General features: G+C 42.2%; 2 protein-coding genes across 3 annotated transcripts; both read right to left on the bottom strand.

Moving 5' to 3' along the window:
- Positions 1–5,595: 5,595 nt before the first annotated feature.
- RIN3 (Ras and Rab interactor 3) lies at positions 5,596–76,911 on the bottom strand. 2 transcript variants are annotated; one of them, XM_082318298.1, is made up of 10 exons: positions 76,758–76,911; positions 56,667–56,853; positions 52,881–52,995; positions 34,667–34,739; positions 31,541–31,632; positions 25,452–26,939; positions 22,654–22,962; positions 13,271–13,402; positions 9,871–10,034; positions 5,596–6,690 (listed from the first exon to the last, which is right to left on the bottom strand). In XM_082318298.1, exons 1-10 carry the CDS (start codon positions 76,802–76,804, stop codon positions 6,382–6,384), a joined length of 2,916 nt encoding a protein of 971 aa, XP_082174424.1. In that variant the 5' UTR covers positions 76,805–76,911; the 3' UTR covers positions 5,596–6,381. The 2 variants fall into 2 exon arrangements, with proteins under 2 accessions (XP_082174424.1, XP_082174425.1); XM_082318299.1 differs by lacking the exon at positions 9,871–10,034 and having other exon boundaries at positions 6,544–6,690.
- Positions 76,912–86,954: 10,043 nt separating this feature from the next.
- Positions 86,955–183,349, bottom strand: SLC24A4 (solute carrier family 24 member 4). Its single transcript, XM_082318677.1, has 17 exons — positions 182,949–183,349; positions 180,383–180,493; positions 123,547–123,623; positions 122,326–122,400; positions 120,298–120,382; positions 116,825–116,928; positions 116,025–116,099; positions 114,192–114,217; positions 113,459–113,512; positions 112,243–112,385; positions 107,201–107,370; positions 104,772–104,916; positions 94,441–94,607; positions 92,075–92,189; positions 89,905–90,017; positions 89,199–89,264; positions 86,955–87,424 (listed from the first exon to the last, which is right to left on the bottom strand). Exons 1-17 carry the CDS (start codon positions 183,103–183,105, stop codon positions 87,272–87,274), a joined length of 1,836 nt encoding a protein of 611 aa, XP_082174803.1. The 5' UTR covers positions 183,106–183,349; the 3' UTR covers positions 86,955–87,271.
- Positions 183,350–252,027: the final 68,678 nt, after the last annotated feature.

Consider the following 252,027-nt stretch of genomic DNA (forward strand, 5'->3'; position numbering starts at 1 on the left):
GACCCTCCTGCCAACCCTTGCAGCTCTGAGGATGCAAAGCTGAAACGCGAAGGAGTGAGATTTTGTTCTGTCCATTTTCCTCCTGCAGGAGTGATTTCCAGAGCTTCACCATCCTAAATGCTGCCCGTGGCCTTGTTGCCCCCTCCCTCAGGGATGTGCTGAAATGAAAGAGAGAGGCAATCTGCACCCACAATACCGTCGGAGATGCAGCAGGTTCTTACCCACACGCCACAAAAAGCACTAACGTGCTATTGAATTTCCAGTTTGTATCCAGCGACCCATTTCCTTTGCAGTCACTCGGGGGACAGCCCCGCAGAAGCAAAAACCCACCTTCACCTGCACTGATCAATACATTCGTTTTAAGGCCTCCAAATAGCATCACAGAGGCTTAGTGCCTGCTCGGCAGGCTGTTTATTGTGGGATGGTAATCGAACCCGATGCGAAAATCATTTTAGGATTGTGCAAGGTCAGTCTTACGCCAGAGCATCTTGTGGTGTATTGGGCAAGTGCAGACACCCTCGCTCTTCTGCAGGCCGGCGGCTGCTCAGGCTGCCGTTCCTAGAATGCTGGGGTGCAGGAATGACTTCTGCAAAATACGGAAAACTGTCAGGTTCCCAGCGAATTGCCATCACCAGGCAGAACAAGGCGAAGTTGAGGCTGTGTTATTTACAAAAACCTTTCCTGAGCAGAATAGTTGTGTATATCCATAACCGCTGGCAAGAGCGTTGTTTGTGCCAGCCGGGGCTTCCTGTCCTCCTCCTCCTCCCCACTGCCAGGAACTGAGTTCAAGGCCTTTTCCCAGCCCCTCTGCGGCAAAGCTGCCGCGCGTTTCTACCCAACGTCCTGCTGCACGCAGCAGTTCACCGCCTTCCCGTTGAGAGGACCCGGAGGGCAGGGGCCATGATCAGCCTCCCCAGTACGCTCTGTGCTGACTCCTTCTATATAGTGCACGCTTACACGGACGCAGTTTTGTTCAGAGCGCAGGTAACCACCCTCCCTTCTCTACTAGCCATAAAGCAGAAAGCAGTTCCCCTGCAGTTGGAGATAATGCACTTTTTTAGAGATTCCAGTAAGCAGTAGTATTTTAGCTCTGTCCAAACCAAGTTGCATCTTCTCTCACCAGGGTGGCTTAAGGTAAGTGCTGAGCAGCCGTGCCCATCTCAGGGCAGGAGGCTGAAGGCCTCTCGGTCCTGTGCTCACCCTCTGCCCTGTGACAACAGGGATGGAGGAGCAGCAGAGAGAAAGGACACTTAAGCTAAAGTCCTGACTAAGCAGCATTTCGTGCTAAGAGCTCAGGCAATTCTGAATCAGAGGCTGCTTCCTTCCTAGGGGCACGATACCCCAAAAGCGGCAGGAGACAATGGAAATATTACAAGTCTGTAATCCCATGCACCGCGGGCAGAGCTGGCCGGTATCCCCCAGTAGCAACACGCATCCAAGGAGGGACTCTGGTGGGACAGGCAGGGTCTTCGCACCAGCTGGAGAGGAGAAAACTGGTTTTCACGGTGCAAGGGGTTGAAATGCTGGCCCAGGGCCCCAGAGAGGCTGTATGATCTCCAGCCCCGGAGACCTGCAGCACTGAAAGGATGAGGCCCTGAGCAACCGTGGGAGGCAGCCCCACTTGAGCAGGGATTGGAGGGGTGATCTCCAGGGATCCTTGCCAGCCTGAATCACTTCACAAGCCCGTGGAAAAAAGCCAGTCTTGTGCCGGGTTTCAAAGTACAGTTGGTGACTGATGCATGGTGAGGCCCAGAAGCTCTTGAATTCCGCAGGAAAACTGCCTTTGATTTCAATAGCTTTTATTTTAGGTTATACATGACCCACCGGTGTAATTCTTTCAGTGAATTATTGACAGATTGTACCACTCGGTGCAAAGTGGTGTTAAATCAGCTCTGTGCACGAAGTGGCCACATGGGCTTTTTGGTTTTTTTCTGTGCAGAAGTTGCTGGGTTCAGCAGGTCTCTCTCGCTCTCACACTGAGATCCTCTCCTTGTGAGTAAATGCGTGATTGTTGCACAATGTTCCTCTGCAAACGAGTGTTTGAGGATGCCTTGGCTGGATTGCACAACCCTACTTGGTCAAAGTCTCCTGAAACACTTCTGTCTGCTGATGGCTCATGTGAGGGACAGAGCATGAGTCACGGCGTGACCATCTTGACTAACCAGGGGAGGCCACAGATCACCAGACTGGACTGCTTCCTCCTCACCAGGGCTGCAGCATGAGGAAACTCCATGGCGAAGCAAATGAATAAAATCCCATGGAGCATTTAAAAATTCCCATTTCATTCCCACATTTGACATTTTTTTTTTTTCTCACCACCTGAAATGTCAGATATCAGCCCAAAGCAGTGCATGATCCTGGGCACCAGGGTCCAGAGGGAGGGACATGCTGAACCGCTCCAGCAGTCTCCACGCTGGGGACTCAAAGCTTTGCCAGGGTCACCAAAACAACGTCACGTTTGTTGCAGACAGGCTGTTTCTGCATGACCCTGGCGCAGGCAGAGCCCGAGTCCCACTGCTGAGCTGTGAGCTTGGAGAGGCGGCAGCCATCGCTGTCCTGGGTCCTCCAGGAGCCCATCACTTGGGGCATGACAAGGGACAGCTGTGGTCGGGCTCTGGAGGAGCCAGGTCACCCCTGTACCCCAGAGATATATGTTTAGCAAAGTTGTTGCTGGTGGTTTATATAACGTGACCAAACAGGCCAGGTGCCCCACGGCCTCTGAGCAAGCCCCACTCTGCACCAAGCTCCAAGCACAGGGATTTCCTTCCAGGCAGCTCGCGGCCAGGCACAGTAACTCGCATTACTGTCAATAATCTCTGAGTTCGGGAGAGCCATGGCAACCTTTGCAAATCAAATCAGAGCTTTGTAGTCGTTATGCCAGAGGAAAACATTGCATGTGCAATTTGAGAGCCTTTGTAAAAGCCCACAGAAATTCAGCTGGCACTCCTTGCATTTTGAAAACTGGGATCTGCAGGTCTGATTTTGGGACGAGGCTTTGGTAAATTTTAGTCTGAGCCTGTTTGGATTGCAGTGATTTAGCACTGTTGTGGTTTCCATGGGCTCCACTGACCAGCTGTACAATCTGTGGTCCCCCCTTGCCCTGAGGTCCAGCTGCTGACTCAGACGTCCCAGGACGCTGCGAGGTGCCGGAGCGCTTCACTTCATCAGTCTGTTGCTTGACCCCGGCCAGTGCAAAGTCCAGTTGCTCTCCAGAAATATCCAGCAGAAGATCAGTCCTAGCTTCCTTCCTTGCATGTTTCTACTTTAGCCTCATCAGATTACTTTAGGCTCATTAACTGTGAATGTTACAGTATAAAGATAACTTGATCAGGCCAAGGACTTTGGCAGACATATGCATCTTTGCTCATGGGACTTAACTTGCAGCAGTCACTGCAGAACTATCCTGCTGGTCAGACCCCTCCACATCTCTGGGTCCCGCTGTACATGGACCCCGTGCGGTGCGATACCTGTGCACAGGTGGTGGGAGGCGAGGTGGGTACATGGCTTGGAGTCCTACCAAGGGGGGCAAGGAGGCCAGTGGGAGGTGGGCCAGAGAGCTAGTCTGGGCCCATGGTTTGGGTGGGGAAGAAGGGAGGCAAGAGGCAGGGGGAGGGGGGAGGTGTCCCTTGGGAGAATGGGTGCAAAACAGAGGATTTGGAGAGTGTGTGTAAGGGGTCTGTTTGTTTGAGAAAAAAGGAAGGTTCATAAGTGATGCTGCCCAGAGCTTGGACCCTCCTGCTGCCACAGCTGCAGGGGTGACAGTCAAGATCATCCTCAGTACAGCCAACACAGAGCAGGTCAGCTGTCAAGACATATGGACATCAGTGATGGTGCCTAAGGTGGAAACAGGAGAACGGGCCTCTCTGTGCTGTGTGTCAGGGATTTACTGGCAGAGCTTCCACCAGAGGGGGAAACTGCTATGAGCTCACCCAACATGCAGGGATGGTGGTGGGCCAAGGACCCGGGCAGGGTGAGGACATGTTGCCTCACAGCTGGAGCGCCCAGGGGATGCTGTACCCAGCCCCGCGGTGAGGGCCTGCCACCAAGCCGTTGGCACACGACATCCAGGGCAGCACGGCAGAGGGGCAAGAGCTGATGTCCTTGCCATAACCTGCAGGATGGATGCGGGGAAGCTGCTGTTGGGGCAGATGCCAGAAGCTCCCAGGGCCATGGGGCTCCCTGAGGGCCTGTCCCACTGCTACAGCCAGGAGTGGGAGAGCAGGGAGCACCAGGGCAGCCCCCGTCTTGGGCATCGGGCACCTCCCTGGGATGGGGACAGGCTGAGGCCAGGCTGGGACATCGCTGTGGGGAGCTGGAGACCAGCCCTGCTGCAGCATCACTGGGGCAGGGGCTGACAGCCCTGGGACGCTGGCATGGGGTCCTGAGCATTGGGCCAGGTGGGGTAGCCCTTGGGAGGCACTGGAGGCAGCAACGCCTGCGAGTGCCCTCAGGGCCCTGAGAACAGCATCATCTCCTCCGTCAGATCGGTACTGGAAACCTGTATCTCAGGTTTGGTCATGGCATCCTGAGTGCCACCCTGAGAGCAGCACAGGCTCCCAGCAGGAGCACGCTGCCCTGCAAGAGGCTAGTGGCAGCGCGAGGGAGGGGTGTGCTGCCCACAGGCAAGGCGGAGGTGCCAACAGCTGCACATGAGCAGAAATAACCATGAATTCGGAGTCAGCTCAGTGCCGGTGTCACACACTGCAAGCTCTGCACATGATGTCCTCGAAACCAAGATTGCTGTTATTCACTGTTCCTCATTCTTTGTTGTTGGCCCTTTCTGACAAGACGTGCACGCAGCCTGAGCTGGCAGATGCACAGCACTGGTTTGCTATCTGTATGCAGATTTGGCCAGTGCACACTACAGCTAGGGCACGTAGACGCAGACATTTCAAGCCCCAGAGACTGAGAGGGTGACAAGCTACATGCGATGCCATTTTACCTTTGGAGCTTCAGGAGTAAGGCAGGGACCTTGAGCAACCCGGCCCAATGTGTCCCAATTCTTTTTTGAATGCTAATGGAAGGAAACAATAGCAGCTTTGAGCAAAACCCACAGTAAATCACCCTTTCTTTCTAATCGGAGCTTTGCTAGGCCTGATCCCAAGTTTGTGTAGCTGCAGTGGAGGTTATTTGCCTCCCGCATGCAGACAATCCAGTATCTTGTGATCACAGTGAGAATCTTGCTTGAACAAAGGCACCCAGCAGACATGGATCTGTCTTGCAATTAAGGCTCCTGCTTCCATTATCCAATCCTGAAAAATTGTTTTCAAATTTCATGAAATGCATTTTTGCTTTAGTTCAATTTATTCTGTGGGAATTTAAGTTTGCAGGGAAATTTAAGTCTGCAATGACTGACTGAAAGCACAGGCAGAAAGGAGAATTAGCAAGTTCTGTCTGCAACAGCCTGAATTTATTAAAGTAATAACCTGGTGGGACTTATAGATATGAAAACACTAGAGAAAATGACATCCGGTTAAAAAGGGACAGGTATTTAATTCTAGCTCTTTTTGACTTTCAAATTTTAATCTGGTTTGCTACACTGGGCAAATCATTAAGTTCTTTACAAACGCTTATTTTAAAATAATTGCACCATATCACACATGAAAATAAATATACAATTAACCAGACACTATCATACAACCAATGTGATTAAAACTGCTGTACATGTAAAACTGATGGTGAAGACTTTCAATCTTTAAGAAAAATACATTGGTGAAAATGCCTATGCTACCTGATTTCAGTGACAGCTAGGTGGCAGAAAATGTATTCTTAGTGAAGGTACAGGATCATCTTGCATGGTCTGTAATTACGTGGATTTCGAAGGCAATGACATGTTGTAGACAGCAAGACAGATATGGAGTTCAGCTACAGGTGGCAACCCTATGCCACTGAATACATCAGACAAGACTCAGTTTATTCACACTGGGTGAACAGATACTGTAGGGCATAAACGCAGTCTTACCTCCAGATAGCATTGAGGTGTATGCAGACCTTTCACAGGCCTTGTGCACAGAGGTGATTCGCGCCTGCCATAATTTATTTGGAGTAAATGTCCACTTTTCTGCAAGACCTCTGAATTTTCTCTACTGTCCATTTACATTCTGCGATGGCGGCTGGTTGCCAGCAGGATGTTCTGAGGTTTGATACTTCAAGTTTTCCAGAGGATGAATGTTCTCCTGAATGCTCCTTTTATTTCTGCAAATGAACTCTGCTGAGAAATGCCCTGTATTCAGACAGCATCTACAATTAGCACATCTGCCCCGCGTTGAAGGCCACGCTCCAGAGACCTTCTGAGGTCTGCAGATACCAGAGGATCTCATGAGATAAACTATCCAGCCCTTCCAGGACGACAGCAAACACAACAAAGGAGCAGCATGGCCCCTAGAGAAAGTCTGATTCTTTGACAATTGGAATTGGTGGGGTTTTATGATCTATTGGTTTATAAATAAAATGGAAATCTTTCTTGGTTTCACTCTTCAGCAGGGAGGCTTTGATATGGTGAGGAAGGGCATCTTTGTCCAGCTGCAGCCACTGGTCATCAACAAAAACAAAGAGTCCATAGTCCTTGGGATGGGAGACTTCAAACTTTTCAGCACACTGCTGGCTCAGCTGCTCAGCCGTGGTGTCATTCCGGGAAGCAAGTGTCCTTGACTGAGCACCGATTTCCAGAAAGGAGATAGAGATGAAATCCTGAAGAGAAACATGAGGATAGATCTTGCGGTTAACACAGTGACTTGGGACTGAAGGAGGCAGAACTCAGCCCAAAGCTCTAGCTGCCTAGAGCTCCTAAGCGCTCCCAAATATCTTCCAGTCATCCTCCAATGCCCCAGTTACTCTCTCCTTTCTCCCCTCTGATGAACAAGCTCTGAATCAGCAAATACTTAAACTAGTAAACACTTAACCAAATAATTAGCCCTGTAAAGACACATAAGTGAAAGCTTTTTTTTTTGGATTTTGGTGAATATCATTAATGAGCAGTCTGCAACAGTTCCTTCTCTCACCTTTCTACAGCTCCTAAAGAAACAGGATGCAAAGAAGGAACAGACCAGGATAACAAGCCAAAAAACTCAGAGATCTTGCCTGAAAACCCCATCTCACAGAAACAGGAAAAGGCTGGCTGTCAGTGCCATGACCCTTGTAACTCCACCGTCACCCAAACAGCACCTTGAGAGCATGCTCTCCAAACTTCCTTCCACCAGTAAGGAAAAAGAAGAAGTTATGCCGAGGAGGCTGATTTACTTGTATCCGGTTTCAGGCAGTAACAACTGTTGGGGCAACTTTCCTCTTGCTAAACTCATGAGGAACAGAATTTAGAGAGCTTTTGGTCACAGGGGAACCTGCGTGTTTAATTTGTATCTATCTGTGAGCTTCAAAAAAATTCCCAGCCATTTTGGTCACAAAATACCCAAGTTCCCTGTCAGAAGTGAGATTTGCCAAATATGTGGACTATGGGTTTCCAAAGTGCATTTAGGGAGTATCACTGCAGATGATTAAGGCAGCCGGAGGGATGTGCAGGGGCATGCTGAACATATCAGCAAGCTGTTTGCCTCTGCCAGGATAGGCTCGCATGTCTCTGATGTTGCCCCTCATTCAAAGGAATGGAAAACAGCCCTTACGCTCCTGGAGGTGGTGGGAATCTTTTGGGGAAATGCGGCATTTGCTCGCTCAGCTATTATGCTCCATGCTAGGTACTTGCTATGAATCATAGAATCATGGAATACCAGGTTGGAAGGGACGTCAAGGATCATCTGGTCCAACCTTTCTAGGCAAGAGCACAGTCTAGACGAGATGGCCCAGCACCATGTCCAGCTGAGTCTTGAAAGTGTCCAGTGTAGTGGAGTCAACCACTTCCCTGCGGAGATTATTCCAATGATTGACTGTTCTCACCGTGAAAAATTTTCCTCTCATGTCCAATTGGAATCTCCCTGGGAGTAACTTGTAGCCGTTACCCCTTGTCCTCACCATGTGACTCCTTGTAAAAAGGGAGTCTCCGTCTTCTTTGTAGCTCCCCTTTAAGTACTGGTACATGGTGGTGAGATCACCTCTAAGCCTCCTTTTCTCAAGGCTGAACAAACCCAGCTCTCTCAGCCTATCCTCATATGGCAGGCTTCCCAGACCCTTGATCATCTTGGTGGCCCTTCTCTGGACCCCCTCCAGCCTGTCCACATCTTTTTTGCACAGCGGGGACCAGAACTGAACACAGTCTTCCAGGTGTGGCCCGACAAGCACCAAGTAGAGTGGGATAATGACTTCTTTATCTCTGTTGGTGATGCCCTTTTTGATGCAACCCAGCATCCTATTGGCCGCCTTGGCCGCAGCAGCGCACTGTTCACTCATATTGAGCTTCCTGTCCACCAGGACCCCCAGGTCCCTTTCCACAGAGCTGTTCTCTAGCCAGGTGGATCCTAGTCTGAGCTGCACTCCTGGATTATGTTTTCCCAGGTGCAAGACCTTACACTTGTCTTTGTTAAACTTCATAAGGTTCTTGTTAGCCCACTCTTCCAGCCTACCCAGATCTTCCTGCAGGGTGGCTCTCCCTTCCAGATGTCTACTTCCCCACTCAGTTTGGTGTCATCTGCAAATGTCATCAGGCTACACTTGATCCCGTTACCCAGCTCACTTATGAAAATATTGAATAGCGTTGGGCCCAATACCGATCCCTGGGGGACCTCACTTGTGAGGGGCTGCCAGTTTGAAAATGAGCTATTTACCACCACACTTTGGGTGCGGCCTGCCAGCCAATTCTTCACCCACCACACAGACCACTTGTCTAGACCATAATGCATCAATTTCTCCAGGAGGAGGCCATGGGGAACCGTATCGAAAGCCTTGGAGAAATCTAGGTAGACAACGTCCACCGCTCACCCCATGTGAACCAAGCAGGTCACTTTATCGTAGAAGGCCATGAGCTACTGCCAGAGCAGCACTCAGGGCTGGATGGATATTTGGTGTATTCCATCCACCATTCACAAGTTCTGAGATCACCAGGGACTGTTTTGACTGCAATATGGGAAACATATTCAACTCAGTGCTTTCACGGGGCTATATGGACTGTGCCTCCGCTCAGGAGACTTTCCCCTGGCTTTCCCCTCGGCATTCGCAATTTTCAGTTTTGCACTGGGAAGGCTTTACAGAACCTGAGACGTGGCCTTTGCTGCCTCCCTGTGGGTGATAAGTTGATCACAGGACATGGGGCTGGCAGGGCATCCGACGGCCTGGTTCTGCACCCAGCCTCACCATGGCTGGAGGCCCAGAGCACCCATCCCTCCTGGGACCTTCTCGCACTGGTGCATGGGGAGGTCTTTGCCAGGCCATACACAGCATGGGCTTCAAAGCTAACCAGACGCTGTTGGGTCTTCCCTGCTGCTGGACAGGAGAAGCCAGGCTCTGGAAGATGCTTGTCTGACTGGTCCTTGGGGTGTCTCAGGTCCTCCTACAGCTTTATGCCATGTAGGAACTGCCCCTGCGTAGCCTGCTCACATCTCCTCAGCTTAGCCCATGATTTCCCCAGGCCTTAAGGGTGATGGAGAAGAGGGGCTCCTTGCCTCCCTGCTGCAGCTCTCCACATGCAAAGGCTCCTAGCACACCTCCTTTGAGAATGAACAACAAAATCACTGCAGTCATATTTAAAATCATATCGTTATGAGGGTACTTCGAGACTTCAAAATGCATTTTGTAAGTAATATATATTTCAAATGAGGTGTCTTTTTTTTTTTAAGATTTGGAAATCTTGCACCGTATATACTCTTGTTTTTTAATAGTGATTTGGGTTAATTTGGTTTTAAAATAATTATCATATTAAAAATTAGTAAGTATGGAGAGAGCATGTTTATCTTCCAGGCTTTTTCCCTAGAAAATAATGCCAGCTACCTGCACTGATGAGCGGGAAGCCCGGGCCTTGTTCAGCGTCCTCCGTCGCTCCCAGCGGTGAATGGAGTCCTGCACCTCCATGCTCAGCTGCCGCGTGACGGTGATTTTGTCATAGTTCTTGATGTGCTCCAGGGCCCCATAGGTGGTGGTTAAATAATAGGAGCCTGTGAAAGCAGAAGGCCTTGCATGAACAACACACTGGCATGGGCCATTCATTTCCACTCCCATCCTGCCTGCCTGTGCCCGCGCAGCGGCCGCTGTCTAACGCTCGCACTGTCTGTGCCTCGCTGCAGGGAGCGCGGGGGTGTCTGATGTTCACCCAAGAGAAGGGAGACCTAACGACCGGTGTCCTCCACCCCCCTTCTGCGTCACGGCAATGCCACTGCCCAGACTGCCGGGGCTGTAGATGTCCTCGGAGGAAACACAGACTGAAGGTAAACTACTACAAAAGCTGCTCTCACAAACAAACCCAAACCAATGCCTTTGACCACAGATGGTTTATTCTTTGGGGCATGGCCACCTTTTTGCTGTGTTTAGCAGGGCCAGTGCAACAGGTCTGTAATTTGGGCTCCTGAGCAGCTCCCATAATGCAAGGAAATAGCAACAATTGTAGTGTACGCTGTAGGAGAAGCACAAGGCCTGGGTTCAGCTCCTCCAACTCTAGCTACATGGCTTAAATGCTTAGAGCCCGGGTCCCCTGTGGGCTCCGCACTGTTGGAGGATGTCTCAGACCTGAAAGGACAAGTTACCCTCTACTCCCTCCATCTCTATCGACTAGACAGGGAGCCCAGATGTTTGGTTGAGAGTAATTCCTGGACTGTCCAGAGTTTTGGGATAAATCTTGGTAAAGCACAGAAAGAGGGGATAAAGCGGTAAAAGCCCGCAGCCAGTCCTTTTCCCTCAAAACCTCCCTGACTGCTGTGGTGTTGGCTGCAGCGCCAGGTTAATTAAAAGCGCTCATTTTCCCAGCTGCCTCCCGGACTCAGCTCCGCTGACGAGCGAGAGGCTGGGGCCAGGGTCTCCTCTGAAGAGGGCAGGAGCCAGCCTGCAGACACAGCACCGCAGCGTCCCAGGGGCAGCGGGGATGGGGACGCGTCCCCCGGGCCTCCAGGCGAGAGCAGGCCTGGCCGGAGCGGGGCGAGCGCTTCAGCCCCGGCCCCGGCCTCTGCGCGATCCCCCGCTGCTCACCCCGGCTGCCAGCAAAACGGGGAGAAATACAAATTGCCTGTCAGCTGGGCGGAGCTCCCCGCTTTTAATAAGTTTCATAATAATTGCAGTTGCCTCTAGGTGGCACTTCCACATCACCCAAAGCTCGCACCGGCCCGCCTGCGGTTTCGTAGCCCTTCCTCAGGCTCTGACGAGCTCCACAGTCATTGTGGCTGGTTGTGTAAGTGGTGGCTAAGACAGCATTTCATTTAAGAGCAGTATTTTTAGAGCACCGTAAAGTTTCGTGTAGGAGAGGAGAGACCAAGACATTGCCATTTGACTTTCTGTACTCGGGTGGACGCGATGAGGAATGTTCTGTAGCTATGTAGGTCTGCATACACCAAAACCACTCTTTTTCTTTACTGTCTCCCACAAAGTGCTGCTGAGAACAGGCTAACAAGCCTGCAAGTGCCACTTTTCCCCTCTTAAATATAGTTACTACTCTCCCTTGTCCATCATTCAGTATTTCTCCTGCTCTGGCAGAGTCGGGGTCCCCGTGATGGGACCTGCGACCTGGTGTATCCCTTCCCTCGGAATCCATGGAGGAAGATCTCCCAGTCCCCCATGGCAGGAATTCATTACATCGTCTTTAAAAATTAATTTTTCTTCCACTTTCCAGTATCTTCATTTCCACACAGTCATTCCCCATCATCTGTCCTTGTCTTTGCCCCAGTAGGCAACATCACTGCTGTTACAAAATTCATTCAAAGTAAAAATTTAATTTGGAGGCCAGATTTAAATGATTTTGTGTATTGACCTGATGTAATTTCACAGTTTTCTCACTTCTGTTTTCCTTTTTGTCCTTTTATTTCTGTGCTTAAATACCTTTTGCCATTTAACTTTGAAAGGCCTAACTTAATTAACTTTTGCCAGTTCCCGTTTTAGCCCTGTGCTTTGCGATCTCAGAGCTGTCTTCACTGAGACGTTCTTTTTTTTCCCATTCCCTGTATCTGCAGTTATTCCCAGTCTCCTCTCTGATGTGATTATTCAGCCAGTTTGATCTGCAGCTCCCTCACAAAATTTTTCCCTTTGACTGGAGTGCACATTTCACACTCTCTGCATCTTTGACTTAAGAGAACTTCCAGCCAGCTTTGCCTTGGATACCCCGAGTTCCCCAACCCAGCTGACTTCAGTAACCAGCCTGGTAGCGTGCCCGTTTGAAATGAAGAACCTGTGGGCAGCGTAGTCACCAAAACCAGCTTGGTTATGTCAGCAAAATGCTGTGCTTAGGCTAACATTTTTTCTGCTAACAATTCTTTTCAGCAGGAAAATTAGCCTGTGCAGAAACACCTCACTAATACGATTGCATTGCTACTGCTCATTCTTTTATTACTTACTTCTGCTCACCTCTGCACTGTGCTGGGATGACACGCTCTTACAGACTTGTACCTCCATTTAATATAAATAAAGTTAGTCTGCTGTTGTTCATTCAGGACTCCTTTCTAGAACCTCAGTACTTACCAACACAAAGTCTAAAATAAAACCCATTTTATTGGTTTAGTGACTACTTGGTGAAAAATTAGCTATCTGTCTTCCTAATTCAGAGCACATAACCCTGTCACTGTTAGTAGTATTTGCTTCCCAAGCCATATTTAAGAAACTAAAGGCCCTCAGTTCCCTGGGGTATCTATCCCTCTAATAGCAGAGATCTTTATTCACATCAAACCCACTATTCCTCTCTAACCCAGCCTTCCTTTCTCTGCCTTGCTATGACACTCAGCCAGAGAACATTGTCAAAGGGGTCACTCAAATTTAAGAGCAGAGTGACCATGAGAATGATGTATGGCCCCAGGCATACAATGCAGTTTAAGAAATGTGCTCTTCTCTCATTGGAATAAATAAAAGTGTCTGCACAATGGATTGCAGCAGCAGTTTAATTTTAGGCAAAGACCTTTTAACTTTTCAGCCTTTGGGCCAAGGAACACTAGATGTCTGTGTTTAGGTTACTGATCCAGCAACTCAGTTATCATTTATGCTGGGTCCCTGCCTTTCTAGCCAGTGTCTAAGGGCACTTCACTGCTAAAAATAGTTAAAGTGTTTGACAGTAATTTTGGAGCCTCAGACTTGAAAAGCTTGGCCAAAGCTTATCCACAAGGCCTAGCCAGAGCCTTGCTGCCCCACTTTCACGAACACTGAAGTGAGATAAATAACGATTTCCAAAGTGAATATCCCAGGAGCAAACACTATACTCTACCTTCCCCTAGCTGCAGAGCAGGGTCCATGAGCTCCATCATATACTCCACATTCAGAAGGACTTCAGTTAAGTTGCTGCGGGCCAGCACATACATGAGCACGGGGAGGAAGTCATCTGCACCGTACGGCTTCCCTGTGCAAAGAGAAACACAGAGTGGTCCCAATGAACTCACTACAGAGACACGTTCCCACACAACAGTGACAGCTTCTCACCCAGCACATCCTTTGCAGACTTTAGCTTACATTATCTGAAGAGTTAAAGCTTGAAAGCATCGGCAAAGAAAAAATGCTGAAAAAGGGAAAGTTAATTCACTTAAAAAGTAAGTAAACTTGCTTCAAGCCCAAAATATGAGCTTGAAAATTTTTAGTGAGCTCCATTTCTGCCATTCTTTATTAACTGGAGAAAGAGAAACTTAAACTTCATGGATCACAGACAAGTGACAATCCTTGAAGAGTGCAAAGGCTGCCTGCTCGGCCCTCTGATTTGTCGCTGCCATCAAGGCTGCAATTCAGGTTTGCAATATTAGCAGGAAAGTTGTCTACATGCATTAGGGGTACTTATTCTCTTAGGTTCGCTCTATGTGTGGGACCAAAGAGCAGAAAACAGAATTTGAGACAGCAGGTTTTAGGACTGAGGACTTCCGTGTTTATGACCCTTCAGAAGGCAAAACATCGCACTACATGCTCCTAATTAAAACAGCCTCCCAAGAGCTAGGATCTAAGAGGAAGCATCTTTGCAGCCATGGTGTCTAGCTAAGAAAACAAAAAGCCTTTCACATTGGACTTAAGCTAGTTTTTGGACTTGGTGTGCAGCAGGTGCTACAGGAACAGCTCCTCGTGGGCTCAAGAATAACTGTGCTTAAAACATTCATGTCAACAAAGTGAGTTTATAGGTAATCTGTAAGAGCTCTTTGGGATCTCTGAGGACAAAAAAGCATACATGTTAACAGTCATCATTATAAATAATCACTACTTAAAATAGAATCCAAACTGAAGCTTTGCTGCATAAACTGCAAAGAACACAAGGATAACTTTTCTTATTTGAAAAATGCTTTCGCTTTCCACGAACATGTCATAAATTCATCACGGACAACCCATAATAACAAGTTGCTTAACTTCCCAACATTCAGAGTTGACCATTCCTCTTAACCTAAGCCCAGATTGCTCTCATTCTGAATGTCCTGCCTCAGACCATGGGCAGTTTTTCCTCACCTGAGCTCTTGGATGTGTTTGTTTCGTGGGCCATGCGTGTCTCACTTGAGAACCGTTTGCCTCACCTCAAAGAATCAAAGCTACCCTTGATATAGCTTCAGTGACATTATGCCCTAGCCATTTTTGGCCCATAGTCCACATGCTCTGCCATGGTAGGGCATAAATTCCTATTTCTCAAATGTTCCCACTGACTTATTTCAAATCTTTGCCATGAATCAGCTTTCCTTTTTTGTCATTCATAGCTGACGCAGATTCTCCACTGGCAAAGAAAGATATTCTTCTGAAGCCTCAAATAAACATGAGCTTAGCCCCTGATTAAAAAAAAAAAATAAAGTGTGGCTTGAAAATCAACCCAGTAATATATCTAGTGAACAGAGAGGTGATCCAGTTAAAACAAAGTGTTGAGGATGAGAGATTGTCATGGCTGTAATTCAGTCTGTTTCTAACAGAGTCCGCACACGCCAAAATATAGACAATTTATTTAATGAAAGCTGGAGTAACGCTTTCAATTCTGTTTGCATTATTATTATGGCTGCCTTTAGTTAAATGACACAGCCTTAGGTCTTCAACCAGACTATAAAAGGACTTCATTGTTTTGCTAACATCTGGATGGACATTTTGTTGTTGCCTTGGCTTATGTCTCTGCGAAAGCTTCAGCTCTGTGAAGGGTCCAATTCATTACTGTCATATATATTACCTTAATACAAGCAGCTTAGTATTACAGCTACTTAATATTGTCTAGCAAAAAAAGATGACACAAACGAGACATGAAAATGTACTAGAAAAACTGCACAGAGAAAAGCCCTATTCTCATTTTGACCTGAGTAAATCAGATGCCAACAGAATTAGTTCTGTATAAAACTAGTGTAAAGGAAGATGGAGTACCAAAGAGTTTGCTAGGCTCATTTTTCTCCCTTCTTTGAAAACTTTTTTTTTATGATGTAGTAGTTAGTGACCAGTGGCATAGATTGGGTGCTTCTGACTTCCTGAAGGCCAAGAGATTTCCAGTGCAACACCAACAGCAGAATTTTCTCTTCCCTACCACTTCTTTTTCATGACCAATCCATGTTGTGTCTGCTGGGGCACCCAAGAAAGTTGCTACTTCACAACATGAATTCTTATCCACTAGAAAAAAAACGCTGGTTTTTTTTTAATAAAATGTCACCGAAAGAGATCACCAACCAGACAACAGACTGACCAACCAATGCAGAGTGGAAATAGCAACGTGGAACTAAACAATTCCATGTCCCCAGCCATCAACTTCTAGTGTCAACTGAAATGAAAGTTAGAGGACACTTTTCAAGAACTCCTACAGAATCTCTCTTTTTTATTGGCTGAGAAGTGGTTGTATGTACAAGCAGGCACAGAGTCAATTATTTTTCACTGCTGCCTATCTCATTTCTATAAGCTGATTTAGCTGCTCTGCCCACCAGCCCTTGTTATAAACCTTTCTCAACTTTAAGATTTCATAGAAATATTATTGGACTCCCAGCTGTTTATATGGCTTAAATACGAAAATCTGATGTACGGCTTGTTTTTGATTAATAAACTCAGAGTAGGGATGTCTGACTGCAAAATGGAAGGAATACTCATTCTCCATATGCTGTATGCTAATAACCTGCAGAAATTACTAGACATCATTTAATCCACTTGGGGGAATATGAAGCCTGATTCTTAAATACCCACGTCTGTAGCTAAAGCTGAAGTCAGCAGGAGCTGTAGGTGTCAACAAGAGTAAAGCAAAGCTAATCATCAAGGATCTAGCTCTGGCTCCATGTGTTGCCATGAACTTCCAGTGTTGCCTAGGGCAGGTCAGACATGGTATATTGTGCCTACTCCTTGTAGGCATCGTGACAGCTTCTCTCCACTGACTGCACATGGAGCCAAGGATAGGTGCCTGCGAGGGCAGGACTCTGAACCTCCCCGTGTTCTCCTGGCCTTGGATGTCACAGCAGGCACAGGGGCTAGCTTAGACACGTACGGCCGTCAGACCAAGTATGGCCCTGAGGTGCCCTGTATCTCAGTCCATCCATGGGGATCATAGGTGCTGTCAGCAACTGAAATATGACCAGAAGCAGGAGGCACAAAGATACATGAAACAATGCCTGTGAACCAAGACACCCGAGAGGTTGGTGCTGCTCAGCATCCTGCAAACCACATGCTCCCTGTGCCATGAAAGGCACCAGGGCACTAACCAGCGTCCATCTGGGAGCTGCAGCAGGGATGTTCTCTGCAAGCTGCTGCCTCCTCAACTTCACTTTCAATCTGGGCCAGAGCCAACCTCCCAGACCTGCCCGTCTAGCTCCATCTGTGGTCTCTCACAGAGGGGTATGTTTGCAGCTGACAGAGTTAAATCTAGCTCTGACCCTGCCAGTGGTCTCAGTGACACTGGGACTGAGCTTGCTTGTTCAAGGTGGTAGTGTCCTACTCCAGATATGACTTGCTTGCTTTATTTCCCCTTCTTCCCTGCCGGATCAGGAAACATTTATTTCATAAATATCTATAAGAAGCTTAAAATAAGCCTTCTCTTCTGCCACAAACTCATCCTATTATGTTTATAGCAAAGCAAATACAACGTCAGATCCTGGCTGGGATGCAGCACTTGGATAGATGGGTATTAATTAAATACATGATTTAAAGCGACTGGAATTCTGCCCAAGCCTCCATAAAGAAATTACACCCTATTTTAACACATTCATGCATTTCTTTTCCCTCCATGTATATTCTGACAACCAGCAGACAGCGATGACGCTCTGCACCTTGTTCTAATATTTTGCGAACGCTGGCATGATGTCTAGCAGCAGCTCTCCAGGAAAAATGAATTTTAGCATCAGTTTATAGCTGGGAAACCTGAGGTACAGAAAGGTTAACTGAGATTTGTTCAAGACCATGAGAAAAGATTGTGACCATCCTTCCACTCACTAGCATTTTGCTGTCTCTTGTCTGTCCCATACTACTTCAGCAAGGTTTGATTTATGGTATAGTTGAATTAAGAGAGTTAATACATGCAGGCAGCATGAATCCACTTCAAAAACATGAGTTTTACAGATCAGAGGAATTCGTTCCCCTTGAAAAATTTGAACTGGCTGTTTAATTCAAATGTAGAAATTGCACTAGCCAGAAAAAAAAAAATCTCTAGTCCATCAGCCTTCATTAATAGTAATTTAAATACAAATATCCTCTTCCTAAAGATAGCAAAGTAAAACTGTTATGTATAGCTTTATTTTCCTTCTCAGAAGTGAGATGTGATAATGAGCAGTGTGGTGGCGTTGCTCTGACTTAGTTTTAGGAGCTTCTAGCACCGGTTCTACACTGGCTGCTGAAGTATTTGAGGCCAGTTTCCTTTCTGGAGCTTGGCTGTCGCCCTGAAGACACGCTGCCTCCTGCCCGTGCCTTTGTCAACTGCAGAGCCTTCCAGGAGCGCATCAGGGCAACTAATATCCGGCTGCTCAGTTCTACAGGAGATGACAAACTTAATCCTAAAAGCTAAGGAAGAGAAATATTCCAATGGAATATATGTCCTATCTATCCTCTTTTTCCAAAAGCAGACTATGCATTAGCCATGCAAAACTATGCAATAGAAATTATTAAATCAGATGGTTTAGGGCCAGTCACCAAGCCAACTACATCACTAGTACAGAACTGGTTTTGAACTATATACTCCAGCTCCCTGTGCAGTTCAAAGATACTCCAAAAATGAAGCTTCCTAAGCTTAGGTAGTCCACAAGTTAAAAATGTTGCACTAAGGAAATTGTTCCTCTGTTCATTCTTCTTGAATCTCCTTAGAAAGCACTCTCCCCATCTTTCAAACTTCCAGCGTAAGCTTGGAGCCTTTCCATGCCTGATCTTCCCCACTCATGGACTGACCAAGTCTGGTCTGTTTGTCTCACACAGTATTTCTTCATAAACCAATGCCTACTGCTCCTCTATTTTTGCTTTTCCATCAGTTCTCTTCCACAGAGCAGCAGCTCCTAGGTAGCACAAGGCTGGGTGCTCCAGGCTCACGCTGCCAGTACACACCATACATATTGCAGATTTGTGTCTTGTTTATCACTCCACAAGTGTCACTTGTGTTTCTGATAGAGCGAAAAGCAGAGATTCTTGTTCTACTCCTACCACACAATATACCTTTGACATTTTGTCTGAGTAAGGGTATTTCTGAAATATAAATAATAAGCAGCTTTTTCTACATAAGATTGCAATGCTTCCATATAAATCAGCTATGCACCCAACTCTCCCTGTGGGTATTGGGACATGCCTTCCAAATGTAGGGGTAGTCAGAGAGCTGGGAGCTTACAGGTCCCCAAGAGTCCTGCCTCTTACTTTCTCTAGTGCACAGATTAAAAAATGCCACAAAAAAATGCCAGCCAGTTTGTAGGGGGTGGGGTTTCTAAATCCTTCTTTTTCTATTCTTTTAATGCATATTATTCTTACTAATGACTCCTAGTATTTTTAGCAGGCAGGTTACATATTTTTAGATTGTAGGTTACATTGTTGGAGGCATATGTTGCTGCTATTTAAGTTTGCACAGAACTTGGAAAAGCTCAGTGAGACACCGCAATGCTATCATAATTGTCCCTTTGGGGAAGATTCACTTACTAATACCACTGCCTACACTGTACATGTGAACATCTGAACCAGTACCCCTAAACTCCTTTTTAGCCAGCGATGAACTAATCCATATCGTCAGTGGAGTTTGTCATGAGTCATCTCACCCTAAAGCACACACCTACATCTAGCCAGATGAATCAGCTGAACTCCATTGACTAAGTAAGTCCCCATTGTCTATAATGAGAAGAAGCTAGACCTGATATCCATCTGTGCCCACCTACAGCTAGATGTAGCTGTAGATGAGTCCTACTTCAACATAGATCTATATCTTGTAGTTGTACTCAGAGGTCTGTTGGGAGAAACGTGTATCCACAAAGACTCTGAACTTGCCTTCCTGATTCCTTGGGATGAATCAGATCCACAAGTTGATTGCCTTCAACGTGAGGAAGAAATGCTAGTTTAAACCAGCTGAGGACCCAACCCAGTCAGTTCATAGTCTATGTATCAGGGAGTCCAACCACAGCCAATTTTTGAGGCAGATTTTGTCATGTAGTATGAATTGCAATCAAACCAAAGAACTCCTCCTTTCTTAAAATGGCTCGATATACATGGAGTCAGTCAAGGCTGACTTCAACGTTTCATGACTCTTTCAGCAGTGCAAAGATGGGCACTATCACAGGCACAGATGTTCCTGAGTAAGCCTAACCCGAGTTCTAAAGAAAACTTGGTACCTGTTGGGACACCCTGGCCAATCCTGGACTGCTGTACATGGGTCTCAAAATGTTAAAAAACTTGTGTTTTCATATAGGTCTGAAAAAAAGGGTGCTTGATTTGGTGGTATTTGCACTTGCTTTGAGATATGAAACCATATTCTCAGGTCAGTTCATCCTACAGTCAGCCTAAAGTGAATAAAGACCTGGCTGAGCTGCCAAATTGCAAATTAAACCAGACAACATAAGTACTTATCATGTTACTGAACAGATCATTTTTCTGACAGAGGTAGACTGATTTTGGTCCTGCAGCAGAGGGACTGATTAATTTTGTGTTTCGTCTGCTCTGATCTTGGAAGAGGAAGGAGCTTTCTAATGCAGCAGTGAGTAAAAGGAGCTAACAGAGCCGACTATTGCACAGGAAGCCGAGCATGGCCCCTGCTCTTCCGGTGCGAAGAGCACTGCGCTGCCTCAGGGCTGGCTGAAAGCAAAAGGGGCCCTGGGCCGCTGCTCTCGAGATGGGCAGAGAGCAGGAGGAGAATTCCTACCCGCTGCAAGCTGGTCTGAGCAGCCCCCAGCGCGCTCTTCTGCACACCACCGGCTGGGAATTCCCTGCCAGAAAAATATTTCAGTTTGCTGAATGCTTGTCTTTGCCAGGTGGAAAATCAAAGTGATCTGAGGTCAGTTCATTCTGTTGAAGAGGTTTCACACGTTTCACTTCTAAGTGGGTCTACAGGATGTTTCCCTCAATTTCTCTCTGAGTCCACTGTCTTCCAGGAGTTAGACTATAGGATTCTCCTCCCCTTAAACTCTTTTTTCTGGTCTGAATTCATTGGGGTACATTTCCTTAATGCCAGGCCAGTTTTCTTCTGATAAGGCCCTGAGATGCATCACTGATCATATATATTGGAGAGGAAACTGGACGCATAGGGGTGAAGTCAGCTTCTGACCTACACCCCGCTTGCAGTAGTACTCAACATGAGAAAACAGCTGAGCTGGCCGAAATGAAGTGGTTTGGTTAGCATAGCAAACCACAGTGAAATCCTCTGATTTCATGAATGCCAATCTTCTAAACCATGTAGGGTTTTTTGAATTATTTCCCTGACCACTAGTTTCTGTTAGATAAAATGGCACAACGGCATTTCCTGCAACAGAGAAATTCCAGCCCTCAGCTAACTGAGGTGTGACAGATACATAATGTAGTACCAGCATCGGAAGGAGACCATGTCTCCTTTGTGGGTTTTAATGAGGCACGTGAGTCTTTGAACTATACCGAAATTACTGTCAAACTTAACACAACTGTTCTAACAAAGTTACAGCAAATTCCCCTACATGTGTCTGAATCTTCTCATAATACTTGAAGACAGTCAGAGGTCCTATCCACCCTGCAGCTTTGGCTCAGCCCTGGGGTGGCTTCTTGCTCTGCTGTTAATGTGTCTACATCGGTCATTGAGCCTTGCTGCATGCTGTCTAAGAGATGACCCTGAGGTGAGGCTCAGACAGGACGCAACAATTCCTGTATGAGTTCTGCAAGGCTGCTGTCAGTACAAAATAAAGCAGAACAGCTAAAAGCACCTTTGGAGATTGTGAGTTCTTGAACAACCGCAGGTTGCTGCAAATTAATATCTGGCTTCTCTCCAAATTTATGCATGGCTCGTCATCAGCTCACCAGCATACAAAGCAAGCTCTTAAACTGGCAAGGCAGATGCTTGGAGGAAGGGGCTTCCTGGTCTATCTGCAAAAATGCATCCTGTCTGCAGGCCAAGGGCTTAACATGTGCATTTAGTGGTTGGCCTGGGGCTCATCCAGGGAGGTGATAGTGCCCCTCTATTCGGCACTGGTGAGGCCGCACCTCAAGTACAGTGCTCAGTTTTGGGCCTCTCACTACAAGAAGGACATCGAGGTGCTGGAGCGTGTCCAAAGAAGGGCAATGAAGTTGGTGAAGGGTCTAGAGAACTAGTCTTATGAGGAGCAGCTGAGGGAGCTGGGGTTGTTTAGCCTGGAGAAGAGGAGGCTGAGGGGAGACCTTATTGCTCTCTACAGCTACCTGAAAGGAGGCTGTAGCGAGGTGGGGGTCGGTCTCTTCTCCCTAGTAACAAGTGATAGAATGAGAGGAAACGGCCTCAAGCTGCGCCAGGGGAGGTTTAGGTTGGATATTAGGAAAAACTTCTTCACCAAAAGGGTAGTCAGGCATTGGAACAGGCTGCCCAGGGAAGTGGTTCAGTCTCCATCCCTGGAGGTATTTAAAAGAAGGGTAGACGTGGTGCTCGAGGACATGGTTTAGTGGTGGGCTTGGCAGTGCTAGATTAACGGTTGGACTCGATGACCTTAAGGGTCTTTTCCAACCTTAACAATTCTATGATTAAAGTTATATTTATACTTAGAGCACATAATTCCTCACACGGAAGAAGTGTAGTAGTGGCTTCTGGAATTTACTGGAGCATCAGGAATTAGTAACAAACAGTACTAGCATTCTGTGCCTCCTCTTCAATTTATGCAAAACTTTGTAAAGGCCAAATCAAGAGACTTTCCCAAAGACCCACTCCTAGAATTTACCACTAAGCTGCTACAAGCTGGGACAGGGGTCTGAGGCTTTATGGAGAGCTGTGTGAAGACCTGTGCAAAAAGGACATGACCCATAAAACACACACTTACAGACATCTGTTTTTTTTGAGTTATGGAGCTTAAAGTTAACCAGGTAACATCTTATACCTGTTATTAGTGCAGAGAACTTCACAGTCACTAACCGGCCCATTCTGAACGCAACCTGTGGACAGCTGATACCAAACACACCTACAATCACTGTTACCTCCAATCTGAATATTATCACATCAACTGTATCATAAATCCTGTTCCTTTGATACATGGAGAAGGACCAGTGAGGGATACCATTTCAGTAGGAGTGCTGTACCTGGATTTCCCTGAGCCATGGAGTCATAGATGAGTTTGCAGGACTTCAGCAAGATGGCAATCTTCTTTTCTGGGGAGTAAGCCTTGTGCATGGTTGTGAACTTGTGAAGGATCTTTTCCAGCACAACGGTTTCAGGCACACTGGTCGTGACGCCTAGGTCAGTGGTAGTTGTGTTTTGTATCACAAGTTGGTTCTCTTTTAGCTGCTGTAAAGATCCATCTTTGTTGTGGATTTCTTTTAAGTAAGAATCAATGGCTTCTTTTAAAGGTTTCAGGACACATTTGTACAAAGCTGTCTCAGCAATCACTTCTGCATAGAGAAGGGAGAACACAAAAGTCCATGATAAATAATCAACACAGTAGTACAGGTGCACGTAAATACTCCCAAGAAAGCATGTGGTTGGTTATTCATGCACTACTGCAGAGCTGTGAGCAGGGAACAGAAATTCCAGAAAGTAAATGTTTCACTACCAACACCCTCCAGAAGTCCTGGATAGGCTCGAGATGAACATCAATGCACGGTCTCTGCCACTGGAGCCGTAGGAGAGCTCCTGCTACCAGCAGCCCCTACTGTCTTTGCCTGCCTCCTGGCTGACCAGCGTGGCGCTGGCAGGCAGCAGGAAAGCCAGCTCCGGGAAGAGGTGAGGAACCTCACCTAACTCTGCTTCTTTTCACAGCCCTGCCCTCACAGATGCCCAGGTGGGATTCATCTCATGTCCCTTCTGACATCTCCCTCTCACCTGTTTGAGATATTCAATTTGGGACGAAATCAATTACATCCTCAAAGTGCCCCTTTCTCTGCAGTGACTGAAAAGGGGCTGTAGCTACCAACTCAGAGGCAGACACCAACATCTGGTCAGAAGTTTCTCACCCTTACTGCTCAAGTGACTCTAACTTACTGTTACTTAAGTCACCTCTTATGCCACCCGTGGATGAGGAAATAGTCTGTGTGGGTTGAGCGTTGGCTTAATATTTAGCAGGAGACAAAAGGAACCATCAGAGTCTGTGAGAAAGTCTGTTGTCTGATTCCTAGAAACCAGAGGCAGAGCTAGAGGGACTGCAAGGGATCCTCTTGTCACCCCTGCACTGAGGCAAAAAGGTCACTGGCAAAAGAGTTCACCCGCTCAGTCACTGAGGAAAGAAACAGAGGGCAGTAACATTTATGTATACAAAATGCAGCTATTTTAAAGAATCCAGAGAATCAGTCAGCCTAAGGCAGGACAAATTCAAACAGTAAATCTTCCACGGTAGGAATCCCTGTCCTCCACAGGAGAAGACAGTCCTCCCTAGGCTGACTGGGCCATATCATCCTGTTAAGGAACTGCCAGTGAACAGGGCTAGACCTAACCAGGCGTGTCTGCGTGAAGGCGGGGGGATCCTTGCACGCACGCAGCCCTACCAAGCAGAATAAGAACACTTCTGTCTGCCTCCTCTCCACCTTCCCTAAACAAGATTCAGGACAGACTTCTCTGTGCTGACACCCCCTCTGCCTCGAAGAGAGGGGTTATTGGGACAAAAACTGCAGGTGTTAACATGAGGTGCATGAGAAGTGAAACTGTAGCTTCCCTTTCCTAGCTATGGCAGGGGGCAGGCAGCAGGTCTGGTCTGCTGGGAAACTGCAGGATCATGTGAAGCCTTTGCTGGGGGAGAAAGAAGTCATCCGGGCCTGCTGAGAGTGACAGCAGAGTGCCTCTGGGTCCTGGCTCACCACTTAGCTGGGTCCCACCTAATCCTGGAGCTGCAGGATCCCCTGGAATCCCTGGCCACTTCTGTGGTTGGCCATGTTCTGTGTTGGGGGTCTTCCAGCTCCCAGCTTGCTTTAAGCCAACTTAGTGATCTCATAAATAGCTCTGCATTGGTTCTCAGGTCCTCAAGAAACAAGTTTTAAGTCAAAAGAACATGTGAGTGCATGCATGCATGCTTTTTCTGGCTGTATGGCTTTGACTGGGATAAAAAATCGTACAGCTCTTTGTATATTCCATCACGAATGTACATTAAACAGGCCAGTCCATTTCTTAGCAAGGAGGGAAGTAGGACATTACTCCCTCACAGAATATTGAATGAGAAGCAACAAAACACCCCTAAACTGCCAAAAAATATTATTTTTCCTCCCCAAAGGCAAAGTATGTCTGTGGCAGAGAGGTGAATGCTGCATTTTGGAGCCAGCAGTGGTCTTGCAGCAGGCAGCTCTTCTGCACCTCTGAGCTCTGAGGAGGACAGAGCAGGATCAAGTGATTCCTCCAGCCTGCCACTCAAAATCATCGTAGTCTTGTCCCTCCTTGTGAGACAGTGACTGACGCCTGATCTGGCTGCCAAATGCAGGGAGTTCTCCATCCCCACTGCAGAGTGTGGGGCAGTGGACATGGAAGGCCATGGGGAACACAGCTGTGGAGGGGGAACTTGGCCTTTTGTGTTTCCAGTGAACACAGCTCTGTGTGTGTGTGCCTGTGCATACACATATACACACACACACACACTCTCTCTCATATTTGTTTGTGTGTATACGCATATGCATATATACATACATATATGTCTCTCTCACACACACACACACATCTCTTCTGGTTAAACTCTTCCCTTTAAAATATTTGTAATGGGATTTCCCCCCTCATTGATCTCCCAGTTTTTAGAGCTGCTCCTCCAAGTGCTGGCAACCACAGAGTAGACTTCAATTTGCACCCCTCAGATTTTAGGAGATGGTTCATAATTCTGTAAACCAGAACCTGTGTCTGCATAATCCTGTCTTCCTCCTTACCTTCCCAAATTCTCCCTGAGGATGAGTAAAGCACAGTCACCTACCTAACTGTTCCTCGGTGTAGGAGGCTGGGTCTATCAGAGATTTCAGCTCGGTGCTCTGCACTAAGTAACTCTTCAGCTGTGTCATCATCATCCGGATTTCTTGTAGCATCTCTGTGCTGGAGCTCTGCTTTGCCATCATCTCTAAACTGTACACTCTGTAGTCCTGCACCAGGTTGCCAAAGTACGAAACCTTGTCCTGTGCCAGCTCCACTATCTTCTTCTGCAGCTTCCTGTCACTAGACAAAAAGACTGTGAAGACATTGGACAGGCTCACAAAGGACAGCCTGTTCTTGGCCTTGTCCAAGATCATGCAGCGTGTCTTTTTACCGGATGAACTACTCAGCACCTCCAGGTCATCCTCTGTGCTGCTGGTAGAGTAGGAGTCTGGCTCGGATGCTGACGCCTGAGCCATGGTGCTGCCTCCCAGGCCCTCCAGGGAGGAGTGCGAACCTTTCAGTTCAGCTGAGTTGACAGATTTGCAGACATGTCCCCGTTCAGTCTTGGTGTGTGTGCAAGTGGCACCACCTGCCACTGTATCTGAGCTGCTCTTCCACAAATCCTGCGCTGTGGCCGTGGCAGTCTCTGCCACTGTTCTTTGCTTCAACTGGCAGGAGCTGGGGATCCTCGGTACCTGGGAAAGCCTCTTCCGTCTTGGCGGTGGGATAGGAGGTGACTTTCCTTTCTCAATGGCATTGACATGTATCTCAGGCATGTCCTTCTTCTTCTCTGCAGGTTCGGGCTTTGTCTCCTGAAACTGTGATACAGCCCTTTCGGGAACCTCCCCAGGCATTTCTACAGCCTTTTTGCACAGCGAACTTTTATCTCTGCTCTCTGTACTTGTGTCTTGTTTTTCTTCTGTCCGTTCCCCTTTCAGCGTTTCACAACTTCCAGGCTTACCCACAGAGCTCTCCTCCGAGGTCCTCTCACACAGCCGCCTCCGCGGAGGGACAGAGGGCTGGCAGCCCTTCTTGGGGCTCACTGCCGAGGGCTCGTTGACTGAGCAGCTCTGCTTCCTTTCTTCTTCTTTATTGTCACCGCCCTCAATTTTCATTTCCTTGATGCTCTTTCCTAGTGGCTGAAGAAGCAGCTCGTTTTCTTCACAGGCAGTCATGGGTTCCCACAGGAGCTTCAGAGAAGGTTTCTGAACGAGAGTGTGAGAAGGTGGAGGTGGAGGGGGGCGGCGGGGAGACTTCCTTTCAGCGAGCCTGGTGTCAGGGGGGAGATCGGCGCTCACAGCATGGCTTTTAGGAGGAGGTACATCTGGAGGAAAAGGATTACTGCACTCTTCTATAAAAATAGGATTCACGAACCACAGCCTGTCATTTCCTATTGACAGCTCAATTTCACATGAGCAGTGGTTTGTGCTACTTGCAAAACACTGGGTAGATCTTAAATCGTCTGCCTGGGCAGTGCTGAAAGCAGAGTCTTTTGTAGGGTGGGATAACTTCTCTCCTCTTCCTCTGTGGTTTAAGGAGGAATTCCAGAAATCTGTCAAAAAAAAAAAAAAAAAGAAAGAAAGAAAAGAAGAATGAAAAAATGCTCTGAGAGAATTTTAGCTGCTAACAGTATGTAGAAGTCCTACTCTTTGTTAAAAGAAACGGTACACAAGCTTTCACACCTCTGCACAAAACAGTGTGAAGAAAGGGTTGCCTGCTTTATGTGTGTGAGATGCTTCAAACCAGGGGACAAGCTCAGAAGCTTCATCAGAAACCTCTTTCTGGCCAATTTTCGGACACTCATCTAGTGAAAACTGTTAATGCTGTTCAGCCTGTGCAGCATGAGCAGGAAGGTACAAGTAACAAATATGAATGATTGTGAAAAGGGGTCTATGGCTTGTTCAGTGATCACTGCCCTCCAGATGCAAATAGCTGTGGATACCTGAGGTGAGGTTGTGAAGACCCCAGGCGAGTTCTGTCTCCTTCTTGCTGACCATGGGAAGGTGAAGGGCTGAGATATACAGCCTGGATCCAATGTGCACCAGGAGCACAAGAGACATCAAATGAAGATGACTCTACTGTGCAGCAAGCTCATGTGGCAGAGCCTGTTCTACACAGAGTTCTGATCCTGCTTTGCAGTACAACCAGTCTGGAAACATATGATTTTAAATACCTTTCACAGATTAAAATTACCATTAACCTCTATAGCTCTGGATGACAATTATCCATAGCCGTGCCCACTCTCTGTTTTGCGCCTTGCCTCGAGACTGCCTGCCTGCAGGTGTAAGAGAGGAAAGATGGTGCAAAAGACTGTGTACACAGGAAGGTTGTATACTGAAGGACTAAAGAATAGTTAAGTACTTCAGTGCCATCAACTGTGACTGGAGGAGGAAGATGGTGTTTCAGATGCAAGTAGTCATTTCTATATATCACAAACTGCTTACAGAATTTGTCTTTGAATAACTTGTTTTAAAAACTTACAAAGCATTTGTACATTTTTTTAAAAGATTCAGTATCATCACATTTAACCTTTTTCCCTTCCCCCAGAAGTGAGTTTTCAAACCTGCTTGCCTTACCAGTCTGATTGCTTTTAATCACTCAGAGCTGCTAATCCAGGGTCCACTACTGCAAGCATCAGGAAACAGGATCCTGCAAACCCCATGTGTTCTGACCAAGGAAAAGGGTATAAACCTCTGAGGGTATTCACTGGGTGAGGACTGTATAGGTGCCCACAGATTTAGGGACAAGGGAAAGATGGGAAATTCTGGAAACACAAGGATGCAGATAACTAAATAACTATTTCAGCATGCTTGGTCCCTGGACACAGAGCTGACGCTGATGGCACATTCTTTTGAGTGGACTTACAGGGGATGCAAACGGGGCTGCCACACAGCACCTGAACCCTGCCCTGCCTGGTGTCAAGCCTGTCTCGCTGCAAAAACATCATGTGCCGGGCCCAAGAGGGGACGGATAGGGCTGCACACGTGTGGGATGCCCCTCAGTGCTGAGCACGCAGTACAGCTCTCAGGACAGTGCCTTCAGCTCTGCCTTGCCAGGGCCCTGTTCTCCTGTCGGCTGCACCAGTGTAGACCCCAGCCCATCACAGGGAAGGGGGCACAGGGCTGAACTGGCCAGAGCTCTGGGCAAGGTCTGCCTGTGCCTCTTCCTAAAAATCAGCACCCCAGAAAAGCTCAAAGGGACTTCTAGTCAGAAAGGTCATAGCAGAACTCAAAACTGAGCAAAGAAACTCTTCAACTAAAGCCAACACAGAACTTGGGAGTGAAACACATTCTGATAAAATCTCTCCCTTGCTCACTGCATCCCCAAAGACAGGCCACTTCTTCCCGTTTTGCTCCCCAGTGCAGCCATGACTTTTGACAGCTTCCTCCTTGCAGCCAGCTCCACACCGTTGCTGCCAAAGCCATCTTCTCTCTGCTGCCGCCATGACCTGTCCTCTGCAGGGCTCTGCCTTTCCCCCATGGTGCCCTGAGCCCGCTGCTGGCCTTGCCTCCCTCTGCCAGTGATGTGGTCCCCTGGGGCACAGCCAGCTGCCCCAGGGACAGGGACTGTCCCCTTCCCTCCAGCCGGTGCAAGTGCTGCAGGCAGGGCAGGACGGGCAGGCTGACGCCTCGCTGCCCCTCCGCTCCCTCTAACCAAGCCTTGCTATAACATAGGCACAGAGTAAGCCATGCTCAGGTGAACTAAAAGACTGTCCATTCCCATAAGGATAAAATTGCTGGTTTAGCCTCTCGCCACCTAGGCTAGTGTCCATGGCTACTTCGACTTCATAAGCATGTCACCATGTTTTCTCAGGGAGGCTGAGGTTAGAACAGCTTTATTCTCTGATTTCCTACCATGAGACGGAGGAGAACAAAGAAACTTCAAATTAAAGTGTTGCCAGGAACAGCAGCACTCTTGACAACCAAATTCGGGAATAGACGTGCAGAGGCAACTGCACATAATAGCATCACACTGCCAACCCCCTCATGTCTAAGACTATCTGGGCTATGATTTCTTTTAAACGCTCCAACTCTACTGGGTGTTAGCAAATGCAAGACAGTGGAAGTTGCTTTTCTAAGTCAGAATATAATGCTGTGGAGTCTCATGGGCTGAGGAAATGGTGAGTAAACCAATCTACAAAAGGGAAGTTGGTTATTTTTCTCAGCAGTGGTCAGGATAAGACACTATGATGAAAATGCAACGCTCCACTCAGACTGTGAAGGACCAGATGAGGTGGTCTTACCAAGGGTGACACAGCTGCTTCAGAGAGGGTGTTTCCCAGCCCAGCCATGCTGTCTCATACAGCAGGAAAAGCAGTTTGATCATCTTCCATTGCTGTCCTGGGTCTTCCCTTAGCTTACACTCTGGGAGGGATAATTAAGCAGCTCCTCTTTGAGACTCTGGCATGTCTGTGATGGTATGTGCTCTTTGTGCAGTGCAATCACGCTAATTCTCCTGCTAGAATGCCTTCTCTAGCAGCGAGGTCAAGACTAGAGCGCCTGCAGTACATCCTCTTTGACAATACACATAACAGCCAGATCCTCTGTGGAACAATCCATCTGGTGGGTAGATATCTTACTTCTACCCCCTCAAAAAACATATCACTTTGATATATAAATAAATAAAATAAATAAATAAATAAATAAATAAATAAATAAAAAGCAACATATGAGAATTTCAAACAATGCTAGCTTTCCTTTGGGAGTGCCACTTCCGGCAGCACTTATTGTTTGTGTACCCATTAGGACCCATGAAACTTTGTTCCAGGAAGCAGTAAACAGCATCACTCAGTACTTCAGCCTGTTTGACTTTACTGAGACAGCACGGCACTCCAAGCAGCTAGCATCATTTCCCAGGAAACCTTTACACAACAGCAGGTTTTCTTCTGTTGTCAGAAACTTTCCTGGCATGCAATGTACTGTGGCAAGCAAACCTCCAAGCATCACCACTTTCATGACCACCAGTGTACAGGAGAGAAGGAAGAAGACTACAACCAACATTGCTTTGGTGCTTGTGCTTTAGTTAAGCCTTCCTTTCAGAAGCTGCTGGAGACTGTTGCCTGAGTCAGGTTCTCCTCTGCTGTCTCAAATTAGACAGAGGGTTGAGGAATCATGATATACACTTCTCATATTTTAATCCAAATGTTTACACTTGTTACAATAAAATTAATAAGTTTACAACTTGCTATCTGAAGTTGCAAAGGAGCTTTCTTTAAGCAATAAGTGCTGGCTGGACACCCATACGCAAAGATGCTTTGACAAATTGGAAAATATTCAAAATAGAGGATGCTGAAAGTGTTAGAGGCAAATCCGATGGTCAAATTCAACAAAGCCGCCTGAACTGAAACCAGTGGGGTTTGCCCATGCCTTCTGGGAGGTATAATGCAGAAGATCCAAAAATAGATCCCCAAAGCCCCAGGGTGCTCTAGTGAGTATCTCTAAGTGAGCTAACTCTTCAGCTTTTGCCACTGTTTGGCTGGTTTCAACAGCTGAGGGAAAACTGAAAAGCAAAGTAGCATGAGAGTGGCTAACTGTAATAGCTGTCTCAAGTGGAGTGTGTTAAATGGGAAGGAATAGGAAGGAGACCTCCTTAGTTAACAGAACTGCATTTCCCAACTCTGTAACTTTATACATCTGATCTAAAATTTGCTCATTTGGTGCTGTCACTAAAAATAACATTCCTTTTTGTATCTGATTAGTGTGAGGCGAGAGAACATGCTGGGACACTACACATTTCTCTGCCAACTAGAAATCCTGCAAGAGGAAGCAGAAATATCAAAATTAAAAAATATCACACTTCCATCAGCATTGCCCCCACACATCAGAAGGGGAAATTGCAAAGGTGTTTTCCTCGTTTCATATACCTCAGATATACCAACTACTTCCAAAGTGTGTAAGCTATGCTGAGAGGCTGTGCTGCGCTTCAGTTGTTGAAAGCCCTGGCTTCTGTCCAAAGGGGCGAGTGGCCTTTTTTTCAGTGTGTTTCTATAAACATAAAGATCAGAAACACCTTCTCGCTTGCATTCAGGCCTCTTCAGCTATCCTGTAGACAATAAACAGTTCATCTATCCACCAGTTGCAGTATGTCTGTGCGAGGCACCACGGTTCTCACAAGTCAGAGTGAAACCCTGGCTGCTTTGAGGGACTTACTTACCTATCCCCAGACTAGAGATAATTTCAAGGTCTTGAAAGCTACTGGCTTCTAATATTGCTTGTGGCAGCTTCAGGGTGAAGGGCAGCAAATCTCTGTAAAATGAAACACAGTGAAATATCAACAAAAGAATAAACCCCACAGGAACTCCAGATTTTACCCTTGCTTTTAGTGATTGAACTGGTTCACAATTTCAGCCCTGTTCCGCAACATCCTGGATGTTGTCAAAGGAAGATCTCACAGCCAGTAAGGCATCATGGACATTGTGCCGCCCTGGGTTGCTCTGATTTCACAAGAGATCACCAGCTCCCGTGGTGATGCTTCATGTGGTGATGCCGGCTTAATCACTGCACCTTGGCTTCCTCCTCCGAAAACAGCAGGAATGCCTCTCACCTCAGGGGAGGCCACAAGGGTTGAAATACCTTCCCATGAAAAGTGAGGTGTTGCAAATGGTAATTACTGTAATTAGAAAAGATATCCTTTCTGGTGTGGAGGGGATTTGCAGTTCTTTTTCTTTCTCTTTACCTCTCCCCACCCTGCTTCCTCTTTTAAAAATCAGTGTAAGTGTAAGGCATGGGGACATGGCAAGACACAGTGGGGTCAGGGAAGGAAGACCCCCCCTGGGGAAGGGAAGCCCCTGGGTGAAGCGACCAACAACAATGAAGTGCTGCATGACACTGAGAAAACACATATATCCCTCCACTCTCTGCTCTCAGACTTCTGACTGCTTGGTTTCTTGAAAGATGCTGTATTTTTACTGAAAAGAAGATGCACTTTCTCAGAGGATGGTAGTTGGGTTTCACTGAAACACACTCTAAGTCTCAAATAATTTAACAGGGCTCTTGGGCTGGTAGTGAACTGTTCGGGTTTGCCTCTTGCCCAATGACAATTCGCTAAACCTGTTCCTACCTCAATTCCCATTCTAACAAGGACTAGAAAAGCCAGCAATAATAGTCCCTAAAATGTAGCAAGGAATGGTTCAGGGTCATTTTACACATTAAAAATTTAACAAAATGTTCTGCAAGCTGCAGGAAATTATTTTAGAAAAAGCTGCCCTTGTGAGTAGGTGATCTCTGCTACACAAATGCACGCCCCAAAAACGCATGTCACTGCAGACCTGGGGCGGACCGAACTGTTGGCAGACGAATGCAGGGGGGCTATTTTTATGCTTATTAACAGATATATATCTTACTGATGTACTGTGTATTTCATGGGTTCTCTGTGCACCACTGAGCACTCTGTTGTCACATTGTTTGACGTAAACTGATGTGATCCCACGATTATTTTTTTTCATGGCAGATATCAGGTTTAAAAGAGGAAGAGGGTCCATGGACCTTCTGCTTTCTTTGTTTTTGTTATATGCATGAGTAGTTCCCCTCTGGTTGGTTTGGTTTTGTTTTTTTTTTTTTTTGGTAGAAAAATACATCTGAAAATCAGGAAACATGAAGACATTACCCTAATAGAAAAAAATCTGGTTTTATTCATGGGGCAGCAGCTTGCAGAGAAGCCACTGAGTCACCTGTTACCTACAGGTGTTATTTTTGTGATCTAAGGCAATCTAGCCAGGCCAAACTTACTTTTGAGAAGAGCCTGTCAGACCTGATTGATAAGCTGTTCCCAGCTATTTATAGATGACTATTTACTACAGCCCTGAGAACAGGCCTACAAGGGAGATCCTACAAGTGCCAGCAAATGGTAGGTCAGTGCCAAAGAGCCTTTTTATTACCTGCTTCTCTCAGAAAATTATTCCCTATTTACCTTGTCTTTTGACAGCGACCTGAGAAATCACATGAACCACCTGAATGTGTATTTGGCACTCAGAAGTAACATCTATAACAGGAACTAACAGAAAAGGTTTTCTTTCTTTCTGGGACTCTTTCTTAAGCCATGATCCTTTCTGCAGGAAAGCAGAAGCGAGCAGATTTTCCCTCCCATCAGCCATTTGACTAGAAATGCCCAATTCTTGTTTGCATTTGGGCTCTTTTTGTTCCTTTGGTAAGACAGAAATCTTTACATGTGGCCAGGGGTTAATTCATGCCCATTCTATAGGGTCTATACACATCTAGATGGCTAAATGTCTTTTCATTGATGGGGGTGAGACAGACCACTGTCCCTTGCGTGTGGGTAGGAGTCCTGGCCCAGCAGCGTTGAACTCAGCTGGCTGCAGAAGCAGCCCCCAAAATAGTGCGAGTGTTACTGGCTGGGTAAGCTGCAGCACGCTGTATCATACCATAGATAGACTGTTCCTACTACGTGACCTAACCAAGTCACTAACACGACTGCCTTGTAAACATATCCTGAATCTGCTTTCCGCTCTTAAATGGAAGTAACTACTTTAAGAGTCATCTAAGTTTATACAGGGGAGGTCAAAAGTTTATACCCAACTCAAAACCAGGCCTGCTGCAGCAGGAATGGGGTAAGTAGGTTGTGGAGGTATCATCACTGCAGTGTGCTTAGCACAAACGCAAATTAGAGGAGACTGCAGACGCACAGGTTTAATTACACAGAGGGACTCATCAACTGCTGATCAAACCTTGCTCTAATGACCTTACAGGTCTTTCCCATCTCTGTGCCCACTATGGTTGGTATCTCTGTGCTGAGCAAACAACCAAGGTCTGTTCTTTATCACCTTATTTTATTTTTAAATTTCGGCTAAAGAACAGAAATAATTGTTTCAGGACTGCTCTCCTTGACAGATTCCCCGTAGGTGACTAAGTGCTCTGAGTCTCCCACAGGCAACAGTCAGCTAGCAGGTTTGCCAAGTTGCTGCTAGGTGTGTGTGGATGCTTAAAGCTGCTTTTAATAAGAGATGGTTAATCCAGGAACCTTTTTGCTCCCTGCCCTGCTAGCCCCAGTCCTGTGCCTCGGTCCTTTGTGGTTGCAGCCCTACGGACCTTCCTCAGACAAAGCTTCCAGCTTCAGGGGCAGCTGTGGTTATGGTGTGCCTGGCTAGAAACTAGGTGATCTGGCCCCATCGTAGGTACTAGCATCTGAAACACCTCCTGGTCTGGCAGGTTAGAGGAAACCGGAGGAAACAGCTGGGGCTGTGCTGTGACTGGATACTGGGGCAAGGCAGTCCAGAGGAGAGAGCGAAGCAACCCCTCCATGGAAGCAATGAATCCAACTCACCTACTGACGCAGTAGAAGGCAACCAGTTTGAAGACGTCCTCAAATACAAGGACAGATCCTTCCAGGTACAGAACTGATGAAAAACAAAAAAGACAGTCAGCAACCGTTTTCTTTGAGCTGTATGGTGGGTTTGGCTCACACACCTTGTATTCTGTGATTGTCCAGTATTTGCATGGACTAATATGAAGAAGCATAAAGAACTGGCTTCAGATGGCCAAACGCAATGAGATTCTTCAAGGAAACACTAGAGAAGAAATGTCTCAGGCAGGCTTTCTGAATGGTTAGCTCAAGACATGAGAGCATTGTGACAGTAATAGAAACAATGGGAAGAAAAAAACCCCAGGTCACAGCCAAAGGGTTCATTACAAGCCCATCTATCTCTAAGGACGTGCAGATCCGCAATACATATGGGGCTGACCTTGTGACTCTCCATGCTGGAATCTGGTTTGGTCTGGATGGACAAAGTGCTTTGAAGTAAAAAAAAATAGAAATTACTATTTCGTCACTATGTGTGTGGGCTCTGACCTGGGTCATGCAGGCAGTGTGAGCACAGCCTATTTGTATCAACCCTGTCTTCTCCCTCCCATTGTGTTATACAGTGACAGCACTTTCCTTTAAGTGGCAAAATACAATCTACACCACATTGCAGAGTTCTTCAAGATGACCTCCTTTATAACAGCATGCTATGGCATTGTGTAGCCCAAAGCTCACATGTTATTATAGAGCTTTTGGCTGCTAAGCTAGAAAAAATTCACTGGCTGGTGGAGAAAATTTCTCATTGACCGATAACCCAAGGCAGAGAGAAAGAGGTGGATCTGCAGGACAGAGGCCTCCATCTTTGCTTCTGCTTTATAGTCTCATAAATTGTCTATGCCCCTATGTACACAACACACCATCACAGAGACTGATAAGTTTAAGGAAATCTCTGGTGGTTTCTCAAAAATACCTGCTTACTGGTGGTGGAGAACTGGAGCCCCAGAGCTGCACCGTTCCTGCCGCAGGAGCACGCCAGGAGTCCTCCGGGAGCAGCACCAGCTCAAACCCACACAGTGGTGCCCACAGCTGCTCTGCATCTTCCTTCGCTGTTTTCTAGGCCACAGCTCAGAGCTGTGGACACGAAGCTCAGCTATCATCATTCAGCTTCCTCGGTCTGCCATGATTCACGGCCCTGTGAAACATCTCCAGCTCCCTGCCCTGCCTGCCTGGTTATTAGTTCCCCTACGGAGCAGGGCCTCCAGCACCTGCAGGAGGGACGCATCCGTCTGGCTCTCCTCTCCCCCAGCTCTCGTTCTCCAGCCAGCAGAGAATCCCACTGGAAGGAAATGCTCAAGCTTGTCTCTTACTCAGCTTCAGAGTTCATTCCCCAAACAAGGCATCTCCTCCTTTTACTTCTCCCTTTGCCCTAGCCCAGGCCCTGCAGGTTGCTATTTTGGGCTGAATACACCAATGTAGGCATTTTTTAAAGAGGTAAAGGCCATGTAATTCTCAGAAGTCATTCCTAACATCAATTTGTGTTGGATCAGCATGAACAGATCAGTCTCCGTGTGCACATGATACCAGACTGCAACGTGGAGTTTAAAACATACTTCGAGCAAAACACTTTCTTTCCCTCACTTTTCTCCCGCAACTGCAAAAATAAATATTCAGCAAGTTTTTTCTTTTTCCTTAGTAAGAATCATGTTTCAGTCAGGGATTTTCATTAAACATCTACCATGAACAATTTCTATAGTTTGAAATCCATCTGCTTCACAGCTCTGACACAGGAAACAAAAATAAAGACAAAACCCAGTGCTGTTCCAGAGAATTAACCAAAAGCCAAGAGTCTGAACTCACTCATATCTCCAGCAATTAAATAAAGCCCTTTGTGTGGATGACGGTTTTAAAGACTTTTTTTCTGTTAAGAACCACATGTTCACTTTGGCCTCCCGAGCTGCAGGTGTACGTAGGAGAGCAGGCTGCACCTGTACATGTTTACAGACATGAGCAGATCGCTTGGATTGGGACTAATGATTGTTTCTGTGCCAGGAAGCTCTGCCACTTGGGAGCTTGAATTTTAGACAAAAGAATATTAATTCGAGCCCCTCAGTGTCAGGAGTATCCACACAGAAGTGCCTTGTCACCGTACAGCTACTCTTCCTCCCATATATAGATAAATAGCATAAAACCCCACAAATCACCAGGAATTATATAGCTAAAGCAGTCTAGGTACAAAAGCTGCTGGAGCTTAAGGACAGGAGTTTTCAGCAGGTGGTGTATAGAAACTGGACTGTTCCTGGTCTGCTCTGAGAGGCCATAGAAGGTAACAAAATCAAGTTTATCTGTCAGCAGGCTGGAATTCATCATAGAGAGACCCACAGCTCTGCTGGGACATTTTTGGGTGGCCTGAAAACAAATAAGAATAGAAAAACACTGCTTTAGATGGGTCATTCATTACTCAAGGCACTAGCACCATCAGGACCAATACTCTGCCCAAAATTTATTCGGAACAGTGACAGTGTCCAGCAGCCTGCGCAGGGCTACCGCGGCCACTGGGACCCGCTCCCAGCACGGCACCCATGGGGAAAGCCTTGCAATCTCCTGTGCAGAAGGTCTTCCTTGGGAAAAGCTGTAACACTTTTTCTTTAACCTGTTTTTATCTTGACACCTGCTGACTGCCAGCAGGCATCGCTGATAAGCAGTGCTTCCTGGCTGCTTTGCTGTCGGGTGGCAAATGATGGGTTCGGTATAGGAACATCACTTGTGGGAATGGTTGTCATTTGCTTGTGGAGACCATTAAGTGGGTCCTGCTGCATGTTTTTGATTCTTGGAAAGATGCAGAAAATAGCAAGCTTGTACAGCTAAAGGCTCTGCTGACTGCTGGGGACAACGTATCTCTGCCCCAGTGCCATTACTGCCCTCCAGGCACCCTGCTCTGAGAAGACAGTCAGGAAGAGGTGCTTTTCTCTGGCTGTGGATGTGCTGTGGGTAGCTGGGGACATTTCACTGGCATGAGCAATGCTGCTCAGGGAGGGATCATGATGTTGCCATTTATAGGAACTCGTGACTTTTGCAAAAGCTACAAGTAGACACTTTTCTGCCAGACTGCTGTAATCCTGCTGAGAACTGCAGAGACTAAATTCCACTTTCTGGAGCTCATAAAACTACACCCAGGGCACCTGAAGAGCAAGAAAATCTCTACGTCTCACCAGGACAGTGGCAGGATGTTAAGAATATGATCAAAAGCAACAGAAAAACTAGGATGGGTTCTGTGAGCCAAACATATTGCCACAACACATTGAGTTTTACCTGATATTTAGAAGCCCATAGAAAAAAAATCACCTTCAGAAAATAAAAGGGGAAATGTGTAGATCAATGGGCAATTTTGAGCAGTCTGAAACAAAGATATCAGAATGAATTGAAAACTTTTTTATGGGTGATGGAAGCATTAGTAACATGAATTAATGGTTCACTGTTGACCATACTCTTTTTTGTGTCCTTTGTGCAACTCAATAAGTGAATAGGACATGGCCAGGTTATGAACTGCTATAAATATTTGTGATTGTCTCATCTTTCCCTTTACTACACCAACATGCTCTGAGGAGTGTTGTCTTTAGGCACTGACTGGAATCTGTCTTCATGTTTCCTTTACTCTTTAGATCTCCCCATCATTTCTCCATCCAGATGCCGATGTTTCTGAGTCACACTGTCACTGGGCATTCTGCCTTCCTTTCTTCTTTGATTTTTCCCCACAGACTTGTGTTTGCTAGTCCTGTTGTTCTGGTCACGTGGACAAACCACCCCAATTTCCATCCTCTTACTGCTTACATAAGCTCACGGGACCCAATTACTTCAGCTTCTTCGTCTCTAATGGCACTGTTAGTCCTATTCACTGTTTTTGGCATCTGTGTAATCCTTCAGAGACATCTGAATTCAAAGATATGAATTCCTTATTCTGCAGCAGTTGTGTTGACAGAGGACTACTGAGAACACAACCATCCTCAGAAGTCCTGCTTGGATGTGCTTGAGATGCTCTTATCTTTCCAGATTCTGGCAAACTGTGAGATTTGTTATCATGGGAGTGATTCCACTTGTCTCCTTCTGTTTTAAGATTTAAGATTATAACTCCACAGCCTCCTAACCAGACCTCTCATTGGTGTTTCCCTCCTTTGATCTAAGTCTCTGGCTTGATACCACAGTGGCCATGACCTTGCTTGCACTGACTTTTGCAGTAAGCAGCACTGGCCAGCTTTGCTGCTGTTCTGCTACCCTCAGCCCTTTACTCTCTATGAAGATGGGATCACCCCAAGGCAGAGGTTACCAACTTTCCTACTTCCAGATGCCGATGTTCCTAGCTGTTGCACGGGCCAGGTCAGCAGTTAGTTTCTGCCCCTGGGGAATGAGCCCTGGGTACTGTAATAGAGGACTGCAGTGACTACTATAACCCCGGTGCTGAGGCTGTGGTGTTTGTCACGATACACTGCGCTGGTCGTACCTGCTGTGCTTTATGGAGATGCGTGAGAGTGTGATGTAATTCCTTCAGGTTATTGCTTCAGTTGCCTGAGCACGTGCAAATCTCCTTCTGGCCCTTATTCATGCAGTAGGCTGGTGGTGGTATTGAGAGAAAGAGCTTTAGCTGGATAGAGGGAAATTTAGATCACCTTGTTAGAAGTCCTTGCGTGTTTACAGTGTCTTTCTGCAACAGCTCTGTTTGAAAGTTCCTAGTATCTGTCCCTGACAGTGTTGTATTACTTTTTGACGACTTACTTTCTGGATGGTCTGTATGACCTTCAAGTGCTATCTTCTCGTAAAACACTGTCATTGTTTATCTGTTTTCTCTTCTCAAGGCCTTTTTATTTCTTCTGTAATCTGCTGCCTCTCCTTCTTCCATCTGATGTCTAAGCTGCAGCTTCCTTTCTGGTTGCACAGTTCTAGGCTGTCTTGGGCGATCCAGGTCTGTTTTGTCTTTCTTGTCTTTCCTAGAGATTCTTTCATGAAACTGTCAGTTGTTTCTTTTTTTTCCCCTCATCAAGGAAGGGCAGAAACTTCCCTGGTTTGGACTGCTTCCAGAGTCTCCTGTTGTGCATCCAACTCAAGCTTTCTCACAGGATTTCAATTTTATGCTTTCCTACAGAGTTTAATCTTTCTGGACATGATGAAAAAAAAATCACTGCTGGTGGCAGTTCCTGGGAAATTGAAACTAATGAATTATGAAAGTGATAAAGTGTTAATGAGCCTGCATCTAGAGTGTAAGAGAAATCTATTTTTAAACTGTATTTTTCACAAAATATAATTGCATTGTGCAGAATGAACTTAATGTTGTTAAAGAAGACGCAAACCACACGCTTTTGCACTCTTCTCAGGCTGGGGTTGAGTGGAGAGGACACTCGGTAGAGCTGACTGTTTCCCTGTGCACCATGTGAATATCCTGGTGCTAAGAAAAAGGACCTCACATCTAACAGCCATAGGGGTCTTGGCTGCTCCCCTATACTTTGGCTCGTCCACATTCACCCAAGCAGATGGGCAGCACCTTGGTGTCCACTTAGATGTTATGCCTTTAGTTCAGCATAAAATCCTGCTGCTGCCTGGTCTTGTTGCCTCTGCTGCAGAGTGCTTGAGCAGAAATGTGTTACAGTCATTTCGCTGCTCTGTTTCCTCCTTACTGCAATTAGTGTTTCAGCAGGGGTTGAGAGAGTGGCTCTCAAGGGTACTTCAAGCACAGCTAACCCAGCTAAAAGAAAAGTGTCACAGCTCCTCAGTGCTTTCCTTACCGGTATCCATGTGAACAGTCCCGGCAGGCCCATGGGCGCCGCCAGCCATTTCAGGGGTTAAGAGCAGAGCACACTGGCGAATGGCTGTTTGCTTTCAAAGCACTCGCCCTCTTTGTCAGATCCTCACCCTGCATCTCCTTTTCAGAGCTCGAATAAACACGTTAAAGTCTGTGGAAACTCCATACTTGGTTTGCACTGTTTCTTCAGCCAGAGGCTGGGGAAATCCAGGACTTCTTCCCAGGACCAGATGGCAACACGACGTTTAGCTGGAGTTTTAGATGTAGCCAAGCAGGGTCTGTTTTCTTGCTCTCACACAGCAGGGAAAACGTGGCCTTTTGGAAATGTTGAGGACTGAGAGGGCTCCCAAGGACACCAAGGGGAGCAGGGTGACACAGTCGATTGGTGTGGCCCCTGCTGTAAGCAGTTGAGCACTGTGGGATCACTGCTGGAGAAGTCTCATTTTCACAGGTAATTCAGCATCCACCCCTACGTTACAACGGCAGTACACGATTCATGCTGCCCAGCATGGTGATTCAAACTGCCAGGGCTCAGGGCTACGGCTGACAAGACAAACTGAATACAGATACTTGCCAGTTGCTATCAGAAGGCAAATTTCTTTATTAACACTTTGTGAAGTAAACAAAGCTTTCAGATATATAAAGGGTCTCCCCTATGCTTCATGTAACAGGAAAGGACGCTATGATTTGAAATTTTGGGGGTTTAGTTCTTAGCAACAATTTCCAGGTCGTATAGATAATCATGAGAATCAATCCTTATGTGAAAAATATATGTTATCATACAGATGTATTTTATTAAGAACCTTTTTTTTCCATTCACTTTGGAGAAAAGTTTATGTCTGGCTCTGAGATACATCATGAAATACCATAGAGTTGAGGTTAAGCATATAGAAAAAGGAAGTTTTCTGAGCATTTTAAGGGAAGCCATCTGGTACCCCGAACCACATTCTGCGTGAGAGACTTCCAGGAAGAAAGACCACACTTTCCAAAGGTGAGTGATGAAAGGGACTAACCCACCCTGAAATGGCAGAGGTCGATAGGGTGCACAATAAAAGGAAAAAATGATACTTCTGCCTCTGAGAGCTGCGATCCCACCTAGTTGCCAACCTGGTGGAAGAGTCTTCTGATACCCACTCTTCTGAGTGGGATAGATTGCACCCTCACTGACTTTGAGGATCCTACTCAAAGGTCAAAGTATGAGGCCCTTAGTGCCCTCATTTTACTTCAAGCAGTATTTTATTTACCTCATTTACAAGTCTAAACTCTTGTTTATTAAGCTCTTTAAGATCTTCAGATAGCAAACACTGTCCAAGGGCAAAAATTATAATTTGTTCCATTTTAGCCACTGAGACAAGGGCACTGGTATTCTGGGTACTGATTTAGAGCAGCTGTTTTAAAACCAGTAAGCTTTTTGGGTTATGTTCAAGGTACTAAGCAGAGTAGGGTAAGACAATATTATCCTAGAATAGCATGCATAGTCTCTAGCTCTGATTACACACAGATTTTGCATTATGCCTCTTGTGAGTGAAAAATAAGGCAAAAAAAAGCCAAAGTGAGGATTAACAAAGCTAACAAGACCCTGAGGGCTTCTTCCTAACAGGCTTTTCCTACAATCCTATCGATTTAAAGCCTAAAGTAAAAATGAAAATGTTTGCATGGAAAGAGGAGAGATAACTCTTCAGGATGTAAGTTTATAAAAAGAAGAAAAAAAACCCACCCGTTATAAGCAACTAGAATGTTTCCAAAACAACTTGTAAACCACACAGAAACCTGGCAGTGTTACATCTTGAAAAAGCAGCTGCACAAGTGTCTTATGTTTTAAAAGTGTTTTATATTTTAAAAGCGTTCTATGCTTTAAAATAAGCAGTGCGTCAGAGCAACATGGAACTCGGCTCAAACAAGCGGGTCTTGGTGAGACTTTCTGCTTTCCTTGTGCACGCCTGCATTTAGAAGAGAAATTATGAACTTGCACAACAGGTTATAAACTGTGTCCTCATACCATGTTTTACAATATCCCCCAAGCCCTCGGTCGCTGTTCTTGCCAAACCAAGACTCTGGGCTCCTACTTCAGAGTAGTCTCCTGAGTGGGAACTCCTAGACACCAACTCAATTTTCAGGGTTAATAACGATGGGGATAATGGAGAACTCGTCCTTGCCAGGCGGGCTAACCTTGGGAAGATGTCTAGGTTAGACATCCTTAGGGGACTAGAAATCATTCAGTCTCTATCTCCAATCAAACCACAGGCGGTAGACCAGACAATGATAATGTCTCCTGTGTCCTTATAACAGCCCACGCAGAGGTGGCCTTTGGCCTTGCATTGCCTGTGGAGGCAGATGAGATCCAGCAGAAAGCAAGAGCAGAACGGCACTCCTTGAGCTGGAGGCCAGGGCTGGGCAGAGCTGCCCCGTTCTCCCACGCCATGGGGTGGACTTGTTCAACGGTTTCTCATGCCAAGAAGCTGCGTAGGTGACAGTAGACTTTTCTCGCTAATGAGAAACACACATAAACAGGGGAAATTAGCCCATGCTGAGCCCTGAGTGATGCAGGCAGATTGTTATCTGTGTCTGAGCGAGGCTAATCTGAAGATAACTAGGGTAGCTCTACATCTTCAGAGCTGCCGCACAGACACACCATTGGCAGCAACAGGAACCACTTTAAAAGATAACATTCATCAGTCTACTCTCCTTAACAGCAAGGTGTCTACCACACTGAACAGGAGTCATTTACTACAGGAAAACAGGATAACAGTCTGCATGCCCAGAGGTCTTCTTATATGCAATTAAACTGCTTAAAATTTGAAGCTTAAGGCTAACTACATATTCAGCTTTTCCATCCTCCCCTGCTAAAAATACACAAAGTTTTATTCATCAATTGGCTAATCCTTGAAAAAAGTAGTCTTGGACAAGTTCTGCTGCTGAAAAGTATGATTTGCTTAATTGAGATGGAATTAAGGAAATAAGCCATTTTTGGCAAGAGAAGGGAAGAGGGATCTTCTCTCCCAAGGGCTTTGATAACACTGTTGTTATTTTTTCCAGCACATTTCTGCTTTTTTCAGGCTAGTCAGGCCCAGAGCTGACAACGGTTTCTTACTTTGCCTCAATCACACACTCCATCATGCAACAATAAAGGAAAATATTCCTCTGAAGTAAACCGGAAAAATTGGCTTTCCTCACAGTTACGGCAGCGGAATTGCCTGTCAGGGTATACAGAAAGCATACAAAAAAAGTCTGAATAGTAGTGTTGGTACCTAGGTGCTGAACAAAGTCAAGTGCTCAGCAGGCAAAGGGCCTCTCTGCAGCCTGGTAAATACAGTGCTGGCCAGGAGCCGAGCTTGTTCACGGCTGGTGGTGCGCTGCTGGCCGAGCCCCTTCAGCAACCTGTGCCTCAGCTCTCAGTCTATAAAATGGGTGCAATCACACCAACTTCCTTTGGAAAATTCTGCTGAATTCAGCTCGGCAGGGAGGGGAAGGGGCAGCTCCTCAGCACGCTGCCAGTGATGCTCTGCCTCAAGGAGGCTGGCTGCCACGAAGCAATTTGGCCACAGTTTTGCACCGACCTCCCACCCATCCTTACAGTGCTTGCCCCCTGCCTGCAGCCTCCTCTCTTTACATTGCTGGGCAGCTCTGCTGGGCTCCTGCCTTCGTGGGCAGCCTCCTTTTGGCTTTGCCCAGAGCACCTCAGAGACTCACGCAGGCAGGATGTGACCCCGTCCTTATCCGCCTACAGCCCCTCTCCACCCTGTTCCCAGAGCTCTGTTTCCAGTCTGCCACCCACCCTTCCCAAAGTCACCAGCCGCCCCTCCATCCCCATATCACTTTCTCCTTTCCAGGCTTTATTTCACATGACCCAGCACATGGTAGCACCTCTAAGGAAGAATAGCCCCACCACACCGTCCTGCTTTCATGTCCCCATGTCCACGCTGCTCACTCCTTGCCCGTCATAACCTGCATGAGGGAGAGGAAGACAGGGACCAGAGGGGCATGAGGGCATGGACACATGCAGCTGGCAGATGAGGGACAGCGAGAGTGCTTCTCATGACAGCAGCGTCAGCACAAAGTTACAGCCTGAACTCACCTAAGACCTGGCCTCTGCCTCTCCTAGGGACAGTGCCCACACCCTTTTCCATCTACTTTACTTGTGCTCATGAGGCTACAGTACCTTAACTACTAGTTACTGGGACTGCTGATGTTTTTGCCTTCTCTCTCTATATATATATTCAGTAAAATCATATTCTATAGTAAACCTGAAGTTGAAGATTCTTAATGACCTTCCTGGCTGGTACACAAGTCTCCAGGGCAGTTCATGAGGTGGTTGCCAAGGCAATCCCCTCTTTGTCTGCTTTATCGCTGAATAGTATCGTGGGGTATCAAAAAAAAACCCAAAACAACTTGATCTTCTCACTCTGTAATGTCAGGTTTAGCCTCTCATCTATTCAGAGGAAATCAGAGCTATAATTAGTCCTACCCTGCTTTTCATGCCTTAGTTTACAGTATTAAGAATTCTTTCTGGTATTGAAAGCTGCAGGGTTTCCACTGAAGGAGGCCAACCGTTTCGATTAAAGTGACCATTTAAAAAAGAACTATGGTACCATTACAGTGATAACAGAAGTAACCGAATGTACTTTCTGATGGGCCCTTCTGCCTGCCCTCTGGTGAGTCAGAGGTTGTCTCGAGAGGTTTGACTTTGGAAGGATGGGATGTACATTTAGTCCTTGGATGGTCTTACTCCAACTGAAAAGTCCCTTTAGCACCTGTGCAAAAACAGTCCAGGAGCCTTGCAGTGCTATTAACTCCTCATGATGAAGTCTATCTCAGCCTGCAGCAAGCTCAGCTCTGCAATGTGCTGAGGGGCATATAATTGCATCTGTAGGGCATTACTGGGCCTTTTCAAGCACGTTGAGATACCTCATATGAGTTAATTCAGCTGGAAATCTGCACTGATTAAATGGACTGAGCACATTCTCTCCTTTCCCCTGTACACAAGGCATCTACCAAAGAAAGGAAGGTTATGGGTTTTGAGGAGATCACAGGTGAGACACTAACCCGGGAAATATTTATGTTTTATTTACTTTTTCACCACCATCCCTCTGTAAACCTTAGCAGTATTTCTCCCAGAAACTGGGTCTTAAAGAATGGGAACTGCTTTTGCTGCTCTACTGAGACATCCCTTCTGAGAACTGCTGTCTGCCCGGAGCTTACCCACAGATTGACTCAGTCTCACCGGCTGGTTCCCTCTCATGGGATCACTCAGGCTGGCAGGGACCCCAGGAGGTCTCTAGCCCAAACCCTTGCTCAAAGCAGGGTCAGCCATGAGGTCAAACCAAGTTGCTCAAGCCTTCATCCAGACCTGTCTTGAAAACCTCCTGTGAAAATCTGCAAGTGCTACCCCTTAATCTTAGAAGTCAGTGTCATGAATACCAGCACTTCATTCATACCAGCAGTTCATTCACTTTAGCTATGAATTGAAAGATCCCATGTTTCTGACCTCAGTCAGTACCACGGATTTCTGCCTTTTCCATCTCCATTCCAGTTCAGAAGGGATTCAAAATAAATGCAATTAAAATTAATTTTAAAAATGGGAGGTTGTCTTCCTATAGGTTGTTTTCCTCTATCTTCTGTTTTCTGAGTCTTTAAGAAATTTTAAGGTTACATCTTTACATTTTTCTCTGCAATTGTGAGGGTTATTTCTCTTTCTGGGAAAAAAAAAAACCTTTCTGTCTATCTTCACTCTACTTCCTGATTCCAGCAGGCAGGGTGTTAGCAAAAAGACTTGCAAAACTGAGGAAGCTATTGCAAGAGCCGCCAACACTTCCACAAAAATATTCATATCACAAATATCATCTGCACCACTGGCCACTTTCATTGAAGGAGCTAAATTGTGAGCAGGCTGCAGTAACTGAGCTATCCTCCCATTTTTTCCCATGACCTCATTCGTGCAGTACTTCAATGCAGTTCACGTGGGAAAATACCAGCTGACCATGCTGTGCCATGTTAGCAATGAGGACTTTGGTCTCTGAATTTGTTAATCCAGCCTCAACAACATGTATTAAGAGAAATGTTAACAAAACAGAAGAGGGAAATCTGCCACAAATGGACCGTATCTGGCCATAGTGGCCAGGGTGCCAGCAGAGTGCAATAGGCAAGTCCATTATCAGCATCTGAAGGTGTCTGAGCCAACAAAGAGCATCTATGGAGTTGTTCCTAGTCAATCTGCCTCCTCTTCCCTGCGTTGTGCTCACTCGGTGAGTGCCCTCACACAGCGCTCGGACCCACCAACCCAGGCAGGGACACAGGCAGGGATCTGTATCCCTTGCATCTGAGCTCTGCCACCATGCCAGGCGTGCTCACAGCCCTCACCTCAGGCTGGTGGGCTGTAAAGACCGGGCTTTCAGCAGCTTTCTTTAGAGCTAAGCATGCGAAGATGAACAAAGTCCATCCCAATATTACTCTAATGCCCCTCTGTAAACATGCTGCTGCCTGATTACTGTTGTTTAATTACCATATGTTACTGCTACAGGACAGTCAGAATGACTGCACATGCCCTTTTTATCCTGTGCAAATGGCATTAGTCTATAATAAAAAACTTTTTATTCCCCATATGTGCTTGGGAAGGAGGAGTGGAAGTGTAGAAGTGGCTGAAGTAATGATGGACAAAGTTGGCTTTCAGAGTTAAGCTTGCTTTCACAGCGTTAGACTGCACCTATTTGGGATTATTAAGGCAAGAAAGTAGATTGCGAAATCTTAGCCCTTAAATAATCTCTTCCCTTTTCCGATTGATTTCACCCTTCCTAAAATCCAGTGTGCAAAGGAACACCTTTGCTTGTCTAAATTGCTGTTTTGACTCCCCAGCAAGGTCTGCCTTACTGCTGCCTCTAGACCTGGTGTAACTCTTCTTTCTGTCTTGATGGACAGAGCCCAGCGGGTGCTGGATGGACGAAGTGGTCAGGTCCTCATGAACTTTCATGGCAAACAGATTTCCTTTGGTAAAAGGAGTTAGAGAGTAAAACCAGGCAGGTAAACTGCTGCTGTGTATTTCACTTGCGTTGTGGTCTTCTCCTAAACCCCTACTGTCTGTCTCAAGCATTTTGTATCAGGCTCCAGCCTGCACTTCCTGAGCTCAGTCTAACTTTAAGAAAGGCCAAATAAGGCTACCAGGGCAGGACACTGGATTTCTTTATCAACATCCTTTCTGCTACCAGACTTGCAACTTTGCAGCAATACTCAGTGATTGCTCTTTAACTGCTTTTGAGTGCAGTAATTGCCTGTATCTTTTCTGTCAAGGTATATTGTGGGTCCTTACCGCAAGCCCATACCCTATAACCTGAAGTACAGCTGCTGTCCATAAACCAGAAATTGAGTATAATCTACCGTGTCCAATGGCACCGTGTCTCATCTTTCAAAGGTGGTATTAATCATGATCTGGACATTTTTGTATTACTTGGAGATAATTTATTTTGGTTTTCCTATTTGATTGCGTTAAGGTTATTTCAAGACATCCGTTATGCTCCAGCTCATTCAGCGTTTGTCTCCAGAGAAGCTGGGAGGGTCAGAGCAGGCAGAGTTTTAATTTAAATCTCAGAATTTTCCTGTAATAAATGAAACAGCCACACTACAGACAAGGCTTCACTACAAACTCCTCCTTCAGCTGTGCGCATTGGCAGAGATGCTTCTGAACAGCTATGCCTGGTGGCAGATTGTCCCACGTGGGTATAGTTTAAATAAGGAACAAGGACAGCAACTCTGCAACGTGGGCTCGTGTGAACAGCCTCAGGAAAATAAACTTCGAAGTGAGCAAAGCCAGCCGCAGCAATGGGGGAGGCAGGAGACAGAAGCTTGATTACAAGAGCGGGCATCCATGGCAGGATCAGGCCAGCCTCAAACCCCTTAGGACATGAGCCCAAGGAGTTCAGTACTGACTTGGCAAATCAATTCCATATTTATTTCTATAAAATTTTCTAATAATATGAATAATATGTTCTTCTTTATTCTGTGCAATTGCAGATACTTCTCCTGTTTAGCATCATTTTGCATATTTGGAAAGGAATCACATCCTCTTTTTTTGGTACAGAACAGTTTGGAAAACAATTACTACACATTCTGCACCAAGGCATATGTGCAAGACTCCTGAGAAGAACATGGTCAACTCATGTGTTTCATGAAATCAAATTATTTTCAGCTGTAATTCACAAGATTTTCCAGAAAAAAAAGGAAGCATTACACTCAGTATATGGTGCTAGAGCATTCTTCTATTAAAGGACTTTACCCCTGTGGCATGTGTCTTCAAAACTCTTTGTGAAAGTAAAAGCTACTGTCACTGCCTGCACCAAATGATCTATCTACTCAGATGCTTCTTTCAAGCTCTCAGTATATGTTATGTCAAACATGCACATTTACTTTAAACATCTGATTCCTTTCTTTTTAATACTGCTGCAATGTCACTGATGTCGGTGGAATGATTTCCGACAGCACACACATTAAGGGGAAGGAGAATTGGGACCTGAGGTTACAAGAGGTTTGCTGAGAAGAGCCAAGGGTAGGAGTCAGCTGAGGAAATGGTGCTCAGTTGTTGAGGTATGTGAGGCTAGGGCTCCATTTTGGGATGAAGCAGAAGTAAGGGACAACTCTCAGAACTGAGAGTGCACAAAGTAGTTGATATTTTAGCAGAGCTTGAGAGGTACCTCCCAACACTGCATCTCTAAATGGAAGAAATCTTGTAACAGGCCTTGTCTCTAGGAGATTTCCACTGTTCTGGGTAAGAAGTAAGGGATCCTTCAGGCCGAGAAGCAAAACCACAGAGATCCAAGGCTTTGGAAGTTGTTGGGCTTCTCAACTTTCTGATGAACCATGTGGTATCTGCTGTTGGATCCCTACCATACCTGCTGCTGCGACCAGGCTTTAGCCTTCCTGTCTCCAGAGGAATTACAACCAAAGATGAAGAACCAGTAGAGAATTTTTAAAATCCAGCCTCTTCATTCTCCTGTTTTATGATTCTAAGGGCTACTTCACAGAACAGGTGAAAACTCCCCACGAAGAAATGGAAAGAGGTTTCATTTCTTGAGCCTCTTACCTAGGGGGTTCTTTGGGGATTTCTATTTAAAAAAAAAAATCACAATTAAATCCAGTCTTCCCCTCAGAAAACTATACTTCCCTAAATATTTCATCAAACGTCAACAAAGCAGATCTGATACGGGGAAAAGAAAGAGAAAAACAATGATCCACTATTATTTGGCAGTGCAATGCTGGGAAGCTTCTCGTTTTTTGTACTTCACAGAATGCCCATCTATATATGGATCTCAGGGGCTGGGCAGCAACCTCCGTACCATCATTGTGATACTGGGGAAAACCTCTTCCGATACTCTCTGAAAAGTAGGATGGGACGAGAATGGCTTTTTACAAAGAGCTGAGCAGTAAAACTTCCTTCTTAAAGCTGCATATGGTAAAAGTAAGAGATGGAGATCACTGTAGAGATGACACAGAGCCACCACGTCACCTCTAAGGATAGCTCATCCTTCTTTGTGTCACTTGTGAAGCTGAGATTGCACTGAGTCCTCATGAGAAGGACAAGAAGCAGCTGGCAAGGTGCTCCAAAATAGTAAGCTGGGATGGGTTGCAGCTTGGATTTTAACTGGAAGGGAGGATCTCCGTAAAATCTGAACAATATATGTCAAGGCAAATTCAGCTTTCAGTTTACCTCTGAATGCATCAAGTCTGTGGAGTCTAACAAGCTGAACTGAGGTAACAGGGAGAACTTGTTCCCACTTCTTCAAACCCTTGAGGAGGCGTCAGCTCTCAGAAAGTGACAAACAGCTCTCTATGGGGCACAGATCATTGCTTATGTGTCAACTCAGAAAGGAAATACTAGGAACAGGCCAGCGAAACCAAAGCTGCTTGTCCCCAGTACAGCTGGGAAGGGGGATTCTCAAATGGCAGGGGTATTACAGCTGCTCCTTTGGAAGGGCACTGGAAGGGCACTGGAAGGGCACCAGCTCTACTGCACTTCATGCAGACTCGAAGAGCAGGTAGCTATCAGGAGGACTCACCTCCCTGTTCGTGATGTTCAGTGGCAAGCTGAAGCCTCCTTTTACCAAACACAGAAGAACTAAAGAGTTAAAGACTAGATGCCTAGAAAAACCCTGCCAGTCTACAGCGGTCCTCAGGCTACGCAGCTGGCGTGCTTTACACACTCTCAGGAAGTCTAACACCGAACTTTCAACAGACTTGCATTCCACAGCAAGATAATGTCTCTGGGGGCACTCAGAGGTCTCCTACCCTGACGCTTACAGAACACCAGGGAAGAGTGAAGGGCACTTCATTAAGCTAAGGCAATACAGACATACCAGGGTACTTAGCACGGAAGATCAGATTCCAGTCTTAATTCTTTTAAAGCATTTGGAGAACATATAATTTTATTTCCTAAAAAAGTTTAGAAAGCAGTTGGAGTAATGCAGAGACAATAAATCAAAGCTAATGTATTAGGTTACTCCAGGACACAGAAGATTTACCATCTCCCCTTGTGCCAGATATAGTCCTTTGGCTTTACTAACAGGAATTAATTTGATTTCTTCTAAACTCAAAAGCCATGCTACTTACCCTAAATGAGAAAGGAAGCAAAAGCATGACCGTTTCCGTGCCGTGTGTTCTTGTCAAAACGGTGTGGGATAGAGAACTGAGAGGCTTTCTACAGCTCAACACTGACAGAACTCAAGCTAAAAATAATGTGAATATCCACCATAGGAATGCATCAGCCTCATGGCCGCAGGGATTGCTGCACATGTGATGGCAGTTCTCCTGCTTTTTGAATGAGAGCTGATTTCTAATTACCCTCCTCCAGTTACTTTGCAACTTGTATGAAAGTGGTGGAAACTGATTTAATTCTTGTTCCTACTAGAAAGCTGTGTCTCTGAACACATCCTTTGCATTAAGTTAGTGACAAATTAGAAACAGCAAGCAAGCAAGTTTGAAAAATATGGCAGAAAAGTCTAGCTAGGCTAGTTCACAGTGAAATTTTTGTACTACATTTTACTTTGCCTGTCCTCAAAGAAATCAGATTTTATGGCACAGAAGACAAGTCAAGAAGTAACATTTCTATAAATGACATTTTTAGGATGGCAGGATTCATTTTTTTAACTTTTATCCAAAGGAAGACTTGAATCATCAAAAACCAATTCCCCACCATGCCAAACCTAAGCCCTAGGTCAACTTCAAATAACTAAATAAAGAAAAGTTCCCCCACCCTGCAGCTAACCCTTGCCCTTGTGTTCTTAATTGGGACACCTGAAGTTGTGGCAAAAGGTTTGCTGTTCCTGCCCTCTTGCAGAAGCACTGAACATGTGCGGTGTCTCTGCAGTTGTGTGCCCCAAGGTGCAGGCGGATGAGAGAGAAGGCTTTCCCGGGGGGTGTGCAGCAGCCAGGCAGGCAGCTGCGCTCTGTGCAGGACCACCGCTGCGACAGCCTGTGGTCTGTGATTGAGATTAGAGCAGATTAAGAGATTCACTTGTCCCTCTGGCTTTAAAGTCTGTTTACGATGCAGAGGTATGCAAAGAAACATATGAGAAGGAAAAAATTAATCTGACCAACTGTCAAGGGGGAAGAAATAAGCCACAACACTGATCAGCGGAAACACAAGTGTTTTAGCAGAGAGTAAAACATACACCCCGGGGAGCTGGCTTTTGGGCAGAGCTCAGTGACAGAGGATTTGGATGTGTTCATATAAATAAATAGTGTGGAGTTATTTTGATGAACTCTTTCAAGTGCATGTTTCTATGACTATCCTAAAATTCCTGTGTTTACAAATATTTTTCGGAAAGTGGAAATCATATGCCTTACACATCCATTTACACCGAGGGCTGCATCAGATGTGGCTGACTGTGAACTGGGTTCATTTTTGCTTGCTCACGGCAGACTTGGCTGTCCGATCGGGAACAGCACCGATACCACCAGCTCCAAGACCCAGCTGCTTCCCAGAAACAGCGAGGCATTGAAAGCAGTCAGTTTAGGAGTAACCGGTTGTTCAGTATGACTGTCTGAGGTGCATGAAAAGGGAATGTAGCAGATGTCAGATGCCTGGTGGGCCCCAAATTCAGTGGCAGAAATAGAGACAGAGCCGGTGAGTTAACAAGGCTTAGTCTGTCAGTGCCTTGCGCTTTGCTCAGGACTTCCACCTGGTGAAAGGCAGCTCCTCTCACTTGATCAAAGCACTGGCCTGCTTGTCTGGGAGCGCTTTATTTTCCTGTTGCGAGTCTGTAAATGATAACACAAGGTGCAGAACCACAGGGGAGCTGAGGTAAAGCAGCTGCAGGAAATATTAACTGAACTACACCATAAAAGCAAGATCTGCTGCTGGTCACAAGAGAAACCTGCTCATTGCAAGTGAGATTACATAAATACCAGTGATCACAAGAGGATTCAGTACAATAATCGGAGAAAGACCAAAAACTGTAAAGAACTTACTTGATTTTTCTTCTTTAATGTTGTACTCCAGCACACCGGGAGCCTCGTCCTGCACTGGCAGGCGGACTGCAAGGACCATGTTCTTCACGTTACCCTCTTTCCTAACCAAGAATATCTGAAAAAGGAGAAAGGAATCAAGAGCTTAGCTATATTATGTGAGCTTCTGAACTTTATTTTAGGTCATTGGCAATGAAGTTTTTTATCAGTACAATCCACCTTTAAATGATCTTATTTTAGCTTCGTTCCACTTGGTTGAACTTTACACGACAAAAATAATGAATAAAGGAACATTTCATCTGGGTGAAATTCAGACCTGCGAAGGAACCAGCAAGATTTCTATGCATCACTGATGTCCCACTTAAGCCTAAGGCAAACTGTTTCACTAACTGAAGACCCTAAAGCTGCACTCACAATTTGTCAAGTGATGCTCCTCACATAAGTGCCCTAAATCATGGACAATTCACCCTAGAATGTCCCAGTCTGGGTACAAAGCAAGGCGAGTCACTTTTACATTGAGAGGGAAAGGATTCAAGCGTCCACGAGTGGAACATAAGGCCAAAGGCTCTGGTGGCCACAGTGTCTCATGGCAGAGTTTTTTCATGGGACCAGAAGATCATTCAGGCTGGCAGGGACTCCAGGAGGGCTCTCGTCGAACCCCCTGCGTGAAACCATGAGGCTAGACCAAGCTGCTCAGGGCTTTGTCCAGACAGGTCTGGAGAACCTCCAAGGGTGGAGACTGCACAGCCTCTCCAACCTGTCCCACTGCTTACTGTCCTCAGAGGGAGAAAGTGTTTCCCTGTACCCAGTCTGAACCCCTCCAGTTTCAATATGTGCCTGTCGCCTCTTGTCCTCCCACCACGCAGTGCTGAGCAGAGCCTGGCTCCATCATCTCCGTGACCTCCGTGTAGGTAGCAGGGGGCTGCTGTGCAGTCCCCCCAAAGTTGTATCTCCTCCTGGTTGAACAAGCCCTGGTCTCACAGCCTCTCCTCAGTAGGTCTGTGCACAGCTTGCTGCCATCTCCCCTGCAGGGCCTTTCCCGCAGAGCTGCCCAGCTGGGCAGTGCCAGCCCGGATCGCTGCCGGGGGTCTGCCTTCCTGGGGGCAGCGCTTTGCATTTGTCCTTGTTGAATTTTGGAAGGTTCCTGCCAGCCCTGTCCCCCCAGCTTGTCTGAGATCCCTCTGGATGGCAGCACTGACTTCAAGTGCTTCAAGTGCAAATCACAGAGCAGATGTGGTTGGAAGGAACTCTGGAGATCATCTAGTCCAACCCCCACGCTCAAAGACAGATTGACTACAGCAAGTCACTCAGGATTGTGTCTTGTCAGGTTATTATGATCTCCAAGGATGGAGGCTCTACAGCCTCTTGGGCAACCTGTTCCAATGTTCAATCATCCTGACAGTAAAAAAGCTTTTCTTAATGTTGAAACAGAATTTCTTGTGTTTCAGTTTATGCCCACTGTGCCTTATCCTTTCACTGGATACCACTGAGAATGGTCTGGCTCAATCATCTTCTGTACTCCCTCTCATCAGGTATTCATACATTGATAAGAGGCCCCTGAGTCTTTAATTGGAACCAGTGGAACCACTGTAGCCATTGGTTCCCACCAATGGGACCAGAGAAATTTAAAAAAAAAAGAAGAAAGAGGAAAGGGGAAGGAGAAAGGAAAAAGCCAATAGAAAACAGAAAGTAAAAAGAAACAAAGAAAAAAGACAGAAGACAAAAGAAAAAGAAAAAAGAAAAAAGAGAAAAAATATAAAAGAGAAAAGGAAAAAAGAAAAAAAAAGAAAAAAGAAAAATATTCTTTGTATTGTGTGAGCTCCTAAGTGTGTTTCTAATTAAAGCTCATTGTCAAGGGTATTTTTAGCTTGTACCTTGAAGCTGCAGATAGAAAGACAAAGTAATCTTCACCTTTATCTGTTCTTTGATAGCAGGTTTTGGCAGAGAGAGTGTTGAGGTATTTTTATAAAAACTGAATTAAAAAATTGGGCTAATTCTGGAGTCTGGATAGTAATATTAGAAAGAACAAGTGTGAGTTGATAAAATGATTAATCAACTCTAATGGAGTGGAAACCTATCAAGAAAACATTAATTTCTTGGACAGAGGAATTAAAAAAAAAACTTGTCTAGAAGCCAGGACCTTTCTCTGCATGAGTCCCAGTCACAAAGGCATCTCCTGTCACTTTGAACCATCCATGCTAAACATACAGCTTTGGGGCAGCTTCACAACCTTGCACAGTGCCGTCATCTTGGCCTCTGCCGTTCCTAAGAAACTGATCCCCACGGGCTCAGGTCCACCAGCAGTGCAGAGAAAATCCAAATAAACGCATGGCAAACAGGTGCATGCCTGAAACAAGCCTGTTTCTAACGCAGGGCAGCCCCCATCTTCTATACCACAGAAAGTATCTGCAGGTAGGAAAAAGCCATAGAGGCTCTCCATGTCCTACCACCCGCGTGACAGCATGGTCCCTCTAACCCACCTCGAGAGACTACTGAGACCTTGGATCTCAGGCGGCACTACTTCACATTGCGTCAGTCAAGTGCTTCATCTGAAATTAAATTTAAGCAACGAGAGAAGTGAAACCTGGAAATGAATCACTTCTGTTTTCCTGATTGGCACAACTGGTTGCCATGGCTCCAAAGGCTAAAATTGGACCAGGGCTGTTTAGATGAGAGGGAGGTGGGTTTTCTGAGCTGGACCTAACCCTACTGCCTGGGTCATGACCAGTATGCAAAAGAGTCTCTTCCATTTTCACCAGAGGTGGGAAAGGTGCGGTGCTGATTTGGCTTCAGGTGGGCTCAGAGTGGGCAGGAGAGCCTGCCCTTGCCGTGGGACACCTTTGATGCATCAGCTCTGCCTGCTTTGAGCTGCAGCTGAAGACCGTGTCCGAGGATGGTGTGAGCAGGAGAAAGAGAGGCAAGATTTATCCCCAAAGCTGCTCAGAGGTGGGGAACAGCCCTACCTGCAGGGAGCGGCTAATGACTGAGGAGGCTTGGGGCCATACGTGGCTATATCAGAGACAGTCACTGAGGTCTCCCTTTACAGTCAGTGCAGAAAAACAAAGAGAATAATTTGCCCAACTTATTTGAGAAGTCTGGTTCGGGGTGAGGTGTGCTGCACAGTCCAGGCTGGTCAGGTGAGTCCCGCTGGGGGTTGTCACTTGGCTGTGCCAGCTTTTAGCCCTGGGATAGACTGACTCAGCCAAGGGACAGGTCCAAACCTCCTCAGAGCAGGAGTGAGTGAATTCCCCTTGTCATTTGCACCTGCCCTCCCCAGGCCCCACCAGGACACCTACTCCGTGCCATGCCTCACCTCCGAGACCCCGGGAATGGGGAGCTCCCTTTCCTACAGAGCTGTTTTCCTTAAGCAAGCTCTAAGCTTTACACAAGTCTGCCATTTTCTAACACTCAGCTTATGGGGACCAGATACCAATTATTGCAATAAAAACAACTCCCAGCAGCTCCCAGTCTTTTCTTCAGGCATTTTTTTTTTGTTGCTCCAAATTAGGATAGTCAACATACCTATGGGTCTGGTGGTGAATGGGAAGGCATCTCCATGAATCTACATGCTAAGTAAATAAAACCAGAGACAAGATTCCTTGCCTCCCCAAAGCCATTATATCTGTCTTGCCCCACTGTGAGTGGCTAAAGCATCAAAAGGTAATGGAAACAGAGAGCATAGTCTGCTAAATATTTTTGCTTCCACATGAAAAAAAGCACTGCTCCCCTAACCAGCTCCACCAAGGACAGGAAATGTGGTTGTCTGAACTGAAACCACTTTGGACTTACCCCTGCTGTTTCTTTGCCAAGTATCGCCCCAGCCCGTTCCTGGTTCATGTTCAGCTGAAGCCAGACAGGACAGGTCTTGATGAGTCTATCAAGGATGCTGATCCCTGGAACTGGAAGGCAGTTTCGCAGGGCAGTGGCCTGACAGAGGTGTGTCTCTTTTCCCTCTTCGCTGGTATCTCTGATCGGGCTGAAACACAGCAAGGGAGTCCCTTGTAAGCAGAACTGCAAATGGAAAACTTGAGGGGAGTAAGGACCGTAAATGCAAACGCACAGGCACACACAGAGGCACTTACAGACCAGGAGAGTTCCTCGAGGGGCATCAGACCACAGATGCCTTGCTATGACAGAGGCAAACATGGTGCACAGGCCTCAACAGACAGATACACCCCGTCCTAAGGACTACGGCCTCATGCTAATGATGCACAACCGGGTTTCAGACCACAGGCTTGCAGAATGCTTTGCGCTGTCTGTTGCTTTCAGCTCATCTCTTTATGTTGCGTAACCACAGGTACCCAGAGACAGAGGTAAGGGATGCGCAGAGGCAGCCAGCGCTGCAGAGGGTAGAGCATGCCTGTCCCCTGGACCCCATCCTCCAGCTGAAGGGTCAGAGCAATGTTTCGTGGCTTCAAAGGGAGTGATGTGGCAGAGGAAAGGGGCAGCAGACCTGGCCAGCAGCTGGGAATACGCACACACTGAGCCATAGCATCCATCTGAGGTGTGCAGGGGCCAGGCAGCCTGCAGCTCACCCTGTGGCCATGCCACTGTCAGCACTTCTCTGATCACACAGGAGCTGTGATGGGCACTGGTGTGGTATCTCACCCCGCTCTCGGAGCCTCTCGGCAGTAGCCAGAGGCACCATCAGCTGCTCTCGCGCTTTGGCAGCTACCGTCTGTGCCCAGCTTAGGTAGTCTGCAAAAAGGCAGACTAAAACATCTCACTGTTTAAAAATAACACTGAGCATTCCCCGTCTCCACTGACGAGTCTGCGCTGGTGCTGGTGGTTGCAGAGGTGGACGCTCCTCCAGCTCTGCACCCAGGGAGCCACTCGTGGGCTGCTCATGGGGAGGGGGAAACCCTCCACCTCCGTTGTCACTCACAGAGCACAGGCAGTGGAGGAGGATGTGTTAAGATGCATTCAGCAGCAAGTTATCCACTACAGAAGAGGCATCTTTGCTGATTCCCAAAGGCTGATCTGCAGCAGGAGAATAACTCGGGGTGCAGCCCTGCAAGCAGCCTTAGGTCACTCAGCACGACACAGCAAGTCCTGCAGGACAAGACTCAAAGGACACAGACATAGTGAACCCTTTCCCTGCGCTGCGGGAGGGGAATGGGAGGGAGCACAGGAAACATGTAGATAAACACCAGAGGGACCTTCAGGAGGGAGGAAACGAACACTTTGTTTCCCTCTTTTTTTCCTCCCACATTTATCTTCTTAGTCAGTACTAAAGACAGAATTGGAAGCTCCAAAAAGACGCATGGGAGACAGATACTGAGTGACAAGAGAGGGGCCATCCTGCGGCACCACATGTTAGCAATGCCCAGTCACACCTTATGTCTCAGAGCTTATTCTCAGCTGTACAAGATGTAAGAATACTGGAATTATGCTGTTGAGAATATTAAAGATCTGGGACACGCTCTGCTTTAGATTCCTGTTCTGACCAGAGACACAGAGAACTAGTTCTGTTCATGTTTAGTCCCTGCAGTCTGATGGCAGACTGGTATCAAATGCTGGTGTCTAGCTATGGCGCTGATTCAACAAAGTATTTATACATGTGCTTAGCACTGCAGTCAGTGGAAGTACTTGTGCTGAAAGGTCTGGTCGTAAGAGCTTTACTGGATAAGGCTATAGACTCATGGATACGCGCATGTCATTCTTTTGATTAATTGATTTTAAAAGTAAAGAAAATGTAGGAGAACATACACAAAATATGTTTTTCTGCACCAGTTTTGCTGCTTAGATGTCAGAGCTGAAAAGAGGAGGACTCTCTTTTGATTTGGTCTTATTTCAAGTCTTTTTCTTTTTCCTTTTATTTTTAAAGATACAGATCTTAAAGTAGTACATTTCAAATAAGGTCAGACTTAAACTACTAAAAGAGAGTCCCTTCAAAGGCCTAACCTAAGACAGCATGTTTATCCCACAAGTTATTTTTTATAAAAATAACCTTTCAAATCCCAAAACCAACAGTGAGATTTTTATTTTTAGTAGTGTTTTTCTTTTGCAACCCTAGAGAGACAGCTTCCTTAGAAAATACATGTTCCTCTGCAATCCCAGTTGCTGATTCAGGGTATTAGTCCACAGAATCTTGATTTCAATCAATCCATTTTCAAGATCATAGCCAAGACAGTAAGAATGAGAAAGCCATGCTTAAAAAAGCAAATAGAAATAAGCGAAACAGTCTCTCTTCACTTGTGATAGAAGCCCAGCTTGTCACACAGGTGAGGAAATTTCTTTCAGATGCAACAGCGTATGATTTTAATCAGTATCACCTGAACATACAGAGTAAAAGACTGGAGGACAGCTTTTGGAAGTTAACACGATTCATCTCTTGGTTTCTTTCTTTACAGTAGAAACCAAAAGAAATGCCTAGTAACGATGTGAAAGGAAAACGTATGTTGGATGGCAACATTCGTACTCGGTAATGGGAAAGAAGTAATGAGCTGAAGGAAAAGAAAGGTGAGTTATAATGAAATGTTCCATAACACTGTTAGCAAAAGCTACTCCCCAAATCACACAAGCATGAATCTGGTCTTGCCAATGATGTGTGAAACCTAGATCAAAAGGAGACCAATGCTGATAATGCCTTGCTGCGGCACCAGAAGGTGACATGCATTGCAATAGCTCCAGTGATGCTGAACTTTGTTACCCATTAATCATGTAAGGCAAAAAGGGCCAGCAAAGCACTGATGCTCAGGAATCCTATTGCCTGGAGGGAAATAAGAGATATCAACAAAGACAAGGAAGTAATACAAAGCAGGTTGGACCCGCTGAGCACCAGGCATGTAGTGACAGTGGCATGGTGTTCTCCATGGGGGAACCCAGCTTCGATGTGGGCAGAGGCACCCAGCCCTCTGCTCCCTCCGACAGGCACATCGTCTGGACAGAGCCCTGCTCACAGCAGCAACGCGGGTTTGGCAACAAGAACAACAGACCGGTGAAGAAACATAACAGAACTAACCTTCCAGCGCATGCGGCTGCACGTAGGGCCCATCGTCTAAGTTTTGGAGGGCCTTTTGGGGGCCCTCAGGGATGAGAGCCCTGCGGTGGGGTATCCTCCCCTCAAAAGCCAGAACTAAGCAGGTTATTGTACCTGTACAGAAGGAGGAAAGGACAGCTCAGCGAAAGGGGAGGCTTTGATAAAAAAAGAAAGGCAAGAAGAGTCATTAATGGGATCATATTAAAACAGGGGATTGTTAGGCTAGACACTTCCTGGCAGCGAGTTATAACAGGTGACGGATAAGTTCCCAAGAGGAGGGCAAGAGGATTGCATTGCCCAAATCTCCTAAAATGCCATTTTTAGAGCAGTAGCAAACACTTTATTGAGTCCAATCCTGTGCTGGCTAAGAAATGGGAGTGAATGACCAAACAGACCTTTTCCAGCTGTAATGCTGTGACCCATGACATACCAGTTGACGCAGTTATGACATCGATGCTTGACTTCTTTCCTGGGCACAGCTGTCACAAAAATCGAGATGCTGGGCTGCGGGAGGGCTTAATCCAGCAATTTAATCTGGCTCCACAGTAGCTCTGTAGCTGCACAGAGAGGAGGGAGCCCAGGCAGCTCCTGGGTTCTTGCTGTGCTGCCAGTTGAAGGGATTTGCGGGGCCGCTGCGGTGAGCAGCCGGCCTTTGCTATTACACTTACTCAGAATTCATGCATCAGATGATTTCTAAGCTCACCGTTTTCAGAAATAACATCAACTCTCTCCTCCCACAGTCCTGTAAAACCCTTTGACTGATACAGGCAGGTGCTCATTTTTGTTAGGTGTGATGCAAAGCTGAAAAGCTGGCCCTAAAGCTGTCTGCTTTACACTTTTTTTATTGAGTTCTTACTGCAAAGTACTTTTAAATTCTGCAGCCGCTCTGCTAAATTGAACTCAGTTGGGATGCAGGGAGCTGTGTGTTGCATACTGACTGGCAACACAGCTTAATTAATTGCACAGTGATTACATTCACACACCTGCCCCAGTTTGGCAGAAGGTATCAGGTTGCTTGTTGGAAGTAATAATAACGACAATGGTGACTTGAATTATTGCACAGTGACTGTACACTGAAGTAATGACACCACTGTGACTCATTGCTTTAGAAATGGCGGCTTTAGAGCCGCTTGGCAGCTGAATATTCCCGGAAATCATCAGAAGTGCAAGGGGATATAATCCACTGAATTTCATGCAGGTGCAGGCCTGGGCATACCTTTGCAGGGGACTTCAGAAATATTGCCACAGACTTGCTGACACTAAGGGCTTTCTGGCTGTACCATATAGGCCTGGTCACTCTGAATTTCCCCAAGGCAGCTGAGACACACAGAAATTGTGTGCACGGCAGCAGGGACTGTCAGGTGAATTCTTCACTCCTGCACATTTGCAGCTTCTGCCTGTCACCAGACCAGATCTGAGAAGATGCATCAGGTGTTATTAAATCTGAATCTTAAATTGGAAACCAAATGCTCTGTAGTGCACTGGTGAGTAAAGACTGAAGGTCTTGGCATTGTTTAAATAGACCAGGTGTAAGAATTAGGAGCTAGTTTTTAATTGTTACGTTTTATTGCTTTTATTTCTCCCCCTGAATATTAGAAGACATCAAGAGAAAGCAAGAGCAAGGGTTTGCTCCGCTGTCCTCAAGGAAAGGGATACTCTGGTACATTTATATATATATAGCAGAGCAGGCACCACAGATTTTAAAATGTGTGCCTGCTAGCTTGCTGCTTAGGGTGAAAGATGGACAAGTGGCCATAAACTCCATGCACCAGGTGAAGAGCACCTTTTTGCACCAAAGCCACCTGGTACCTGGTGAGATACCATTCAGGACAAGCCAGCTTGTGTCTGAAGCTCACACGTGGAAACCCTTGAAGCACAGCAACACAGATTACAAGGAGCACATGAAGCAGGAGGAAAAGATAGAAGCTCCTGAAGCTGACACACCAGTCCCAGTGGAAGCAGATGGACAATGCTGGTAATTTCTGTGGTTAAAAGAGAGAGTTGGAAGCATGGGGCTTCGTGGAGATGGGTCAGATGATGGTGCTGAGATTAGAAGACTGCAAGAAAGCTCACAGCGCTGTTTTACACCTCATGTCACAACCAGCCCAGTTGGACTCGGTTGCAGGGCTCTGTGCCACTGGTGATAGAGGCAGATCTCTGTATCCCTTTTTTTCATAGCCACCTTCCTGCTGGAAAGAGCATGAAGTTCTGAACCCAGCACACTGGGGAAGGAATAATCAGAGTTACCTGAGTAGCAGCAAAAGAAGTGCAACAAGGTTTTATCCATTAGACCCTTGCTACATACATAGCTACCTATTCTTTCCTTGGTTTGATATCATTTCTGATTAGATAGACTCATTAAAAATCTTTGTTCAGACACATGTGAATTAATGTGCTGTTACTTTCAGTTCACTGGGAGGGAAGTTAGAGGACATCAAGCTTCAGTTTGCTTCCATCTTAGATATGGTCATTTCTCGATGCCTTCTTGTTATTCTCATAAGCCAGCCTGTCTGTGCTCACTTGATCAGTTCAGATCAAACTAATCCAAGATGGAGGAAGATTCATTTACTTTCTGGACTTGGCTTGGGTCACCTTGCTGGGTTCTCATTTCTTTCTTCCAATACGTGGTGGAACTGAGGTACTGCACCCAACCTAGCTATAGGGAGAGCTCCATCGCCTGTAAACATCTTGAGTCATTTCATCATAAAACAGAGTATTAGGACGATGGAAAGGCAGCAAAGTGACACATGGAAAAATCCAGAGCACAACAGCTAACTTTGTGCACCAAATGTTAACACTGCCTCCCAGAAAATTCAGGCTTTAATAAATGCTTTTTCATAATAGAGCCAACAGATCCGACAAAAATCAAACCAACAAACAGGAAAAAATCACAATGAAAAACCCAAAAAGCAGAAAGAGAAGAAAGTTCTTGAGGTCTTCAGAGATCACACCCAGCTGATTGCCACCCTTTAGTCAGAAATAAAAAACAAGTTTCTTGTTGTCTGATAGGCGAAAAGAAAGGGGAAAGATGTAGGGTGTTAAGCAAGCCATGGGAACTTCCTGCCTAGTAAGGTTCTCAGATGTACAGAAAAACTGGATAATGGCAGTGACATGACAGCCTCAGTGTGTCCCATGAGGCAGGCTTGCCTGCTCAGTAGTCCTTTCTACCTTGCAGAATGCTTGTGTTACCAGTCCACCTTGGTGACAAACGCGTAGCTCAGGAAGTTGTGCTTCTCAAGCTGTGGTCTGCGGACAGCCTGTGGCTGGCAGAGCACTTCCTCTTGCTCACTGCTCTCCTTGTTTCCACTCTACTTTTATGTCCACCCTTGATCTGTTTGGTCTTTGATCTATAGTTGATGCTCTGCATGTCTAGTCCTTTCTGCTCAGCCTGGAAAGCAGCATGCTTAATAGCCAAGGCAGCAGCTCTTCCAGCTGCCAAAAGGTAAGGCAAACCGAGGGTCTCCTAAATACCCTGACATACCTCTCTGTTCCCCACCTACTCCACTTTCTGTTACAGGTACCCTCAATTTCAGCAGTGAAGTTTAGCACCCTGCAATTGAAGGCTCGCTTCTGTGAGCTTTTCTGTACCTGCCAGGGATTTCCAAACTGCGCGCCTCTCTGAAGGCTAGCAGGGGTTTGCACACACAGACTGCAGGCATCCACCTCTCCCCAGCAGGACCCTGCCTGCACGTGTTCACATGTTTGCCAAAGTGGAGCAAGTCATCACCCTGCCTGGGAGCTCCACTAGTGGGCACAGAGGGATCAGGTGTGGGACAGCTCATCTGCCCTTAAATCACTCACCAGCTCACCAAGCCCTCGCCTCCCTGGTCACAGAAACTAATCACAAAAATGAGCAAGTGCTATTATACTCCTTGGGAGTAAGGGCTCACTTTGAAGGTCTGATAGACCAGCATCACAGCAAAGTAACTGTGTGGACTCGTACTGCTGCCTGCAGAGCACAGCAAGGATAGCTGAGCTGGCTTTAAGGATGTTAGCTGAGCCACAGAAACAGGCTCTACGCAAAAACACAGAGCTCGCTGGCAGAATAACTTAGCTTGTGCTAAGCTCTGGTGCCCTGGCTGCTGCCATTACCAGGTTTAAAGCTAATAAATGTATTTTTCTTCATTACTGCTATCATGCAGTCAAAGGTCATGACCTCAGCTTATCTGGATTTTGAACTGAGCACAATCTTGCAGAATCTTGACCTTCAAAGGTGAGGAGTCAGGTCAGCTCTGAAGAAGACTTGCTGGATGGGAGCTACTGATGTCGGGAGGGACGGGTAACCACTGTCGCTCATCAGAGCGCAAACCTGGTGATTAAGACTAGTGATCGTTCTCTAACAGTGTGAGCAGCAGGGCCAAGTCACTGAGGAGTGGAGAAGCAGGGGGTGCTTGCAGTGCTTCCCGTAAACCACCCAACTGCAGCAGCTGCATTACCTGCTTGGGTTTCTGCTCTAGTCACTCAGAGTGAGCTCCCATTGCAGGGGTGCCCATCTCAGGTGTTAGGGGCCAGCTCTCAGCTCCTCTAGAAGAGCTGCTCCTCCTCCTAAATTAGTCAAGCTTAGTTTTAAGTGCCTACAGTGAAGCAGTGGCAATACCCCTGTCAAAGCCTCTTGTTTGACCCTGTCAATAATCTTTCAGCGCAGGAGCGCTCTCAAGGAGCAGCAAGGTGCAACTAAATGTTTATTACGTTGCTAGCTTCACTATGTTTCCTAGGTTCATTAGGTCTGTCCCTCCATTTACATACACAAAAGTATGTATATTACAAAGAATTGCACATGCATAAAAACCCCAAACAAAATACAAGCTAATTCACATTACTGCTATTACCCAGGTCAGCTCTACTAACAAACAAGCCTTCTCACACTCACAGCCATGACACGGGCAGAAACAAGATAAAAAATAAACATCAGAAATTCCCTGAAGGAAGAGACCTTCTTTCATGGCCCCTTTTTCTTCTTCAGTCTAGCGGTTTTCTGCATTCATTAATGCAGAAGTTAATGCAGATGGTGCTGCCTGTGGCCCCACAGTGGACTGGGGCTACTATATCCTATTGGTGTAACATGACTTGGCTTGTATTCACCTCACAAATTATACTGCTATCTTTATGTAACCTTGTGCATATATATTTTGTATTCAACAATTTGTCTCAAAATATCTTCTCAACCGTCCTTCTCTTTTTACTCAGTCAAAACATACTTTTGCAAGTCAAAACCACTTTGCAAGTTTTATTGGCCTACTCCCTTACTAACAACAGACAGTCGATGTGTTAAAGATAAGCCCTTCTCCCCTGTATTCATAATCAGAGCTTTTCAGGTCATTTGTCCTTTGCCTATTTCAAACCCAAATTATTCTCTTAGGAATTTCAGCATATCAGCAAAACTAAAGATTTTTCTTTGTGTGCAGGCAACGAAGGATGATTTATACTTCTGCAAGGCCCTTTCGCCGCAAAGAAGAGAGCTTCTGAAACATGGGCCTAGCCAGGAGTCATTTCTGGCAAGGTCAGAGGAGCCAAAGAAAGCACATTTTCCGTAACAAAAAGCTGCGAAAGGGTTTGCTGGGTAATTCTACTTTAATTTCTCTGGAAAGGCTCATGAGGTGCAGGAACCAGAAGCAAATGTTTGGAAGAAGAGAAACAACTTCCTAAGCTCTAAGAACATAAGGAAGTCGCAGACCTTCCTCACCCTCTGGTGTCAGTGCACTAGAAGGGCCCAGCAGAGCCATCAGCTGGGCAGAAGACAGATGGGTTTTTCTGTGCCTTTGAAAAACACCTGAAGTGTTGGAAACCCAGAGCACCCCCGTTTTGACTACAGGGCCAAGGCTATTGAAGAGGTTTTGCCCTTTCCCAGCTCATCTGGCCAGGAAGGAAGACAGGAATGAAAACCCGGAAAATGCTTTTCTATATTGTACTCACTTAACAAAGAAAGGAAAGGGAAACGGAAAATAAAGGGGAGGGTGAAATTCCCAAATTGAAACTTCATTAAGAATATACTGTAGTTTTGCTTAAATAAAGCCATTCTGTTTCAAACCCTATGTATTAAAAATTATTTGAAGCTGCATGATGTGTCAGAGCCAAAACCCTGGGCAAAATATTACGGGAAACATCGCACTAGTTACAAAAAGCAATGGCTTTCCTCATCCTATGAGTGAATTTAGTGTAGACATACGAGATGCACAAGATACGAGGCACTAACCACACAGACTTGCATAAAGCTGAGCAGTCTTCCCGTCTTCTAAGAAATACCTGCAAATGCTCATCTCAGTCATGATTTGCAACTAGAAATAGCCATTTTGCCAAGGGAAATAAATCCATTGAACTTTCATCCTGCGGTATCTCAAGGAGCAGAGCACAGGCCTTCAGAGGTCCCCCCTCTAGTTAAGGTACCATGGAAAGGGTCTTCAAACCAGTCATTCAGTCACTGATCTGCAGACTTACTTACACACGAATATTCATATTTTGGGTAAGGTTTCCTTCCGATGTCAGCGTGAATGCATTTCAATACATGGTGCTGTTAGTAAAAAAAAAAAAAAAAAAATCTAAATCTGTGAACCTACTCTTTGTCTGTCATCCTTAAGCCTTACTCCATCTATTTCATACTCATATTTAATTTTGATTAGGCATTGGAGAAATGTATTTATTTCTTGCTTTATGATCTGATAGGATCCCTGCCTGCATTCACACTGAGGCAAGGTTAGAGATTTGCCTTCCTGGGGGAAGGAGAGGAAGAAGAAAAAGTCTTGTTGGGATGTTTCAGGGATTTGGAAAGGTGGTGAAAGGGCATGGTCCCCCACCACAAGGATGAGAAAGGTGTTCTAGTCGGCCAAGCTAAGTTGAGCGACCTGCCTTGTGGGTGGGCATTGCCCTCATCACCCTGTGCTGGTGGGACAGCCTGGGGCCAAAGGACTGGTTAGTGGAGCAGTGTCAGAAACTGCTGTCAGAAATGTCCCTGCGGTGGCTGGGAGCTCAGCACATGGCTACGAAACCTGCCAAGCAGCAAGGCAAGTCTGTCAGCTCCCGCAGACCCAGCTAAACCATTGCTGGGGCCTCAAGCTTGTTCATTTAACAGTGTTTACGGTCACTTGGTCACCAGAGCTATGATGTAAATAAATCATGAACCAAAGGCTGTGGGTTCACAGCAGTTTAAGACAATCCATAACGCGGCTGCCTTGGTCATGTCCTCCCCAAAACATCAGTGCTGCACCCACCCCACCTCCAGGCTGCCATTGCTTGTCTGACCCTGGGGCAACCTGACTGAGGGGGCAGGAGGGTGGAAGGAGGTTTGTGCTGGACATAGCTCTCTGGCTTGGCTCCCTGCTCAGCTTGGTGAGGCATGAACAAATATTTAACTTGGATTTAGCCCACTGGCACCAGTCATCCTGAATTACTCCCTGGAGCTGCTTCTTCTCCAGTGACACCAGAGATCCTCACGGGTGCACAGGTTTCTAAAAGGGGCACAACAACTAAACACCTAAAGTTAGGCCGGGTGAATCCAGGCTAGACCTAGATAGCTAGGTCTAATAGCAAAGGGAGATGCCAGAATGCCAGTCCAAGGGACTAACCCCCACCATCCATCCCTATCACAGGCTGCTCTTCACAGCGCCCCTCAGGCAATCTCTACCATGGTTTCCCAGCCCAGAGGACCCATCCCTGCTGGGAGGGTAACACAGTCACTTTCCCTTTTGGCTGGAAAGGTTACCAATGAGATCCAGTCTAAAACTAACTAACTTCTAATCCTTAGAAAGGATTAGAATGGTAGCTCAGTGCAGAGTTACACCAAAACGTCCCATGTTACATATTTGTCCTCTGGACAGAAAGGAAAGTCGTCCAAAGCCAAGCTCTTTCCTGTCTGCTGATTCAGCAGGAGAAGCTCTGAGCTCTGCCTGGTTTCTGTTTTTGTGTGGGGTATCAGGAGTGACAAATTACTTGGAGAGAACTCAAGGGAAAAAAAAAAGGAGAGAGAAAAGAGAAAGAAAAATTCTTGGCAGGCAAGATGAAAGGCTGGGCCAGGTCCCAGGCCGTCATTTAGCCAAATATGTAGGACAACCTTCTTTTGCCTAGAAGTCTGCTAGCAATTTGCAGAACAGTGTTGCAGGTAGCCAGCAGAGCCGTCAGTCTCCAAACTCTGCTATTTTTTTGTCTCTCTCTGTTGCCTTGGTGAATTTTCCCAAGCAGCACAAAATTTAATCCAGTTCACGAGGGGCTGCAGCTGCTTCCAGCTTTGCCCAAAGCTGCTTTTACAAGACAGAGGCTTGAAAAGACTGACTTTCTCCAGAGGGCCACAGGAGGGGTGTACCTGAGCTGCATGGATTCCCTAGATTTGGCAAGGTTTTCCCAGCATCCAAAAGGTTGTATGTATTCCGTTAGTTTCAACAAAGCACTTGAAATTCCCCAACAATTCATTAGCATTGCAAAAGCAAATAGAAAGTACTAATTAATATGGTCAGGAGATAATTTCAAGCAGTAAGACAGGTCTTTCAACCCTACCAGGAACAGTGTTGATCCACAGACCCCAGTGAGTCACCTAGAGCAAATACCAGCAGCCCCAGCCTTTGCAGGACCATGACCTGAGCCAGACTTGCAGCCCTGCCTCAGAGAACAACTCTCAGGGTGTGGTTCCACGCTCCTCCTAAGCCAGGGCAATGGCAGGATACTGCGGAAAGGGCAGTGCTCTGACCCCACTTAGGCACACTCCCAACGCTTCACTTTTACTGCTTCTCTTGCTTCAGCTGCAGAGGTTGTGTAAACACTGAGGAAGCTGGTTCAGCTCTGTAATCCAGCAGGAAACTAATCCACCAAAAAGAAAAGGCTTTCTGAGAACTGGATTCTGACCCTGGCATCACCCCAAACCTAAAGGATGGTCTGGGACAAGGCCAGGGTTTAACTGCTTAACAAGGATCCAGGGGATTGGGCTAAAAAGTAAGTGACTATAATCAAATCGGCTCCATGAGCTTGTGCCTCAGTTTCACTTCTTACAGGGGCAGTAGTAGATACTGCCTTCAACTGGTTGGTGGGAGGCTTAATATTTGTGAAACACCCAGAGATTCTCTCATACAAACAAGGGCTTTGTATTAATCATACAATGTCATTACGATTAGTGAAAACACCTTGTCCCTTGTAAAGGCACCAGTAATGCAGAAAGCAGAAATCCTTTACTCAGACATAAAAATACTCCCTGTTTAGCAGAAAGGTGATGGAAAGTCTGGGAAAGGCACACAGATACGCATGTATATATTCATCTATTTGAAAAGAGCTGCATTCCATAGCACTCCCTGGCTCGTGTGCGTTTAATAGAATATCTATTTAGGAAAATGTGACTAGCATAACCAGCTATGCAGTGCTCACATCTGCTAATCCTTTGCTGCTCAAGTAATCATCTTCACTTGCAAAAAGATTTATACTATTTTGGGTGCAGGCGAAAAGGAGCTAAGCACTCCAAATCTCTTGCAGCTGATATCTTGAGGGAAGCATTGCCTTAACGTTCCCACTCCAGCAGGGTATATTGATGCAGGGATCTCATTTCTGGAGGTGGGTAGAACTACTTTAGATAGCTCAGAGAGGTACAAAACGGACAGAGGAAAGGCTTGTGGCTACAATATTTACCATATTGGGTGACACTTGTAGCTTTATTATATTTGCACAGCTTAAATAGCGTTGCTTGCTTGACCACAGTGCTGTTTTATCATGTACTTTCACACACATACCCCCCCAAACTTCACAGTTAAAAAAAACACCGGCTGAAAGCTTGCCTTGCCTCTCTGAGAAGCAAGCACCTGACAGCCTGGGATGGATTCTGAACTCAGCCCCTCTCCAGCTCCGGAGAGTTACTCCGGACTGACACCAGCACATGGCTCCAACTCAGCCATGTGCGTATTTGTGTTTTAGGGATTCCCTCTGTCAGGGGGGAGGATGGGGTGGGCACATGTGTTCCTACATTGTTAGAGCAGATCCTGGATGCCAAACAGAGTGGTGAAGGGAGAGTGGGGTGCCAAGGGTCTTTGCAGAAAATACAGCACAGACATGAGCAACTTTGTGTAACAGCCCCACGCCCCTCCCCAGCAGATGGGGTGCAACCATCACACAAGGACAACACTTCTCTACCCTGCAAACCAGCAGCAGCCCTCTCTGGCAGGGAAGTATAGAAATGGTTGGACAGCCAAGTTTTAACCCCCGCAGATGCTGTGCACCCTTTTTCTCGGATAGTTCCTATGGATGCCCGCCTGCCTGTTCAGCTGCCGTGTCGCTACTGTTTCTCTTTGTGCAGCTAGATCAATGCCAGAGCCTGGGTGTGCCCAGCGCCCTTACATCTCCCACTTTACAGTATAGGTATGTCCTGCCCCTGTAACCATGAATTTCAGAGTACTCCATTGCTGGCTGGCTCTCCTAGAAGAGCTGCGCACCCTCATTCAAGTGGTATGCACGCAGGACAGGACTCAGTAATACATATCTCCTCAAGTACTTTGCTCTTCAAATTCATGGGCAGCCCCTATTGATTTCACTCCACCAGTGCCATACTACGTCCCCTGCGGCCCATGGCTAGTAATTCTAGTAAACTGACCTAGCTTCGAACAAGTCCTACAGCTCTGATAACATAGTCAGTAACCCAGGCCATGCTCACCAGGGCTGTAAGGGCATTGCCTCCTCTCATGTAGCAAATTCTGGAGAAGAAAGCACCTTCATTAAATCTCTTATGTACCACCTGTGCCCAAATTTTAAGAACGACATTTTCTCGTACAGGCAGATGGGCTGGAATGATATTAGAATGTTAATGTTTGAAGGTTTTTAGCATTATAAAATACCTAACAAGCACTCCAGACCCCTCCAGCTCAGACATAATGATCAACAAATACTCACAGTGGCAAAAAAATCATTTACCTGTCCGCACGCAACCCCCCTAAAAGTTTGCAGAAATATATCTGGGGAAACAAGATTAGGAGAATTTTGATCTCTTCATCCTCAAATTAAACGTCCCACAGGAGCAAATTATTCTCCTAAAATAGACATAATTAATTGACCAGCAGAATTCCTGCTATAGATCTTGCAATCCTGAGAAACCGATGTAGGTACCTCCTCTGAACAGAACAGTGGTTTTCAAACTCTTCTCTAAACATCAGTATCATCTTGCCTTTGCCATCTTAAAAACTCTTAACAAATTTCAGTTAATCTATTCCTATGTTGCTCTGGTGATTGTAGTGTTGCTACTCAGTTATTATTCATATCTGTGACAACTGTGGTACAGGGAAGGTAAGATCAACAAGCGTGAGGTCTCGACTTTTCAGCTATTTTTGAAAATAAGCACCATTTACTTAGGGGTCTATTTCTTTACTTATCTGTACTGCAATAGCATTCCCAATCCTCCTTAAGGATAAGGGCATGTTCAATGCTGGAGGGGGCCCTCACCTCAGACTGGTTCAGTAATCCGGTGTGCAGCTGTGGCAAATGGATGTGGCTGCAGTGTCCCTGGGGAGAAATCCATGCACACTCCCACTGTCTTGGGGGCCAGCTCTGGTGTGAACTGCCAGCCAGTCAGAACCCCCTGGATGAAGAAGTTGGAGGAGGAGACAGGTGGATTTTGTACTTGGTTACCAGAAAAGTGACTCTGTAGGGACTAGAGCCAGCTGTGAGAGGTCACAGGAGCTCCTTGGAGGGTGCATGTCGGCGGGTGGGTGGACAGAAGTTGAATTCAAGACAACTGAGTGATTTAGTCTAGCTCCTACCTGGCTCTAGATGAGGATTTACTCTGGAGATTCCACTTTAGTTACTTATGGTGAAATACCTACCCAACACCACAGAAAAAAATAATTTCAAAATTAGGATTAGGAGGTAACCTATGACACAGGCTGAACTGCAGACCAGCGTCTGCCTAAGCAGACAGCTTAGACCAGTGCCTACTCTGAGATCCAAGAATTGCTACTTAATTGCCTTTTTAGCATGACTTTGCATTAACTGCTTCTGCTGGTTCTTGAAGGCCTTCTTAAATCTACTCTTCTGCAGTGAAACATGGTCTTCTACCATTCTTGTTTTCTCCGTTTTGATCCATAACTATTCAGAAAGATAAATCTGAAGTCTTTTTTGGTAGTATGAATACTTCAAACCTACAGAATATTATGTTTTTTTTCTTTTTAATGACCAAACATCTCAGGTTTGTAACTATTCCTGCTTTAATTCCTCAGAAGTGCCTTCCATGTAAGGCCCCAGATCAGTACAGTGATCTATGATCAAATTGCTGCTCTGAACACCAGAGCTGCCAAGACCGGGTCCATCCCAGCACATCCCACCCCCTTTGACTGTGGGACTGCTCTGTACTGATGATAATATGACAAGAAGGATTATAATGTCTCCTTGGTCTTCTAGAGAACACGTGCTAAACGTGCTTTCCCCTGGTTCTTTCTAATTCTAAATCTCATAATGACTTCTTAAATACCTACATTCATTGTAATTCATTTGTCATTCCTCAAAAAGGGCAACCTAAACAATCACAAACAAACATACACTCTTCCCTACACAGGGGGAATACCTTTCTGGGACAGCTGGGAAAGGGCAATAGTCTTCGGAGACATCACAGGGCCTTTGATGACCATACCTACCCTCTACTCACAGATCCATCTGCCCTAGAATTTGGTCAGTCATTCCATACAGCTGCCTTTTCTTTCTAATTACCCTTCCAAAGAACTATTTCTTTCTAATCCCAAATGCAAAAGCCCTCTTCCCTTCCAAAATTGTAATGGCTAAAGGTCTGTGATGGACAATATTTTGTCCTAGTTTCACTAAGACACTTTGGTTTCTGTGCTCTTTAGCAATCAAAGCAGGCAAGCATTTAAAACTCTGGGAAGTGAATCTTGCTGCATTGATTGGTTTCAGGTATTGGCTTTTATGTCTATTTTTCAGGTCGTTTTAGAGATCCTTCTCAGTCTCACAAGCCTATATTGTTGATCTCAGGGAAGCCGCCTATATTTACTGATGGATGAGTTAAAATATAGTGCTACTATCATTTGGAAAATGCTATAAAACAGACAATGCCTGAGATATCTGGACTATGTACACATGGTTTGATAAGGGGTGGAGCCGGCCCAAATTTGTGCCAAGCAATCCTCATAGCCACTCTCCAGGACACGCTGTTCTACATGTATACCTGTACATACACAGCAAGAGAGATGCATGTACGCATGTGCGTACATTTTGCAGCCTATGCTGCCTCTAGGTTTGAAAGTCAACAATACAAACCAGCATGTAGCCATTTAGGACAGGAAGTGAAAAGGTGTATTTAGCTGAAACTGTAGTAGAAAGGAGATGAGCAGAATATCGCTTACGTTCGTATCCCCATTCCTGTGAACACTGGTATGAGACTGCAGTGATGAGGAGTTCTCTACTCAAGGGCAATATTCCCAGCGTGGTCTAGCCTCTAGCAAACAAAGGGACAGTTGCCTTCTGCGCTACCACCAGTATCACTGCTCAACGTTGCTCAAAGCATCTGCTAAGTTTGGCAAGTACTCACTTACTGAGAAGCACTGGAAAGATCACCTGACAAGTCAGTCTGGTTGCAAACACGCTTTTCTGTTAAATGAATTTCAGGAGATTTTATGTCTTCTCTCTGGATGCACCAAATTCAGGTATCTTTGGAGAGCACCTCCTTCTTTGTATCATTACAGTAATATCCCAAACTTGGTGCAATGCATCTTGAGGACAGACATTTCCTTCCTGAGAAGCACCATCCCCCAGGACTGGAAAGTGTACCCCGTACCAGAGCTTGACAGACAGCAGAGAGATTTGATGACACTGATTTGTTTCCAGTTGCCTGAACTGTCCCTTCCCCACTTAAACCCTGCATCTCACATGTTCTAAGTTGAAGTTTTCTTTGAGCAGTACTTTGCATTGGGTCCAAGACCTCCTGAGGCCAACAGGACTTGTTCCACTGATTCAAATAAGCTTAGATTAAGTCCTTTACAAAGGACAGCTCTTGAGTAGTTTTTAAAAATTGTTTTCTCGGTTCAAACCTGTAAATGTTGGTATTAGATTCATTTACCCCACTGCAGAGACAGACATGTAGCCTGGGCAGAAGAGTCATTTGATAAGAAAGCTTTTGTGGCCAACAAGTATCTAAAAGCTCCCATTCCAGCAGAAGTCATGGGTTTGATAGGGTGCCTACCAAAGTGGTTCTCTGGTCTGCTACACAGGAGATCGGACTAGACAATCAAAACAGTCCCTTTTGAAGCTAAAATCTGCAAACCTATGAGAGTTGTTCGGTTTCCAGATTCCTCCAGTGCTTGACCTCTTTATGTCTACATTCATCGCATGAAATCCGTCAACTGTGATGGTGATTTTTGTGCCAAAAAGACATTTCACCAAAAAGAGGCACAATCATTACTTCATTAGGCAGTCTGGTGCCCCAGATATGAGAACCACTGTAACCCATCCCAGCTACCTGAACCAGCCATTATCCCAAAGGACTACTTAATATTTGCATATTATGTCTCTGTCTCAGCTCCTGTCTGCTCTCCTCATCATCTCCTCCATACATTTGCCAGATGTTGGAATGAAGGCATATACCTTTTCATGAAACCATGGTCACCAGGCTCAATCAGCTCACATTTCTCCAGATGGTTTGTGATCTCACCACTTATTAACGTTCCTAGGAGTTAGTTAGCCTGACTCTAGGTCAGAATTACTGATTAAATTTCCCCATTTCTCTCCCAATCCATTTTGGAAGAATTTGATTAGATTGATTTCTATCCAGCTCCTAGCTACACTTCTCCCCACATTCCTCTCTGAGGAGCTACTAATTCTGGAGGCAGATTTCTCCCCAGTGTCTTTCTGCCTTTTCAGAGGTGTAACTCAGCAAAACCTCCTTATCGATTTGCTATATGCAGAATAGACCCTTCAATCATTACCAGGAATGGATACATGAATACTTTCCAAGGTGCTAGGGTACTTTTATGACAATTTGCACTGTCATAGTTTCTGTGCATGTGAGTAAGCTTTCCCATTTAATTAACAACCTGAAGACTATGGTCAATGAAGGTGCAATCTCAGCAATTGCTCATGCAATTTTTGTGCACAGAATTTTAAAATCAGGTCCAAATTCTCCATCAGCAGCTTGCCTTGTGTTACCATCTCTTTTGAAAGCTACCGATTTTATCTACACATACTTTGTGAAATTGGCACCTAATTCAATGTGACCATAGCAGGAAAGCAGCTAAACATCACTTAGACAGATTTCTAATTCTCTAATGTGTTGGAGGCCACAAGGTATGCATGCTGAAGTGTAATTTTGAGGATCTTCAGCAATACAGCGGCATGTAAACAAAGAGAGTTAAAACAGATCTTTTTAAATACCTGAGTTCCTTTTTATGAGTGGGAGATGAGATAGATGATTGAAAATAAAGACAATCAGTTAATGAAATAAAAGGCCATTCTGTTAAATTGTTCAGATGCTCACAAACTTATTAAGAACACATGCATCATGCCCATTCATGCTTCAATATTCCTGCAACCACTTGATTTACAGTCCAAATCCAGGGTCTATGGGTTGTTTACTTTCTCCTGAAACTAAACTGAAAGCAAACTTTTGCAAGCATGTGGCTCCTTTCAGACAAGCTGAGAAAGAGATAAACAGTATAAATCTTCCAGTTTCTCAGTATTTAACTATCACAAATGCAGGGAATATCTGCAAAGTGCAAATTCTTTGGATTACCATCTACTAAGTTCCTCTTGCCAGTCTACAGGGATTGGATTCTTTCATTTTTTCCTTATGGCTGTGTGATCTTTGTCCCTCAGTGTATAAGTGGAACTGAGGAATTGTACCTTGGAACAGGAGTGTCATTGTTCCACTTAAACAACTGAACAAGGCAAAAGCAGTGACAGTTGTAATGCAGGTTTCCCCTCCGTCCCCCGCACTCCATGTGCGTATTTGGGAACAGTGCTATGGTGAAACTACAGCACACTAGCCTGTCAGCAGCAATTTTATCCCCTTTTTGACTGAGTGTGCTCCAAGTCAAAGGGGACTGCCTTGCAGCACACTCAGTGCAAGTATCCCAGATCGATCCACCTATACAACTTCTTCTACTACACCCATCACAGACACATCTGGGAGCTTTTATTTGTGGGAAACAGGCTGTCTAAGTGTGTCAGACAGATAAGAAACACTCTTAATATCTGGTATGATGTGTTTTTCCAAGGCGGGTGACTGAAGATTTCCACAGCTATGTAATTTTCCCCTGATTGTTTTCAACAGGAAACAGAAACGCTCAGCTTCAGCATGGGCTTTATGATACAACGGAGCCTCGGGGGGATTCCAGACTGATCCTGGAATCCCAGCAGCCGATTGTCCTCCCAATCAAAACCCATTTTCTCTCCCACTATGTTTTCCTGGGGCTCGATCCTGCAAGGTGCAGTGTCTGTTGGCCAGGAGCAAGGAAAGCCTGGAGTCTTTTCCTAACAGAAAGCACACCTGAAGTCTCCTGGGAGTCTGTGGATAGGGTTTGTGTGTACCTTAGCATGCTGGAGCTGGAGCAACCATCAGCTCACAGGGACGAGCCCTTATCCACTTCTCAGCATTTCAGCAGAAACAAAGCAAGCCTCCCAGAAAAGATTTGTCACGTTTCCAAAAGCACAGAACTCCCTTATTCTGTCCCTTGCCCTAAACTGCAGTGTGGAATTCATCCTTCTTTTCCCTAAATAGCGAAGATTCAAGCTAAATAAAGGTATTGCAGTCTGTTTTCAGCTGGAACATGTTAGCTAAAGGAAATACTGTAAATTACAGTACAATCATGCCACACCATTGTGATAGTTTAGCTGACAACTTGGCAGGCAGCTCACAAATGCAGCCGAGAGCTCTTTGTTAAGTAGGAAAAGGAAAGCGACAGTTATTAAAAATGAGCAGTCACTAAAGATTCAGGACTTACCCTGAGTCATCCCTGGCTCCCTTGTCTCCTGCTGATGTTTTCATCATTACAGCAAACTTTAAGACACTTTCTGTTTCACAGTGGCTTTAGAGTTCCTTGGTAAAGAAAGCAATTCCTTTCCATCGCTGAGCAGAACCTCCACATCCTTAGGTTTTGCACTGAAGATGGTATTTCAAGGGCGGCAGGGGGAGGATGTTTAAAACCAGCTTCAGGCTCAGTAGTACGGGAGGGCAGAGGACTAAACAAGCACTGAAATGAAAGCGAACTACCAAGAAGGTCTGATTTTAGCCTCTCTTATTTCTACTTCCTGTATTTATGTGAACGGGGGATTTCAGGAAGAGGCAGTCTTTGGTGGTCAAGGGTGTGTGTGTGCGTGCGTGCGTGCGTGTGTTATAAAGCCATATTTAGTAGCGAGGGCAGGTTAACCTTATTAAAAAGAAGGGCCTGAGACTGTCAGCTTATTTGTTTCTCTAACTTAAGTAAGGTTCGGGGGAAATTGTTTTCCAGACTACAGGTATATCAGGAGGCAACAGAGCATGGTGAACTTTGTAAAGGATTTTATAAGGCGGCAAAGCAGTAAGTCTCCGTCTGCAAATTCCTAAAGCATGTGTATTTCTATTGCTTGAGTAACTGGAACCAGATGGAGCTTGGAAACCTTTATATTTACACAGGACCTGAGAAAATGAAATGTCTAACACTGGCAGAGGACAGCTTCGCAAAAAACTTCCCAGTTAAAGCAAAAGCTAAATATAATGTTGTAAGACTGCTAGTAAATGAACAGCTATCCATGCTGTGGAGCTCCAGTCAGTCTCAGAGCACATTTGACCTGGAGTCACTTAAGTGGTTGTCCTGGTTTCAGCTGGGATAGAGTTAATTTTCTTCCTAGTAGCTGGTATAGTGCTGTGTTTTGGATTTAGTATGGGAATAGTGTTGATAACACACTGATGTTTTAGTTGTTGCTAAGTAGTGTTTATACCAGTCAAGGGCTTTTCAGCTTCCCATGCTTGGCCAAGTGCATTGAGCTGGGCATCAGTCAGTGGGTGGCAAGCAATTGTGTAGTATATCCCTTGCTTTGTATATTATTGTTGTATTGTCGACAGTGATCGAGTTGCGTTTGCTGTACTGGAAACCCAACTGAATATAGACCAGCTCTGGAGGCTGGGGACCGACAGATGTGCTGTTAGACAGGGCTGGTGGTACTCCTATTTGGCAGCCCTATCATTCTGGAAATATTTGACGTTAGAAGAATACATAATGGAAAAAATAAGGCAGAAGTATGAAGCAGAGGCAGAGAAACACAATTGTGTGGAACAGAACGGGAGACAAAGTAACTTTTTGCCTATCTTTAGAAGGAATTTCCCAGCTTTTTAGGAGTAAGTAGACTGTGCCATACAGCCCACAGCAGAAATGCAAATGCCAGGCAGCTGCCAGTGTATCAGCACGAAGGAAACCAGACCTCAGCGTAGAACACAGAGCCAATTCTGCTGGCACTAAGCTAGCGAGAGTCAGAGGGACCTTTACGACCATCAAGTCACACCTTCCATGTAACACAAGACACTTTTCTCAGAGTTTTTTGATCAAGCCTGTAACTTCTGTTGACATTAGAAAATTTATCTTCCAACTTTTAGAAGGATTTCTCTCGGAAAGTCAAAAAGCCTTACTAAAAGGCTGCATGATGGAACATTCACCACCCTTCTCCATAAGGTGTCTTAGTGCTTAATTGTTGATATTATTTAAATTCATATCTGATTTTTTGCCTTGTCTAGTTTTAAATTTTCAGCTACTTATCTCAGAATGTTCTTTTCTACTAAATTAAGCAGCTCCTTGCTCCAACTCATGAAGTCATTTTCAGACAATGATGAACTCACTCAATGAAGAATTTATTCCTCTTAGACAAACTGGTTGGCTGAGATTCACTCATCCCTCACTGCAGGCTTGTCAGATTTCAGCTCGGAATCTGTTGGTTCTGGGCACAGAGGTCCAAGAAAAAAACATACTCTAGATGTGTTCACCAGCTGGGCACCTTTGAAATGCACCTTGGGTATTGGCATAAGAACAATCTCCTAGATGCATCATGCAAATTCAACTCTACACCAGGTTTTCCTTTCCCTCCACTGCAATTCAACAGGGACCAGGCCCACTCAGAGTTTACCCTTGCTTTGCTGGAAAGTAAGTTTGCTGAGACAAAAAACTCTAAAGGCGTGCTGTTCCGCATGGACCTGCCCAGACGGGGGAAGTCTGTGTTCACACAAATATGCAGCCATCCTAGGCAAAGACCTAAGATTTTGCAAATGCAGAAGATCAGTTTTCAGAGAGTGTTAGGCATCTCTGAAGATGTTGTTAGGAAAGAAGAAACAAAAGGACTATTAAAAAAGACCCAGGAAAAAAAATGGCAAAAATAGAGAATACAAAAATCCAGTATTGTGGTGCTATTTCAATTTTGCATGGCTTGAGAGAAGCTCATTTTTTGTTTTTCTGTGAAATCTTTCACACAATTTGCAATTTAAAGAATGTAGAGTTTCAGAAATTTGAAGTTTCAAAATTAGTTTTGTTAAAGATACTGGCCAAACTGCATGAAAAAATCTCATATTTTTCTACAAAATATTTAGTATTTCTGCAACATAGTTAAGTATTTCTGTAAAATATTTAAAATATGAAAATGAAGACAAATTTTAACGTAAGACATTTTGTCCGAGCTTTGCTGGGTGTTTTTTTAAGCCAGAGATTTGACGGGTTTGGAATGTGACACTGTTCTAGTATCAGGCTTTGGAAGTAAACAATTATGCAAAAGATAAATGACAAAAAAATATCCAGTTACTGCAAAATGCCACTTCTCTGTGATAGTTCCAAGCCGAATGGGGGAATTCTTGTCTTTTCTAGGACTGATTCACCCTTTCCATCTTAAGCCACAGCATGTTGCAGCCCTTTTTTGTATTTTTATGCAGCTGAGTTGGAAAGGTTTAAAAATGGCTTATGGGGGAAGCCCTTAAGTACAATGAGCACTTTGGCTATAATAAAGTGCTTTCAGCATATGCACAGATTATAAGACAGTTCTGCTTTCCATACAGTAGGAAGCGGCTGCATCAATAATACGGCATAGGATAAGAGCCCATAGGAATTGTCATGCCTATTGTGTCACTAATCCATAGATTTTGTGCCTTTTATAGAGCCTATTACATAACAGATCATGATGGGTCATCATGCCAAACCTATGGGGGATTAAAAGAAGAGGTACTTTCCACATTCAGATTTTGATTTTTAGAAGTTAATTCTGTGTTTAAGAAGGAATCTTTTCCTTTCACCAGCTTAGAAAAAGTTAGCCTAGCATACACCAAAGAATGAACCCTTACGCAAAAGTCAAAGAATGCAGGATATCCCTTTTTTCCACTTCACTAGGACTCTTCTGTAGATACACAAAAACCACAGTGGCTAATGACAGGTTTAAACAGCAACAGGGATTCCAAAAGCATGCATTGTGGTTACGAAAAACAAGGTCAAGCTTTGTTTTAACTTGCATCTCCTGGTAGTAAACTGGCTAAGAGTATTCATGAGAAGACTCTTGTCTAATGAAATTGTTAACACACCAGCACATGAGACAAAGTTAACTCTTAGTTCCTCTTTTTTTCCAAGAACTGCATTTAAAAGCTTTTTGTCAGCCCAGAACAGACTGTACCAGAGACTATGTACATATACCAGAAGTCATCATAGACCCTGAGGTGGACTACAGGGATGCTGGAGATGGGCAATCAAGGGTAAGAGGGATTACTCCTTCTCTTCACAGTATCTCCAGAGCCTAGGTAACTGGGAAAGGAAAGTAGTACTGTGCGGCTTTTGGACCTTGCTTCCATCCCCTCTAGTCAGCACCCAGTACTCAGTGTGAACCTGCTGGATACCACTATACCAGAGGACGAAGCAGCCAAAATACTCTTGTTTCTGAGACTGCCATAACTGCTTCTGGATCAGTGCCTCAGTACAGCAAACGGTGTTCTCAGCAAATCACACATTTCTAGTCCCAAAAGAGCAAACTGTGTGCTTTAGAATTGCTGCAAATCAAACTGATACACTTAACTCACCCCAAATAACGGCTTGATCCAGGTGAATAGATGGAATAGATGAAAATGTGGGCCTTCTGTCATGCAGTTCAGCAGGGTCCAGATTTCACCAAGAAAGTGCAGGCTGGGTCCTGAAATTTTAGATTTTCAACAATAAATATGAGAATGTTTCACATGTTCTCATCATCTGAGAAAAAAACGGCAAACACTCTAGTTGTTTATATAATTTATTGATAGTGTACATATTTTTATATAGTGCGTTACAATACTGACTGCTATGATCTTTTATAAATGCTGAATTAACTATTTTTTAAAATTTTCACAACAAAAATAATCAAATATCATGCCAACATTTTGTAACAAATTATCACATTAAATCCATTTGGATTTCATGACATATTTATCTGTACAAAGGACCCCATATCACAGAGCATTCACAGTGCATAAGGTCACAGTCATTGAAAAAATAAATAACATGATAAATAGATTTCTGTTATTTACAGTTTACAAACCCATCCCTTTCTGTTTTCAAAGTAAGCAGTTCTAGAAAGTTTTAATAATATTGAAAGAGGTATTGCACCTCCTAAAGGTGCACTGCAAATGCCTGCAAGTATGAAACACAGGGAATTTTAAAAGGTTCAGAAGTTATTTCAGTGATCATAAATGACTTCAAATACTTTCTTGCAATGGAGGAGATAGTGGGAGCCAAATTCTACTCTCAGTTCCACTGATATAAATTTGTGCCCACTACCCGGGCATTAATGAGCACTGGCACTACTCCCAAGAATGTGAAGGCAAGAATTTGGTCATAACCTTGCTGCAGAGTTCCAGCCGTTTGAAACATAGATGCTGCTGGGGAAGCAGATTTGCAAGTGTTCTTTGCATACACAACTGGTATATGAATGAAGGCCATAATCTTGCTGTAAAAACCCTCTGAAGGAAGCATCTCAGTTGGTATTAGTCTTTCTAGAGATTATACCTGTCTGGTTTTGATATATTCTGATACCTTTAGATTTTGTCACAATTCCCTATTGCTATACATCAACCTTTGTATTTGTCTTTCAAGTTTACCAAGATCATCTCAGTGTTAAGATGGCAATGATCACTTACATTCTCTGTGCAAGTAAAATAGAAAAATAAATGGAATTAAATTCAAACTGGTAATTCTTGTAAGAAAATATCCAAATGGCATTAGTTTCCCATAATCATTCCTTTGTTTCAGACAGTGCACTGTATGTCAGAAGCATGGCAGCAAGCAGAACAACATGATGTACAAATTGCCACAATCACTACACATCTCAGCCTGTGGAGAAGGAGCTACATGTATCTCACATTTCAGAACCGGGATGTATAGGATTTCACAGCTTTCTCTGGGAAGAAAATATTAGGACCCCACACAGGGGGAAATGTGAGAAAAGTGTATGCTCAAGTTATTCAAAAGGAGGCTTTTAAACATGTACAGAGTAGGTCTGAACCTGGAATGCACATGTCAGTTGAACGACATTCTTCTCTTCAGCAGAACATTGATCACTTGCATACAGCGTTTTCAAAACAGTTCAAGGGAAAAATAAAGGGTTTGGTACAGAATTTCTGGAACTAAATGATGTCATTTACCTGTGTAACCATCATATATATACCCAACAAAATGAAAAATCTGGAGCTCAGACTCAAAGAAATAGAAAGGAAATTGTGTAGTAAATGCATGAGCTGCGGAGATTTTCTTCTGAGTGATTAAACACAAATAACTGAGAGATCTGAGGCTTGCAATGACAGAACATTATGCTCAAAGGCAATGCATTTCAATTAGGAAGATTCTTTGGTTTCACTTGGCTATCTGTTATTTTAGTGTCTGTTTTATATTACATTAGGTCTGATCTTTCCTTGGCATGAATAATCAGGCAGTATTTACACAGCTTAAAGCACTCTACGAAAACCATCTAACTGTACGATGCAAATAAATGGCATTACAATTGCGAGAAATCCAAGAAAGGAAGACAACAAACTCATGAGGGATTTGTGCAACTAGAGCAAACACATAATAGAAACAAGTGTGTGTAATTAAAGCACAGTCACAAAGGAAATCAAAGACAGAATAAAATCTTCTCTATAATTGCTATTAGACTAGCAAAGACCTTTTCCATTTGTTTATATGTTGACAGAATGTTTACAAATATAATCTAAACCCAGAAACTAATTATATGTTTGTTACAGCTGCAGCAAGCATATAAAAATAAAATAAAATTGGCACACCAATGACTGAGCCAGGAGAAAGATGGTTGACTATGCTGTACCTGCTGGGAAGACTTAAGGTGTTCTTCTAGGCTAGACTTCAGCCCAGAGAGCAGCCCTTAGATCATCAAATAGTCATTAAGATAACCATTAACTGTAGCTTTTTAGATTTAGACATGGAGATCCTGAGCCTGAAATCTTTACTTGGGCAATACTTTATAATGCAGTACAATTGTTATGGTAAATAAATGGAATCAAACACTGCTGAACTCAATGGAAACACTCCCACTTGCTCACTACAGACAGGACTGCACCCTGTGGGTCTATGTGGCACTGTGCTACTCCAGTGGAACTGCAGTGGAAACGAGCTCCTAAAAGCTTTCCTTGGCCAGCCGTAGTTCAGTTTTGATCCTGCTTGTACACCAGGGCAGATGTACAGTTTTGAAGTCTGAGACAAGGAACCAGTTCTCTTATTTACAAGAGTGGAAATCCAAAGTGGTATCAGCAGAGCAGAAGTCCACAGATTCTGGCCAAACCTTTTAATTTGAGACGGAAATAAAATCTTTAGACTACAAAACCAATAAAATATGAAAAGATCTGAATATGATAGAAAACCCAGAAACCATGCTCTGCTATCATCTTAGGACACAATCCAGCAAGGCACTTGGATAAATGCGTAGCTTTACACATGGAATCAACCCTACTGAAGTTGAGCTTTGCTGGATATGGGATATCTTTTTCTGAGTTGTATTACTTTTCAGTGTTAGTATGCTGGCAATTTTCAGATCACAGCAACAGTTTTCCCTCTCACATCCACCAGCTTTCTTTTCACTCTTGAGCTGAACATTAACTTACACGACGTTGTGACATACATTCCAAACTCAGACAGCTAACTTTTGCAATGGTTAGTACACCAAAAAGGCTACAAAATTTTACAGACACAATCTGAACAGCTGCAATATAGAACTGTACTAATTGCAGAGAGCCAAGCACAAATCACTCCTTTTCTTGATTGGAAAATGGCAAAATTTGTAGTGGTTTCCTGACCACATGAGCAAATTATTTTTTTTCTGCATACACGTGAAAGGCACTAGTCTGCTATTACTCAGCAATAGCCTCCTGAATTACTGATACATTCTGATGTGGGCTTATCTGACATACAACAATCTGTCAATCAGATCTTTCTTGGGCCATTCAGTTTATCTGCATGGCTTGGTCTATAACTGCCATCTTTATTTATTTCAGCATATGGATAACAAATACATAGGGACTCTTTAAACTACTTCATATGATTATGTGTCATCAACGCCCTGATAGAGCATCTAATAATTCTTTGGCAAACAATACATCCCTGGTCATGTGGTGGTGCCAGAGGAGAATCCTACTAATGTTATTTATAATGATAAGCATGGCATGATACCTGTCTAATAGCAGAAGATGCACATGAGACCACCTCATGAAATGCAACATTAGAATTCAATATAAATTGTCCTGAAGTGGGTCTGTGTTTTAGGGAGGGCTATAGATGACAGGACTGGCCATGCAATTTAAGGTCAGCATTACCTTCTGAGACCCTTGCTACAACAGAACACTCTGGTTTTCTGGAGCAGGTGATATTCAGTTTAGGCAGAATAATTCTAAACGATGTCTGAAGGATTCATGGCATTAGCAAACACAATTTCATGCATATTTGGACATATTAGCTACAGAACAAATTGGTGCCCCTAGTCTTTTAAAGTTGCCTGGCTCAGAAATATGAAGGTACAGTACAATTTGCTAGGTCTGGCACTGTAAACATTGATGCCCTCATCACTGTCAACTCAGCTGATGACTAGGCATTCAAAACTAGATTTTGGAACCGCTCTTCTGTAGTGTAAAGACATCTGAGCTGCCTGAACTGTGCACAGAAGAGCAAATGTTTGCTTGGAGACAGCTAGTTCTCCAAGCCCACCCAACAAAAGAACATAGGAAAAAAAAACATTTACTCAGCCTCTCTCTCTGCTCCTTTCAGCCTCATTATCTAAGCCATCACAAGATTTTTCAGCAGCGAACTGTCCTCCTGAAAAGATAGCAGGGAAGAGAGTAAGACTAGACAGGGATGCTCCTACAGTGGCGCAGCAGTATGCTGCATCTTCACAGCCTTTCTGCAACAGAAGACTCATAAAGATGAACATGAATTCCATCTCCTCACCTTTACACTGCAGCAAAAATGCCTTGAATGCCTGGAAATGGGGTCACCAGCATACTTCAGATCAAATGTGCTTACTGTCATGCTTGCCTATTCAATAAAGCATTGTAATAATGCTGTATTTGTTGCCATCTTTAGGACTGGCTAGTTTAACTACATAACTACTTAATTAAGGTGAAAAACCCTAAATGGATACTAATACTGACATTTGTAACAAAGTGTAAAGCAAATAACAAATATGTTGCTCTTTTTTCCTTAGGATTACATTGAAAGGATCAAATTCCTAAAAAAATTCAACAGCAGAATACACTCCTTAATTCGTACCAAAATAATTTTAAAAATAGCCTTAATTGTAAACACATTGCCTGGTGTAAACAGTATTCTGCATGTGAGCTGGCTAAACAGAATTATTTGTCATATATGTTCCATCATAAGGAACTTTCTGATTTAGTGCTTATTTGCTAAGGTTTTATAGTATGTTCTCACTGACACAATAATGGGATTTTTTTATATATAGTCTTAAGTGCAAAATATTAATATATTTAAAAATGCATCAACTGTAGGTTGGTAGATTTGTTTTGGTTTATAAACATTAAAAAATTAAAAGAATCTATGTATAAAGTTAACTGTGCTTCTTTAGAAACTTTATGTGATCATTCACATACAGCTTTAAAATATTTTTAAAGTTTAGTAGCAATTCAAAATACGCTGTCTCAGTGATTTGCAATCATATGACTGCTACAATGTGGAATGTTACCCATTATTTTTAGTACTCTGGGACAGATCTTGCTGTCAATTACATCCAGAGTAATTCCTTGTATCAGATTTGTGCTGGTGGAAAGGATACAAAAACTTGGCTTCTACTGGGGGTTAAAAAGAAGTATATCATGCTTCAAAACTTGCATGCAATCAAATCAAGGACCATATTCTTTTAACAGACTTGCTTTTGTCTAGGTGTTTCTTATCTGCACTGCTCAGTGTCAGACGCTCATCTTCATTAAGCTTCTGGGAACAAATAAAAAATGGAGAATACATCAGCTTCTTGACTGATGAAATAAGCTTCTTCCCCCCACCAATAAAATCAAATCATAATCAGGGTGGGTTTTGTTGTCAGAAAGTCTGGATTATGTTCAGATATTACTCTCAGCTGAATACAATAACTGATAGTTACTGAGCACCCAGTTATATTTTATTTGTTTAGTTTCTTCTAAATTTACACAATGGGCTTACAAGGGCCAATGCAAAGTTTTTCTTGTGGTGTAATATTCCACAAATGTTAGTTTATATTTATGTATAAAGCATTCCTCATTAATGGTAAAACACATTTTTCAAGTATGACTTTCTGCATGTACTTCTCTTCTTCAATATGCAGATACTCTTGACTTTTAGTGTGCATCATCACAAGTGATACAACATAAAACCATTTCCTCTTCTTTCTCTGCCACATTGTTCATGTTCATTGACAAGAGTGATAAATATTCAACACTGCCATCAAAAACTGTCAGTGCAGTTCCTCTATAAGCAGAGCACTTGAAGGGGGAAATGATGTCCTCAACAGTGCATGCCATGATATGTGCCTTGGACTTTCTGGTCCTGTAGTTGAGATATTTTGACTGAGCCCAGAAAAGTTCCGAACTTGCCTCTTGTTCTTCCATGGAAAGTAAATGTCAAAACCAGAAGAACTATAAAGATATTTCTCCCGTCCTCTTGCTAACCTTGGTGGTGGTGGTTGATTGTCTGCAAAAGGAGAATGAAAACCACAACAGAACGTCCCAGAAATGGGTCATTTTAGAGTTCTGCATAAGATCCACACAGCTTTATGACTGAGCAGCAGTATCCAAAGAGGAGGAAAATGCTTTGGTTGCCTTGAGCTAGCATGTTAAAAGAAAGGTATGCTTTCCTTCCACCCAGGTAAAAGTGCTTGTTAGCTGATGAAGCAGGAACAACACTCAAATTACTGATGGAAAGAAGGTAGAAATGTGAAATGCCTCCTGTCATTTACAGCACATGTAATCAGAAGAATTTCAGTCTCTCCTTGTTGTGGTCTAAAGTTCTTCTCGGCACATAGGGAAGTTGACAAAGGTGAAGACATTAAACTCTATCAATATAGAGAAACACAGGAAAACCGCATAAAGAAACAACACGTAGATGCCTAATTTCCTGTCAAGCTTCCACTTATTTACATGGATTCCAAACACCTGCAAGCAAACAAAGTGTTCGTTAATTAAGCCCCAAAGGAGACTTTTGGAAACAACCATTATAAGCTAAAAATGAGTCTCTTTTGAACTAGAGATTCTGAATGAAGATATATTCTCCGTATTTTATAGACCAAAAAGGCAACGTATGTTTTCCTGATCAAGAAAAGGAACCCCAAACTAAGAACTCAAACTCTGGCCTGACTCTCAGCTGTCCTAAGATCCTTTTACAAAATATTAAATGAACCCACCTTAAGGCCTCTTCACAAGTTCTTCATGTAACTGAGAAACAGGCCCCTAGGTGCTCGGTTTCAGTCTGTGGTGCATTTTCAGTACATGGGGCACATTCTAGTCAGGGAGCACTCATTCATTGATTCAGTATGAACTAAAGGAATGCACTGAACTACATGAATGCCTCTCCTTCCAGCGTTCCGCTACAGATTCTCTATGTCCCAGTAGTACACCAGCACCTAATGTCCATTCCTTCAACGGCTTCAGAAGAGGTGCTTTCTTTGATGCTTTGCTCAGCTCCAGAACTAAGGGGAGTTACAAGTTACAGGTAGCAAAGCAATGAAGCCCTCACAAAGGCATCTCTTTTCAATGGTGTTGAATACCTCTGAACTATTATTTGTTTTGCTCAAAAGTCTCCACTGAGTTTTGCTGGAAGGGTCTGTGCAAATCAGGGTATCCAGCAGAACAAATGAGACAATAATAGATGCCTCGAACTCAGGTGATGTGGCTTCTGCTATGAAAAGACTCTTTTCAGAAAAGCATGAACAGGTAGCATAGTAACACGTCTCCATAATCCTCCCATTTTTTCCCGAAGTGCTGATTACCAATTTGCATGCAGCAACATCAAATACAAATGGGTACAGAACATCTTTGCTGTTTCACAGGCACTGTGCAGTATGGCAGAACCAGGGATAAGAAGAGAAAAGAACAGGCTCCCACGGCTTATATATCAGATGCATTAGGAAGTTAGTGGCAGAGTGAACAGCTCTGGTCATTCTATCACTTAAGTCATGCACAGGTGATGTGGAGTTTTCTAAGACCTAGTCATGCAACAGTGTGAAATCTCCAGTGATGAGCTCCTCCTCTACAGAGCCTCTACAGAACCTCCATAGGCAATCAATGAAAGATGTTAGTATAAGTGGATATTTTTATACCTTTGGGATTTGATTCTTCCCACAGAGGGTTCCCTGGGAGTCAGCAGGAGCAGACCTTAAGTACCAGCAAAACTAACTTTTGAAACAGAATTATTATTTCACCTTAACAAGGCATGTGTTACAAGGGTAAGTGTCTTATGCTGAGTGACATTTAGCATGCCTATTCCAAGTCCTGAGGTTCACAGTCCTCACAGACTAGTCTTCATTAAGGGTTTTGGCTACAGCACTTGATTAGTCCAGGCTGGTTTTGGAAATCAGAGACAAGGGCGAAGGGTGAGGAAGCATACCTAGGCCTTGTACCAACATGAAGTAGAGACAGGCCTGGGGTATGCAGCTGGACAGAGGCGCACAGAAGTATTACTGGATCCCACAATTTCAACACTGCCACTGAAATCAATGGGACCTACATGTATCCAGCATCTCTTGCACCAAACGTCAGATTTCAGTCCTCACTGAGGACAACGGTAGCTCTTCAATTCATGGTATTGCTAGAAGAATGATACTTTACAAGAATCAATGCTTCGGGGATAGTAAGTATTTCCATTCTGTAACATGTAAATACCTAATAAGTATTTTGCAATTGGAATACTTGGGGACACTCAAATACTTACAGTAAGTGCCACTGATCCTAGCAAAAGTGCAACTGAATAGACCAGTCCTTTGCTGTTTATCTTAACCTGTGGGAATTAGAGAAGAGACCTTTAAAATGCTCAGCATATAATAACCGTGCTTTGGAGATCAGAAATCAATTTACTGATTTATCGTCCACCTTCTGTTTTGAATAGTGACTGACTTACACATTTTAAGCCATGCAAATCCACGACAAATTTATCAAAATGAAGAACACGAAGATTAAGGAATCAAAACAAATGTATAAGTAACTCCACCTCCATAAAAAAAAAATCAGCATTTATAATGGATTTTATGTTAAAAGATCCTCATGAGAGAGAGATATGCTGTTATTCTCATCTTACAGACAAAAATAGGGAGACAGGTACAAGGACACAGAGAGGTGTGCTTGAAACTGTGTAGTGAGAAAATGACAGAGCCATGAACAGATATCCATGGCGCTATTTTTCTGCTATACAGTATAATGTACTCCAGTTGACAAACGCGGAATTAATTGTGGCTTGTGGAAGAAGAATTGCTTCCTTAACTCCTGGTTCCTTGGCAAAGAAATAACACCTTATTTAGCAACCAATAACATGCTCAGCAGGTTGTTGGGTTTTTTTAAACTTAATTTGCATGCTTTCTTTTTAGGATATTTTTTTAAAATAGACAAAAGGAACAAATTAAAGATTTGCTACGTGTACATACAGTTGATCCACAATCAATTGCCATGGTCTGCAAACCCCATGGAACGCCAAGGCCCACCAGAATGTCAAAGACATTGCTCCCTATTGTGTTGGATACTGCCATGTCACCGAGGCCTGCAGAGAGAAAAAAAAAAAAGTCTTGGGTAAAACCAAAGTATAGGACCATTACTCTGTGTACTAGAGGAAACTAAAGAGGAATGATCTGCATTGATCCAAGCCCCCTTGGACTGGCCAGAGTATCTGACATAGGGAGCCTTTACTGGGCATGTAGTATCTATTCAGCATGCGAGTCCAATGCCAATTAAAAAAACAAGTCTTGTTCTAGGTAGTCTGCAGCCACAGGGAACCTGGAGATTATGTGCTGGATTTAGTATGTAGACACGTGGCCTTTATCTCATGTGAATGATGAAAAGTGATCCTGAAAAGAACCCAAGCAGATGGTAGTCAAAGATATTAAGCACTTCTGTGGGGCTTAATCAGCAATGATTTCACTTCAGGAACAATAAAATGCTACAGGAAAGCAAAAAAAGAGTGAATGGTGGTGAAGTCCCTAGGCATTACTCAAAATCTACTCCTAACGCTCATCAGTGGCTGGCATCTCATTCTGCACCAATGTCAACGGATGTGAGGAAGGCAGAATTCTTCTCTGCCCCTGCTAATTTCCCCTGGGCACTGGCCTAACTATTGAATCACTTCCACAAAGTGAATACTGGAAAGGAAGAGGAACTCTGGCATAAATGGGATGTCCCACGAATACTTTGAGAGTACACAGAGTGGAGACAGACACTACCACACCATAAGTACAGTATCTTCTTGCAGGAAGCTGCTGAGAGAAAAGCTATGCTTTGGATCCATATTATGGCAGTGTGTATCCCTACTTTTTAGATATTTGTCTGCAATCTGTCAGTAAACATTCCTCTTGAATCCAAGTAGTGCAAAGTCCTTCTATTTTCTTTGAGAGAATGGGGCTGCTTTTTGCCAAGCTAGTGCTTACCTTCACTTTCAGAGGAAACAATCCCTACAGTAGTTTTTCCTAATACTAAAGAAGAACTAATCTAAAGAAGCAGCATTTAAAAATGTAACATGTTTTCCTTCTGTTCTTGCAAAAATCTGTTCACTTTAATACTACATGTGGAAAACTAATTTAGTAGGAAGGTGGTTCCGTAAGAACCCCGAATACTTTTTTGTACTGCTTTTTCAAGATTTTCCTGCACACAACAAATCATACAACCTGGATAATGAAATATTTTAAATATATAATTCTTTTCAATCAAGCAACATTTAACAGCACTACTCCTATCTCCAACTACAAAGGTGGAGCTTTTGAGTACTTTATTTATCACTTCAGAACCCTTGTTGTTTGCCCAATGATGTGTGCTGGAGATCTCATTATCTGGAAAAAAAAGACTATGGGAATTGAAATAGTGGAAAAGAATACAATTAGGACCTTTTCTTATTCTACTGCAGTACAGGAGATCACACTGTCAGGTTTAATGTTTTTCAACAACAGGAAAGGATGTGGCTACAAGTATTTCTCAAGTAAAAAAGGAAATGTAAAGAACCTTAATCAAAACTTAAAGATACATGAGAAAGCCTTTGACAATTTCAATTGGAAAGCTGATGAGGACATAGCTGAAATTTATCTAAAACCCTTTCCAGTGTGGCTATTCATATGTCCCAATGGGAAAGAGGTCTGCATTTGGATGAGAAGTATGCCTGGAGCAACATCACTTCTGCCAGATCCTCTTAAAACAATTCACTTCCCTGGGTTCGAGAGGTCTTCTAGAAATCAGTACAAGTTTTACACAGACAAGTGCTGGTCAGCATATATTCTTTGATGTAGTTTTTAATAGCTGATATTCCAGTTTTGTCTACTACTTTTATCTTTTTACCCTGACTGATACATACCATGCATGGGATATCTGAGTGTTGAATGACCTTCTAGAATGCTAGGGTGTGCCCAGTCCCCATAAGCAAAAGATAACAGGACAGGGATTATTTTTTTGGTTCACAATAATTAGCAAAGTATTTTGGCTTTTAATGAGGCCCTGAAACAGTAAAAAGAAAAGAAAAAAAAGAATAAAATTGCATTGAGAATTTGTGTGTATGGAGGAAGCAAATCACAAGAGCATGTATGTAAGATTGCAGTTATGCTTCAGCAGACACAGTACCTTGTCTTGCTACTATTAAGCTGGCCATGCAGTCTGGGACGCTTGTTCCTGCAGCTAGGAAAGTAATGCCCATGATCACATCTGGTATCCCAAGGGTGTATCCAACCACAGTCACCTGAACAGTGAGGAAAATAAATTAACCTATCATATTCGGAAAGTCTTCTCATTCCAGTACAGTTGTAGGCATACTCTTAACTTTGACTTCTGGTGTGGACGCTAACAGGATCAGACTCAGGATAATTATCCATGTCTGCAAATTAAATAATTGTGGACAAGCCAGCCTCAAACCAACCCTGTGAAAAGGAAAACTACTTTGGGTCATATTATTTAACATTTCATGAGCAAACAAAAAGCTCCATTTTCTGTACTTCTAACAGGACGTACTGATCTTTTAAGGAGGAGCACAGACATAATCCAGCCTGTGGGTTTTTATTCCCAAGAATGGCAAGATTCTCACTGGTTCTATTCTCAGAAGGACTGCAACCTATTTATATTGTGATACAGGGGCAGAGATATAAAGAACTTATTTTATCCCAACACATGAAGAAGGAACTAGTTTCTTGTGTGACTTCTGATATAATCCCAAAGTGAGCAAGTCTGGTTATACTGTCCCGTGAGAGTCCAGATGCAGCTTTAAAAGATCTTAGGGAATGGCTGAAGCTTGTAGCGGAGCTCTTGGAAAGGACAGGGAACTGTATTTAGCTGGAACATCTGAAAAAGGCTAAAAAAGCGTCAAGAAAAAAGGCTGAACAGGCAGCTGAAAAGGAAACAGCCTTGTGAGAGTGAGAAGACTGAATCAGGGACAGGCAGCTGCTTCCCTGCTGAGACTGATAAGGGAAGTCTTTAAGGCTCTGTGTTGTTTACTTGAAATAGTTTGCCAGTCTCTTACATGAGGAAAACTGGACCCTTTGCCAAAGAAAAGGTGTATTTTAGGAACCTGCTCACAAACCTTATTCTCAGGGGCAAGCTGCGGCTCAGAAATAGGAGTGGGCATGATTCTCCTGCTGCAAGTGGTAACGGGGTATTCAGGTCTGGCTGCCTCTTAAAATAAGCTGTGCTGCAGCCTTCATGAGCACATCTCTCATTTGTGAAGGGGATATCTACAAATGGAACCAAGGTACAGAGCGTGGCCTTGCAAAGGACAGACGGTATGAAATGAATGTGTGGCTTTGGCACCATTATGCCAGGCAGAATAAGCAGCTGCCATATCAATTTCTCCAACGCAATCTACATTAAGAGAAAAGAGGATTACTTTAAAATGCAAAACTTATATAGAAAGTTGCAAAATGTATATAGAAAACACAGTCTTCCATGAGAGGAAACATAAATATAAGGAAGTTCGCAAACACCTGACACATTTGTGGAAGGTAGAGATGTTCTCCACCCAAAAAAGATTTTGCAGGTAAGAAGCTCATGAACAAAAATTCTTCCATATGCATGACTAGAAGAGTGTGTGTGTGTGTATATATATATATCTATGACTATGAACGTATATATATAAGAATATATATATTGCAGTGTGAAACCAGCTGAACGTTTCTTCACTATATTCTCATTTGAAAGGAAAAATGGGCATATAAATTCTTCAGCAGCACATCCTACCAATCTTCTAGTTATAGGCATATACAACTTCTTAGTTTTCCATCGTTTAGTGTAGAAAAAAAGTAACTTTCTATACTTCAAAAGTATGGCTAACTTTTCCATCACAGAAACTATTTGAGGAGCTTTCCTATTCATGCCTCTTCTCTGACTGAAAATGTAAACTTGAGAAACGAAAAGAGAGTAAGAAAGAAAAAATAGGAACTTATTCAAATCTTCAAGTAAGCATGCTCCTGAATTGACAACAATTTACAGATCTACACCTGATGCACTGCTTCTCACAGATGTAGGGCAAACGGAAACATACCAGTAATCATAATACCCTTCACTAAGAAGGATTTTCTTGCATTATTCCAGTCTGCTCGAGGTGTTTTACACCACTTCTGAGTCTTCAAATTTTGCCATCCATCTGCCTTTTATGCGTGTTTCATTATCAGGCCCTGTAGCCAAGTTTCTAAAGGTGTCTGAGCTGCTGAAAGTTAAACGTTTTTATTTAAACTCCCTTTTACTAGTAGGATGTGGATGTCCACATTCTCTTGAAAACGACGCTGGAACCTTCCTTTACTGCATTGGGCCCTATACAGTAAAGGCCCAATTATTTGTGCAAAAAAGAGCAGCAGAAAGCTAGAATGGCAATAATTAGAGTATAAGCTGAAGGGACTGCACGACAATTACATACCTTTCTTTAACAAATACACAAAAGATCTATTATCTATTTTGAGATGCACATTTCACTCAGTATGGGAAGTCCTGCTACATGCACTTACCATCCACACCATGAAGTATGAGAACAAGGCAATCCAGAGAGTGGATAAGATGAATGTCACCATAAAACACCTCTCCCAGCGTGGTTTGCTGCAGTTTGGAATGGTGCAGAAGAGCAAGAACATCAACGGCCATGTCAAAATCCATTTAATTTTGTTCATTTTTCCATCTGCAGGACAAAGAAAGGAAAGAACTGGCTTAGCTTTCCCATCGCTATCCCAGGCCCAGTTACACCTCTTTGAACACAGCAGATGATCCCTGAAGGTTGTTTACAACTGTGCATGTCAGCTCATTTTTCAGTGTACATTTCATGTATGCTTGCTCTCGTCACTCTCAGCCAAGTTCTGCATGCACATCCAGAATCTTATAGTTAAGGCTGCCAAGGTCTATGTAAATCCATGAAAGAATTACAATGATTTAAAAGCACGGCTGCTTTTAAAACTAAAATTAACAGTCAGGTTTGTTGCTCTTTGAAATACCCATATTACTATTAATCCAAAAAAAACCAATACAAAACCAAACAACCGAAAACCCCCACCCCCCTCACCTTTTAAAAAGGAAGAAGGAAATCCTTGTAGTGAAAATAACCTGTACCTTCTGTGCAGCAACAGAAAATACTTTCACAGAAAACCAAAGCACACACCCAACCTAGGAACATGACAAACTTGTGTCACATGCCTCATTCTGGTCACTTGGGCAGAACTTTAAACTGGTACTTAGGAGATCTAGACTTCTTAACTCTCCCCAACTGCTTAAGCACCACCTTGAGATGGTCTCTTATCCTCTATAAAAGGAAACTGAAGATATTGACTTCCCTCATACAGCTCTCCAAAATCAACTGGTGAGAAATACCAGAGAACTGTCCTTACTGAAGAGAAGTACACACCTTCGCATTTTTTAAAAATGTAAAGTATTGTAAATGTGCACATAAATCTCAACACATAAAAGACAATTATTTTATAATTGGGCCACAAATAAATGGGGCCCTTATATTTATATGTTTCATGAGGTATCCTGCTAATAGGATAACAACTTTGTTTATCAGGCTAAACAAAAGTATCACAGTCAACAGCATGGTGGGTTTTGTTTGGGCTTTCTTTACATTGTTTTAGAATTATGCTAGTAACTGATAATGATACGCATGAGATCTAATAAAATATGCCATTGTGAATACAATGGTCTATCGCATTGAAGAGAATTATCAGATACATCTTCCAGTGAAGTTAGTTAGCTAAATTATAAAGGGCAGGTAATAATCAGTGAAAGCTCCTATCAATTTCACCAGGAATTTTCTCTTCGCAAAGACACTGGGATTTAGGATTTGTTTAATGGGAGTTTTTGTCACTGAATTTAATTAGATTGAAATCTGTCCTTTGGACCACTGTGCACCAGATGCAATGAAATTAAATATTAAACATTCAAAAATTGATAATAGTTTTGTAATTTATGAGGCTACTTACTAGTCTAATTTAACTTGGTGAGTCCAAATGGAAGTCTTCATTCATTTACTTTGGTATGTATTCTAGTAATAAATTGTCTTGCTTAAGTTATGAATCAGCTCCTTAACTTGAGATTTCTTGTGAATTATGAGATGCCATCAACCCACCAGGAAATCTTAGACTAAGCTTGGCTCTTTATTGCCATTTAGCTTGTGGCTGTGGAACTTCTAATATATAAAACTACTGAAGTCTCCTGGGGTCAATTCTAATTCTAGAATTTTACATGTCACTGGGGATCTATTACAGATTTTACAGGAAAGTCCTTTTTCCCTCTGGTTATGTATACTGCTATACAGATTTTTAAAACAGTTATCTTTTATCTGTTCCGTCCAGAAAATGGCACTTCTTAGCTCACATCTCATTTCAATTCTGTTAACAAGGCTGTAAATATCCTATGGTAATTTATACCTCCTCCTGTTTAATTTGTTACAGTTTGGATCATTAAAAGACTCCTGCTAGTTAATTTGTACTCTTTGTCTACCCAAGTTGCTAAGCTTGGTTCATAGTCAAACAAGTCAGCATGGCCTAGGCCAGTAATTTCCTCAGTGCGTAATTCCAAATGCAGGGTGAGTGGGAGACTGTTTGACAGGAAAAAATTATGGATCCGATTCTGATCTGACGTGGGTGTAATCTGACTGACTTCAGTGCTGCTACACACAGGAGATTCAGTCCCGTTTCTCTTTTCAATAACATCAATAAAAGAAACAAAATTGCCTGAAGAACAAATGGAGAATAAATAGGCGCACTCAGCCTCTGCTGGGGAATATGCATCTTGTCAGGGATCCTGTTCAGTGCCCTGAATTACTTAAAGAAATGCTGAACTGTGAGAATTCACAGTGCCTCACCACTGGCATTGCTATGCTTGCTCAGTTCCAAGAAAACTGAAATATTAGTGGAGGAGGACTTGCCTTTCCCTTATCTTTGCTCAGTTTGAATGGATGTGTGTCATATTAAAATTCCTGGCTCTATTAGTGGTGATGCTTTATCCACACAACATCACGAATCAGAACTGTTTTCTACAGCTAGATGGCTTGTGGAAGTGACATTTGCATTCATTACACGGCAACCAGTCTTGAGACTTCGGGGAACAAGAAATGCATGTAATTCTGGGTTTGGCTGGGTTAACAGAGAAGCTGACTGGCCATTCGCAGTTAGCCTGGAATAGTTCCGAACCACCATGGCCAAAGCAGCCTACTTGACACACTTTACACTGGCTTCTCTTTTGTGTCAGGGTTAGCCAGCTTTTATAAACTTCTATATAAAGCCTTAAGTATATCCGGCCTTGGTTCTGCCTCAGGCCATTTCCTTCAGCTCCTACTGTGCTGGGTCATAGAACTCGTGTGTAAGAAGTTTACTCTTATGCTGTAACTTGGTAGTTAAGTAAGAATTTAGTAAGTAAGTTTAGCAGCAACCTCAATAAAGTGAGACTTCATTTCCTCAGGAAATGGATGACTTCACTCATGTCACCTGGCTTAGATGAACGCACAAACAATATAGAGCTTGAAAATTTTTATTCTTTTTATTTCTTTTGAAATGACTTCTTATGCTGCTCTGTTGTTCTGGTTTTGACTGCCCACTCTAAAATAATCATTAAAATGATTTAGTGATAAATTTGTTAAATTGGGGTATGGTTTTAGTTCACGACAAATTGTTTTATCATTGTTGCTTAGCTCACTAGTATGTCTGCAAGGAAGAAAATTATCATCCTCATTAAGGCTATTATTCAATACATAACTGTTCTGCAAAAACAGACACACAGTCCCATTACAAGGCCTTAGCTCGGTCGTTTTAATAGCAGTACTGGCCACTCCTGTGAGGCCTGGGTCTTAAGGCTCCTGCAGCAACCCACATAGCTGAGGAAAGGTGTATTTTGTTTGTTGCACCTCCCACAACAATAATGAAAGAATATTGCTTTATTACAGAAAGCAACACTGGTCTATATTCTGTTCACTTCACCCTGCTGTAGAAGAAAAATATAATGGTTTTTGCATGAGGTTGTTTTTCCTACTTTATACATCCATTTTTCTGTTTCTCCAGATATCTGGAAGCCAAGAATGCCAAGTATTTCAGCGAGGGATCATTACAGAAGAGCCTGATTACAATGTTTCGGAAAATGAAGCAGCAGCCCTACAACAAAGAGCCCTTTGCTCATTTTCAATACATTCCTGGGCTTGTCATCTTTCCAGATGTTATGCTCACAATACTTACTTTCACATACAGAGAGTGTCTTGGTGAACAAAGTCAACGACACACATCACAGCACCGAGAGGAAAGGAATATTTCCTTAAGGTACTAAAGGAAGTGCCTTTTTACAGGAAAAATACTGTCCTATTTGCAACATTCACAAAGAGTTGAGAGTAGCTCAGTACAAAAGTGTGAAACTACATTTCTGTTTTCATTCAGATCAGGAGTGTACCCTTGAAGTAAATCTCCTGATTGTCCCCATTTACTTTATTTTGGTTTGCAATTTACCGTATTTTAGTTTGCAACACAAAGCAGCCTTGCATCACACCACCGAGATTCCCTTGGTATAAAGCTGAACCAGAGGCACAAACTCTAAAGTGCTCCACATAATAATGGGCATTTAATCCATGGGAACAAGCTAGAGCTAGTCTGAACCAGAACTTCCAAACGCATATAGTGCAGACAGCCTACATGCCCTAGTCTATAGGCTGCATAGAAAACACTTTTGCTGAGTTTAGACAGACTGGAATCTGCAAATACACTGTCAGGAGTCAGATCTGAGTTACTGTAGTCAGCTATATTTGATAGGTTTTCCACTTAGTCTTCTCCTTAAAAATGTGGCAGTCAAGCATAGACCACCACTCCACACATTAGCTACTTCAGAACATGCCTAAACCTTCACATGTGAAAAAAATATCTCCTTACACAAGGCAATTAGTAGCTGACTGATCCAAAAAAATTGTAACATCCCTGAAATGCATGAATCTAATTGGCACACAGGATTTTCATAACTTTATTGTTATGAATTCATATAAATCTCTAATTTAAGGTAACTTGAAAAATGTGAAAGGTTTTCTCTAATTTAAGTCTATCTGCAAAATGAGAAAGGCTTCCTGGAGTTTACTATTGATTTCTACTTTTCTGGGATTTTGCTTTTGACAATGGTAAACTTAGAAGAAAAATAAGGCATGTCCAGGCTGGCCTAGGAAGATTATTGCTGCCAATATTTTTGGTGCTCCACTTTATCATTTTTAAATTCCTTTTTTATCTGTTTAAATCTCTCTACCATTTTTCATTTGAATAAAACAAAACTAAACAAAACTAAACAAAACCTGTTTTCCCGCAATTAAAAGTGATTTTTAAATCACCTGTCCCCTTGGTCCTAATTAGGCTTTATATTTACAAAGATATTTACACCCACATATCATTAGCAATATTAATTCAGATCTCGACCTGAAAATGTGTAACAGTAACATACACACCTCCACACTGGGAGCTTTATAATAATCCAGACAGCAAGTAAATTTCTGCTAGAAAGTGCTGTTGTTCATCAGAGCTGAGACTGATTGGAAAAATTCAATATATGTAAATTAGCCAATCTGAAAGCCTAATTCATTTCTGAGCATGTGTGGTATCCAAAACTCAAGAGAGGAATGTAAATGTTTGTCCCAAGTATGGGACTCAACATAGAAACAACCGAAAGAGATATAACAAACTAGCTCCATTGTGAATTTTCCATCAGAATTACCTTCCACTGAAAAATGCCTTTGTTGCAAAATAAAAAAATTCTGAGAAAAGGAGTTTCAATTTTCTGTTAGGAAAATTAACACAGCAGCTGCCTCTCCACCTTCTTGGAAAATCCTTTTTGATTTCAGCCTGCAACTTTCCCTAGGAACTGTGGAGGCAAGAGACTCTCTGTGTTACCTCCCTAGAGACAGGCTGCATAGTGTGTAAAAGGGTATCCAAGAAGGCCCAACCTTTGCCAGCCTTCCAAGTGGGCACTTGACCTATTAAAGTATTTCTATTGCAATTCTCCTGCAACACAGCTTTGGAAACAATTCTTTTTTTCTGTGGAAAATACCGAGGTTTTACTTCTCATCCTCATCCAAAACAAACTATTTTCCAAACTACTGACACTTTTCTCGGAAGTTCCATTTTCCAGAATACAAGTTCCAAATTCCAGACCATGAGATCTGTCCAAAACAACTCAGATTTCTATTTTCAGCCTGTGCCTTTACCACACTTCGCATATTTGGATTTATGCCAATAATTTTCTCTTAAAGACACATTTTTGGTACAGTGAGAACTGGTCTGGAAAAAGAATTTGCTCCAGTATGCAGAAACAAGCTTTACTCTCAGAGTTACAATAGGTTTACACAGGACAATATTTCACAAAAAATGTAACTGAGCAGAGGTACTCCCCATATCTTGTTTTACTTGGTTGGATTTTGGCGTGTTTATTTTGTATACTTTAACCTTGCTGTCTACTTTATCAATGTTTTTTTAAGGAAGAACTGGGATTTATAGACTTCCTCAAGTCCCTCTTTGCCCTTTCAGAATGAAGTGATGAGTTACTAAATTAAATCCTTGCCCACTTCTCTCCCAATTTATCCTGTGTATCCTCCTCCAAGGTAGAGCATACTCATTGCTCTTCTGGAGCACATTTTCCAGTTTAGTTTTCTACAAAAGGAGTCTGGTTCATGAGCTCCAAGAACACAATGAAAAACAAAGTGCAGTACATGAGGACAACAGTGAGATGTGCCTCAGAAGCACACTTGTGTTCTGAAATAAAATTCTAAGGTAGACACGCCATTACATAGGCAGTGGCAAGTGGAAGCTCTTCCAAAAAAGCATTTCTGAGTTAGGTCCTGCTCTGAACAACCGCCTTGGAAGAACATCTCTCTTGCAACATCAAAGAAGCTATGGAAACTAGCTCTCTTCCTAACTCAGCCACCTAAGTCATGTTTCCAAACTTTGGCAAAAGCACCATAAAGCAGGCCAAAAAGAGAATCTGAGGAATAACTACAAAGAGGAATCAAAATTCACAATAAATCTTACTTCAAATACATTAGGAGCAGGAAGTCTGCTGGGTCCACTAGCGATCAAAGCTAAAGGAGCACTGAGAGAAGACAGGGGCATTGCAGAGAGACTAAAAGAACTCTCTGCATCAGTGTTTGCAGAGACAGAAACTACAGAGGTTTCCACATGGAATTCTCTTCTGTCTCTAGCTCAACCTTGAGGACATACAACACCATAGGGGATAAAACAAAGGGCTACAGCATCCTGGGTGTTCGAGTGAGGTACATGGGGTTTGCTTTGTTCGCTGTGTTTTCCAATAAAGGAAGACATCAAATGAAGCTAGCAGGAGCCAGGTTCAAAGCAAGTGAAAGGAGACGGTTCATCACACAACCATAAAACTCCTTCCCAAAGGATGTTGTGGGTGTTAAATGTTTGCAAAGATTCAATGAGAATTATACTTCCTCAAGGTTAATGAAGAAGAAATTCATTAAGGATTTTTAAATACTCAGACATTACACACAGTCCAGGAAGTTCCTTGAGCCGAAAATAGCTTAAGGCCGACTTGTCCTGTCTCATTCTTCCCCAGGCTTCTTCATAAAGTCATGGCTGGAGTCATAACACTGGGCAAGACAAACATTTGGTTTTACCAAGGACAAGCATTTTTTACGCTTTTAGTAGATACTCGTAATTCCTTTTTGCTTCCATCCTATGTGTTGTCTTCATATTTTGCATCCATACAAAAATGGGCAGGATTGCTAATCTCCTTTATTGCCATCTTGTTTTAGCTCTGGGAATTATTATTCCTATTTTAGCTAACACCATCACAACTTATATAAAGCATCTGTGGCCCAATCCTGTAAGAGAAGGAGTTTTTAATTTCTGTGAAACCAGCAGGAGCTGAGAACACTGAGTATTTTAAGGGATCCTGAACATGTGACAGTGAATGGGATTTAAGCATCCATTAAGAGCTGCACAGAAGTGCTTTTCTGAGTCTGGGCTCTAAAAGACTACTGAGCTACGCAAGGTCTTTTACACATGATTTTGTTGTCAACATATGCCTGCTCAGTTTCATCCTGCTTTATTCTGATCTGTGAGGTTTTTTTTAAAGTTGAAGACCTGTTTCCAAACAACTGTAGAGTAATCGAATTGTAAAGCATCAAATGAACCTTTCTCTTGGAAGATAATCATCATGCCTTAAAGGTTAGGTTAAGAAAGAAATTCCTCTTTTAGAGAGAATGTCTCTTCCCACACAGAAACCAAAGGCAAAGGCTGGTTTGTATGATACTGTAGGTAGTTTCCATAAAAACTATGTGTTGTCTCCTGTTTCAAGATGGGCCTGAACCACAGCTTGGGGATGAATCTCTCTGGATGTTTGACATATGGGATCTAGGCTGGATGCTGTAGTTTGAGACTGTTTTCATGTAACAATTTTATTCTCTGTATGCTAAAGCCCTACATTTATGGCTGAGCACTGCCATTGACAGAGGATAAAAAAGAATAAGCAAAACTTACAGATGGCAAATGATTACTGGGAATCACTCAGAGATGATGTAGTGCTTTAAAATTCACTTGCATTTATTTGTTTCAGAAAAAACTTGTTCTTGCGAAAGAATCTAGAATACGCAATTTGAAGGAGGAAAGACAAACCCCAAACTAGGCTAAAAAAGGTGAATACAGAACAGACGAAAAAAGGGTTTGGGCCAATTCATAGCCATTTCTGTTGCAGCTCTTAAAATACTGGAGTGAATTTTCTACTTAGCACACTGCAAGCAGTTGACTTGGAAAGTCCTATTGGAAAGTGAAAGCCTATTCTTCATAGAGCTCTTTATAGTACCGGAAGAACACATGAACTTCTGATCTTTAGAAAATCTATGTGCCTTATTCCTGGCCTGAAAATATATGAAAAGAAAAACAGAGGGGATTCTGGGAAACTGTCTCCAAACTACCTTTTCCTTAAAGCCAGTTTTAAATGTCAGGATTTTTTTAGGCTACTGATTGTGCCACAGTACTTAAACAACAACAAAGCATGATTCTGGTTCTTTAAATTTTCTCCAAAGTTATTAAAGTGGTACTTCTGAAAGAAAAAATAAAAGAATTCTCCCTCAGAACATATGAGTTGAGCAATGAGAATCCAACCAATAGATAACCATCTCCAGACAACAGGAGTAACAAAACCTGAAGATAATGATGAGGATTTTAAACAATCACTTTTACGCAACTCTTTGAGTTCATGTTGAACTTTTGCTCCATTCCAGTATGAACTGTATCATCAGTGGTTCCACTTTGGCCTGTTATACCTCAATTATCTTTAAAGACTTTCTCAAAAATGCAGAAAAACTGCATTTAAAAAAGGTCAGTGGCATAACTAATAACTCCCTCCTTAGTTTCAAGCATTTTGTCTATTGTGAATGTCACACACTTAGGAAGCTCTACTCCAAAATCTATTTTTTATTCATAAAGAAGTTGTCTGAGTCTTGAACAAATCCAAATATGGTCTCCAGGTAATGTTTGCCACATGTTAAGATTTCTGCATTGTCCTGGAATGTAAGAAGAAATGCATAATTGCACTGCCCTAATTAAAACTTGAATCCAAAAACTTGTTAAAATCAACTCAGTTTAAAAAATCTTCTTTGCCAACACGTGCATTGAATCATGCATTTTTAAGATGGTTTGGGGAGACATTTTTGGTTTTAGAAGTTGTTTACTACTGTAATTATTGTTGTTACTATTATTAAGAACATGTTCATGTGCACAAGCACATTGCTGGCTTGGATCCACTTATTTCACCATACAATAAAAACAGCTTTTTCATTATCTCATTGCTTATCAGGAGCCCATCTAATGGGCCCATCTTCAGTGAATCAGTTTGTTTCCATTCTTCACCCCCCGTGAAAGTCCGTAACTGCTGACTGCAAGAAGCTCCTATAAGAGCACACAGTACAGTAACACATGAAAACATATGGTTTTATCCAGTCTTCATAAAGCATGCTTCAATGTTCGTTCAGTCACAAACATGTCTTCTAAAATGACAGCAACTGAAGCAATGGGATCTCTAAGAAATTAGAATCATATGCAACATGGAAAATTCTTCCTTCTTTTTCACTGCGTGTAATATTCATTTATGCCAAGTAATATTTGTGTTAAACAGTAACTGTGTGACACAGGACTACTGACTACATGTCTGTGAGGGGTGATCTAATCTCTGCTGTCTGATCTCCGGAGCATTTGGGGCAGAGTCAACCTGCAATGTGCTGAGGGCACCAACATAATAAGGTTGGTTATATATAGCCCTTCACACCAGAGAGTTTCCAAAAAATTTCAAAAGGTGAATATTATTACATATTGCTATTCTAATAATTTTAAACACTGTCAAAGATATTAAACAATCTTTCTCCCCGTAAACCTTTCTTCCTCTTCACCCAAGAAGCCTCCCCTACAGTCACTAAATCAAGTTATTATATATTTATACACTTCGCTGCCTCTGGCCTAGCAATCTCCAGCAGGCCATTATTAACTGTTGACTTCAAAATTACTAGCAGTGCAGTGCTCATCAGGTTGGTCTGACATGTTTTTTAATATAAACCTGCCTTACCTGCTTTCCCTTTGCCTCTGGCAAACCAGCACTTCCACCGTTATTGTGCATGATGGCTGGAAAACACTTTCCTAAGATCTGCTTTTAGCCAGGTAGCCTCCAGCCAAGTTTTACTGTCATCAAATCCAGCCTTCAAACAGTCAAATCAATCCCCGTCCTCCTCTCTCCCCACATATGTTGTCTTTTCTTACAACCCGGTGTTTGGCATTTTAATTATCTTCTGTTTCCTTACTATAAACACCTGGAAAGTAAGCCTTACCTGGCAATGAAAAGGGAGATAGATTGTCCTGTTCATTTTCCTCCTCTTGGTTCACCACAGGGATGTTCCCATTTTCAATATTGTCACGTCTCCCATTCTGAAGTGGTTTGCTTGAGCCATTGGCAGACTGGATTAACCGCTGACGCTGCAGTGTCAAAGACAAAACTGCCATAGTTTGGAAAATATTGACTTTGTTAAATCTGGATTTTGCTGTCTGTCCAGCCCCATTCATGTGAGCCGTGATGTTTCTCCATGAAGCCTTCCTTTCAGCAACAAACAAATCTGTCTGTGGCCTACCTGTCTTCATCAGGCCAGTGTTGACCATCCACCTCAAAAATACTGGCAGGAGTCTTTCAGGCCATGATGGAGAAAGTTGTCATATCTGTTCTTCACCATGTTTTACTGAGTGTGGTTATTCTGAAGCACTTCTCATTCAGCAGTTCCCACTCTAACCAGCAATAGCACCATAATCTAGTGGTAACAGTCAAGACATTTCTGCACTATTAGAGCTGGCTTATGAATGACTCATTACCCAGGATCTCTCCTACTCAGGTCCAACTCTTCTCCTTTCTTCTCATCCCCATGCCTTGAGGTAAATCTAAAGGTCCTACTTATAATTTCATAAGCAAGACTAGCCCCTATTGCTCTTGTTCGAGTATATACTTTCATGAAGCTCATAATTGCCCCTGCAGACATGTATAAGACTGCTACAGTTCCAATACTCAGTACAACAATTACAGGGATAGGTTTTAAACGTCGTTACATATGCCCATTAATACACTGGAGAATGTGAGATGTAACAGTAATTTCCTACTTTTATAAATAAAGAAATATTTTTAGTTTGTTAGATGAGAAAATGCAGGGTTGATAAGTGTTCTCTTTTTCATGACAAATTGTTGCAATTTCCTAAAAAGTGCTCTGAAATGCCCTGAAAAATAAAGTAACTGCACAACATGCAAAAAAGTTCTGAAACTGATATTAACACTCTGTAGTTAAAAATAGAGAAAACTCATATCTGAATACTTTGCAAGACTTTGGCAGTGAGAATACATAAGAACATAGATCCAAAATCCCCTGGTTTAGAGAATGTTTTTTGCAAATGTTGAAGTAGCAAGTATCAGCTCTCTGTGCACATATCCATTAAGATAGAAATTTTTTCTAATCAATGAATTGCCTTCAAAGCAGAACTTTTACAGAGTCAACTGCTGCTGCGTGTCCCATCTGATCTTCTGCTCTTGACTGTACACCACCAAGCTGACTTCCTAATGAACGTTTCACAGTTTTACTGTTAAATTGGACTTTTGTTACAAATATATGAGTGCTGCTTTCTTTCAGTGGGGTATTCACAATGCTCAGTAGACACATGAACTGTGTTACGATGTTCAAATTCCAGGATCTTGCTAAAGCTTGTATTTCCTAAACTACTGAAATTAATTTATTTGCCAGAGTAAAAACCTCTCATATTTGACACTGTAGGGAGCAAAGGATAAAATCCTGCCTTCATAGAAGCTAAGGCTGGCAGGCCAAAGATTTCACCCCAAGTACTTCATACAAGCTTGGCCAGTCCTGTCACTTCAGCTGCAGGCTATGAAATAAGCAATATATGGTGGTGACAATATATCAAGTAAGAGTTAACTGAAACTGTTCAGAGCAAATTCCCGTCATGAAAATATTTTGGTTCACTTTCATTTTGAGCTGAGGACTACACTGAAGACTAAAGAGGTAGGCAAATATCTGATGTGATCCTGACGTGCTGCTAATATAAGAGCAGTTCTTACAGATTTTTGGTTGTTCTGCCCATTATCCTTTCTTAGCCTGACCACTTTCGTAATGATCAAACCCAATTCTTCTGCTGCAGATAAAATCCAAATGTGCACACATACACACACACACACACTGAAACAAACATAGAATCATAGAATGCTTTGGGATGGAAGGGACCTTTAAAGGTCATCTAGTCCATCCCCCTGCAATTGGCAGGGACATCTACAACCAGATCAGGTTGCTCAGAGCCCCATCCAGCCTGGCCTTGAATGTTTCCAAGGATCGGGCATCTACCACCTCTCTGGGCAACCCATTCCTGTGTTTCACCACCCTCATAGTGAAAAATTTCTTCTTTACATCTAGTCTAAATCTACCTTCTTTTAGTTTAAAACTATTACCCCTTGTCCTGTCGCAGCAGGCCTTGCTAAAAAGACTATCCACATTTTCTGGTAGGGAGATAAGGGAGTCCCTCCTTGGTGACTGCCCTCCCATTAAGACGGGCAGCATCACTAACTGGGAATCCACCTTCAAATCTACTGTGACATAGCTCTAGACCATCCCTAGGAACATGGGAGAATCTGAATTTCAGAATCACTATGAGCACAGCTCTTTCTTTGGCAACCCCTCTGCCACATAGTCATTTACTGTTTTCTTAATGAACCTACCTCATTAATGATGAGTCGGCTTGCCATCCGCATTCTGGTGCGTGGTCCAAACTTGTTTGTAATCATAATCCGTAATCCAGCTTCAGGGAACCGGTATTTGGGGGGACTGGAGCAGATGATCTCATCCACCATCACAACACTGTTTTTGCCATACTGCTGTATCCCCTTCACTAATGATCACAATGGACAGAGTTAGTTGTGGAACTGATCTTACCATGTTTCCCATCACCCAGAGTCATTCTTTTCAGGCTCAGGTTGGGGTAATATTCATGTGAACGCCTGAATTTACAAATTAATTTCCTGTAATATTTCTGCAGCCTGGTGAATCTGTTCATTAGTTGTGTACTTCGTTTAGATCACATGCTGAAAAGGGATTTCACTCTGCTAAGGTGGCCACCATCCCACTCTCAGGTGAGCGGGAGCAGTTTTTACCCAGCCATTCATGCTGTAGTACCAGTTTTCATCACTTATGTCCCACTATGATTTTGTAAGCCTTCTCTAAAAGCACTTGCACTGTGGCAGTGTAGACAGTGCTCCTGAAACCTCTGAAGCTATCCCACTGGATCAAGGTGCTGCACATCCAGAAGTCCCTAATGTCGTGCTCACTCCTTTTGGAAATCTTCACTTTACCTTCACAGAATATTATCAGTATCTCTAACGTGACAAGATTTGAAATGATGAAAAACAACAATTGTCAAGAACAAATGTATGTTATAAGTAAGCCTTTGTTCATACAAAGGAACTTGCACCAAGGTTAAGAGTTTTGTTCTACCATGTTAAGAACACAAACAGAGAGACAAAATTATATTGGGAATCAACACAAGTACAGGCAAGGACTTTCAGAGCTCAACAACAAACCCATATTCTCACAAATGCTACAGACTACACATAGCAAGCAGAGCAAGGCTCAGCAGACAGGAGACATACCCATGTGGTGTTAGAAAGCAGGGCAGGAAATATGTATGTGACAGTAATAAATATTAATTATTACATGTAATAATATGTACAGAAAAAAAAACCAACAAAATTCTTTGCTGCTTGTGTTCTGCTTTGCTTAGCTTGGCTTCACCCTCCCACTCCCCTTTTGCATTGTTACTTACATTAAGAAGAGGAAGAGAATTTAGGAGGTAGAAGTGAAAGATAATTATTAGTGCATGGTTCCAGTCAGGAAGCCAAGGAAATCTAAGAAAACATTCAACTCAAACAAAGGAATTAAAATGAACCTGTTCTATACACAGAAATCTGTATTGTTATTTTTTTTGCATTCTTACAGTGTTGAAATATTTTTGTTTTTCAGGAAGAAGACTGGATCCATGCATGCATGTAAATCACATCATGCAATAAAGGCTTTGCTGTCTTAAGCATCTTCTAACATATTTGAAGTTGAATAAATATGTCTTTCCATTACCATTCAACAAGTGAAACCTAGCAAGCCTGTAAATCACCAGTAAACAGCTGTATCTTTTACCCTTTAGCATTTGAGTGTCTTGCTTTGTTTCACTAAAATGAGTTTTCAATGAACACACTGAGGTCACCTGAAGTGTCATAAAGAGATCTTTGGTTTCACAAAGAAATATGCCCTACTCAAAGAATCTACTCCGTAGTCTTGTCTTGCAGCTTAACATCTCTAATGGAGAATAGAACTGGCAGTAATTTTGCATTTGGTAAACATAAAGGAGCAAATATCCTCCCCCCGCCCCAACATCTAAACCAAATTAACCTTGCTGAGTACTGCAGCTGATAATGCAAATAAGGAGCACATCTGTTCCAATGACTCTTAGAGTTAGAGTGTAGCAGCTTTTCTGTGAAGGAATATATAACCAGACAAGCTTCCTGGGAACCAATCCTCACAGAAGATACCTAGGCACCAATCTTCACAGAAGAGGACTTAACCACAGTAGCTTAACATTTGCTTTAGACGAAGAAAAAGAAATATTTGACAGCAATCCTGGTAAAGAGATATCTGGCCCTTTTGCCTTAACAGTCTCATCAGATTAACTGCTCTCAAGTGAGTTTCTCCAGTGAAGTCTCCAAAGTGCTTCTTTATTTACAGTGTCATGAAGAACATGGAAGCATTGCAGTTACTCTGGAACTGTTTCTTAGAGCACTAAGGAGACAGTGACCAAACATACTCAGCTTTGATGAAATACCATGATAAAAATCTCAGGACTGATGTAGAATATATCACTATAAATATACATATAACTAACTGCAGCTGTTTTAACTTACTGCAGCACATTGCTCATACATTTTCATAACAGCTCTTCAGTCTCACTCCCTATGTCCATAAACATACATACATTGGCCCCATATGGTACAAACTGGCTCCACCTAAAAATTGCAAAAGTGGTTTTCACAAATGTGAGACAGAGAAAAGCCTTTTTCGCTTCTCCTTTGTGATATTCCTTAGAAAAATATCTTCTGAGAACAGCTTTTCCTTTTAACAAACTACCTAAACTTCCTGCTCACCACAAAGGGTCATCACCAACAACCCTGTCAAAATCAACAGAAAGCTTCTTGCTGACTTTAGTTGACTCCTGATCAGGCCCTCAGAAACCCACTTTTTTCAAGAGTTTCTGGTTTTAGGTAGGAATCGAACCATGCCACCTGGTGGAAATTTGGGTTGACATAATAAAAGCCAAGGGCAGTGAGCCACATTTTTCTACCTTTAAACTAGGAGCATTATTCACACAGCACCAATATTTTGCCTTTACCTGTGTGTGTAGAACTTGCCCTTGAAACTGAATTCATCTTATGGTGAAAAGCTCTCCTTTTTCTCTCTGAAACTTGAGTAATGGAAGCTTTTATATTGTACCATTGGAAGCTCTTGAAAGTAATAAAACTTATAAGCATAAAAGAGAGCTGTGCCGCATGTGAACCCTGCTTTTATCTGCACCTTGAGCAACAGACTAACCATCCTTGGTAGGAAGAAAGCTCCTCACCTGAAGCAACTGTTCTTTTTTTGGGAAGTAATCAGACTTTCCTCCTGTGGAAAATCGGATTAAGGTTAGACCTACACCTTGATGAAGCCAAGGGAGGTTTTTCGGTGGATCGTGAAACTTGCTAACTACTGGCTGGAGGTTAAGGCAGAGGCCAGGTCTAGTTCTCTCCCTGCTATTAGCAGTGCTCTTCTTTCTGAAAGCTGCTGCTGGGGAAGGCGCAGCTCAGCTTGTGAAGCCAGCCAAGTGGCAACTAACAGCGAGTCACTGATAGGTCATGGCATATTTTGACTCAACAGGAGGGAGATGCAACAGGCAGCCATGTGATGGTTTTCTAGGACAGCTTCTTGACACATAAAGCACCCGTCTACAAAGCAGCTAGGCTAACACTGCCAGCCTCCTCTCCACTGCTCACTCCAAACCTTGTCACCTCCTTAATCTCTTCTTTGTGTCCTCTCTCACCCCAGGTAGGTTTGCCTGTGATAATATCTACACTCTCACACTTTGAACAACGGTCCCTCCAACGCAGCATGTATTTGTGTAATGGGTGCTGGAGAAGGCAAAGGGAATCTGACTGAAAGTGCAGTCTCAGTGCATCTTTGAGGGAAATTAGAAAAGAAACCTGCTGGGGACAGTTGCTGGTGGAGACACCATTCTCATGAGTCCAAGTTTTTATTAGCTTTCTTGCTCCTTTTCCTAAAACCTCTGCATGTTCTTCACAAGCATTAAATAATCTTCACATTTCCTGAAAAGGAAACAGGTGGACAGCCAAGCACTCTGTGCTATCATCCCTTTACCACACAGTGGCTAGAGAGGAGAGCATGCAGGGAGATGACATCAGAACCCAACAAATGCCTCAGAAGTAAAAACCACTAATATCTGTGTTCTCTCACTGGATCACCCTTTTCCTGTGTCCCCAGTTGAATGCATAAGTAACAACTGCCCTAGGAGGTATCCTCTGAACCTTGTATGTATGCACCTCCACATCCAAGTGACAGACTTCACTGTATCATAGTCAATATTCACAAAAATTCATTGTAAAATGAGATCAAAATATTTCAAAGGCATCTTAATTTAATTATGCTACAATGTCCTATGAGAAGTAATTTAAAATCTCTATTAAACTATTGTCTAAGCACCATATCTGAGACCAGAGTATCAGCGCGCTGTCATTGCATAAACCTGTAGTAAGTGACAGTACCTACCTTGAAAAGATCCCAGCCTAAACACTAAAAGCAGTAAAGAGTGGGATTCTCTGAGTCTGCTCTAAATTCCTGTTTGCCACCATTTGTTATTACATGAGGACCTATCCAAATGCTACCTACATTGCTGCTGAGCTCACTCTCCTAGAATGGGAGATGTTTGCAAAGAACAAAGCAAAGAGACCTCACTCTTTAAGAGTAGCCCAAGAGCTCACTAAATTATATCGTTTGTGCTTTGAAGGTAGGAGTGATTTTGCTCTACAGAGAAAAGAGGGAACGGAAGAGAAGAGGGATAAGACAATTATAAAAACAGGCTTAAAAAAAGCCGAAAATACCCAGGTATGTCTGCTTACCTTTAGTACCAGAAGCAGGGTATCATCTTCTTTCCCTTTATGACAAAGACACAGACAGCAAAGAATCTGCATTTCTCAATTTTACATATGTGCTTGGCAATGTATGCAGAGCTATTTAGGCATTTGAAAGCCAGTCTTCTGAGGATCTGAACTCAACGCGTAATCCCGCCTGCCCACTGATCTGCCCATGTCCTTTCCTTTAACACCTAAGTCTCAACTTCTAGTTCCAAACTAATTTTTGAAGTGAAAATTACGTTCTTCCTGGCAAAAAAAAAAATATTTCTTTCCCAGTATTGTAGCTCATCACTGAACAGGAGATAAAAAGGGAGGAAAATTGCCAATGTGCAAAGCAGCCTGTTTCCAGAATATAAAAAAAAATTTTGATTGAGTTTTTTTCATCTGGCAGTCTGACTGCTGAATTATCAAGTTAACCCAATAAAAATTTCTGCTTATGATTCAATAGTAACACTGTTTTGATCTGCACTGAAGAAATAAAAAGGATATCCTGTGAACTACTCTTTTTCCAAGTCCTGTCTGCTCAGCCTTACCTTTCCATAGTAATGGAATGGATGGGTCATCACAACTAGAGGCATAACATTTATTACCATCTTCCAGCTCATTGTTGACTGTGTCACCATTTCCAACATTCTTGCTTTTAAGGCTGAAGAAATTTTGCAACCTCACATTGTACCTGTAAGTGCAAAGGAAAGGTCTGAAAAGGTTGGATTGTTGCATTTCCTCATCAAACTTTTGAGCATGTGAGAACAACTTATGCAGGCAAGCAGTAAAGCCTAGATGCATGTTCTCTGACAACTAACAGGAAGTTAAGAGAAAGGACAATCCAATTCAGTGGCAAGCTGATAGGAAAGCAAGGGTTGCACCTATCTCTCATGAGATACAGCATACTGCAAGAAGACACTAGAGCAGATTTAGTGAAGGCAAAACACTGGAGCTGTGGATTTTGGAGCCAGGACATTCACTATACAGCGGCTTCTTTCCTCCTGCATCAGCTCGCAATTCACCTCACTATTTCTTTCAGTACTGTGTTCCCCATGGCAGGTGCTAGAGCATTTCTGGGACTGTTGACCATACCCTTCTAAAGAAAGAATGCATCTATTTTAGCACTAGGGTGGGATCTAAGAGGGCTGTCAATGAACTCTGCTAAGACTTGATGTAGGAGAACAGGGAGACTGAAGTTCCAAAGAGGGTGATTTGTGAGGGGAGGGCACCAAGGGATAAGTCTAAGCACCTTGCAGTAGAAGGGTGGAGTCACAGACCCTTGCAGTAACAGTCAGACCTCTGACTCTCCTGTCAGAGGCAATGACACTACAGAAGAGGGATGTCAGTATACCATCTGGTATGAGACAGTCTGAAGATCAATACATGCTTAGCGTTCTGTCTAATGTTCCTTGACCTTGTTCTCCAGAGGTTACAAAATATGTGTAATAGCTGACATGCTGTGTGCTTACAATCCAGAGTACCCGCTGGACTTTTTCATATATCTTTGTATAAATGACATTTTCTTTCAACTTTTTCTGAAAGCTACTTTACGTCAGTGCACTATGAAAAGGATGCATGAAAATATTTGCTGTTGACTGAGCACAAATCTAGAGCGAAACTGATTAAGCATGAAAAAGCAAGGGATCTTACACAGAAACATGACTGGCTGTATTGTCCTCAGCAGGAAGGCCAAGAACAAAACCACACCAAAAGAATGATGATCAATTAACACCTAAAGGGCATACAGAGAAGAAAAGCACTTACTTCATGATAAGTATGTAGAATGAATACATAATGATGAGTACAAGGCTTTCCCACCTCAAAGAGACAAAAAAAAAAAAGTGTTAAAAGGCTATTCAAACAGCTGTATGCTTTACAAGTTTTATGTAGGAGTGTGCATTAAATATCTAATACAAGTCACGTTTGTGTACACAGGATTCACATCATTAAGATTAGATGGAGTCTCAGCAGAATGGGGGGGAAGCAGACTCTCAAGTTCCATAAACATGCAAATAAAATGTAATGCATATATTTCAGAAATGTGCTATGCAGACTGAAACCATAGGTACCTTCTGAGGATCATAATGCCAAGGCCTTTTGTTATTTCAGTGCTGAAGCACAGGCCAGGCATTCTGAGAGGACTCTTTTAGAAGATGTTTAAGATCTTCCACTAGGATCCCGCCTTGGACTGTTCTTTGGGACACCTAGCACCCCCATAAATGTTAACAGCCAGAATCAGAGCAGCAGAACTTTGGTTACCCTCTCTGCACATGTGAGTCTTCAGGCCTTACATATAGCCTATTTACTTCATTAATGTTTCCAGGTTCTTAAATTTTCTTTTAGTTTTCCCTGAAAGAAAATACACAGGATTTCCTAGGTGTCAAATCCAGCTCATACTCCCAGCATGTATGAATGAAAGCTAATTACACTGCAACTCTATTTACTGATCAGTCTCATGGAAAATATGGGACTGTAGGGAATAATTTACACAACTTACCATTCTATTTTCTCATCATATATGAACTAGAAGAAGGAAACAAAAAGGAAACACATAAATTGACCATTTCTCTGATCTATCTTGAAAAACAGTCAAATTTATTTAATAAATATCATAGAATCATAGAATCATCAAATCGTTTTAGTTGGAAAAGACCTGGAAGATCATCAAGTCCAAATGTTAACCTAGCACTGCCAAGTCCAGCACTAAACCATGTCCCTAAGCACCACATCTACACATCTTTTAAATACCTCCGGGGATGGGGACTCAACCCCTTCCCTGGGCAGCCTGTTGCAGTGCCTGACTACCCTTTCAGTGAAGAAGGTTTTCCGAATATCCAACCTAAACCTCTCCTGGTGCAGCTTGAGGCCATTTCCTCTTGTCCTATCACTTGTTACTTGGGAGGAGAGACCAACCCTCACCTCGCTACAGCCTCCTTTCAGGTAGTTGTAGAGAGCAATAAGGTCTCCCCTCAGCAACAACCCCAGCTCCCTCTGCCGCTCCTCGTATGACCTGTTCTCTAGACCCTTCACCAGCGTCGTTGCCCTTCTCTGGACACGCTCCAGCACCTCCATGTCCTTCTTGTGGTGAGGGGCCCAAAACTGAACACAGCCTCACCAGTGCCGAGTATAGGGGGACGATCACTTCCCTGGTCCTGCTGGACACGCTATTCCTGATGCAAGCCAGGATGCCATTGGCCTTCTTGGCCACCTGGGCACACTGCTGGCTCATATTCAGCCGTCTGTCGACCAGCACCCCCAGGTCCTTTTCCACCAGGCAGCTCTCCAGCCACTCTTCCCCAAGTCTATAGCGTTGCATGGCGTTGTTGTGACCCAAGTGCAGGACCCGGCACTGAGCCTTGTTGAACTTCACACAATTGGCCTCAGCCCATTGCTTCAGCCTGTCCAGTCCTATCAGTCATATCTAGCCAGAAGCTACGCGAGTTTTGACCCTTTCTAACCAGAACTTTCACTGTATGGATTGTGCCCCTCACAAAGCACAAACCTTGTGAACAAGGCTTGGATCCCTCACAGTGATTGTTATAAATACTATTTAGAAAAACAGTGGGACCATGTGAAAGACAGACAGATATGCACACAGGTACCCACACGCTGTGCAGTGTAAATGACAGCAAAGTCATGTATTCTGAAGAAACCAAGCTCTGAGTCCTTTTAACAGCTAGAATAGTTTTAGCAGAAAAGGCAGCCATTTTACTTCTGCTCTTAGGCCAAATGGTTATACACATTTTACTCCACCCTGTGTAACTCCTGTAACTGAATGGGGAGCTAGTGATCCATATTGATTACAAAGTGGATTCTTCCCCTCCTTGCCACCAGACACAGTAAATCCGTATGTACAGTAAATGCGTATGTACACTACTCTAGACGAACAAAGTGGTATCTCCCCTGTGCTCTATTTAGAAAAATTTACCAAGAATCTGTGAAATAAAATTACTGCGTAGAAGCAAGAAACAGCCATCTTCCCTATTTAAAAGAGGTGCAGCTCAAAATTTTTCACCTCCACAAGCAGCAGTCCCCTAGGTCAGAAAAGAGTGCTAACTGCAGTGTGTAACAGCAGCCTGCTAGCCTGCAGAACTTTACAGACTGTAGGTACAAAATGAATGGACACGGATGGACATGATGGACACATACTCTGTGGGGCTGTATGAAGTTTTCACGTTTGGACCATATTGTGGAGCTGAGCCCTCACTTCCAGATGTCACTAGAACTAGCCAGGAAAATAATTGTTTACCAGTGTATATCAATGGTTAGCAGGCTGGTCCTCCAAATATTCAAGCAATGAAACACATTAATTGGTAAGAGAACTACTTACAACAATAAGTACGATCACAGATATCGTGTAGTACACAGAGTCCCGGAACAGAGCCCACTGGGTGAGACAAACCACCTGAAAAATATCACACCTTCAGACAATCAAAATTATGCAATTTTAAAGACAGAACAAAGGCCTCTATCTTGCAATCACTTAGGTGTGTGAGCAGAACTACTATTAGCAACAATTCTGGAATCAATTGCAGTTTTATGCTAACAGGAAGACATATCAGACTGTTAGACAACGGATCTATAACCACCAGTAATAAAAATCATACTGAAACTTCCATTAATGAAATACATTTCTTACTAATGATATTTTAATTGGTCATAATTTCAATTGTAAAATACAATTCATTGTACTGCAGCAAATCAATGGTTCCCACTTCATTGTATTTGTGGGTATACTGGACTTAATACTTGAAAAAATGATACACAGTCTAACCATCTACTGAGTAGATGGAGCAAATCTCATGCTTGTGTCCTAGATTCTTTGATCACCATCAGTACCAAGAAGGATTAGCAGATGCCACTGATCAGTTGACTGTGAATACTATATTGTATGAAGAGGAACCAGTTTCCTCTGTATGCTACATGTTCAGACTGCTGAAACTACAGCTGAACTTTTTGGAAACATTTTCTATTTGTAAAGCATTTGTAAATTCTTTCCAACATTTGACATTTTTCACAATGACAGCTCATTTTTGTTTTTGACTAATACTCCCTTTTTTTTAATATTTGCTCATGGAAGCTCCTGAATTGTAAGCAACTGAACTCCATGAAGATAAGTATCCTACTAACCTGTCCTGCAAACATTCCACAGACACCAACAATGCAGAGGATGTTGAAAACTGCTGAACCGACAATGGTCCCTACTCCTACATCTCCATGAGTGATAAATACACCTGCAGAGGGAGCAAAACATGCATTATTACCTCTGTCATTTCATTTTAGGTCACAGGCAATTACTTAGTACATGTACTACCTGAGAACAAGAGATTGTTTGAAAGTTTAACCAAAACATGTTTCATAATAAATGCTCACTTTGGAATATTTTGTGCTTTTAGTGTAGCTAGCAGCTCCCCATTTTTGGTTTAATATCTCTACATATATATTTTTATTAAAAGTAAATAATTTCTTAGCTAGTTAGTTCAACAGTAAGTCCTGTATTTCACAGCTTGGTTGTTAGTGGTGCAGTAATCCATTCAAATAAGTATAAAACATTCCAGTCACATCAGGAGCATGGAATTTATTTCAAACAGTATACTAAAGCACAGAAAGCCTTCTCCTAGGTATTTAATATTTAGTGTGTTCTTCCTTGCAATGTTTCATGGGAGTAAGGGAGTCTTCCCTCAAAAACACTGGTGGCCACTTTGGGTGCAGTAATGTGTACCTTCTGACTCGAACAGACAACGAGGACTCAGACTTAACCTGTTCTAGTACCGACTTTCAGATTTCCCTTAGTACTGAACCCACCTATGCCCCAGATATCTCTGTAACATAATTGTATCAGAATGACAAAAAAAATGGCTGGAGTGGACCTCCGGGGATTATCTAATATAGTCTTCAGCACTGAGACAGAACCAAAGGTAACATGAATGCACTACAGAGCTGTATCTACTTGTACTTTAAATCTTTCGCTAAAGGCAGCCTTAAATGCTTACATTCACTGCTTTTTAATAAGTTGGATGTGAGGTTATAGTGCATTCCTTTAGACTGTATTTCCCTAAAGTTTGTAAAAATGTCAGTCGGATAGTAGCAGAAAGCCTACTAAGGCTTTATTAAAGACAGATTTATCAAATTGAAGCCACCATTCTGCTAGAAAGCTATGACCTAGTTGCCATTACTGAAACTTGGTGGGACGAATCCCATGACTGGAGTGTGGCTATCGATGGCTACTGGCTGTTCAGAAGGGACAGGTGAGGAAAGAGGGGCAGAAGGGTTGCCCTCTACATCAAGGAATAGATAGATTGTGAAGAGCTGTCTCTGAAGAATACCCACGTGCAGGTTGAAAGCTTATGGGTAAGAATTAGAGACTGAGGCAGAGAAGGGAACCCTGTGGTTGGTGTCTACTACAGGCTGCCCAATCAAGGGGAGCCTATTGATGAAGCCTTCTTACTCCAGTTACAGGAGGCATCGCACTTGCAGGCTCTTGGCCTGCTGGGGGACTTCAACCACCTGACATCTGCTGGAAAAGTAGCATGGCAAGCTGTACGCAATCCAGGAGACTCCTGAAACGCATTGAGGATAACTTCTTAAGCCAGGTAATAGACAGCCCTACCAGAACGGATGCAATACTGGACCTGTTGGTCACCAATGCAAGTGAGCTAATCGGTGACATCAAGATTGGAGGCAGCTTGGGCTGCAGTGATCATGCACTGGTGCAGTCTGCAGTCCTGAGGAATATGGGTCAGGCGAAGAGTAAAGTCAGGACCCTGAATTTTAGGAAAGCAAAATTCCAGATGTTCAAGGAGTTAGTCAATAGGACCCCCTGGGAAACTGCCCTCAGAGACAAGGGAGCAGAACAGAGCTGGCAGATCTTTAAGGACACTTTCCATAGAGCACAAGAGCTCTCGATCCCCAGGTGTAAGAAATCAGGAAAGGAAGGCAAGAGACCGGCATGGATGAGTCAAGACCTGCTGGTCAAACTAAAGGGCAAGAAGGAAATGCACAGGCAGTGGAAGCAGGGACAGGTATGCTGGGAAGAGTATAGGGATGCTGCCCGGTTGTGTAGGGATGGGGTCAAGAAGGCCAAGGCGCTGCTGGAGCTGAACTTGACGAGGGACACAAAGAATAATAAGAAGGGCTTCTACAGGCATGTCAGCCAGAAAAGGAAGGTCAAAGAAAGCATACCCCCCGATGAACAAGACCAGCAAACTGGTAACAACAGACGAGGAGAAGGCTGAGGTAGTCAACAACTTTTTTGCCTCAGTCTCCACTGGCAACCTCTCTTCCCACACATCTTGAGTGGATGGACCACAAGACACGAGCAAAGTCCCTCCGGCTGTAAGAGAAGATCAGGTTTGTGACCACCTGAGGAACCTGAGCATACATAAGTCTATGGGACCTGACAAGATGCATCCCAGAGTCCTCAGGGAAGAGGATGATGTAGTTGCTAAGCCACTCACCATGGTATTTGAAAAGTCATGGCAGTCAGGTGAAGTCCCTGGGAACTGGAAAAAGGGAAACATTGCACCCATTTTTAAAACTGGTAGAAAGGAGGACCCTGGGAACTACCAACCTGTCAGAGGAACTACCTCGGTGCCTGGGAAGATCGTGGAAGAGATCCTAGAAGCTATGCTAAGGCACATGGAGGACAGGGAGGTGATTCAAGACAGCCAGCATGGCTTCACCCAAGGGCAAGTCCTGCCTGAGCAACCCAGTGGCCTTCTATGATGGAGTGACTACATCAGTGGACAAGGGAAGAGCTACGGATGTCGTCCATCTGGAATTCTGTAAGGCCTTTGACATGGTCCCCCACAACATCCTTCTCTCAAAATTGGAGATATGGATTTGATGGGTGGACTGTTCGGTGGATGAGGAATTGGTTGGATGGTCACATCCAGAGGGTAGTGGTCAACGGCTCAATGTCCAGGTGGAGATCAGTGATGAGTACTGTCCCTCAGGGGTCCAAACTGGGACCAGTACTGTTTAATATCTTCATCAGTGACACAGGCAGTGTGATCAAGTTCACCCTCAGCAAGTTTGCAGGCAGGTGACACCAAGCTGAGTGGTGCGGTTGACATGCCTGAGGGACGGGATACCATCCAGAGGGATTGCTTTTGCCATTTAGACCTCCTTTCTATACAAATAATCTTTAATATTTCAGGAATTACTTCAAATAATTCTGCAAGTAATGTACACCATGTCCTTCTGTCTTTAACAGATCTGACTTATCTATACATCAATTTGTTCTTTTCCCATCTTCCCTGTTCTCCTACTTCCTTGCTAAAATTAATTCCCTTTATTTGTGAAGAAAGAAGCCAAAGAGGCATCAAATATCTCAAATTCTCTCCCAGGGGACTGCAATAAACCTTTTCTTTCACTTCCTATGTTCAGAATCAGCCATTCCTCTCTGTGTTTTGAGAGGAGATTCACAGTTTCATGAGATATTTTGAGTAGTTAATTATACCATGAACCACAGACTAGCTGACAGCTGCAATTGCTGATTATAAATTGACAGAAGAATGGTAGCACTTTTGGATATCTCTGCTTGATCTGCTGCTGATTTTTTAACAGCAGATCTCATAAAAGCTAGTGTGTGGGCTCCATACCTATAACAGATGCAAACAGTTCTGGAGTGGAGCTCCCTGCTGCCATGAATGTGGCTCCAGCAACATCTTCGCTCAAATGTAGTTTCTGGAAGAAAAGCATTGGTAATGTCAGCACTGCTACTGTATTTACATTGCACAGTTCTACAGTTGTAAAGATAGAAGCTCTTCATTTTCTGGCCACAGTGCTGTTCAAGGATGAACAGTCACTATGATACAAAATTAGACACTTCCTTTCGAGAAGGCAAATATACTTTGGGCAAGTAAAATGTTTATACCCTAACTCAGTGAAGTGTCAGATAAAATTACCTACTTATGTATAACTGAATATCCAATTGTGGCTTACATGTAGCTGATTAGAGAAAAGCATCTCTGCAGATTCAAAAAGACTGTAAACTTCTCAAATTGTTTTAATTCATTTACTTTTGGAACTCTAAACACAATCATTCAAGAATTAAGGGGGCAATTCCTGGGGCTTCTAAAATTTGAAAATAAAAATCCATAAGAGAAAAATATAACCTCTGTGAATAAATCTTACAAACAGCAGGCCTGATTCTGGCTTCACTTTACAACTGTGTTAATCAAAAGTGAGTCCACTGACACAGACAAAATTAGTCCAATTAGACACAGAGAGGCCTGTGTACTGTACACAGATCTATTTTTATGACAGTGTCTCTTAAGCTCTAATAGGATATAGATAACTTAGAGTTCTCAGACTGGCAGAAACATGAGTAGCTCCACAAGTGGGCTGTGTCAATTTAATACTGTCTGAAGATCTTTGCCTTGACCTATGAAGAAGGTTTTATGAAGGAGCTTTTTCCTTTTTGAGAGTCTCTAGACTCATCTTTAGTACCTTATTTTTCTTGCAAGGATAGAAAAGTGATTAGTGACAAAAGGACCAGTACGGAAACCCTGCATTTTTCAGGCAGTATACAACATTTTGAGCTGATGAAAACGGCATCCTACAGAACTTGACAAATCATAAACACAAGCCCTTACTGTACCATTTGATCTATTACCAGTCATACTGTTGCAGGAGTTTAAGTGTAAGTAAGTGTGCTATCTGAATTCTTCTTAGGTGTTTTAATGTTCAGCAGAACATGAGACAAGAGGCAAAGATTTTATGAAGACATCTTCTATTTGTTCTTCTATTGGTAAGTGTAAGTACATAGCTCTAAGTAACACCGATAGGAATTTAGTACATATATCCCTAGGAAAACAGACTTTTTAACTAGTTACAGGAGTTTTTCAGAAAACGGTCACACACATTTTTCTTAAAAAGCGAAGGGGATGACATTTTCATTTTGCCCTCAAAAAGGAATTAAAATCTTGTTTTGCATTTTGTATTAATTTTGTAGTAGTTCACCAAAGCCTTACCTAACACAACACGTACATGCCAAGTATAAATTCTACTCTGTCCCGATCAACTCAATTAAAATCCTACATGTAATTTTGCAAAGTCTTCTCAACAATTATGTAAAGGAATTATATTTATTTACTAATTTTTTGCATATAAAATATGTATTCTTATTCCATATCTAACAAAGGTACACACTTTTCTCATGCGCTCTCCCTTTTCTTACTTTTTTCCACTTTATGCTAGGACCGCATACACTTGCTTTTTCCTTGCTGATGCAGTGGTAGATGTGCAATAAAATCTGCATAGCCAACACATTAATTTGTCTACATATGATTCCTTTTCACAAATGACTTTTAAAACTAGGAGTACAATAATAAACCCCACTCATCCATATGTCATATCCCTCCTAGCTACATGCTTCAGGTATTTAAGAGTGGGTTTTGCCATCTGATCTCATAAAATCTTTCATTTTTTCTCCTTGAGTGCAGCCAGAGGGACCAATATGCCCAGACGATACGTTCATTTTTTGATGGAAAGCTCAAATCATTTGAAAAGGACCAAGGCCAAGAAGTTGACAGGAATGAACTCCAAACAACAATGGCACAAAATGTTTGATTCTGTAATATTCTCTACATAAATTTCCAAAAGAGGAATAAAGTTCTTTAACATACCTCACAAATTTTCTCTAAGGATGGAACAAAGAAGTCATCACATACTATAGCCAAAGCATAGAACATATAAAGAGCCTGTAAAGAAAATAAATTCAGGAAATACTTCAGATTTTTCCTGTACATGAAAAGAGGAAAGAAGGCAATGCTATATTTATTCAGACTAGCAGAAATATATAGCTTTATTTTTTATTCCATTCCAAATAAAGATCACTCTGCTCATCAATTTATAAAAACAGATTCTTGAATGTAGGACTAAGTTTAGCACAAGAATGTTTGCCAGACCCAGAAAATGAAAGGTACCACAGTTTGACAGCATAGAGTGCCACAACAGACTTAATATAAAAGAAAGTAACGTGTAAGGCTTACAAAGTTACGTAGTCATCATCTATATTTTCAATTAATTATCGGACTAAGTAATTAAATAGAAAGGAACACCATGTTGATGGACAATACTCAAGAAATAATCACACCTGGAAAGAAGCAGACCCTGGCCGTGGCTCACTGCACCAAACCTCTCAGGAATGATCTTGGCTTTCTGCATACATGTGGTTCTCTCACTGTCTTAAGTGGCTTTATGTGCTGTGCTCATGCAGTGGGCCTAATCCTGCTGTTGTCCCTCAAACACAACTCCTTTTTACTTTACTTTCCCTGAGCTGGGAATGGAAAACTGGAGCCTGTAGGCCTTACTTGTTCTGTTTTTTCTACAATAAAATATAAAACTCCACATGACATTCTCTAGATTTCTTCAGGGTTGGTTTTTTTTAATTACAATTGCATCTTTTGCATAGAGGCACGATACGCAAGAAAGAGAATCAAGAATCTTCCACATCATGCTTGATGTCATCAACAAAGGAATCCAGTCTGTGATCCATGCGGCCAGGATTTTACCTCCCAAGAGAATGAACGTATAGGCACTGCCAATTCAGTCTTGCATCATTTTCTTAAATAAATCATAGAATCATTTAGGTTGGAAAGGACCCTTAAGATCACCGAGTCGAACCATTAACCTAACACTACCAACTCCACCACTAAACCATGTCCCTAAGATGTTACCTTTTGAGCATTTGTACCCATATAGACATACCAGAAATACTGAAATCATAGTATTAGAAACACGTTGATATATACAGAGCTCTATTTTGTAAGCCCACTAAGATGATTAACATCTTACAAGACAAATAAAAGGAAAACAAAAATAAAGCACAGTAGAGGAAAACTTACGGCAATGATATGAAGTAGAACTCCTCCTTGCTGCCGTTCTTTATTTGTAAATACATCTTCAGGGAATTCATTAATGGCTGAAAGAGAAATATACTTTCTTTTTTTTTTTTTTTTTTTTTTTTTAATTTTACAGCATCTATAAATGGAAGACTGAAAAATAAGGATGCATCTGTAGAAATATATGACCAAACATGAGTGTATCTTCCAATTTATTACATTATAGCTAGCCACCTCAGAATCTCTTTTCTGCTCTGTATAAAAAATAGAGAACTGATACTTAAGTATTATTAATTATCATCATTCCAGTGACTTAAACCAACCTCACTGTACTAAGAGCTTCACATTCTTAATGCTTTATTTTTACTATCGTCTCCTCTGTGTCTCCTCTAAATATACTTCTAAAGTGATAGGCACAGGCACAAAAATTCATCCTGAAATAATAATCCTGGCTTTAAGTGTGCCTTGCCTGAAAAATTATGCAATGGTTGTAACCTTCCATCAGGTTCTTAACGACAGACTTTTATAGGGCTCCACAGTCTTGCAAATCGTTTCACAAAGATTAAAGTGATTCCAAGTACTTTCTCCAGAAAGTCTACTATCTAAATCTGGTGAAGGAAGGAATGAAACAGAAATGGTAGGTGGATGATAGGAATGTGCAAAGACATGAGTTTTGGGATTATTTCTGGGTGACAGTGAAGTTGTGTGGAGTTCAGTTAAAGAATCTATGTTCCATGCAAAGGCAACAGAGTGAAAAAAAGATTCCAGATGGTGGAGACAAAGACAGCAACTAAATCAAAGGCCTGAAGAAATATATGAGATAAAAAACATCCAGATTGACAAGACAGGCAAGGATAGAGATCTACAGTGCCTCAGACAGGAGTCTGGGAAGTTTAAGGGTGAAAATTATTTCAGCCACTGGAACCCAAATGCACTGAAGTCATTAAATTATTATTCAGAAAGAGATGTTCCTTTTCACAAGGAGTTGTAGATGTAGGTTGACAACAAGATAAGCTCCAGAAGGTTCTTATGAATTTATAATAATTTACTGAAACTCAGGGAAGGAAACAGAGGGAATATACGATCATCTTCCCCATATTCAAGTCTGCAAGTTTAAAGAAATGTTTAAGAGCACAATATATGATATTTGAGCTGTTCCATTTTCAGTTTCAATGGCATTTTTCTCAATTTCTCAGTATAATTCTGCAAACAATAACCACGAACAAAGAAACCAATAATTTGAGGTATGGTTGATGTTTTTAGCTACTAAACTTCAAACACTCTAAACCAGCCTTATTTTCGGGAAATGCTGCACTGTAACTCTGTGAAGATTACACTTTTTAGAGTACCTTAAATTTGAGTTACCTGTAATCACCAAACACACTTGAAAATCTTAGCTGCAGTGAGAGGGCAATCTACTTTCCAAGACTTGAATGACTTCTCATCTCCTCAATCTTTGAGTGTTCTATAAGTACAAAAATGCCTCTTCTCATCTGCACTACACACACCTACATATGTTGCATATGTCTAGCTTGACAAAGACTTGAACAGTGTCTCCATGCAAAGTTGAAGATCCCATAGCTCTGTTTTTTCCTTAGTGCCCACTACCACAGATGTATTATTTTTGAATTAACACACTGGCAGCAGGCAGTGTTTAAAACCTTATATACGTAAATCATACCTTCCTTCCAAAAGTCCAAGTTACCATTTTATGAAATCTCTCTAAATCCTCCAACCTAACATTTGAAAGCCACTATAGTTTTGTTTAAAACTACTAACAGTCTATAAAATAGTTAACATAAAATAAAAGTTCATCAACAATGACTGACTGCAATTCCTTTACTGATTTTCATTAGGCTTTTCAATAAGATCTCTTCTTACTGTTGTATTTTGACTGGAACCAATCTCAGCACTTGATATATTGAATAGAGCTTTGCCAAGATATAGGTGCATCTTTTCTTTTAAATCTCAGACAACAAAAACTATACAAATCTATACTAAATTTTGCTCAGATATTCCTGAATGTGATTTCCTACTCCTAGGTAAATGTTCTATTCCTGGTCGTCCTTCTGTAATCACCAAGAAAAAGGAAAGCAATAGTGGATATAAATACACAAATGCATCAGCACAATAGCACAATAATACTCAATCACTCACTGAATTATGGAACACCATTCAAAGGTATGCAGAGTACCTCAGTGCCTAAAGACCATCAGCACACCAGTGTTCAGCAGGACTAGCTTCAAAAAAGTGGCTCTGGGTTGCTACAGAACTCCAGAGTCCCCACGGGCCGTGATTTGCACTGTAAAGAGATGTGTGACCTTACGAAACAGTCTGAGGAAATGGCATTGCTATACAAATGCAAACCATACCGTAAATAAAAGACATTTGCCTACTGAACCAAATTCAAGTACTTCTAAAATCAAAATATGTGAATAAAATATCTTCCTTTCTGTTTGGTTTTCATCACTGTTACCCTCAAACAAGGAAAAGGATAGTGGACATATACCTAAACTGGGAGAACACTGGTTGCATTTTAGTTTTGAGGCACTGCGTATTTAGAGTTGACATTCTTACTCTTGTAATGGAAGACAGTGCAGGATAACCCACAAACTATTGGTCAAGACGCAGCAATCTGCAATGCTTTTATCTACAGATAAACCTTTTAAGATGCCAACAGTTGTAATATACTCCCTGTAGTAATATACTGCTATATATAGTAATATAGCAATATGTAATATAGTAAAATACAGTAATATCGTTCCCCCCATGTAGCAGTCAGGGAGGAATACCCTTCTGCAATAATACTGGAGTACCATCAAATTTAAGAACTTCTTGTCAGCTACTCTAGCTGCCAAAAGCAAAATTTCTCAGAGGAGTTATTCCCTACGACATGAAATAAAGTATGGCAAAAAAATTAATCAGCACCCAAAGCATGTAGTTTTAAATAAATTCTGCCTATTAACAATTAGTATTAACTAAAATGATTAATAAGTAAAAAAGCATTAAGGAGACTCCTCCTTTGGAAGAAAAGACCCAGAGCTACAGCTGCTGGCATCTTACAAAATATGGTTGTTCTTGCATCACTGGCTAAAATACCATGCCCACATGGATGTATTCAGGACACGTATACTATTTTTCTTTTTGCACCCCCCATTTGTCCTCTGTGTCCTCCATTCACGCTGTGGCTGTAAGAAACACGTATCCCAGCAATGCTCTAGGACAGCAGAGACCAGAGCCCTGGCCTGAGTCTCTAGCAATGATAACGTGACCCTGCACATGGGGTACATCCTTCCACATAATCTGATACAAAGATTTACAGCTGCCATCACAGGTGCTTATACCAGGAGCACCATCCACCTTACTGCCACCGTATAGCAGAGGGAATATGTCCCTGTCCCATAACTTGGCAAAATGGATGAGTCATCTGGGAAGCTATTACCTACCTGGTAATCTCATTCAGTTGACTCTAAAATATTTCACAGTATAACATTAAAAATGGTTAAGTCAACATAAACTGAAGTTTCAAGAAACATGAATAAAAATCACTATCTTTCTAACCTTTCTAATGTGACTTTACTTATTCGAAGTTAATACTGAATAGGAAATCAGAAGACCAGAAGATGTCAAAGGTAAGAGCTAGAAGATAGAAATGAGCCCAGGCATCTGATCACCAAGCAAAAGCAAGCCACCTTCACTGCAAACCACCTTGCTTCATATATAGTCTGGTGATTTGTAATAAAGAACTGCTTGTAATAAATATCTGCTTGCCTGAGAGAGGTAATTTTAAATGAATTAACATGAAGACACCTTTTCTCAAAGATAATGCTCGTCTCTACACAGGACTCATGGCATGCAGTTGTTCTCACACAGAGACACTACAAAATCTTCTTTAAAAGTCAGGGAAACAAAGCAAGGCTCTGGAGCTTGGTAAGTAAGATTTCTTCCTTAATGAAATGGCCACCTGCCAGTGAGTTCCAACATAAAGTTTGGAGTTTTTCAGTATAAGCATTTGCTGTCTTTATGGCTTTATTATCCAGATAATCACAGGTGTTGTATAATTGTCATCTATAAATTCTGTATACCTTATCTACATGCACCGTTCTTTATTTACTCACTGTATTGTGGTTTTAATATTTTAAACAAAGATTTTTTTTTTCTTACGTACTGCTATGATAACCTGGTTGCTCAGAAAAAGGCTGTTTGGATTCCCTTGTCTCCTATCTTAGGCCTGGGATTCAACATCACTTAACTGAGGGAGGCAGTGGTATTCCCTCATCTGTATGAGCTGACAGAGGGGATATGACTTTATCACGAAGTTTGAGAGAGCACAGTCTGCCCTCATGGTACAATCTGATGCGTGTGCGCAGCAGGGCACCGCTCTACTTCATGCAAAGATATTTTCTCATGTATGGGAGACAGAGCCTATCTGGCAGCCCGAGTGGGAGCTACATCTCCTCAGTTTCTACTGAAAAGAGACAGAACAGATGGGAGAAGGAGATGAAATGAAGAGCAGTACATCTAATGGGGCTAACCTTTGCCAAAAAAAGGAGGGGAACATACACCAATCATCTTAAAATCAGCTAGGAATACAGAAATATTTATCCTGCTGGTACTGTTGCAAACCCATGGCTCCTTCAGCTCATCTTATCAAGCACAGATTTATTGAGGGGGAAGGGAGGGCATCAAGAAAGCCGAGTCTATATTGGAACTGTCATCATTCTGCAGCTCATTCCCTCTCCCCAGTCATAAAATGAGTGGGGAAACAAAAGCAGCTTATCCAGACATGACTTGGAGGGGACACAACCACCTTTTTCTCTGAGTGATGGAAACAAAAAATCCTTGATTATGCCATGACAGAAAGGATGATTCACCTTTGATAAAAAGCCCTGGCTGAGCTGTCTGTGGCTAAAGAGCTACACAAGGCACGCAAATAGCACGCCTCAGAACAGAATATAATAGCAGCTGCACAGCTTAAGTTGTCCGCATGGCTCTGGAGTGAAGATCTGGTATGCAGCAGCCGGGGTAACCCGGGCACGCCAGTGACACCTGCCCGGACTTTAGGCTGTTACCGGATTACTTCTGGGTACCATCAGAGCATTGTTCCCATATGCCCTATCCATACTGTGACAGGCAGTCTGCCAATGAAGTTTCAAAATCTCCTAAGCCTGAAAGAACATCTCAACAACCACGTGGATCTGTGGTTTTATAACCTGCCTCGACATGTGATTTCTTCACCTTATCAGCAGTTGATTTACTCACAGAGGCAACAAACATGCCAACTCTTAATACCTGCTAAGCGTTCAAGCCTGTTACAACCCTTAAATTTCTCCTCATAGGGAGAAAGGAGCTGTAGCTGTTTGAAAGGACACATGCCATCAGCTCCACTCTGCCTTTGCAGGAAGGAGGTTAGGCAAATGACATATACAGAAGCCCAGTTCTCCATCTAATGCCTGCATCTTGTTCCTCTGCCCATGTTCCTCTGTCCCTTCAGAACATGTTATATTTACGGATTGCAATACCTACCCCTTTGCCCTGGCATTCAGGAGCTGCTGATAATCACTCTCACCCAGGGCAGAAGCATAAGGGGAAGACGGACAGATAGAAGGCAGAATTACATACTTCCACTTTTACCCCCTCTAAAATCATATTCACAAGCCGGCTTGAATATTTCAAATTTGTGTCATTTGTTTAAGCACTGCAAGCAGCTTTAGGCACCTCTGCACTTACTGTATTTCTGCTTATGTGCAATTCCCTTTTCACATTGCAGAGCCTCATCTTCCTAAGGCCTGGTGTTGCGTCATGCACATGTATTTGTGCCTCAGTGATAGCAAACTCCTCACTGTGTGCAGAAATGAGCTCCTTTGTACCTGTCAAGCAAATGCATGCATCGTTACCCGGTGTCAGCAGTAAAATGCCAACAGTTTATGCACCAAGAGTTGAAATTGCAATAGCCTTCATGGTACTGCAACTTGCACTAATTTATAGTTCTGTACTAATATAATCTGTTGGAAGATTTGAGTGAAAGCCAAAAAATCATCACTTCTTCCAACCACATCTACCCGAATGCAGGGGTCCTATAAGAGCTGCAATGAATGGGGTAAGTATGTCTTAGAATCACCCTTGCTTTCAAAATGTTTGTGGCTTTGGCCCATACTGTTCTTCAAAATGAGTGCACTGGGAAGATTTTTACAGAAATAAGGTTAGACACTTTGAAAGCATCCTGATGGCAATGGGAGAAATTCCTCCCATATTCTCTTTAACAATTATGTCAAGTGGGTCAGTCCCCTGTCCTGTTTCACATATTAGCTCAGTGCTGAAGTGGTGACAGTCTCAGAAATGACTGTAGTGAGCTCAGTAGAGTCAGACAGACATGTAGGTAGTCTCGGGGAATGGCATAATACACTCACCTGATCCTCTTGCATAACCTGTGCACTGTCAGTATTGTGACAGCAGTTGTGTACTTCAGAAAAGAAGAGCAGGGTTGCTTTTGCTCATAGAAAAGTATTGACCTGTTTTAGTTACGTATTCCAGTGTTAGCACTGGAAACAAAGTCAACCCAAAGATTGTATTATCACAGTGAAACTAGTTCACTCATATATAAATTGTGTCATATGAAAGTCCTCCTTTTTAATACTACTTCCTAAATTAGATATAATAAATTTTAACAGTCATTAGAAAATCATAAATGTGCCATAGTACATTAAAACCATATTTTTTCAGAATTACAGAGAGCCCACTTTCATGAAAAAAAAAAAATCACATAAATCTCACATTTTAAAATATCCCTTTCTAACACCACAAGCTAACATGCCCTTAACTCTGAATTGTCAGTTGAGAAAAATGCTGTACTCAGCAAGTGCTTTTATACATGATAGCTGGTAACTTAAAAATCTTACAAGGACTAAAGAAGAAAAAAAAGAACAATTCACTGATAATCCTGGATACCATCCGGAAAAAATAAGAATCACCAAGCTTTAAGCTCCCATTCCCATTAGACAGGATGACATGTGGATTTTCCCTCAAATACTCAGTTCAGCTTCTGCTGGATACTAATCTAGACACCAGTGTTAAAGCAAATCAAGAATGGGCAATTCAAGGAAACACACATTTACTTGAAAAATTCTGCAAGGAAATTCCTTTAGAGATAACTCTTTAGTAAACTGGTTTCGTGGATTATGCCACCTGGACAGCAACAGAGCATACGAAAGAAGTGCAATGAAATTATATGAAATACCACCCAACTTCTTTGAGAGACATTTGTGCATCAGTGTAACATCGTGTGATGCCAAAGATCAAGCTTTCTATTTGCAGGCAAAGTACCATATGGCAGGAGGCACAGTAAGCATCCTCCTCCATAGCCCTCACCTCACAAACAGTACAATTATGAGCAAATTTTCTCTCTGTGGTATATTAATTCAATTTGCATTGCTCAACCAAAAGAGGACTGCCAAATGTGATTATCTGTGCAATGATGGTAAGTGGCAGCTTATGAAGCAAATAACTGACTCAACTCTAAACTATTAAATCCACTTAATATATGCATTGTAAAGGATGGTGTATTAATGAAATAGCCTTCAAAACTCTCCTTCCATCAATATGAAATTATGAAAATATCTACACAAGACTGGATTAGCTACAATAAAAAGTAACATTAATACCTTATTAAACCCTGGACTTACATTTATTTTCTTTTCTCTTTTATAATAAAGAGAAGTATTTGCACTTATTAAGGCAATGTCAAACAATCAAATAAAAATACATTAACAATTATCTGCCAATGAAAAGAAAATTGAAAGGCATGATGAAATCTCATGTCCCAATCTAGGGAGTCAGTGATGACACATGGATGCACAAGTACTGCAACATGGGGATGCATTGGCATATCAGAGTGCAGCATTTCATGTCTCCTTTGTGTCAATGCTTTAATGTCCTCGAGATAACTCTAAAAGGACCCCAAGGTTTAGGATCATGAATTTTTTTTTTCCTCCCTGGCCTCCAGCTGATATACTCTCTAGAAACTGCCTTTAAAGAGCTAGAGATCAAGAACCTCATGATGAGTTTTCTTTTCTTTCTGACAACAGTTAGTTATTTCACATTATTTTCTCATATGGATAGCTCTTGTCTGATGCCTCCATACAGCTGTATCTCAGCCTTATTACTGCAAGGTAAAAGTTCCACAGAAGACGGCTGGAACCTGCCTGGAACACCTCTACCAGGATCCAGGATTTCAGTACACCTATCAAACTGTAAAGTCCACTCAAATTAACTAAGAATGAGGACAGGAACATTTCTAAATCAGTGCTGAACAGAGGTGAAATTACCAACACCTTACATTACAACATAAGATCAACTTACATTAAAATATTTGAATTCAGTGTAGTGCAGTGCCCTAAATCTGCCTCTGTTTGACAGCTCTCCAGTGCTTATGTGAAATAAGCTGTTGGTCATAGTGACCAGTCACAGAATTTCTGAACTCTGCTAACATCTTTCATGATTATGGTACCCGTTTTCCACAACGTGCATGTGTATTCTTCAAAACCCCACCCTAGGACACCAACCCTTTTATTTTACACCTCAGTTTCCTAAACCAGGATACTAAAGTGGTTTTCACCTTCCCCCCTTTTTTACTTACTGTCTCATACTGCCTCAGCTGCATTTACACTACTGTGAGCCAAGGTTGCCAAAGCAGTTCAAACACTAGCCAGGTCCACCACTGGTGCGGCTTATTTGGACATGTCATTTCCCGGCTTAGGGGGAATAATATGGTTCATCCTCCAGTCAGGACTGAATAATCATTGTGGAATAATATGAACAGGTTTAAATTGTACTACCTCATGATTGTTCTGTGAATTAACCGCAGATATCAGTCACCAGTAAAAACTGGTGTCTTTTACATGGAATTTCCCTCTGGTTTCTCACTTTGAGTTTCATGCAGTCGACCTCCCCTCTCCCCTTCACCTTTCCCTCATTTTTTGCTTCCTGAAAGTTGATGGTTTCTATGGCCAACGGCGTCTTGTTTCATTTGAGGGAGGAAGCCCTCTGGCTACGCAGGGTTTTGGACTCAGCTTGGCTGTGTCCTTTTCAAATACAGGTAGGAAGCGATGTCCCTGGCAAGATCACTACCTGGTAAGAAAAAAAGTTTTGGAAAAGGGATAATAACTGGATTAACTATCAATACTGTGACTTACATAAGAAAGGACAGTTATTAAAAGGTCAGGCAATTTTTCATCCCAACAGAAAAAGAATCATTCCTTATGTTTTTCACAGGCAAGCCTTCCAGCTGCAAACAGGCTGGAGAATCAAACAGCACTTGCTTTTTATGAGTTTTTGGTATTATCACCTCAGGCTCAACGAGGTCTTGTTTTAGGGGCTTTTTGCTCCCAGTCAGACTTTAAAATCTCTTCCAGAACTAAAGGATGGAAAGTATTTATGCTAGTTATTCAGCCTATCCATTCATAAACTCAGTTTGGTCACCTCTACACAATAAGGCCAGAAGTCTGCTGCCAAGGAGAGGCTGCGTTGTCTGCAATGTAAATGACGTCTGCAAGGGAATTTCACTATAAAATCTATTAGTAAGCCAGGGAAAATGATAGTCTGGTTTCAATACCAGAAGGCTTTGAAAATCAATAAGCCAAGCGGTAGCACTTCACTGAAAAGATTATGAAAAGTGTAACATAATTTTAAGACACTGTGGACAAGTAACCCTCTTTGAAACAACACACTCCATTTGGCACAAAAGAAGGACATTTTTACAGAAGGTGGGTTATAACTCCCCAATTTTGTTACTGAATATACATTGGAGCTGCTTTTATATATGCTGTTGTTGTATTATGCCTAAGGTACAGCTCGACAATCAGAGTAGACCGCTACCTCCCCCTTTGTTCCCAAAATGACTCCTTCAGCAGGTGTACAAGGAACAATCACCACAGAAGTTGTCCTTGACAGATTTCCCTACACTACAGAATTTCATAGCTGGAAGAATCTCTTTTCTGCATTGCTTGAATATGCAAGCAAGACGGATCAGTTAAGTGAATCTGGCCCAAGGCTGAAGTCTCCTTCCTCTTTGAACATCTGAAGAGCTCATTTGGCAGATGTCACCCATTTCAAAACTGGGATGCGTGATTATTCCATTGACGCCACGTAACAATGGGATCAAAACTGCCCCTCAAGGACAAAACCAAAAGCTGGCTACCAGTGACAGAGCTAATATGAAAAACAATCACATTTATGAATGGGTATAGATGGAGTGGTAGGAAATAACAGTTTTCCTTATAAAACATCACTGATACCGTCTAATGAACAGCTCTGCTTGCAAACTGACTATAAAAGTATTTTTCTATACAATCAAGTTCATTCTTCCTAGCCTTCTTCAGTGAATAAAATAGGGTGTTACTACCTCCTTATACCTGCTGGAGACAGACCTCAAACAACACGGAATGTGAGGCTATTTCCTGCCTGGTGCATCCCCAGCAGAAGTGACAACCACATTCAAACTGCAAAATGACTGACAAAATTTGACTGATCCAAGTCACACCGCAGATTAAGTTTGAACTGCTGGTACCTGGAAAAGCTACCACGTTACTTGAAAACTGAACAGATTACATATAGAAAACACTGAGAAGGAAGAAACCACAAGGGCTGCCAGAGCAGCTATCTTTCAGAGTAGAAGTGCACTTTAAATGAAACTGCTATTGTGCCTTTAGCAGACTTAATGCACAATAATAGGCTTTTGAATCCCTTCTACTTCAGCAAAAGCTGCAGTATGGCTCATTTAAAAGCAGCTGTATTGGCACATGACATTCTTTTTCCCCAAATGCATGGAAAAAGGAAATGAAATTCACTATTTAAAACATACATATTTTTACTGTTTTTCTGAGACCCAATCCAAGTAGGGATTTTAACCACCCAGGAAAATTGTGTTACTCTCCAAGCTGAAACAGCACAAAAACTACAGATGATATCTTCTAGCAGGCTAAGACCAAGTTAAATAAACTGGTTTTCTAGAAGCAAATGGGCACGAGGTAGCAGAGCAACAGCAGACTTTAAGTCAGGCCTACAGAGACCAAACAGAGAAAGACATAAAATAAAGTCAGGCATGGGTATTATTTGAACTTCCTTTACTTAGAAATTTTTCTTTCTGGATATAGAAGGAAAATGCTGGAAGGCAGCAGTAAAAAGACCAACTCAAACATTTATTCCACCCCCTGCCAATTCAGGATTGTTTCCAACAGTGAGTTTTCTTGTGCTTTGTCCAAAAAAACTCCATCAATCAAGAGGGAACAGGTAAAATACAAAGACACAATAACAAGACAGAGGAAGCCCCTCAAGGCTGTTCGTTAGGTGACCTTTCTGGGGCCAGCATTCCCAAGAGGGTTCAGCACAGGCAAGCCAAGATTTTCAAGGAACTCAGCCCACCACGGACACCATGCCCAGCCCTTATAAAAATCAGGCTGTTGATACCACACGCTGAGATTCACTGATTAATTCTCTGAATTTTGCTTTTATTTTGGAAGGAAGCTGAATTTTGAAAAATTTTTTCAAGTTGCAAATATTAAGCTCTCAAAAAAAAACCCAGCATTAAAAAACACTATACCTATAATGAAGTCAGGTTTTGGAGTCGAGTATTTAGGATAATTTTTTGTTCCATATGCCCCTTGGTGCTTTGAAAAACTCATTTTCACGTGGACAAACAGAAGCACAACAGTTTGTCCCTGTGAGCCACGCTCATGTGGTGTAGCCAATTCTCATTACTTTGTTGTAAAGCATGTGATATTTGTTTTTTACTTTTCCTGAAGCCATGGTCCTGGAATCATGCAATCATGTAAGAACACCAGCTTTCACTTAAAACAAAATACTTGCTTCTAGCCTTTGTGTTTGTGGAAGAGGGCCCAAGCCCAAAAATCTAAAAGACTTACGAAAGCCAGAAGACAAACAAAAAAGAGACCCAGACTTGTTGTTTATCTTTTAAACAAACATCACAATTTTGCAGGGCCAGGTTTACACTTCCTGAGCACACAGGATTACTAGCATTACTCCGCAGTTCATATGCTTTAGCTCAAAGTCACAAATACATGCACATTCCAATATGTGGTTTCTGCCTGATGATATAAAATGATGCCAACTTGTTTCTCATACCATAGGCTAAAGCCTACTTCACCTTTTCCACACAAGTAATCCCATCTAAGGCAACCAAGATTTAACCCTCCAGCTCCTATGTCATGATTCATTTACTACACAAATAATTTTTCAAATTACAGATTTGCCCAGTGCTCTGCTATTTTTCCTTTCCTAAATATCCCTTGGGGCATTTTCTCCTTACTCTAGAAATTCAGTAAGGAGCTGTGAACACTAGTGATGATCTCTTTCCAGTCTTAGCCTCTACTATATACTTCAGCAGCCTCACATTTGATATGAAATCTGGTAAGTAAAAACCAGCTTCTTAAAAGATTTGGAGACTTCCACATATTTAGTAGCATCTTAAGCGGCACTTAAGATTCGAGGGGGGGAAAGTGATTTTTTTCCTAAAGGCATAGTAATTATTCCAGAATAAAAGCGATCTTAATCCAGAATAGAGGCATACAGCAGGAGAGTCCGCTTCTGGAAGGTAAAAAGATAAACATTACAATAATTCCACAATCCAAATTTACAGTTCTTCTCACACTGTCTTCATCCACGTGGAATCCTATTCCATGATCTAGTATCTGTAAACGAATGTTGCAATGAAGCTCATACCAGCTCACATGAAGAAGGAGAGACCTAATCTTCACTTTGAGCAGTGCATGCACAAAGCTGAGTACAAAGCCAAAGGCCACAGAAGTGAAATTAGCAGAAGGAAAGAAAGAGGGAAAAAAGGTACATTGATTTAGTCATGTCACAGCCCAGTCATGAAAGATTAGTACAGGGTTTTTTCAGACTTTAGAAGATAAGTGTAGAAGAATATATAGTTTAATACAACACACGTCTCTCTTTAATCTAGCCAGGTCAGCTACCAATAATAGGGGAACTACTGTCACAGAAGCTTCAGCACATATGGTACAAGCCCAGCTGGAAGCCTGGATATATAGGTCATAGCTGGAGCTTCTGCTTCACTGCTGCTGGTACCACAGCTGGTTCACTTAAACCCACTTATTTCTCCATTACTGCAAAAATACTCGAGCTGTAAGTTTGGAGTGTTCCTTTCTAAAAACAAGCATCACACTGTCACAATCCTGCGTGCACATACACTGTCTGAAACCAAGTCAGAGAACAGCACTTCTCATGCCAAAGCAGCCGTCAGAAGCGCAAACAATTTAAAGAGTTCTAGCAGATTTATTTTAATTTATTTCCAAATGCCATTGGCTGACCAGCAAATTGATGAAAGTGGTACCTAAAGTTCTCTCCAGCTTACTCTGCACTGGTTTACTACAGAGCATGCATACAGACTATGGGGCAACCCTCAGCAGAAAATCCAAATCAGCACATAAGAAACATATTTGTACTCGATGGACATTTGCACTTGGCTCAACAGGCACCAAACTACATTGTCTGGCCTTGAGAAGCAAGAAAGGTACATTGATCTGGAGTCTCAGAAAGAAACCCATGGGAAACAATCACTGTCTATAAATGTCACTGAGGTAACTACAGAAATGAAGACGGGAATTATGGAGAGTCTCAGAACATGGTAGGAAAAGAATCAACATCTGAAAGCTAAGGAATGTAAAAAAAAAATCAGTTAAACATATGCACTAAATTCTTAACAAGAAGAGAAATAAGAAAATTACATACTCATCTAATCATACAAAAAAGCAGCAGGTATTTAAGACATATTATAAATCACTTTCTGAGAGCATATACAGCAAATTAAAAAAATCTCTAGGAGCACCATCTGACATATTCTCAAGAAGCCTCACACCAAGATGGTGCCCAGCAAAATACAGGTAGTTAGAAACAGCTGATTCAAGGGATCTTTTTTAGTCTGGTCTGAATGAGGCTAGACTCCACTGTTACCCACATCATACTTTACAGTGCCACTCAACGCAGTAGGACCACACAAGATATAACCAGCTGCAAAACATACAGAATGCTTTCACACCTGCCCATATAGGAATAATACTGCATTACTCTTCTTTCTTAAAATGAGCTTGTATCAATCATCTTCGTCTCATTGCCTCAAGTGGTTCAGAAGCTGGTTTTGCTCTCCTACCACTTGTTTAGATGAATTGAAGAGGAAACCCCACTTTCCTATATATTAGAAATACACAGGAAAAAAAAATATATTCTGTTTATATTCTCTCTACATATATCTATTTAGGTTTGCCTCAAACTGTTAGGTGAAAAAAACCTGCCATGCAGAAATAAGGTGGTTGCTTGTATTCCTGCTGTGCACCAGAAAACAGAGCCAGAATCATAGTAAGAAACCTGACAGAACATGGCTGCAGGAGGAGAAGGGTGCTGAAAGACCAGCGTGGTCACAAGAGCAAGAAATGTGGACTGGGATAGTGAGTACTCAAAGACAGCAGAGCCTCACCACAAACTTCATCTGCTTTCAGGTGATCTAAGGAAAGCAAAGCAGGAGTCATGGCTTTAAACTGCTCATCTGATCGACCGTATCTCACCTGCCCAGACAGCCAGACCTAACATTTCAAAAGTTATTTATATGCCCATTTTGGATTACTAAATCTATTGCCTTAACTTATAGTGTCACCGTGTCATGCAATACCAATCTCTTTCACAGTCAGAGGGAAGACTAAATGTATGAAAACGCTTCATACTGTTTGTACCTCCCTTCAACAGCCTGGCTGAACATAGCTGATAAATGCAGCAAGCTGACTGACCCGTCTGTGTATTTTGATTTACTTGGATTCAAGAATTTGCAAACCGGTTACAAACACCAAGGGACATTACCAGATGAGTACCATTTTTCTAGTCTTTTGTTCTGTGAAAATGCTTCTTCTGTTATCTTGCAATCATCAAATACTGGGCATAAAATGTTGTACCTGGTTTGTGAAACAGTAAGGCCTGGTAAACCTTTCTTGCTTTAATAACGGATTACACCTTTTAAAATCCTTAACTTGAGCATGGCAGTGGATCGATTCAAGTCGGCTAGCCTGTCAATAAGCACTAGTTACAGCTTACATTAGCACATCTCATCAGCCACTAACACAATCACTCTGCAGTCATTCAATCACTGTGTGAAGCTCTTGAGTTATTTTCCAGTGCAGTTGCTCTCATCTGCGTTAAGCTAATCCGAAATAGATCATTCAAATTAATTTTGCAGTGAAGACACAAGCTGAATGAGAGAACATGATTTTCCCAAATGCATGGCGTAGTTAATGCCACAGTTGGGAATGATACGTACCAGTTTGATTTCCAGCAGTTGTTCCGTCCACTAGACAAACCTCTTCCCATTCTTACTGTGAAAGTATATATTGTGGTTTAATACAAGACTGGGCAGTTGACCAAGTAACAGCTTGGTTTTTTAGTTCAGGTTTTTCTTCCTAAATTTAACAGTTGGGAGATTTTAAAATGTGTCTGCAGATGAATCAACGGCTTAAATGGTTCAGTGAGCAAAATAATTGTATGGATATTTTTTTTTTTGGTCAACATGGGGATTTTAACATATTTGCACTTGGCAGACATAACAAATTCGAGTAAAACTCATTTCAGTTCAGTTTTTGTTCTCTTCACCTCTCATTTCTCAACCATATTTCTGCTGAATGGCTAATATTGAAATTAAGAAGCATAGCTCTACAAAGTTAATGGAGCTCTGCTGATTTACATCAGCTTGAGATTCCAGCCCACATATTTTTCTTTAATTAGAAAGGTTCAGAGGCATAAACAGTGCAAACACTGTAAGTGCATGATGTTGTTCTCAAGTATGAGTTCAGAAGTAGACAAAAGAATTCTTAAGTAGGATGGTACATATCAACAAAGACAGAAACAAAGTTTTCACAGCTTTTCATAACAACTACAAGGCACAAATCAAGGACCTAGATTCCGTAACGGGCTATGAGTGCTGTGTCCCTGTAAGGTCATCAGCACAAATCCAGCCCACCAGTTACACAAGTTACTATTAGTATCCATCCCATTTCAATTAGACTTCCTGTTTTTGGAGTCAGGCAGCTATTTAAGTATTCTGATAAAGCTCCTGTCATGATCTTATTTAAGAAAAAGTTTTTGCCTTTGCAGTTTATTGCACTGATGACAGTTCAAGCTGTAACTAAACAGCAAAACCACGTTCTACTAGACTACAGTACTATTTACACTGAGGAATAATTATAAGGAATTACCACTGTCTAGGCAAAACAAAATCCTACAAATTGAGAAACATACATTGACGTTTTAGCCATTAATTATAATCAATGGCACTGATGCCCTTTTCTAATGGATTCACACAAGTAAGGTTAACAGAAGTCCAGTTCACGCAGCAACTATAAAAACAGCACAGACAAAATAAAGCCAAGCTAGCACACAAGCTCTGATAAATGTTCAGAACCACCAGGAACTGCTTTCTGCACAACTACTGGGGAAAAGTACTGACACATCTATGTCAGACCAGGCTCCCTCTTCTGGTTTGTAACCTAGGCATTGTGGGCACTGTGCTCCGCTAACTGCATGGTGAACCAGTGGCAGCCCTGGATAGACATGGTCTGAATTACTTAGGCACTCTCTTAAAATGTGCTGCCAGAAAAGCTGCCACACCTAAGACAAATTCCTTGTAGAAAGCAATCGGAATATAACCCCTTAAGGAAGCAAGGATAACATCCAAGTATTAGAGAATTCCAGCCATATACATTAACATACACTTGTAACATCCGAAGCTAAGCCTCATCCCTTCTACTCAAGGGATGCTGTGGCAGTAGCAATGTGATTGCCAGACTGAAATACACTCAATTACTTGTGGAAATATTTGGAGCAGAGGAGATCATCACAGGACTCAAAGACACAAATGGTGTTTCACACTGGAAGAGGCCTGCCCTGGTTTTCGCATGAGGCACACCACACTTAAGACTGGGCTTGAATGGTGAAAATGTAAGGAAATGACAGATTCTGACACATACAGTAATAACTGTAGACATTAACAAATACCAGCAATATAGAGTAATGACAGAGAAGGCGGCAGCCAAGGAGGAGTGATGGGGTGCTGTCCACAGGGCTCCTCTGCCACCACATCAAGTAGGAAGAAATTTGTTTGAAAACCAAAAGCAGGCGCAGCTTCCGAGAAAAGAAGGATGGCACAGCTGTGCCAGCAGGCTGAGGAGGTGGCAGTGGCAGCTGGAAGAAGCTGGGGAGGGGGTGGTAATTGTCTAAAACTAACATTTAAAGAAGGAACAGTGTACCCATGAATAACTGACATGAACAATCACAAGACGAGTTGAATCTTTTCCTACTAATAAGTGCAGCCACATAAAGGCATCGGAATATTGACTAACCTTCAGTGAATAAAGCACTGTTAAAAGCAGTGACAGCAAGAGCACTGTAGGAAAACTAGATATAGGATACAGAATAATGTTAATGCTTACAGAAAAAAAAATACATACACAGACTTTACAAAGTCACATTCCCCCATACATTTGATATACAATAAAATATTTCATTTTCCCTCAAAAAAAAAAAAAGTACCCCACCTGGCATAGCTCTGGGTTAAGGGATACAGACTGCAGGAGGGAAGTTTTTGGAGGAGATTCCACAAAGCCAGTTTACATGCATTTGGCTTAAATGCCAGCTGCACTTCTCGTTAGCCTTTAAATGCTATCGTACTGACATCCTAGAGACATGGAAGTGAAATCACAGGCCTGTACATGTTAAAAATAATCAAAGTAATAGCCTAATTTTGCAAGCAATTCCCTACAATTCAAATCCAATGAAATAGAGCTGCAAATCAGTTCACACAAAAGTCATGCCATCATTATGGCATGTTCTTCTTTTTAGGAGAAGCTGAAGTAGTGGATTATCATCACTGCATTCTTAAAATTCATTATTACATATACACTATTTCTAAAAGGTATGTACATAATAATACAACTCAGCACAATAGTTGATATCATAAAACCAAAAAGAAATCATAGACAACACTACACAGGACGAAGAGATTACTGATGAAATTGCTATGGGAGTAAAAGGTTTTAAGGAAAAAATAGCATGTAATGGGTAAGAAATCAAAGACTTTTTATGAAGACACAAAGAGCTAAGAAGGAGAGGACTGAAACAAGTGCAGAGCATACGGAGAGAAGTATAGAAAATAAAATGAGGAGTGGGAAATTACACAAAACATGCACAGTAAGGAATAACTACTGAGAGGCAAAATGATGTACCATTTTTGACTAAACATTCAGGGATGTGCTAATGAGACATGAGGACATCTAGGAAGAAACGCCTGAAGGTCTGAGATCTGAGAACAGAAAAATGTGTGAGAAGCAGCCACAGATACACATACTTGGAAATTACCAGCAGAGAAGTTATGATTGAACCCATCAGAGCAGAGCTGAAGATGTGGTAAAGAAGAGAAGGGAATAGAAGGAAGAAACATGAATTACGCCAAAAGAAAAATAAAAAAGGAGGCCAAGGAAACTATGAGCAAAGCAGAAGATAACCCATACAGCACAACACCAAAGAAGACAAGAGCAGGGAAGAAACAGAGGTAGTGACAGTAGTATGAGAGGAAGCATACAGACAGATCAAGAACTGCCCCAGTGACATCCCTAAGGAGATGGGACACACAAACAAAAGGCAATTGCCCCACATATTTCATTAGGAGTGAACCTGTGGGAACCACAGATGTTCAAAACATTTTAACCAAAACAGTCAAACTGTAATTCCCATCAAAGAACCCACAAAAATAAATAACATATAAAAAGCTTGATTGAACACCTTCAGTGAAGTAAAACTTGCAGTTCAGGGCACGTCATCTGCAAGACTTCAATAATTTGCAATACTGAATTCTAAACCACTGCAAAATAACTCCAGCAATATTTACTTAAGCCCAATTATTTTCATAGTAGCGTTCCCCCCAAAAATGACTGCACATTTTGGCCCAACTCAACATCTTTTTTCTTTAGATTTAAGAATCTTTTCTCTGCCAAAATCTAAATTACTTTTTGGCTGACATTTGAACAGTATTAATTAATAAACTATAACAGTTGGGCTACTATGCTATTCTCAACTCAGGCAATAGCCTGACACATGACCCTGAATAAACCACTTGGATTCAGATCACCTGTTTCCCTTCTCACTATTTTCTCTCTTCTGATGATTGGGATACAAAGAGGTTTTACAACTGAAGATTTGGTAAATAAGAGAATCTAACATTAAATGGCAAGCTAAAAAACTACTTTCCTTGTTATCAGACATAAACATACCAGTAAGAATAAAGAATACAATTTCAAGACAGCTACTGAGATGAAGGAGACCTGGATCATTTAGATATGTTAGTTGGACTTGCTATTACATCAATCTTTGTATCTGTAAAAGCTTAGTTAACAATATCAAACAGACATGAGCTAGCTGTGTTTTTCTACTTTTGATATATGTGTCTATATATGCTTATGTGTGTGTATTATTCTGGCGATTTTGCTGGAAATATTTCAGACTTTGGTGATACCAAACATAACGGTCTCAAGATTTTGCCTCTTTCTTAAATAGAAATTCAGCAAAGGGAAAAAATACTCTGTAATGTGAGTACATGCTGTGCAGAGGCACAAAATAGCCATTGTGGTCTTGGAGAAAACAATTAGACAATGCTACGTTTCACGCTTTGAAGTGTTAAACTCTACAAACTCTGAGACGATCTGACACTGTTAGCATCTGCCATTCCACTAACAAAAACAATCACTGGATTGCAGCAGCAAAAACTTTTATCTTTTATCATTGCTTTTTATCAGGTGAGTTGAAGCAGCCTCTGACCACACTGAGCAAAAAATTGAGTTGAATGAACTGGAAGCATCCTCTTCTACTTGGACTTCACTGAATTGCAGAACCAGGTTTGAAACACCTGTGCTACCATGTACAAGTAAACCCCCACTTAATTCAATCCACTAATACATCTTCCCTCTCACATTCAATCATATAAATTATATAACCCTCCTCAAGAAGGGAAAATAGAAGCGTTTCATCAGCTGAGATCAAATTGAGTTCAATGTAAAATAGCTTGTACTCTTTAGCTTTTATTAAAACATAAAGCAAGCAATATAATGGGTTACCAGAGACATATTAGAAGACAGTGCTGTGCTGAACAGCCATACTTAAAAGCACCTCTGTATCAAAATAAGAAAGGAAGAACCTAGCATTATGGGTAGGGTGTAAATTTTTAAAGACCATCAAATATCACTTTCAAAGTTCTAACTATTAGAATTATTCTAATAATTAGAATATTCAAAATTATTAGAATATCTAACTATTGCAACTGTATTTACAAATAAACAGCCCCTAAATTCCATTATAACACTAATTCAAATAAAACTGGCGGGGGAAAGAAGGTATTTAGAGTGGGAGTGTTAAGACCTGAAACTCCTATACAAGTGTTTGTTCCAGTTCTGTCCCAAAGGAGAATGAATCTAGATGACCCAAAATTTTTCTTCCAGCCCTATGTTTCTCTGACTGGAGGTGCAGAAACTCCATCTGGCTGATTTATTCAAGTGAAGGTGCCCCAAATGAAGTCTGAGCATCATAATCATAGATGCTTATTTCTGAGTAATTATCCAACCTGACCATTTGCTCTCACTTCTCCAGTTCTCAGCTTCACATTTCCACCTTGCCACCCATGCTTACCTCTGCCTCCCACTCTCTTTGCATGAAAATTGGTCTCAGCCCTTTTAAAATTGTACTTCTAATCCATAGCCTTCCTGTCTCAGGTCCAGCACTTGCAGGACCTTCTTGCACCTCAGTCACTTTCCTACATTTTATTTTAGGCCCTAGTCTAGGGAAGCACCTTAAAGCATGGGTAAACATGCTTTCTCAAATAAGGATAGGTATTAACACATGCTATACTAAGCCAAGGTCTGGGGCTGTGCTTCCTGTTGAAAGCCAGGAGATTTTTTCCAGTTGTGATAAGTATCTTTCTAGGTATCCTGTTTGGCATCTTGTAAACTTACAGACCCCCAGAAATAGGAAAAATACGGGAGGGAACAATGTTTCAGGTTCCTTTTCATTTACTGAATTAGAACATATTTGAAACTGGTTATAAAGCACAGCTGTAAGAAAACAATAAAGACTGTATTGGGTTTTGGTTTGGGGCTTTTTATTTTAAGAGATTGTTGGTCAGAGCAAGGGTATATAACATTTTCCAATGTATTCTTCCTAGTCTTTTCAATATACAGTGCTCTTCTGTATTACAATATATCCCTAAATAACTAATAATTCCCCTTTCTCCTTCTATTCCCGTCTTTTAAAAGTTCTCAAAACCAGTTATTTTAAGGTAACTAACTCTGGTCACAACAGGATACAGAAGGACTGAGATAAACAGCTTTTATCCCCTACAATGAAAGGAAGCAATTAAGAAGCCAGAAGCATCATTCTTGGTCTTACAAAACCACAGCACAAAAGAGGAATACTTAGTAGCAAAAGAATAAACATGCAAGTTTTTAAAGATGACTGGAAGATTTAGTCCTATTTTGATTTTATTGAAATTGTGTACCCAAATCCCTTAATCAATGGTGAAAATTTCAGCTAGGAAGTTCAGATTCCATGATACTAGAGGGAAAATCTCTAAAATCCTGGTTTCCATGTGCAGTGTAATATAAGAGATACCACACTCGGTGGATCTAACGAGAAATTCCATTAAGACTCTACTTTGAATGTTTTCAAGTAAAATAACTAACTTAAACATTTCTAACATGCCAGTTACCTTAGAATCCAATTGCAAATGTTATCTAAAACAGAATAATTATCTCCAGCTGAAAACCTGCCATATTGACAGTCTAAGAGTTCAGCTCCTAGTACTGTATGTAAAGAATCAAAGAGACTTCCAAATTTTTGCGGGTTGATCCATTTCTTCCTCAAAAAAAGGAACAAAGAAAAAATAACATATATAAAATATGAGAAGAATGTGATAAAGAAGAAGAAGGAAAGAAAGGAGATGAAGATACAATAAACAGAACCCTGGAAAACCTTTGCAGTCATAAAGGGTGTGATTAGTACTACCTGGCTGTACATGATGCACTCTTTTCTGAGGTTTCTGTGGCTATCTGATACAAGGCCTAAGGCAGACCTTCCAGCACTTCCTAGGTGCTTAGAAGAGGAGAAGAAATAATTTCTATTAATAGCTACTATATGCGAAATTTAAAATATGTATTCAAAACAAATATATCGCTTGCAAAATGAAGTTCTCAAACTCAATGTTACGAAATCTATTCTTTCAGAAATTTCAGCCCAATAACTATGCTTCAAGAATAATCTCTAATATAAGATCAAGGCTCAAGATGAGTCCCTTACTACTTGTATTATTCCCTTTTGAGACAATCTGGAATAAAAAATAAAGTGCCAATGCAGTTTATCTTCCCAAGAAAGCATTAACTTGCTAGGAATAAGAATTGCAAAGCTCATGTATTACAGCACCACCTGGTGTGGCTTGCCATGGATACAAATTTTAAGTGGACAAAGCCTACCAGGTCATCTAATTTACCTGTCAACCAGTGCAGAATTTATCACTATAACATACCTTTGGTGCTTTTAATTTTCTTTTTCATTTTGAATCATTTGTTTTGGAGGACATAATTCATATCTAATCAGATTTCTGAACAATACATGATGCAGAAATGGCTCATGAAATTCCAGTTACAAGACTGATAGTTCAGTTTCAATTAACAAATATGCTGTTGGTAAACCCCATGACTTCCCACATCATGATGACTGTCAAGCAAGCAAGAAAACATGCCACTGTCTTCTTAGAAATTTAACTTTATTAAGTGTTTCAACCAGAAAAATGGGAAATCTCAATGTGAAAACATAAGGTGGATTAGCAAAGATCAAGATACAAAGCGGCATGACCCCTCAAATCCTATGAGAGAAGGTCTTTCTAGCAGGTGATAAAGGGGCATTCTGCTGAGATGACATAGAGGACTACACAGCACACTCAATTGCATTGTGCTTAGCTGTTTACATGCTTAGCTGCCTGGCAAATTGTAAAAGAGAAATTAATTCTTCCATTATTCTATCAATATTAGGATAGACAGCCTTAGCAAAGCATGTCTGGAACACTGTAAAACATCTATGTATCTGGGTCACAGACACCCTATGTATTGCTGTGTAAAGTGTTCCATTTCCCCTTACCTTTCTCTGCTAAAAAAGAAAAGTTATTGTATGACACACATCATAATCCAAAAAGCAAAAGACCTTATTTACCTCTTGTGCTGTCATAAATGAAGAATAATTGCATGAAATTCAATAGAATGTGAACTGGTATAGATTAGCAGAAAATCTGCCCCAAAAGCCTCTACTCCATCAGCCAGACCTTTCTCTTGCCAGAGACAAGAAACGAGTTGGTGTGCTCAGCTGCACCGATTCTCTTTAATGCGCAGATATTAGAGCGCTTGTGTTTATTTTTTGTCCCAGGCTACTGATAGGGAGGTGCATCTTTGGCTAGGTACAGAACAAGCTAGCATCTGTCCAGTCACACAAAAGTGCTGAAATTTAGAACAGAACATAGAAATCTTATTTAATCCTGCCAAATTCTGGTGTCTGAATATTCTGTAAAACTGATTTTTGTGTACACAGTAATCCACTGTCCTCCATTCTGCAAAGAGAAGAGCATTCCTGACAACAAATCACAATACAACTTTCATGCATAAACTGGCATATCTCACTATAAATGCATACAAAAGAAAGGTGAAACTAACACTGAAGGATGGATGCAGCTGCTTTCTAAAACAAACACTCAATAGTAATATTATCTACATTCTTGCTATGTCATTGTCACGCGTTTGGGTGAAGGCCAAGCAACTTGCAGGCAGGCCTTTCTTTACAATCGAAAGCTTGCTAAGTTTCTAATTATCTCTCAAATTCTGCCAGACACTTTTGGCAATTTTTAAATAGTTTTTTTGTAATTGCAATGCCATTACAAAAGGGAATCTGATAAGCTAAATCACTTCCATAAGTTCTGAGTCTGTATGCAAAAAGCTTGTGCACACACATCACCCATTGTCCCTAAGAACCCCCTAAAACAGAGTATTAACACTGTCACTCAAGCTGAAACAGCCTAAAGGAACCAGTAAATTTCCTTTATTACATCTTTAATTTTGAAGATCTGTTACCCAAAAGACACCACCCGCCAAGTTCTTCTGAAATACAGAGGGGTACGTTTCAGTGGAAGAAAATGAGTGAATGTTAGTCACAAATACACACAATGCTCAAGTGGTAATTGAAAATTCATTTTGCTCTTTGCTTATCCCCTTCATTTCTCATTTTATGTGTATGTAAGTCATTAAAGTTTCCCTTAGGATCAGTCTACGCTTATTTTTTCAGCTTCTTTTCTTTGAGGTTGAAAGTATGCATCGCCAGAACATCATCAACTGCCAGCAATTAAATTAGGTAAAACGGTATCAGGCAATTTTGAAAATAATTTTCAAAGAAAATACTCCCTCTGCAAGAAAATTAAGTGAGCAAAATATCTGCAACCCCTTGTCAGTATCCTGAAAAACTAATTAGGTCTATGCTTTTGATAAAGTAAGCTGACAAGAACCTTTCACCTCTTCTGTAAGATCCAATTTGCCTTGGAAATTTCTAATTTCTCTTTTGGTGTGTCACATGTGATTCATCCAAATACAAAGCAAAAAAGGAAAAAAGAGAGAAAAGGAAAGATCAAGTGCTTTTGGACTTGTACTAATGAATAATGTATATCATTATTCCAACCATAGTATAAATTTTCTAAAACTCTCATGCCTAACAGTTTATCAAACGTACCTTCAAAGTTACCATAAAAATAACTCGAGGATGCTTTTTTACCAAAAATAGTATAAACTGCCAGAAAAGTGGTTTAAATTATGACCTCCATTCTACTTAGCTATCACCAGAATCTAAACATTTACTTAATAACACCAAATACATGCAAAAATAGGTTTAGAGAAGCCTCATAGTCCTTCGGAACTGCTGAATCTAGAAGGTGTCCAGCTCACTGTGGTATAAAGTTTTGCCTACTTATTTAAGCTGGTCTACAGGAAACACCTTGGTGACTCTTAGCACACAGGGATCTTGGAAAAATGCCTTCCACCTCACCCACCACTACTTTTGATGTTAGAAGGGAGAAAGCAAACCATTTAGTCCATTATTAGAATGACATTCTTCACCTGCGGGCAGTCCTGCTTCAGGAAGGCTGAAATCTTTAAACAAAAAGACTCAACTGGGACTGGTCATATGTCCAAGAATCTGAACATCTGCAGTCCCCAAAAATGAAGAGGCAGGGTCCTCATTTTCTCAGTTACTCTTAAATTTAATTTCAGTGTGTTTTCCCATTTCCTAAGAACCAAGTCAAAAACTAAAAAAAAAAAAAAAAAGACGAAATATCAAGCAGTAATCATCTTTCACATGTTGGGGAAGATATTTTTAACATCCAGTTTCTAAATGCTAACTACTATTCTTCCAAAGAGCAACTGGTGTGGTTTTTTTTAAATGGTCCCCTTGATAGGGGATCATTTTTTCAGTGCTCTCCCAGTGTTCAAATCAGAAATGCAATATTGTTTGTCCTCTGAATATTTCATATCAAGTTCTCAAACACATGCAAAAATCAGTGAGGTGATATCCTAGCATAAGTTTCTATCACAGCAAATGCTTTTTCCTCTTTTCCAATCAGTTTTCATAGATTTGCACGTTTTGAAGCTAAAAAGGCCATTCTGATCAGGTATCTTAATCTTCTATTTAACTGACTGCAGGATAGGTTATGCCAAGAAACCCCACATAATCATTTATTTATTAATCCACTCTGGATTTAAAAACAATACATTATGTCGCTAAGTAATCTTTTTTGAAGCTGGATTACGCTCGTTGTTAAAACATTCATTTGGGTTTTACTGTGAAATTATCATAAACTTGCTTGTGATTTCCATATCCTGCTGGATCAAAGTGCCAGCTTTTCAAAGGCTTCACGACAGTTACACCCGTTTATATCAGGTAAGGATCTCACATCCCAGGGTACAGCTCTGCATCATTATTGCTTAAGACATGACATAGAAAACAGAGAGATTTTCAACAACGTATCTAATAAATTATTTCAAATTGCTGATAAGCACATGGGCATTGACGCCTTCAGTTCTGTAACAAGAAAAAAGGTGATGGGCTATTTTGGTCAGGGACGGCTGTTCCCGTGTCCCTGAGTCACAAAGGCAGACACAAACTTATCTCCATAAATGTTTGTAAAAAGCAGGTTCTATTCCTGACAGGCATTCTTCGTGGCTAATGTAGTAAATCTACATATGACAGATATGAACAGTACTATATTTTAGTGCTGCAAAATCCTATTACACTAGGATGTCTTAGTTGCAGACCCATACCTAGACATCACTGTACAAACATAAAGCAATTACGAAATGCAGCAAATTAATTCACTTTTTATTTAGGCAAAATAATAGTTACCCAGGTCTTATATACATGAAGCAGGTAACTTTATCCGCATTTTTCTTCATTGTTTCACAAGGGAAATTGTTAGGCTTATGTGCCCACACCAGTACTATTGAAGCACAAAGCGATCACGAGCGAGACTGATGCTATTTCTCGGTATTCTACCCAGAGGTAAACACCTGCTGCAACCTGTTCAGTGAAAGCAACATCCCACATCACATCTTTTCACAACACCCTGAAAACCCTCCTTTGACTGGACAACTGTCTCTGATTTGCAGTTCGGATATGGAGGCTAACCGCAGTGAAATGGTTGCAGTGACTAAGGCTGGAAAGAGTCCATGGCTTGCAGCTTCCCTTGAAACGAAGGGCTGATGCTTACCGTATGATCCCTGTTGGGCTGCTGGTGACATGCTGAACCCCAGTTGCACCACTCAAGTGTCAGAATTGCAAAACAGTTTATACTGCTGTGAATCCATATCATGAAAAATGAAGAAAACAGCTGAATCCAAAGAACTCCTATATATATTGAGAGTCATCTCAGGCCAGCATGATAATGGCACATTTTAAAAGATTTTATTTATAATAAAAGGTCAAATTCTGCCATCAAACATGTACACATGAAAAATTTTAATAAGGAAAATGAAGCCATAGTCTATGTTATGCATCATTAGCAAACTTCTCTATATCAAGAAGAACAAGAACATTTCAAAAGTGAGGATTTCAACGTCAAGAGAAAAAAAACTATATCTGAACTAGCATTTACTCATTACTAATATGCATATGAATCAAAAAGATGCACATACAACAGGTGACTGTTGTGCTTACACGTTTCAGCTGTTTTCCATATCTGAAAATAAGAGTACTGAAGTTGCATGCATGAATGGTATCAGACCCAGGAAGGGTACAGTAGGAATGCATATCGGGAATGAAAGGAAGGATAAAATTTAGAGATAATAGGGAAATGGTCAGATTCAGCAACTCAACATTAGGGGCGAAAAAAAGAGAGTGAAGAAAAGACTGGGAGAGCGGGGAAAAAAAGAACCACAGATTTGCTGAAGAACAGGCCTTTCCAAACAGATGTTTCCAAACATGTTTGGTGGCTTAGGTACCCACATACACATTCCTTATTGTTACCTAATAATAATGTTAAAAAAGAAAACGTGTTTGGCTACAAGCCATATGAGATGAAGCTGTAAGCTGTCTCTCTCCTGAGATCTCACCAAAGCTGACAGCCTGAGTTAACAAAAGGAAAGTTTCCAGTGTGTTTGGAGAAGAGACAGCTTAGGAGCAGCTTGGGTTTGGTGACAGTCAGAGGACAACTCAAAAAGAAAGATATGAGAGTCACTGCCACAGAGATGGCAGTGAAAGAGTGAAGAGAAAAAAGAATAACAATGACAGACACCTGAGGGATGCCAAAGGATGACAGCAGTGACAAAAGACTTTCGAAAAAAAATGGAATTTATAGTACTTCAAAATGAAAGACAAAACCTATGTTATTTACATGTTGTGAGAAGGTCCTTTAAATTAGTGCATTTAAAAGAGCAATAGGTGCAGACATCCTGCTCTTCATTCCTCATGCACTGACACTCTTCCCAGTCTCTTCAGCTGGAATTCTCTTTAATTAATTCCTGAGTGTTCAGTGAGAACTAGGCACTACTGTGAAGAGACACTGAGAAGTACTTAGGGGCTAGACAGAGAAATACGTAAGCTTGAACAGTTACTAGAACGCTTAAACTAGATAGGTATTTAAACAAGAGTTAACCTTTTAATAAGAGTTGAGCATACCTACAGCACTGAAGTCCAGGTTATTCTAGAGATTAAAAATACTTCTAATTGCAAAGACAACATGTATCAAATAGACCACCATTACTCCTTATCACTATTAGAGTACCAGCATTCCACTAACAATAAAAATCAAGCTGTTTTCCTTGCACAAAATGCTTATGTACCTCAATTATTACATACAAACAATTAAGTGAGAGCCACAGTGTGGCAAACAGTGGTAAAGCTAGTAATAAGACAACAAAATACATCTGTTATGTTCCTTAGTTACAAAGTGAGTTTCATCTTAAAACCTCAACAGCGCCACCACCTTTGTCCTAAACTTTAAGTCATGAAATAAAAATCTACACTAAACCCTGGCTGACTGTAGCCAAACAGAGCTTTGATTCAATATAAAATAGACCAAATTTCATAGACAATGAACTCCAAGTTCTTTCTAATAGGCACGAGGGAAACATGCCTGCAGATAGACACCATCTAATGCTGAAGGCACTGTATATAATTGTAACCCCTAGACATGTGGAGACCAGCAAGAAGAGTTCTGTCTCAGCTTTAATTCTTTGGTTCCAGTGGCTTTGGTATACTGGATGCCAAGGAAAGTTTGATTCATGAAACTAAGTAGATTTTAAAAATTCTGCTTAGACAGAGAAATCCTTGACCACGGCGATGGAAGAGCCAACACTACACATAATCTGGTTAATAAAAGAAAGGCAACTAAGTGGTCCTCAGATACAGTATAGCAATTTAAATATTTTCTAAGAGTCTCTGAAATGTGTTGTCATTCCCCAGAAGACAAACATGTTACACCCAATGTACCAACCTACAGCAAAACGAAGAGTTGCATTTGACTGACTTTGTTACAACCTATATAGTATTTTGAGCTGAATCGACAGAAGGAACTAATAATCTAATGGTAGTTTTCAGTGATAAAAAGTTTATAAACACCTGTGTGTATCTTCTAATGCTTGCATTTCTTTATTACACCACTTCAACAAAGCACTTAAATTTGCACATGTCAGTAGCTTAAATAATATGTACAAGCTTTTTTTGAGTTGGGCCCTAAGGCAGTCCCAATGAGCAGAGAAGGCTCCTATCTAGAATCAAAAGACAATTACATAGTAGACTACTTCCCAGACCAACATAATTCTTAAGCTCATTTTCAAAATAGCAACAATGGCCTCAACTAAATCACACACCTGCCTGTTACACATCTACAAACTTTTTGCTGTTTAATATTCAGAGCTTCCTCATATTGTCATGGAGGTGTTCCAAATGGAATATTTTCATGCCCATGTCATCAGGAAGAAATTATCTGCAAGACTACTAATTTTTTTTTAATGTGGCACAGGAAGTAATTAGTCAGTACTATTTATGCCTTTAAAAATTGCTAATGTCTTCAAGACAAGAACCACTTTTCAAAGCTTTGGATACTACAGCAGACTAAATAGTGTTTGCAAACTCTATTCACTAAGTAGAAGAAAAAAAGGCAGAAGAAAATATCATAGTAATGAGGAAGACAGAAACATTCACTACCTACCTGGTCACTTAATATACCTGCACTATTGTGTTGATCACAGCTGTTGAAAGAATGTTTAACCTTAAAAAATACAAACCAAGTAAGGAGCCGTTCATATTTGCATTGCCCAGGATTAAGGTAGGAATCAGAGGCTCATGACCATCATCCTGGCCTGCACAGGTATGCTCAGATTTCAAAAAACAGTATTTATCAGATCTACATTCAGTATCTACTCTCCTTCTAGAAAGCTGAAGTCATTCTCTCAATGTCTCTGGATTTACATCTCGGAGCAGAAAGTGTCCCTCAGTCCTTGGTTTATCTGGGGCAGGGGGTATTTTCTTGCGAGAGGAAGAACCACATATAGGCTCAGATTTTTTTGGAAGTCTCAGAATCAGCAAAGCACTTTTGTGGACTCTGGGCATTTCAGTATTGCACAATACAGGGCTGTGCAGGCTGAGGAATCAGATGAGCCTTCCTAGGTGGTGCTGCACCAAGGCTATAACTCCACATGTAATTACAAAAACCCCAAGCCTCAGGTGGTGGCAAAGCTAGAGTAAGAAGTTCCTGTCTTGTATCTGCCCTGCCACAAAATTTTTTCCCTCTTTTGTTCTCCCCACCATCCAAGCTGTGCATGTACATCTATTCTGAGATGCCTTCAAATAAGGGCAGTTCTTTACCTAGAGCTATACCTGAGCTGCTTTACAGCACAACAAAGGTAACAGTAAATGGGAGTAATGAGTCAGAAACAAGAGGTCAAAGGTTTGGTCTTCTTAAGTCAGTTTTATCACCATAGCCAGCATCTCACAGAAGGAGTTTTAAGACTTCACATACTTCCAGACAATTCCTACCCAGCTGCACAGCACCAGAAGCAGCAGCCTAGCACTACTACTTTTGCCTAAGGCCAGGTTCTGAACGATTGCCTGTACTGGCATATGGGAAGCTGTACACAACCCTTTACTCACCCATACAGACACAAATACTGTAAAAAATAAAAGCAGGGTCTGCTACAGATCCCTCTATCTTCCTTTATAAGGTTAGCTAGATTTTCTTCTCTCATTTAATTGTGTCATATGTCATATGTGTGGGGCATAATTGTGTAACAGATGTGTGACATCCATGCCTGTGTATGCAATAAATGTGTATTTCAGTAATTGTGTGTATGAGCATCTTGCACTCCATTTTCTTATGCTATCAGCACTTCTCATGTATATACGACCAGAAAGCACAATATGAACAGAATCAAAATATCCCCTTTATAAGCTGAAAAATATTACATTGGGAACAAAATTTCAGCTAGATGCTTTAACACTGTGAGATAGCACATCTAGTAATCTGTAGCAGCAAAAAACAGCAGGCATTATCTTGCTTACAGTACAGTACAGTAGGTACTCTGTTTCAAGAAACATTTGGAAAAGCTTTTGATGGTTCACAATTACAATGCTTTTTAGATCAAAATGTACTCCGCAATTTCTTCTTTTTTAGCATGTGTTCACAGATGACTCAATTTTTCTTAATAGAAAAATACTGATGGGAGATCCATAATAAGAGGAAGGTGCATACTCTTTCAACTCTTTTCTTTGCTTTCTGCTAGCTCCAAATGTTTGATTTATTGGCTGCCTGTTTTGTATCATGGATGTTTTGGGTAGGTGTAATTCCTATCTATTTTTAATACAGTAAGTCTTTAAGAGATGTATTAAAAAGGGTTACCCACCTACAAAAATAATGTCTTGGCAAAAAAATGCTTCTGGTTTTGCCAAGTGGAATGTTTTGAAGACACTCCAAAAAGAAGTCGGGGAAAAACATTAGTAGTTCCTCCTTCTGTATCTGAACAACCCATAAAGCACATGCAATTATTTCCATTGCTTAAAATATAAGAAAAATAAATTATAAGCTTTAATTTTGGCCAAAAAATAGATCTAGGCTAAAATCTTATGACCTAGATGAAGAAGATTCAGTTACTTAAACCCACAGCTGGAAAAATGCTTAGGTTATATGACACCAAATGTCAGCCTGCTAATCTGTTAGGTACCAGCCCTAGGAGCAGGAATAGCAAAGTAGTGGTATGCCAAAGGGGATCAGTAAAATAATTACCCCTCTTTCCTGAGTTTTATAGTCTGTCTCTGTTCTGGGTGCAGATGTTGAAAAATAGCTGGCAGTGATAGCACCTAGGATACATGCAAATAATTCCCTTTATACCTATAAAATCTATAATATATAATCTCTATATATTAATATATTAATATATTTTTATATATTATATAATATATATTATATATTATATATATTATATATATTATATATAATCTATAATCTATAAAATTCAGCCAACTTGCTGGCTGAATCAAGAGGCTGCAGAGCAAGGCACCCCTCTTGCTTGCTATCTTTCTTGATTGAAGATTAATCTGTCAGTTCCAGGAGAGACAAGAAGTGGTAAACTATGCACTATGCAAAGCAGAAATTAATGAACTCCTTTTACCTGTGTTTATGCTTACTGCCGCTTTCCTGGCTGCACAATCATCCAATTTCAGCCAGAAGGGTGGACCATACTCTCAGCCAGGCTACTTAGAATCACAGAATCAGTTAGGTTGGAAAAGACCTTGAAGATCATCAAGTCCAACCATTAACCTAACACTGCCAAGCCCACCACTAAACCATGTCCCTAAGCACCACATCCACACGTCTTTTAAATACCTCCAGGGATGGGGACTCAATCACTTCCCTGAGCAGCCTGTTCCAATGCTTGACTACCCTTTCAGTGAAGAAGTTTTTCCTAATATCCAACCTAAACCTCCCCTGGAGCAACTTGAGGCTGTTTCCTCTTGTCCTTTTTCTCGTTACTAGGGAGAAGAGACCGACCCCCACCTCGCTACAGCCTCCTTTCAGGTAGTTGTAGAGAGCGATAAGGTCTCCCCTCAGCCTCCTCTTCTCCAGGCTAAACAACCCCAGTTCCCTCAGCCGCTCCTCATCAGACTTGTGCTCTGGACCCTTCACCAACTTTGTTGCCCTTCTCTGGACACGCTCCAGCACCTCCATGTCCTTCTTGTAGCGAGGGGCCCAAAACTGAACACAGTACTCGAGGTGCAGCCTCACCAGTGCCGAGTACAGGGGCACTATCACCTCCCTGGTCCTGCTGGCCACACTATTCCTGATACAAGCCAGGATGCCATTGGCCCTCTTGGCCACCTGAGCACATTGCTGGCTCATATTCAGCCGGCTGTCGACCAACACCCCCAGGTCCTTTTCCACCAGGCAGCTCTCCAGCCACTCCTCCCCCAGCCTGTAGCGTTGCATGGGGTTGTTGTGACCCAAGTGCAGGACCCGGCACTGAGCCTTGTTGAACCTCATACAGTTGGCCCCAGCCCAACGATCCAGCCTGTCCAGATCCCTCTGTAGGGCCTTCCTACCCTGCAGCAGATCAACACTCCCACCCAACTTGGTGTCATCTGCAAACTTACTGAGGGTGCACTCAATCCCCTCATCCAGATCGTCGATAAAGATATTAAACAGAACTGGCCCCAATACTGAGCCCTGGGGAACACCACTCGTGACCGACCACCAACTGGATTTATCTCCATTCACCACAACTCTTTGGGCCTGGCCAGCCAGCCAGTTTTTTACCCAGCAAAGCTTAAGCCCATCCAAGCCATGAGCAGCCAATTTCTCCAGGAGAATGCTGTGGGAAACGGTGTCAAAGTCTTTACTACAGTCCAGGTAGACAACACCCACAGCCTTTCCCTCATCCACTAAGCGGGTCACCTTGTCATAGAAGGAGATCAGGTTAGTCAAGCAGGACCTGCCTTTCATAAACCCATGCTGACTGGGCCCGATCACCTGGTCGTCCTGCACATGCCATGTGATAGCACTCAAGATGATCTGCTCCGTGACCTTCCCTGGCACCGAGGGCAGACTGACAGGCCTGTAGTTCCCTGGATCCACCTTCCAGCCCTTCTTGTAGATGGGCATCACATTTGCTAACCTCCAGTCAACCGGGACCTCCCTGGTTAGCCAGGACTGCTGACAAAGGATTGAAAGTGGCTTGGTGAGCACTTCCGACAGCTCCCTCAGTACCCTTGGGTGGATCCCATCCGGCCCCATAGACTTGTGTGTGTCTATGTGGTGTAGCAGGTCGCTAACCATTTCCCCTTGGATTATGGGGGCTTCATTCTGCTCCCCGTCCCTGTTTTCCAGCTCAAGGGGCTGGGTACCCCGAGAAAAACTGGTCTGACTGTTAAAGACCGAGGCAAAGAAGGCATTAAGTACCTCAGCCTTTTCGTCATCCTTTGTCACTATGTTTCCCCCCACATCCAATAAAGGATGGAGATTCTCCTTAGCCCTCCTTTAGTTGCTAGTGTATTTACAGGAACATTTTTTATTGTCTTTTACAGCAGTAGCCAGATTAAGTTCCAGCTGGGCTTTGGCCCTTCTAATTTTCTCCCTGCATGACCTCATGACATCCTTGTAGTCCTCCTGAGTTGCCTGCTCCTTCTTCCAAAGGTCATAAACTCCCCTTTTTCTCCTGAGTTCCAGCCAAAGCTCTCTGTGCAGCCAGGCCGGTCTTCTCCCCCACCGGCTTGTCTTTTGGCACATGGGGACAGCCTGCTCCTGGGTCTTTAAGATTTCCTTCTTGAAGAATGTCCAGCCTTCCTGGACTCCTTTGCCCTTCAGGACTCCCTCCCAAGGGACTCTGTCAACCAGGCTCCTAAACAGGGCAAAGTCTGCCCTCGGGAAGTCCAAGGTAGCAGTTCTGCTGACCCCCCTCCTTGCTTCTCCAAGAATTCAAAACTATCATTTTGTGATCACTATGCCCAAGACAGCCTCCATCTGTCACATCACCCACAAGTTCCTCTCTTTGCAAATAAGAGGTCCAGCAGGGTGCTTTCCCTAGCTGGCTCCCTCACCAGCTGTGTCAGGCAGTTATCTCCCACACACTCCAGGAACCTCCTAGACCGTTTCTTCTCTGCTGTATCATATTGCCAGCAGACAGCTGGTAAGCTGAAGTCCCCCACAAGAACAAGGGCTAGCGATCATGAGACTTCTCCCAGCTGCTTATAGAATATTTCATCTGCCTCTTCATCCTGGTTGGGTGGTCTACAACAGACTCCCACCATATCTGCCTTCTTGGCCTTCCCCATAAACACTCAACCCTATCATCACCATCATTAAGCTCTAGACAATCAAAATATTCCCTAATGTACAGGGCTACCCCACTGCTTCTCCTTCCTTGCCTACCCCTTCTGAAGAGTTTATAGCCGTCCATTGCAGCACTCCAGTTGTGTGAGTCATCCCACCATGTTTCCGTGATGGCAGCTATGTCATAGTTTTCCTGCTGCACAATGGCTTCCAGCTCCCCGTTTGTTTCCCATGCTGCGTGCACTGGCATAGATGCACTTCAGTTGGGCTATTGATCCCGCCACCTTTCTGGGGGAAGAAGCCCTAATTCTCAGCCTGACCATTCTCAGGCGCTTCCATGGTTTCTAACACATCCATAACCCTTGCGTCTTTGCTGCCACATGGATCTCCATCCCCATCAATGAGACCTTGCTAGCACATCATCCCTCAAACATTGACGTGCCACCCTCAGGCTTATCTCTAGTGAGCCTGGTTTTATCCCTTTTCCCCTTCAAATCTAGTTTAAAGCTCTTTCAATGAGCCCTACTAACTCCTCTGCAAAGATCCTTTTCCCCCTTGTCTTGTCTTTAGGGCATGCTCCTCAGAAACATGGCTGTGGATCCACTTAGGCTGTGATGGAAACAATGCAACTCATTATGAATTCCCCAAGCAAGCCTCTCAACTCCTAGACTGCTACACAAAATGCAAGCACTGTTGTCTCTTCTTCAGCCACAGCTTTGAGGGAAAATGGCCACAGTTTCCCTATTTTGAGCTACGCTCAATGAAATAATATGCTCCAAGCACACCATTACACCACTCCTGCAGGGGAAGCTCAGGTTTGCAAGTAGTGTTGGCACCTGGATACTGAACATGGGCAATACCCATGGTGCATGCCAGAGCTCTGATGTAAATTTTGGTGCTTCTTTCTCTCAGCTTGTGCATAGCCTCAGCCCTTTATGTGCTTAAATTTGCTCCTGAGCTCAGTTCTCTGTCTGTAAAATGGGTCCAATAATCATTCTCTGCCTCTAGGGAGAGGAGAGGTTGTAAGAATAAATTACTTTATATTACACATTATTGTTGGATCTATTAAGTGAGGGGCTCACATATGAGAACGTTGTAGGCCACCTATGTAGAAAAGGTACTTTAATACAGCATATATTTCACTGAGCTCTCAGTCTGGAGCAATGTCTGCTGACCAGTTCTGCAGATGCTACATGATCTGTAGAGGGACTTGGGGTGGGGGGAGCAGTTGGAATCAGATCAATAGTTCATGCAAGAAGAAACCTCCAGCTTTGCTTGTAAACTCAGAACAGAAGAAATGAAGTGGTGACTTGACATTCACTCCTTAAAATTCAAAGCACCACTCTGTGTTAATCTTGAGTGTAATCCAATGTATGCATAGAACAGGTAATAATTAGAAGATAGATTTTCTTTTTATACAAGCAATCTTTCTTTTCAATAGTATTGTTTCACAGTTTGTGAAAGGGCATCCCTCTCCCACAATAATATCAGATCAAAAATAAGAAATTAAATTTTCTTTGAGGTCTCTGTTTAAGAACACTCAAAATTTCTACCTTCAGCAGAGCCTGTTAACAATGTGCTTAAATACTCTCCTGAATTAGGGCCATAATTTTATTATGTATTGCATGAGATTAAGCTGGCAGTTGACTTTGAAATATTTCCTTAAAACATCCACAGATGTAGAATTATATAATTAAGCTATTTTAGATCATTTATTTAACGAGGTTGCAAAAATGTACTAATAGTAATTTGTCACTTGGAAGCTTGCGCTGTTCGACTTACGGTTACTAAGGCAGCTTGCCTTAGTAGAGCAGGGGCACAGGAAAAAATATCTTTGTGAAAAAAATACAACCTTCTAAACATTTTACTTAAGAGCAGTTTTGCTTTACTATCTAGAGCAAACAAAACCAGAGTAGGATACAGTATACTATACAGGTTTCATTAGTATTCACTTGAGATTACCTCTACTACTCACTAGCATATTCAAGCATTGGAAACACTAACAAAATGTTCATGTGACAAAACACAACTGTGTATTCTGCTCCTGCTTTGGTCACTCACCGCATGTGCACACATCAGTGACAGTAAGCATGTAACATACATCACAGGATCTTTCAACTGGGCATCTTAGCCCTGAGGTTTTTTAGATAATTATGCCAGAGTAACACGACTTGCTCGTGCAATCTTGTCTCTCAGAGTTCAAAATTCAGAGTTCTTTCCTGAAGAAATCTATATTTAACAAGTGCTCCAGGGCATACAATTTACATACAAGTGTCCAGAATCATAAAATAATGCTGACCACTGAGTGCCTGAAAAGGACAGGCTTGGTTGCTGTTCCAAAGGTAACAGGACATAATGGAAATGCTCTGCTATAGCAGAGGAACATGGCTATGAGCACTGCTCTTGAGCGTGTCTACTCAGATGCTGTATGTTTCCATTTATTTTTATGAGTTTGGCTGGTCAGCCAAATTTCTCTTTCCTGCACTCATCTGACTGATATGAGGTGCAATTGCTTTTCACAAAGAGGGGAGAACACAGAACACGGTAGGACCATAAAGAAGGGGAAAAAAATATTTCAGCTTTGATGTTTCAGCAAACATGCATACTTACTTACAGAAAAAAATATAATCTTTTTTTTTCTGGCCAAATACACTCAATCAGAACATACATATTACTGAATGGACGGAACCATGTCAGTGTTCATACATGGGACTGGGAGGTTATAAACATTCCCCAAAAAAGGGATAAGATAAATAAGTGAACACGAGGGGGAGCTGTAAGCGTAGAGGGAGAGAGGCACAAACGCACCACACCAGTTTCTTGTGATGGCCCAATTTCCTCACGATTCCCATGAAATCTACTCTCTGAGTTCAACTCCTCTAGTTAAAGAGAGATCCATACGACAATAAGTGCCCCGAGTTTATTACAGTTTACGTTCTTTGGGTGGAAGAAGCATTGCTATGCATGCTCAAAAATTATGAAGTCTGATTAGTACCTCAGCTATTCAGCTGTAACATACTTTGCAAGTGAGACCGATAAGCAGTGAGACATGCAGAAAGCCTGCAGTCCATCCGCATTTTAGTGACATTCCACACAGGAGCTAGTGATAATGTACAATGAGAATATAAAGACTGGGAATTGTTTAAATACAGAATTCAAAAATACATAGTATGAACAAGATATACAATGCTGCTACTGATAGATTGTGTGTGCACGCTCAGTAGATGAACAAAGAAATCGATAAAAAAAGGCACTCAAAGGTATACTGTAGAAGATAATAACCAGTAAGATGATGTATGATCTGGTGTCTAAGGAACAGTCTCGGCTTCTGTAGACTTGGGCTTCTGAAGAATTGAATCCTCCAGTGCAGGTTTCAGTCACAAGCGCAGAGCGCTGAGCTGCTGCCTGGGGCAGTAAGTGACAGCAGCAGTGGTGGCTGGGCTGCCTGGCTGAAGGAACCCGCATGACGAATTCGGCAATGAACAGCGTTTGAGGAGTGAGTCAGCAATGCCTGCTTGGTGGGAAAAGTAGATTTGGAGCACTCTCTATTAACAACACTTAGGGGGTAAATTGCCAGTCCTGGAAGAGCAAGGAGAGGACAAAAGTCCTAAAATACTCCTAGTGTCCAATATGAGAGCCAGACCCTGGGAGAAAGCATCAGCTGGCGTTTTGAAATCACATTCTCCATACGCAGATGGTGACAGTAAGCACAGTATCATTTTTACTTTCTAAACTTCTTTCCCCTACTATATGTAATCAATAAGAAATGAATAATGGAAAGGTCCTGTTACACTATACATCTCATCACTTGTTCTGTGAGACAGAGCAGTAATGCCTGCAGCAACACAATGAGACAACCAAACATCCTTCGAAGTCACGCATACACAAGTTCTTCCAAAACCGTATTTGTAGGAGAAGGGTGTCTTAATGAAAGCAATTCACAAAAGCCTAAGACAAAGCAAAGCAAAATGAAAAGTCATGGGCAAAATGTAAAGAAATACAATGCAATAGCAAATTAAGAAAGAAGCTGGTCATGTTTCTACCATCTTAGCTGGGCTTTCACCAAAATGTACTTAGAATTGTGTCTCTGGAGATCGAACTTCTCTCATATAACACTGACTATGAAAGATGCTTGTTTTCGAACAGAAGAGTAAGATACATCAAACTCATCCAACTCTCGGTGTGCAAGGTATTTGGGATGCCTGTCTCCACTGAGGAAAAACATGGTCTACACAACTAACAGTCTGAATTTTAAATGGCTCATGTCAGGAAGTTACTCTCATCATAAACAACCAACATGATACGCATTACAGGGAATGAAACCTTTAATGCTAAGTGCTCACTACTGTCTAAAGAGCCAAACATTCAACAGTTTAAAAAAAAAAACCAACACTGTCATCAATTTTTTTTGAATGGGTGAATATTATTTTAAATTTGCAGATACAATAGCTATAGCATGAGATTTGGTAAGTCATTTGAAAGGTCTGTAATTTCATCATTAAATATTTCCAGGGAGGAGTTATTTGAAACGCAATGCTCAATTTGAGAAGCAATTTAAGCGTATCTTGGGTATACATAACTGCCTAGCATTGAGTATTCTGTGGTTACGGCTGTCGTCCTGTTTGTAGTATTTTGCAGCTTCCATTAATGTAGCATGTCATCTCAGTCTAAGGCATGCAACATCATTGTACTTTTGTGAGACAGAAAAGTATTTTTAGTCAAACCCCATAAATGAGGCCTGCAACACAGAGGATTAGATCAGAACCACCAAATGTAGGGCTAATACAGAACTTGAGCAAATAAGTCTAAAGAAATGATCCAGAAAGTCTGCACTAGCAGTTACCTGTCCCTGGAGGAAGCAGGAATTCAGCACCTCCCTGTTTATCTTGCAGGTTCCCTAGGCAATTTCACCTGTGCAGAGCTACCTTCATCTGGGGAAAGAGGCAACTAGCTTTTACCTGAGCAACACTACTCTCCAGTAACAGGGTAAAACAGCATTAAAATCTGCCAAAGCCCCTAGAGAGGCTAGATCAATTAGGTATGCTCAAAGTACTCCTTACACATCTCAGTAAGACTGTATTCAGCACGAAGCGCAGTTACTATGGCCATTTTCATTAAAAAAATTAAACCTAAATCCTTCAATTTCCAGACTAGCGCCCTCACATCTCACTGGTTGCTAATTCAAGAGAGTACCACCTCTCCCTAAATAAACCCGATAGATTATAACTATCTCAACTACAGACCAAAAGTTGATTCATACAGTACAACAGTTTTGCATCTTTGCACATTTACTAATAAGTCGGTCCAAAATGAATGAGGAAGTGTTGCTAGCAAGGCAAAGCAGCTCCACAGTTCCCAAACTGCTCCACAAGAACTGCTAACTTTTGAACATGATTTTTCTCCTACAGTCAGAGACTTTTGCGCTCTGCTGCTTCACTGCCCCCCACCTCAACACCTCCTTGTGTTTAGTGTGAAAGATTCTGTAGCAAGGGCAACTCATCCAATCCTACCTGAGGGACTTGTCAAAAACCCATTTTGTGTTCAGAAGTCCTCACCAACTTCACTGGGAGTGCTGCAGATATGATTTGGGGTTAGAGACCTACGGCACTCCAGAGAGAAAATACAGTTCTTCTAAAACATGGCAGAAAGTTTTCTTTAACTTTTCCCCTACTGTTGAAGTGCCAAGATGTCTGGGTACCTAAGGATGCACTTCGCAAGATTGCCAAAAACATCTAACTCCAACTGAGATCCAGAGAATTGATAATGTTTACTCTGAAGATTTCACAGAGGATCTGTCTGTACCTGAGTATTGAGGCCCTTAAAATCTGACTCTATACCCCATTTCCCTCTCCTGTTCAAGGAAAGTTTCCTTACTGACTTTAATGAGAATGGAATCAATTCGTTTTTAGTAATATATGCAGTTATTTAACTGTCAGAGAAACAATTTTTATGGACAGGGATACAACTCACACTACAATAATATTTTGCTTTATTAAGCTGCCAATATCAGTTCCATAGCTTTGGATGCACAGAAATAGGTAAAGAAATTAATTATTAAGGGGGACACAGTGCTTTCAGACCACATGCAACACTTGCTAACGTCATCTGGTGCTTTTCCACAGGCCAAGGACAGCAAACAGCCTCAAGCACAGAGATTTACAGTTTCTGTTTTACCACCCAAAGTCATCTACCATGATTCAAGGTATTTCCATGCAAAAGACAGCACAAGAAGATTGCCTGGAAGTAATTCAGTTTCATCGTCTCCCTCTCTGAGAGGGAAACACTTCAAGCAATGGCTACTTTGCTTTCCACCAGACAAATTAGTACCACTGTGACCTTTTTCAGATGTATAACCCGTGAATTTTAACTTGGTTGTAAAAGTCCACAGAAACCCAGTTTAGCATCTTCCATCTGTACTGACTTAAAACACTCTTCTTGAACAGCAACAATAATAGTTTTGAAATGTCCTTTCCCTTGGCTCCCCTCCTTCCTCCTACTTACCTATACACTCTCTAATCATTTTGATGACACAGGGATATTTCAGTACTTTAATGATAAAACTGAGCATGTCAATGTTTTCGCTATGTAATTAGTGGAGGAAATACAAACACCTAACAGCAAACTCCGTGATTTTGTATGATTTAATACCAGAACAGAGTTTCACTGTTTAAAATGACGAATAAGCTTCACAGACTGCTACGTAGTCCTGCTGTGAAAGAAAAATGGTTTCACAATAAATTAAGAGAAAACTTTAATTTTTTTCTTTTTTATAAGGTCCATTAGTAACACGAATGAGAATGCCAAAATAAAGGATATTTCTCTCAGTGGAGTTAAGATTTTAATACTTTGCCTTTGATCTGAATTACACAGTATTCTTTAAATCCAAGAGCACAAAATTCCAGACTTCCGTAAATAACCTGGAGCTTGCTAGCACAAATCTGTCAACTAACAAATCCCCCTTCATCTCTCCAAAGGCTGCATTTCTAAAGGTCATTAGATGGTCAGCTCACACACTAGCTTTACAGATCATCTAAATATAATAGACACAGACACATAAAATCTCCATTCCCCATTTCAAGTAGCAGTACTTCTTAAGGGTGTATCATCCCTGATGTAAATCAGAGAACTTGCATGCTGGTAGTATCTGCAGGTAATAATAGCAACATCTTAGCTTCCACTAGATGAAGCAGTCCGATGCTGCATTTGCTGCGTATGGAGAAGTCCTACTCATGTAAACAGTGGCTTAGGAAAGACCAGTGGGGCCAAAACACTAAAATATTCCTTTGAAGAAGTAAAACAAACTCAAACCCCTTGATTCCTGCATGAGTCTAAGTCCCCGTTTTGCCTGAACACAGGCTGAAACATGAATGATCCTTCCTGATGGATACTCAAAGCATTGGAAATGCCTCAGTTCAAGAAATGATCAACAACTTCAACTTCAGGTTAATTGCATGTTTAAAGTTGTGCATAAATGCTGTACTAAATCAGAACGTTTGCTCAAGTGAGCCAAGTGAAATCAGGAATCAGATCCACCGTGAGTGTAAGTATTCAAACTGAAGTGAATGCACTATAGTGTGGGGTATTGTAACAAACTTCCAGTTCTAGACAGCTTTGTCCTGAGGCAAAAATGGTCCCCTCCGGGGACTGCTGTTTGTGTGCTAGTACCTCAACTGCAAAACTCCATTCCATAGTCTCTGTTTCCAAAAAGTGACAAAAAAAATATGTCAATTAAATGAAAAATTAATCCAAACATCAAAAGTAAATAAATACGAACCTCTAAATCTAGCCATACATTTAGACTAACTTTGAGAGATAGGACTATTTCTGTAGTACTGAAGTGCAACCATGTTTGTGTGGGTCGTTTCAGTTTAGCTGAGATGTCACTCCAGCCTGTCCTCAACGCTATGTGGGAGGTTTACACTAATCAGCTTTTTCTGAAGTTTAAATTCTAGCATCACATCAATAGCTGTTACACAACATCAAGAAATACGAGCTGTGCTGATTTATGAAAGCCAACCTGGTATTATTTTCAAGCATCTGAATTAACAGATCTTTTCCCCCATAAAATTATGTTACATCATAAAGTTTTAGTTAAGAACAAATAAATACAACGATGCATCATGCTCTAAAAAGCCAGAGCTATTTTACAGTTAGCATTAACTTGTGGTAAGCTGGGGGGGGACAGGACACACACACACACACACACACAAAAAAAAGATTTCACAACATTAATTATGTATTTCTATCTTCATATATTGGAGAGTGAACATTTTCCCAGAAGGGAGAAAAAGCACACTGCCTTCCAGAGTTTGTTTCAAAGAAAATCAAATTATCTGAATTATTTTCTCATAAAACATAGACCATACAGCTCAACAGCCAGTAAAGCCAAATTTCTATTCTTGGTTTTTGTTATTTTGCAGCGGTAAAGCTGCCTCACACTCATAGCAGCATCTGAAGGAACACCCATGGAATTTAAGCCTCTTAAATTCTTCAAAAATCTTTCAGCTAACAGAATTTTTCTCTAAAGTAAAAAGGAAAAAAAAAAAAAAAGAGAGGAAATAAAAAAGTCAAACACATGTCCAGTCAAAGCACACATGTATTCACATATCAGACTTCAGGAAGAATCAAAACATAGTGTAACTCTGGTTAATCTCATAATTGCAAGAGGCTTTTATCCATGGCTGTTAAATAATACGATCCAAGTTGCCTCTCCAAGATTAAGTGTATAAAGTCAACGTGCAATGAAAATAGCAAGTCACTGAAGGGTATGCTACACCATTTACGTAAAGAAGATAATTTTTAGTAATTACACTTGTAAAAGAATTACTGTTGTTTCCTTCGCACACAAATATATTTACTAGCAGAATATAAATGCATTCATTGGGAACATAATGACTGTAAAACTTTGAATTTTTAAACGTAATGTAAATGCCTAATCTGATACACTATTTTAAAACAAGCAATCCATTTGTTTTTCCCATAGTAAAGACAAATTTTACAGGCAGAAAAGGAGGAAAGGTATTTTTGCAGAGGAAAAAAAGACATAATCAGAGCAATGAGCTGAATAATATGAGGGTAAGGAACAGGTGCCTCATTGACAAGCTACACCACATTTACACTCACTCTAAATCAAAATTTATACTGTGGCACCTAAGTAGGTGCAAATCTACCATTGGGAAAGCCAGGATCATCTTCATTCCTGGATCATCTTCATTCAGAACAAGGCTTACTATCATTAAGATGCTTTTCATGTGCAGAGCCCAATCTAACTGGGTAATATTTGTAGAAGGGATAAAGGGATCTAGGTTTCCCACTAGTGTTCAATTAATTTTTTGCTACCTAGGGAAAAAAAAAAAGTATTTTTTGTGAAGGAATATAGAGGAAAACCACAAAGGGCAGTCACTGCTGCAGCCATAGCTAGAATTGAGGATTTCCTGGTTCCCATGCCATGCTGAAACACTGGACTTGGGTCTCTTGCAGTAAAGATCGGTGCATGAAGTTATTATGCAGCCCTGTACATTTCATGTCAAGACACAGAACTACTGAACACAGACTTCAGCTACTACATTAAAATAGTCATTAAAACAAAAGACAAACATATCTGTAACTTACAAAAAGAGAAGCCACATTTTGTTGTAAAAACTCCAAACAAGATGAACAAAAAACTCTCTCCACTTAGTACAGTGACTAAACTTAGTTTTCTATACAAAACAGATGATAATCTGTTTTTTATCATAATGATCAAGATGTCAGTTTGGGGTCATGTCTGTGGGCATGCCAGAACCGTAAGATATCACTCCCTACTACAGCCTGAGCACAGTGAGATGTCACAGGGCTAAGCATCTTAGCACAGACAGGCACACAACCAATGTTGTCCAACATAGCCATTTTCCATCCTACACTTTGGACACAGGAGGTCCTCATCTCTTCCACAAGTTACCAGATGTGCTGCCCCTCACAGCTGGAAGCCCTTTGGAGAAGAACAGAATTGAGCCACAGACCACAGCTGGGGCCCTGTCAAAAAGTATCTGGCAGAGGTGCAGTCTCTCCTCCTCAGAGCCCCACGGCAGTGCTCAACTCTGAGTCCAGTGTGGAGTCAGCAATGCGGCAGGGCCAAAATATTTGGAATCAGTTACTGGATGGAAGGGAAGAATTTTAGTTGTGAAGATAATTTTATTCATTAAGAAGCATATAGTACATGCATCACTATTCCCATCCCATCTGCAATCTCATCCCAGAAGAACAGTAATGCTAGCGGCACATGTACAGAGCATTCAACCCTGCAGGGGCTGGAATGGGGGAGAAAACATTGAATTTTGAAAGTGTCCAACAAAACCATAAGATTCTGCAAATAATTTCATGCATTCCACCAAATCTCATGAATTTCAAAAGCCACTGAGCTTATAGAAACAGCACTTTTAAGACCCTGAAGTGCTTGTATGATCACAGCAACTGTCCTTTTTCCAATGTAACATCTCTCTTACATGTGCAAATTGGTCTTGTACTTACATCTATGAGTACAAACTGGTGAAACAGTTACTAAGTAAGGAGAATTTCACAAGTAGTTATTTAGCAGGTACTTAATTATTCTTTAGCCAGTCTGCATTTTTTTCTTTAAAGCAAATTTGAGTCCAGAGAGCAAAATGATTGTTTCATAAATAGTTACAAATACTCCTTTCAATGTAAGCATTTTGTGCTAGTTTTGCTACCTCCAAAACTACATGAAAAGTAATATTATTTCTACTGTCAAAACCCCGTAACACATTAGATAATCAAAGTCTGGAGTTCGGTGGGACCAGACTCCAAGCTATACAGAAGATAACATTGAATGAAGTTGACTCATTTCCCTTTACCAGCCTGTTGTCCTGCAGAGAAAGCAGCCCAGCTCCAACCTTTAATTACCTAAGTAGTACTTACTAAACTTAGTTGCCCTGAATATCCACAGATTAAAGCAGTTCTGGAGATGATCCCAGATAGTCTTTCCAAGTAAGGACTCTCCCATCAGGTGCTGTTACTAATCAATCCTGGACAACCAAATAACTATAGTAAACCCATACAGAATTAAAAAACATAATTGATTAACTTCAAATCTGAAGTACTTGTTCTACACTCAAAAGTCAGTTCTGGCCAAAACAAAGCCTCCCCTCAGCCCCCCCAATCAAATAAAAAAAAATAAAAATCCAAATATTCAATAACCTTTGAGTCAGGCACAAGCACAGGTTTGCACACATGAGAAAATACAGCTGAACTCTTTCTGTCTTTCCTCTTTCAGCCTGTAAGCAACAAGAGGTGCGCATTTTATCCCTGGTATGGGAAAGCAGCGTTGGTATTTTTATACAGTCCCTCTCACACAGCGGTCCCAAAAAAAAAAATTCCCAAGTGGTAGAACCATCACCACGGCAGAGACCTGAAAATGCCCTAGTCACAATTTTTCATCTCCATTCTCTGTGGATAGCAGCTGGCCCACAGATGGGCGAGCCAGGCATCTCCTCACCCCTTTGTGGGAGCAACTGAAAAGACCTATAGACTCCAAGCTTCCTCCATCAGGCCTTCTCCCTGTAAGCAGAGGAGAAGGAGAAATGATAATTGCTCTGTAAGGCAGCATTCAGCTACCTGGCATAACTGGCTGGGAAGTGGTAACCACTTTACTTCCTAGAGGCAAGCTGGATACTTCACTTGACAACCTTCAGTTATCGCCATAAATCAAAAACATTCCGCATACTAAAGCGGTTCTGGGCATATCCTTGCCCCATTTATACTACCAACTAGTCTTAGTGCCCCATGTTAGGCTTTGTAAAAACATACAGCGAGGAGAAAACATCTTTATTGTGAAAAGTTATATTTCTCAGGAAAAAAAAACAATAAAAGAGTCAAATCATTATGAGCTGATCAGGAAGGAGAGCAGAGAGGTGATGGTGGTAGCGGCAACAGCTCCAGGCTCAGTGAACTTAGTATGGCTACAGTTTATGGCTAAGGGGTGAAAAAATGCAGCTTAACTACTGACCCTCTCTGCAGACTTTGGGCAAGTCACTTTGCCTTTTTCAGTCTTATTTTTCCTTTTCCTTGTCCATTTTCATTAGGCGCTCTTAGGGACTACCACTGTATCTCATAACAAGGGCAGACAACACTATAGCTCTATAGGGACCTTCCTCTTCTCCCTCCACCCTCAACTAGCAAAGCCTCTGTGCATGACTGAAACAGGACTAATTAATATGCTAGCTTTGACTTCTTCCCTGTCTAGCCAATCCTGGCTGGCCAATCTCCTGAGAGCACCATGATACTCATGGCTCATGAAGTGAGATTCAAAAAAGGAGAGAATTATAATATTCCAGATAGTTTCTTTCACATACTAATCTGCAAGGGACTACATAAAAATAACAAGAAAAGGTAAATGGACATTGGAAACTCATCTCATCAGTGCAGGTAGAGGAAGCAGACAAAGGCTAGCAGCAACAGGGAAGGGGAAGGCTTGTGAAAGGCTTAAGAAGGTAAGTAAAAGCCTTACAATTTTAGGCAACAGTAGCTGAAGATCCTGTGGAGTTAAGGCAGTGTACACCAGTGCAGATATGCTCCCAGAAGCCCTAAAGAACAAATGCCTCTCTCTTCGAGAGTCTATGTTTTGGGCTAGGAACTCACAAAATTCAAAGCATGTGCTGATTCACAGTAAATGAAAAAAAACCAACAAAAAATCTGTTTTCCCCATTTCAGTCTCTTTGAGCTTCTAAATGTAAATTTCATCCATTTTAACTTTACCATTCCCAAACTTTACATGTTTCCCACTATCCCAATATTTACATCCTGCTATTTAAAGATTTAAATAGCTCTGTGCAATAGATCCAGTCATATTACCCTCAACCCAGTGAACAAGTGAGTGCATCATATGCAGAGGAAAAATAATTCATCAAGTTTTGGCAATGTCTGAGAATATTGCAACAAGCAAATACGTATGGAAAGCGAACACACACAGTCTAAATTATCTTCTTGCTAGTAGGAAGGCGCATTTGCCTCTGCTCCCCACCATAGGTAGAGAATGTCACTCTGAAGATCATTAATGCAGCACCTGTCATTAACATTAAACCATTAAAAGTTGCAAAAAAGGAAACAATCCAACGAGCACATATACATGTAGCCTGCGCTCTACCTTAAGTGTCTGCTCTGCTATACTTCAGCTTATCAGTACAGTCCCAGTAGGAATGAATTTGACTCAGTTTCTAAGGCTATCACATTTTCTACTCTAATGTCTTCAATGTCTGTCAACTTTAGAGAATAAAGGAAACCATCACTCTTTATTGCCTGAAGGTCTTGCCTTCCTGTAGAACAGGAGTGATGCCAGTTTAATTGTCAGCAGGTTCATGGAATATTTTCAGCCTGCTAGGCGGATAACCACATCTATTCTGTAACAAGTCATTGGCATTAATGAATACAGTAATAGATACGTATACTAAAATTTTGTAACTTCTGAAAAAATAATTCAATTATGAGGGTTCTTATCAGAAATATTAGCAGAACAAAGTTTAAAAATAATCTACTGTAATGAAATCGTACACTGTTCCTAAGTGTATTTCAAAATCAGTCATTTTGACCCTCAAAACAAACACTGAGATTCAGAGACAGAGGGTCTGATTTTGGTGCAGCTTTCTAAATTGCTTTATATCTAGATGGCGTCATTAGTACAAGCTCTGAAAATGTTTTTCGTTGATAACCAATCCATGCCAAAAAAAAACCCCAAAAATCTAAAAAAAATTTAAAAATTGATATAAATTGTGAATGCTTCCAGTTTTATGTGCTAAACACAAGGCTAAAAGGTAGCCCTTTTGTAACTTAAGCCCTTTTTAGAGACTCCCTTTGCTTTTCATTCTAGATTCCTTGCCCAGTCAAAAACAAACCTTTCACCACGTTTTGATTTTTCATACCTCTTTTATCACTTTCTCTGCTTACTGCTTCCCAGGGCCTGCCTCCTTGCCCTGCTATTCCCAGGATTCTCCCATGGTTCATTATCCAAATTCAGCCTCCCTCCACTCCATGTCTGTGTCCCTTTCAGGTATCCTCCAACTCCAGGCTCCATGACGAGATAATCTTAGTCTTTCTACCACCCTATTCCAAACCTCAAGTTTCTCTATCCCTCTTGCAGCTTCTCATGACCATTTTCTACCTCCAGGTGCTGTAAAAAAACCTACTTCCCTGCAGCCCAGTTCTGCGTTTGTCCAGTTTTGCCTGTCCTCCACGTTGGTGGTCCAAGTTATGGACTGAGAAGACAATGAGAGCGTAGAGATGAAGTAATGAATGCAGAGTTTTAACATCTACCAAACAATGCAGCACCTGATAAAAGACACTGTCCTGGGCCAACCCCAAGAGTATGGATTAATGCTCACACACTGACGTACAATGCCTTTTCAACCCACTTCCTATAACAGCAAGGTGAGGTGTGGTAACAGTTGTGCATGATACAAAGCAAGACAGCAGCATTTTCTGTCTCAACTGCAGTACATGGTGACATGTCACATACAATACGCAAAAAGAAAGGAGTGAAAATGAAATTGCCATGGCTTAGGATGGGTAAATTTAAACACGGCTTTTATACCAACAGCACAGTTTTCTGAGTGGAAAATGGAGCAGATTTCCATACAAAAAGGTCTATCTGCATGGTCATACGAGTGAAGAACAGACCTAAATACACACACATTATCCTACATTAAGTTTGAGACAGTCAGCGATACCATGGAGATGTGCATGCCCAAGTCTCGTTAACTTTGATTTTGAAATCCCCAATTCAGGATTTCAAATATGTCCTGAGTGAAATGTAATTCATTTGGTTTCCATACCAGATCACGGGAAAACTCAGGCTGGATGGAACCTCAGGAGGTCATATTAATCCAAACTTCTGTTCAAACATCATCTTTGCAGGAGCCTAGATCAGGACCGAGGTATCTGGATTTGATTCTTTGTTCTACCACGTATTTCCTCCTGTACCTCAGGTCACTAATTTACACAGCTGCTGTCTGCCTGAGTTGTCTGCAGTCACAGAAAAAGAGATGTTGCATTATTACTACATTAACGTTTGAGAAATGCTTAGGTTATGTGGTTTGAAACATAGGCAGACATCTAAATATTAGAGCTGGGCTAATATGGGAAACTTTAGATCTTAGTCTAGCATTCCACAGCATTCAACCTGGGTGTTCTGTTCCATTCAAAGAAAGTAAGGGCCCGTGTCCACAGATATTAAATTTGGTTCTGAAATTGCTACATTTTAGAAATTCTGATTTTTGTTTCAAGCCTGCTTCTTGGTTTCAGAGCAAAGACTTAGCTTGTAAAAGTCCTTATCCACAGTGTACTTCAACTGGACCAAAACCAACTGTAAATAAATCCAAGCCATAAGAAATAAAGATTAAGTAGTATTTTTATTAGATTTAAGAATATACAGTAATATACTAAATAGTATTTCTTTTTGTTTCATTTGCCCTTCTTTACTATATTTCTAAATGGCATTTTAGTCAGACACTTATTTACTGTGTGTTAAACCAGTTCCTGCAAACTTGGCACCTAGACCTGGGGAAATGGATAAATTACCCTGGAGTTTGTCTTCTGTTCTCACCTCTCCAGGGGATGCCGCTAGCAGGTTGAGCCAAAGCACAGAGAAATGTTTGTCTCATTTCTTTCTACTATTTTGGATGCCAGTATTAATACACTGCTAGAAAATTAACAGCTCAGAGAGAAGGCTGGTTATTTTTTAAATTCTAGCTTCAAACAAAGCACATTTCCTAAACTCGTTCACAAAAAAAATAAACAAACACTTTTCCCAATTAACTTCAATGACATCTACCTGCCAACCCTTTTAATACCCACATCAATAAGCCAGGCAAAGAGTGTCAGAAGTTCAACCTAAATCTAGGTATGAATTCTGATTAGGAGACCTTGGGAGACACACAAGAAAAACTTGCCATTAAATGTCTGTCATTTGCCCTCAACTAGTGCACTAAAAGTGGTTTTAAATTGTCACACATTTATCTCCCCCTGGAAACAGAAACCATCCAAGTGAGATCACACTCAAGATTAAGTTTACCGCTCAGCATCTACAGGGACAGGAGTGAGTCCAGAGACACCTGGGGGGCGGGGAACAACCCAAAACCAACCCAAAACAAATAAAACCCCACAAGCATATGAAAAGTGGCTACAGAAATAAGCTACATGCTAGCTGGTTAGTAAGTTTTTCCACTACATAAATATATACATCCGTGCATATACACACACACACACATTCACTGGACACTGCACCTATATGTTATGTGAATACCATATGCGTAAAGCAAGTAAGAAATTTTTTCTTAAACCTTTCCTCATTTTCATTTCCTTTTAGACCAACGCAAGAATAGGATATTTAAGGCTGGTAAATTTCCTGGTCTTTGAGGGCATAGGACATTGGAGTAAAGACACATTTTAAATCAAAATGTATGCACTATCAACGCATCTATCATACTACAACAGTTGCACATTTTCTATGCATCCAGGCAGAAAGTAAATCTGACTAAAAGGCTGGGGGGAATATTTGCAAATAACATAACACAGTTATTGTCTGTATTACCTCAATGAGACCATGGTCTTTCTGTGCTAGGTACTGTACGAACGCATAATAAGAGAACCTGCAGGTCATGCTGTGATTACCTATTTAGACTGTTCATGAAACAAGGGGTTACAGTGAAATTATTAATACCACCTCCTTAAAAGTGGGGTCTAAGGTGTTTATCCCTGGTACAAAATGGAATTTTGATCTAGGGAAGATCATGAGCACATTGTTTAAAAGAAAGACACACTATCACATTGTTTAAAGAGAATTTACATCTGCACAAAATGACCTATTCCACCAGCAACAAAAGTATGTTTAGATCAGCATTTATTACACAAAGTTTATGATCTTATATATTAAGGTGTCTCTAAGGATTAAGGAAAAAAAGGATACATCAGTCCAGCATATTGAGAATGATGCATTTAACTAAGCACTGCATTTGTTAAATAAAATTGATGGAAATCAATGCTTCCTATAGGGTCTTTACTACAAATGTACAAGAAATAGCTTTTTCTATCCTTTTGGAAAATTACTTTGAAGGGTCAGTCCTGTCTTCCCTAGTCAGTGAGAACACTATCATTGATTTTTGTAGAAAAAGGAACAGGCTCTTGTACTCTCTATGGTATGTTAACAAAGCTGTCTAAGACTTCTGTAGTTTCTCTATAATGCATCACATCCTACATGAGTCCCCAAGGTTATAACTAACAGTGTAAAATATACACAGACTTAACGACTTTTGATCCTGACTCAGAACTCAGTTACACACATGCTGCTGGGAAACATACTTTATTTCACTGTAAAGGACTGATTCTTTCTCTCTCACTGCAAGGACAGAAAGCATTCTAATTCCAAAGTAAAAAGGCAGCACAGCTCAGAAAGAAATGCTAACCCCTCCCTTTCCCTCAGCCCACAATTCATCTTTACCTACTGAGAACAATGGGAGGAGCACACTAGAACCAAATCCCCAGCTATTTAAAATCAACGTAGCTCATGAACTGTCCACGGTTGACAAACCACTGGACAGAAAACCCCCCCGACTCTTTCAAGGCAGCTCACTAACTAGTGTCAGAAGACTAATGGAAATACATTCCAATACATTTCTAATTCACAGCAAGTAGTTTAAGTTTTACAGTTCTCTGTACTGTATACAGGGATTACTTGAAAATAATCGCAACAGAAAGCAGTCCAGATCAGTTGCTTTAACAGCCTAACATAACCCAGTGGAGTCACATGGTTAGAAACATCGCACCACCCAGTCACCCCAGCTTGTAACTGCTCTGGAAACGTTACTCAGAGTTCTGGAGGACGTGGAGTCATGGGAACATTTTGAAACAAGAGGCAAGCCATTGGAGCCGCGAAGCTATAAATCAGACTGGCTGGGCAGATGGCACTGCAAGCTAGCGAGCTGATGGCAGATGGAATTGAGAGCTTGGATAAGGCAAAAATTTGGTTGCAAACTAATGAGATCTGTTAAGATGCTAGAGACAACTACTCTCCCTTTCTGATCACTCTGCTTTAAGCAAGGGTCAGATCAACCCTCCTCCCACGGAAATTTACCCAGGAGAAGTCTTCAGAGCCATAAAGAAAAGGTAGTTTGGTTTCCCTCAAAGAGGGATACCCACAGCTGCCATCCAGAGAGTTACTCAGTACGAAATAAGCATAAGATTCATAATTCAAAAATCCCAGGCTCTCATGAAATTTCTGAAGTCCAGAGCCTTCTACATACAATCTATAAGCCCTCCAGTCTGGCTCCAGGACAATATAAAGACTCTTATCTTTTCATGGCAGAGGAGCTTCCAACAAAGGGGAAGTTTCAAACCAGGAAGGATCTTTAATGGAAAAATGCTACACAACACGTTAACTTTGGTGAGGATTTGGTCTGAGTCCAGACTACAACTGAGGTTGGCTTGGTGCTCACAAATGCTCCACCTCCTTCCTGCAGCTGACCTACCGTTCCTTTGCTGCTGTTACGGGATAGGTAGTATCTATAACTCCCTATGACTGCAGAATAGTTACTATCAGAAAAAATGTGTAGCGCCTCTTAAGATATTCATGAATATCAGTCCCTCTAACCTCCAAATGTTAGAAAAACCTTTCTCCTCTAGTTTTATATATATATATACACACACACACATATATATACATTTTCCTCTCCTTTGTCAGAGCCTCAGGGTTCTTTTTTAAAGCAGCATTGCCAAGACTTCAAAGTTTTTTCTGTTCTGATAAAATGGCCCCAGAAGCACTAATAATGTTGCCAGTAGAACACAATACAAAATGATCTACTTCAGTAAATGAGACAATCTCAGACAGTGTAGGCTATGTGAGCTTCTAGCAGATAGCAGCCCCCACAAGCTTCTAACATTACTTCTAGAAGCTTATGGAGTTTTTCTCCCAAGACATATCACCAAGGGTGAGCCTTTCTTACCACTGTCATGAACTGCAAGGATCTCATGGTCTTAATAAACTTCTATAGCTGCAATTTCTGACAACTGGGTTGTTTTTTTTTATTTGCATGTAAGCAAAAAAGGGGGGTGAAGTGGTAAATAAATTAACTTTGTTGAGAGCCTTTGGGAAAAGGGAAGTAAAGCTGCAGACTTGTGTGGGAAGCTAATAAAGAAGGAGCACAGCAATAGCACTGCAATGACACAAAGGATTAACAGGCTCTCAGCAAGAACTTGCATTTCCCAAGGTATTATGAAGTTCTTGTATCCTAAACACACATAGAAAAACATCCGCATAACATAAGAAAACTGCTAGATACCATATACACACTCATGCATTTGTAGGGCCCCTAGTGCTTAAGGCAAATACAGAAATGACGTAGGTAAGAATAAGTACTTCTCATAAAGGAGCCTACAGAGAGCACTGTATTCATACAACATACATACATATTAACTATCTATTCTTAAGATTAAAAAAAAAAAAAGACCAGAAATAAAGTCCAGCCATTTAAAGTGTTTGACAGCATATTCCTGAGATTTTCATTACATTGGGATAAGCACATGACTGAAAGCTTGCATATTCCAACTGAAAATCCACACTCTTTCACCAATTTTCTATGCAATCTTGACCAAGTCTCCTCACCTTTCCTGGGACTGCCTTCTCCAGATGTAGTCATGGGGTGACACAAGCTACATTCCTGTGGAGATGAGCTATGCTACTTGCTCCTTTTTGATAGGTTTTAGGTCATTGTACCTTCTTCTCATTACAGGGCAAATCTCAATCTCAGGCTACCAGACAAGAATTAAAAAAAAAAAAAAAAAAAAAAAAAAAACCAACCGCCAAAAAAAACAATCTACAGAAGTTGTTACTGAGCAATAACAATCATGGGTTCTTACAGACCCATTCCTGTCCAACAAACATCAGTGGCAGATATTTTCAGATGCTCCCTTTATTTGCAGCTATCTTACATCTAGCCACTCGCATCTAAATCCCCCTTCAGCTGCAGAAGAGACACAGAGATAAGCTGCACAAAACTGCAGAATAACAGGAAGTGACTAAAAAATGCTACATTGCAATCCTGTGACATATTTGATCTGTAAATCTGCGTTCTAACAGAAGAAACACCTTTAAAAAGAAAGGCTAATTCCAGCACTGTGACTAGAAATCATGAGTCTAATGCAAGTCTCATGACATTTTTCTTAAAACCTCAGCATCCTGGGGCATATTTGGGCCTCTCTTGTGTCCAGCTCTTATGGTTACAGAGAAAAATGCACCTCAATGACCTGAATTTCAGAAAGCATATCAAAATGACCCGACTGTATTTATTTATTCTAATTGTTCTTAAACTAATCTTAGAATTTTAGAGGAATGGAGGGAGCTGAGCTATTTGTTCTAAACATCTGGAGAAGTCAGCACTGCTCCTGGTATTCCAATTTACACCTAAGCATACAATTTCCCTTGGCAGTTTTATCATATCATTGTAAAAAAGTTCTCATTCATACTATGCAAGAACTTTGATGGGCATCTTTCTGATCCACCTTCTACGATTTTGTGGCCTTTGTTGGCTTGGCTCCAAGCTTGCTGCCAAGTACATGTTCAGACATGATCACATTGATGCATCCACGTATGTGGAGAAAAATGAAAGAAGAGTGGGAAAGAATAGTATTTTCTGACTATTCATCAAGAATAATTCCATGTTTCCAAAAGGTCATTTTTGTCTTCTTTCTTGTCTGTGAACAACTTTGACAGACAAATCAACAGCATCATAAGGTTACAGATACAGACAACAGCAAACTAACCCACAAAGTTCTTAACAGAAGCACAGAGAAGCTCTTTGACATCAATACGATACAGTTAAAGCTTTTGGACTCACATACTTCATGCAGTGTTCTTCTGCTCCTCTGTCAGAAGTGCATAAGCACAGTAGTGATCCTCAATCTATACAAGAGGTGCCTCAGCATTACAACAAACGTGTAACTAAGGAGGGGGGGAGTACTGCCCCAAACTCTTTTAGTGCCTGGGGCTGACAATATCCTAGAACTCATGCTGTCACTGTTTGCAAGAAGGCACAGACTCTGCTGTCATCAAAGAGTTGATCAGAGAGTCATATTTAAAAAAAAAAAAAAAAAAAAAATCTGAACTTTAAATTAATTTGGCTAGTGCCATTGGCAAAACGTCTCGTCTCCCACACACTGTAAACCGCAGTGAGGCAAGGAAATACACACTAGAAAGACAGATGGGAAGATGAAAGCATTGTGGACTAACACTGATATTAAAATGCGTCATCTATCCCTGCCCTCAATCAATTATCACCTGGCCAGGACAGATATCCTGAAGTAAAATGGATTCCAGGGTTTCCATATTACTTACCTCATCATCCCCCTCCACACAATATAAATTCCTACTCTGAATACATAGTTTATCATTAAACTAGCAAAACATGATTAAATGCATAATGGTAATGAACACAAATTACTGTGCTCAGATGGTACCTCAAACACTGCACGTTTAGCTACCCATAGTTTCAACAAGAGTACACCTCTCACTACCAGTGAAATATACACAGCATCGGCTAGGTAGGAATAATCACCAAAAGAAACAAAATTAGAGAAATCAAATTGTCAGCACAAGTCTCATAATGACCCCAAAACATTCTTATATCTGAACATTTACTTTTGATAGGTAAAGTCATGCCATTATATAGCACAATAAGCCTTATTTCCACACAAAACAGTCCTGGTTTTGTTTGTTTTGTTTTTTTTTTTTTTTTTTAAATTTGACACTTTTATGTTTACCCTAACGTATCACTGCAGCTTGGTCATGACAGCAGTACGCAACAATCTCAAGAGTTTATAAGACGTGGCAAAGTTTTCCCATCTTACCTGGCTCTGTACAGTTCTTCTCTTCATACGTCCCGTTAGGTGATGCCATCAACCTTCTATTCCTCCATATTTCTGACAAAATGCGTCTGTCTGCAATAGTTGATTCTTGGCCTATATTAAATAGAAAGAGGTTATGTCACTAATTTTTTCCTGCATCATCTTAACTGGACTATACGCCCCCACTAGCGAGGAGCATGGACAGACCATCAGTATGTGAATGCAGCAAAATCAAGGTGTGACTGGGGCACATGCCAACATACGTGTGCTAGGTGCTCCTAGCTACAAAGGGTGCAACTAGCTATGAAGGTGCAGTATCAGTGCCGTTAGCATGTTCTGGCTACCAGAATACCTGGCTGTGACCCACAACAGGAAAATATTCTGCAGCAAGCAAATGGTGAAGCCTGCACCTGTGAAACTCAACACTTAGCAGTTCCTATAGATGAAACCAGCCCAGCTAGGCTGACATGAGCAACAATCACACTTCCATTTAGTCATCTGCACTTGCACATATTACATTACTGATTTCTCAAAAAATAAAAACGCATATGGACATGTTCCAGTTACATTTTGGTTTATTCTGAGTCTAGGGGCTGATCTTTTCAGTGTTGCGTATACTTGATAATATCGATCCCTGCATAACCTGTCAAAGAAAATGGAAAATAACCACACTGTGAATCCCCACAAGCCTTAAAAAAACCAAACTTCTTTAGAAGTCAATGTAGCTTTTGCCTAAACTCATATTCCAGAAGCATTCTCAATGGAACTTGCTGAATGGAGTACAAAAGGAGCACTTGTGATAATGCACGGTATGCAATTATAATAATCAAAGGAAGAATAGAACCTCTTAATTAAATCACTTCCATCTCAACCTTATCCATTTCAAATGAACATATTATAATAACAAAAACTCTTCCATGGCTGATCTTAGAGTTTATACTCAGTCATCATGTAATGCTTGTACTTTGTTACAGTGACTCTAGCAAAAAAATCTAGCTTGGAAGTTAGTTTGCCTAGAGTATTTGCTAAAATATTCTGACGCCACAATTATAAAAAACATAAAGAACAGAAGGTGAGTGTTTACAGATGCAATATACTGTAAATTAGCCAGCTGAAGAAAAAAAACCTACCTGATGCAGCATACCATCAAAAATTAGGTTATAAGGGATTTATATGATAAGCTAGGAGATTAAAAACTTTCACCAGTCATGACATTTTTCATGTAAACCTAAAAAAGTTCTGGGAAACTGTTATTTGCAACCAAAAAACCCCTCATGCTATGTAAACATAATCATACCCCAGTTACTTGCTTTCACAAATCAGTAAATTTATGAAAATAAATAGCTGGCCCAAGAGCTGAAAAAAAAAAAAAAGGCATAGGCATGACAAACAGCTCTAAATAAAAAAGAAAGCAACAGTATACTCTAAAACTACAATTAAAAAAAAGATTAAAGTTCTAAGATAAGCAATATGCTAATATGGTCTAAGATACTGAATTCTTACATGGATGGCTTGTTGCCATTCTAGATATATCTCAAAGAACCCAAGTAATAATTTGAGCACAAGAGCATTAGAAAGTATGACAAGTTCCACCAGATTTTTCTTCCCTAAAGCACACATTTTAACTTCAGCTTTAAATTAAGCAGATGACCCATCCTAATTCTGCTGAAATCTGATTTTCTTATATGAAACGTGGACTTAGGATCTGGGCTTAGTTTCATTTTGTTCTTAAATCCTCAAGGACTGTTGGCAGTCCTACCTAGAGACCCATGTGCTGTCCCAGGAACCTCAGACTTCGTATCTGAGTGATGCAAAACATATTGCAGGAAGAGGGCCTGAAGCTGCACGCTTACAGTCCAAACTGTGCCAGCTGGCGGGAAAAAAAAACAAATAGGAATGATGTAGTTAATTATAAATGCATCAGTTTACCAACATGGCACTTGCACAAAGGATCTCTATAAAATATGAGATTAGGACTATTCCTGGCCTAAAATACATAATTTTCTGTCAAATCCACACTGTAATTGTGGGGAGTTGGAGGGAGAAGATGGAGAAAAGAAGCAGTTGTAGCCGATGGAGGTTTACAACCTAGGGATAAAAATGAGAGGTGGCCCGAAGTTGCAGAGGGGACCACCAGCGGCGGGAGAGGATTCAGCTCCGACGCAGCGGCGGGGGGACGCCGCTTCAGGGCCGTCCTCCGGCACGCAGCCGCCCCGAGGCTCCCCTGCGCCCCCCGCCCCGAAGCCCGCCGAGGGGCACGGCGGGCCCTCGCCAGGGCGGGCGGGCTGCCGGGAAGCCCTCGGGCACCAGGCGCTAGCCACGCCGCTGCCTCCTCTCCCCGGGGCCGCGGCCAGGCACCTGCCCGGCGCGGGGGCTTTCCCGAGGAACCCGCGCTGCTCCCCCGCCTCCCCCGCCGGGGTATTTCCACTCAGAAACTCAAAACGGGAACAGCCGCGGGCGCTTGACCCCGCCAACCCCCAGCTGCCCCCGCGGCGGCAGCCCCCGGGCCGCTCCGGCCGCCCTCCCGGCCCTGCCGGGGTCCGCCGGTCCCGCCGCCGCAGCCACTCACCCAGTCTGGAGAGCAGGCTGGACATGCACCAGACGAAGAAGAGGATGGCGCAGATGAAGCCCAGCTGCTGCAGCAGCATCTCCCGCCTCTTGCGAACTTTCCTCAGCATGAGCAGCATGGTCTTGGGGGGGGCGAGCGGCGTCTCGTCCAGCTCCATCGGGGCGGGCGCCGAGGGGGCGGCCAGCAGGTCGGTCGGAAAGCGGGGATCACTCCCGGCGGCTTCCCGCAGACGGCTCCATGTCGGGCGGGCTGCAGCGCGGAGAGAAGCCGATGCCCAAGGCCTCAGGTCGGCAGCGGCGAAGCAGAGAGGCAGGTGGAGGCGGGCGGGGGCGCGGGGAAGACGGCGGCGGCGGCGGCGGCAGACCGGAGAGGCGGAGGGCGAGGCGTCGCTCTCAGGGGCCGGGCTGAGCCCCGCGCCCCGCACGCACCATGGCCGGCGGCGGACGAAGCGGCGCGGCGGCGCCCCGCGCTCCTGTGGCAGCGGCCGCCCCACAGGGCTGCGAGTCAGCACCGAGGGACGGCGGCATCCACGCGGCTCCCTGCCCGCCCCGGCCAAGTTTGAAGTTGATCCCTTTCCTCCCTCCCTCCCGCCGCCGCCAGCCGTCGGCGGCAGGTGAGCGCCACAGCCGCCGCCGCGGGAGTAGCTGGCCCCTGCGCTCTCGGCGCGGCGCCGAGCGGCCACTCAGCCCCGGCGGGCGGCCGCTGCCCTGAGCGCCCGGCCCGGCCCCCTTCTCCCCGCCCCTCTCCCGCAACTTTCTGGGTGCTCCTCCGGCACCCATGGCAACGCGCCTCCCCTCCCCCACCTCTGGGGGGCGCGGAATTAACGGGCTAAATTAATCCGCTCCCCTAACGGCGCAGGAATTACCCGCCCTCGGTCCGGCCGTGCGAGGCGGGAGCAGGCAGCGGCGAGGGCTGCGGCGGCGAGGTGCGGGCCGGGGCAGGGCCGGCGCTGCCTGAGGTGCGGGAGCCGTTGGGCCGGCGGGAGGAGGGGGCCCGGTTCCCGCTGCCGGGGGGGCGAGGGCGGCGGGCAGGGGCCGGGGGCGGCGGTGAGAGGCGGGCCGGGGGCGGATGGCACCGGGTTCTCCCAGCTGGCTCTAGGAGATGCGTTTCCAGATGGACTTCATGGGGGGAAACGGCACTTCTCAGATCCCCGCTGTACGTAGTTTGCCCTGTAACGAACGTGTGGTGTTTAGGATGACGAAGTGAATGACCTATTTTGTGAAACAGCGGTTAGTTCCAGACTGTCCCAAAGCAGATTTTTTTTTTTAACTAAAATTTGTTATGTACGTTAATTGGGTGGTTACTGTTAGCCAACGAGAACAGTTCTGGGAACTTCCTACAGCAGCACAGGCATCGGTTCTGTATTCCTTCCAGGTATCCAGAAATGCTGCGCGTGTCAGGGAGCACGTGTGGACAAAACGGGATTAACTCATCTGATCTTCTTTTCCATACAGCATTTGGTTTACAATGGAAGGCCTTTCAGGTGATTCCCTCTGGATCTCTGTCCTTGTACTTCAGAACATATAATGCTTCATATCTGGCATTGTTTCTTATGGTGTTATAATTATAATACAAATATCTTAGCCTACAAAAGCAAGTCTTCACAAATAAAATATCGCTAATCCTCTGTGTTTTCTCATCTTTGTGCAAATGTGGTTTTTTCTTACGTTTATGAATTTTATCTGCTATAGTGAGATGCAGCAGCACAGCGCTCAGGATGCTCTGGTACGCACCGCGTGTGAAATGGGTCTGGATTCATGCTGAAGGCTGCCCGGTTGTCTCAAGTGCAAAAGGGATTACTCAAGCTGGAGAACCAAAGAGAAGCAGTTGTGTTAACCTTGTTGCTTGCTTGCATGCACGTAGCTACAGAAATTTGTGTGCCTTAACTGTTGAACCTCCAGGGGCACCTAGGCTCTGATGGGCCTTTGACTTTCTGATTTACATTAAAGCAGAAAAACAACTGCATGTTAGAAGAATGGCACTACGACACGCCCCAGTCTCCTCGCTTTCATTCCCTTTATAGCTGCTGAGAGAGGAAAAGTAACTCTGAGAGCTCTTGCCTACTATGAAAAAGGTAGTAGAGAAGATTACAAGTCAGCTTATGCCCCTTTATTTCTCTCCATGGCCACGTAGGAAATCTCACAGTTGAACCCAGAATGATGAAAGCCATCCCTGACCAAAAGAACTTAGAAGCTGATTAGGCGCAGAGGCATGGAAAGCTGGATAAAGGCAACTGAAGCTCTTTAGGTCAGGACCGTTGTTTATAGTGGACTGATTTTTTTGTTGAAGACCTTTAAGCTCCAGTGAAGTTGTTGGTTGGCCATGTCAGTAGAGATGCCACTGCATAGTTAGATGTACTGCATACCCTGTCAGCTGTCATAATGCCTGAGAGCTAATTCTTCATGTGGCTTTTTATCACCTCTTTTCTGGGACTAAAGCCTCCCCTTCCACTCAAAGTGGCAATGTGAACATCAGTCTGCCATCCCCTTGTTCTGTGCTTAATAAGAGATGGAGTGCTGACAAGACTGTAGTTTTCTGTATGAAGATTTTATCTAGCGATAGGATGGCGACACTAGAAGGGACTGCAGAGATTTGTTGTTTTTTCAGTATCCACTTGCCCTAAGTTTATAATCTTCTTCACTGATAAGGCAGACCAGGGCCATGGCTTCAGAGAGGCTGTCCTGATGGTTGGGTCTCTCCCCACAGCTGATGGAGGTTGCTTGTGATTTTTATATTTACCAGGTTTATTCTCTTACTTGCTCTTTACACTGAAGACATTTTCAAAGCCATGGCACTCCTGATCTGAAGAGTTACTGATATTAAGACATGCACTGACAAGTTTGTCTGGAATTGAGGTAAACTTGGGTCTAGAGATGAGGCTGTGATTCACAGATATTCCATATTTGTGTCTGTAGGTTGTTTACACAAAGACCATGGAATTGAAGCATTGTTAGAGGTCCTGAGTTTCACATGTGAGGGATTTTCATTAATTCTGTCGAGTCCTATGAACATCACATGGAGCACATGGCTAGTTACAGGAATGCAAGTATAATACTGCCTTTTTTGACATACCGTTTTTTCCTTTTTCTGGCTGTTAAAAAGTTGTCTGGTTTAGAGGTATCAGTTAGTGACTGTAGAAACCCTGGGGCCATCCCTGTGAGGAACTGAAAGCAAGAAACAAAAACCAAAAAAGTGAAGAGATCTTTTCTGAATCCTTTACAGAAAAGAAATCTGCTACCCATGAAAGCAGTTCTCAGGGTGATTGCGTGTGTCTCTCGCTCTGTGTGTACACAAATGAGGCAGATCAAAGTTCAGACAGTACTAATCTCCTAATCATACAAGCTTCTGATTAGCATTTTTAATCAGTCTGGTGATCACAAGGCAGCCTCAAAATTGTTCTTGAATGCTGAACTTTCAGAACAGAATTCAAAATCACTTTTATTTTGGTGTTTCCTGTGAAAATATGTCAGGTAACTATTTGTGTAGGATGTCTCAAAGGGAAGTGGTACGCTGCAGAACTCAGCTCCAGTTACCTCTCCGCGCCAGCAGGCAGGACCTACGCCTGGAGGGTCTGAGTACATTCAAGCCACTCACGTGGAGGTTGTTACTGGAATGATGTCCCGACACTTTCCTCTGATTTGAGACATCCATGCTGTGTATGAGAGAGTGGTGATACGATGTCGGAGGCAAAAAAGAAGCAAATGCTTTCTGCATAAAGTGGCATTAGAGAAATTTACATTCATTTTTTAAATCTTAAATTATTGCTAACTCTTACTGCAACCAGAACAACTATATAAAAATTCAATGGGGCCTTTCCATTAATAGACTTGAAAAAAAAAAGAAAAAAAAAAGAATAAGACACACATGGTTTTCTGAGTGATGCCTTCACAGTGAGTGGTTTCGTGATACTCCAGATGTTCTCTGCTTCCATGATAATCAGAACAAAATATTTTCCGCACTAGAACTAGGAATTCTTGTGAAAGAATTACATTTTGGAAATTAGAGGTATATAGGAAATATCATCAAAACAAAGTGTAGAGGAAGAAAATACTAAATAGCATTTGTTGTCTTAAACTAAGCCAGACGCAAGAAACAATCTTTCTTCCTTGTTACTGCACTTATCATTGCAATCATTTAACTTTTGTGTATGTCCCACGCTAAAATGTCTTGCTAGAAGCACAGACTAATGCTAGCTCCATCTAGCATTGCCAAATTTGTTTTTCATCTCAAGCACAATTAGTATCTTGAACTGAGTAACAGCCAAAAGACTTTGAATTAGGGAAGCGTCTCACAGGAGATCCATGAAAGCAGCTCATCTGAGAAGAAAATATTGACGTAGCTGAGAGTCAAAGGAGAAGCATAATGTTTGGATTAATTCTCTATGGTACCTCCTAAAAGGAGCAGGAAAAGCAGCAGTAGCAGCACAGCACGGTAACTGGAAACTGAGACCCTGTTAGTTGGCCATGAAGACTGTTCCAGCACAGAAGAGCTGAGAGCGCATCAGCTGAGAAGCCCGGAGGATTAGGAGGTTTGTGACAGACACCCAACCAGCCCTAGGAGCCTGTTCAAGTCCAGCTTTTCCAACTGATATAACCAGCATCACAGTATCAATCCCCCTGTCTGCAAGGTCAAGAGATAGTATCAAAGAAAAGCCAACAATGTTCCCTCAAAAAAGACCAGAACATCTCCCATAAGCCAGAAAAACTCAACTGAGAGGAAAGGCATTGGTGAGGGAGGAGACTGGGATCCTGCTTTTGCTATTTGGTCAAGGTCATTCATATGAGGGAGCCATGGAGGGAACCTTAGCTTGGTGCTGTCCATAATCACCTGCCTGTCAAGAAGGGGCAATCCTATGCTTTAGGATCCCATCCCTGGGAAAGGATATGACTTGGCAATATAAGCTTGCGGAAAGCAAGTATTAGCACATCAATATTTAAATGTTGAACTGTAACTCGGACTACCATATGTCCTTAGGTATATACCCAGCTGGCTCTTTAAGCATTGGTGAAAGGTGCTTTGCTGAACCACATTTGAAATTTAGAAAGCAGATCCATTGTTGGCATCAGCACTGAGGGTTCCGCCAGAGTCTCTGCAGTGGGTAAACCCTGAATTGGGACCACTGGATTTACAGAGAAACTCCAACTGTAGGACCCATCAGAGGACTCATCCTTGTACTGAGATCCTCAATGCCTTTCTATGCATTCTCAGATTTTTATCTCCCATCCATTTTCCAGTTCTAATGGAGAGCTGCCAGCTGTATTATTATATTGTACTTTTGCATGCTTCAAAGGCAGAAGTTTTCCTTAATACAAAGTTATTTTTGTAGTTTAACTCAGACCTTTGTCTTGCTTCCAAGGCTATAAATAACTCAACCCTGAACCAGAATTTAAATGCTATGAAGGAGTCAGTCTCACAGTGTAATATGGAACCACATATTCCTTTAACTTACCCAACTCCTCCCTTGTGTTTTATATCGTGCAGTCTTCCTACTGCTGATTTCTCTTTAATAATCTTGGGTAATGCTACTTTCTATTTCTGATGAGCATCTGTGGTTACACCCCACATTCAACACTTTTAGCTAGCACCCACACACTCACCCAGACCCTACTTGGGAGCTTAACAATAGTCACTTCACAATAATGGGATTCTCCCACAGTACGCAGGAATGCTACAAGCAAGAGTTCCTCATATCCTACATGCCATAAACAACCTCACATAAGCCCAGGAAGGAGGTCAGGCTGCTACATATAGTCTTCCTGCTATACAACAAGAATAAAAGGTACCAACCAGATCTAGGCTCTTGATATGATCTACTTTAAGCTACAAGAAAATAAGATCAGTTGACTCCTGATGTCACACATGTGCTGTTAACACATTTTAATTTAGGTGCATTGCCTCTATTCATTTCTCTGAGCCCACCAAAATGTCTTCTTGCAGGACAGAATGAGAGACATTACGCGTATCAGTAGGATTCAATGTGTTCTTCTTCTGCCCGTAAGCTTTCCGTCAATATCTACCTAAAAAAGGGAGTTTGTTAGAAAAACCTCAATATTTGTCTCCTTAAATCAGTATTGTCTAAGCCCTCCAAATTCATCACAGCATCTATGTTTAACGCTCACTAGATTTCTCAGGGATATAGGCATCTGCTTAAATGCTTGCCGGATTTGCATGCACATGCATAAAGCCATACTGAAATGGGGGTTAAATTACGGGGACTCTGTTCCACAGCATATCCTCCCCTACACTCATACCATTTCTGTCTTTCTCAGTTTGTCAAGCTTGCTATCTCCGCTGAATCCCAGCCTCAATTGATTTTACTGGTTTTGCATTTTGCCAGTGATTTTCTGTTCCTCTCTGTCCTCACAGTCACTTTCTCTTCTGCCTGCTTCTCTGCTTCCCCTGTTCTTTCCCTCTGTTTGCTCCACATGACTTTGTTCCTGACCTCTTGATCTTTTAGGCCCAGTGTAAATTTTTCATTTGTTCCACACTCTGTAAACAGAATTCCTTCCTCCTCTTCAAATCTCCCCTTAAATCTACACGTGGGTTTGAGCTTCGCATTGACTCTAAGCCCTCTTCCCAGAGGTTTGGGGAAATTTGACTGTGCTTACCCATAACTGTGAGGAATGAGGTTAGCTGACATCACGCTAAACATGAGGGATTCTGGCTGATGAAAGCTCTGCAGGGGTACCGCAGCACTCTCTTCCATCACTATACACCACCTTTGTTTGCTCTCCATAATCTCGTTCCTCTCCCAGATAAAGAAACTAAATTCAGTTCTGTAAAATGCTCTCCATTTGTTTTCTTTCTGGAAAGTTTTTGTATGTCTGTGAAATAAGTGAAATTCAAAACAGCTACTGAGGAGACATCTTCACACATCTCAATCAACCACACTTTTGTTCAGCTTTCATAACTCCTGGGATCTGTTTCCAAAACCCTTTGCTAGTCCCTCAGAATGAGAAGGATCATTAACTAAGCAAAAATTGATTCATTAGACTGAGAAAAATTTTCAACAACCATGTGGTGTTAGCCCAAACCACAGACTGCTGTGATCTTATGAATACACAGGAGGAAGCTGTGGCGAATTCTCACACAGAAAAAGCCTTAGATGATGTCAGTGCTTGAAAGCCTGGAGGCCGAAGAGGTTCAGTGAAACTCCTGTTGGGGTAGCAGAGAGAGATTGAACAGGGCAGCTCCTTCCCCTCATTAGATTAGTCCATCAAAATCATTAAGAAAAGAAGAACAAGCCTTCATCCTTAGTGACTGTGGAAAAAACAAACTGCAGACTCCAAAAGCTAAGTAAGTAAGTGCAGGAATGTATGTCCTGGCAACTGATGTCCTTGAAACAACAATATTGAAAAGGTGAGAACTGTCTTTATTCAGAGACTCGTAGAACATATGCTTGAAGGAACCCAGAGAGGTCATCCTGTTCATTCCCTTTTTCTAAGGCAATATCAACTCTCCCTAATGTTGAGTAGGCTTGCTCTGAAACTTAATATCCATCTTGATACTGAAATTGCTGTTTGACTGCCTATCAAAGCTTTTAAAATAAAATGATGGTGAATAATGTTAAGAAAATTTACACCTCCTACTTTGGCTGGCATCTTTTTTTAACACTGTTAGTGAGCAGAGCTTGGAGAGTTCTGGGAATTTTCCCCCTCATCTGACCACAGATTTTCAAAAAAGAACATTTATTCTATTGAAAACCTATCATGTTAAAGCTAAGAAGAATCATAGCTGTCAATCAGAGAAGGGGAAGAATATACTTACCATTTGTTTCTGTAAAGCTAGTAGAAATCATGTTCTTTATAGACAGTAGGAAGAAAACAGCCTTGCCCTGGGAAGATAAATTCAGTGTATAAAATCATGTAAAATGATAGTCTAGAGGGAATGGCAATCAGAGAAATCAAGTGAGCGGGAACAGTGCTCAATGGAGTGTTTTGTATGAGGAATTCAGGTCATTTATTTCATTGCTGTTTCATGTTGTCTCCTGTGGAAGGGATAAGAAAGGAGGGTTAATTTGCTCCCCATTATCATCAGACAAGAGAGGGGAGAACAGAGAAGGCTGGTTCAGAGTCCAGGTTCAGAACAGCAAGGGGAAAGGTGTTTGTCTAAGGAGGCATTTAAGGGAAGGAAGGGAGAGCTTTGGTACACAAGAACAGCGAGATGGTTCTAAGCAAGTGGGCTAGGCACAGCCGTCTGTGGGGGCAGATAAAGAGAACCTTATCAAAGCGGATCAGAAGGGCGAGTGAAATGAGCTAAAATGGGGAAATGAGCACCACTACATCCACTTTGAAGACCAAGTCTTGTACTGCGAATTTGAAAAGGGTCAGTGTAGCAGGAGAGAGAGACATCGCTGTAGCTGCAGTACTTTAAGAAGAACGTCCTCCATAAAAGCTCCCTTTAAGTTTACAAAAACTGCCACATCTGCAGCACAGCCTCCTCCAAACCCAGATAACTGATGTTCGTTACGTTAATGAAAAGTCATGGTCAAAGCAAACATTGGCGTATTTTCAAGCATTGGCAGGAACACTTTTTACAGTATTTCCATGTTAACTTCCTAACAGACTTCACAGTAAAATACTAAGACAATTAGTAGTTATTGCCAATTTTAACAAGGAATGTTTATCACTGGCAAATAATAAATACAGCACTCCTGCAAATTAACAACTTTGCTATTCCTAACTCCTTGCAGAGGTCAGCAGCAGACTATTTCAGCTAGCCTTGGTCATAAGTGTGCTCAGCTGCCTCCCAGCATCAGGATAGCCCAGGTTCAGCACCAGGATAGCCCAGGTTCAGCACCACTCCTCTGAGCTGGCTGCTCTTTTCAGCTTGAAGAAGGAGACCAGCAAAGGTAGCGCTACCCCATAGTCCAATTTAATAGCAGCTATTGTGGGTGTCACCTACCTGTCATGTCTGACTCACCCCACCATCTTTTTGTTGTTTTCATTTAAATATTTAAACACTCAAATATTCCAGCCACTTTACATTTCACCTCCTCAGAAAGAAGCAATGTTTCAGAGGTGTTACCATGGAAACAATGGAGTGAGGAGGCAGCTAAACGTGAAAGAAAGTCGTCCAACAGTCAAACCAGAGACATGCTTTGGGGTAACTTGAAATTAAAAAATGTATAATTAATTGGGCTGCTGCTGAGCATATGTTTGTAGTTATTGCTTTCTTATAAGTGACAAGAGGCCACCTTTTTGCCTGTGACAAGAAAATAAAATTTCCCTGTGCAGAATTTTCAGTACCTAAAGTCCTTTTTGACACAAGAGATAATACCACTCTTCGGAGATGACCACCAGAGTTAGTTATCAGCAAGGTCAGGCAACTGAAATGGTATTGTTAAGGGTCAGCAACACTAGCTTCCTCAAAGAAATCGATCCCTACTGATAGCAGTGGGCCGTGAGTGTGAGAGAGTGGTGATCCAAGATATTTGCAAGGTTTAATCAGACTACGGGAAAAAGAAGATTAGCATTAGTGGAAGTAAAAATGCAGCTAGATATGGCAAGCCCCTTCCAATTATGCAAATGAATACACAGAGCCATTCTGCTCAGAAGTGGGTATTAAATTATCCTTGTGGATAAATATAAAAGCATACCTTTGTCAATCTGTCACCATATATCCTGAAATACCATAATTACCTCTCTCAAGCATGGGAAGGAACAACTCTTGGCTATTGCCTGTGCTCACATCGTAAAACGATTTCCTGCAACTTTAACAGCCTCAACTTTACTGAACTATATGTTGTCTGTAGTGAAGGTAACAAAGGAAAATCCAATGTTTCAACTATGTGTTAGGCAAGAAAAGCTCAAAAAGAACCTGTAGTGAAGATCATATTCACTCCACACATTGGCAAATTGACCACAGAAACGCTTAATACATTTAAATATGCCACACAAAATGTTCTGTTCAGAACAGATTCAGAAACACAACATTAGAGACTTGAGCTTTAGTTGCTCTTCATAACCCTTTAGATCATGCTTAAAACCATCGAACTTTCACTTGTGGGCAAAGGAAGGGTCCTGGGAGATGTCTAAAACCTCTCCCTAGGGCTGGAAATTGTCTTGATGACTAAAAGAAGAATCATTCCTACCATCAGTGGCCACTAGAAAAATTCTATCATTGCAGACTGGCAGAGTGGGATACACCTCTAGCAAACCGACAGCTCTGGTTTGACTTGTACGCTGAGCACCGGGCTGTTGGGTGCCCAGGGTGGCCTACAGTATCCACTCCGCAGCTGCCCTCCTCAGGAAGGGCGCCCAGCACCTGCACAAAAGGTCGCCTTTGGGACCAGCTGAGGTTTTTAGTGACTTTCAGTTTCTCAAGAGTCTTTCTGCTTGGAACAATGGTTTTCTTCTTCACGTGGACCCACAAGGAGATGGAAGCATTACTGGTGCAGCTTCTTGTTCAGAGACTTGGCAGTCTACTCTGTGCAGGTAAACAGCTGCCACTGCACATTAGGAGCGCCCTGAGGAGAGAGAGAGGGCAGGCCAGATCCTACGAGGCTGAAACACTGATTTAACCATGCACTACTGAGAGTGCCCTCCTCCTGGCGGGTTGGGCAGAGGGTCAGATCGTAAATTAGTGTTGTGGTTTAACCCCAGCTGGCAACCAAGCACCACACAGCCGCTCGCTCACCCTCACCCTCCCGCTGGGATGGGGGAGAGAAGCAGAAGGGCAAAAGTAAGAAAACTTGTGGGTTGAGATAAGAGCAGTTTAATAACTGAAATAAAATAAAATAAAATAAAATAAAATAAAATAAAATAAAATAAAATAAAATAAAATAATGATAACAACAACAACAACAACAATAATAATAAAAATAGTAGTGAAAAGGAAAACAAAACAAAAAAAAAGGAACAAAACCCAGGAAAAACAAGTGATACAACCGCTCACCACCTGCTGACCGATGCCCATCCCATCCCCGAGCAGCGATCGCTGCCCCCCGGCCAACTCCCCCCAGTTTATATACTGGGCATGACGTCATACAGTACGGCATAGCCCTTTGGCCAGTTGGGGTCAGCCCCCCTGGCTGTGCTCCCTCCCAGCTTCTTGTGCACCTGGCAGAGCATGGGGAGCTGAAAAGCCCTTGACTGGTATAAACACTACTTAGCAACAACTGAAACATCAGTGTGTTATCATCAACATTGTTCTCATACTAAATCCAAAACACAGCACTATACCAGCTACTAGGAGGAAAATTAACTCTATCCCAGCTGAAACCAGGACAATGAGATATCCACATAGCCTACAACTGAAGTAAACTATGAGGGAGCATGAGGGGACTGGTCTACTGAGGCTTGGGACACTGATGGGACCTTGATAGCAGCAAACCCTGAGGAGCAGATCCTACCCACACCCAGACGGCTTGGAAGCACATGGAAATGAACAGCGAGGCCAATTCACACCAGGCTGGCAGAGCATCAGGGCATCAGACAGGCTGTAATGGTCATCATAAAGTACATTCACTCCACAGCTTTTGATAAAAGATAGTTTATACAATTTTCTACACAAAAAAAAAATTGATATCAAATCTCTTTGAACTAGCATAACCGTACGGCTAAATAAATGTTTATCTGGAGAAAACTGATACGCTGTCCTTTTCATAATCATTTAAAAAAAGTACTGAGTGGCATTTAGCCTTGTGACTGATGGAGTCTCACAGAATTAGTTATGCTGTTGGCATTGACTGTGCAAAGGAAAAGAAGAGATGGGCTGCGTTTTATGCAATTTTTTTTTCTCACTGTTGGAAATCTATCATACTTTTCCTGCCCAAATTATCAAGATGGTTGATAAGCTGGAAATAAATCAGGTCATTGAGGTGAATGTTACATGGCAAGCCATTTTGTAACTGAACTGTATTTCCTATCTTAGCTTTCCAAGCTCTAACAAATTAATTTAAAAAAAAAGGCAAGTATTCTGGAAGATTTAACTAGCCTTAAGATTTGATTTTCAGTTTTTAAATTAATCCTAATTAATGAATTTTTAATTATATGCAAAGCAAAATGACAAAATCTCCGGAGGCTTAGCTGTGACTTGGCCATGAAAACTAAGCGAAAGGGCACAGCTTTGTTTTGTTGTTTTTGTCCCCCCAGAACAGATCAGAAGCTTCCAGATCGAGGCTGCCTCCTGCTTTCCTTCTGCTCCGTGCCTGGCACAGCCTACCCCGCCATGTGCCGCGGCTGCGTTAGCTGCCATGCCAGACGTCCTGTCATGCCCACTTGCTTGAGGTGGGAATGCAGCAACCCCCGGCCTTCGGGATTTGCACTGCTGCACGGTTTGTGGCGGTTAGGAAGCTAATAAGCACATACGCTGCTAGTCTTTCTTGAACGTTTACATCAAGTACCCTTCCTGAATGAAGACCCATTTCATCTCTTATCTGAAAAATCTCTTTACCCTTCTGCTTTTCTCAGTGTTTCTGTCTGTGTTGCTGTTCACTGACTCCAATAGACCCTGGACCAAGTCCTAAGAGAAGAAAAATCTTTCAGCTCATTGTCAAGTCTCTGAGCAAGCCAGTCGTCCAGAAAAAAACACTTAAAGTCACTCACAGAATAATAATCATGCCCAGGGTCCGATAGTTTTTTCCCATATTTCAACAGGCAGATGAACCAATTAATGTGAGTAGAGTTACCTGAAACCCAGACTGGGTTTTGCTGCCACCGACACAGTGCCCCTGGCGCAGCGCTTCGTGGAGGGGATTACGCTGAGTTACTTGTGACCAGCAGACACTGAGCATTGGTGCGCTCACCAGTGATTTTCAAATGCTAACTTACAACAGGTATGTATCCTAGCTGTTATTTTTCTTACTTCTAGGCTGTTAAAAAAGCCATAACAAGAAAATAATTACCACAGAATCCAAACTACTGATAATCTTTTTTTGCCTTGGTAAAATATCTGACTAGTACGAATGCTTGTGATTTCCCTGGTGAACTCAAAGGTACTAAGGCATCATCACACTTTTAAAAATCTAGTGCTTTTTAGCAAGTAAAACATTTACAATCTCAGACTGGACTGAGAAGTGGGCTTAGAGGGGAGAGAGATAAAATGTTTTAGCTTTAGCTCAACTGTACTTTTAAACTTCTCAGTCATATTTGTTTTGCTACCTGAGGAATGTTAAGAAAGTGAAATCAAATGTCTATATGATTTTAGGTGATGTGCAATATTTATTCTGAAGGCTCATGCACCTTCTTTCTCTCTCGAATTATTTACAACATGCACACACTGTCATGTCCCAATAGATCACTCTATAGCTCCATCAAGTAAAATGAAAGCAATTAATTTGCACATTGTAAATATATGTGTGTGTGTGTGTATGTAGAGGCTTAGTAAGAATCAGTATTAATGATCATCCATCCATGCAAAGCACTGAAGAATGTAATGTATTAAAGATAGGGGGAAGCTTTGCAGGTTGAAATAAATACAAAACCCAGCTAGTCCAGCATGTATCTTGAGCACCAGTTAGTACTGAAGGTTGCAAAAGAAGGTTGAAGAAATTAAGTCTCAACAAGAAGGCTCGTTTTTAATGCCAGGTAGCTGGAGCTTAGTTTAAATCCTGAAACTTGGAGGAGTTTGATCCTTCAGTAGTTTTTTTTGGGTTTGTGGGTTGTTTTTTTTCAGTGTACACTAGCTAATGAGTCAGCTACCTGTTACAAACATCCAGCCTCTCCATGAATCTTGCTAATTTCTTAGTCTGTACAAACAGTTATCTGGGTGCTTCTCCTAACCTGGCTTCATACGTTTTTTCCTTTGTGATGAGGACTTATAAAGGGCTGTGCGTATTTGCCTATGAAATGATAATTGGTATGATTTACATTAAAAATCCACATGAGCAAAAGTATTTTCTTTCTGAGAATGTGGCTAGAGTTTTCTCCAGATGTATAATTATGCTTTGGGGTTTTAAGACTGATATGATGATGCATTGTAGGGCTAAAGAGCTGGTGAAGACATGTTTATTTCATACCCCTTATTTTTAAAATCCGTATGCAGGAAGATATGTACCCTTTCACAGGGGAGTATGCAAAAGAGCAGTGCAGGGCAGAAGGAAATCCCAAACTGGGAACTAGAGAAGCGGTAATTCCACTATGTGCTATTCCTGAAGACTGTGGAAACCCACCTGAGTGAACTTGCAGCCTTGTGATTCAGTGAGAGCTTGGGAGCGGAGTCTGGCAGTAACCCCCTGCCTAGCACACTCCCTCCAGCCCCACAGAGACCCAGCACATGTCCCACGCTGTCAAAGCAGCATTCATGTTTTGTCTGAATTTGCACATGCCTTAGAGTGGAGCTTTCTATGCATGTAATGAAGCAGAATAGAGGACAGTCCAAGTGGAGGGTGAAGAAGATGGGGAAGTAGAGGGAGCCAAAAGCAAAGTCACAGAAAAGACTGGATGTTAGGAAACCTGAGGTTTGTCCATTGCTTATTTCTAGGAAGCTCCAACCATCTTCTCCAGGATGGCATCTCCTCAGAGAAATTTGGAGAGGCTGATTTCCTGCATGGTCTGCTGGACGTCTTCCTCACCATTACACATCTTCTCAGAAGGGAGTTGAAGTATTAATTTAACAGACTGCCGAAGATGGCAGAATATGCACTTCTTTTGAGCAGATCATCCCTGAGCCTCACACAGTACTGTAGTAGCTGGGGTTGATGTATCAGAGACGGAGTTAGTGTTTTTGATCCAGTGGGTGGTGAAATGTATTTTCCACTAAAGCATCAATACTAGCAACCAAGTAATTGTTGTATTTTGCATTGTCATGATTAGTCACACGATTTTCACCATAACTGAAAAAGAGAAATAAGCACTGAGAAATCATCACTGAACAAATGCCTTTGTGGTTTAGAGAGGATGGGTGGGGGTTGGAGTGCAGAGGAATGTGTTTTGGGTCTTTGTGACCCTGCCCTGTGAGCAAGAGGAAAAACCATGGGTTGTTCAAGAACGTGTTTGTCAATGCCAGTAAGGGAGAGAAAGTTGGAAAATTAAATATATATATATATATATATCTTTCTATTCTTGGAAGTCTCCTTTCTCATCTTATTACCCTTGCAATTACACATTTTAATTCTGTGATTTTCCGTTTCAGTACACAAACTACAAATAAATGCATTTGTCTCTAGAATCCTGATCTTACCAAACTTTGCCACTCCCTGCTCTGCTGATGTCACTGGACTTTGAGAATTTAGCCTAATATATTTTGACCAGTAATGAGCCAAACGTATGTATTTATTTACAAACGTTTCAGAAGTTCATTTTGGACCCAAGTCTACTGCTAACTTCGGATTCTTCAAATATCGTAGCTTATTTATCTACTGGAAAAGCTATTGAGAATATTTTACAAAATTCTGCATTTTTATTAAAAAAGAGTATCTATTCCTGTTGTACATTGTCTTTTTTTCTTCCATACTCTCTGTCTTCAGCCATTCATCCACATTAGAGGTTTTCCAGATTTACTTACAAAGCTATGTGAAATTCTGTCCTGCTGATCACAGCAGAACCCCAAGCCACAGGCAGCCAGTTTCTTCTGCAACTGAGACCACCTTGTCTGGATAGCCTTCCACCTCCAAAGTCTTTCTCGGTGTCACTCTTCATGCCCTCTGGCAAGCTGTTTCTTCATTTTTCTCATCCTCTCCACATGATTTTACTCCTTCTTCCTGCTGCTCACACAGAGCACATCTATATTCACAATCAGTCCCCCAGCAAACACTCATTTTTGACCAGTCATGCACGTCTGTGTTCATGCAATGTCTCCCATAGTTCCTGCTATAGTATTCCACTAAGAAACTTAATCGCTTCCTACATTTCTCCCAAGTTAAGAGTATCTGGAATGCCCTTTACTATAACAATACTGTGGGGGGGCTGATTTTGATCTCACACAGATATTAATGAGGATTAATTACATAGAAGCTGACGGAAGCAACCCCAGATGAACCCAGTGAGTGCCCTTCAGTTTCAAGAAGCACCACATAAATCACTCTCTTTCACTCTTTCCCATGGGTTCTCTCATCAGAGATTAGAGATATTAGCAGATGCCTTTAAACCAGTCACAGGAAAAGGCATTATTCGGTAATGCACATAAGAGGGAGACCAATGTGTTTATGAAAGCAAAGGTATGAAGAAACCATTTACCTTTTCTAACATCTTATTTCCCTTTGCTGGGCTAGGCCGGCTGTGCTAAAAAAAGAAAAACAAAGAATAGCCTCAAGGCAGATGCATTAGTCTCTGTATCAGTATCAGTTTCTCTGCTTCTCCAAAAGTGATTTCACAGTAGGAATTCCAGTAGGAATTAAAATACTTTCCTACAAAAGACACATAGAGAACAAGAGCTGTGTGCTGCAGAATACAGATGTGACTCAGAGTCGCTAACAAGGCTGATATTTTTCCTTGGTCCATACCGTCACATACACACAACCATATGGCCATAAAAAACTCACTAGCCAGCAAAATACGGAAATTTTGAATGGCTCCCAGCCCTATATTACAAAATTTTTGAAGAACATAAAAATGGAGGATTCATTTGTCAGTTCAGCAACTGTTGCAGCTCTCAGCATTCAAACACTATTTATATTGTTCCATGCACCAATCGTTGTGATCAGGACCCTGACAAGGTTATGACTAAAAGGGGGCACAGAACCTGAATCAGCACCTAGAGAAATCAATGGGATTTTTTTTTTTTTTTTTGCCTAATGGGAATCAGATCTTTTCCTTGCACCATAGCAAGCCATAGAAAAGAGATGACAATGCAGAAAAGAATAAGAGTAATAAATGAATTCTGCCCAATCATCATTATCCAACTATTCCTTCTAGTCATTCCAGGAAGAACAGCAGCTTTGGATCAATTTGGAAACTGCTCTCTGTGGACAAGCTGAGAGAGATGAAAGGAAAGACTCAGCAAACCTCAGTTGATGTTAACAAGTGTGATGGATCCAGGCTTCTGAAATCACCATCTGATCAGATAAACTTGTACGCAGGGCAACATAAAAAATCCAAGATAATATGCCTCACCAAGTCTTCCCAATGCTCTGTTTGAGCATTTTTGAGGCTTGTATAACAAGACTATTTCAGAGAAGTGGGAATTAAGGACAACTTTTCTGTAGAGCCCAGGCAACACATTTCTGGGTAATAACCCAGTATTAAAATTTTATTTTTTATTTGGAGAAACCCCAGCAAAACCAAGAGAGTGTGCGGAGAGAAACTGCAGAGTTTCATTCCCTTCGTATATTTGAGGAATTCCCTAAACAAAGAGTTTTTCTGTATCTGCAGAAACAGATACTGCTTGCTTATACAATAGATTTCCCTATGCACCTCTGCAATACTGGTTTCATATTTTAGCTAAGAAAGCAAAATTTTAATAAAGGTAACATTTCAGAAAAAAAGAAATAGGAATCACATTGAGATAATCTTAGCTACAAATAAAGGGACCAAAACAACTGCTACAGAGCTTACACAGTTGGGATAGCAAGTTCGTATAATCCTGGAAAAAGGTGCTTAAACCAAACAGTGATATCGCTGCAGCTGCTATTGAGAATGACTTACAAAATGGATTGAATTTTTTAATGCAAAAAAAGATTAACAAAGAACAAACTAGGACATTTACAACATGAGTCTGTGTGTTAGAAGGAGCCTCAAAGGAAATGGAACAATTCCCCTGAAAACTGGACCTCGTTTATAGGATATGCCACTTATTAACTCAGCAACTAAAATGCACGAGGGGACCATGACTTTCCAAGTTGCATATATACAAACAGTAAGGGAAAAAGAAGTCTCTTTTGTGTGCACATCAGTTTCTGTTACATTTCTCCATTCCAGCAGGAATTATTAAAAGAAAAGAAAGAAAAAGATATATTTAAAAAACCCTAGAAAATCATCAGCATGCACCAATGTGCTCAGCAGTGCAGAAAACACTTGGCAATTCTCTAATTACCAGGGCACACCTAGCAAGTTAACCTTTTGTATTCACATGCTGACTACCAGGCAGTAGGTGATATGTTTGTCTACGTAGGTCCATGGAAATATGGGTTGTATGATTACATGGTGAGAACAGTGTACCATCTGTCTATCTAATACTACCCATGCGGCAAGCACATCCCTATTTTAAGCCTCAAACTCCTCGGTACCAAGGAGGCAGAAGACAAGTGTTGCCATTACATTGTAGTTATATTTGTGATGTGTGTACATTTTGCCTGGGAGTGAAAATCCAAGACTCGTAGCCAAAAATATTTGGAGAGTTATCACAGTACTGATGCTTTGGACTTTTCACTACACCAGATGATACTTCCCTATCCCAGAAAGAGCTAAATTGTTACCTAAAACTGGCATATTTGCAAAACGCAAAATGCAGAAGAAGAATTCTTGTCTGTCTCTATGAAGACTGAGTTAAAGAAGGGACATCAGTAGGAAGAACAGCCCAGTGGCTAAATGTCACATGCATAAGAAGCCAGGTAAATACCCAGATCAGCTGGCACCAAACCGTACGCTGTGTTCCTAAGAGTATCCAGTGCCCAAAGCCAGCAAAGGAACACCTCCACACACTGTAGTCAGGAATGGCAGTTACTAGAATGTAAATAGCAAAATTAACATGAAGATCCTGTCTATGAAAAGAGCTATATATGAAAGGAGTTAACAAATTCATATAGCTATCATTCCATGCATGTGTATCATGAGGCATATTCTGTACCCATATATATGTGTATCCGCTATGAAAAAAGTGATGAGTTAACTAAGCCCTGACTTCCCTTAGCAACAGAGAATATTTTCCTCTCAGTTTAGAACAGTAGCTTTTTCATGCTTTATTAGTTTTCCAAAGAAGTTACTTGTGGCAAGAGTGCGTGTCTCCAGGAACTGCAGGAAATCCCTGGCACTTGGTCCTGCCTCTGCAGTTCTGGTTTGAGGGCTCCCTCCAATAGCTGTTGTTTGGCCTACGTCTTTTCTAAGAGCTGATGCTCAAATCTCAAGACAATGAATATTTCACCGTCTTCCATCATCATGTTTTTGCCTTGTGTTTGTAGTGAGTATACATATTCATGTCCCCATGAAATGTAAGTCTACCCTTTTTCCCCAAAACAGTTAGATCCTTACATGACCCCACAGCTCTCAGAGTGCTTTAGTTTACTGATTGGCAAGTGTCTCTCTTCTATCTTTGTGAGCAGGAATAGTGCTGGTACCGTAGTCCCAGCTACAGTATCAGCCATTGTGCTGGGTTACTTTTACCGAGACCTATTCAAAATGTTCCTCTATCTGGGAACAGCTTATTGCCCATTTTCTTTGCCTTTTGCAGCATTCTTTAAAAATCTTAGTAATTTTATCTGCCTATTCAGCTTTGCCCGTTCTTGAGTCAACATCATTGCTTTGGAAATGTGGGGTATTTTTCCTGCTTAACCTTTTGCAATTAAAAATGCCTTAATATTTTGCCAGATCCATACCCTCGCTCATTAGATCTCTGCTATCTTTGCTCATCTTACTTCAGTAAAGAACTTTTCTCATTTTCCATGTACCAATGTGCCTGGAAAATTGATAGGTCATTTTCCACGTAACAGTGTTTGAGTGATTTGGAGGTGTACTTGAAAGAATGACCTGAGTATGAAGAGTCAGTTGGGTTTGTACAGATATTGTGTTCATCTTGCTGGTTCATTGATGTTTCACAAGAAAGTAGCGTCTGTATTGTTTGCATAGTTTATTTTCTGTTGCTGTCTTTTCATACTAGAAGGCTGCTCTAGATAAGACAACGGTTGTCTGTCTGTCCCCGTCATTCCCTTTCTTGTAATGTAGAGCAGAGTTGCAGTTCCAATAGCATTCACCAAAACCATTTTGGGTTCCTTGTGGCAACACTGAAGTGCTTTGAATTGCTCCCTGTCCTTAGATTTGTGAGTCTAGGTCCTAACATAGAAATACACTATTGCAGAATACCCTCCATTGTGTCAAGGGTAGTTTTACTTTGTTGGCAATACAGAACCTGATGTCTGCAGCTCTCTGATGAGTTCACGTAAGTTTTCTGAGCATTCCCAATAGATAGCTTTTACTTGACTTTTATAAGAAAGCTACCCATCCTCTCTGTGGTCCAAAATCTATCTCACTCTGTTTTCTCCATTAGATGACTCATTTTTGCTGGGTGACAATTCCAGTTTCTCCTCTTGATCTTAAAGAAATTGTTTACTCTCTTTTGATATTGTGCTACTTTGGCTTGTATATCACTGCCTGACCTCTGCAGTTAAGGCCAGTCAGATGTTTGAAAATCATTTACCTTCCATCATATTGTATACATATCAAATCTCATGTTTGGAGTTGCTGCTTTTTGTCTTAGTATGGTGCTTTTTTATTTTTCATTTTACTTACTTGTAACTCTGCAATAATTATTGTACATGGCCCAATATGCAGGACATTTTCCACTAGCATTTTCCACTCCATCATATCTTCATGTTTTCCTTTTTATTCAGTTTGTTTTCTCTGCCTTTTGCATTTGCACAAATATTGATGTATTTTCCTTGTTTTTCATGAGCAAACTAATTACTTCAGTCTCTTCACCGCTTATGCTTTGCATTTGCAGATGAATGTGTTCACGTGTACATGTCTATGGCTCTTAGTAAAGTTAACGTGAGCTCCCTGAACAGTCTTAGTCAAGCACATTCGTCTTGTCCCTATCATTTCTGACACATTCACCTTTTAGAAGTGACAATCCAGAAGCTGACTATTTTGTGATATGCTGGTCTATTGTTTCTCCAGATCTTTTTGCACAAAGAAAGCTTTTATTTATGACATCTTTTGAAAGATGAAATGGTTTTTAAAGCATCACTAGGATTTTACAGTTTATCTTGGTTCGATGCTCCTCCTAATATATGCAGCAGTTTTTACCAATTGCAGCTGATGGTGTGGCTGAGCTTACTCTGATTTGCATTATATCTACATACTAGTGCTACTAAACTGATCCTCCCTTAAGTCCAACCCTGCAGGGGTAGAAAATCTACAGTGTTGGTATAATCAGGTTTCTTTGATTTTTTTTTTTGCTTCTTTTCCTTTGTGCTATTCAGTATTAAGAAAGACAGATACCCCAGGCCATGCAACGGACTAGCCCTTTCTCCAGTTACTCTGTCCACTTACCTAGCACTTCCCAAAAGCAGAATTCCCTGAACTCTGAGGTATAATCATCCAACAGCTTCTCCTATATGGAATTATGCCTATTGAAAACCACAGGTCAGTGCCCTGCTCAGCTCTATACTTCCTGCATGACCTTTGACGAGTCACTCATCCTGTCTGTACCAAGATGACTAAATATTTAATTGTGGTATTTATGCCAAAAAGGACTGCTCCATAGTGATAATTGCTCCATAGTGATACAGATGCACAGGGACCATTATGAAGGCAAGAAAGTTTGTAGCAGAGGAGTCACCAGTTTCTTGCCCCTCAAGCTGCATCAGATCCATTACAGGACAGAAAAGAAATCTTCCCATTGTTTCCCTTCTTCCTCCTCAAGGCTACACAGAGATCAAGCCAGTTTTGCTCTCTATTACATTAAAGATATTTTCAAAATAACCTTTTAATAAAACTGCAACTAGGCTTGGATGCAGTCCCTGTGTGGATACGCAAGAATGCTCCATACAGATGGGATTGTGTGGCCACATTGTGTGCCCTTACCTGGCTGAAGATGCTAACAGAAGCACTGCAGTCCTTCCCTTCCTCTTCAGTAAAAACACTTTTTCCTTTAACTGTAACCACTGTGAAGTAATTACATGACAATAACCTCTCTGCGAACAAGGTATGGGCTCCTGTCTTAGCAAGATCAATGAAGAATGACCAAGAGAAGTGACACTGTAAAGTTTGATCCAGAATGCAGGTCTATACATGAACTCCCAAAACAGAATGAGGCGGATGCTCGTAGGGTCACCTATAGCCTCAAGTACCAGACAGTTTTTGTGGGATGAGCCAGTTTTCTCTATTGTAGACTTAGTTTTATGTGAAAGAGCTTGACTGGCCACATTCAAGGCATTTTCCCTAGCTGGTATGCATTTTCAGGGTTTAACCCTGAGCAATGCACAGACAACTTGAGCAAAACTGTGCACCACTTTGTCTTTGCAAGTCATTTCAAGTACCAGCAGGGATAAACAATGTACAAGAACTTCCCAAGCAATGAAATGGACAAGGAGCTCCCTTTCCCTTGGCAGCTTTACATATCTTTAAGCTAACTTAAATCTAATGGTAAAACTCAGAGTTTAGGGACTTTCATGGGATTTGTAGCAATCTCGGAAGAATCACAGCCTGATGGGATGAGGAACAGCTCATACGCAGCCAGCCAGATAATCATGATCCACGAGGAAAGTAATTTCATCAACCAGCCAAATAGAACTCAGCAGAAATTATGATTTTTTCTTGGAAGGAAAAGCAATTCTATTTTATATAATATTTTCTTAAACGTGCAAGAGATGACAAAAGGAACTGAAAACATAGTAGCTTTTGGTGACATCTAGCTTGTATGTCACATTTCTTCTAAACTGAGTAGCAATCACGATCCCATCTGAAGATGATGTTAACACTGTTAATCAGAGCTACATTTCTCTGTCCTGTTACTCTTAGATTGCATGAATTCAAGCAGGATTTGTGCTCTAATGCACATTCCTATCCAGTCTGATTTAGGAGTTAAAGTACCTCCAAGTCCATGTCCAAGGATTTGCTGGCCCTTATCCATTAGAGAGAGAAAGCTACCACCCAAATGAAAGCTCAAGTTAGCAACACTGTACAGAAGTACTTTGCACAGGTGAAGGGCATATGACACTTGTTTGCTCAGTGACACACAAGGACATTAATGTTGCTTAAAATGTTGGCATTACATCCAGGTGTTTAGTTCAGGGATCATATGAGTCATGACACAGTTAAATTGGACTCTCAGAGGTGAGGAGTTTTTGGACAGAAGAACAGGTCTCAGTTGGCAGGTAAACAGGACTCTGCCAAAACTGCAGAATGATGAGACATTGAGCTGTACAGACGTCCACCAAGAAGGCAAATGGGTGCATCAGGGAGATACTGCACATGGACCACACAGCCACTATTAGAATAATAGCCACAAAATAAAGATCGTGTCACCTTTTCTGAGAGATTTATATTCATGTGGTTCTCTATAATGGTAATTTGCTACTGACAATAGCTTTTTCATATGTTCCAGACAGTTGTTTCACTGAGACCATCAGCAGTAAAGAATCTTTGTCCTTCATTAACTTCTCATGCAAGCATTAATTAGCCCACAGATTCTAGTAATAATAGGCTTACAAAACTGATGTCTAAATGTACCGATAACCTCTGCCGTGAGCTGTGCCATCCATCAGCAAATCCAGGAAAGTAACTGGGGAAGGAATATACTCTTAGAGAGTTTCTACCAAGATCCCTTTTCCTCCTTTGGAGAACACTTGGAAAAGGGATTGAGGAAGCCTGTTTTCATTTTCCAGGCTCATCTTTTCCATCAGAAGTTTTTGAAGTAGCACTATAAAGCCTAGTTATTAATGTCTCTGAAGTCAGACTCCAGCTATTTAGTGTATATTGCTATGTAGTTCTTTTCAAACAGCATCAAGCACAAAAGGTGCTCTGTCCCCTCCTAACTGTTTCTGTTACTGCTGTTACTTTGTGGTAATGCTGTGCTGGAGCCTGTGGTGTTGGGCACTATTAAACACTGACCATCAAAGCTGCATGCTCCTAGGAGCTAGAACAAGACAGCTGGTGAGATACACCCGGGGAGCAGAGTACAGGGACCAAGGAAGCAGCACTAGTCCGTATGGCAAGCACCGATTCTAGCAGATGAGCAGTCCCAACTCCTAGACTGATTACTGATGGCCCTGGTCCTTGGACGATGCTCTGTGTGCCTGGATCACTGCATCTACAAGGTGGCCACTGAGGCTGCTGGAGCCCTGTGCAGACATCGTGGTTTTCCCACAGGAAGCACCTTTCAAGATCGGGTCCTCTGAATTCATGAAAATGCAGAAAATCTCCCAAGTCCTCCCATGACCTTTAAATGGTACATTGTTTGTCACATAGCTGAAGGAGATATTTCCTTGGAGCGGGATGGGGAGAGTGCTAAGGGTATTTATTTTCTGTGACCGCACACTTGGGTCTTAGCCCACAGTGCCAGTTTTCCAGCAGTCCCCCAGTCCTCATGCCATCCCTCCTGTAGTCAGAAAACCTGCCAGCATGCAGATTCTAGAAAGAGGAGTCCAGCAGAGTGTTCAGCAAACTAATCCTCCCCACCCGCAGGTATCATTTATATTACAGTGGCTGTTAGATGCCATAAGCTTGGAAGAGCACCACCTTATGCTCTGAACTGTGGATTTATGTGTGATCCTTTATGCCAGCTCTCCTATTTCTAAAACTCTCATCAGATCACAAGTTAAAAATACTTGAAGTACCACGGCCTGTCTAATCGTCTGTATGAGGAGCGAGTTCACTGTTAGCACCATGCAACAATGAAATCTGCAGTGTCCTTATTTCAGTGTGCTTCCTAGTTCTCTGTGATACAGACACTAATGAACTGTAACCTGGGAAACCACTGAAAGTCTGTTGGCTTAATGCATGTGAGAAGTTTGGCTAGATTAAGGTGTCTTTCAGAAAGGAAACTGAAGAGGTCTTCATCCCCCACAACCTCATGGTCTTCAGATTGTTCCTTTAGACTAGCAAAGTTTCTTGAAATTCATGGAGCTGGTTTTATTTTTTTTTTTCTACCTGCAATGAAACAACAACAGGTGTCTGGAAGTGGAAGAATCTCTAGTTACCAAAATAACTTGTGAAAAGTGGGAAGAATCTGTTTGCAAGATTGGGATAAATAATATTTTGCACTTTGAGAACAGGATCATGCAGAGGTTTCTAACCACTGCACATCTATCAGTTAAACCTCATACCATCCAATTAACACTACCCTTACCTTATACAGGTAGCTGAATGACAGGGAGGGTAGAGGAGGGTAGGACATTCACTCAAACTCACACCATGAACTGGACTTGGACTAAAACCAGAAGTCCCCAACCTCTCCTTCTGGCCCTCTGTGCATAAAAATGCTGCCCTCCTGTAGCACTTCAGTAGCACTTCTCCACAGACACTTCTGCCCGCTCTGCCCTTTCCCACCTTGCTCCTACTCAACACAGCCACTTTCTGTGGGCAAACTTGCCAGGAAGCAGCTCTGTTTTGGGCAAACTCTGTCTCTGATCCCTCACTTCTTCCACTGGCTCATTCCAGCAGTCAGCTGGAGAAGAAAAGAACGGGATAGCAGGTGCTGGCAGTGGCAGGAAAGTGCAAGGGCTTCACTGTGACAACTCCCACAAAACATCTGCTGTCTACTGTGGCTGATCGAGCTCATGCCCTTAGGACAGCACCTCCTCTCTGCATGAAGAAAGGCCTCACCAGATGCCTGTTCCTCCTAAAACATGCCCAGCAGAACTTGGTGTGCCAGGAAAGAGAGGGTGATGGAGGAAAAAATATGGCAGGACTGTACTCACTGGGATGTCTAACAACCTGGTTCAAAGCACAGTTCAAGGAGTAGCTCTGAACCAGCCTCCTCCACTGCAACCTGCCAGCTCCTGCTGACTGCACTTTTCTTCATTGCTTTGCTTCAGTGATTTCTGATTCTCCCCTCCCTCCCTAATTGCTCCTCCTTTGTATCCTCTGCAGCAGCAGTCACCGGAGCACCCTTCCCAGAGCTGCATTCTTGATTGTCTGCTCTCCTTCAATGCTTGTTCCCTGGTAATCTCACCAGTTACTAGCCAAGCTGATACACTTGCTGTGTGTAGGTATTTGACAGATATATTGCTCTGTTCCATCTGGGCCTGCCTTTCACTTGCATGCGAATGTGTCTGTCTCTCTGGTACCTCCTTATACATATGTGATCTGTAACACAAAGACAACAGGGCTATAGTCTGTCCCACCATGTCTCCTTCCTTTTCTCTAGCTCAGTTGGGATAACACTGCCGTTGTCTCACCCCTGCCACTCTGTGTCTCATCTTCTCTCCCCATATCCAGGCAACATCTCAGCCTGACAGGTTGTTTTTACCAGTATCCCTGCTATCTACTTGTCTCATTCAAAATCCTTCTAGAAAATAATTTTCCTGTGGTGCTGCCTGGATCCTTCACTTTCTCCTCCTCTTGCATTGCATGAGTGTCTTTTCTTTCTCATCTTTTCAGTCCCAGCTCTTCAACCCTCCACCCCATCCCTGCTCTTGTCTTATAGTCATTCTCAGAGGGATCAAAACATGCTTCTAATCAGACTGTGTGTCAGGATCCACATTTTTGGAGCTCTAACACTCATCATCTCTCTTTATCTTGTTCCTCACACAAGACAGGTGCTCTGTGAAGTTCCACAGACATGCTTATATGCACCTTCAAATATTTCTTAAATTCTCTTTTGCCATGATGTCACCAAAATGCTACCAGCTAGCAAGGCTGCTGGTAGCTGGAGCTTCCTGCCTCTGATACTAAGCATAATGTCTCCTCTGGATCCCACATATTCCCATTTAGCTGTCTGCATCCTGCTGGATCATATCTTATTCTTAGATGGCAAGCTTGGGGTTAGAGGCAGAAATTGCCTTTTTGTTCTGTGTTTACAGAGTACCTACCGCACTGGGAACGCAGTCCATCATGAGTCTTTGGCATTAAGGTGATAAATAAGAGTGGAAATTAGAGTAACAGAATTGTCACAGGGAGAGCAAGTGGCAGCACTGACAACAGAGCAGCGGCATCCTGCCTTCCCTTCTTGCTCTTCATCCCTCGCTATTCATTTCTGTACCTCTGTGATCCTGCACCTGCACACGTGCAGCCAGTGGAGCAGTAGGAACTGTCACCACCTAGAAGTCTCCTTCTAATTATAAGAGCAAGATCACATGGCTTTCTGCCAGCCAAATAGTTGTAAGCTCTTCATATACAAGAAGCTTTCACTTGAACTTAGCTGCCACAATCCAATTTGCTTGATTTCAGTAAGGTTTAAATTTTTCTTCCTGCTCTTTCCACACTAACAGCCCCAGAACAGTATGTTAAGAAGATGTAGATAATGTGCCTGAGAGAGATTTTTCAATTGGATGTGCTAAAATCTTCCTTTTCGCCCCTAAAAATGTCCTGGCAAGAGGAAATTACTAGTTGCAGACACGTGTTTCTGTCATATCTATCAGCAACCAAGCTAAGCTGATTTGCAGCCTTGGACATTAACCGTCACTCTACTTTCACGTTGCTGAGGACTTGATATATAAGCATGCCAAGAGCTAGGGTGCTCCCAAAATAGAATATGCTTTAGGATTCAGCATAGTTAAAGCAGAACATTAAGGTGAAAAAGAAGAGTTGATTATATTTACAGTGGAGTATAACAGCACACTCCAAAGAAAGTAAGTCACCTAAATGTTGTGTAAGAGAAGATCTCTTGTATTTATTGAAGATGAGGGGGCAGAGGGAGAGACGGAACTGAGAGTTAACCGGTTATGTAGAGGATAGGAAAAAGAAGTGCATTTTTCCCAGCTTGAAAGCTGTGCTATAGGTGTTAAATGGCCTCCTGAGCCTAAGCAGGCTTTATGTGTAATGAATATTTTCCTTTGATGTTTCTTCAGAACAACTAGTCTAGGGCACTGACCACCGTAAACCTCTTAAATTTCAAGTGCTATTTTTATGGCCTCTTTATGATTGGAGTAACCTCACTTAAAGGATTACAGGGGTTACTTCGTGTCTTTGTAGCCAAATGCATTCTGGTAAAGATCAGATTGATCTGAAGTCAACTGTTATCTTTAGCTTTGATTGTTAATCATTCCCAAGACCTTTGTTCTTTGGTTGTCACTAGGGAATATTAAATGCAAGGTATGTTAATTAGTACCTGACTTATCAGCAAGATGTGCATTATCAAATACAAGAAATATATCCCTGATATTGTTAGGAAAAGTCCCTGAAAGTAAATTTAAAATAGTAGTATTCACCTGATGATTCCCACAATGTTTGGGTTTGGCTTTAGTGTTTGCAATTGTTTTATAATAGAGGTATTCAAAAGAGGAGACAAGTAGGGTACTCTATTTTAAAAGGGGTGAATGGTCTCTAAGTAAAAGAATTCACAGCCTAGATGGAAGCATTTAGACAAACAAAAGTCAAATGAACAGGTTAGTATATTTGCCAGGTTATTCAGTGTCAATCCATAGTAAAAATGATGCAGACGCTTGCTGCTTTCATATTATTATTCCATATATTTTTTATTTCCATATCAATTATTTCATATATTTCAGCACGTCACAGCTGATCATTAGCAAACATCAGAAAACACAGCAGTGATTGCTGACTAAAGCTCTACACAACTTTGCAATGAAAAATACAGTCATGCAGAGTGTACTTTGAAAAGCGCAGTCTAAGTGCCATGTCATGAGACCTTTAATAGTATAAAGAACTACTTAGCATCTGTGTACAGCTCTGTCCTCTGTAAGACTGCCTCACAGTACGCTGTTGTACTTGGGCCTGCCCATTCATCAGCTGTCTGATATTCACCTTTTGCTGAATTGCTTCACACCTTTTACTTTTAAAGAAGAAGGATGCAGGATCCCCAGTGCTGTTCTCATGTTGCCCAAACCAAGGTGTGTGTCCAGAGGAAGTCGTGTGTGGCAAAGGATGAACGTGATTATACAACATGTAATCTGGCAGCCAGAAATGCTCACGTTTGTCTGCCACATCTATTTTTAGGCATTCTTCTTCTTGTGGGTGCTTCCTTCAGTCCCAAAGGTCTCAGGTAAATGCTTCCTTTAATACACTCCAGTTCAAACTATTTGATCTGGGAAATGAATTACAGCAAGAAATTGTTCTCGTATATTAAGTTAGCTAGAGCAAAGATGCTCAATATTAAATTTGAATCAAACGATAAGTTCATCCTCTGCCTTCACAGTCTGTTACAGGGAAAGGTCACAGAATCACAGAATGATTGAGGCTGGAAGGACCTCTGGAGGTCATCTGGTCCAACCCCCCCCTCGATCAAGCAGGGTCACCTAGAGCTGGTTGCCCAGGACCATGTCCAGACAGCTTTTGAATATCTCCAAGGATGAAGACTCCACAACCTCTCTGGGCAACCTGTGCCAGTGCTCACTCACCCTCACAGCAAAAAAGTGTTTCCTGATGTTCAGCAGGAACCTCCCGTGTTTCAGTTTGTGTCTGTAACCTCTGCTCCTATCACTGGGCACCACTGAAAAAAGCCTGGCTCCATTCTCTTTATGTATTTACATACATTGATGAGACACACCCCACCCCACCCCGAGCCATCTCTTCTCCAGGCTGAACAGTCCCACCTCCCTCAGCCTTTCCTCATAGGGGATATATGCTCCAATCCCTTAATCAACTTCATGGCCCATTGCTGGACTGTCTCCAGTGTGTCCATGTCTCTCTTGTACTGGGTAGCCCAAAACTGGGCACAGTACTCCAGGTATGGCCTCACCAGTGCTGAGTAGAGGGGAAAGATCACCTCCCTGGACCTGCTGGCAATACTTTGCCTCATGCAGCCCAGGATACCGCTAGCCCTTCTTTGCTGCAAGGGCACATTGCTGCCTCCTCTTCAACTTGATGTCCACCAGGACCCCCAGGTCCTTTTCTCCCAAGCTGCTTTCCAGCTGGGTGGCCCCCAGCATATATTGGTACATGGGGTTGTTCCTCCCCAGGTGCAGGACTTTGCACTTTTCCTCATTGAACTTGATGAGATTCCTGTCAGCTCATTTCTCCAGCCTGTTGTGGTCCCTCTGGATGGCAGCACGACCCGCAGGTGTATCAGCCACTCCTCTCCGTTTTGTGTCATCTGCAAACTTCCTGAGGATATACTCTGCCCCATCAGCCAGATCATTAATGAAGATGTTAAATGGGATTGGACCCAATATGGACCCCTCAGGTGAACCACTAGTTACTGCTCTCCAACTTTGTTCCACTGATCACCACACTCTGAGCCTGGCCATTCAGCCAATTTTCAATCCACCTCACTGTCTACTTATTCAGGCAATACTTCATCAGCTTTTCTATGTGGATCTTCTGGGAGACAGTGTCAACAACTGAAGTCAGGGTAGATAATATCCGTTGCTCTTGACAATCATCTACCAAGACAGTCATTTCATCGTAGAAGGTTATCAGGTTGCTCAAGCATGACTTCCCCTTGTGCTTCTGATCACCTCCTTGTTAGAGCAGCCCTATGGGATTAAAAGCTGTAACAGCAGTATCAAAGTCCATCAGCAACTTCTCAAATCTTATCCAAGCTCAATTAAAGTCTCTTTCAAAAGCATTGGTAAGACACCCTCCTTCATTAAGTACAGCTTGATCAAGTACTTTAATAAAGACATTTCCTTTTCTTGCATTCAGTTCTGTTGTCAAATCTTCCATACCATTGCTATGTTCTTCACAAGACTCCTGTAAGCTATTCTAGTCACAATGGCAAATATCCAATAAGAAAATTTCTAAGCTGTCTTTCATTTACTTAAGAGAATGTATCTTGGGTCAATATGTATTTTAGGCAGGTTTATCACACAAGAGACAGAAGGGTTCCAGCCTAACAGTTAAATATGTAATTAGGCAACTCTTAAAGCACAGCTACCCCCAATTCACCTTGGGGGTAAGAGATAGTTCTTAAATAAGAAGTGTTTTGAAGTCTGTAGCATTAAGACCAAGAGGTAGGAATAGGATCTTTACAACCTATACCTTCAGTGGGATTGAATTCTGTGGGTTATTTATATATTTTTTTGAAGATGATCTCTATGTAATGAACAAAAATCTCATTTTACATGGTACTTGCTTCTTGTGTGGGTCTGAGATCTATTTGTGCAATGGAAACACGTACAGGTGATGATAAGCTTTTCTGAAATCCTTACTGGTAACATGAAGCAGATGGGACTTCTACCTCACTGGCAAAGCAATACACAGACTCTGCATTAACATTCACTTTCTGAGAGCTAACCTTACTGGCAGCTCACCACAGAAGTCTATTAGATCAAGTAAGTCCAGGTGAGTGTAAACTCTTAACAATTTACTTCTGACAAATGGACTTAGTCTGTCCTTGACCCAACTACAGCTATTACAGTGGAAGCTATTAATACCATTCTGCTTTGTGGTTTTATCTTGCTGCTCATCAATTTAGTAGTATCTGAATGTCTTACAAAATATGCAAACACTAACAAAGTCCTGAGTGGATTTTAAACTCCCACTGACAGCATTTAAGACATTTCTCTGGCCTCCTTCGAGGATGCAATGCTGGCTGCTCACTGCTCAAGAACTGAAATAATTTATTGCCTTTAAGTTTGAGTACAAGGTCCATAGATCATTATAACAATTCTCAAGTGTCCTCCCAAGACCATGTGTGAATACATAACAAGGACATTTTCTACCAGGTTTTTGTCAGATTTTATAATTTTAAAACTATTAAAATAGTGCCTTTGTACCAAAGATATCTGAGACCTGATAAATGCTGTTCTAATTTAAAAGAGGCCAAAATAAAAGTTTTCTTCTTGTCTTTTAACTCACTGCTGAGGTCAGTAATTAGTCAGATTTGAGACCTGAAGGAGTTTTGAGGGTGCTTTTCTGTAGGGGATTCTGAGGCCATGCAATAGAAATGCTCGTCTTTTTTACATAAATTTTTACCTATGTAACCAGGATATATACATTGGTGCAATATTTGCATTGGCTACAGCAAAGAGCGCATCTCTTTGCAGCACTGCCAGCGTCCCGCATGACTGGCTAATCTGAATTGTGGCTGGAGCAGATGATGGTCTTCTGATGCTTCAGCCTTTGTCTTGTGTATTTATTTTGCTCTTCCTTCTTTTTCTACCCTGCTTCTCTTTGCAGGCCTGTGTATATCAGAAATAGCCTTTGGGAGAGAATAGGCAGAACCAGTCAGCAAAGGCTGCTTCCTATCTTGAAAGCTAATGCTAATGCAAGTGCCAGTCACTGCCTTCTTGCCGGGCATTCCAGACCAGCTGCACAATTTGAACAGTAAATTAAGTTGTTGAACTGTGGTCTACCTTGCTCACAGCAGCCTCTTCTGGAGGAGAAATATCTTGGCCTAACTGGTCTGCAAAAAGGTAAAGTTTGGTGCCTGGAACATAGTTAACACCAGAAGCTTGGAGATAACTGGAGCTTTATGTTTTAAAGAATAGGAGGAATTCCAGAAATGTGGCCCTGGTATGTGAAAGCCCCAGGAAGTAAATGACTGGCACATGTGCACCAACTTACTGCTTGGTTTTGGACTGGGCAGTGGTAAGTGAAAAAAGTAATAAACTGAAATGTTCCACGCTGGATACCAAGAGCTGGGTAAGTTCTGCTTAGATTAGAAGTGAATAAAATTCCACCTGCCTGCTGTTTACCCTCAGCTCCAGGAAAGTCTCCAAGGTGTAATTATTCAGGCCTTTCTCGTGTGAGCTGAATAGACTAAAGCTGCTCACACTCCCAGAGTGGGAAAAGCACACAGATACCTGCAGCGCTGCGAGGCCGGCCCTGTACTGCCTGGGGACTGAATGGGGCAGGGATCAAGGGAAGCTGAGACACACAGCACGGAGCAGTGCCAGCAAGCACAGTCTGATAGCCACGGAGACTTGGCTAAAAGCTTTTCATTTAGTCAAAGCAATTCCTTTGCTGCTTATTAAATTGATTAGAATTGATTGCTTTTTAACAAAGTTATTGCTTTGATCTTAGGCTCAATACAAAGGAAATAAAATACGGAATCTGTTATTATGAGATAAAATGAAATATTGGAGCTCAATGAAAACGTGAAAGCTTCTTTTCTCCTGGTGTTTGATTAGGGGTAACGTTTCAAATGAGGTCCACACATAAACAGTTCACTGAGATTCAATAAGATAGTCACTGTATCTATTTAAATGATGAATTTAAATCATCCTGTCTCTGGACTATCCAGGTCCTCAAGCTGTGAGCAGAGAGGGCTCCTGGTTTCCTCTGTGGTAAACAGTATGAGAACCAATGACTTCCCCACACCTCAATTCAAAACCCATTAGCTCTGCTTGGGTAGACAGGACTCCAGCACAGCCATACATCCACATGGCCTTCCTCTGCCGCTTATTCACCAAGTCCTTCCTATTGGCATCCGCCCTCTTGGCAGGAGTTCTCTGCTGCAGGTTTCCCATCTGTACTTTGGGGTAAAAGCATTTCCTTCCGTGGTGAGAATTAAATCACTGACATCCAAAAATAGCATTTAAGAACTAATGCTTAAATCAGAGCAAGATTTAATACAAATGATCTTTATAACATATAAATAAAATAAGGGAGACATTTATGTATACATTTGTAATTAGTACATGGTTAGAAGGTGGACAGCATTGTCACAGGCTTCATATTTTAGAGGAAATTCTAATCTCTAGAGGCTTCATTCTGCCATTTCATTCATAATTACTGTTACAGCCTGAGGAGCAGTAAACATCATCCACAAGCTTCATGTGGATGTGCCAAAGAAATTTTCTGTCAGCTGACACACGCAGACCAATAACAGAAGTTTTCAACCAAGCAAGAGATAGAGAAGACAGAAGAGAAATATTACTAGCATATGAATCAAATCTGTGTTTCCACAAGATACCTGTAACTCTAACTCTCTGAGTATCAACTAAAGATGCAGAGGGTCTAAGTTACCTTCAAGCAAGGTACAGTCCAACAAAATAGATATAATCAAAGTATTTCAGCTGTGAAGTTTCAATTCCAGCCTACTTCTGGCTTTCAAGATGATTCAACTTAAACAAAAGTATTCACCAAGTTAATGTCACAGAAATTTCATTTTTCTCCCAAATTCCTGAATTAGAAGAGAACAGAACACAAGTTTGAGCTAACGGTCCAGAAGGTGTGTGTTTGCTTATCCTTATGGAGCAGCACATGTGCCTGATCAGAGTCAAGCAAAAGGGCATGATGACCCCAGAACAGGTACATATGCCATCAGGACATTTTAGGATGTAGGAAATATGACTGGATTTATTGGAAAAAAGTAGCTGCATTGCTCAGCACTGCACATTCCCAGAGAGAGGGACTCAAGCCATACACAAAACCCGAGAACAACGGTTTTAGTCACATACATTACTGCTGAGAAAGAGTGACAGCAGAGATGGACCAGCTGCTTGTGCTCATCTAATCAGTCACCAGTGGCTGAAAAGTAATGTTGTTTGCACTGGTTTTCACCCAAACTCTCTGGGTTTTTATGTACATAGAGCCATTGCTGCTGAAAGAACAGAAAACTCAATACTTTAAAATATATTTTATGGCTTTTGTTAGTATCTGAATAATAGTATCTGATAATTTCTAAAAAGACAACTTCAAAAATTAATTTGAAGAGGCTAAAATTACCACCTAGGACTCTGGTTATTTCTTCCCGTGCTAGCTCCTTTGCTGTCAAACCCTTCATGACTCAGAGGAAACTCACAGAAAACAGACACTTACTACTTCAACTAATGGTCTATAGTCACCAACTAAACTAGACTTAGGAACTTGGAACTAAGACATGAAGAAGTTAAAAAATCACCTAAAAACCCCAAACAAGCCTGCAGGTAGCACAAGACCATATCCTCGCCAGACTCGCCTTCACAGCTGATCAAAGAAAGATGAAACGGGGATATCAGCCCACACTGCTGAGTTTCACAGAAAGTCTTCATAGTGATTTATATCCTCATAGGGCTACTGCTGGGCTTGTCTGCCTGGAGAGGAAAAGAACCACTTCTGGCTACTCTGCAGGAAGAACTGATTCAGTTTAACCCTTCCACACACAATATAGCCTCTTGCCAAAACCAAGTGCACCTCTGTGTGTGATTGTGAGTAAATGTTATAATCCATTGAGCTAATTAAGTAAAGATATTTCCTAGTATAGTCATGGCAAAAGTAGTTTATTAGCATACCTTGTCTCCAGGGGAGGTTTAGACTGGACACTAGGAAGCATTTCTTTACTGAGAGGGTGGTCAAACACTGGAACAGGCTTCCTAGAGAGGCGGTCGATGCCCCAAGCCTGTCAGTGCTTAAGAGGTATTTGGACAATGCCCTTAACATGCTTTAACTTGGTCAGCCCTGAATTCGTTAGGTAGTTGGACTAGATGATCATTGTAGGTCCCTTCCAACTGAAATACTCTATATTATTCTAGTCTATTCTATTCTATGCTTTATTTTCCAGGAGTGATGGTAATACAAGAAAAATCTGCCTTTTCTCCATGAGAAGACAATTGATCAGATAGTGCCCAGAGTACTGAAATGCAGCATGGTTAGCAGAGTCTTGCTGGGATTAAGAGGAGCACAAGCTTCCTGGCTTTTTAAAAGACTGTGCTTGGATTCGCACAGGGAGAGAGGACTCAGGAGGGAACTCTGAGAATGCTCTTAGGTCTCTGCAAAAGTTTGTCTCAGATTTGTTTAGCTTGGAGGCTGCAGTCTCCAACCTGCCCCTGTGTAATGTGCAAAGTTAGAGGATACAACACACTAACGTTTCACCTTTCTAGATCCTGCTTTCAAAACTAGGATCAATCAAAAGGAAGACAAATTTGATACTTTGACCTGAGGGCTAAATCCAAAGGGGAACTGAATTAGTCAGAACTGCAGAGACCTCACCATCCTGGGGAGGGTGTTTGGGGCTCCCCGGGTAATGTCACAGAGCAGTAGAAAGTCGAGCTGGCTTCACTTGAAACGGGCAAACCAAGCAAAGGGCTGTCTGAGCCTAGCCAACAGGGATGGCCACCAAGAAGAACATGTAGTTGTGTCTCCTTAGAAATGTCAGCTGTGAGCCCATTTCTGAGATTGGCTGTTTAAAGCCAAAGAGAAACAGTCCAGCTAATGGTTAGATGATTTCAGCTTTTGGCTGATTTGGAGCACGGACTTGAACTCCGCGGTGCAAGCCTGCACGATCTCTTTGAGCTCTGTAGACTTGCTGCATGCCAAAGACACGTTAGGAAATTCTAGTCCCTAGAAGACAGTCTTTTTTCACCAAATAATTTTCCTGCATTACTAGCTCTCAAACCAAAGACTGACATCCTTGAATCCCCTGAGAGACAAAAAGGGAATACAACTCTTTGGCCTGCTGAGCAGATCTGTTGCACAGGTGGATGAGGGGATCCCCCAGATCCTGATCCCTGCTCCATGGACTGTTTATACATTTCCTTCAATGACTTGTTCACATAGAACAGGTGGTCAGGACAGTAGCCAGCATCAACCTGCCAAGTCAGCGCACCACTTACTCTTCCCTACTATCTCTGGTCCAGCCAACATTTAATCTTTTTTTTTAAATCACAACTTTAATAGGCAAGACAGAAAGCCAGAGCAGTACATAGCCAACAGGGCAGGGTGGTAAGAATTTGACTCCTTTTAAGCAGAGGAAGGGACCAAATGTATGCCATGGGCAAACACTCCAGCCACAAGAGGAGCCATTTTGGCTGTTCTATGGTTGTATTTTAAATGTGCTCCAAGGATGCTACCTCTGGTGGGTTAGCCTTGGCCAATGGTCCGACTCCCATCCAGCTGCTCACTCTCCACCTACATGCCCCCAGTGGGATGGGGCAGAAAATAGGAAAAAAAACAGGAACAAGAAAGCTCATGTGTTGAGATAAAGACAGGGAGATCACTTAGCAATTACTGTTGTGGGCAAAACAGACTTGACTTGGGGTAAGAAAGTGAAAATGGGCACAGAAATGGTCAGAGGCCTGGAACACCTTTCCAATGAATAAAGGCTGAGATAGTTGGGATTGTTCAGCCTGGAGAAGAGAAGGCTCTGGGGAGACCTAATTGCAGCCCTTCAATATATAAGAAAGATGGAGAAAGGCTTTTTACCAGGGCCTGTAGTGACAGGACAAGGGGCAACAGTTTTAAATGAAAAGAGGGTAGATTTAGACTGGATATAAGGAAGAAATTTTTTATGATGAGGGTGGTGAGACACTGGAACAGGTTGCCCAGAGAAGTTGTGGATGCCCCATCCCTGGAGGTGCTCAAGGTCAATTTGGACAGGGCTTTCAGCAAACTCATCTAGTGAAAGATGTTGCTGCCCATGGCACAGGAGTTGGACTAGATGATCTTTAAAGGTCCCTTCCAACCCCCAAAGCATTCTGTGATTCTACAATTCTATCATTCTAAATTAACTTAATTTGTTGCCAGTTAAAATAGATATTTAATTAGTGATTTAAGTAGTGAGAAACAAGGAGACAGACATTAAACCAACACCTTTCTTGTTGCCTTTCCCAGGCTCAACTTTACTCCTCCACTCCAGACTCTTCCCCTCACCCCGAGCAGCACGGAGGAGTTTCTCTCTGCTGCTTCTTCCTTGTCACACTTTGCCTCTGCTCCGGCTTGGGTCTTCCCTGGGCTGCAATGGTGGATATCTGCTCCAGCACCATGGAGCACCTCCTCCCCCTCCTTCTCTGACCTTGTGTTCCTTTTGCTCTTTCTCACTCTTTTTGTTTCCTCCTCCTCTCTGTGGCATTTTTTGCCCATTCTTAAATACGCTTTCCCAGAGGTGCTGTCATCTTGGCTGATGGGCTCAGCTGGGTCCTCCTGTGGGTCCATTCTGGAGCTGGCTGGAACCAGCTGTGTCCAGCACAGGGGCGACCCCAGCCTCTGCTTACAGAGGCCACTCCTACATCCCCACTCCCCACCTCCTAATATCGAAACCTTGCTGTCTACATCCCGTACATGACCAGAACAAGCCTCTGAGCAACCTGGTTTTCACAGCAGCACCATATAGGCTGCTATGAAGAAAATTAACTCCATCCCAGCCAGACCCAATACAGCCTACACATAAATAAAGCAGTTTTCCTGCTTGGCCCTGCCAAAAGTAACTTTTGAAGGTATCTACAGAACATCTTAGTAACAGATGCAGATACCTACGGAGGTTAGAAACCTCCAAGGTTAGGAAGGAATTGGCAGGGAGAGGGAACAGAGATGAACCCCACTCCTGCAGATTGGGAACTAGGCACCAAAATTCAGCCTCAGTCCTTTCTGGGTCTTGGTCCTACATCACTCTCTAGATGTTTAGTCATTAGTGGATGTTTGTATAAATGCAATAAAACACCAGACAGTGGCATATGATAGCCCAGAAAAGGTTAGGGCGGAGGTTCTTGCAGGTGAGGCTCAAAATTGGTGGCAGAACTGAAGGGGGAAAGTAGGTGAGTTTTGCCCAGCCTCATCTGGTGCATGCTGCAGTGGTGGAAGGGAACCAGAGCACCCACCTAAACTCCCTGGTCCTCCCCAGGGCCTCTAGACTGGCAGGCTGAACTGCTGGAGCAGAAGGCTTTGCTACAATGTTTGAGCTACGGATGGGCCGTGTCTGCATTACATGCGTAACCCTGATGTCCCATGGAAAGGTCTGCTTGTTACAGTCCTTTCTGGCTTCTTTCTGGGAGCTTGGAAAGCTTTGTAGCTATTAGTAAAACAAGTTCCCTAGAGAGGAAGGTTGTGAATGTGCAAAAGTCTAACTAAAAATGAAATTTAATTCTTCTTTGCAGGTGAAATGGAAAGCTATTACTTTCTGTGCTCCTGGAGGATGCATTTCTGAAAAGAAGATAATTTTCTGAATTATCTTAAAGTTTTGCAAATAAATGGCTCAGTTTCATGTTTTATTATAGTCTTGAGGTTCAGTAGGAAGTTGCTAAAACATTTGAACAATGTTGATTAAACATTTGAGTGAACCTAGTGGAATTCAGATTCCAAATGAAAGTCACGCAAACATTACTCTCACTCAGCTTTCACAAAACAGCAAAAGAAGGGCATTGGCTTTTGCTCTGACATTGTGGACTGTATTCAGAGGGAATGAACTGCTGCTGTATCTTGACAATGAAGAGAGTCCAAAGAGTGGTTTGCTGAGCCTGTCACTGGGCTGAGTGGAAACCCTTCTAGAGTCAGCTACCAGATGATACTCAGCACAGGAATACAGGTGCAATTGAGGCCGTCTCATATGGCCCTTCCCACTTGGTTCCCTTTAGAGGAACACCACATGCAAGGTGAAGGAAAGGACAAGCAGGCCATTACAAAACAAGAACAAAGAAAAGGCTTGCTCAGCATATGGACAAGCAACCATACCCCCAAGTTGTAGTCTAGTTCTCATCAGTGGATCTTTTCTGCAAACATGATCACCCGCTGTCCTATTTTGCAGACAAGGAAATGAAGTTACAAAGGTTAAATTAGTTACAGAAGGACCTTCATCACTGCCCAGCATTGCAAGGGCAAAGCCAGGAGTAAAGTATTAGCATTCGGTGATCTGCTGACAGGGCCGAACTGCATTCGTTAGTTGGTAACAGTCTCCATAATTTCCAGCTGTTAAAGCCTAAGGCTAGCGGCTTACTGCTGAAAATTTCAGACTTATGCCTCCTAGTAAGCCTTATGAAATGCAGCCACTAGGTTTTGGTACAGGTTGTGATCTACAGATATCATGTCTTGTTTATTTGCAAGACCTGTCACCTGAGATTTGCTGTTAATTCCCCACATTGCAGACATATATACCCAACTCCTGCCAGTCTTACCAGGTATACCAGAGCTTAGTACATGAGCCTCTGACTTCAGTAGCTGGTTTCAAAACATTGCAAGTCTGAAGCACTACATTATTTTCTCCCCTCTACTTTTATTGCACCATTTATATCTAGGTTCTAAAAATAACAATGGAAAACAGTAACCACTTGTTGCTAGTCAGTAACTACAGTTGTAAGGAGCACAAACCACAGAATTTACAGAGGACATGTCTGACCAAGTAGTACTTCCCATTTTCTGTTTCTGTGGGGAAAAAGCCTTGCAGACTTGCTTGAAGGAAAATTATCAGAAATAACTGCCTTTTTTTTTTTTTAGTATTCTGATAGAGGCAGGTATTTACATCTGTGATCAAGTTCATTCATCCTAGCTCTGTTCTAGCTGTCAGAGCTAGCCAGAGCTCGGAGAAGTGTCAAATGTGCAGAAGTTCCCACTGCACACAACTTCTGCTGCATTTAACTCTGGTATCAAATAGCATTGGGAAAAAAAAAAAAAAAAAAAAAGGCCAAAGGCTCAGGCTGTCAACTTTCCCCAGAAGTCCCAGCACAAGGGAGAGAGCCATTCATCCAAGTGCAGGTGTCTACCTGATTTCAGGGTGTGCTTCACTTCACTAACATCTAAAGATCTTTCAGACACCTGAAATCGGACATATGAATCATGTGACTGTTGCCCTAGACTATGGGCTGGAGAACTGGACAACTAGCACAGATAGATAAATCCCAACTATGGGCTGGAGAACTGGACAACTAGCACAGACAAATCCCAACAGGCAATGGCTGTTTCAACCTTCCCTTCAGGGCATAACTTTTTGGCTGCACCATCAGCTTGCATAAATCCCAAAATTACATTACTGTTGGACCAAAGAAGAATATTTTGCCAGTGCCTCTGTGCTGCAGATGGCTCTTCCCCATTTGTCCTAAACACCAGGAGCTCCCTCCGCTCCAGGTCTTACAGTCGGCACCCCCATCACCTGCCCTTTCCCCACAGAGGTACCTGGCTCCAGATCTCCAGCCTCTCTGCCTATATCTGTACTGCTAAATAACAACAGGACCAAGACTGAGGCCAAGTGACCCATAGTAGGTCACATCCACACTGCATAGACTTGGCCCTGCATGTCCTCTGGGGCCCATGTAATGCTTTGTGGCCTTAAGACATTATTGGGACAGGGGATGATGTTTAATTCAAAATGCCTGAAATCATGCGACTTAAACACATCATGTGATTTCAGCAGAGTGATAATTTTATAGCAAGTGCATGTGAAATATATGTGCCGTGCAGCATGGCATAAGGGCATACAGGAGTGTTTGAGGAAGCAAGGCTTGCTGACTGCGTCAGGGGACTGAGGAGGGAGTCAGGCGCTGCACAGTGACTTCCATCCCGCCTGTGAGGGACGGTCTCTGGAGCATCATCTTCCCTTAGCCACACAGACTGCCAAATGGCATAGCCCAGCCACAGCAAGGAGTAACCTGCCAACTAAGTGATACGGATAATTACTGTCCAGCGCTTAACCTCACTACCACATGTTGGTTTATTTAGCTATATGGACACAGAGTCTTGTACCCAAACACTTTCCCGGGAAAGGGCTGTACCTCAGCAAGAGAGGAACTAGCCCTAAAAGTGCAGATGATAACCTTGCTACCCCAAGAGCCCAAATCCCATGGATATTTTTGCCCTTACTTTCTCCCTCAAAAACTGGATAATAGCAAACCAAGTATGGGGCAATCAATTCACTGCAGTCCACAGAGCATAAAGAGGGCAATAAGCGCCAGGAAAAAGCCTGCCCAGAAAACACTAGTTCTGCTTTCAGAGGGGACTCAAGGAGCACACAGGAAATAGTGCTGCAAACCCTGCTGTGAATAACAAGAGCAGCCCCCAACACATGACAGTGGGTCCTGTGCTCTGCGATGCTGTTTTTAACTCCACTACGGATGCACAAAGGGCATGAGGCAGTAACCTGGATTCATCCCACCACACTTCAGACACGTAACTTGAGTCAAACAAGTTAGGAGCTCAGTCAGCCCTGGCTTCTGCTGCTAATCTACTGCTAATTCTACTGCTAACCTGATCTAGTTGAAGATGTCCCTGCCCATTGCAGGGGGGTTGGACTAGATGACCTTTAAATGTCCCTTCCATCCCAAAGCATTCTATGATTCTGTGATTCTAATGGAGAGAAATGAACCACAACTTTGTAAGATCCACCTAAAACCTCAATTAGGTTAGTTATCTACAGTGGAGAAGGATGAATCTAGAAGTGACGGGTTGACTTTGCAATTGAAATTATCTTTTCAGAGAAGGGTCATAACCGAACGATGCAGAGCCAGCAGCATGCTGTACATGAATGTGCCAGTGTATATGGCCCTACAAAGGAAACAGGAAGCAGAGTGGCTATTTTAAAAAAATAAAGAAAGTCATTAGATTTTTTCCAGGCAAAATGTAAAAGGTGAACAGAGAAATGCAAGTGAAAGTTTCTTACACAATCCCATTTTCCATAATCTGAAAAACTATTAGCAATTGCAGGCAAGGAAGGCACTTACAAAACCCAACGCTGCCCCTGTGATAAAAAAAAAGTTGTTACTGAATAGCGTTTGCAAAAAGTTTTGAGCCATCCTTTACTTAAGAACAGGCCCACCTCAAAGCAAAGCAAAGTAGGTTGCTCTGTTGCAGGTCGTCACAGATTTCTTCACCTGATGTCGCTTATAAAAAGACCAAAAGAGGGTACTGGTATTAACAGTGAATAATATAGGTGGATGTTCCCTGTCATCTTTTTGATACTGTTCTTACAAAAAGGTTTCTGGAAAACAACAGAAATCTTTTCAGAGGCCATCTCCACCGAACTGGGGCACTGAGTAGGTAATGGCTGTGAGAATGATCAGTGAGGCAGAGCAGCATTTTGGGTGCGATGGCTTTTTAGGTTTTTCTTTACTCCAAATGCTCTCAACAGATTTGTGATGGATTAAAGAAATGATTTACAACAGGATGATGGGGGGAGAAGAATAAAACAACTACTTTAATTATCATAAATAATTAATCATTTGTTAGGAAAAATATCCAGCTACTAAATTTGTTTCAGAATATATGGAAATGTCTTCAGGGTGTCTGTTAGAGGCTCTGCTCATCTATTCAAAGATCAGCTGCAGAAAATGTCCTTGTTTGAGATCAGCGATGCAAGACCTTCATCACCAGTGACATCACAGCTCAACAAAGACAGGATTGTGTTTCTGGACACCATAAGCTAAATGTGTCCTTTCACTCTAAATCACATATTTGATGAAAATACAAACATTAATATAAATTCCTCACTAAAGAGAGAAGCTGATGCCATGGTTCTCATACAGAGTTCCCCTGGAGTGGCTGTTGAAACAGTACCTGTGCACAGCTCCAGGAACACAAAGAAGTCGTAAGCCTGTTCCAAGAAGCAGCTACACATTGTCTCTGCATGGAGCAATCTTCAGGTAGTGTTCAGAAGATAAGATAAGCTCTGTGGGCTGTTAATGCCCAGGGTACACACCCTGTAGGGAGAAAGTGCTTCCAGAAGGGCCTTGGGGAGATCGAACCAGCATAAGCATGCTTCTGTGAGTGATCACGAGCCAGGCCAAGTCAGAGCAGCACTGAGGCTGCTTCAACACTTGCTAGGAGAACATCAACACCCTGGGAATCACAAAATCTACGCTGGTCCCTCTTTATGCATGTTAGATTCCTCTGTTGAGCAGAACTCGGCCTAATGCCCAGGCCTTAGGTTTTCATTCTCCTAGGCAGCCTGCTTTCTTCCCTTTAGAGACACAGCACTTGCAGTGCTAGCTATATACAGCACAGGAGACATGCTTTGGTAATGTCCAAAGCTGCCCCATGCCAGGAACTACCAAGACAAAAATATTTGGTGAAAAACCAGCAGCCTTCAGAAGTGCTGGAGGAAGGTCATTTGCAGCATGACTGCAATCTACGTTCAGTCTGATTTGAGGCCTCAGACTAGCTGCAGTGCTGAGTACAAACACCAAAGCTGGCCAGAAATTTCATTTCAAAACTTTCTTTCAACAGACAGTATACAATTTATATGAAAGATTTATATGATCTGAAGAGAAAGTAGAGCATGTTTCAGCCAAATACTTTTCTGAGTAAAGCTCTTTTTTAAAAAATATATCTTTCTTTGGAAAGCCAAACTATAGATAAACTTGGCTAAGGTGAAAAACTGACAGTTTCCTGGAGTTCAGTTGCTGAGAATAAAAAAAAATCCCACTGATTTTTATGAATTTTATTTTTAATTAGCATTTTTGATGGAGGGAGAAGAAATACTCACCATGTCTAAGCTGGCATTCATTTACCCAGCAGTCTTCTGGTCCTGTTCTCCCCACTATAGCCCCTCTTTCTCTTCTCCTTCCACAGCGAAGATTGTCACATAAACTTGTAGAGAGTAGAGACCAGTAAGAGCCTTCAGTGGGTGCTTTCCTCTGAGAAGCCATTTGTGACCAAGAGTAAAACTGAAAATAGCAATGCCAATGGGAAAAGAAAGAAAAGTACTTGCTTTGGTCCACAGTTCTTACATGCCTCTCTGTTGTCAGCAGTCACCACGCTAAACTCTCCTAGGCCATGTATCTATTTGCAGCTCCCCAGGTTCCTGGTGCATACATGTAACTTCCATTTCTGTAGTTACCATTTTCAGGATCTGTGAAGGCTTTCTGGCACAGCTTCATCTCTCAAAAGTGTAAGTACAGAGAACTTCAATTTTTTTTTCAAGGATTCAAAAGTGAAAACTATATGAAATAGGAAGGATTTAAAAATCTGCAGCAGTTTAAAATACGCAGAAAGTTAAAAAGTGCCAACGGGGCTAAATATTGTTCAGATGATAAAACACATGTAGAGCAACTTACATAGTTTGGAAAACTACATTCTGATTTTGGAAGAGCAATATAGTAAAATACAACATGACCTTTTTACCTATGTTTCACATGGATGAACAAGCAGGTAACTTATGAAACATCACACAAAACTCATGATCTTTCAAGTGGTCAGTCCCTCTTTCAGCAGCATCTGCAGTTATCACATTCTAACTGAGGTCAGGCCCCCAGGGGCATGCCCTTCCTTGCTCTTTCTTCAGTAAAGCATCTTCCATTTGGTATCTTCCATACCAAACTGTAAAAGAAAAAGTGAATGCTTTCTCAGTGGCACTAGTGAAGAGGAAAAATATGACCTGGGTCTTGAAAAATTAAACCAGATCAATCCTACAAGCCAAGCTCCCTCACGAGCAGGGTAAAAGACATGCAGGGTTAAAGCGTGTCCGTGTTGCAAGCAGTATGAGTTAGATCCATGGTATTGGAGACTAGCCCCAGACAGCGATACTGAGGAGGGATAAAGCTCTGAAGCATAGCATCAGAGCAGTAACATTTTGGTACTACCTTCCCCACAGAGTTCATTACACAAGGTCCGAGACAAAGCTTAGCCCTGCACATATTAAAGATCATTTTTTCAACAAGATTTTATCACCCTGATTTTCCAAAGTCTGCATTTTTTTCAATTGTGGCTTTCTCTATCAAGGAGTGGAGCGAAAAACAAGACTATCCTTTTCTGTCACTTAGAGGATGACTATATCTTTGAACGTGCTTTCATTTAATTCTCATACATAGCACTACTAGAACTACCTACCTTAGTATTGGGAAGGTGCTGTATCAGATTGCAAAGTGTTATTAAATCCACCCAATAGCAACGGTGGGATGAAACTCAGCAGTTCCCAATTCACAGTGGCAGAATGTGAAATGGAGAAAAGCCAGCAAAGATCAAAGTGCATTTAGGGTGATGAGGTTCCAGTTAAAGGATGCTGAGGTTCAGCAATGATGTGGCCTGAAAAGGTTTATGCAGCCACTCAGAACATAACTGAAAAAGGTACATAGCAAGCAGGGACTAGCAGAGGCTTTGGGGCACTAAAATAAATTTCCTTTACTTGACCATATGAGAATCAGGAGATCATCCTGTGACTTCTGAGTCATGACACACCACCCATCACTGAAAAACAACAAAAAAAAATCAGAGCAACAAAAATCTGACTGAATCTCCATGTGTGAACGTAATTGCTCACATCTCAGAGGGGGGACACATGCAGAGGACAGCCTTGGAATAGCAGAGGTGAAAAAACAAAATTGCAAATTGCTGTTTAGCCCCTAGACTCCATGATTCTCAGTTACCAATATTATTGATAAATATTTTGTCAGCTCTTCAGCGTGATAGATTTCAAAGGGGAGAGAGCAAGCCCCTGTCATAAATATCAGATCAGCCAGAGCTCACAAACAAGGCAGCCGAGTCAGCAAGTGATACTATAGGAAGCTCATGGACCAACTTCTGCACTTTGTGACAGCAATGGCAGAGCTGAGAGGTTCCAGCAAGTGATTTCCATGGGCACAAGAGGAGAGGTCCCTTGGGAGATCTGTACTGGGAACACTGCTCTAACCCTCCTTCCCCTTCTCTGTTTTTCTAATGGAGGGAAAAAGGTGGAAAAGAGTAAAAAAAAAAAAAAAAAGTCAGGCAGATATAACTGGATCCAGAGTGGAGGCTGGTGATGAGAACCTGCAGACAGCAAAGAGTTTTAAGACATCTATTAAAAATGAGAGGAGGAGGCTAACAGAGAAGTAAAAGGAAGTTTGAGGTGTGAAAATTTGCATGCCTGTGTATTTATATAGATGATATTAGCAGGATCTAAAAAGAAAGAGCGGAAGCTGGAAATTCCTGCACACATTTCAGAATATCGCACATTCTCAAACATTATACTATATGTGAGGTTTTGACACCTTTAGCATCCCCAGCAGGAAAGAAGTTTGCCATAACTATTGGAAACTGCTGAAGATCCAGTCAAATGACTAAGAGCAAATGACAGCTGGTTTTCTTATTAAACATTATGTAAAACATTAACACATAGGCCTGCCAGGTTAAATCCTCCCTTGGGGTACTTGGCCTCACATGTGTAAGCCTAAAGCAGCTTTTGCTGGAAGCAAATGAAGCTAGCAAATCTATCTCGCAACTACATCCGAAAGCTAAAATACTAATGAGGCTCTAGCAGACGCTGCAATCAGCTACAGCAATCATCTGGCTGCTTGGCCCCTCTTCCATTCAGGATATGTTTTGGATGTCATGAATTCATGTGATTGTGAAAAAGATGGCAAGAAAAGCTCATGTGAACTTGTCTGCAGCAGTGTAAGTTTTCTGAAGAAAGACCCCTGCTGCACTGGTGGTACAGCAAGGGGTTGGTACTGGGATGCCTCCCATCACTCACAGGTCTGGAGCTAGCAGAGGGGGAAGAGGAGGACCACCACAGTGGAGGGGAAGAGGGTAGGAGGAATATCCCAGCTAATTCTTCGGAGCAGAAGGAAAATATGGTTAAAGCCAGGCATCAAGGGAGGGAACAGCAATGGAGCTTCCACACATTCATAAGGAAACTGTGATCCCAGTCACCTATGGAGGCATGGGGGAGGAAGGCACAGGTCCCTTCTGGGGAAGACCCATGAAGGGTCAGGACAACCTGCCCCAGACAACCTACCAGAGGCCTGCAGGATCTCCAGTCGTTCCTTTGAGAAGTAGAGGGGGCTTACCCCTATTCCTTTGCTACAACAGGGTTAATGCAGGGTCACAAACACTGGCAGCAGAGGTAGAACAGAACCTCACTCTCCCCATGCAAAATCCCCATCTTAAGCCAAAACAGTAAGAATATTAACTTGTGTATTTTTCATCAATAGATCTTGAAACATTTTATGGAAGGAAAATAACCACCTATTCTCAGTTCACAGATACAGGCATGAATGGGTAAGAGACTTTTCTAAAGCCAGGCAGCAAGTGAGGAGACCCCTGTCTGGGGACTTCCTCTGCAGCCGGGGAGGAGGCCACAACTCAAGAAGACCCCCTCTCTTCCACTTCCGTTCTCATGCTGGTTTGCATATCGGAAGTGACCAAATGTGGCAACAGCAGAGCCAAATTTTGGTTTTGATATCAAAGATACACCTTTTGCAGAGAACTCATACTACCACTTTGCTGAGCAAATATTTGAATGGAGTGGAACCAATTGGCAATTGTCATGTGCTATTTGCAAGTGAATACACCAGATCTTTTACTGCACTGAGAAAACAAATAATCAGACCCCCAAATTCATGTACTTTCCCTTTAGAAAGAGCCACATTGTGTTGTTACATCAGCAATTGAAATATGACAGGGTGCTTGTGTTTATACTCAGGGAAGTCATATACGGATTCCATCTGTTCAACATTTGGAGCAAATTTGCAGTGATTACTCAGGCTGAAAATTGCTTTGGAGTTTTGTCTGCTTTTGCTTTATTTGAAATAAATCACCGATGTGGTGCCTCACTTCTGAACACAGACATGCATGTCAAAGCGAGAGGACAGCCGCTGAACTTTGGCTGTTCTGATTTGCAAGACATTTAGGTCAACAACACCTAAACACTAGACTTACATCCAAGCTTTGAAGCAGCAACCTCTCCCTGAACAGGATATAGCAAAGACTGGATCTCAGCAATATCAAGGAGAATTAAGAAACTTTGGAGTTTGCTCCAGCTTTGCCGATTGGGCTCTAAATCAGAGCAAGAGAGATGAATTTCAAATTCGATCCTTGATATGGCCAAAGAGGAAACCACAAAGGAGAAAAATTAATTTCAGTCATTCAAATGCAGGTGAATATGCTCAGCTGCAACTTCAGGGAGAAATCAGAGAGGAAGAATTTAGCTGATTGGATTTTGAGCCAGAAACAACTCCTATTAAAGTGCCAGATGTTCAACAGTAGTCACAAATAACAAGGCTTAAGCCCTACATCACCATTATCCAATCCTTCAAAATCCTTGACTGATGGGAGGCTCTTTATGTGAAGGTAGGCTATTCTTCCAACACTTTGCCCAGCTTGCAAGATCAAGTGGAGTAAAGCAAGATGACTAGCTACCCCAGCTAACAAATTAGTAGGATGAGAGAGTGAAAGCATGTGTTGCTCTGAGAATCAGGCTAACTATGTGGGTGGCAAGGAGATGGGAAACGGGTTGGAGGGAGTCAGTATGCATTACCAGCCCCTGATCCTCTGCAAAACTTGTTGACAATGGTACTGCAGCCAGGCAGCTTTGGAAGATGAACAGCTTGGCTGGTGAAAAAAACTGTTCTCTGGCCACCCACGCCATGGAAACCAGCAAGCAGTTGGCTTCGGATGGATAAAAGGTTATTTCTATGGATGAAACACACTCAACAATTAAGGGTAAAGTGGCAAAGGTAGGCATCGACTGAGCCCTAGCTAACATCCCATGACTGCAGCATGACTTGTGAGACACTGACACCATGACACCATCTGTTTATGATTTATGCTGAACAGACTGCATATAGAAACAGATGGGAGGTGTCAGCTTTGATCTGAATTGTTATGCCGGTGATCCCGCAGCACATTATATAGCCGAGAGCCTTACTTTCCCACATACTTCTATAAAGAGGAAGGTGTTTGTATTCATAGGAGCTCCATGTTACTCAGGGAATTATTCTTGCTGAAGCCCCACTGGACAGAGTCCTAAGGTTATGCAGCTGGGACAGACCTTTATTACGGTACCGGCTATGTTCAAGAAAGACAGTCACTTTGTCAAGTCCAGTCAAGTCCAATGTTCTTAAAATAAGGTCCCAAAGTGTCTTTTTTTGGGCTAGCTCTCAAGGTCAAGTCAGAAACTTGCTGAGACAGTGTTCTAAGTTTGTTCTGAAGTGAATCTCAGGCACCACTGTCCTTAGGACTGCCACACTTGTTATGTCAAGTCTCAACATTAGAAGGTTTCCTTTATGCCTTCATGACTTCATGTAATTGTAAAACTTAATTTTAAGTTTTCATGACTGTGGAAAAACCTGATAAATGTAATTCAGATAAAAAATAACAGAAATGCCCATTGGAAGGGAGCCCTGGACAGCTCTTGTCTAATCTCTCACTCAAAGGAGGATCATTTCCAACACTGGAACGGGTCAGCCATGGCTTTGTCTAGCTGGGGCTTGAAAGCCTCCAAATTTGGAGACTGTACAGCCTCCCTGGGCAGCATGTTCAGAAGCTGAGATGCAGACATAAAAGAACCCAAACCATATATTTGCCAAGCCTGATTTATGATTTTTAACACAAACACCTGGCATGGATACCTTCAAGAAGAATTTTCTGGTATAGATAATAGACCGTAAGGTCAATTTTCCACATTATCACTGCCTGTGGATTTTCCTTAGACCACACAGTTGTTAGGAGACTCAAGTCAACAAATATTAGATCAAAATAACAAAAAAAATGCTACACATGAAGGCAACTGTTAAAAACTAAACTAATTCAAAACTTGAGTATCATTTTTGTACAAGTGCAGAGGCTTTCTAGTATTTCCAGTTAGATAAACTGGAAAGCCACTGTTATGAGAGACTTTCAGTTCTCAGAAGTCTGACAGTTTGGTTTTTTTTTTTTTTTACTTGATTATCCAGAAGTGTTCGCCAGTGCATTCAAAACTAATCTCACTTAAATAGTGGTTAACTATGTCCTCAAATGAACGAGGTATAAAACCACTGTGAGAAAGCACACCAGTGGGCAGTATGGTGCAATGGTCTGCCATTGCTTTTCCATTTAAATGGGATTTAAATGGGTGACAGTAAGGTACAAATGTTGCTGAGTGACATGGGGCAGAATGGAAGCCCGCATGTCTGCTCACACACACTTACAAATCTGGGGTAGTCCTACTGCAACCAGTGGCACTGAATTGAGGTAAAACAAGCACAAGGGTGGGACTAGCCCTCTCATCTTACTTCCACTGATCACCGAGAATGTAAATTGTCTGTGCCTATTGATGTCTTAAACACTACGCACCTTTTTGCCAGTCAGTGTAAACCAGCTTTCTTGAATGCCAACGGACTCGAGCCTGTTTATGTTAGCAGGGTGCTGAGGCCCACTATATTTTTAAGCATGAATGTATGTGCCAGAACCTCAAAATACAGGTGAGTAAAATGACACAGGTATGGGTCGTGTAACATGGAAAAATCTGGCCACCTTTCCCAGGAAACAAGGGAGTCCTGCTAGTGCTACTCCAGGGCACAGGCCTCAGGACCACCAGCATGTAGCTGCAGGTCCTCACCGCTACTGAAGAAGCAAGCACCCGAGTTGTTGATTAGCTACATGTCACCCACCAGGTTCAAGAATAAAAAGCAGCAGATGGCACAGCAAGAGTCGTTACAGAAACAAAACAAAAAACTTTTCTACTTTTTCCTGAAACTAATAAGGTTTCCTGAAACCGTAACAAAATGAAGCCTCGTACCACTCGGGGCTGACACATCTTTCCCAGGCCTCAGGGCACTGCTGCAGTGGGAGTCACCTGCACTGTTGGGAGCTACAGACACGGGGGCCATGCACCAGGCATCACACTTGCAGGACACCAGCAGACAGGGGGACTGCTTGTTTTAGGGATTGTTTGTATTTACTACATAGACAAGAAAGAGTGGATTAAGAAGCAACCAGGTTTAGGCTGAAGGTTTTTTTCCCAAATTTCTCCAGGCCCTGGAGAAAAAAAAACCCACTATAATTCCCAAACACTGCCAGCTTCCCACAGACTGCACTGCCTCACCTACCTGGCATTATCAGAACTGATCCTGAAAATCACCTGCCAGATCAATCACATTAACTTGCCAGGGCAAGATCCTGTTTTGCACACTAAAGATGCAGAGCCCAGACTGGCCTGAAGGCACGCAGATACAACAGGAGCACGGGGTCTGGCAGGGAGCTGCTTTCTCAATAGTCAACATAATGAATGGTTTGCAAGTAGGGACAGAGCCACAGGAAGCAGCTACTGGCAAAGAAAGTTTCCCATGTGTTTAGGGCAGAGGAAGGAGGCTGCGGCCTTTGAAGAGATGCTCTCCCTTTCTGCTGCTTCTGTGCTTGGTGCTGCTGCTGGATTGCTTCCCCCTCTGCTCAGCCACCAGGCTGGTTGTGCTGGTGGGCTTAGAAAAGTCACTGTTCAGTGCTCTCACAGACACTCAAGAGCGAGCTGACTCTGCACACTTATGGTAGCACACCCAGTTTGTGACAGGAGGAGCAAAGTACTCTCCCATTCCTCCAGCATCATCCAGTTCCCTCAATTCAGCTCTGCTGGGCCTATACACAGGCATATAGAAGTAGCACGATCCCTGGACACCTAACACAAGGATGGCCAGCATTAGACTGCAAAAACATTTCCCAGCCTCATCTGCACTTGTCAGGCATCTTGCAGCCAGGTCAGCAGAGCAGGAACCCGACAAGGAAGGATTTCAAACTTGGCCAAGCGTTCAAGTAGAGGGGAAATGCTTTCGTTTCTTAACTTTCCCTTAAAATAATGTGCACGATCTGTTCTGGGAACACCCACCCAGTGAAAATCCCTCCGGAGGCTGCCTGCCAAAGCCTGTGAAAATCCCTTCTGGGAGCCGTGTCCGCTATTTCAGACACAGCCTGTTCATAGGAACATAAATCTGCTGTCCTCACTGATGAAGATTATTCAGGCTGGATTTAATGTGCCTAGGCACATCTTTCTTAACTTGGCTCAGACAACCACCTGCTATTTCACGTGCCTTTGTTGCTCAGTACCGATCTCTTAATAGAGTCACCCATCCTGTTGATAGCAGCTGCAGCGGGCTGCACACTTACCTTTTCCTCACTACCTAGCACAGTCTACGCATATAACTGGTGCTAGCAAAGAAGCCATCGCTCTCTGCTCTGCCTGAGTATTTTACCTTGGGATTCTCTCCAGTTGCAGCATTATTCCAACATGTTGTCAAATCTGGGTCAGAGAATACCTGATGTTTAGGAAAGAAAGTAATAGAGTATGCCACAAGTCCCTAAAAACATAATAGAGATGACACTTATGGAAACTTAACAACATCTGTATGAAGTTACATATCTATACAATTTACAAGAGAGTGAGTTTCGTTTGCTGAACCTGTGTCTGGAAGTCCACTGCAGCAACAAAGTGTCTCCTGTACTTCACTAGGGGGTCAAAACCACTGGAGGAGCATTCTGAATTCTATAGGACATCTCTCACCATTACCGTAAATCCTATAGTAAAGAAGGGAGGTGGGCGGAGCAGGAAGAAAACCCATATTTCAGCATTTCTTCTACTGGCAACTTGTCGAATTGTTTAAAACCAAAGGAATCCCTACATTTCTGGGGACGTCAGAACATTGGCACACACAGACCTGTGTAAGATTTGGCATAAGAGGACACTGTTTTCACCCATACCCAAAGAGTAATGCATACTGCCAGCCACTCCAAGCACACTGCCAGTCCAACGTGCTGCTGGCACCAACTCCACCTGCTGGAAATAACCTAACACCCCAGATGAATTCAAGTTTTCTGAATGCGACGGCTATATTAGAGAACTTGCCTCTGCTAACATCCTTGGTGATTTCTCAATATTACCCCCAGAATCAATGAGTTCCTGGTGCTTTAAGGTTTCATATCATTCTGAATTACCTGATCAGAAGTCAATCCTTGTTCTAATGCAATGGTTTAACTCTGTCCATGTTCTTTATAATTCAGCCCTTTATCCATATATATCAGAATAACAAAAAATATGTCAAAAATAGAAAGCTTACCCTACACTCAGTTTTTAGATAATTTTAAAGACCAAATCAATTCAAACTGATTTAGTTTATCTAGTTTGATATAATGTAGATTAAACAATCGCAACAAATTATTATTTGTATCTCTCAGCCAAGGCTCCTGGAACACATTACAAGCATTAGGCATAATAATTCATGTTCACAATTCCCTACTAAGGCATGATCAGATACCCACATTACCATCATCTTATGTACACGTACTCAGCACAGAGGATTTCACATGGTTGTTCCAGTTCTGAATCCACTATTTATAAGGCTCAGAACTTTGAGTTGAAGCAAGCCTTCACAAGATATTCAGCTTCAATTTGAAATTCTACCCAGTGGGGAAACTGCCCTGTCAACTGCTATTGCGCTCAATTGTTAATTACCTTCACTGTTAACGTCTTGCATCTTACCTCCAGTGTAATTTCATTTCCAAGAGATGATGGGCTATTATCATCCCTTCGGCTGCCAAGCAAAGCACACTCTATTAGTAGAAGTGTCACAATGTGGCTGTTTATCAGCTGAATAAATTATCACTTAACCTTCCCTTTAAGCTAGCCGTATTTTTGTCACTCTTGCATTCCTATTTTCCAATTGATAAAGAGGAAAAAGGGATATGGCTGAAATCTAAACAAGGCAATAGCAGAGTCAAGCATGCCTTGCAGGATCTTGATACTCAAACCTCTGCCCCTGACACTACTTTCTTCTAAGAACAGACTGACATTTCTGCTTTTCTCCCAACACTATTTAACAGCAACACAACAAGCTGGTACATGTTGGAAATTCCGAGCATACAGAGTGCAAGATGGTAGAAGAATACATGCATTATAAAAACAATATTTTAAACAGCTAGGAAGCTGTTCACTCAGATGAGCTAATACACAGGTATCTTGTGATTCAAAGGATAAGAAATGGTCATTATGAGTTTTGCTGCATATTATGGCAAATCAAAGTTAGTTATTTGCAGAAACAATTCTTTGATTCATCTCATCTGAGAATCAGCAGTAACATCAGGGGTTTTTAAATCATCCAGTGTGCTGAATCCATGATTTCCTAGGTGTCCAACAACATATTTGCTGAAATCAAACACACTCAATCATTGGAAGTATCTGGAAAATTCCTCATTTTATTTTTTTGCTCCGAGCTTTTAAAAATAAACTAAATGAACCTTCGATGCTCACAGATAAAAGCAGGCACAGGAAAGTTTATGTAATGCTGTGTTACTTAGTTCACGAGATTGCTGGCAGTTTTCCCAATAATTCGGTGATTTGATTTTCCTAGTATACTTTTTTGCAATAGACAGATTAAACTCGTACTTTCTGAAGCTACCATCAAAACAGCTTCATTAGCATTCTGTACGATTCAAAGTTTTTATCATGGCTATATACCACTGCAGTAGCCATGATGGTCTAACAACATCAGAGGTAAAATTTGTTGGTAAAAGCAGAATCTTTTATTAGAAAAAAATATGTATTTATGAAAAAAAGGATTGTATTTTCAAAATATATCACTTAATCTAATAAGAGAGCTGCTGTCTTTCTACCAAATTTTCAAAATGTCTTGAGTCAGTTTTAGATCATTCAAATACCACAAAACTTCTTTGCAGTAGTAAAACAGAAAGGTAGTTGCAAACATATTTCTCAGAACATTTCTACCTCTGTTTACATCAAACTTTGCCTTCAAAATTATATGGAAGGTCCTCTAACCTTATACTATTCTCAGTGTGTTATGTTTCCTAGAAGATAGAGGCTGTATGTTTGACTCAATATTAGGAATAATTATCTACAGTTCTTTCATCAGCACTCAAGTTGTCACCCATTTATTATGTGAGTGGAATGACTAGCTTTTTTTTTTTTTTATTAAGAAAAAAAAACAAACAAGCATGACATCTCCCAAGAAGAGCTTTAAAAATAAATTTCCTTTTGATTAGTCTGTCACTTTTGGAAAGCCATTTAAGCTTTATCAAGGTATGTCAGGTGATAATCTCAGATGTGGCAATCAACAGCACGCACAACTTTGATGCAACACCTCACATACACAGCAAAAGGGCTTTTTGGATTTTGTTCTAACAATTAAAATCTTCAGCCTTTTGCAGGAGCTGAACAGCCGTGTGAGTAAGCTCAGAAGGACACAAAAGACTCAACAGTTGAAAGTGCACTTGAGTGAGATCTTTAATGAGCTTTCACAGGCTTCACATCAAGTCAGGACTGTCCAGCTTATGGTTTCAGTGAGACCACTGTACCAACACTTGCCATAGTAGACTCTCTCGTATTGCATCTCTTTCAGTGTGGGCATGAAATAATTACGTACATTGACTGCTGGGACCTCTCCCGTCTCTGGAGTTTTATCAACACTGAGAAAATGATGACAATTTGATAATGAACCATTATCATTTGGGAAAAATGAAAGAAAGATTGAAAGTAAACATCTGGCAAACGGAATTAAACATATTCTCTTATCACACATTATATGTGCTCAAATCACAGAGAGTATCTGCTGTGGGTCTGCTGCTCAGCATACACATTTCCATCATGGGTTACAAAACTTTTTTTCTCCTTTTATATCAGCATTTATTCCAATGCAACTCAGATAACTGCTCTGAAATTATTTGCTTACCAGCCACTGCAATACTGCTTCATACATATATCAAAATCCTAACATCCTGTGGCACTGGACATTTTTTTCCTTCACATTTTTTACCTCAAAATCCTTTCCCCTCCTTGCAATGCTTACCTAGTGACTCCTTTTACAACTCCAGCACCAATTCCTCCCCCTAAAGGAGGCCAAGATCTAGAACATAATGAGACACACTTTGCGCCTGTGGAAATTTTATCTTATTCATATCATACCTACTAAAATCAGTCTGCAACAATGTATGAGGACACAAGAACAGGCATTCATTGAAAAGACTTTAAAGTATCTATTTTTGCACCTGAATATCAGACCAAATTCTTTTGTACCATAAAGATAAATTTTTTTTAGTCCTTTTCTAAGTTATGTTTATCAACATTATCTGCTACTTAAGTAGAAAAGGTCTATGTAATTTTTCAAACAGCTGCTTTTTGCCAAGCAATGTGCTCAGTGAGTTTTAAGTTAGTTTATTTATGGAACTATAATGAAGAATCCACTCACTCACTTCTTTAAGAAGTCCTTAAAAATACCTCAAACAATAAAGAACAGAAAGCAGCAAATTTACGTTTCCCCCCCCCCCCCTCCTATTTTTTTGGAGGTAACCTACCTGATAATAAGCTTCCATTAAATGTTAATAAAACAAAGGTTACATAATTCACTATCCAGCAAGGACTAAGCAGGATAAAACCAGATACTACTGATGGTTTGTCTGGGATTAATGGTAAGCATTGGATTAGTTGAGGGCTTTTGGTATGTGTTTCCCATCCCTCAACAAAATTTCCAACTGCAAAAGACTAGTGCCACCTTTGGATGAAAATTAGTATTGGGTCTCTCAGTCAATCTGATCTGTTCTCTACAGACACTGTTTTTTGATCAAATATTTCGTCACACTTTCAGAAAGCTTAGTAAGATTTAATCAGAAAAGCCTTTTTTCCTTCTCTCTCTCTCTCACCTTCCTTTTTCCTTTTGCCTCCCATTCAACTTTAATTTTCAAGCAATAAAGAGAGAAAGAGTCCTTCCCTCTTCTCAGTGCTCACGTTACCTCATATCTTTGGAGTTTATCCTTGAAAATGTATCAGAAAGTCTCCTATTAATCATCATGACATTTGATTAAGTCCCATTTGTAAGCTATTTCAATGAAATTGTTAAGCATTTGAAAAAAAGGAATTGGAATTTGAAAAAATAAAAAAGAAAAAAGTCAGTGAAACTTTTTACCTAATTTTAGGTAAAGGTTTACCTAACTTTTTGAGTCTTTTTTTGGTATTTCACCCATTTCCAGACTATTTGACCTTACTTCAGATAGCCAGAAATGTTAATATCCTCATCAGTCACCAGACCTGCAGCACCTAACTCATCTAGCAAGGAAGGGCTGCTTCATTTTGCAAGATGCTATCCAAATGTGGTGTACCAGGTCTGGCTGGAATGGAGTTCACTTTCTTCATAGCGGACCATGTCCTGCTGTGTTTTGACTTTGTGACTAAATCAGTGTTGATAACACACCAGCGGTTTTGGCAGTTGCTGAACAGTGTTTGCACGGCATCAAAGCTTTCTTCGTTGTCACTCTGCCTCCCTAAGCAGGTAGGCTGGGGGTGGGCAAGGATTTGGGAGGGGACACAGCTGGGACAGCAGACCCAAACCGGCCAAAGGGATCTTCCATACCATATGACATCATGCTCAGTGATAAAAAACTTGGGGTAGGGGGGGTAGAACACCTTCCAACTGAGCCATTGCTTAGAGACTGGCTGGGCATCAGTCTGATCACGAGAGATGGCGAGTGCACCTTTGTAGCACCTCACCCCTATCCTCTTTCCTTCACTTTTAAACTGTCTTTACCTTGACCCCGGCATTTTCTTGCTTTTGTTCTTCCTATTCTCTCCCCCCCACCCCACTGAGGGAGGTGGTGAGCAAGCAGCTGTGTGGGTGCTTAACTGCTGACTGGGGTCAACCCACCACACCAGGATTTGGAAAAATTCTGTCTCTGAAATAGGCACATGGAAGCATGCAGTGTATTATTTCTTAAGGCGAAATGGTATAGCACAACTAACAATCAAATCTACATTCATGTTTGGTATTAACAAAGAGTGGAGACTGTAAGCTAAAATCCCAGAGAGAGGCAAATGATACCATTTGCTAATTGGCTTTAGTTTTCCATCTCTGTGTGGGTTTTATAATTACATGTAAGCTTCATTTGGATTTCAAGGGCTCTGCTTTTATTTCTAACAGTAGCACTTTCCAGTTTTTATTGGATGATCCCCTGGAGACCTTGCACTAGGAAAAAAAATAAATGTGATCAACCAAACAGTTCACTTCATATGTTCAGGCATACTTCTACAGCAAAATGTAACAGATGCCATTTAATCTACCACACACAGAGGCAAGTGACAACTTGAGAAACACAGTCTGGAGTGAGTCAAATCAAAAGAAGGGACTTTTCTTGATGATTTCCCAATGCAACCAGTTAAGTCCTCTCCCTGCATGCTGCATGGCCTTGCTTTTCAATTTTTCATTATTTCTTTTTTCCTGACAATTTCTCCTATCCCCTTAGGGGTGAACGGACAAGTGTTTGCTTTCTGCTGAGGAAATGCTCTGACATCAACGTCCCTGTATGGCCATCCTAGTTTTAAAGCCTCTGATTGCAAAGCTGAGGAAAGTTTGGCCAGCTGACTTTTTTGCTCTCTACAAGTATCTCCTACCACTTTAAGAGAAAATTCAGGCTCATCTGCAAAAAAATTGCTTCACCCATCAACATGTAATTGAAGTGATATCACTAATACCACGTGAGCCATCACATAACTTTTTGGGGAAAGGGCTCACGTTCCCAGTTCAGTTCTTATGACTGTTCTTCATCTCGTCTACATGTTTGGCTCTAGCCACGAGTTGCAGCAAGATGTCTGCTTTGTCAGAGGCTATCCCTTTGAACTTACTCATCAAACCTTTTTTAATTCCCTGCTATGACAGGAGGAACCAGGGACAACAGTTATACTCTAACCTTACTGTACACTCATCCATGTGGGTCCCCAGTGAATGATTCACTACAGTCACTGTAATGAGGTTTGATAACTTGCTCCATCAAAATGAATACCTGATTTTTAGTCTTGTGGAAAGAAAAGTAAGCAAAGAAATTAAGAGTGAAAACAGTCCATTTGCATCCTAAACAATACGCTTGTATCCCATCACTATAATCACCGTGATCAGGCTAATTTTCATCATGTAATATTTCTTCTGTGATCATTATAAGCAGTTATATTTATGTTGCACTATCAAATGCTGATTTGTGAAGGCCATTTACAAAGGCCATGGCTACGCAATTTAATACACCCTAAAAAATCCAGAGTTTCTCCGTATGCTCTACACTAATGCATGAGTGCCTGTAACTCACTTACCATTTGAGTCCCGGTCAGGTGAATAGTAGGACAAAGTATGTCAGGAGATTCCTGGAACTCCTGACATGCTGGGAAGATTTAAAGAGTAGCTAGAAATCACATCTTGTATAACAGCATCTCTTATTCACGTTTTATTTACATGAAAGTCAGTCAAGGAAGTAAAGTTTATGTGCAACTCTTCTATAACTCTTATTTCCCCCATTTCTATCCAAATTTAGTACATATCCCAGAAGGAACTGTGGAGCTACAAACATGTCCGTGTACATTTAATAAAGTGGAAGAAAACCAAAGTAGATAAAAAACACCAAAACAAACAGAAAGTGCTGCTCTTTCCTCAGTCCAGGCTGTTTCTTGGCCCATCTGGCACTTAAAGTCACCTTTACGCTTCCACCAACCCAAGACCATATGAGCCTAGACTATATCACAAGATAAAAATGAAAACTGTGAAAGCTGGATTAAACCACTTAACACATACTTCATCCCTGTCCTGCCAACGTAAAATGCAGCAGTGAGCAGGCCCCTTCTGTCAATACAACCCATTTATTTTATCACTAACCCACCACAAGTCTGCTGTTCCTGTCCAGTTTGCTTACATTAAAGCTGACATTCACTCACACGTCTTGCTCACACCCAGCTTTAGCGTCATGGTGGGACATATTCAGTGACTGACATCAGTATTCACCGCAGCACAGACCATCATTAGTTGTTACTTTTATGACCGCAGCCAACTAGTCTTAAAAGTAGTTACCTCATACCCAAGTCAGAATTTTAATGCAGAACACAAAACTCAGCAGAGGTTGGAAAATGCATCCAAAAAGCCAGGTAAATATTTGGCCAGAGGATCCAGCCCTGGCCTCCCAGAGTGGCTAGTTTAAAACATTAACTGCAGCAACAGAGAAAAACATCTGTAGATTCTCATCAGGTAATTCATCAGAGCATATAGCTCACAGCCAATAGGCAATACTCTACTAGACTTACAATACCTCAAGCCTAAGCATACATGATACCAAAATGATGAGCTTGTGAGCATACCACTGTATCTAAATTTCTGTATTACCTTGCCCAAAAAGTCTGACACAATCCCCCCTAGCTAGGATGCTAATACAAGCAGAAGGTAGGAGGCTGACAGTGGGCCTTGCCCCTCTTTTCTCTCCCTGACCAGGTAGGATTCCTCCCTTTCTTCAGCAAACTGCTAGAACTGATGTGACTGCTCTGCTATGAGAAAAGGTAAAGGAGGAATTTTGTTCAGACCAGGGGTGGGAGGACTCTGTCACAGCCAGCACCATCTCACCTTGCAGCCTCCCTGGAACAGGTCCTGGCTTTCCAGAAGCCAGATTAACACCTCCTGCCCCACATAAGCATACTCTCTTCTGTATCCACCACCCCAGGAAACCATTAGGCCTTTGTCCAACAGGTTTAACAGTAGCACAATTGCAAAGGGTACAATTATACCAAAGAGAAGAATCAGTATCATCAAAGATGGAAGAGATGTGTAGCTAAATGTATTCCGGTGTTTAACAATATAGTAGGCAATGCAATTCTAAAAAGTCAGTAAGACACACTGTAATACAAATTTAGGCACACAGAAATGCAAGTGGACCCCTTATATCTGAGGCTGTAAGTACCAGCTGGAAGAAAAAAAAAAAAAAAAAAAATCCTTCTCTTGCAACTCTGTCAGAAACCCCACATCTCCCAAAACTTCAGCGCTAACTCTCAACTTTCAGTGCTTTGTTCTAACTGCTTACCCCAGCCAGGATCTCTCCATGTGCCTCCTCCAGAGCACACGGTGCGCCGCAGTGCTCAGCTCGACAAGAGCAAAGAGAAAGTCACGACTGACACCGTAAAGATGTTTGTTCCACATATGGTTGCAGCTCACACTTCGTTAGTGTCTGTTCCTAAATGACAAGTTTATCTGTTGCTTTGATGCGAGCTGGCTCATGCCCGCCTAACCATGCTACAAGCAACACGACTAACCCAACTGCAGTTTGGTTCCAAGAAATTCCACATTTCATGTAATTTACTTATCTGGTGAAAAATCATACACTGCATAAGCTTTTTAAAGGTGTCCTTAGCAAACTGAACGTTTGATGAGGTCTGTAACATTGCTAATCTATCACTAATGGCTGACACCATTTTGAACGTTTACACAAGCCTGTAATCGACCCTCAGTGGGCCTGAAGAGACCCTCTTGGGGTGGGCAGTCACAGGCAGAACAGCCTGGGGACTCGGGGATGTTTTCTTAGTGTAATTTATTGCTAGTTAGCAACAACTTCTGATCACTGATCCGAGTACTGAGTGGGGGAGAGCATAACCACACCCTTTCTAGTATCAACTTCTCCTGGGCCAACAGCCAGTCACAGCCTCACCCACTGCTCTTTCCTTCTTACTGGTTTTCTGTTGCCACTCCACACCTTTGTGTCTCCAACCCGGTGGTGCGCCCACAGCCGCTGTCCCTCGGGGGGTCCCCACCCTGGTGTGAGGCGCCCACAGCCACCGTCCCTCGGGGGATACCTCCTCTCACAGCTGCTGTCCCTCGGGGGGGACCCCACCCTGGTGTGAGGCGCCCACAGCCACCGTCCCTCGGGGGATACCTCCTCTGGCATGGGTCGCCTTCTTCCAAGAGCAGCTGTCCCCTCAGCATGGTGTCTCCAGCCCCTCGCAGCTACGGCTCTTGCTCAAACGTGTCAGCGCTGACGGCCGTGGGCTGCCCATACCGGTCGGAGCCGGCTGGCACCGGCACGGGGCAGGCGATGGCTGCCGCCCAGCCAGGGCGGCCCTCAGCCCCCGCTGCCCAAACACAATACAGTGCCATGCAGCGACAAGCTGCCCTGCACCACACAGCTCCTAAGTGCTAGAGCCAAACTGTTAAAAAAAGAGAAGTAATCTCAGTTTACCCTTGCTCTTACACCACTGGGTAAGTCAAAATATTGAAATATAATATTAAAGTAGAACAGCACTAATACTTCAGCAGTCTTTGACATGAAATTGTGGAAAATCCTCTCGTGATTTACTTTGGATTTGTTTATCTGTTTGAGATTTGGGATTTTTTTTTCCCCCCTGCAGATTTCCATTTGTTTTACCATGTATACCAAAACTGGGCTGCTATTGCTATGCAAATTGTTTCATTCAGATTTCTTTTTATAGCTGCTTTTGTTTCAAAGGCTTGCATAACTTGCTAAGGAACTCATGCTTTAAAAATACACATACTGAATTAACATTTTCTGCAGGAGGTTTCAAATATCTGTACAAAGGGAAGTTAAAAAAAAAAAATTAATTACCCTTTTAAGTGGGGTATCAGAAGTAAGACTTTTTAAGTTACTTGAAGATTATAAGGGAGGAGTTTGTTCAGACACAAAATGGAATTTCAAACACAAAAGTATCATTGGTTCTAATTATGTACTTTCCCCAAAGAGACGTGATTTGGGGCACAGACACACATGCATCCTGCTTTTCCAAAGAAGCTTCTTCATGACCACACTGAGCTGCACCATCGATGTCCCACTTTGCCCTTCAAGCCTCCAGCCCCGGACCACCGCTGAGGCACGACACCTGCCCCGAGCCCGCAAGCACAGGCTTTGCGTTACGGTGCTGTATGTACCACGGCGCAGAACCTGAAACTGAGGAGATGAACGTGGCAGGCAAGACATCGCACCCAGACATGGCCTACGGACAAATGAGTTGGGTTTGTATGACAAAGGATTGGTCTTCACTAACATTAGCCACATCAGTTTTTATTTCTGGCCAGCTGTAGAGTTGGTACCACAACTGCCTCTGATTTAAAAAAAAAAAAAAAAAAAAGGTGACTCGCACTTGCAGTCATTTATATTGGTATTTCTTTTCAAACACAGGAAAAGCACAGAGGAGGTGTTTGCACTGAAATTCTTCAGTTACTTTCATCTGACTGTAGCAGAATGTCATTTTCATCTCTGAACTACAATGCCTTCTACCATATTCCTTACTGACGTGGCTAGTAGTAACTAGCAAAGAAGATTCTGAAATGAATTATTTCTACACCTACCGGATATGATGAAGAGCACGCAAAGAAATCTAGAACCTCCTTGGTATTTTATCATTCAAGATGGCAAAAGGAGATTCCACATTACGATTAGGAATGCAACGTTCTGAAAAGACAGTGTTGGTTTTAACAGTTCAGCACACCAAATTTCATCAGAAGTCGTGGAAAACAAGACATGGTTTTACCTCAGTTATGTTTTTCTAGGAGTAAAAGACTTCATGGTTCAAACACTGCATGACGCAGTCTTTATAACTTCTACAGATTTTTGTGATTAGATTATTGGGATGTGTATTCCATGAATTGCAGTAGTTTAATAGGACAGCAATGTTAAAGAACAAGCAGCAATGCAGAAGGCAGACAACTTCTGTTAGCCTCATATCCCATTTCTTGACTAAAGAATTCAAATCAAGAACAGCCCTGCCCCATACAGGCATCCAGACATCCCCGAAGAACAGCAACTCCTCTCTCAATGAACAGTCAATACACCACAAGTGTTATGAGATAACCCCCAAGCTTTCTGAGCTACTGAGACTCTACACCCTAATTTAGGCTTGATTTCAGAACTGCCAATTCCACAAGCTGAAAGGCCTAGAAAACTGGAAACAACAAAGCGTTTTTCGTTGGGTAAAAGAGTTCATAGAGAAGACAAAAAGCAGAGCTGCTGAGCATCCCAAAGGAGCCAATGAAGTGACTGAAAACTGACCACTAGGCTCCTGTTCCCCTAAATGACATACCTGGTGTTAGTGAAAGAGTAACTGCTCTTCTCCCCACATATTGCAGCAGATCAAAGAGTGGAAGACTTGTAGAGATCCAACATAGAAAAGAGAAAAAGGCCCTGTGCTTGAGGAGATAGTTATGCTAAAGCAGAGTATTATTAACATAAATGACAAATAGGGTGAAGCTGATGGATCCATAAAGTAATTCTTAGGCATATTCCACAGAAGTATAATTAGACAACCAAGTTAGGAATCTGCCTGTCTTCACCACTTCCATCTTTTCCCATCTTCCCTGAAGCATACCATTTTGTCAGCATAGATAGATGTCCAATCAGATTAGACATTAAAGGTGCCTTGCTAGCTGAATCTCAGCTGCTTGCATAGAGCCATAAGCTAGTTACCAACTCCAGGGCTACAAATTTGCTAGACAATGAAGAAAAGAAAAGAAAAGAAAAAAAAAAAAAAAAAAAAAAAGAGACCTTGGAGCCAAAGCCAAGCAGTTGACTTGACAGTTTTCAAAATAATGTAAATAATGCTGTACTTCAGTAGTTCTCATCAGTCACATAAAGGAAGTCAAAGCTCTGGGCAATAAGAAGTGTGCTGCAATGCTGATAGGAGAGAGGTTTTACACTTCTACGTACATCAGTAAGCAGCAGACCTTCAAAGTGCAACACCCTGTTCAGAGACTTCCATGAATCTGCCCTTTCCGAAGGCAATACACAATACACAGAAGATGTGGCAGAGCACTTGCAATAAGAAATTAAGGCTTACAGAAGTATACATTTAGGAAATTAGTATTGTTTAAACACAATTTTAGAAAGCTCAAGGAATTAAAAAAAAAAAAAGGTCAATATCATAATGAAAAGTCATTGAACACTAGGAAGATTTTTCAATATTTAGGAGCCCAACTATAAAAATTCCCTTTAATTCCGGATGTCATAGAATTACACTGCATATGATTGATCTATCTAGTGAATTATTAAGTGGCAGAAGGAAACAAAAAGCAGAAGTAAATAAAACCTTACAGACCAATGCTTTGACCAGTGACAGTGAATGGAGTGCCACATATATTAAAAGTTTATGAATGGACAAGAAGTAAGAGTCTAGTAACTTTTTTTGGTATCAACCCAGTATCAGTTGATGATTTGCCTTCAGTGCTCTACTCCATTTGTATTATCAGTACCAAGCCTCATTCTAGCTTCTCTCACCATGAGACTGTACAAAATTTAGATTTGTAACCCTGGTGCCCCTAACGCTGTCCTTAGCCACAACTTAAACTATAAATCAACTAAGCCAAACCACCCAGCACAGAACATTTCATAAACCACTTGCAGCCATTAAACCTAGACCTGCAGACCCTGCTGTGGCATCCACGAATAAGTCTAACTCTTTCTGATGCTGTTCATAATCCTTACCTAATCTTATCCTGGAGAAAAACATATACCATTCTTTTCTTCTGTCACGATAGGCTTACAGACAATGAAAGATCTGCCAGCAAAACTCTCCAGTTCCCCTCCCAAATCTTAAACTCATGCCAAATTCTACAGGGAACGGCTGACGAGACATCCATAACCCTCTCGAGCAAAGCAGAACAAGATCTCCCTAGAAAAGTCTTCACAATTTTGATTATTTCTGCTTACCTTCCACATTGTCTAAAGCTCTTTCTTCACTCCATCTGTACCTTATTTCCAAACCAAGAACACCAAGGCAGATATCCTTCCCCTCTCAAGGAAGGATTGTTTGTTAGTTTCTTTAGGCAGTTCAACTTTAAAGAAAAAACATTCCCCCTGTAGCTAGAAGGGTTATTTTAGAACAATTACAAAATTGTTAGAGCACATGTTCTGACAAGCAAAGGAAAATTCCATTCACAGATCAAAGAAATAACTGTATAATTTGGAAGCTATTTCCTTCTTACAAAACAATCAGCTGAATAGTCCTGCAAATGTAGGAGTAAAATTACCAGAAGTGTGAAGCACTCAAGTTCTATACTCTTAGGTATGTAAGTATTGACTCTTGTATATACAGCTCACACAATGCAGTCCCTAGCTGTTTTTGAGGTCATGCACACGTGCATTAGAAAAATAAGCTTCAATTTTGTATAAAAAAAAAAAATTGTGTAAAATTACCCATTTCTGCACATCAGCTTACAGGCACTCATCTTTATATATAAATAGCAGCAAGGCTACTAGTTAAATGTTCAATCTTTCCAATGGGTTTCTTGAACACAAAACTGATGACTTCCTTCATTTTATATTCTAATATTTCAATTACCAATGCAGAGGGTTTTTTTGTTTGTGTGTGTGGGGGGTTTTTTTGTTTGTTTGTTTTGTTTTTTTTTTAAAGCTGGCTTTTTACAGCAAGCTGTCAGCTATGACATAAAACTTATGCACATGTGAAATTAAGACCACACATCTTGATTGACCAAAGGCAATGCACAATATTTCAGGAAATAAAATCATTAATATATGATGCCGTAACTTTATGGCTTTTTCATAATAATTAAGTTGTTAAAACAGTAAGAACAGGCTACACAGAATGAACAAACAGGTGCAGTTTTGCAGGATGAGGCTCTCATGCAGGTATTTTACAGCTATTCAGCTGGGAAGGTACGGACTACATACATGATTTCTACTTTTTCCAGATTAACATTTCTTTTTGCCTCTCCATAGAAGAAAAAGAAGAATTTAACATAAGTTAACATATCAACAGTCCCCTCCTCCCAACCAGTGGAGCAGTAGCCTATGGGCTACTCAAACCCCATATTAAACAATCAAGAATTAATGAAAGCAATGCCCAAAAGTAATTAAAATCCTATTTCACACAAGAACAAAAGTAGTATTTTGACACATCTGAAAGAGAAATCAGAACTATGAAAAGTCACTACTGAATTTCTATGATAAATACTATGTTAACTATTCAAGTCATCAAGACACAGAAACACAAAAGCTGTGCTGAAGAACTAGTTGCCATCAACTCCAAGAGGAAGCAGATTAGGATTGTGGTTTGCAATACCAGAGTGGTTTTTGAATGCAACGGAAACTAAATTTAGACCCAGTTACATAAAAAATACTAATAGCCTTAACACTTTTAATCAGCATAAGAGGTTTAGAGATACACAAATGATTTAAAGTCTGTTGACTAGTTTTATACTGTATTTGCAATATTGTGCATTAGTAAAATCAGGGAGATTATGAAAGAAATACTGAAGCATAATAAAATTACATAAAACATGAAAAGCAGGCTATACAGAGTGACTCCGAACTTTGATACTAATAGAAATTTTACCAGAATACATCAAGAACATGATTTCTCTATAGATTCCTGCAGCATGGGGGCTAACCTACCCAGGTAATGCAACCCAAGTACCTGGTAGGTTCACAAAACAGGTTGGACTTTATAAATGCAGCATTAACTTGTGTGATCCTACAAAGGGCAAAAAATAAAACACTTACTATCTTCATACTGTTGCAGACTGCTGATCCATGGCTAGCGCAACAGCACAAAGCAATCTGGCAGGCTTTCAAATGCCAAGTCTGGCATGGTGGCAGGCAATATGCTCTGCCAGCTGTGCAACTCCTTCAGGAGCTGCAAAATGGCAAAGACCCAATTCCCTGATGATTTTTAAGGACAGTTCATTATTATGGCTTGCAGAGCACCTGCCAATAATTTAGGAAGTACTGATCACATCATTCTCAGGTTTTTTTTTGCCACAGCAGCTAAACAAGTTCCCTGAAAGCAACCAAAGACATAACAATACTGTCCTAATACAAATAATTACTTGGATAAGCTACAGCTGTTGCCCCAGGCACGTGGTAAAATTGCAAAATAGGTGGCAATGTTATCATATGTCCCATCTCGCACTTTTTGGTATGTAATCCACACCATGAAAACATTTTCAGGTTCACATCTTGAAGCATATGCAACAGGCCAGTTAGCTAAGTGTGGGTAATTTTTTTTTTTAACTTGAATAGTTCATTGCACAATGTCATCACAAAGTACTTATAAAGACATATTACCTATCCCCCTCAGAATTATTTCTGAGAAACACTGGTAGTAACAGCTAAGATGAACATACTATAACACTTACCCAGATGGACTGAAAAGAGGGGGAAAAAAAAGACTTACTTTGAAGTAATTACTGTAAAATACACCTTAAGGCAAGTATTATCACTGATAACTGGCCAGTCACTTCTGAAGCAAATTGTTCTTTCTACAAAAATATAAAGATCTGGAGAGGAAGCAGTAGTTTCTCCAGATTAGATTAACTGCAATGGTTTTACATAAAACCACAACTTTAAACAAACGCCAATAAAAGGCTAGCTTTCAACTTCTAAACTATTAATCATTTTTTCTTTGCAGGAACTCATTCTCAGTGATCTAAGCTGGCTCACTCTAGATTAGAGTTCCGATTTACACAGCTGTAAAGCAGTCTAGAAAACGACTGGGCTCTGTACCACAACACTATGGTTTAGAACTGGTGATACAACTAGGCCAGACTCCTTGCAGACAGGCAGCTGAGTTAAGTGACAACTCCAAGAAGGTATCGATGAAACCACCAGCTTGAGAAACTGATCACGCCAAGTGTTGTTGCTTAAGAATTGTGTTGCTAAGAGTTCATTCTTCATAATTGACACCTAAATATTCCTATGAACTGATTAGCCACAAAGTAAAAAATAACTTTGGTTGCATCTAAAAAAAAAATCCTTTAATACATTGGAGATGGAATAGTTACTTAGCTACAAAAGTTCTGACATTGTTACTTGACATTAAATATTACACTTTATTTTCTACATCTTAAATACCAGCAAGACCACCATAGCCACTACCGCATGATGAACTCTTTCCATTGATTTCCCTATGTAATTTTCCAAAGTCAATTTTACAAAAACTGGTATCAACCTTGGGATGAGTTGGACAGAAAGTATGTGGTTTGGGTTTTTTTCTTTTTTAACTGAAATTACCATCCTTGCAAATTTCTTTAGAACTGTTTGTCAAAAATACCTTTTAGAGAAGTTTTTAATACTTCAGAAAAACTGCACTGAAAATGAGAAATATTTAAGAAAAGCCTACACAACCGAAATCATCTATTTTCTTGTTATCAAAATTTGTGAATACCAGATTGCAGTTGCAAACTATACTTTTTAGCAGATGCTTAGCTCATTACCATTCAGCTGTTGAACCACAGATCCAGCTTGCATCACCTAAGAGGATTATACAACAACAGGCAGGTTATTATTGCTTAAAGCTCATATACCAAACTTGCTTCTTCGTAACGTTTTGAGTTTCTATGGATCCTTCTTTTCCAGGAAAACAGCTACATGGCTTATTGGAAGTT

The sequence above is a fragment of the Platalea leucorodia genome (genome assembly GCF_965183815.1).
Source record: "Platalea leucorodia genome assembly, chromosome: 7".
Taxonomy (NCBI): Eukaryota; Metazoa; Chordata; class Aves; order Pelecaniformes; family Threskiornithidae; genus Platalea; species Platalea leucorodia.

What these genes read in the sequence shown, in the direction of transcription:
- SLC24A4 (XM_082318677.1), bottom strand. Translation starts at nt 183,105, where the DNA reads ATGGAGCTGGACGAGACGCCGCTCGCCCCCCCCAAGACCATGCTGCTC. An exon ending in TTCTACATACTTATCATGAA is followed by an intron (nt 112,386 to 113,458) that starts GTAAGTGCTTTT and finishes TTGCACTTACAG; the next exon opens with GTACAATGTGAGGTTGCAAA. An exon ending in ATCTCCCTTTTCATTGCCAG is followed by an intron (nt 94,608 to 104,771) that starts GTAAGGCTTACT and finishes TTTGTCCTGCAG; the next exon opens with ATGGAAAAATGAACAAAATT.
- RIN3 (XM_082318298.1), bottom strand. Translation starts at nt 76,804, where the DNA reads ATGATGAAAACATCAGCAGGAGACAAGGGAGCCAGGGATGACTCAGG. An exon ending in TATCTCTAGTCTGGGGATAG is followed by an intron (nt 26,940 to 31,540) that starts GTAAGTAAGTCC and finishes TTTTTTTGACAG; the next exon opens with ATTTCTGGAATTCCTCCTTA. An exon ending in CTACACCGAGGAACAGTTAG is followed by an intron (nt 22,963 to 25,451) that starts GTAGGTGACTGT and finishes TTCTCTATGCAG; the next exon opens with AAGTGATTGCTGAGACAGCT.